This window comes from Schistocerca americana, chromosome 2, assembly GCF_021461395.2.
Source record: "Schistocerca americana isolate TAMUIC-IGC-003095 chromosome 2, iqSchAmer2.1, whole genome shotgun sequence".
NCBI lineage: Eukaryota > Metazoa > Arthropoda > Insecta > Orthoptera > Acrididae > Schistocerca > Schistocerca americana.
This window is the reverse complement of record NC_060120.1, coordinates 436,213,959-436,502,316: the sequence shown is the minus strand read 5'-3', so window position 1 is coordinate 436,502,316 and position 288,358 is coordinate 436,213,959. Positions and strand designations below refer to the sequence as shown.

General features: G+C 40.4%; 1 protein-coding gene and 1 pseudogene across 1 annotated transcript; both read right to left on the bottom strand.

Annotated features, from left to right (window-relative positions):
• Nucleotides 1–91,009: 91,009 nt before the first annotated feature.
• Nucleotides 91,010–234,019, bottom strand: LOC124590930 (E3 ubiquitin-protein ligase Su(dx)). Its single transcript, XM_047131686.1, has 15 exons — nucleotides 233,648–234,019; nucleotides 197,845–197,947; nucleotides 197,519–197,660; nucleotides 176,923–177,221; nucleotides 170,828–170,962; nucleotides 156,614–156,884; nucleotides 139,020–139,284; nucleotides 127,402–127,556; nucleotides 125,918–126,055; nucleotides 125,257–125,499; nucleotides 116,635–116,794; nucleotides 113,460–113,734; nucleotides 113,149–113,374; nucleotides 100,454–100,550; nucleotides 91,010–91,774 (listed from the first exon to the last, which is right to left on the bottom strand). The coding sequence occupies exons 2-15, from the start codon at nucleotides 197,888–197,890 to the stop codon at nucleotides 91,602–91,604; spliced, it is 2,625 nt and encodes an 874-aa protein (XP_046987642.1). The 5' UTR covers nucleotides 197,891–197,947; nucleotides 233,648–234,019; the 3' UTR covers nucleotides 91,010–91,601.
• Nucleotides 105,149–105,265, bottom strand: LOC124597564 (annotated as a pseudogene).
• Nucleotides 234,020–288,358: the final 54,339 nt, after the last annotated feature.

Below are 288,358 nucleotides of genomic sequence, written 5' to 3'. Positions count from 1 at the left end.
GATGACCACGCTGTTTAGCGCCCGTAAACCTCAAACCACACAACCAACTGAGTATGAGTGAATGCCAAAGACAGGGCCACCAGAGACTATGTGAACTATGCCACTTGAACGGAAATACACTGTGTCAATCAAAGAATACCACTACACTCGAAGTACTTGTTGAATTTCATGTCCACATAGCCCATGCATGATACAGTAGCGCCTGAAGAAACTGGGGGAACTGGCATCGAATTCTATGTCCGACCTTCAAACAAACTGGCGGCGGCAGTCGTGATTCCAGAGGGGTGACACTGGGAGCTCTTGGTGCAATTGTTGTTTGGCCATCGCTGAAATGGATGGTTTGTTGACCTCACTTGTCGCATTTGGTAACGGAGGACGGGGGTGCTGAGTCGACAGGCCGTCTGCGGGTAACAGGGAAGCTGGCTTTACTCTTTCGAGTGACTGTTGTAGGTTTCCTGCCTTATAGGATTTGTGTAGTATGTTAACATTACTTGGCATAAGACCATTAATCGCTTATTAACGAAGTTGACTTTTCGAGAAACGGATTAACTTTTAAGTTTTTTTTAATATTAACGGACTTTTATAACTTCCGTTAACTCTCCTTGAGTCTGTTAATCGTTAATTAGGTACCTATTATTTACGACAAAAATGACGCTGCGTCGCCATCAGAAATCAGAATCTGACAAGTGCTGGTCATGTAGGTGTGTAGATATGCCGGTGTGAGCGTGATTAATGTAAACAAACGTGTGAGAGCCATAATTACTAGGTGTTGTCTGTTTATTGTTGTTTGTTTACTATGTTCATGTGAAGTACTGCATTTTGTTAGTGGATTTGCTGTGGAAACTAAATCATGGAATCGGACTGTAGTTCTATAGTTGATGAAAATCTGTGGCCCCATTGAAGGGGACATGCTCGTGAAAATGACCACAAATTTGAAAAAAAGTTCTTGGTCTACGGAAAAGAGCATTTCATGCTGATTTCAAAAATGTATAGTTTATGGGGATTATCATTTTCCGTTCGTTCTAAAATTGAGGTTGAACGTAATGTTGCCCAGGGGCCATGCCCATCTGTCAGATTGAAGTTTCTCAGAATACATGACGCATTATTTAGTTCTTCTGTTTTTGCCGTCGTTAGTTACGGATCGTTAACACCGGTGTATTCTAGAAGCCACTGACTTCTGGTACCAAAGTAAAGGGATATGGTTAGAATGTAAACAAAGATCTGAGAATATATGATTTCGAAATTTCATACGCGTGTGGTTTGTAGTTATTGTGAGTTGTTTTCTTTCTGTGTGTGTCTTTCGTGTGCTGTAAGTGCCGAGCATAAAGAAACTGAGCCCCAAACGAAACCAGTTCCAAACTCAACCGAATAATACACATCAGTTGCTTCAAAAGTGGCCTGCGGAAACAGGCAGTGCTTCTAGACGTAAACTTTCGCCTTCTGAGTGTAATAAGAACAAGCCTTGTAGTATTGTGAGCAGCAGTAGAAGTGTTATTGTGAACCTACATATGCTGTCAAGACTTTTGAAGAGTGCAATGAAATGTAAGTACTGCAATTGTGAAGATAGTATTGATGTTTCAGAGGACATTTCAACAAGGAAGGTCTTTCAAGTCGGTTAGTGATTGCCTGTAACTAGTGTAAGATGCACAGTGATACTATGACATTGCCAGTAACTGATAGTCGATATTGGAGTGTAAATATTCAGCTTTCTTATGCAACGCGATGTACTGGAAGGGGAAGGAGAGCTGCCCAGACTTTTTGTGTAGTGATAGATTTGCCTCCACCTCCATTAATGTTTGACAGATACAATAAATTAATACGTAATGCATTTATGTGGTGTAAGTGAACATTCAATGAAAAGAGCAGCAGAAGGAGCAGTAGCCTTCTTTGATAATATAGACATTGTAGCAGCATTTGATGGATCTTGATAAAAGAGAGGTCATACTTCTCTGAATGGGGTTGTAACTGCCACATTTATTCAAACTGGTAAGATACTAGATTATGAATGTCTGACAAAGCATTGCCAGGTTTGTCCAAGTAAATTTATTGGCACCCACGTTTGTGTAAAGAACTTTGATGGCCCAAGTGGAAACATGAAAATGAAAGGAGTTCTAAACATTTTAGAAGATCAGAGGTCAGTCGTGGTGTGAGGCATGTAGGCTATCTTGGGTATGGAGGACTGTAAAGGACACACTACTGTTGTTAATGACAGACTGTATGGGGTTGGGCATGTAAAAAAGGAATGGGAGCTCGGCTGAGAAAATTGTGTAAAGATTTCAGTGGAAAGAAACTGTCAGACTGTCAGATGGAAAACACATAGGTGGTCCAGGTCATCTTACAAAAAATGAAATGGTTTCTTTGACTCAGTATTATGGAGTATCAATAAGGAGAAATGTAGGAGATTTGGAGAACATGAGACGAGCTGTTTGGGCAACACGGTTTCACCATGTATCAACAGATGAAACCCCACAGCATGGTTTGTGTCCAAAAGGGGAAGATTTGTGGTGCAAATACTGGTTGAACAATGCTACAGGCATACAATGTACCCACAAGCATTCCTTATCACTTGCTGTAATGGAGGCAATTAGGTCTATATATAGGGATCTGGCATATAAAAATCTACTTAGGAAATGTATGCATGGTCTCTCTCAGAATGCAAATGGAAGCTTCAACAGCTTTATATGGGAGAGAATACCCAAAACTGTATTTGTTGGGCTTCAGCTCTAACAGCTATTGATAAGCTGCGGGTAACCGAAGCAGAGACAGCTGGAGAACCTGCTACCATGGAGTCAAGGATAAAGAAAAGAATGAAAAGAAAGAGTATGGGGGATAAGCCGGCCGTAGTGGCCGAGCGGTTCTAGGCGCTACAGTCTGGAACCGCGTGACCTCTATGGTCGCAGGTTCGAATCCTGCCTCGGGCGTGGATGTGTGTGATGTCCTTAGGTTAGTTAGGTTTAAGTAGTTCTAAGTTCTAGGGGACTGATGACCTCAGAAGTTAAGTCCCATAGTGCTCAGAGCCATTTTGAACCATGGGGGATAAGGAAACAGGAGAACAACTGGAGTATGCAGCTGGAATGTTCTAAACAAGCATACTGGAAGTTAACAAATCTGTAAATCTTCTTTTGTGATTTACCGAAAACTTGAATTTTCATCATTTGGGTACACTTTTCTCCTAAATGACTGAAGTTAAACTCACAAACATTGGTACAGGTATTTAGAATGACCTCCTCTGCCTCCCTTGCCTACTATTTCCTGAAAAACTTATAATATGATGGTGATGTTGGTGATATTTGAGCTACAATTTTAAATATTTTTGTTGTAGTAAAATAAATTGCTTGTATTTTTCACAGATCAGCATCAGGGAAGGAAACTGGAGGCATAAAACACTTATGTGAATGTTGTCTGTACTCTGACTCTTTTTCCAAGCTGCGCAGTCAGTGCTTCCAAAGAAAATGGTACCGCAGTGATATGGTGTTCCGTTTTTATGCTATCATAAATATTGTTGTCAGTACCAAAATCTAATAAGTATCTCAATGATTTTTTGGGAAATGATTTGACTAATGACCGTAATTGTGTGTAAGAATTTTGAGCTATCTCTCATTTAATGATCAGATGCACTACGAGGAAGATAATGCTAAAAATGCAGCCTGGTTATGTTAATTTTGTATCCAGGTTGGGAGGACAAACACTGCCACGAAGACATGTCTGAATTCTTCAAATGAAGGCAGCGGACCCAGAAAACTGGCTTATTGATTTTTGAACGTTGCGGCCAACTTCGGCTGTCTGACATACTAAAAAGATTTAGTTCATGAGTGAAAGCCGTTTTTTCATACTCGGCCAAATGTATCTGTCTTTGAATCTCGGAACCAATGCGAAAATTAAACTTGATCATAGCGATTCATTTAGTGAATTTTTATTTCATTTCTCGTGAGTTGTCATTGCTGACAGCAGCGGCAAGTGACAAATTCTACACAAACAAGCAAAAACCATAATGTGCAGCATACACGCTTTCTTCAAGCGCAAAGCACATGTATGCGTGTACTGCAACTGTCGCTTGCAGAAAAAGAAAAAAGAAAAAAAGTAAGGCTGCCATCAAACCAAGAGTCGGTTTGAACACCAAAGTCATTAATAGACCAAGTCTCATTAGACGTGGAATGTCGTTGCCTTCCTATGAGCTCTGAATAGACGTATCCAGCAAATTGACCCTAGCAGTACCATCGCATTTTCCATAACACGTACTAGCAAGGCAGGGGCGGGGGAGGGGATGTACTTCATCCCTACCATGAAAAAAAAATTAAGAAACAAACTGCGTTAATTGCTGTTAATTTTTATTAATAACATTATTTTTAAAGTAGGTACTCATGTATAAGTATTGTCCAGGACCTGAAAATGTATTTTACCACAATGTCTGCAATACCAATGCGTTTTCCGTAACGTGTACGCAGAAAGGAAAGGCACTTCATGGCCACCACAGAAAAACTTTGAAAAGTACAGATTTAGATAAATTTATTAAATTAAAATTTAAAACAATTGCGGAATCTGTTATAAGAATCCATTAAAACAATAAATACTTTTTTCAAATTTTTAAAATATAAACTACATAAGATGATAACAATATTTTTAAAAGGTGAGCATAAAGTACTCGCCTCGCCCACTCTTGCAATACCAAGGGGGGGATTACCCATAGCCACCTTACTATTGCAAGGATTAATGGGCGCCTACAGTATAACGTAGATTCCGACCACAGTGCAACACGGTATTTCTCAAATCAACAAACGTTTCCAGAGCTTACTCGAGCGAAAAGTGACAGACAAAAAAAACAGAGGCGTCTGTATCCGCAATATTGCACTTTACCACTGAGCTTTAAGATAAACTACTGGCAGAATGGAAGCATTTACTTTTCTTTTATATTGGTCTCGTCGGTCACAATGGTAACGATGAAGAAACTTCTCGCACAATCTCTTTCCTTCGCAATTTTGTAACGTTCTGATACGTTCTTTACCTACTTTAGATATCCATAGCGAAGGTAGTGATGGGCAACTAGCTTCTGAAACTCTCAGTGCAACAGCGCTTCCGTCAGGTAACCAAATGCATGCCAGAAATTTGCAAGGGCGCAGGCCTGAGCCAGAAGCACGAAAACTGAACTTCTGTTTCCTGTCCTCTGCGACCACTGCAGCGCCAGCGGCTGAAGATATTCTGATGGGCGGAAGATTGGCCTGCGTCACTTTCCTCATGTGCACTGGCGTGCAAAACTTAAGGACGAAAGTAACTTCCACGTGATGTATAACTGCCAAGCAACGTAGCTCGATGAAACTTAGACGCTACGTAGAACGAACTGCTACTGTGTTATTACAGAAGAAACTGAAAGACATACGCAATGACAGAAACAGAAATGAGACTTTTACTTCTAGACAGTAATTGCACCGAAGTAACCACAATTCATGATAGTCCCCTAGATCTTACAAACGACTGGACATAGCTCTCAACAATACGTGCAATCGGCACAGGCGGCAGTACATGCTCTGTGACGTGGTGCCATGGTGGCAAGACGACTGGTAGGGAGTTCTTATGGTACGGCGTTCGATTCCTCCACCAGCCTGGTTTACAATTGCTGGATGGACGTTCTGCAATTTCTTCTCAAAACATCTCACACGCGTTAGATCGGATTCAAATCGTGAGAATTGGGAGGCCAGAAGTCCATTCGCCAAACATTCTCTCTTTCGAAGAGGTCTTCCACCTTCACTGTTCGATGTGGTAGCGCATTATCATCCATAAAAAGGAATTCATTGCCTAATACACCCGTGGAAAGACGCACATGAAAATGGAGTACAGTGCAGTGTTACAGTAACGCTGACCAGGGAATGTACTGTATTCAAAGATTTGTAGGTCAGTATGTCTGTGACACCCTGTCCAGCCCCCACACGTACAAGCACGCACGCACGCACGTGTGTACACCCCCCCCCCCCCCCCACACACACACACATCCAAAAACCTGTACCACCAAAATGATCAACTTCGACAATGCTCGACGTACCCGCATATGGCGAGGGGTGGGGACACGTAATGCAACAAAGAACCTTGTTTAACATGTTTTTTTGATGGTCCAGGTTTAACATGTTTTTTTGATGGTCCAGATGTTATGTCGTGGGGAAGCCTAATGTTGCTTGGTTGTATAGACCCCCAAATCTTTGAACACGGTACAATCGCTAGTCAATGTCATTCTGACACTGTACTGCTTCACCATATGCGTTTTCACGGGGGTGCATAGGTCCTGGCTTCATTTTTGTGAATGAGAATGTGCGACCGCATCGAACAGTGCAGGTGGCGGAGCTCTCGGATTCTAAAGATGTTCGACGAATGGAGGGGCCTGCGCGTTCCCCGGATGTGAATCCCATCGGGCACGTCTGGAATGCTTTGGGGAGACATTGCAGAATGCCCACATGCACTAACGACCATTCAACTGTTGTCAACCGAGCTGTAGAAGGAATGTAACGTCCTACCACAAGAACTCCTTACCAAACCTGTAGCCAACACGGGGTCACGTTGCGGAGAATACATTGCCTTCAAAATGTTCAAATGTGTGTGAATTCCTAACGGACCAAACTGCTTGCGTCATCAGTCCCTAGATGTACACACTACTTAAACTAACTTCTGCTAAGAACAACATACACACCCATGCCCGTGGGAGGACTCGACTCTCCGGCGAGAGGGGCCGCGCAGTCCGTGACAAGGCGCCTCAAACCGCGCGGCTTACATTGCCTTCAGTGGCCGTCATACACCCTATTAAGAACCAAGTCCAGCCGTTAATAATGCCTAATGGGCCGTCATGGATCGTGATGACTTGGGTATAATTATTGTCTTGAAGTAAAAGTGTCATTTCTGTTCGTTTCATTGCGTATTTTAGTCTCCTTCTGTAACGTACTGTAGCAGTTCTTTCTGCGTGTGGTCCAATGTTCATCAATCTATGTTACTTTGTAGTGAACCATCAGTCGAGAGTCACTTTTGTCCTTAATTTTTGGACACCAGCGTAATTTGAATAACTGGTCTGATTCATTGGCATTAGCTGCAGTCGATCACTTAAATCTAACTTGGTGAAGGCAGGTGTCAGGCTGAAATTCATTGTTGAAACTTTATGTAGTGTAGTTGATCCATTATTGAAAACACTTAGAAAACTCTCATCCGACAGATTATTGACTATCGTTCGTCAGCATGGGATTTGGCTTAATGGAAGACAAAGAAAAATTTTAAAGAGAAGCTCTCAAGTCACTGTCGGTTTGCTTAGTCAGTGGCATAGCGGCAGAACTCAGAAGTATTTACTGTGAGAACAAATCGTTTTGCGGAAAAGCTTCGACTTAAAATTTCTAAAGCGGCTGTGCACTCCGTTTCTTTTCTTTTTTAAAAAGAATCTTTCGTCTCCTATCCAATAAGGCAAGGAGGATTGTTGCAGCTCGGGGTTTTTCTCAGATAAATCCCAGCAACCTGAGAATAGTGAAACTTCTGACTGATTAAAACTGCATGCCGGACAGAGACTCAAACTCGAGACCTTTGCCTGCTAGAGGCAAGTGCTATACCGACTGAGCTACCCAAGCACGGCTCACGATCTGTCCTCACAGCTTTACTGCTGCCAGTATATCTTATCCCACTTTCTAAACTCAAAGTTAGATCACATGTCCGAGAAAGGCAAAGGTTCTGAGATCAAGTCCCGGTCCAACACAAAGTTGTAATCTCCAGAAGTTTCATAACAGTGCACTCCCCGCTATAGAGCGAAAATCTCATTCTGGTGAGGGTAGTGCCAGTTCCTTCATGTACAACCAAGGGAATCTCCTGAAAGCTTTGTTCAGAACTTGAGAACTGGAGCAACGGCCTCCACACACCTACGGTGTAGATGTAAACTTTAACCTGTTGTTCCAATGACGAGTCGTTATTAAGGTCTGGTGTCGACTGTAGTGAAGTAACTCTAAACTGTTGACACGTGACCGTTATAACCTGCAGAATTCAGCATGTGGAGATAGCACTGAAACGTACTCACGAGGTTAACCCAGTTGTCACTGCTGCGACCGCAGCTGCGGGCACGATCCGCCTCTGACACTCCATTTCCCGACTCCAACTGTTTCCGCGGCGACGATGCTAGCGGCGCCGACGGTACAACAATCGAGTCAGTGTTGACCCACCAAAAGGACGAATTTAACCAACGGCTTCGTCCATTATTTGCTCAGGAAAGTGATGTCAGCAATTTTCGATTTCTGCTTTTGACAGCCAAAAAGCGTACAGGGAAGAAATTTCATTTAACGAGGCAACAGGTGCTACATAGCTATAGGACGATTTCTTAGATCGACATTAGTTGTTTTCATTGCGTGATTTTTCGTCAGCATATTCAAAGGCTGATGAGTTATAGTGGCCGTCGCTTTCTTTATAGGACTGACTGAACTGTATTAAGTCACCTTCCGGTCATCTTCCGCGGATGCGGCGAATGAGCCAAATCACAGGGATGTAGAACGTCAAGCATTTCCAAAAATCTATACTTAATATTTTAACATTTACTTTCTGCAAACAGGCGATAACAGCGAGATTCACATACACCAGCATACATTAAACCAAACAGGTGCTTAGATGCAAACTAAGACGTACAGTTTTCTGTAACAGTTTACAGTTCATTATACTGCAATTCACGTGGGATAGACAGTATTATATAGTACCTATAAGGAATATAAATATATGTTAGAAGATACATTTCTAGATTTTTTAAATTTATCTATGTCGTTAATAATAGATCGCTAACATTACATTGCCTGACAAAAACGAAGCACCCAGAAATGGCGGTGGTGGGGGGTGAAAAAAAAAGAAAAGAAACGAAACCTTACGGGTTGAGAGCGTTTGTAACTTCCGCGGTGGCATGCTTCAATAAAATCTGCTCGGTTTACAAGCCACATCATTTCGAATAAAACACTCGATCTTTCGATAGTTGTCTCTGTCATAATTGTCAAGAGTTGAAATCACTGAGTTTCGGGGCTGGCACGGTGCTCTGCTTACATAGATGTGATGTAGCATCTGGAACCTTCCAGAGACGGCAGAGTGGCGCATGTGCAGAAGGAAAGTTGGGCAGCTCCTAGAGGCTCCGTCCTGCAGCGGGACCAAGTGACGTCACATGGCGCAAGCGGCTGGCGACACTTTTGAAACAGCCGCTCCTGAGTTCGAACAAACGTCTTTGCTTTCGCTCAATGCCGAAAGCCCGTCCCCTTGCCCCACTAAGTGTGCACCACTGGTCTCTGTTAAAATTGTTGCTCTTTATTCTAATTTCGGCCGCTTCTTTGATAACAGAATCCCAGCATGGTGTTGTTGGAGCAAAAGCGCTCGTTTTTTCAAATCGTATTTTATGCCCGTTTCCTAGGCAGTGTTCAGCCATGACCGACTCCTGAAGTTCCCTTTGTTTGACATGTTGTGAATGCTCATCATAGCACTCGGCAAAGGTGTGACTGTGCAGAGCAATCACAACGTATCACACAAAGCGAACTCGAGGAGTCGGCCACGGCTGAACACTGCCTAGAAAACGAGCATAAAATACAATTTTAAAAAACGAGAGTTTTTGCTCAAGCAACATCATACTGGGATTTTGTAATCAAAGAATCGGTCGAAATTAGAATAAACAGCAACAATTTTAGCAAAAACCAGAGATACACACTTACAACGACCCCAGTGAGTGAGAGGTCTGGAGTTCAGTCTTTAGTAAGGCTCATTTGAAAGTGTTGCGATAATAGTTATGACAGGAAAAATATTAGCTGCTAATGGCTCACCATGTGTATCAGCAGGGCGCCAGAAAACGATCGCCCAGGAGGCGCAGAGATCTGTTTTCTACGGGATGTATGTATTACACTTCAGGTAATGGACATAGTCGTCTATCAAGAAATGTCCAAAACAAACCACTAACTTGTACCGTGAAAACCAAACGAAAAATAGCGCTCTACAATGATCACAAAGGTTCTCACCTTCAAGACTGGAAACTAACTCCCTGGGATTTCCAAACTGTGCAGGACATTCAGCTAGGTATCCACTCCCAAAGAATGCGTGTAGAATCATTTGGTGTAATGGGGTGATGAGCACTGATGGAATGTGATGGCATGCAACCGAGTACGAAACAGTCTGTCGTCGAGCTTATCGTGAAACTGGATATCCTTTAATGTGTAGCTGCGGATAGTGTGATAACACTAGTATATTTTATAGGTATGTGGAAAACGAACATCCAGAAACTGAATTTGCCCAGTAGTTCCAGGTGGTATGAATTGCAATGTCACACATCTTTCTGGAGGTATAGTTTGCTCTAAGGGAGTATGATTATTGTACGCAGACCAAGAATAACGCAAAAGCATGTTAGTTTGACCAGCTGTTGGCCAAAAGCAGTGCTCATACCATAGTTGTAGTTCTCTTACTCCCATTTTCCTACTCTTGCTTGCTGTGACGTAAATATTCCCCTGCTGTCCTTGCAAGATCACGCACATAGGAAACAATCGTTGGGGGCAGAGCACCTCCAACTTCTCGCAGCACAATAAATAACTTATCAGCCAATTTACCATCCAGATTAACTGTATGCGAATGCGTTAAGGTATTGATGTTAGTTAATCTTGATACAACTCTCTTGGTGCCTCTAATTTCCAGGATTCCCTTCAAATGCATTTCCTCTTCAAATTTCCATTGGTCGAAGACGAAAACAAATTCCTTACTGGACGATGGAATAAGTTTGTTTATCTCACGTACAAATTTTGGGGCCAATTCCGCACTTTGCTGTGCATCTTCACGTTGACTCTTTCTTTGAAATTTCGTTATCTTACGTCCTCTAATTTCGTAGCACTGTTTGATGTTATGCGACCATCTATTGCTTCCCTTGAAATCACTGTAATCTGTGTCCCTTGCAATTGGATTTGTGTAACGGAGTATGTAGACAGTCTATACAAGGGAGATGAGTTTGAAGGCCATATTATACTAGTGGAAGAGGACGTAGATGATGAAGAGACGAGAAATATGATACTGCGACAAGAATTTGATAGAGCGCTGAAAGACCTATGTCGAAACAAGGCCCTGGGAGTAGACGAAATTCCATCAGAATTACTGGTGGGCGCTGGAAGAGCGAGCCATGGCAGAACTTTTCCATTTGGTGTGCAAGATGTGTGAGACAGGCGAAATACCCTCAGACTTCGAGAAGAATGTAATAATTCCAGTTGCAAAGAAATCAGTTGCTGACAGGTGTGAAAATTATCGAACTATGAGTTTAATAAGTCATGGTTGCAGAATACTAACAGCAGTTCTTTACAAAAGACTGGAAAAACTGGTAGAAACCGACCTCAAGGAAGATCTGTTTAGATTTCGGAGAATTGTAGGCACACGCCATCCAATACTGTACCAATGATTTCTCTTAGAAATTATGTGAAGTACCCACTCTTTGGACTACGATTGTTCTTCATTACAATTCACTGGAGACAGAATTGGTGGCTCCCTGTTCGCCAAAGCTGATGAACTACATGGCTTGACACCTGTTTCAGTATGACTTTCACTTGTTAACCACGTATTGTCATCATTCTACCCCTCATGTTCATTTTCCTCATAGTTGAGTGTATACGACACCACAGATTCCACTGACTCATCTTGCAGAAACGCCAATATTTTGTCTGCCAGTTTTTCTCACTCTGTCACTCTGTAACCTCATTCTGTGCTCACCATTGGATACCTCCAGTCCTGCCACTTAGTACTGCCAGCAGCCAATATTGTAACTGCATGGTAGAAAATATAGGGGGTGTTGAATGCCGTAAAATATCATTGGCCTTTTGCGACCTCACACTCACGGGGTTCTTTGTTAGTAAAGATGGCGACAGGCTTTGGACATTGAGTGAAAGCAAAGACGTAGCCTTAACACTTGTAGGGACGCAGGAGCGGTAGTTTCAAATGCGGCACCGGCCACTCGCATCACTCGACCATGCAGTGGGATGGAGACGCTAGGAACTACCCAGCGTGCCTTCCGTGCATGGGCCACTCCAGCCCACTCTTGAAAATTCCAGAAGCTGCCTTGCACCTATATGAGCAGAACACTGTGTCAGCCCCAGCAGTCAGTGATTTCAACTCCTGATGACGATGGCGGAGACAGCTATTGAAAGCTTGAGTGTTTTATCTCAAATGATGACACTTGTAAACTGAGCAGATTTTATTGATTCAAACTGAATTGTTAGCATCACTACCTTCAGTTCTGGGTCCCTCCACAGTTTTTCGCTAAACAAGGATGTCTGGTGCAGAGCCAATTCAGCCCTTGTGAGGCCTGTGAGTAGCTGCTCGAATAAAAATGTGGCAATATCATGAGGATTCATCCAGTGGCAATAACGGTTAGAGAGATTGGTGACATGCTGATCACATGTCCCATGATCACAGATCACTCCTTGTACTGCCATGTAAGCAACAGCTAGCCTAATCCACGAGTGATGTTTACATTTTTACCAGATCGAGTCACGTCTACGAACACCTTGGTAGTATGATCCCCCTTGTTATTAAAATGATGCTCTCTCTCTCTCTCTGGTCTGGATGATGCACTGATTTGATTGTGAAGCGAGTGATAAATGACAAATGTAAAACTGTGCACATCACAAAACCAAAGAAACCTTGTATCCTAAGTCTATAATATCAATGAGTCACTCTTGGAATCAGTCAACTCATATAAATACCTGCATGTAACACTCTGTGAGGATCTGAAATCGAATGATTACGTATGCTCATAAAGCTGGTGGTAGACCTCAATTTATTGGTAGAATACTGGGAAAGTGCAATCAGTCTGCAAAGGAGATTGCCTACAAATCACTCATGGGACCAGTGCTAGAATGTTGCTAAGGAGTGTAGGACCCATACCAAATAACAGAAGATATTGAACATATATACAGAAGAGCATCATGACTGATCACAGGTTTGTTTCATCCGTGGGAGAGTGTTACAAATATACAGAAGGAACTGAACTGGGAGACACTGTCTCGAGACAGTTATTAACAAAGTTTCAAGAAACAGCTTTAAACGATTACTCTAGGGATATACTACAACTCCCCCCCCCCCTCCCTGTGTACTGCTCACACAGGAATCATGAGGATAAGATTAGAATAATTACTGCATGCACAATTGCATTCAAAAAATCATTCTTCCTGTGCTCGGTATCGGAATGGAACAGGGAGAAACCCTAATGACTGGTACAATGGGACATACCCTCTGTCATGTACCTCATAATGGTTTACAGAGTATAGATGTAGATGTTGGTGTAGATAAATTCTTGCACTGCCCCACTGCTACTAAATTGAAAAAAACAAACAGTGCTCCAAATGCAACAGAAGAAACCACAGTCAGAACAGAGGCTTGAGAAACACCGAGGGAAAAACTATCACACATCAAAATATACTCTGATAGCTTCAGAAAAGGAACAGTGCCAGAAAACATTCAAAATGCAAGGATTATGAAGATCGGAGCAAGATTGTACCAAATTCTCAACAGCACTGAAGATTCCAGACGTCTATCAGTCAATGACTTTGCAGCTCTTGTGATGTGATATGAAGTGATCGCTCCATGATGTGCACCACCATGAAACAGCTACAGCAACATCAGTCTTGAAAACAACATTCGGAAAATTAATAAACACAAATGTAACGGTACTAAAAATATCTCAAAGCTGTGACTTAATAGAATCATCATGTGTAAACAGTGAAATACTAAAGCTGTCAAGTATGAAGGTGAATATACACTATGCAGGCAATAGTATAATATGAACACACTCTTATAGTCAGTAAACCCTTTAATAAGTGGAATCTTTACAATGATATATAGCACAAAATAAAATGTGAATATAACATGGCTAATCAGAATGAACTGAGGTTCAAGCAAGTGAGCTTGCAGTGAGTGTATTATTGAGCATGCAGTGGTCGACATTCACCACAGAGCTCAGTGGAGGCAGCAGAGACTACAGTCTCAAAGCCACTGAGGGGGGTGGAGAGGATGGCCTGTGAGGGACAAGGGAATGTTGAGGTGGCAAGTGGGCTTAAAGTAATGTGGATAAGGCGAATGGTAATGGTCAGAAGTCCATTGGTATTGACAGATGCAGAAATATTGTCTTTGTCCACATCTGTGGGAATTTGGAAAGAATGAATGAGGATAACAGTACTATTGGACGGGTCATCCAGGGAGAGGGGAGGTGTGGAGAGGACAGCATCAGTGGATCCGTCGCACACCTGTGAGACATCAACATGACAGGTCACCACACTGCAGGGAGGCACATCACTCGAACCACTCATTTGAGATGTTGCACACCAAGGATCCATAGAACTCTTTGAACTGAGGGAAGAAGAAGCAGTAGCATCAGGGGGAGACATTTCACACAAGTGTCAAATGACGTCACCAGAAGCTACAAGCAGAGGCAATCAAGGGTGAGGCTGTCCACGTGAGACACACTGTACAGCAGGTGTGGGTGACATGTTGCTGGTGTGGGTACACGAAACACAATGGGAATGATGTGCAGCAAAACCAACATGCGGGTAGCAGTGGTTGCAGTTTGAAAAGGCACTCGTGTACCGATAGAACACTCAGATGAATGGAATCATATAGGTGTGAAATTTGGGTCATAGCCCTCCAGAATAGTCTGAAATGGGAGCTGCTCCTGTTTGATATTTCCATGTGACAATACAAACACAAGTGTGTAACTGTCGTGGAAGATGGCATCAGTGGTATACACAGAAACATGGCGGTTCTACCATGGCGGAATTGTTTGTGTGATTTTAGAGTCTTGCAATGATGGGATATGTGGCAAAATGAACTGACGAGGCAGTTGCAGCTGAACTGTATCACTCGACTGTTGCACACAAGTAATTTCCAGTGCAGAAAACGTCACTGAAGTGTTAGGATGCAACCTGTCCAATGTCCAAACTATAAAGCATTTGGTGCATTAACAAAGATGACATGAATGACAAAATAGTGACACTGTCGCAAGTTTTGGGTCATCTTTGTGGGTGAACATACACTATGCAGGCGACACTTAATCTCCGCAATCACTTTAATACACTGAATTTTTGCAGTGACCTGTAGCACAAACTAAATTGTGAACACAAAATGGCTAATCAGAATGAATTAAAGTCCAGAGATGTTAGCTCACAGAGAGTTGACTATTGACCATGCAGCAGTTGACAATCATGACAAGTATTTTGAATCTATCTGCAAACATTTTAAGAATGTAGCACTTATTAACATTAAGGATGTATTACTTGAAATCATGCATTTGTGAATAATTGTCACTCCGCCTGGGTTTGTCATACAGTACACGGTCAGAGCTTAGGTGGGTTAGAAAAGAATTTGTGGACCCAAAAAATATATACTGTGGTGCATAATAAATTAGCCTTCCATAGCAAGTCAGATGACATATTCCAACCCTCAGAACCATACTATGGAAATGTATAAGTCTGATGAAGAATGAGATATATTGGTCCAGGTCAAAACAAAGAGCATAAGAACATAGTATAAAAGACACACTAAAGATAAGTTAACAAACTGGGCCCCATAAAGACACTGTACCTCCCTGCAGCAAAAATGAGCTACTTTTATTACACATAAATGTGCTGTCCTTAAGAAGGACTGGTACTGGCTGAATGAAATTAATTGCAGCATTATCTTTGTGAATGAACACTGGATTAAAAGTACAGAAACAAACTTGTTTATACTGTTTTGTTACACAGTGGCAACAAGTTACTGTAGACCAAACATTGACCATGGTGGAGTGACCATCTATATCAATAAGAATATGAATTTGGAATATTTGACTATAGATCTTAGCAGTCTATGTGTAGAAGGGCTGGTGTGGCCATGGGGTTCTAGGCTCTTCAGTCTGGAACCGCGTGACCGCTACGGTCGCAGGTTCGAATCCTGCCTCGGGCATGGATGTGTGTGATGTCCTTAGGTTAGTTAGGTTTAAGTAGTTCTAAGTTCTAGGGGACTGATGACCACAGATGTTAAGTCCCATAGTGCTCAGAGCCATTTGAACCATTTTTGTAGAAGGGCTTTTTAATTACTTAATTATTAGCTCTCCATCGTTTACCAGTCCTGACTGCGAAGACTGTGTCAAGATTACCTACACAAGTACAGGTTATTTATAATTTCTCGCCTATATATAAACAAAAATATTAACAATAGACTTACAAAAGATAAAACTGTATTAGTAGTAGCTTTATTCATCCGTAGATCTCTTTTTACCAGGATATAGGACATGTCAAAGTATTTATAAGTTCAGACCAATTTAAAATAAGCTAATTTGTATACACATACATTTACAGACTTCAAGTTAGAGACACACACAAACACACACACACTGGTGATCTCTGGATCATTTTCTGTACCGCAACTTCCCATTTGCTGTCCTGAAAAACTGAGTCAGCATTCCTCTATAACGAATGAGATGTTGAGCTCACAAAGAGGAAGAGATGTTAGCATTGTGCTATGCATAGCTTGTGGGTAAGTTTTTGTAGAAAAGGAAAAAAGAAGAAAAAACACAGTGTGAATGTGTTATGTGGAATGTTGGACACTTTATAATCATTATAATTATTTATTTGTATAACACTGTTTTTTACCAATCATTCTTCTCTGTTTTATCTAAGAAGTCCTTCAGTGTATAAAATGTAGTGCATAATAGGTACTTTTTAGCTGCCTTTTTAAATAAGTGTATTTTTGCAATTTCTTTAGTCTCTTTTAGTAATTTATTGTACAGTTTTATTCCTTGGTAGAAAATACTGTTTTAAGTTTTATGTTTATTTTTTCTTGGTAAATGTAAGTTGAGTCTAGCTCTTGTTCCATGGTCATGGACAGAGGTGTTTGTGCAATAATTACCAATGTTATATTTGATGTGTGCAACTGATGGTAAATGTATTCACATGGAGCAGTTAAAATCCCCATTGTTTTGAACAGATCTTTACAATGAGCTCAACTACTATTTTTGGTTATTATTCTTATGGCTCTTTTCTCGAGTTTGTGGATTGTGTTCATATTTTGTACATTTGTTCCACGAAAAAAGAATGATATAGCTTAGGACTGAGTATACACAGCAATAGTATGTAACTAGAAGACACTGCAGGTTACACACTTATGCATTCTAAGGGCATAATATGCTGATGACATTCTGTTAGCAAGTACCTTTGTGTGTTCACACCACTTCAACTGAGAATCAATATTAATTCCTAGAAATTTTCCATTTGTTACACTGTTTATAGAGGTGTCATCTACATTTAATTTAACATTGTTTACTTCAACATGGATACTCTGAAAATCACATTTAAGTGCCTGGCAGAGGACTCATCGAACCAGTTTCACAAGCCTTTATTATTCCAATCTCGCATAGCGTACAGAAAGAACGAACACCTATATCTTTCCGTACGATCTCTGATTTCCCTTATTTTATCGTGGTGATCGTTTCTCCCTGTGTAGGTTGGTGTCAACAAAATATTTTCGCATTCGAAGGAGAAAGTTGGTGATTGGAATTTTGTGAGAATATTCCATTGCAACGAGAAACGCCTTTCTTTTGATGATGTCCAGCCCAAATCCTGTATAATTTCTGTGACACTCTCTCCCATATTTCGCGATAATACAAAACGTGCTGCCCTTCTTTCGATGTACTATGTCAGTCCTATCTGGTAAGGATCCCACACTGCCCAGCAGTATTCTAAAAGAGGACGGACAAGCATAGTGTAGGCTGTCTCCTTAGTAGATCTGTTACATTTTCCAAGTGTCCTGCTAACAAAACGCAGTCTTTGGTTAGCCTTCCCAACAATATTATCTAGGTGTTTCTTCTAATTTAAGTTGTTCGTAATTGTAATACCTAGGTATTTAGCTCAATTCCAGCTTTTAGATTAGACTGATTTATCGTGTTACTGAAGTTTAACGAATTCCTTTTAGCACTCATGTGGATGACCTCACACTTTTCGTTATTTAGGGTCACCTGCCAATTTTCGCACCATTCAGATATCTTTTCTAAATCTTTTTGCAATTTGTTTTGATCTTCTGATGGATTTATTAGTCGATAAACGACAGAGTCATCTGCAAATAACCTAATACAGCCGCACAGATTGTCTCCCAAATCGTTTACATAGATAAGGAACAGCAAAGGGCCTATAACACTACCTTGGGGAACCTCAGAAATCACTTCTGTTTTACTCGATGACTTTCCATCAATTACTACGAACTGTGACCTCTCTGACAGGAAATCACAAATCCAGTCACATAACCGAGACGATATTCCATAAGCAGGCAATTTCACTACAAACCGCTTGTGTGGTACAGTGAGAAAAGCCTTCCAGAAATCCAGAAATATGGAATCGATCTGAAATCCCTTGTCAATAGCACTCAACACGTCATGTGAATAAAAAGGTAGTTGTGTTGCACAAAAACGATGTGTTCTAAATTCATGTTGACTGTGTGTCAACAGACAGTTTTCTTCGAGGTTATTCATAATGTTTGAACACAATATATGTTCCAAAATCCTGAAGCATATCGACATTAACGATATAGGCCTGGAATTTAGTGGATTACTCGAACTACCTTTCTTCAATATTGGTGAGACCTGTGCAACTTTCCAGTCTTTGGATATGGACTTTCGTTGAGGGAACGGTTGTATATGATTGTTAAGTATACTCCGAAAAAGGAACCTAATTGGTATACAGTCTGGACCAGAAGACTTACTTTTATTAAGTGATTTAAGTTGCATCACTACTCCGAGGATATTTACTTCTACGTTACTCATGTTGGCAGCTGTTCTCGATTCGAATTCTGGAATATTTACTTCGTCTTCTTTTGTGAAGGCATTTCGGAGGGCTGTGTTTAGTAACTCGACTTTGGCAGCACTGTCTTCGATAGTATCTCCATTGCTATCGCGCAGAGAAGGCATACTTCACATATGACCAGAATCTCTTTGGATTTTCTGCCAGGTTTCGAGACAAAGTTTCATTTTCCCTCTCCAAACTCAAATTCATGGCAATAGTTTTCTTTATGTTCAATGTTACTTTATTTCTTATTGACCAATCGTAAACTTCCTTGAGAGTTTCATTTGTTTTCTGTGCAAGGCGTTTTTGAGTGACAAGACAGCGCCGATAGGAAAGTGTAGTAACGTTTCGCTCTCGTCAAAAAAGCAAAAAACAAACGGTTTTTCGTGTAGAGCACGTGAAAAGCGAGTGATGTAGGGTATACTGTGTGTCAAGTGCAACTATTGGTTGCACGAAAAGTGCGTGAAGCGATCCTAAAATTCATCAGTGATGATATTCCATGGACATGCTACGTTTACGAGTTGAAACAGCCGATCTTGTAAGTACAGCGGACTCAACAAACGAAATTATAAAGCTGCTACAAAAGGACATTGAGGCATTAAATACCGTAGTAGTAACTATACAAAAAGAAAAAGATAGATTAATTCGGGAGTAACAGGCCTGTGCTTGTGAAACGTAAATAAAAGAAGACACAAAAAACGAAATTATAAAGCAGCTACACAAGAACTCTGAAGCACGGAAAACCTGTTTACTGACTACAAAGAAAGAAAATGATAGATTAACTCAAGAAAAACATTTCTGTGTGTGTGATATCCATCAAACGGAAATAAGCGAAATGGAATCCAGGGTTTCGCAAAAACACCAGCCAAGCACGAAACAAAACCTCCAAAATACACATGGTGTGCGAAATGTGATCAAAACCCACCCACCAGTATCTGTAAACAAATATAAATGGGAAAGAATGACCTACAAAAAGGACAAACGAGGAAGTGCCACAGCAAAACCGATTGAAAAAAATAACCTACTTGTTGTTGGCGACTCCATACCGGAAAATGTTACAGCTTCAGGCTATGAAATCGATGTTAGTCCCGGAATCAGATCTGCAAACATTTTCAAAATATTCTACATTCGAAACGAAGTGAAACTGAAAGTGGAAATGAAAAAAAAAGGACAAATACGAAGATGTTTTCATTCATGTTGGAACAAATTCCATCCGCAACAGCAGTGAGGATGAAATAATGGGTGAAACATGCAACTTGATCCGCTCATCAAAATGTGTGTGCGCAGAAGGTAAGTAAGTGATACATACATAAATAAGATAAACAGTGGAATCAGGGAACAGTGAGACAAGCTGGGTGCAGTTTTTGTAGACTCAAGTAAATTTGTAAGTGGTAAGTGTCTGGGAAAGGATGGGCTACACTTGAATAGGTTAGGTTCAATGACTTTAAGCAAAATGATCGTAGACAACCGCAGACTCATTAAAAGCAAGGGAAACTTAAAACTTCCGAAAGGGGTGAGAAAACAAAAGTGGTGCTCCAAAACATAAACTGTAAATATAATGGAACAAGTGAGGGTCTTCAAAGTATAATGTTCGGTTTACACTAGCAAGTTATTGCAGCAATTTACTTGCGCGGAGAAACTTGCCGCGCGATTTGCGAGTGTAATCATATCGCCAAGTCGACTTGCGACCGCAGCAATTTATTGTGGAAGTGACTTACTGCACGTTTTCCGATTCCAGTGTGAACACGACGCAAGAAGTATCCATAAGTAACTTGCAGCTTTTAGGATTTATTTCTATTTCCTGCTAGTAGGAAGTGCAAAAAAATGGTCCAAATGGTTCTGAGCACTATGGGACTTAACATCTATGGTCATCAGTCCCCTAGAACTTAGAACTACTTAAACCTAACTAACCTAAGGACATCACACACATCCATGCCCGAGGCAGGATTCGAACCTGCGACCGTAGCAGTTGCGCGGCTCCGGACTGAGCGCCTAGAACCGCTAGACCACCGCGGCCGGCTAAGTAGGAAGTGCAAGTTATAGTAAGTATGTCATCTGCATAGCACTCATATTTAACATTTTACTTAATGTGGTGACTTAATTTTATGCAACCATCTTATGTATTAAATGCAAACAAATTTCAGAAATGGAGGGGAAACGGGAATGGATGAAGCAGGAAACAGAACATTTTATTGAGGCCGTGGAGAGCTACCCCGAAATATGGAACGTGCATAACCGAGACTTTAAGGATAGAGTGAATAAGATGAGCGCATTAAATGAAATCTCATCGGTACTCGACACATGTGTGAAAGAAGTACAGAGAAAGTAGCATAAATTGAAGACACAACCCCTTTGCCACCTGCATCTATTCACTTGTTGTTTTAGGAGTCTAGAAAAAGACGATGTATAATTATTACATGTTCTATTTAGTTAGCTTGTCACTTTCCATTTTATGAGCATTAGAAAAAAAATTTTTATAAGCATATCATTCTGTAAAATGCAGTTTCTTTCAATAAAAATATAATTTCATTGTTGTGTTTTCACATACCTTCAAATAATTTTCCCTTTTCAAGGTGTTAAAAATGGCTCTACACACATCAGGTACGATAAGAGAAATCGTACTGATGGGAATATGAAACAAGTACATTAGGGACAAAGAAAAGATTTCAAAATTCAAACTTTTTTTGGTAGTGTGTTTCACATAAATAAATGGAATGCCTATTTTATTCGTAGCTCAGCAGTAGCTATAAATCACAGAGTGACTAGCAAACATTCCTTTGCTGAAATAGCAGTACGAAAGTTTGTGTCTCGTTTAGATATGACAGACGCTATTAACATCAACAATTACTCCAGATCATTTGAGGACATTCTGCAAAAGTTTTCAAAAGTACCCATGCTCTCGATACTAAGTTCTTGCAAAAGGTTATTATAGGCATCATTTTGCAATCTTCTCATTATCTACTCTCTTTTTCACGTTTTACATTACAATTACAAGAGCTGCAGCATATATCACCCGCCTACTTGTCATTTTACAATTCAACTGACACTCGTAGTGGTACTGAAAGCATATGTAAACAGTATCAGCAAGTTGTTGATGCAAGTTTCTTGTCAAAGAACTTGTGCAAGAATCTTGCTTAATTCTTGTGCTGCTGTGTAAACAGAGATGCAAGTGGCTAACAATAACTTGCAGCAATAAGTTCTGCAAGCGACTTGCTTAAGCAAACTCAAAAATTCTATCTTGATCCATCGAAATATAAACGGTTTAGCAGAAAAACGACAAATTTAGGATACTCTAAAATTAATGAACTGCAAGTTATACTTACTGAACTAGCAAAAATAAAGGTAGTCTGCTTAAATGAAAACTGGCTCAAACAGAATGCGTAGATATTCTAAATAAAATTAATAATTTCAAACTTGGAAGCAGCTTTTGTAGTAAAAGCATATCTCGTGGGGCCTTCAGTATCTTACTGCATGTCTCCTTAAATTTGAAAGTAAAAGAAGATTTTAGTTATCTGAATGAAAAATGTATTTTTGAAAGCTGTTGCATAGAACTATGTGATTTAAATACAGTGATAATATCAATTTACATAGTTCCTGGGAGTTCTGCTACTAAATTGTTAATAGAAAAATTTCAATATCTCTTAGATAAACTTAAAAATAAAGCAAGAAAAAGATTGTGATTGCAGGAGATGTCAGCTTAGGCCTAAATAGAGTAATTGAAACCAGTGACACTCAAAAATTTTGCAATTTAATCCAAAAATCTGGTTTCAAGTTAAACTTTACTATGTGCACTAGAGGAAACTTCCACTCAGCAACCTGCATAGATAATATTATTACAAATTCCATGATACATGGAAGATTTTCCTGTATCTAGGGATATCTGATCACTCAGCCTTGTTTATAGAGCTCCCCTAAACAGAGAAACTAAAATCTGAATCTTATATAATAAGGAATGTTAGCAAAGAAAATTTATAGTTGCTTTGTGATAAGCTAAGTGATATAAGCTGGCCTTTAGACCACTGTGATTCAAGCAACAAAAATTTAGATAAATTTATAGTTTTGTGGGTGTATTCAATGAAACATTCCCCCAAAACCTTATCAAAAGAGAGTCTGAAATAAATGAAACTGGGTTACACCAGGCATAAAAATGCCAGAAAAAGACAGCTGCACAATGATCTCAGAGTAAATAGAAACCCTAATTTTGAACTTTTTTAAGTGCTATGAGACTATATTAAAAAAACTGATACTGGCAGCAAAAAAACTGGCAAACAGTATATTCATAAACAAACAAAGAAATAAAACGAAGGCAGTGTGGCCTCTTGTGAAATAAGAGTTGGGAATCAATGTTAAAAGTCAAGAAATTTTCAAATTAGGTTTCAGTGTGATAATGTTGTAAATCATGTTCAAATGTAAAACTGCTTTGATGACTTCTTTGTCAATATAGCAAAATCTGATGTAGACATGACAGCCCATCAGAACAATATGATATTCAGGCATAGAGATGACATACATTTGTTTAAAAAAAACTCAGAAAAATCACTCTGAAAGATGTGTAAGACACAATATTATCATTAAAAAAATAAAAATTCAGCTGGACGGGATGGAATACCTTCCATGGTAATCAAAACAGTATGCCATATTATTTTATACCCATTGGCTATTATTGTAAACCAGTTCTTTGAACATGGGTCTTTCCCAGATGTCCTAAAATATTCAAAGATTAAGCCATTATTTAAATAGGGATCACCAGAAGGTATGGGAAACTACCAGCCTATCTCTCTCCTTCCTGTTTTTCTAAAATATTTGAAAAACTCATGGCAAAGCAACTGGAAAAAATCCTTACTGTAAATGACATTATCTGTACAAATTAGTTTGGTTTTCAAACAGGAAAAAGCACCACAAATGCCATCAGATAATTTACAGAAAAAATAAGCACTTCACTAGACCAGGGTACAAAATTGTCAGGAATATTCTGTAATCTAACAAAAGCCTTTAACTTGCAAACAACTCATTATTACTTCACAAAGGGATTGATGACCTCAGATGTTAAGTCCCATAGTGCTCAGAGCCATTTGAACTTCACAAACTGAAGAGCTATGGGATCGAAGATACTGCATTACAGTGGTTCAACTGTTATCTGACAGAAAGGAAACAAAGAGATATTTTAACATCAAATTCAGTTAACTGCAACTCCAAATGGAAAACAATCTCCCAAGGAGTTCCACAGGGTTCAATACTGGGTCCTTGCCTGTTCTTGTTGTATGTAAATGATTTACCATTAAGTATCGATGCTCATTCAGTCTTGATCACAGATTACACCTCAGTCCTGATAGAAAACGATACAACAGAGAAGATTCCAGATAGTACAGAAAGTGTTGTGGGGAAGCTGGAATCCTGGTTCTATAAAAATGGGCTAAAGCGCAATGTCAGTAAGACCCACATAATGCAATTTGTCTCTAAAATGTCAGCAATATCTCCTGTACAAATAGCCCATAATAATCAACCAATGACAGAAATGAGCCATGTGGAATTGTTTGGCATAAACTTTGATAAAAGTTTAAACTGGAAGACACATATAGACTTCCTGGCAAATAAATTAAATTCTCTAGCTTTTGCAATGCCAATTTTATCTGGTGCCACTCATATGGACACAAAAAAGACAGTTTATCACAGATATTTTGAATCTGTTATTCGGTATGGTATAATTTTCTGAAGAAACTCTAGAAGCAGTACTAGGCTACTAATTCTTTAGAACGATGTGTGCTGCCAACAAAAATGAGTTAGGGCGCCCATTGTCCAAGAAATTAAAAATACTAACAATTACTTCATTGTACATTTTTGAAATTTTTAATTTTGTATGTAATAATCAACATAATCTTGAAAAGTTCTGTTTTAAGCATAGCTATGGTACTCGTCACAAGGAAAACTTCAAATTTCCTTCACATGCTTTGTTCTCAGACACCACTGTACATGGGGCTAAAAATATATATAATAAATTAAAAGGAAGAAACATATTAACAGTGGACCTTGGTTCGCTGAAAGGTTTACTCTACAATATTTTAATAGAGAAATGTTACTACACCATTGAAGAATTCATGGAAGACAGTCTGACACTTTGAACAATAAAATCTATAGCTAATATTGGCGAGTTTTCTGTGTACAACAAAGGAAATACGTAAAGTGTTTCTAGTAAATATTGTAGTGTTGTATTATATTGGCATTATTCTTAAAATAGTGTAAAAAGAATTCCTGTAAATCACTATACATTATATTGTTCTAAATTTGATGTATCTCCTATACAGCAGATCATATTATCTGTACAATGTATGTAATGAGACTACCGTAATAAATCACATTTACATTTACACTTTAATATTGCTGTCATCAATGAAGAGAATATTTCACCATGAGTAACACTTCTGGGAAAGTCATTATTACGTATCAGAAATAGAGTTGGTTCTAATGTGCTACAGTGTAGAACCCCCTATATTAACGTATTTTTGTTCTAATAAGTGTTTTACTATATGTTTATATCTATTTTAAGTACGTGTTATCTCTACCCTTTGTACCCTATCTGCTAGGTATTGTCAAAACCAGTCATTAGCAACCCCTCTTACTATATATACATGCAGATGGATATGTGTGTGTATGCGAGTGTATACCTGTCCCTTTCCCCCCTAAGGTAAGTCTTTCTGCTCCCAGAATTGGAATGACTCCTTATCCTCGCCTTTAAAACCCACATCCTTTCGTCTCTCCCTCTTCTTCCCTCTTTCCTGATGAAGCACCTGTGGGTTGAAAAAGCTTGAAATTTGTGTGTGTTATTGTGTGTTTTTAATTGTGTCTATCTACCAGTGCTTTCTCGTTTGGTAAGTCACAGCATCTTTGTTTTTTAAAATAGAGAGAGAGAGAGAGAGAGATAGATCACATGACTATGATTTCGTGTGGTGAGAGAACATAAATAGTTACAGACAAAAATAAGAAATTATTTGAAAAAAGTAGTCATTACTATAAAGGTAACTAGCTATGTATAAATAAAACAAAGGCAGAGGAAATATGTTTTAATCTAAAGGCACAAAAAGAAGAGAATCAAAGTGTCAAACTGTTGAGCCTCATAACAGACCAGAGATTCTCTTGGGATGAGTATATAATATATCCGACCAGTAACCATGCATGTGTAATTTTTGTACCATGTAAACTAGGGTATTCTATGAACAAAAACTTACTGGCTTTTTTTGCTATCATGTACCAGGTGTACCAGTATGAAATGAGCGTTTTTTTGTGAAAATGAAACACTAATTTTGAATTGAAAAGTAAAAACGTTTTATTCAAAGTACTGACCATCACTTTCTATACGTTGTGAGCACCCTTCTGGCAATTTGTGGACACCACGACAATAGAAATGTTCGTCTTATAAAGCAAACCAATCAGACACCCAATTTTCGACTTCTTCGTAGGAATCGAAGTGTTCTTCAGCCAATGGTAGTCGGAAGGGGCCAAGTCTGGTGAATACGGCGGGCGGGGTAGCAGCTCCCAGCCAAGTGTTTTGATTATATCCTGAACCAGTTTTGCTTTGTGTGCAGGTGCACTGTCGTGTAAAAAAATTACTTTGCCATGTCTTCTGGCCCATTCTGGTCTTTTTTCGATCAATGCATAGTTCAAATTCATCATTTGTTGTCTGTAGCGATTAGTATTCATAGTTTCACCAGGTTTTAGATGGTTATGATACACCACACCTTTCTGATCCCACCGAACACAGAGCATTGACTTCTTGCCGAGTCGGTCTGGTTTTGCAGTCGATGTAGATGGTTGTCCCGGATTAACCCACGATTTTTCCTGCTTAGGATTCTTAAAATAAATCCATTTTTCATCGCCAGTAGCAATTCGATGCAAAATTGATTTTCCTTCATGCCTTTGAAGCAAAATTTGACAAATGGTTTTTCGGTTTTCCATCTGACTTTCATTAAACTCATGTGGCACCTATTTTCCAGACTTTTGGATCTTTCCCATAGCTTTCAAACGGTCAGAAATTGTTTGTTGTGCAACATTTAGCATTGCTGACATTTACTTCTGACTCAAAGCATTATCGTCATCCAACATTGCTTGCAATTCGGCTTCTTCGAACTTTTTTGGTGGTCTTCCACGTTCTACATTTCTTACATCAAAATCATTATTTCGGAACCGTTGAAACCATCTTTTGCATGTTGCTTCTGATAGAGCATGATCACCATATGCCTCGACAAGCATTCGATTCGACTCTGCAGCAGTTTTTTAATGAAAACAAAAAATTAATGCTTTCCACAAATCATCACTTTCTGGTAAAAAATTTGACATTGTTAACACGACGAAAACATATGATGATGTTTGTTCCATGACTTGATGTATACTAGATATCTTTGACAGATGTCATACCAACCAAACAAATAAAATTAAGGCTCATTCACAACAAATGTTCCCTATCGACACATTTGTATCTTAACGCTCATTTCATACCGGTACACCTGGTATTCTTTCAGGCACAGATGCAGTATGGGATATTGTTATGGGGAAATCCACTAGGCAGAAACTGCCTTTTCAGGTGGCAACAATAAAAGCAATCAGATGTATTCAACGATTGGATACTAAACAGTCCTATGAGAAACACTACAGTCAAATCATTATAATGACACTGCCAAGTATTTATATGTATAACTGCTTAATATGTGCCACAGAAAATAGAGAGAAATTTACTCCAAGAATGAATGAACTTATACACAGTATCTGAAATAATTGAGTACTAGACATATTATATTCCAGACTGTCATGGATACATAATTTCCACAAATACCTAAAGCATAAGATGTATAATAAACTGCCACATTCAGCAAAAATCCTCACTCTATATAAGTTTGAGTTAGTATTAGAGGTACGGTTTAAAAATGTAGCATATTATTCAGTGGAAGAATACCTTCAAACTAACCCGAAAAACAGCTATAATGAGGGAAAACGTAATTTGCTAGTAAATAAGACTATCATTGCTATGTAATCGTAATATACATTTTTGTCCATGTTGTGGCATCAGTCAAGATTCGGCCAACCAGTGACGTTATGTGTATTCAATGGTTTAGTGTCACATACATACAGCTACAATTATATAGCAGCAGTCAAACACTTTCCACATCGGACACCAGCAGTGCTGTGTTTTGTGTACATTGAGTTGATAAAAGTCATAGAATATCGATATGCACAAAATACAGACGGTGTTGGTATCACATACACAAGGTACAAAAGGGCAGTGTATTGGCATAGCTGTCATTTATACTCAGATGATTCATGTGGAAAGGTTTCTGAAATGATTGTGGCCACATGATAGGAATTAACAGATCTGGAACATGGGACAGTATTTGGAACTAGTTGCATGGGACATTCAGTTTTGGAAATCATTAGGGAATTCAATATTATATGACCCACAGCATTAGAATGTGCTGGGAATACCAAATTTCAAGCATTACCTCTCACCTTGGACAATGCAGTGTTCAATGGCCTTCACTTAATAACCAAGACTAGCAGCATTTGCATGGAGTTGTCAGTGCTATCAGCCATGAAAAACTGCATGAAAAAACCACAGAAATCAATGTGGGACATACAATGAATCTAACCATTAGGACAGTGCAGCAAAATTTGACTTTTGCAGACTATGATAGCAGATGACTGACCCAAGAGCCTTTGCTAACAGCACGACATCTCCTGCAGCACCTCTCTTGGCCTCATAACCATATTGGTTGGATCCTAGAAGACTGAAAAACCAAGGCCTGGTCAGATGAGTCCCAGTTTCAGTTGGTAAGAGTTGACAGTAGTGTTCAAATGTGGCACAGACCCCATGAAACCATGGACAAAGGTGTCAGAAAGGCACTGCACAAGATGGTGGTTGCTACATAATGAAGTGGGTTGTGTTTACATATAATAGACTGGGTGCTCTGATACAACTGAACTGATTGTTGACTGGAAATGGTATGTTCGGTAACTTGAAGACCATTTACAGCCACTTATTGATTTGATGTTCCAAAACAATGATGGGATTATTAAAGATGACTATGTGCCATTTCACTGGGCCACAGTCTCATAATTGGTTTGAAGATCAATTTGGACAGTTCACCTGACGTGAATTCCATTGAACATTTATAGGACATAATTGAGAGGTCAGTTCATGCACAAAATCCTGCACTGGCAACACTTCCACAATTATGGACAACTATAGAGGCAGCATCTCTTGTTATTTCTGCACAGGGCTTCCAATGACTTGTTAAGACCATACCACATCAAACCGCTGCACTATGCTGAGCAAAAGGAGGTCCAACACGAGTATCCCATGACTTTTGTGACCTCAATGTATGTTCTTATGATTTCTACCTATTTATCCCTTGATGTGTGAATTTTGAAATGCTTTTGTGTGTTCAATGTTTAGTTGTCCTGTACATACTGTCACTTCTGGTTACAGTAGTAATGAGTATCCTGCTGTTCATAAAATATTCTCATGTTCCAGAATGATTTTGCTATCAATTACGTGTTTCTGATCTTCTGCTTGTCTCCAGTAACAATCTGTTTCATGAGGTAGTAAATAGACCCAGTTGTTAGCCAATAAAGAATTTTAATCCAGCTGAATTTCTAGTCTCAAACTGAATATGTTATTTGAAAGTCTGGTCGTCCCAAATTATGTTGAACCCAACAAGTGGTCACCTGATGCAATCTGAGTCAAAGAATTGGGGCTGTAGGAAGCTAAAGCTCTGAGGATTTATTACTTGGCAAGATGTCGAAGAGCCAGCAATATTCACATTAGCAGTCCATTTGCCTCCTTTTTGGCCCTAAATATGGTGCTGTGATTTGAAAAAATGGAAGAAAGCTTTTGCTACACAGGAATTGCAGTTGATTTGATGAAATTCACACTCATCATAAGCCAGCATGACCACCAATTCGCCACAGATATTCAAGAGATCATTACTGTGTCACCACAGGAAAACTCATTTGAGAAACTTAAATCAGAATTAATCTGTAGGGTTGCTGCATCACAATAGGATTGTATAAGGCAGATACTGACTCAGGAAGATAGATGTGATCACAAGCTGTCGCAGTATTTGTGTCATTTACATAGCAAGGTGGATACAGTTACTAGGCCGGACAAGCTGCTATGCACCCTCTGGAGCAGTTGACTACCATTGCAGGTCAAAGAAATTGTGGCATCACAGACCAAGATGTCGGACGATGTGGCAGGACTTGCAGGCTGCATCCAAGAGGCCATTGCACCTGCTGCGACAGTGCCAGGTGTTAGTACAGTAGTGGCTGTCACAGTTGTGTGTGCTGATTTTGACTCCTTTGACATCAAAGGTAGAGATGTTATGTACACAGATTGGAACAATTACATCACAGGATATGACTGTTACTGTAGAAGATCTGTTCAGTGTCCAATGCTGCATCATCCAACACAGATCAGCCCACTTGCTGATACCATTCTAAGTTCAGCAAGCAGGCTTGGAAATTTACAGCATCCTACTCATTCCCAAATGCCAGCAGCGGTCGGTTGTAGGCACAGACAGCTGCCCTATGAATCACGATGCCGGTTCATCAGTGAAACAAGCTCCAGCCAGAAGCATCTAAATAGACACTGGTTTGGACTTTAGTGTCTTACCTCAGACTTTAGTACACTACTGCAAACCATCTACTGAATTCTGTTTGTCCACTGCTAATAACTCATTGATCTCCACGTAAGGACTTCAGGGGATAGAACCGAATTTGTGACCAAGTTGACTGTTCACCTGGGAATTCACCATTGTGGGCATTGTGGAAGCCATCATAGGGACTGATCCCCTGGCACATTAATACCTCAAACCAGATGTGTCCAATGCTCAGCTGGTCAAAAGGTGTTACCAGGCTGACGGATGCAGAATTCCACTAAGATACAATTGTGCACAGTACTAGACTGATCCAGGTGTGTGACATGAAGTACAACCTCCTGTTCAGTCAATTTTCTGTGTTGACTAGACCTCTTGGTGTACCAACACAAATGCCATGCAATACTGTACACCATATAAAGACTACTGACAGTTCACTGGTGCCTCGCAGGCCTAGTTGCTTGGCACCTGATCACATGGCCATCGTGAAGGCACAAGTTGACACACTCCAGAGCAATGCCCAGTTGCTATCCCGTGCTGTCATTGTTGTGCAATTAAAATTATTAATTTCATTGAGTTATGATATTCATTGTTTTGAAATGCACTGATGCATGTATGCAAATTATTGTGGTGGAGGAAGACATTCTGAAGACAGCAATTGTTACTCCATTTGGACGTTTTAGAGCAAATTCATGACTTTTGACTTATGTAATGTGGCTCAAACCTGGTACAGGATTATTGACTCCATCCTGAAAGGCCTACCAGTCTGTTTCGGCTATCTTGATGATGTACTCATGTTCTTGATCACTGAGGACCATCATCACCAGCATGTTAAATAGGTATTCAGACCTTTGGAACATTATGGTGTGGTATGAAACTTCCTGGCAGATTAAAACTATGTGCCAGATCAAGACTCTAACTCTAGAGCTTTGATTTCGTGGGCAAGTGCTCTACCGTTTAAGCTATCCAACCATGACCACGCCAATATTATCTCAGCTGTTTTTCTGAAAAAATTCGTATACCAATTTGATAAACAATATGTTATATTTCAAGATAAAATTTATGAATATGAATTATTATTTTGGATGTTATAATCAATAAATACTAGTTCTGAATGTACAGTTAAAATTATTTTTTTAGAAACATTTGAAATTACGAATTATTTGGTGCACCTAAAATTTCTATTATTGATTACACAATCTAGTACTGTTTATTATGTTCAATTCTGGATTCATTTATGAAATAATAATCGAAACTAATAGAAATTAATTTGTCAAGAAAAATTGTAAACTCTTTGGAATATTGTTATTACTACAGAGTGAAGTAGTAGTAACCGTGTCTCGGATGTGATCAGACATATTTTTATATCTTGGGTAAACAATGTAATTTTGGCTATATTAATGTGAAAATCCAAAAGATTGTGTAATGTACTAAAATATGATAAAATAAATTAACATAAAAACAAAAATACCTCAACAACAAATTAAACCATGAGGACCTAAACAAGAACTGGAGCCGACTCTACAAGAAAAGGTAAGTAAACTAAAAAGTTTATTGTAATCCTACTCCTCTCAGATCTTCAGAACAGAATTTGTTTATTGTGGACAGTAGCTGCAACTAGGAAGGAGGGGGAAGATCACACATTGCAGCAATTATCACATGAATCATGGCAACCACTCACGGCCTTCTCATGAAAATTGTCACCAAAACAGCAGAATTGGTGCATATGTGATAATGTGTTCCTGGCTGTGTACAAGGTGACAAAATACTTCCAGCCACAGATTGAGGCAAGAGAATTTATGATCTACTCAGATCACAAACCATTAACCTACACTTTCAAGTGAAACAGTAACAACTCCTCTCCTCGGCAGTACAGCCATCTTGAGCTCATAAGCCAATTTAGTATGAAAGTGAAACACATTTCTGGCATTGACAGTCTGGTATTGACAGTCTTTTGCATTTCAACAGTGTGGATAAAACTACAGATTTTTTGGAACTAGCCAAGGCCCAGCAGGAATACCAAGAGCTCAAAATTTTTATCAGTGACACCACTTCAGGGTTGAAGTTAAAACTCATAAACATTCCTGGCAATGATTGCCAATTATATTGTGATGTTTCATAGGGACGACCATGCCCATTCCTACCAACAATGTTTTAGTGACAAGTTTCCAACAATGTTCACAATCTATGCCTCCCTGGATCACATCCAACTTTTCATCTAGTTTCACAATACTTTGTGTGACTTGGGTTGGAGAAGGACTGCCAGGAATAGACATGAACTTGTCTCCCGTGTTAGAGTTGTAAGGAGATCCATCATGTGCATGTGCCAGTTGGTGATTTATCATACACAGCCTTACATTTTGCACATATTCACCTAGACATTGTAGGCCCACTTCCTCCATCAGATGGTCAGCAATATTTGCTCACAATCATAAATTGCTTCATGCACTGCCTAGAAGCTGTGCTGGTGGACAGCATCACCACATCAACTTTAGCCTCATCATGGCTAGCAAGATTCAGCCTTCCCACCACCCACAGCATGATTGAGCATTGACTTTGTTCCTTGAAGGTGGCACTCACTAACCATGGAACTGCCTGGAGAAGTGCACTTCCTATGGTTCTTCCGGGATTACAAATCACTTACAAACTAGACATTGGTTTCTTGGCTGTAAAACTAGTCTATGATGGAATATTGCCTCTTCCTGGAGAATTTGTCAACACCAGTTCTCTACATCAGTAATATGACCACATCACCCAGATACGACCACCCAGGGCCACCAGGCATGATTCACTTACCACTTACATGCATTATGATCTAGACACGTAATGCAATGGATGGACAATGTCAAGCCACCATTACAACCCCCCTACACTGGCTACATCACCTCCTAAGAAGAGGTACACAGATACTGGACATTGGTGTAAACAACAAATCTACAACCATGTCAATAAAGCACGTGAAGCCTGCATACATTTTCCTCAAGGTACCACCAACCACTGCAGCACGAAGACCACAGCATCACCAAGAAGCAGTACTACAGTCTCCAGAATTGCAACAGCAATTTCGGAACACGGTCTTGAGGTGTTCCAATTCCTGGGGCAGATTCTCTGCATCTGAGATGCTGCGCGCCCTATGTACTAGTGTTTTTAGTACTCCATTCCTCTGAGAAGAGTGGTGGCAGCTGTCTGCATGCAGGTACAGGTCAGTGTGCGTTTTCTTCCTGTACGCACCGTGGCTCAGGGTACCATCAGCTCTTCTATTGACCATGACGTCCAGGAATGGTGATCTTCCCTCCGCTTCGGTCTCCATAGTGAATTCGATGTTTGGATGTATGGAGTTTAGGTGTGTAAGGAAATCCAAGAGCTTGTCCCTACCATGGGGCCAGATGACGAACGTGTCGTCGACATAACGGAAGAAGCAAGTAGGTTTCCAATTGGATGACGCCGAGGCTTCCTCCTTGAAGTACTCCATGTACAATTTCGCGACCACCGGCGAGAGTGGGCTACCCATTGTGACTCCCTCCGTTTGCTCATAGTATTCCCCATTAAACAGAAAATACGTTGAGGTCAAGACATGCCTAAAGAGTTCACTGGTCTTCTCGTCAAATTTCTGCCCAATGCCCAATAAGCAGAAAAATCGGCCGTATATTAAAGAAACACCGAATTAAAACCGTCTTTTGCCCGCCCAATAAAACACAGGCATTACTGGGAAGTGTGAAAGATGACCTCGGTTTGAGGAAGGCCGGTATATACCAAATTCCCTGTGAGTGTGGAAAGACTTATATCGGACAGACGGTACGTACCATTGAAGATCATTGCCAAGAACATCAAAGGCACATTCGACTAAAATATCCAAATAAGTCGGCGGTAGCAGAGCACTGTTTGTCCGAGAAACACGAGATGGATTATGAGCGTAACAAGATCCTAGCTCAGACCTCTAAATATTAGGACAGCGTTATAAGGGAGGCTATCGCAATTCGCCCCAGGGAAGATCTTATCAACCGAAGTTGTGGCTACAATCTCAGCAAGGCTTGGGACCCGGCATTGAATGTAATTGAGAAGACTTTCACCAAGAAGTACGAACTGGCGACCAGGCCAGACGCAGCAAGCACATCGACGCTACGACAGATTTCGACGCCCGCGTCTTCGCGACCGGCGCGCGGGCGTGGACGGCGGAGAGAGCGGCCCGCTGGGGGAGGAGATTTAAATCGGCCGCCCGCCCTCAGGAACTCAGTTCGTCAGCGCACCTGACGATGGTAACATGTCTGATTGCAGAAATATTGTGCCTGTTGGACTCTATGAACCAGCAGTGTACCCGTGGACTGTTCGGGCAACAAATACGCCGGGAGAAAATGAAGAATCGCATCATATACCTTTATGGGACGTATCGCAGCATGAAGGTACTCGACAAGCTGCGCCACCGAAGATGCCGTTTGCTGAGTGCTCTTGCACTCCTGAAGAGATGTACCGAGCAGATTGTGCCGAACTTTGCCAAGGTCACGCATCACATCGATTCTGCAGCAGCCAAGAGAATTAAGAGATGGGCCAGCCTTGCCTTGGTACGTGAGAGGGTGCACTTTACTCGGCGCAGCCTTGAATACAACTCCCAGGAACTATTTAAACTTCATCTTAAACTGGCCAATCAGTTTAATTCGTGGACCTGGGACTGGGTGGATGGTGTTACCTGGACGACAGCCGATTCTGCACATAAAAAGGCCACTGGACGTCAGATTTCAAAATTCTCACGTCTCTCGGATAAACCATCGCTGGAGGCACGATGCAAGACGGTCACCAATCTCACTGACATGGAGCTGACTCATGAGGTGTTTTCGGTTCTGGAGAAGGGACTCAACTGTGCTCCCACCCCTAGGTTCACGTCAGTTGCGGACATCATCAGTGCAGTGGAACAGGTTGCAGTGCGATTACCACCTGAAGCAGCAGAAGAAGGGCGCCGGGAAACCTGCCAGGCTCTGACCAGAACTAAACCTACGAAGACTAACATTATCAGTAGAGAGAGGACGGCCATTCGGGACCTAAAAGAGTGCTCTGAGATTGTTATCTTACCTGCTGACAAAGGAAATGCCACTGTTGTTCTTTCCCATAAGGACTACATTGAGAAGATGCAGCGCCTGCTAGATGACGACACCTATAGGAAGATCAACGCTGACCCCACGACGAAGGTGTAGAACAAGACCAAGGCTCTATTCAAAGACGCGGATCTACCAGAGAGGGACGCCAAGAAATTGTCACCTCAAGGACCTGTACCACCAAGACTTTATGGACTCCCTAAGGTCCACAAAGAGAGGGTACCTATGCGCCCGATTGTCAGCAACATTAGGGCACCTACTTACTTGCTGGCAAAATATCTGGCGGAATTACTTAGCCCCTATGTAGGTAAATGCCCTCACCATATACGTAATTCCGTGGATTTCATGAAACGTCTCGACAACTTCAGACTGAAAGACACTGATATCCCAGTGAGCTTCGACGTGGTTTCACTGTTCACCAGGGTGCCTCTACAAGAGTCAGTCGAGCTTATTGGGCAGAAATTTGACGAGAAGACCACTGAAATATTTAGGCATGTCTTGACCTCAACGTATTTTCTGTTTAATGGGGAATACTATGAGCAGAGGGTGCGTTCTGGATGAGGTATCGAATATATTGCTTCCCCCTACTTATACCTCCCGAGGAGATCACGAATGTAAAATTAGAGAGATTAGAGCGCGCACGGAGGCTTTCAGACAGTCGTTCTTCCCGCGAACCATACGCGACTGGAACAGGAAAGGGAGGTAATGACAGTGGCACGTAAAGTGCCCTCCGCCAAACACCGTTGGGTGGCTTGCGGAGTATCAATGTAGATGTAGATGAAACGGAGGGAGTCGCAATGGGCAGCCCACTCTCGCCGGTGGTCGCGAATTTGTACATGGAGTACTTCGAGGAGGAAGGCTTGGCGTCATCCAATTGGAAACCTACTTGTTTCTTCCGTTATGTCGACGACACGTTCGTCATCTGGCCCCACGGTAGGGACAAGTTCCTGCATTTCCTTACACACCTAAACTCCATACATCCAAACATCAAATTCACTATGGAGACTGAAGTGGAAGGAAGATTACCATTCCTGGACGTCATGCTCAAGAGAAGAGCTGATGGTACCCTGAGCCATGGTGTGTACAGGAAGAAAACGCACACTGACCTGTATCTGTATGCAGACAGCTGCCACCACCCTTCTCAGAGGAATGGAGTACTAAAAACACTAGTATACGGGGCACGCAGCATCTCAGGTGCAGAGAATTTGCCCCAGGAATTGGAACACCTCAAAACCGTGTTCCAAAAAAACGGGTTCTCGGAATGGCAGATTAGATGCACTCTCCATCCCACCACCACAGCACAACCTGTGGAGATGGATTAAGTCACGGAAGAAGAGGTAGCCACTGCCTTTATTCTGTACAATGGCGCACTATCAGGGAAAATCGGCCGTATGTTAAAAAAACACCAAGTTAAAACCGTCTTTTGCCCGCCCAATAAAACACGGGCATTACTGGGAAGTGTGAAAGATGATCTCGGTTTGTGGAAGGCCGGCATATACCGAATTCCCTGTGAGTGTGGGAAGACTTATATCGGACAGACAGAATGCACCACTGAAGATCATTGCCGAGAACATCAAAAGTGCACTCAACTGAAATATCCAAATGAGTCGGTGGTAGCAGAGCACTGTTTGTCCGAGAAACACGAGATGGATTATGAGTGTACCAAGATCATAGGTCAGATCTCTAAATACTGGGACAGCGTTATAACGGAGGCTATCGAAATTCGCCCCAGGGAAGATCTTATCAACCGAGATTGCGACTACAATCTCAGCAAGGCTTGGGACCCGGCACTGAATGTAATTAAGAAGACTCTCACCAAGAAGTACGAACTGGCGACCAGGACGGACGCAGCAAGCACATCGACGCTACGCCAGATTCCGATGCCCGCGTCTTCGCAACCGGCTCGCGGGCGTGGACGGCAGTGAGAGTGGCCCGCGGGGGCAGAGGCTTTAAATTGGCCGCCCGCCCTCAGGAGCTCAGTTCGTCAGCGCACCTGATGATGGCGACATGTCTGATCGCCGAAATATTATTCCCGTTGGACACTATGAACCGGCAGTATACCCATGGACTGTTCGAGCAACAAATACACCGGGAGAAACTGAAGAATCACAATTTTGCTATTGGTTAAGTGTTTCTAATCTTTTACGACAGCTGTAATAATCCATTTTATGAACTAATGAATACATCCAGTTATTCACCAATAAATAATTTTAATCATGTTCAATTTCTGTTTGCAAATTGAAAACGTTATTTCAAAGGTCTGTCAGCCCACAATATGCTGCATTCAACAATGTAAAATGTAAGTATACCATATATATAATGTGAAACTAGAAGAAAATTATGTACTTCTGTAATTAATATGCAGATACATGATGGAGGAGATAATGTATTTATTTATATATCATTGTGAAGACATGTAATGATGTATAGTAGAATGTAAATTATGTAATTTTACCATATATTACCAGGTCTTCGTCATTCACCAGCCATGGCTGGACAGACTGCATCAAAGTTACAATCAAGTGATTTATGATATAATGAATTACAGAATAACATATAAACTTTATACAGATAATGCATATTAATGAAAACCATCAATTTGCAAATGTGTTAAAAACTGTACTTGTTCAACTAAAAAGTGCATGTACATGTATAACTTCAATTGACAAAGCCAGTTGCATGGTAAACATGCTGAAAAGCTAATAAATAAACATCTAGACATAAATAGTCAGCTGCATATTTTCACGTGTTTATTAATAAACGATTACAGTCAGTTTTTGGTGAGATCAGCATTAAACAAGCCTAAATTAAAACAAAACATTTAGTAAAAAGCCTTATAATTTGGCAGATATGACAGCAACTAAGTGCTCAGTCTTCTTAATTGAAGACCCCTCTGCAATGATAAGGCAAGTGAAAAGTACATGTTTGCAACTACAAAGCACTGAAATGAACTATCAACATTGTACATTGAACTATCACTGCCTTGCAGATATTCTTATTTTGAAGACTGGACTAGCATCTTTGATCACTTCATAGCCTATGATTTATATTTGATATTTGCTCAATAGTACATTAAATCAATATTAAAATGGAACACTTACTTTTTTATTCTTTTCTTTTTTTTGCAGTGTTAGAAAAGTATATTTGAAACACAGAATGACTATTTATTCCCGTTTTATTTAGTGAAATTCAAGAGTTTAGTTTACAGTTATTATTATTTTTACCTCAGCCTTTGTATTTGAAAGAAAGTGACTGTGGTTTTACCTAAAACTCTAAATATGCCTCCATTTCAAAAACTGACTTTCAGGTCTTTACGCACCATCTGTCTAGAAAGTGGAATGTTCTGCTTCTCACAACATCCTATATCCCAGGAGGACCCTCAATGTTCTTTGCTCATTGAATGGTACATGCTTATAGCATTTTTTCTTGCAGCATTGCTTGATGGTGACAGGCAAGTCATTCGTTTGTTGCACTATCAGACCACCTCACAACCTTCCACCTCCAATGAATGTAAACAGATACTCAATTTTGAAGTGTAATCTTTGTACACTGCATGCATATTAGGTGAGTGATTGAAATGATTAAGGTTATGATGTAAATATGTAGTGTCAAAGTTACCACATTTCATCAGAATTTAGCAACATTTCATTGCCACAGTTCACAATTTCGTTTCTGCTTCCATTCCTTCCACATGTATCATTCCTCTTTGTTTGCGTTGACTACTTTCATGTTGACAATAAAGCATACAACGTGTTACAACCACTGTTTTCACTAAAACATTGGGCCCTCCTCGCAGCTACAAGCACTTGCTCAAAGTACCACAGACAGTGGGGCCATCTGCTACTGGCAATGGCAACTGGACACATGAGCATTGTCACATGCTTGTACACGCCATTTTGGTGCAAATATGTAGTAGAACCCAAGGCATAACAACCTTTTATATGGTTTCCCTGGAAGCAAGGTAATCTTATTTGTCTTGTTATTGTAGAGGGATCTTGAACTGCTCTGTTTTCTTCCTAGGATAATCTTATATCAGAATATATAATAAGTTCATCATGAAGCAAAATAAACAGTTATCTGTCCTTCTCGGTTGGAAAATGAAAATATATTCAATAACTTTGGACATTTAAATTAGACTTATAAAGAAATAACAATGAGCTGTAGTTAAGAATTAACTTTTCTCTTTGAACCAAATTCCTCATGACCATTATTTTTCTTCAAGGCCCGACAAGAGTGATGGACCACACTGATCCATCCCTTGTGTTTGGGGATCGTAAGAAATATTTTTGTGGAACCCTTGAAAGGATAATTTTAAATTACAAAAGAATATCATCTCTGTCATTTTATTGGTATGCAGTTTATTGCAGTTCCTTTGCCCACTGGGCATTTATGAAATACAACATACTTTCAACATTCACATTATGGCCTGGAATTACAAAGTAATGTTCTGCTTTAATTTCCATAATTCCAAATAAAAATCTTCATTATGCTGTGATTTGAAATAAGCTATCGACATTTCATGTGTGCCAAAAGCTTGTTAAATACTAACAAAGAGATAGAGGGGCTGGCCAGTACTTACCTCAGCTCAGTACAGCCGATAGATACACATAAAACAGAACTGAAAATTTACATTCCTAGCTTTCGGAACTTTGTTCCTTCATCAGGGAGGAGAGAGGGGAAAAAAGGGAAGAAGGGAAAGTGGATTCAGTTACTCACAACCCAGGTTATGAAGCAACAGGGAAAGGTAAACAGGGAGGGTAGCAAGGATGGAGGCATGGTTGTCAGAGGAAAGCCAAAGATATTCTACTGTAAGTACTGTGCCAGCTTCAAACCAAAGAGGATGCATACAGAAGTAAAGAGGTATATAGTATAAAGATAAACACAACTATGTAGGATGAAAAGATGCGTGAATGGCTCAAGAGGAAAGGGAAAGAGGAGAAGACTGAAGAGTGAATGGGAGTGAGGTTGTTTAACGTAGGTTCAGTCCAGGGGGATGCCGGGATGAAAGAATGTGTTGGAGTGCAAGTTCCCATCTCTGCAGTTCAGAGGGACTGGTGTTGGGTGGGAGAAGCCAAATGGCACATACGGTGTAGCAGGTTCCTAGGTCCCTAGAATTATGCTGGAGGGCATGCTCCGCTACTGGGTATTGGGCATCTCCTAGGCGGACAGTTCGTCTGTGTCCGTTCATGCGCTCAGCCAGTTTGGTTGTTGTCATGCCGATGTAAAAGGCTGTGCAGTGCAGGCATGTCAGTTGATAAATGACATGTGTAGTTTCACACGTAGCCCTGCCTTGAATTGTGTATGTTTTACCAGTAGCGGGGCTGGAGTAGGTGGTTGTGGGGGGATGCATGGGGCAGGTTTTGCAGCGGGGTCGGTTACAGGGGTAGGAACCGCCCTCAACAACTACACCAATGTGTTGGAGTGCATCTTATATGAGATTTTCCATTAATCATTTAAAAGCTTTTTAAAGGCAGAGTCATCTTTTTTTTTGCATGAACTTCATGAAATTTGCCACCCATCAAAAAATTTAGTATCATCCAACTTTATATTTTTTTCTATACAAAATATCTGTAATTTCTACTGCTTTTTTCCAAGTTGGAACATCAGCTAATGTCTTGCACTGGAAGTGCTTTAATGGGGATCTAAATTCACATACCCAGGATTTTAAGTAGGCTTTGGCAGTTATATACATGTTATTCATGTGTACTCTAAATTCCGCCTGATGGTTATGTGTCTCTGATAATCACCTTAAAATTTGAAGAACATTGATGTGACAAAAGTTTAGCTCCATTTTAACTAGTAAAATTGCAGTAGCATAATTGAATTATTAATGAGTCAGTTTCTTGCAGCTATTGTGGCTTTTATTAGTTAGAATGGATTACTATTGATGTGGTTGCCCCACATACCAAGTGGTGTGATCTTTCAGTTATGTTATTAATGATTTGTGAACACTATTTGATTAGTGTGTTGACAGAGATATCTGAAGTTTCAGTATATTTCATTTAGCTGTGGTACACAGCCATAAAAATAGTTCAATAACCATAAATAACACTCAGAGAAATTGTCCTGAGTAGGTTGGGTAATGAAAGAAAGTATGCATTTTTATAGTTCATACATTTGCTAAAGTTTCTCTACAAAGGATACAAAGACTAGTCTTTGAATGGTAGACTATCTGTTTAAAATGCACTTCTAACTTGGCACATACATTTTTCAAAGCTTCTGTTCATAATTTATGTTAGCAGATTGTACTAGAATATCAGTGGATTAAAAAACGAAGTAGGTGAGCTTCTTGTTTGTTTAGAAGATTTAGTATCTAAGGGTGAAATAGGAGTACTATGCCTTTGTGTGATTTGATTTGATTTATCTGATTTATTGAGCACCCGTTTTATCATGTACAATGATATGGGATTTGTCATATGTTACATACAGAAAAATATGAATAACAACATATTATGTAAAAAATATCAGTGAACAGTTAATTAAATTAAATATATATTAAATTAAATATATAGGCAAAAACAATTATAGCTTACATGATATAAATTAGTAACAATATAAGACATAAATAAGTTACATATATATTGTGTATAATGGACAGCAACATGAAACAATGATTATAACACTCTATATTGACAAATTAATTAATTTTTGTGTGTACATAAAAGAGTCTACCCCACGACACAAGTTTGTAATGTGTGACTTATAAGATAGGTGAAGGCACACTATCTTTCTGAAGAATTCATGTATTCACTAACACTGTAAAAACTATTACTAATTAACATTCTTTTGAGTTCACTTTTAAAACTGCTCAGCTTCTGAATCCTTTTAATTTTTAAGGGAAGAGCACTATAGAGAATTTTTGGGTGGTATATTGCACTCTTGTTGTACTGGGCTTTCTTATGCACTTCTCTGTGAAAGTCATTACTCTGTCTTGTTGTAGACATGGAACTCACTGTTTAAAGAAGAAAACTGGGCGTGAGACTTCAGAAAGCATATACTTTCATAGATGTAAATGGATGGAAGAGTTATGATTTTATATTCCATGAAAAATTCCCTACATGGATCTCTAGGTGCAGCTCCTTATTGCTTGTTTTTGAATAATGAAAGAGCGTTTTGCCTGACTTGAATTGCCCCAAAATATGACACCATATCGCAAAAGATTATGCATAAATGCATAATATGTACACAATACTGTTTGATCACTGCAGCAATTTTTGAGCATTCTAAATACATAGCAACATTTAGTTAATTTTTTATCAAGCACATCTATATGCTTGTCCCACTTTACATGCTCATCTAACCAAATTCCTAAGAATTTTGTATTTGGCGTTTGTAGTATATTCTGTTGGCCGAGCTTCACAGTTATATTGGGCTTCACATTATTTGAAACATGTCTGTAATTCATCCATAATGTTTTTTTCTCATTCACAAATAAACTGTTTTCCCTGAACCATTTACTTGCTTCAACTGTTGTTGTTTCAGTTTTCCTGTTAAGGTCAGTCTCATTCTGAGCTTTCATAAAGAGACTTGTATCATCAGCAAAAAGTACACAATCAGCTTGTGTTAAATAGTTTGTCAAGTCATTTATAAAGATAAAGAACAACAGGGTTCCCGACACTGAACCTTGGGGCACCCCATAACTAACTTCCCTATAACCAGAAAAGTATGACTTTCCATCATGAACTATTTCTACTTTCTGGCATCTGCCAGATAAGTATGACTTAAACCATGGATGAGCAGTACCATGTACTCCATAGCAAATACGTTTTTCTATCAGTAGTTTATGATCAATAACATCAAAGGCCTTTGATAAATCTAAAAAGACCCCACAATTTACTTCATTATTATCAATGGAATTTAGGACAAGTTTTAGAAATTTATATATAGCTGTTTCAGTTGATCTATTCTTACAAAAGCCATTTTCTTCATTGACCAACATTCCACTTTTTTTAGGAAAGTAGAGAGTCTTCCATACATTACTCTTTCTATAATTTTTGAAAAACAAGATAACATTGATAAAGGCCTGTAGTTTTTTACATCATAACGATCCACATTTTTGTATAATGGTTTTATAATTGAATGTTTCAGCTTTCTAGGGAAAGTGCCAGTACTGAAAGATGCATTAATTATATCTAGAAGAAGAGGAGTGATATATATGCTGCGTTTAATGATTTTGTCTAGAATGCCATCGGTGCCACAGGATAATTCATTTTTTAGTTTGCTGATGGCATTCTCTACCTCATGTACTGTTACAGGATACAAAAACATAGTTTTGGGATTCAATCTGATGTTATGACTGATGTCTGTACTACTTTGGGTTCGTATGAGGTTTTGAACTACACTTGTAAAATGACAGTTGAATATATTGGCAATGTGTAATGTATCATTTATAGTTTTGTTCTCAGTTTTAATAACAATGTGGTTTCTTAGTTTGCTTCTTCCTAAGTTACTATTGATCACTTTCCAAACTGATTTCATTTTTTTGTTGCCATTATTTCTACTGATATATGAATCATTATTTAACTTTTTTGCTGCAGTAATTACTTTCTTGTATAATTTCCTATAACCCTTAACATGTTGTTTCAAAGCGGGATTTTGCCTTGCTCATTTACTTAACATTCTAAGTTGCTCTCCAGATTTTCTTATGCCCTGTGTTATCCATGTGTTAATTTTGCCCTTTACTTTCATTTTCTTCAGGGGAAAAGCAATTTCAAAGTTATGTTTGTAATCAGCTAGAAACGACTCAAACTTCATGCTTATTCTATCGTGTTTATCTAGATCCCAACTTGTATTTTTTAACAAGGAAATAAAAATCCTAATGTTGTCCTCATTAATCCATCTCCTATGGATGTGTTTCTCACTTGGCCTAGAGTTTTTACAGAGTACATTATTTTTATTAAGTTTTAGTGCTTCATGATCAGAGAGTCCAGTGTCAATCACTTCTACAACACTGTCTAGTTTATGTAAGTCAAGAAATATTTGGTCTATTATTGTTTCAGAGTTCTTTCCATGTCTAGTGTATTCAAAGATAGTTGGTGCTAAATTATGCAAACAAAAGACATTGGTCAGTTTTGTAACATTTAAACAGGTGATTTTAAAGTTGACATTGAAATCTCCAAGTATAATAATGCTTTCTGTAGAATGTCTTAACTCACTAAAAAGACTTTCAACACTGTCCAAAAATTCCATAAAGTTGCCTGATGGGGACTGGTATACACACACAATAATTATTTTAAGGTCTGTAAGTTTGCAAACGCAATATTCAAATACTTTTTCAATGTTTTTAGCTTACTGAACTTGATATCTTTACATTCAATTCCTTGTTTGACATAAATGCATGTTCCTCCCCCTTTAAAAGTTTCTCTACAGAAGCTACTAACCATTTCATATCCTGTTATTCTGGCAGTTAAAGCTTGATTTTTTTCAGCCAATGTTCACATACACATATCTACATCTACATCTACATCTACATTGATACTCCGCAAGCCACCCAACGGTGTGTGGCGGAGGGCACTTTACGCGCCACTGTCATTACCTCCCTTTCCTGTTCCAGTCGCGTATGGTTCGCGGGAAGAACGACTGTCTGAAAGCCTCCGTGCGCGCTCTAATCTCTCTAATTTTACATTCGTGATCTCCTCGGGAGGTATAAGTAGGGGGAAGCAATATATTCGATACCTCATCCAGAAACGCACCCTCTCGAAACCTGGCGAGCAAGCTACACCGCGATGCAGAGCGCCTCTCTTACAGAGTCTGCCACTTGAGTTTATTAAACATCTCCGTAAGGCTATCACGGTTACCAAATAACCCTGTGACGAAACGCACCGCTCTTCTTTGGATCTTCTCTATCTCCTCCGTCAGACCGATCTGGTACGGATCCCACACTGATGAGCAATACTCAAGTATAGGTCGAACGAGTGTTTTGTAAGTCACCTCCTTTGTTGATGGACTACATTTTCTAAGCACTCTCCCAATGAATCTCAACCTGGTACCCGCCTTACCAACAATTAATTTTATATGATCATTCCACTTCAAATCGTTCCGCACGCATACTCCCAGATATTTTACAGAAGTAACTGCTACCAGTGTTTGTTCCGCTATCATATAATCATACAATAAAGGATCCTTCTTTCTATGTATTCGCAATACATTACATTTTTCTATGTTAAGGGTCAGTTGCCACTCCCTGCACCAAGTGCCTATCCGCTGCAGATCTTCCTGCATTTCGCTACAATTTTCTAATGCTGCAACTTCTCTGTATACTACAGCATCATCCGCGAAAAGCATCCTATAGTTCATCAAGCAATAGTACTTCTAATTCGGAATCTTACTAATTATACCCTGTACATTTTGATACAAAACTACTAATTTTTTATGCTTAGCATCTGTTGCAGTGCTCACCGCATTGGCTGAATGCTGCCTGCCTCCAATGAAAAATCTTTGAGATGGCCTGGTGGTGACACTCTTCTTTTGCTTAAGGGGCAGGTGGTTTTCATTGCTTCTGCTGGTTTAGTTGGTACTGTTGTTGAACCTGTCAGTGATGTAAGTTGATCTGCTTCTACTGAAGACGGTGATTGTCATACTGGAGAAGATGCTGCAGACTGGGCTACTGGAGGCAGAAGAATGATGGTCTCATTTTTGTTGAAGCTGCCAGAAGTGTAGGCTGATCTGCTTCTGTTGAAGATGGTGATTGTTGTCCTACACACGATGCTGTAGACTGGGTTACTGGAGGTGGAAGAACAATGGGCTCACACTTTTCTTGCATCTGCCTAGTGAACAAAGGAAATCTCGGATTTTTTGTCCTGATAGGATCTTTCGCCTGTTGTTTAAATGCAGGCCATGTTGGGTATAATGTTCTCTCTCCAGTGAATCTACACTCATGAAATGTGAGTTCTGGAATGCTTTTCATTTCTTCTTGAACTGTCTGTTAACCTTAATGATTTCTTTATTTACAATAGAAGTAGTCACAAGATCGTGTCTATGGGGAATACCAACGACAATTACAGGTGTTCTAGCAAAGCTCAAAATTTCTTTCAGATTGTTAGTGGATTTGTAAAGTTCATTCCTGTAGACATCATTAGCTCCACCTATTATAATTGTACACTGAGTTGTGCTGGGGCGATTTCCGACTTTTATGTTTGTTGTGTTTTCAGACATGGGTGCCCTCGGTTTTACAATGGCGGTTGCATTTACACGATAATTATCACGTAAGATTTCAGCAAGACCACGTCTGTGGCTGTTAGAATATACACTCCTGGAAATGGAAAAAAGAACACATTGACACCGGTGTGTCAGACCCACCATACTTGCTCTGGACACTGCGAGAGGGCTGTACAAGCAATGATCACACGCACGGCACAGCGGACACGCCAGGAACCGCGGTGTTGGCCGTCGAATGGCGCTAGCTGCGCAGCATTTGTGCACCGCCGCCGTCAGTGTCAGCCAGTTTGCCGTGGCATACGGAGCTCCATCGCAGTCTTAACACTGGTAGCATGCCGCGACAGCGTGGACGTGAACCGTATGTGCAGTTGACGGACTTTGAGCGAGGGCGTATAGTGGACATGCGGGAGGCCAGGTGGACGTACCGCTGAATTGCTCAACACGTGGGGCGTGAGGTCTCCACAGTACATCGATGTTGTCGCCAGTGGTCGGCGGAAGGTGCACATGCCCGTCGACCTGGGACCGGACCGCAGCGACGCACGGATGCACGCCAAGACCGTAGGATCCTACGCAGTGCCGTAGGGGACCGCACCGCCACTTCCCAGCAAATTAGGGACACTGTTGCTCCTGGGGTATCGACGAGGACCATTCGCAACCATCTCCATGAAGCTGGGCTACGGTCCCGCACACCGTTAGACCGCCATCCGCTCACGCCCCAACATCGTGCAGCCCGCCTCCAGTGGTGTCGCGACAGGCGTGAATGGAGGGACGAATGGAGACGTGTCGTCTTCAGCGATGAGAGTCGTTTCTGCCTTGGTGCCAATGATGGTCGTATGCGTGTTTGGCGCCGTGCAGGTGAGCGCCACAATCAGGACTGCATACGACCGAGGCACACAGGGCCAACACCCGGCATCATGGTGTGGGGAGCGATCTCCTACACTGGCCGTACACCACTGGTGATCGTCGAGGGGACACTGAATAGTGCACGGTACATCCAAACCGTCATCGAACCCATCGTTCTACCATTCCTAGACCGGCAAGGGAACTTGCTGTTCCAACAGGACAATGCACGTCCGCATGTATCCCGTGCCACCCAACGTGCTCTAGAAGTTGTAAGTCAACTACCCTGGCCAGCAAGATCTCCGGATCTGTCCCCCATTGAGCATGTTTGGGACTGGATGAAGCGTCGTCTCACGCGGTCTGCACGTCCAGCACGAACGCTGGTCCAACTGAGGCGCCAGGTGGAAATGGCATGGCAAGCCGTTCCACAGGACTACATCCAGCATCTCTACGATCGTCTCCATGGGAGAATAGCAGCCTGCATTGCTGCGAAAGGTGGATATACACTGTACTAGTGCCGACATTGTGCATGCTCTGTTGCCTGTGTCTATGTGCCTGTGGTTCTGTCAGTGTGATCATGTGATGTATCTGACCCCAGGAATGTGTCAATAAAGTTTCCCCTTCCTGGGACAATGAATTCACGGTGTTCTTATTTCAATTTCCAGGAGTGTATACACACATTTGATTCAGAAATCTGCGAATGTAACAATGTATTAATTTTCGCATGTTCCTTTCTATGGTTTACAGTACCGGTAGGCCTACCTGTCGTTAATTCACTCTGCGTATTTATCGCTGTGTTGACAGCTGTATGAAACATATTTTTACACTGTTTACGACACACTGCATTAGACATAACATATTCTTCCCTGTACGTAGTTTTACCTATATTAACACCTGCCTCAAGTGCACTGATACGTACGTTTATTGCTGTGTGAAGCATGTTTTCACACTGTTTACGATGCGCTGGATTAGGTGTAACATATTCACTACTGTTATCGTCGTTAATACTATCCGAGTTGCTAAGAAGGCTTCTCATCATTTTCTTAAGTAGATTTGTATACTGTTCGCACATTTCCACATCACGCTGTAGAGAACATAATACACTTTCGTCTTGTCCATCGGCAAACATTTTGGCTGCAGTCTGTTGGCCGTTACACGTTGTTACCCCGCACTCGCAACTTGGATTATTGAAGTTAGTAACACCAAAACATTGTGTGTGGTACCATTTTTGCAATGTAGAACAAATTTTTACTCCTTTACATACTATTTCACTACATAATACACACTTTATAGACGCTACACAATTAATTTTCATGGAGCGATTCATTAGTCCTACTATACCAGACGCCATGTAACTTCATATAATCACAGATATGGGAAAGGTAAATGTAGGTGAATATAAGCTTTCAGCACCAGCAAATAGATACATTATGGAGAGAGGAGGAGTTGCCTTATATGTTAAAATTTATCACAGTGTGAAAAATTGAGAAACTAAAAATTTTTTTGTAGAGCAATGTCAGACAAAGAGAAGCAAATTGTTGTTAATGAGCACTTCAGCATATATTTTCTGAAAGAGTCTGATAGACTTATCTTTGAAGTATTACTTCGTTCTTTCAATTTGACATCAGTTATTGATTTTCCTATTCAGTTAGTACAACAAAGCAGCACACTGGTAGATAATGTCTGTATAGACCAAGATAAATTTAATCAAATAAAATCTTTTCCTGTTAAGTATGGTGTTTCTGATCATGATGCACAGTTAGTTACAGTATATGGCATAGCTCCATACAGTAATGCAAAACAGTCCTCCAAAAAAGTGTGTTCAATTAATAATTCAACAACTGCAAATTTTAGGGAAAGTTTGCAACAGGCTGGGATGAGGTATAAAGGGAACCTGGTGCTAATTTAAAATTTAACCTATTTCATGGTACCAATGTGAGTATATTTGAAAACAGTTTCCCTAAGAAAACAGTGATACATAATTGTAAGAAATCATCTAAAAAGCTGTGGTATACTAAAGGCATAGAAATATTTTGTAAACAGAAAAGGGAAATTTATCTTACCAGTATAGCTAGAAGGAGTAATGATCCAGAAACAGTCAAAAATTGCAAAAACTACTGATTGTATTAATAAAAGTTATTAAAAAGTTCTGAAGTATGTGCATTATGTCTGAGATTAGCGCCACTGATAATAAAATTAAAAGAATTTGGAACATTGTTAAAAGGGAGAAAGGACAACCGAGAGCACAGGAAGATTGTATTACTATCACTCGCAACGAAAAGTTAATTGACAAAAAGTTGGAAGTAGAAAATATTTTTAATAATCATTTTTAGGTGTTTCAGAGCAAATAGGTACCAACTCTTATTTACAAAATGCAAGGCTGTACATGGAAGTGGCAATACCTATGCAATTTGATAAAACTGAACTTCAACCCACCTCCTCTCTGAAACGAGGAAACTAATAAATTCAATCAAAAGTAAAAGCTCATTTGGAATTGATGACATTTCCGACAGAGTACTAAAAGCTCGTTACCAACAGGTAAGTAAACATCCCAGCCACATATGTGGTAAATCACTGAAACAGTACATTTTTCTAGAGAGACTGAGATATGCTATTGTTACACCACTGCTTAAAAAGGGGAATAGGTCTGATGCTAACAACTACTGCCCAATCTCACTTCTGCCAGCCTTATCAAAAATTCTTGAAAACATAATGTATCCAAGAGTAGCTTCCCATATGTGTAAAAATGAATTACTAACAAATTTTCAATTTCCTTTTCAGAAAGGCTTTTCAACAGAAATTGCTATATGTGCTTTCACTGATAAATATAAAAAAGTTCTGAATAACTGAACCCAGTGGTTTTTTTTGTGATTGCTCAAAGGCTTTTGACTATGTGAATCATGGAATTCTTCCATTTAAGCTTAAGCACCTTAAGCATTGTGCTACGAGTGGGACAATGCACAAATAGTTTGATATTTAAGTGGAAGAATGCAGAAGGTTGAAATTAACAGTACAAATAGTTTGTAAAAATCATCAGAGTCCACTAACTGGGGAGGTATCAAGAACGGTGTCCCACAGGGTTCAGTTTTGGGTCCCTTACTGTTCTTAATAGCTGTATATTCCAATGACTTGCCACTCTGTATTCATGAAAATGCAGAGTTAGTTCTTTTTGCTGATGATATAAGCATAGTGATCACACCAAACAAACAAGAATTAGCTGAGGAAACTGTAAATAATGTCTTTCAGAAAATTATTAAGTGGTTCTCTGGAAATGGACTCTTACTAAATTTTTATGAAAATGCAGTATACAGAATTCCATTGAGTAAATGGCATAAAATCATTGATAAACATAGACTCTGAACAAAAGTCTGTTGCTAAGGCAAAATTTCTGGGTGTGTGCATTGATGAGAAATTGAACTGGAAGAAACACATTGATGATCTGTGGAAATGTTTGAGGTGAGCTACTTGTGTTGTTAAGGTTATTGCAAGTTTTTGTGATAAACGTATCAGTAAATTAGCCTACTTTCATCCCCTGCTTTCATGTAGCATCTTATTTTGGGGTAATTCATCGTTAAGAGAAAAAGTATTCATTATACAAAAGTGTGAAATCAGAATAATGGCTGGAGCACACCCAAAATCACCTTTCAGTCAATTGTTTAGGAACTAGGGATATTCACGGTATCTTCACATTACATATATTCATTTATGAAAGTTGTTATTAATAAACCATCCCAATTCAAAAATGATAGCAAATTGCGTAGCTACAACAATAGGAGAAAGGATAATCTTCACTATTCTGAGTTAAATCTGACTTTCGCACAGAATGGTGTGAATTATGCTGTCACAAAAGTGTTTAGTCATTTAATAAATAGCATTAAAAGTCTGATAGGTAGCCAACCACCATTTGAAAATAAATTTACATCACATTGCTGTCTCTGAAAATGGACAGAGAATCAATAGCGTGGTGTACAAAACTACTGAAGATGCGTGCAATACATCTAATTCCAATCATATTGTCATTTTGAGTAAATAATTTTAGTATCATACAGACATTGTTAATTCCTCCTCTGTTTCTGCCACCAAAGTTAGCATTCACAGTGTCTGAAGAAAATACAATCAATTTCCGTAACAAGCTTTTGTAACTCATACCACTGTGATGTGCTTTGAGCAGTCTTCTTTGATAGAGCTTGTGTTTAGGAAGTGAACTTGAATTTTCCACTTCCCAGGATTAAAATTTTGAAAGGAAAAATCTTAGAAGCACATGGTTGCTCCTATCTGTGGTGGAGCTTACTTATCAGATTTTCCAAACAACTAAAATTTGTTCTAATCCAAATGGATCTAAAGTGTTTTTCTAAATAGCTTCAGGTTTTGTACAAGAACATGCTTCATCTTCAGTGACTTTTGGATCCAGATAGATACATTTACTAAGTGGAACTGTGCAGTCTAGTGACTTAAATATTCAGGATGTTAAATGGTATGATAATTTAAGTAGCTTGTTTGGCTTGAACACTTTATTTTAAACTTAACCCTCTAATGTGCCATGTCTTCAAATGAGGACAGATTGTTTTCATCTCACTTCTCTGATCTTTGAAGTTTGAGGCTATCATGAAAGTGTAGATAGGGCTCATGCAAGATTATTTGACCTGTGTGCAGGAAAACATTCTCATTCTCAGTGTTGGGTGAGTCCACTACTCTGTACTGTTTCTCAAATAGTTTTAAAGAAATCATTCGGTAAAAAAATTGATTCTTATGTGTGTCATAGCCTCATTCATCAGCTTTAGGATAAACTTTGGTAACAGTCATAATTATTGTGATGTTTCCATATTTAAAAAAGTAGGTACTGTGTAAAATTTGACTAGTTTGGAATGAAAAATACAGGTCACTATGAGTCTGCATTTGTTACATGTTACATAACATATTGCTGTGCATAAAATAGAAATAATATATTGGATTTTTCTTTCAACTTGAAATGATATATGCACAATCTCAAGAAATTTGATTGTATATAGTGCATGTACTTCTGATTGTGTGTGGAGTGGAAATGAAATATTCCACATCATTCATCATATCTCGCAAACAGTTCAAGTTAGCAAGACAAACTATTGGCAAATAGTAGCATGCAAATCAGAAAGTATTTTACCACATAGCCTACAAGTGAAACTTCCCTATCTAGTGTGATACAAGAGTGACTACAGATTTTTTGCAATGAAATAATGTAATTCTTTGAAGAACCATCAATAACTAGTTATATGAGAATTAGCATGGATTTTTAGCACCACAAATGAAGGTATTGCACTTTCATTTTTATACCAAGGGTGAGCTTTTCATAAGCTCTTAACATTACCTGTTCTTGCTTTTTGTTTATTAGTAGACTGTTTCAGAATTCTGTCACAGTTACAAGTGCATTAGAATGTTAGTGAGGTAAAATTGTATAAGCCCTGTTATGTGTGGGGAAAAGTGGCTAATTGCAAGATGGCAACAAGAGGTGTACAAGAGAAAGAGGTGTACAAGAGAGGCAAAAATAAATTGTTTCCTCTGTTCAGTGTCAGCACAACGCTGTACCCATTGTGTTTTTAATAACAAGTGGTTGACTTGTGGAATTATTCATCATATTGGTGTAACCTGTTCATGCGGTCATCTACAGACTTGCTACCTGTAGCTTACGAGTTCTGTGTGATACGCATTTGTGTGAAGTATTAACTATAGAATTACATCACCCCTACCACATTGTCTCATCCACAAGGGAGCCCTCTCCACTACCACTGTCCAGTCCCCTACAGTTCCATCTGTAGATGAGGGGACCATGTTATACTGCACACACTCCATCTTACATGAGGACTAACAATACTTTCAAGAATTTCTGCAGTATTGCAGGGTAGGTGATTTGGCAGTTGGGAAGATTAGTTTGTCAGTCCATTTTGGTGGAGCTGTGTTCTGCAAGTTTTACATTGAACTCGAGAAAAACATTACTGTATTTGCATAGATAAGCATTGTAATATGTTTGTTCAAACTTATTATAGATCATTTCATATGGTTTGCAGATATTGACACCTGACTTGTGTAAATATTGATTTTTGTAGTAATCATTCGTGTCCTCCTATGAGGACTTAATCCATCAGGATACAAATGTATAATAATTTACCAAATGAAATCAAAGCAACAAAGAACCCAAGAGCATTCACACATAAGTTAAAAAATATCTCTTGGACCATTGCTTTTATGCAGTTGAACATTTTTTTGAAAGGGTTAAAATTGTAAACAATTTTATGATAAATGTTCAATTAAGTCTGAAAATTATATACTGTGCATGTCTATGAAATATACTGGATTATTGTATACTGTGCATGTCTGTGAAATAGACTGGACTACTTTACTATTACATTTGTATTGGCTGTTTGTATTTTACCATACAACATTTGTATTTACTGTTTTGTCAAAGATAGCTAACTTCCTCATTACAAAATAATGTAAAATCAATTTATTAAAAATTACTTGCAAATATGTTCTCTTGACCTGTCCAATATCGTATGTACAACCTTACAATTCTATGATTTGTATTAACTGTTTTGTTTTAAGATAGATAATTTCCTTGCTACAAAATAATGTAAAAATCAATTTGTAAAAATTACTTGTAAATAGCTCTCTTGATCTGTCCCATATCATATGTACAGCTGTACAATACTATGATTGCTTGGATCAATAAAAATACAATACAATACAAGATAACTAATGATTACTGTTGTAGTGGCGTGGCAAGACAGCCAAGCCACTCGGAGGTAGCCGAAAGGCATGCGTTAAGCTCACGCAGATTGGCGTGAGGTCTGGAACAAGGTAAAGTAATTATCCTATAAAGAAAAGAATACTTAACTTTAATCCACAATTGGAGAACATCGCTCTTGTTAGACATTATTATACTGAATATAAACTGGTAATGGCGCCTTGCTAGGTCGTAGCAAATGACGTAGCTGAAGGCTATGCTAACTATCGTCTCGGCAAATGAGAGCGTATTTGTCAGTGTAGCGTCGCTAGCAAAGTCAGCTGTACAACTGGGGCGAGTGCCAGGACGTCTCTCTAGACCTGCCGTGTGGTGGCGCTCGGTCTGAAATCACTGACAGTGGAGACACGCGAGTCCAACGTATACTAGCGGACCGCGGCCGATTTAAAGGCTACCACCTAGCAAGTGTGGTGTCTGGCGGTGACACCACAATTGTCTTTAGTTAGTATGTAGTTTTGATTTTCTTTCCCTTTATACTTTTACAATATAGTATTTTACTAATGTGGCACTCAGTCATGTAGTCATTTCTGAAATATACTAGATGTAGCTGGTGGATTTAGCTAAACAATATTCAGTTAAGTCTCCACTGCATGTGCCTTTTATGTAGGAAAGGGTGAATTTACACTATAGTTTCACATTAGGAAGACACACATGAAGATAACGTGTTCAATTTTTACAATAGCCAGACACATCTCCATTGCACACAGCCTTTCTGTAATGCATTTAGACTTCATTAAAACTGTTGAAATATGAAGATCTGCACCTAAACAACAGACAGAGAAGTGTACATAGTGGCAGCTGTGCATCTGAGCTGACAGTGGACAGAGCAGCTGGTGCCTGGCCCGGGGTGACAAGGCATTGTAACAGCAGTGGCCTGATGTCTCACAGCATCCATTACTCTGCAGCATGGTGCTCACTGACACTGTCTACTACCACAGACAGCAGTATGAGGCACTGTGGGCAGCATTGACAGGGGCAGCAAGGGCATGGCTGAGGGTCTTCAGTGTTCTTCAATGTGATGCTTTTTTAAAAATGAAAATATAAACTTTCACAGCGTAGCACAAGTGCACTGATCCAAACTTGGGGTGAAGTCTGAGAACAATAGTTGTAACTTTGGACAACTTGGGTATCGACATTTTTTTCTCTGAACGTAGGGAAAGTGCTCTCCAATTTTTATACCTAAACTGAATTTGAACTGAATTACAAATCAGTTACATTTAAAATGAAACTGAGTTGAATTCAAATTGAACTGAACTGAAAGTAGGTCAGTAGGTAAGTTAAGACTGGTTACTACCTGCTGGGTGAAAAACATGTTTATATAGCCAATGGACTCAGACTGGCATCCTTTGTCTAACAGACAGGCTTGGACCGTGAGACATCCTCCTCTCTAATGTGAAATAAATAATGATAAAAATTAAGTTCAAAGCAAGTGCACTTTTTTAGCTTACGTCTCTGAGTATGTGCTGCTAATAACAAGGCAAACAGACAAGGCACTGCCCCTTGAATTTCTTGCTAATAAAGTATTGTGGTTCACTGAATGTAATAGTGCTCATGTATTCTTGGTATGCTTAGGATGAATAATACAATATGGACACTGCTTCTATCTGTTTCTTCATCAGCTGTTTTATTTTCTTCATTCCATGTAAATTTCCACAGGACGTTTCAAATTAAACTTTGATTGTAATGTAAACATCAAAATCTTTTTCGGCTTAAAACTAACAAATTAACAGACCAACAGCACTCACCATGACTATTCTGACCTTCACCTCACTACTCTGTAACTGACTGACTGCTTACCACTACTTGTTACACACAAATCGACAAGTACAAAGATACTTGAAGTTGCAGTTTAGAAATGTTAAAAGAAGTATTGATTTTACATTCAAAGCATCTCATCCATAAAATATTTTTTGCCAGATGTTTTCAGAGTAAATTATATAACTAGAAATAATGACAATAATTTTAATGTATAATTACAATTTCAAATTAAACTGGAAATAAATCATGTGTTTTTTACATATTAGTTCTACTTATGAAAAAAGTGAGAATAAATTAGGTTTTTAGATTTATGATTTTGATTCCATTGGTTTTAATTTTAATTGATTCCATAGATTTAATTTATGTATTCTATGATATGATATGGTGTGTATGTGTGTGTGTGTGTGTGTGTGTGTGTGTGTGTGTGTGTGTGAGTGTGACAGAGAGAGAGAGAGAGAGAGAGAGAGAGAGAGAGAGAGAGAGAGAGAGAGAGAGCTAGGAGCACTTACCAGTTCCATCACAAGAGCCCATCAAGAATTTTATAAGCATGAATGTGTCAACTCCCTATGGTATGTAAGGGTTTGTAGAAGAGTCATCATTTAAAGCCATTTCTTGAAACTTTGTTAGTAGACTTTCTCGGGATAGTTTCAGTCTATCTTCAAGAGTCTGCTAGTTCAGTTCTTTCAATGTATAAGTAACACTTTTCGTGAGTCAAAATAACTTGTTACCATTCATGCTGACTTCTCTCCATGTATTTGATATCCCTTGCAAGTCCTATTTGGTATAGGTCTACGGCGAGTGTTATTCTTATAACACAGAAAACACCATTTACTTTCACTGCATAATATTTTATTGGCACACAATAAATCAAAATACAAAGAAATAGTTTTCGACAATCACAGTAACAGTCATGACGAATGTCTCACACCAACTAGTCAACAACCAAAGTAAGTAAAACGAAGTACAAAAAAAGATATTAATATTTTCTGGCAGTTCTGCCACAGAGCCCCCCCCCCCCCCCCCAGGAGCGCGGAGCACATAGGAGGAGTGATGAGGAGTAAGTGATAAAGGGAAGGTAAACATTTAAGGCATGACGTAATCTTGAAGTCTGAGAGGTGGCCGTACAGTGGGGCCAGCACGGGTGATGGCAATAGGGGTAGGAGGATTCAGGGAAGATGAAGTCGAGAAGGGGGGGTTACTCTTATAAATAAAACATTATTGGAGTCTACATAGGCTGAAATTTCATTTTGTGAAGTACCAGGAGCCACATTGAAGCACTGTAATAGCTTAATGTCTTTCTGGTCAGATGGCACAGAATTGTTTTGAATTTCAAATAAAAAAAGAAAAGTGTCCACAAGTTGTATTTTTATAGAGTCCACATCATAGTCACTCAAGTTCACTTGAAACACTAGTTCATTACTGCTGGCAGCCGGAGGCGTGAGTACAGAAGAGGGGGGCCTTGACTTGCAGAGAGTGTTTGATTAGCTTGTGGAGAAGGGTTAGGACAGGCCTCTGAAGTTTCTTGCAAAACAGATTCATTATCGTGTATGTCGGTGTCGTTAAGGATCCATGCTGGTTTCAATCACTCAATGGACACGACAGATAGTTTGTTCTTAAAGAGGATCGTATAAGTATTTTCAGAGCGTGACAGGACCCGGTATGGGCCAGTGTAGGGTGGAGCAAGGGGTGGACGCACGGCGTCTTCTCTAAGTATCACATAGTTGCAAGAACTGAGTGAGGTGTGGGCTAATGAAAACCGGAGGGGTAGCATGCGATCGAGGTAGCGGAAAACGTAACTTGGTGATATGCTGTCGAATCTGTCGTACCAACTAGAGAAGTTGATCCTTGGGAAGTAGAGGAGGATCATCAAGAAAATCCGCCAGAAATGCGAGGTTTTCTCCGTATACCGTCTCAGCAACTGACGCTTTAAGGTCTTCTTTGAAAACCGTCCTCAACCCTAAAAGGACCCAAGGGAGTGCCTCAGTCCAAGAGGAAGAATGACACATGAGAGCGACCTTCAGGGTACGGTGCCATCGTTCTATTAGGCCGTTAGATTGCGGGTGATAGGCTGATAGGCTGTAGTTCTGAATTTGTTGATACTACACAGTTGACAGAGGCGATTAAACAGATTAGATTCAAATTGTCTCCCTTGGTCTGTGGTAAGTGAAGTAGGGCAACCAAAACGAGAAAGCCAATGGTGGACAAAAGCGTTAGCTACAGTGTCGGCCGTAATGTCCACGATGGGGATAGCCTCGGCCCAACGTGTGGTACGATCTATCATGGTCAGTAAGTAACGGTAATTGTTAGATATCAGTAACGGACCGACAATGTCCAAGTGGACATGACGGAATCTACCTGAGGGCACAGTAAATTGGCCTAATGGGGGCTTAGTATGTTTGTGTATTTTGGCTCTCTGGCAAGGTATGCATGCTCTCGCCCACCGATTACAATCTCTTTTTACGTTAGGCCAAACGTATCTCTCTGTAATGAGGCGCGTAGTCGCGCGAATGCTCGGGTGAGCGAGATCGTGGATTGTGTCGAAAACGTCTTTCCTAAGAGCTTTAGGGACTACAGGACGAGGATGACCTGTTTTAATGTCACAATACAAAGAGCAATCATCATCAGGGAAGGGAAGTAGAGCAATTTGTAAGGAAGTATCAGAGTCAGAGAGAAGGTGCTGTAACTCTGGGTCAGATAGCTGGAGCTCGTGTAAGCTGTGAGGATCAATAGCTGTCTTCAGGGAGGACAGGCGTGACAGGTAGTCTGCTGCAACATTGTCATTACCCCTGATATATTGAAAGTCTGAAACATATTGTAATACTAAATCCATATGGTGGAACCTTCTGGGTAGTACATCTAATGCTGGTTTGCGGAGAGCCTCGACAAGGGGCTTGTGATCTGTGTAAACTGTCACAAGTCGGGCTTCAATATCTGTACGAAAGTACTTTACGGCCTCATAAATGGCGTAAGGTTCACGATCAAATGCGGACCACTTTCTTTGCGTTTCGGTGAGCTTTTTTGAAAAGAAACGCAGGGGTGTAGTACTTGTTGGTAGGGTCTGTTTCAAAACTGCACCAACGGCATTATCGCTAGCGTCTGTGGTTATTGTCAGGGAGGCGTCAGGGTGAGGGTGAGACAGGGTAATAGCGTTCACTAAGGCGTACTTAAGCGAGTCGAAGCCTCGCTGCATGGTCTGATCTCATTCTATGTGTCTGTCGCCTGTGGTATTCTTCCCCTTTAAGGCCTTAGTGAGAGGGGCTTGAAGAGATGCCGCATGTGGAATGTGGAGTCTAAAAAGATTTACCATTCCGAGGTATCTACGTAACTCTTTATAGGTTTGAGGGAGGGGAAGGTCAAGAATTTGTTGTACTCTATCCGAGGTGGGACGAATGCCCTCATTATTGACCAAATGTCCCAGGAAAATAACCTCTGACTTCTCCAGTTGGGATTTGTCACGATTAATCTCAACTCCGTGTCGTGCCGATCTATCAAAAACCTGTTGGAGGTGTTGTTTGTGTTCCTCTGCAGTTGTAGAGATAATAATAATGTCGTCTAGGTAGGCATAGCAAAAATTAAGACCACGTAGAATGGTGTCAATGAATCTTTGCCAGGTCTGAGCGGCATTCTTCAATCCATAAGGCATAAGCAAATATTCATACAGTCCAAATGGGGTGATGATAGCGGTTTTGGGGATATCTTCTGGGTGCATCGGAATCTGATGGTATGCCTTTTTGCAGTCTAACACAGAGAAAAAGTTGGCACCAAACATGGATTGTGAAATGTCGTGGAGGTGTGGGACAGGGTAGTTATCAAGTATTGTTCTTGCGTTCAAACGCCTATAGTCTCCACAGAGTCGAAAGGAATTGTCCTTTTTGGGAACGACATGTATTGGGGAAGACCACGCACTGTCCGAGGGGCGGACTATACCCAAGCGTAAAAGTTCATTAATACATTCTTTGGTAGCGGTAAGTTTTTTTGCATTGAGGCGACGGGGGCGAGAACGGACAGGCGGTCTCTCAGTTGTGTTAAGCCTGTGACAGACGCCCGTAGTAATGGCCTTGACTTTGTGAATAGGTGTGGCCGAAATACGTGGAGGGACGCAGGAAGGCGCGACGTTATCGTCGGTGCGCGGTAAGTATGAAAGGGAACTAACCTGAAACACGTTATCATTGAACGGTAGTTCAGTGAAAGCTGCAGTGTTGTCCGCGGAGCTGCGCTGTGCAGCAGCCGGCGGGGTTCCATTGACTATGGTGTATTGGTGTCACTGCACGAAGGAACCGTTGCGCGCGCATGCGCGGCGTTGCCTGTAACAGCTGTCGCCTCTGTGTTTTGATGAGAGGCGGACGGTGAAGCGCAGGGTGGGGGGTTGCTAGGCGGGTTGCCGTCTTCGCTGTCCGGGTCGTGGCAGGCGCTGCTGTGGCTGCGTATAAACAGCGGTGCGGTATGCAGGTCCCGTGTAGTTTCGTGAGTTTTATTACTTTTAATCTTGATCTCCTCTCTAAACCCGCGCAATTCATCAGTCAGGGCATCACAACGTTGAAGTAGCCTTGCATTGTCTTCAGACAGTTGGTCGATTTCGAGGCGTTGCGTAACTAAGTTCACTACGGCAGCTTTGACCTCCTCAGATAGGATAGAAACTGTCTCTTTGTCTTGTTGACAGGACGTATTCGAGCTGCATTCTGTCGGCGTGGATGGGGAAAATCTCGCCGAAAATTTTTGTTTAAAATCCACTGAACAGAGGGCAGGTGTAATTAAGTCCAAAGAAAAGTTATGAGCAGTTAAGAAGTCCAATCCTAATACTGGCTCGTCTATTTCTACTACCGAAAATGTCCATTCATAATTATGTGTATCATCGAAGTAAATGCGAAGTTGCGTTACACCATAAACCTTTAATGAGGAATTGTCGGCTGCTCTGATTTGGTGGGGCGAATGCTTGATTGTAGAAGTGACCATTGAACGTGGAATGACGCTCACATCGGCACCAGTGTGCACTAAAATCCATTTCTGAGAAACTATATCCTGGATATACAAACGTCCGAGAGAATAATTCGGAAGTACTAGCCCGTGATCTGTTAGGCGACTTGACGCCACAGTGCTGACCGGTGCGCCTATAGCGGCCCGCCGTGCATGTTTGGGCGCATTGCACAAGGTGAGCGGCAATTCCTGGCTGTATTACCGTAAACGGAGTGATACCAGCAGAGAGGATAATCTTGCCGATCCTGTGTTGTTACCGGGTGAAGGACGTCACTTGAAGGTGTGGTATGGGACGGTGTGGAATCTGGTGCTCAGCCAGTGTACTCTGACTGTTGTTTTGGAAAGATCGGCCTCTACCACGTGGGGGAGGCGTAATATCAAGGGGGGCACACGTAGATAACTTTCTTCTGTTGATTATCTTATATGCGGCGTCGGCCAGCAATAATTTCGTTTGTAGAGGTTTCTGGTCGTGTGATAGGAGCTGCAGTTGGATAGCTTGCGGCAGCTTTGCAACCCAGAAAGAAAGTCAAGCTTCATCTGGCATAGTTTTGCTATCGAAGACTGCTCTGATACGTCGCCACAGTTTTGAAGGAGTCTTTGAGATGTACATCTCGCAGTATGTATATAACAGACTCTTGCGTAGTCCTAGCTAGACGTTCGCAGATCTGTTGTTTTGCCAGTGCGTAATGATTTGGGGGGGGCCGCCGACAGCGCAAAGTCCTGTACCCACTCAGCGTCGTCCTCTAGGGCATTAATAAGCGCAATAAATTTAGCACTGTCTGAATCAATGTTTAGGGCGGTGAATATAGTCCCTGCCAAAATAAACCAAGTACGCGGATTGTCCATCGTGAACCTTGGTAATTTAGGAATTTTCTCACTCTTGTGTTGTGGATGTAACAGATTTGATAGCACAGCGGACGGGAGTGGCGGAGTGTTTATGAAGCTGTCACTCGCGGCGTTCGCGGCGGCTGGTTTAAACACGGCTGGCGCGGCAGGCGCAGCCGGGGCTGCGGAAACAATCGGGGCGGGACGACTGTCCAACCAGTAATTGTTGTCACTGAAATTTGTACCCATCTGTTTTTGTAGTGAGAATGTGTCCAAAACCGATTTATCAGCAATATATGGGGAGCTCCAAGTGATCTGTGAGCTCGAAAAGTCTGTGAGGTTCATAGCATTGGGGCACTGTTGCACACTACGTGTCACAGAAGGTTGTAAATACGACGCACTGTGAGTCACAAATTTAGGCACAGCACTCATGGTTGGTTTGTTATAGACGAACGTAGAAAAAGATTTCATAGCAGGTGACATCACTGACGATGTTGAACGAGTCCTCAACGGTATTGTTGATGACGGAGAAAACTCCACGGCGTTGTACTTATCTTCCAATTTTATCCCAGTTGTTGGTGGCGTTGTGCGTAGGAAACCGTGGAAAGACAGTGCAGAGGCACCATTAGTATCATGTTGCAGTCCGAAAGGAGCGGAAGGTGAGCGATGTGGAGATGTCGAAGTAAACGGCAACATTGTCGAATCGGACGTATGTTGCGCGTCGGAGGTCACCAGTATGGCGAGTGTTATAGCACAGAAAACACCATTTACTTTCACTACGTAATATTTTATTGGCACACGGTAAATCAAAACACAAAGAAATAGTTTTCGACAATCACGGTAACAATCATGACGAATGTCTCACACCAACTAGTCAACAACCAAAGTAAGTAAAACGAAGTACAAAAAAAGATACTAATATTTTCTGGCAGTTCTGCCACAGGTCCCACACATTTGACCAGTATTCTAGGATGGGTCACATGAGCGATTTATATGCAATCTCTGTTGTAGATTGACTGCATTTCCTTAGTATACCGTCAATAAACCAAAGTCTGCTACCTGATTTACCTAACCTTTTATGATCATCCCACTTCATGTCCCTACTAAGTGTTACACCCGAGTATTTTTATGAGTGTACAGATTCCAACTGTCACTCGCTAATATTATATGCAGAGGATACCACTTTTTTCACTTTGTGGAGTGCAGAGTTTACTGTATTGAACATTTAAGCTAGCTGCCAGTCATTTCACCACTGAATGGACATTTGTACAGCTTAATTCAGACTACACACCAATGCAGATAACATCTACAAAAGTCTAAGGTTACTATTATTATTGTCTGCAAGGTCATTAATGTATGACATAAACAGCAAGGGCCCAACACACTTCACTGGGGCCCACCCAAAGTTACTTCTCCATCTGCCGATAACTATCCATCCAATGTAACATGCTGTGTCCTCCCTGCCAAAAAGTCTTCAATCCAGTTGCATATTTCACCTGATACCACATAAGATCATACTTTTTCCAGTAAGAATGTGTGTGGTACTGATTCAAATGCTTTTCAGGAACTGAGAAATTCTGCATCTAGATGACTGCCTTGATCCACGAATTTCAGGATGTCATGTGAGAAAATCTGAGTTGTGTTTCACACAATCGATGTTTTCGGGATCAATGCTGTTTAGCATGGAGGAGGTTGTTCTGTTTGAGATACTTTGCTACATTTGAAGTCAGAACACGTTCCAATATTCTACAAGAAATGGATGTCAAGGATATTTGACGGAAGTTTTGTGGATTACATCTGCTACCCTTCTTGCAGACAGATGTAACCTGTGCTTTCTTCCAACTACTGGACACTGTTTTTGTTTGAGGAATTGATATAGTTAACTTACCCATGAATTGGATAGACTCTGATAGGGATACCATCAGGCTCTGGGGCTTTTTTCAATTTTAATGATTTAAGCTGTTTCTCAACATCATGCCCTTAATATCTATTTCACTCATCTTTTCAGTGGTATGAGAATTAAGTTGGGGTAATACTCCTGGGTTTGGTTTTTTAAAGGAACATTGGAAAACACAGTTAAGCATTTATACTTTTAATTTGCTACCTTCAGTTTCAGTCTCATCCATGAGCGACTGGACACTAACTTTGGTGCCATTAACAGCCTTTACTTATGACCATACTTTCTTTGGGTTTTGTAAGAGATAATTCGATAATTTTCTGATGTGGTAGTGGCTGAATTCCTCACGCATTGCTCTCTTGAATACCAAATGCATTTGATTGAGTGTTACTCCATCTATAGCCTTACGCTTTGTTTTATACCTATTATGTAGTCTCTGTTTCTTTAGAAATTTCTTTACAGTGACTGTATACCATGGAGGATCTTCCCCATTATGAACTGTCATAGTAGGTACATATGTATACAGTGCATGGTCATCTATTCTTTTAAACTTGAGCCATAGCTCCTCTACAAGCTCCTGTCCTGAGCTAAATGTTTGAAGTTCCTCATTGAGGTACACTACTGTTTCTCTGTCTAGTTTACTGAATATATAAACCTTTCTGCTTGTTTTAGTTGCCCTTTGCGTTTAGGTATTCATTGTTGCTGTAGCTGCCTGATAGTCCTTAACCATCCTCAAAGATGTCAGGTCTGTTTGTAGCCATTAGGTGTAATGTATTATTTCCATCATGAGTGGGGCTCTGAACTAAATGTTCTGGGTAGTTTTCAGAGAAGGCAATTAGTAATGTTTCACAGGACGTCTTGTTTTGACCATGACTAACAAAACTATAATTATTTCAACTGATTGTTGGATGATTAAAGTCTTGTCCAATGATTATAGTATCATTAGGAAACTTATGTACAAGCTAAATGAGATTTTTCTGTAAAGTTTTTGGTTACATCAAGTGGAGAATCTGATGGTTGATGGAAGGACCCTGTTATAATATTTTACCCATCCTTGATACTGAGTCTTGCCCAAACAATGTTACAGCAGCTTCAATTTCTATCTCAGCAGATTTGAGTTTCTTATCTACTCTAACAGATATACCACCTCAATTTCCCATTTCCCTGTACTTTCAGTATACTCTTAAATTTCCACCAAAGATTTCACTAATGTCAACTTCATGATTTTACCAGTTTTCCGTGCCTAATATTAAGTGAGATTAAATGCTTTTTAGAAGCACTTCAAACTCTGGCACTTAGTTGCAAGTGATTCAGCAGTTAACCATTAGGATTTTGACACTTTCTTTTGCAGGAGGCATTTCTTTGGATCTTACAGTGATACTTCTGGGTTTCCCACAAATATTGTTATCTGGATTACATGTGGCGTCACCTAATCTAAAAAACCTTTGTGTGCAACCACTTGGGTAGCTGCCTCTGATGTGTAGTGCACATCGATCCATTAAGGGGACCCTACAAAACTGAAACCTATGACACAAGTATAGGAAGTCAAAGTCTAGCTTGTCACAGAAGCTGGTGTTCCATCCCATCCTTTGCAGCCTCTTCCCTAATGGGAACCAGTATTCACTATAAATTTGAAATGCTGACAATTAATGTGTTTGCCTCCTCTTGACATGGGACAAAGCAAGTTTCCCCAAAATTATAACACCCTGACTCCTCCCTGGTCCCTGCCTACCCTGTACAGGATGCCTAGACCCAACAATGACATGCCATTCATATTCATGTCGATGGGTAATGACGGGGCTTGTATCTCTTGCAGGAGAGACAGTGTCCACAGGAAAGGATAGTACTCAAGGCACTGCTAGTACACAACTCTTGGTAGCCCTCCAACGAATATGTTAAAAAAAAAAAAAAAAAAAAAAAAAAAAAAAAAAAAAAAAAAAAAAAAAAAAAAAAACGGTGTGCCCTGGAGGAATTATCTGAATGGGATGGAAACTGGTAGATGTGAATTGCATGACACTTATGTGAATAATTTATGGGAAATCATAGAGGTGTTGAAATGCAAGTCTACTATTGAGCCATGATGAATACACTTTCAGCAAGTTATGTCCAAGGAATATTTGTATTACAGACATGATTTACACAATGCTATTTACACAATAAATTTAAGGGTATTTTGAAAGGAGGGTTACTTGGTTGAGCTATGGTAAAATTGTCCTACAGTGATGTAACTTCGTTAGATCAGAAAAGGAGTTAGTTAAAAAGAATTTGCATATAAACCATCACATGCAGAAACACAGCTGAATGGATTAATAATTTTCAGTCATATAATTTGCACACTGAACATATCTATTTGTCATTATATAAAGTTTTATTACATATAGTTTGAGGAATACTTATACAGCAAAGTATGTGCCTGCATAGTATTCCATACCTCAAGTGATCATAGTTGTATAGCACTGAGAAGCTGAAGTAAGGAATGTATTAATTGCTAATTTCATTGAATATACACATTACTTTGGTGTACTGTTGATATTTAATTAGCAGGTAACCTTATGAATAGAGATGGTAGTTTTTGTTTAAATTCTGTATGGAATCCTGCTCTATCTCTTGTCAAAAAACAGAGGGACCGGGTTAATGCTACCTCACCTGTCGATTATCAGTTTTGCTGTTGATAACATCAGATGTTGGTAGTCTTTGTTTGTGATGGTGCTAGTATTTATGGCATGTGCAAGTGGTACCTTTCTGTAGCATGTCTCAAAACTGAGGTTTTAAATTCCCTTGCACAACTCTTATATACTGCAGTTATGCCTTGAAAATGGCAGGGTGTGCTTCTATCAAAATATCAGCAGTTGACGATGACTTGACCTGGCTGCATTCCCATTAGTTATTTGAGCTACTAAGATTTTCAACAGCAACATTCTGTCCATGGAGCAGCCAGTGTTGCTACCAACCTTTGCTAAAATGTGGCCACTGCACCAGGAACATGTGTGGACTTTGGCATTGGCTGCCTTAGTGTTTTTGTTATTAAGTTTTTCATTCAAAAGCTGACTCAGCAATTAACTTGGATACTTCTTGGGCTGTCTGCTCAACAAAAAGTTATTGCACCATTCAAGTACAACTCTGACTTAACCGTGTACTGTTACGTAAAAACTTATTCCAAGGAGGGTGTAGCATCGAATTCTGTCCCTGCAAATGCAAATGTACAGTGATATATGTACAGTCCATGTGACTAGTGTTTGTTATTATAGTTACTCTTTGACGTGAGTGATATAGATGATTCCATGTCTCTCTTAACTGTTAATTGTTCAGCCTTCCATGCTTGCAAGCTATACTGTATAGATGTGTTTTATGTTGAAATAAATGTTCAATTCTACCAGATACCTCATATTTAGTGACCCAGATGATAACACAACAACATGACCATGTCAGCTTCAGCGTTTCGCACCACATCCTAATGTGAATGTTCCTTACTTCTGCATCAGCCGCGCTGCACTCATTCTCACACAAAAATTGACAATCCATAAGTCATCACAGAGTTAGCTACAAGCAGCACAGTTAACAGGGCTACAATTAAACCCCCACCAATCTGGCAACATAACCCACTATTGTGGTTTGCGCAGGTTGAAAGCCAGTTTGTCCTTGCACAGATATCAGCAGATGAGATGAAGTATAGCTACGTACTTGCAGCACTAACAGAAGACTTAGCTGCTGAGGTACAAGATATCCTTGCTGCACCACCCAATGCCAAATGGTATGCATCAATTAAGAATGCACTAGTGACATGGCTATCACAATCGGAAGCGAAATGACTAGAGAAGCTTTTATGGACTGAGGAGCTCCGTGATCAAACCTTGTCACAACTTTTAGGCTGTGTGCGCACACTGGCAAGCAACACAGTGAGCAATGACATGCTGCACAATATTTGGTTGCCCAGCTACCCTCTGACACTCAAAAAATTCTGACAGTGTGCACGGGTGATTTAAATGCTTTAGCACAAACAGTGAACCGGTTTGTTGAGATGTAACCCGCAACAAATGTATTAATACTGACACCACAGCAAGAGAATACATCTTCAGTGACACTAGCATTGTTCCAGTTGCAATTAGTGGAGCTTGCCATGCAAGTAGCCACATTACAAATGATGCACAAACATCATCAACTGTGCCCTGGTCAAGTCATATCCGATCGCCATCAGCACAAAATTTGTGTTGCTACCACAAGAAATTTGGCAATGATGCATGTAACTGTACACACCCATGCAAGTGGAAACATGAAGTGGAAAACACAGCAGCAACAACTACTCATACTAGTAATGCATGTTGACTTTTTGTCACCGACCACAACACAAAAAAACAATACCTAATGGGTACAGGGGCAGAAGTGTCTGTGTACCCAGTAACTCATGTACCACACCAGATCTGTGACAATTCTTGTTTGTTTGCCACTAACAACTCTAAGATTAAAACATTCGGTCAGCTCACATTGTTGCTTAATGTTGGACTATGCCATACATTTGAGTGGTGCATCACAGTAACAGATATATTGCAGCCTGTCATAGGAGTTGATGTTTTATCCTTTTATGTTCTGATACTTAACCTCTGATGCAAGCAGCTGATCGATTCCACTAGAAACCTGCATACTCCAGGGAAGGTGTGTTGCATCACTCCTGTGACAGTACATACAGTAGCAGGAGATGCAGCAGTCGCCTACTCTCCTACAAGTTAAACACACGACAGTACATTACATTTTGACCACCAGCCCGGCCACCTCACACTAGGCCTAGACATTTGACACCAGAAAAGTTGTGAGTGGTGAAGCAGGAATTGCACAGCTTGTTGTAAATGAGCATTTGCAAAGTTTTGAGTAACAGTCAGACAGCCCCAATCCTTTCGGTACCAAAGAAGAACGGATAGTGTCCATGTGGTGCTTACTGACAGCTCAATGTGAGGACCATCCTGGATCGATACCCGGTGCCAAACACGGAAGCCTTCTCTACCAATGTTCATGGTAAGAGTATATTTTCCACTACCGATCTAGTCCAGGCACACTATCAGATCCCCATTGCTGTAGAAGACATCCCCTAGACAGCAGCGACAACACCTTTCGGTCGATTCAACTTAACTAGGCTGCCTTTTGGTCTGTGCAATGCAGCACAGACGCTTTAATGCTTCATGGATGAGATCACTGGGGACTTATATTTCTGTTATGTTTACATAGATGATATCTTGGTGATATTTGCAATGGAAGAAGAACATTTACATCACCTGACACAGATATTTAATTGTTTGCTCACTCAAGGCTTAGTAATTACTCCTTCAGAGTGTACTTTTGGAGTGAGGGATGTGCAGTTTCTGGGTTACATGATAGATGGACATGGTATTCGACTGCCACAAGATAAAGTGGAATCCATAAACAAGTATCCTTGCCCGATTACAATCAGAGAGCTGCACCGGTTCTTAGGGGTCATAAATTTTTACCAAAGATTTGTATACAATTACAAATTGATAACAGTGTCCCTGGATGAATTTACTAAGGGCACAGCAAAGCCAAATGCCAAGTTCCATTGGACAAGCGAAGCAAGTGAAATTTTTCAAGCTGTAAAAACGGTAGTCTGGTCCCTTCACCCCCCACAAACCAACCAACCACCAACCAAAAACAGCAAGCAATTGCAGAGGCTGCCCAATTAGCACACCCCATGACACAGGCTTCACTCGCACTTATGGTTGTTACCTCATCTGCAGCCATTGATGCTGTACTGCAACAATACGTTGAACATTGTTGGCAGCCCATAGCATTTTTCAGTCAGAAGCTGTCACCTTCACAGCAGTGTTGGGCAACCTATGACCATGAAATGTATCCAACTTATGTCACAGTCAAGAAATTCAGGTATTTACTAGAGGGCTGACAGTTCACTTTTTATACAGATCACAAACTGCCAACATATGCCTTTGCTGTAAAATCAGAGAAAGCATTGCTGAGGCAACTACACCATTTAGATTACATTAGCCAATTCACCACCTGCATTGTTTATATACAAGGGAAGCTGAACATACCAGCAGATGCACTATCATGTATAGAGATCTGTAAAGGCCTCAGTGAGACCCTCAGTATATTTTGAGAGGGACCGCTTGTCACTATAGATGTGTGGCTGCTGATGGCTGGGCCATATGGAATGGATTGCTTGGTATGAAATGAATGGCAGCTGTTGAATTGAAGGTGGTTGGTAGGTTTGATACAGATAGAGGTACTGATGTTGCCATCTATGAGGCAGGGGTCAACATCAAGAAGGCGGCTTGATGGGTTCAGTAGGATCAGGTGAAGCAAATGGGCGAGAAGGTGTTGAGGTTCTGGAGGAATGTGGATAGGGTGTTCTCACCCCTCATGAAGATGTCATCAGTGAATCTGAACCAGGTGAAGGGTTTGGGATTCTGGGTGCTTAGGAACGATTTCTCTAGATGGTCCATGAATAGGTTCGTATAGGATGGTGCCATGTGGTTGTCCATAGCCATACTCCAGATATGTTTGTAGGTAATGCCTTTAAAGGAGAAGTAATTGTGGGTGAGGGTATAGTTGGTCAAGGCGACTAGGAAGGAGGGTGTTGGTTTGGAATCCGTTGAGCATTGGCAAAGGTAGTGTTTATCAGCATTAAGGCCATGGGCATTAAGGATGTTAGTGTGAAGGGAGGTGGCATCAATAGTGACAAGCAGGGCATAGTGTGATAAAGGAACAGGAACTGTGAAGATGCAGTCGAGGAAATGGTTGGTGCCTTTTATATAGGAGCAGAAATTGTGGTTAATAAACTGAAGGTCTTGGTCTACGAGAGTAGAGATTCTCTCAGTGGTGGTACAGTAACTGGCCACAATGAGGCATCCTGGGTGGTTGAGTTTATGGTCTTTAGGATGCATATAAAAGGTAGGAGTGCAGGGAGTGGTAGGGGAGAGGAGAGAGATGGACTCCAGGGAGAGGTTCTGGAATGGGACTAAGAATTTGAGGAGAGACTGAAGATCCTGCTGGATTTCTGGAATGGGGTCACTGTGGCTAGGTTTGTAGGTGGATGAATCTGACAGTTGCTAGAGTTCTTCTACCACATAATCCTTTCAGTTCAAAACAATGGTCGGGATCAGTTTTTAGGTTTGGATTGTGGATCTTTCTGTGAGTGTAAGGTTAGTTTGCATGTTGAGGGATTTGGGGAATGATGATGAGGCAAGGTTTGAGGATAAGAAATTCTGGGAAGTTAACAGGGGGTGATTTGGGGGCAGTGGGAATGGATCACAGCTGGATGGAGGAGTGAACTAAGTTAGGCAGGATTCAATAGTGATCTTTGGTTGAGTCTGATTGGTAGGGTTGGTGGAGAAAAAGTGTTTCCACTGTAGGGACGGGAAAGTGAGAGAAGGTCTTTAACAAGTCCTGCATGATTGAATTCTGGGGGGGTAAAAGGTGAGGCCTCTGGGAAGGACTGATACTTTTGTGGGGCTAAGGCTTTTGGAGGAAAGGCTCAAGGATCTGTTTGGGTTCTGGATTTTGTGTGGTGGTGGGAGGGTGTTTTGGAGGGTGGTGTGAAAATAGTAGATCAGCAAGATAGGGTGTGGGGGCATTTGGAGGTAGTTGTAGAGGTGGTGGACAGTGGTAGTCCAAGGTGAGCAGGTTGGAGAATTTTTAAGGTAGCATTGTGGATGTTGCTCTAGTTCCTGGAAGGCAAGAGTTTCCATGTGCGTTACGGTATCCACGACTTTGGGATTGTATAGCAGGAGAATTTTATGGATGGAAAGAAGGTATTGCAAGGAGGTTTGAGCCTGATTGAGATGGTTTTGTGGGACTATATTGGTGAGGGCTAAGGACTGGTGGAATCTGAACAGATACAGGTTATTGTGGAAGGAAGGGTGACAGCTGGAGATGGGTAATTTGATTGTAAGACCGCTTTGGCAGATTCCCAGATTCCATGAACCAAGCAACAATGCAGGAACCATCTGTGGGGCTGGGTTCTGAATAGTGAGTGATGACACCTTCATAATCTGGATCGGGGGTAGGACACCCTATCCACATTCCTCCAGAACCTCGACACTTCCTCCCCCATTCGCTTCACCTGGTCCTACTCAACCAGTCAAGCCACCATTCTCGATGTCAACCTCCATCTCAAAGGTGACTACATCAGTACCTCTATCCATATCAAACCTACCAACCATCATCAATACTTCCAGTTCAACAGCTGCTACCCATTCCATACCACGAAGTCCTTCCCATACAGCCTAGGTGGAGGAGGGTATAGAGGAAAGATGTAAAAGAGATCAATGGCTGAAATTTAGTCAGAAACGACTCAATCCGAGCAGCCACAGTCTCAAGAAAGGCAAGAAGAGCTATCAGCATCTTTTCCCTCAAAGACAGACACACTACTTGGTAGCTATGACTCACAGGAAATCCAGTAGTGACCTTGAGTTTATGATTTTACCTACTTCTGTCCCTTATTTACTCTTTCTACATCCTTTACGCATTTTTAAACAGCCATTAATATTTGCTGAGCCCAGATTGACATCATTTTATTTTCTACCTAAAAAAACAGCACAGAACTTCTGTGGGAAAACAGAGGTGCTTGTAAACTTGTTGAAATCGGCTTGGTGGGACAGAATATTTCTTTAAATAGATTACATAAAGCTCTCAGAAACCGAACAAGATCCCAACCAACGTTATCACATCCTGCCTCAAAGTCACCATGCACTGTATGTAAGTCATATGTCTCAAAGTCCAAAAGTGGGATCCTCTGGATTACCCTCAACTTTGAGCTTCCTTTTCAGCTGCCTTAGGAATGCCTTATTAACATTAGGGCAGGCCATTGACACCTTGAACAACCTGCATTTCAGTTATCTCAGGTTGGGTTGCATGTGCCTCAAATCCTTCAACAAAATGTTTTGCAACACCTTTTCTCAAACACACAGGAGTGAGGCAGCTGCTCGAAGCCTGGCCCAGTACACTATTCAAGAAATGTACAAACATATCAAACTCTTGTACAAACATATCAAACTCAATCACTACCACATCAGAGGCAGGAATAATCTTCTGTAGTTGTTTAATGAAAAATGGCTCCAGTCACACAATGCCATAATTTACTTTTGAAGCTGCATTTTGTAGGTAATGTTACTGTTTAGGAACTCATCTAGTAAGAGGTTAAATAGTGCCTGTGTCCCAAGAAGATTGGTGTCTCTGAGCAACCAACACACACAGCTGGTTCTCTGCCTTTATCATGGCCTCCCCCTGCAGGTATCTAGCACCATCAGCCATCATCCAGAAGTTCCTGCAGTAGATGCTTGATGCAATTGCCTTGGAGTTGCACCTGGTTGTAGCCTCGAGCTCAACATGCTTATTTCCCTTGAATGATTGGACAAGGCCTGCTTCCCTACAGTGTTAAGCAAGGAGTTGGTTTTACAAAGCATGAACCAGACACTGAATTTCTTAGACGTGTGCTCTGTGATCCACCAAAACTCTGTATCTTCAGTTCAGTGAGAGTTGAACACACACTTCCAGTTCACAAAGTAAGCCCTGAAGTAGCATATGTATAAGGCATAACAATGAAAATAATCAATTACTGATAATATAATATAAATTGAGAGATAAAAAATCTACTCAACAAGCAGCAGCAGCAGGAGGAAACACACACACACACACACACACACACACACACACACATACACAAGGATTTAACTTTTACAAGCTTTCAAAGTGGCTACTTCATCTGGCAGAAGACAATCAGTCTTTCCTTCTCATCCCGTCCAGTAAGTCTCCTCTGACCCAGGGTTCAGTGTGACTTTTCTGAAGTCTACACCTTTCCCTAAGCCTCTCCAGTCCTTTTCCTTCACCCCTCTTCTTTCACCTTCAACTCTTCTGCCAGAAGAAGGAGCCACTGGCTCTGAAAGCCTGTAAAAGTTAAATACTTTTGTGTGTGTGTTCCCCTGCCACCACTTGGTGAGTAGACATGCATTAGACTGGACCACACCTAAACAACAGAGTAAGACGTTCACAAAGACGGAAAGCCACTAAAAAATTCTGCGGCCTGCACTTTTTCTTTCTTATGAGCAACTTCCACCCCACTCCTTGGTTTACTTCTCTCCCTGAGTGGCACCAAAGTAAGGCAATAATATCTTCCTTGCACACATGTAATAGAAAGTAGTTGATTATGATCCACAGCAGCATCATAAATGTTAGCTAGTGAGTCTAGGTATAATGCAAAGAGACACCTCGCCCCCCTGCCCCCCACCCCACTCCACCCCCTCCCCCTCTCCATGCACCAGGCACCTACTCTCACAGTTCCCACTCACCCTCCAGCCACCTATGTTGCATTGCAGGCTTTAGCTCAACTAAATGAAAAACTGCATGCCAAAGCCCAATGACTGCTAGTTAGTGTTCTGATTACATTATTTTGTGCCTACCACTAAAAATCTATAATCAATCTTATTCATACACAACATAATAAGATCAATAGCTGTTGGTGTGTACAACAGTTATTTTTAGGTATGTATCTAAAAATGTACTGTATGCAAACCTATCACATCCTAGTATCCATGTTTCCAAATAAATCAATTTGAATAGGCCAAAAACTCCCCTAAAAGCAAATGTTTATGTGATAGCACTGTATCAGCAAACAAGGCAATAGGCAATACATTTGAACAGATTTAAATTTAAACTGCACCAAATACTCATCACATATCCTTGCTGGTCTCATTGCAACACACACACACACACACACACACACACACAGAATCATGACACAACAAACCAAGGTAGCACAGTCAGGCTGCAGTGACAGGCGTGCAAGCCATTCCATGCCAGCAACAGCAAAACTCTCCACAGCTTCTCAGTGCAGGCAGGCCAGGTGGGCTGGATGGCCACTGCAACGTAGTGAGCAAGGGGAGAGATTGGGGTAAGCCAAAACCCCAGTGGAGGGCAGTCACACAGCACCGAACTGAAGGTGAACTATGAGTACTGTAGTGCATCAAGCCAAGTGGAAGACAAGAAATGCCTCTGTCCAAAATAAAATCAGGCACTGTAACTTTTTCAGGGTTTTTAGCAAAATGCACAGATTCCCTGGGTTTCCCGTGAGTTTTCCAGAACAAAACAAATCCCTGAGGTTTCCCTGTTTTCCAGGATGCTGGGCACCCTGTATAGTGAAGAGAAGAAAATGGTTGATTGTAGTATCATTGCCACAGACACAACTAATACGCCGCACCAATGCAAGGTTAGCAGCCCATCGTCTGCCGAGCACAGCGCACTCTAGCGGGCTGTGCAGCTTGAGGGAACTGAAGTGTGCCTTGTTCACTTCTTAGCTAGATTTCAGCCTAGGCAGACGCACTTTCATAATCGGCCATCAGCCAGTTCTGTTTGCATTGATTCTCTGAGGAGGGCCCATCAGGCTTAGTCCCTGAGAATACATTGTGTTGGTTATAGGCGTAGCTGCAGTCCTACAAACTACTGGAGATAAGTAATTTTCATTGTACTATGTGTTTCTTGAATAATAAATCTTTCTCTCTAACAGTGTGCCGTACCGCATATTATTGCAACCTGGACTCCTTCAGCTCCTATCAACTCGGCCTCCTACTTATTTGCATTTAGTAACGAGCTGAAAACACCCATGCGTTTTGTGCCTCTAAACAGTGAGACACAATATTGATGGTTATGGCATCAACTAGCTGACTATGATACGGTTTCTGTATGAAACAGAATCTCCATTCGTCCTGATGTTTAAGCAGATTCTGAACCTTGATGTGCAAACTTATGAAGCTTACTTAAGAAAGAAGCCCAACCATCACATAAAATAATTTTGTAACACCAGCCGGGCCCTCTTTATACCAAACATTGACCAGTAACAACAGTATAGGAGGAGGACATGGAGAATTTACTGCTATACATTCTACCTGTGCATCACCCATTTTTCAACAACCTATCTTGTGACACTGCCAAAGGAGCTTCCTCACCTTTGCAAGAGCAAGCAGATGAAAGTGAATATGTTTTTCTTTGAATCTTGATTACATAACTTCCTATTTGGAAATATTTGTTATATGCAGACACAGGGAATAATATTATAATTATATAAACTAGAAATGTCAAATGATGGAAATTCCAGGTTGGAATATGCATGAGGTGTGCTTGCTTGTGTGAATGTGTGCATGTTTTCTTTGTTGAAGACAGCCTTGACCAAAAGCTATAATGTGTAACAGTCTTTTCGATATACCTGTCTGCAACTCAAAACATTCACAGCATAAAATCAAATCCAAAATTTTACTTTTATATTCAAGGTAGCATGTAATTTATCCTTCTTCAACATGAGAATACGTGATATGAAGTACAGGGCGTCCAAAAAGTCTTTCCCTGATTACATAAATTGATTGTCGAATTGTTTACAACCATCAAAGTTTTTTTCTGTTTTAGGTTCCCAGTACGTAAGTAGTGGATGAGGTGCAGTGTCCAAGAAGCCATGTTAACCAATCAGGAGAAGTCACAGTGTGTCCTGTGGTACCATGAGACACGATCACAAACCACAGCGCAGAAACACTTCCAGACAACATTTGGAAGGAATTCACCTGATGTCAAGAGCATTAAAGCCTCGTATGAGAAGTTCAAGAACACAGGATCGGTTGCTGACCTTCCGAGGTCTGGTTGACCAAGAACCTCAGCAGACAGGGTGGAAGCTGTAAGGCAGTCTTTTCTGCGAAGTCCGAAGAAATCGGAGCGCAGGGTCCCACATGAATTACAGATGCCAAAAAGCTCTATCCATGACATTTTACACAAACGTTTATTGTTTCGTGCATACAAAGTGCAAATCGTTCAGGCCTTGTTGCCCAATGACAGTACACGTCGATATGAGTTTGCGGTCAAAATGCTATCATGTATTGAGGACGATGATGGTTATCTCAGACGAATTGCCTTTTCCGACGAAGCGACCTTTTTTGTCAGTGGAGTAGTGAATCGCCATAATGTGTGCATTTGGGGTTCACAACCCCCTGGCAAGGTCATGGAGTGCATAAGAGGCAGTCCAAAGATGAATGTTTGGTGTGCGCTATTGCACGATCGAATTATCGGGCCATTCTTCTTCGCTGAGGCTACCATCACATCTGCAGTGTATCTGGACATGTTGCAACTGTATGCTGTTCCTCAGCTGCTTCAGTATCACCCTGATGTATTGTTTCAGTAAGACGGTGCACCGCTTCATTGGGGTTTGGACATCCATGCCTATCTCGATATGACCTTTCCTGGGCGATGGATTGGTCGTGATGGACCAACGGTTTGGCCTCCATGCTCTCCTAACATAACCCCATTAGACTTCTTTTTATGGGGTTATGTCAAGGACGAGATCTACCAAACATGTGTACCAGATCTTGAAACTCTGCGGCAACGGATAACCACAGTTGTTGAATCGACTCCTCCAGTGATGTTGGCTAATGTGTGGACGGAAATTGAATATCGCCTAGATGTGCTACATGCTGCCAAGGGTGTTCATGTGGGAGTTTACTGATATGTGAAAAAAACTTTGATGGTTTGTAAACAATTAGACATCAGTTTCATATTTGTATCTTACTTCTAGTCTGAGTTATCCATTTATGTAATCAGGGAAAGACTTTTCAGACACTCTGTATGTTCTATCATTCAAACATTTTAAAATGGTATAAACTTTTTCTTGCAATTAATTACTGAGCAAAAATTTTATGTCTTTCCTCTCAAAACTTTCTTATTGTGACTTGATTCCCTAATGCACTGAATAGCAAACATAGTATTGGACCTAATAGGAATTCACTAATGATTTCTCTCCACTCAGATAAAAGTTCCTCATACATACTCACTGAATTATCACTGTCCAACATAAAATGTTATAGAAATGAAATGGGCTAAGCTTTCTTCACTTGATGCCAATGAATTTGAAACTGATGTTAAAATCTGCTTTTTAGGGCTATGTTTCAAACTGCAGCCAATGTGTAAGTATGAGGCCCAATTAAAGCTAGGTTTTAAGCTGCAGCCATTATGTGTAACATCATTTGTTTCACTTAAGCAAGAGGCCCGTTGTACATGCAGGGAGCAGCATTGCCTGAGCATGTCATATTTCTCACAACATCACATCATCATGTGATCAGGAACATGCTCTACATGTGTTCATCATGTGGTCACTAGTGATGGAGCCAGCCAGACAGAGGGTCCTTAATTCTTAGAAATTTTTACAACAAAGTGGTTGTCTTCCAACAATTATCAAAATACTTTAACTAGGACAGTGTCATTATACTTCCAGCTAATGACTTCTACTAGGAAGGGGGACATTCAACAATACCTGGAAAACATGTTAAAAATGCAGATGACTTCTGCTATACTTGTAATGCGATATATGCTTCAAGTAAGTATATATTTATTACATGTTTACACAACATGGATGAATTGAAGATGGCGTTGTCTATCATTTCGACTGCAATGATTCAGATGAGTTCACCATCCACACTAATGAAGTGTTCTTTCTGTATTGTTTTACATACAAGCAAAGGTATCTCCATGAAGCAAAGAACAGAAAGTTGTATTACCAAATACACACACTGCTGTTTGTCCTGTACATCATGGCAAATGAATTCCTGTCCTGAGTCTCCAGAACAGGTTTCTGAGAGTTACAATGAATCTTCAAGTGAGGATGACCATCTTGTTTGAGAGATGCTTGATGCAGACTTCTCTCCAAACACATTCTCCTCATGAAACTTCCTGGCAGATTAAAACTGTGTGCCCGACCGAGACTCAAACTCGGGACCTTTGCCTTTCGCGGGCAAGTGCTCTACCATCTGAGCTACCGGTATTCACAGCTTTACTTCTGCCAGTACCTCGTCTCCTACCTTCCAAACTTCTGGAAACATTCCCCTCAGTTCACAATATTATGATAATACCACATGGCTGAATGGTCTGGTGGAAGCCTTTCAATTGCATTCCACTTTGCTGACTTCTGTGTCCTAATGGAAGAGTTCAATGCTGAACCTGAACCACTTGTTGTTACTGGTGATTCTTCACATTGTTGACATTTGAATTCTAGATTAAAGGCAGAGTGAAATATTACATGGTCCAAGTGGGATTCAATCCTGTGAGCTTTTGGTTTACAGGCATACACTTTACCACTAGACCACCAGGTGCAAATATTTACAAGTCGGCACAATCATCTCATCCCAAGTCCAGAAATAAAAACAAAGCAAAATTTTGGAATAATGTTTTAAACCAAAGGGTGTACCTAGGTAACTTTGTGAAATTCTCTCCATCATGCAGTGAAACTACAGACTTGGAGCAATCTACATGGGACCTCATACACTATCTGATAAAAAGTATCCGAACACCTTTTGGTGAGCATTAATGTGGGGTGTGTCCAGTCTTCACCTTTATGATGCCTTGAACTTTGCTGGGGATACTTTCAATGAGAGGTCTGAGTTTCTGTGGAGAAATGGCAGCCCATAGTTACTCAAGGGCAGAAACCAGAGAAGGACGGGGTGTGGAGTAACGTCAATGTTCTGATTCATCCAAAAGGTGCTCCACTGGTTTAGGTCAGGACTCTGGGCAGGCCAGTGTATTTCAAGAACTTTATTTAACAATTCTCTCACAGATGCTGCTTTATGACTGAGTGGACTGAATATTTTCTTAACTGCAATCACAGTTGTCTTGGGCAGCTTTAGAATGATTGAAATGTCCCTGAAGAATTTCTTAATCAGGTGACATCTAATGACTAATCTGTATTTGAAATCACTTAGCTCTCCACATTGGACCATTTGGTTGTTACTGCTTCTCTACTGACAACACAATACTCTCCCACTCCTTTTATATTGGTGGGTCCGCATCTAGTGCTCAATTCCACATTACATAAGGGATATACAGATACTTTTGCTAATGTAGAGTATACTGGAAGGACATGATGATTTGAATGGATGCAGTGAATATGTTACCCAGTCCTGATTATTCACTTAGGCTTTGAAGACAGGTCACAAAAATATATTTTGTATGCTACCTATAGAATACATATAGCCAGTAAATACAAGAAACATCTAGACAGAAGTAACCCATGTGCAAAACCAATGTGAAGCTCTTGTAAATTTAAATTAATTGTCATATTATTAAAAATGTAATCAATCTAAGTACTGTACTTGCATGTAACAGCAGGACTGTGGTGCTGAGGACAAACATGAATCACAGAAAATTGACCAAAAGGATAGTTATTAACCCTTGTAAAGAAAAATGTGCATTAAATGTTGAGAAAACTGCATAAAGTTTTGCTTTTAGCACTACATATAAACTTGGAGCTTATGAAGAACTTTGTACAAGCTGTAACTTTGCCTTGGCTTAAATTAAAAATTTCCCAGGCTTTGTTTCAAAAATGTGAAACCAGCATATTTATCAGACCGCAGATAAGAAAACTTTTTAAGCTCTGTCTTTTGTGTTAGGGCTGCAAGACAGGGAGAAAATAGTGTGGAGTCCTTTAAGGATGTTTTCAATGTCTTTCTGGAAAACTTCAATGCAGATATGTTCATATTAACAGCTGAAAAGCAAAGTTTCACTAAAAATGCACTTTTTGCAGTCGTGCCAGGATTTCTTTCCACTACATTGTGATAATGTAAGTGATGAATGTGGTGAGTGCCTTCACCAAGATATTTTACCAATAGATTTTCTTTCATCTTTCCAGCATGATAAACACTACATATATCATATCTCAAAAAGGGGAGGGAGGGAGGGAGGGAGGGAGGGAGGGAGGGAGGGAGAGAGAGAGAGAGAGAGAGAGAGAGAGAGAGAGAGAGAACAGCTGATCAATAAATGTGACTCAAATAACAAATCAATCATATTTATTTCATTATCACTCAACTTTTCAATATTTGTAGATGTCACAACTTTCTGCACTTTAGTTATTAAGTAAGAAGAGAGTCATTTGTTAGCTACAATGTTAATTCAATAAAATCTAAGTTTTGCCAACAAAATGATGTTATTAACAGCACTAAAAGCCTCTGATACATCACAGACAATACTGACTTCATCTGTTTCATTGATTAATCTTCACAGGATTTCATGAGTGAATGTGTAATTGGTATTGTTAATTCATCACTTTCTTAAATTGTTTTTTATTAAATATCTGCCACGGTAGGAAATTACACTAGAGGACGTTTTCAAAAAAATTGCAAATTATGTCAGTTGTGTCACGGATTGGTAATTATTGATATAGCTTCAATCACCTTCCTTTTAAGAGTGTTCAACAACTGCATATTTTAATCTACCTCGAAAAATACCCCAACTTTTTCATATTTAAGAAATAGTAGAACTTACAATGTGAGGACAATTCTACAACTCCACTGAAAAAGCCATCATCTCCATATGAGATTCTATTTTGAGACACTTAATAGTTTTCACTATTTCAAATAGTGAATGTGAGTGACAGTTCAAAATCTCTAAATTTTATAGAATGGAAAATCCAGGCTGGAATAATGACAATGACAACTTATTATTCTGTAATACATTATGTTATCTGATGCATTACTTTACTCAGTATCCATCATTTTCTTTCCTGTGTTTAGTCTGTCGCCTTCCGAACTACAGAGTTGTGCTTGCATGAATAAGTGTGTGTTGTCTAATTTAGAAGTCCTTTTAACCAAAAGCTCACATGTTAGCAGTCTTTTTGTTGTGCCTGTCTGCAGCTCAACATCTCTAAATAGCAATCTATCACTGTGTAAATTTTATATAAGCCATTTTATGATTAGATAGCCTTTATTTTTCTGCTGAACTCCTTGCATCAATTGTGTCTACTACATATATGCAAAGTTTGTTAAAAATGCCTGCTACCTGTGACTCCATTTATAATGTATCCAGTCAAAGCAATTGGCATTTTATCTTGTTCTGTGATCTGTTGCCTTCTCTCTCATTTGTGTCTCATTCTTTTAATAGTATTATCTGATACCTATAATCTGCATATCTTGTTTTTAACAATTTTTTTCAATTTATAACATGCAAGTGAAGAAGAATCTTTCTTACTCTTGTTAACATATAAATTTGCCCTTTTCAACTTACAAGCTACTCTAATGTCACTAGTCATTTATAATGTCTTATGTGGCTCTTTAATGTCCTCCTTAATTAGTTTACGCAGAAAGCTATTTTCAAATAATAAGGTAAACTTAACATGGAATAATTTACATTTGACTCTGGCATTATGTTCCATATAAATTATATCTCAAGTTCTTGTCTTAAAAATTATGTTTAAAATCTTTTGTCCATGTCCATTTTGGTATGCACAATTTTTTCTGAATATGGTATAGAAATAGCTAGTTTATGCTACTTAACTGTGCATAGTAATCTGAGTGCCCATCAACTACAGAGGACAATTTATTTACTTATATTGAGGTTGGAAAATTAACTACTGGAATCAACCTGTACAACCCAAATAATGTCTCTCCATCATTTTTCTTCTCAGAAGTCTTCAGAGAAATACATATTGAAATTACGACAGACCATAAATTGCTTCTTTTTACCTGGCAGATAATTTAACCAAGAGTTGAGTAGCCTAAACAGCTCAAAGCTTCCCAGTGGGGACCTGTATATAGTCATAATTATAAATGATCTTTTTTTTTTCATATTACCTAACAGGCACATTTTCCTATGTGCCGTTATCTGAAGAAATTTATTCATATAAGTACAAGGGTTGTCTGTAAAGTAAGGTCTCCAGCAAGCTCTTGGGATGGAGCAAGCTAGCTTAAATCCGACAACGGCGCCATGTTCCTTGCTTCCCAAACCACTATTCTCGCCAGTCCCCACTTCTACGCGATGGTCATTCTTGGCATAAGAGTTGTTAACGATGGCAGAGAAAATCGACACTGCCGCAAAGTGTGAACTGCTATCTGTGACTAGATTTCCCTGATTTAAGGGGTCAACCCCTTTTGAAATCCATTGTCAGTTGACTGATGTGTATGGAGAAAATTATATGGATGTAAAAAATGTGCATTAAGTGGTGCAGGTAGTTCCTAGACGGCTGTACAAACTTACACAACGAGGCCGGCCACAGACATCCACCATTTTCCAATGAGACAGTGAGGAAAGTCAGAGAAGTTTTGCTTGTAGATCAGCATGCGACTGTGCGAGAGATTGCCGAGCTGGTAGGGGACGTCTAAAACCACCATGGACAAGATTTTGACAGCCATTTTGAAGTATCACAAGGTGTGCGCTAGGTGGGTGCCACAGATGCTCACTGATGAGCCTACAAGATTCTGTGGCATTAGAGAAGAGGGTGAGGAATTTCTGGATTCAATTGTAACCGTCAAGAAGTTCAAGCAAATGCCATCAGCTGAGAAGGTGATATTTCAGTATTCTGGGATAGGATATGTGTTCTGCTGGTTGACTACTAGGAGAGAGGTACAACAATCGACACGGAAAGGTACTGCGATACATTAACAAAAGTACACCAGACTATACAGAGCAAAAGGAGGGGTCGGCTTACAAAGGGTGTTTGTTTGCATCATGACAACGCCCGCCCTCACGTCGCATGCACCACGACATATTTCATCACCAAATTCGAATGGGAAATAATTGACCATCCTCCATACAGCCCAAATTTGGCTCCCAGTGACTACTGTTTCTTCCCCAACTTGAAACAACACTTCGGGGGAATGAAATTCTAATGTGAGGAAGAGCTGAAGGCAATTGTCCATTCCTGCCTGCATGAGCTGGCAGGAGAGTGATATGACACAGGTATGAAAAAGCTTCTGGAGTGTCTACAAAAATGCATCAATTATGATGGGTCCTACATAGAAAAACAGCTTAAAGTCCAAGCTTTCGGAATCTACGATTGGTTTTGCAACAAAATGATGCTTACTGCATGAAAAAGCATTGGAGACCTTATTTTATGGACAACTCTCATAAATAAATAAACCATTCAAAGCACACTTCACGGAGTGTACCAAAGTTTCAACTTGCCAACTGGAGGCCTAATCAGCAAAGTGGTGCCCAGGTTCAGGTCTAACTATGGTGCACAGGTTAAACTATCATATATAATTAACACGAGCCCTATTGTATATCTTAACATGTGTTATCTAAGACTGGAATTATCCTTAAAAGAAACAACTGATGCTATACAAGTATACTGAAGTGTACTTTTTAAGATGACCTCTTGTCGTAGGAGGGCCCTGACGATATAATGAGCAAGAGAAGCAGGTTTTCAAAAGTGCTCTGCTATGAAAAATTATTTATAGATATAATGACCAACAAAATTAATAAAACTGACCCACAGAGTGCTCTGCACATCACATGGACTACTTTTCTCTATAACATTTCCTTAAAAACACACATCAAAAAAAGTTTTGCATTACCTTGGTTCCGAGAGTTCCAGAACCTGTACAGAAAATTGGAATAGAGAATAACATAAACATCATTTCTGAACTTTTTATTGCTGATGAAAACCAGACATTTTATGTTGTACCACCATACAGCGAGACCTTCAGAGGTGGTGGTCCAGATTGCTGTACACACCATTACCTTCAATACCAAGTAGCACGTCCTCTTGCATTGGTGGACGCCTGTATTTAGAGTGGCATACTATCCACAAGTTCATCAAGGCACTGTTGGTCCAGACTGTCCCACTCCTCAATGGTTAATTCGACATAGATCTCTCAGAGTGGTTGGTCAAGCTATCCATAAACAGCCCTTTTCAATCCATCCCATGCATGTGCTTGAGCGATATCATCCTGTAGGAAGTCATTCACAAGATGTGCACGATGGGGGTGTGAATTGTTGTCCATGAAGACAAATGCCTCGCTAATATGCTGCCAAAATGGTTGCACTATCAGTCGGAGGATGACATTCACGCATGTACAGCCTTTACGGCGTCTTCCGTGACCATCAGCGGCATATGTCAGCCCCACATTATGCAACCCAAAAACAGCAGGGAACCTCCACATTGCTTCTCTCGCTGGACATTGTGTCTAAGGCAATCAGCCTGACCGGGTTGCCTCCAAACACACCTCCGACGATTGTCTGGTTGAACACACGTGCGACACTCATCGATGAAGAGAACCTGATGACAACCCAAAGCGATCTGTTCAGCATGTTGTTGGGCCCATCTGTACTGCGCTGCATGGTGTCGTGATTGCAAAGATTGACCTAGCCATGGACATCGGGAGTGAAGTTGTGCATCAAGCAGCCTATTGTGCACATTTTGATTTGTAACACGATGTCCTGTGGCTGCACGAAAAGCATTATTCAACATGGTGGCATTGCTGTCAGGGTTCCTCCGAGTCATAATTTGTAGGTAGCAGTCATCCACAGCAGCAGTAGCCCTTGGGCGGCCTGAGCAAGACATGTCATCGACAGTTTCCGTCTCTCTGTATCTCATCCATGACCGAGCAATATCGCTTTGGCTCACTCCGAGACACCTGAATACTTCCCTTGGAGCCCTTCCTGGCACAAAGTAACAATGCGGATGCGATCGAACCATGGTATTGACCATCTAGGCAGGGTTGAACTACAGACAACAAGTACCATGTACCGGCTTCCTGATGGAATGACAGGAACTGATCGGCTGTCGGACCCCCTCCATCAAACAGGCACTGCTCATGCATGGTTATTTACATCTTTGGGCGGGTTTAGTGACATCTCTGAACAGTCAAAGGGACTGTGTCTGCGATACAATATCCACAACATCTATACTCAGGAGGTCTGGGAACTGGGTTGATGCAAAACTTTTTTTGATGTGTGTAGATAATTGATTAAAATAATTCTTCAGAACAGACAGTTAAAACAGAAATTATGGCAGCTATTGTGTTTCCACTATAGTTATTTTACTTGCAGACTGAACACACAGAAATAAGAAAAATACTTCAAAAGCAAAGCTCATGCATGAAAGTGCTGGCAATGCCACACAACCAATGCTGTAAGACAATAAAAATATAGTTCTGTATTTAACATGTGGGTGTGTTAATTTCTGATCACACAAACTCTGCAACATCCAGAAGTAAGTTACAGACTATTACGTTACTATGTGTTTTATGGTTCTGAAAGTATTAAAAAACAATTTTTTGAAAATTATTATATTTTTATCTCCACAAAAATAATGATGATAACTGCACTAAGTATAAGCGTATAACATCAAGCAAATCTTTGGATATCATATTTACACATTTCATTACAATCTTTATTACATGAGCACGCCTGCAAATGGTGATTCATTATTCTTCATTATGGAGCAATATACACAGCAGAAATATAATAATTACAATGTTAGAGTGTACTTGGACATAAAACATATGTGCTACAGTCTAAATTTCCATTTTCAAAATCAACTATAACTAGTTGCTTGCACAACAATGTTTTAAACCTGTATCATAGATTTCTACAGTCCTCTGAATAATCATACAAGGCTTGCATTACCCTACACCTATAACAAAGGAACTTCATATCTGAAATACAAATAAATCCTTAATTAGAACAAAAGAAGGGGGGAGGAGAGAAGATGGACAAGCATATCTTACTTCTTTTAGGAGTCTAAAATTGCACTGGATCCAATTGGCTTCTGTCATTTTACGAACTGTTTCTCCAATAAATAACATGTTACTGAAGGAGGTCAGTACTTTCAGAGTCAAACTCTATGTTTTTTATGATGCAGTTCCTAAATAAATCACAATATTCAAAATCATAATAAATTTAATCTCAAATGACACACAACCAAATCAGTTTGTCAAAGTCCTGATAGAGGAACAACATGAATGGCTGGATTATGACTGCTTACAAGGAAACTGTTTTATGACTTCCACTGTCTGTGCTCATAGTATTACGTGTTACTTTCCTACATTATAATAATAATTAAATTGTATTGTTGCTACCAAAGCACTGTTCACTAAGTTTTTTAAGTTTGGTCACAGTGCACTATGTGTATTCTACTTTTTGTGGATAGTTTCAATGACATTATTTTGAGATTATGACATACTGATGACAAAAGTTAGTCTGCAACAAGCACAGAGGTCTTTGAAACCATGCTGAAAAGCTGTCATCCATTCTTAGTTTCACTGTATCCACACCCGTTAAAAATATCACACACATTATAAATTCTGTGCATGCCTTCACACATAGATCTCCTCTACTTTTACATCTACATCATACTCCGTGAATCATTGAAGTGCATAGCAGAGGGTGGAAGATCAGTAATGGGGCTGAAACAGATAATGAGAACTGTGCCTAGAATATAGAGTGGATTTTAAAGATTAAGTGTCATGGAGGAGTGATTATTTTGAAATGTTTTGCTTGTGTGACTAAAAGCTGGGAAAATGTTGGAAAGTTAGTTTCAATGGGGCAGTACACATTAAGGGAATTCAACAGAATAACACATAAATGATTTGATTTATTGTCTTGCATCTTCAGAAGATACACTGGGACCGATATAATCCTGTAATTATTTTTATAGACTAATTTGGGATGTGGGGAACGGGGAAGGGGGGGGGGGGGGGGGTGCATGAACGTCAGACTATGCACAAGCTTAGATAGAAACAAGCTTGTTTCAAATGCACCACTGAGAATACTAGTACATAGTTCCAAAAGCCCAGGGTGTGAAGAGATACATTTGCCTTCTGGGCTTAGAAATAAGGGGCAAAATTACTGGTGAAGAATGTGTGGTAGTTATCAAAGAGGAATTACTGGCTTCATGTACACCAATTATTTATCGCTGTCCAAAAATTATTCCTTCACAGAACAGTTTAATATCTCTTCAACATCAACTTGATCAGCAATGGAGAAATCTACACTTAAAATAGTGTATACCAAAAGTTCAGAAAGGGCACACTCAAGTTAACACACAGTTTCTCAGTCTTCTTCATTCTGCTAGAAATGTGGTATATAAATGTTTACAATACTTGAGGTATTGGGTTAAATGGGTAAACTGTGGAGAAAAAAATATACAAACAAAATATTTCTTGTGTGTTTAAGTCTTCAAAAAAGTCTCTCTGTATGGTCATGCAGTGGTAAATTCTCTCTTTTTCTACTTTATCATTAACTTGAAGAGTATGTATAAATGATAAACTAAAAAGATGACTTACAAAATGGATTCAACTCAAACATCAAAAGATCTAAATTTTCTTCTTCATGAATTTGGTAGGGTCAAGGCTTGGTATTCAATGATAACATTGTTTACTTTTATTTACTCATAATACACACAATAAATCAAAACTGAATAAAGCAGATAAAAATCGTACATAGAACAAACCCAAACTTGGAAATAATGTAACCACAGATTCATAATGTTAATCTGGGCAAGTGAACTTTATAAATTGCCAAAAATTTACTGCACTACCTAATTTTGCAATTAAGAACCCGTTTATCTTCTCTTTCTCAATTACCCTTTAAAGAGGCAACTGAATCCTTTCTAAAGGAAGGAAGAAAAACCAACCAACCAACCAAATCCCCCCCCCCCCCCCCCCCCCCCCCCGCACACACATACTAATTGTTAAGGCTGGATGCACTGAAGACAGCCGACAGCCTCAAACAGAGTGACTAAACTGTATATTTACATGCAACAACCGTTCCAGAAATCCAGTTAGTCAGATGTAAGGCAACAAGGTCTCCAGAATAGAACCTTGTACTTAAAGATGTATTTTACAAGCTTGGGCAGAATTTCTGATGCATCATTTTCTATTTTCACTGTGTAAATCATTCATAGATTTGATGTTTTAATATACTTTTTGCATACATTGAGAATGTGTTAAGCTAAGCAAAAAATGATTACATCCAATTTTTCTTCTCTTGAAATAATGTAGGTTTTGAATTTTGCACTTCTATTTAAATTTACTTGAACCCTACTTAGGAGCTAAATGCTTTGCCATTTCATAAATGCCACCATTATAGCATTATACAAAATACCGACATTGACGTATTGTCCTGTCATAAAATTTGTAAGTGAATTCAAAAAAGGCAAATTATAATTGAAAGTCCTACCAACACAAAGGTAATAATAGCTGAAACAATGTCTTACAAGAGAATAAAGTACAAACAGATGATATGTAGTTACACATCCTGTAATTGGAGAGAAATCACAAGTGCAATTCTAAATTGTACAGATGATGATGAAATTAATCATAGGCTACAAAGAGAGCTTGTTAATAATACACACCAGATCAGATGTCCACTAAGTTCAGTGAGTTTTGACATTGCATAGCCTGCCAATAATGTTGGGTGATGGTGGTAGGAGGAGGAGGAGGAGGAGGAGAGGTGTTTTAACATCCCATCGACAGTGTGGTCATTAGAGACTGAGCACAAGCTCGGGTTAAGGTAGGATGGGGAAGGAAATCAGCCATTACCTACTAAAGGTACCATCCTGGCACTTGCTTTAAGCGATTTAGGGAAATTACGGAAAACCTAAATCACGATGGCCAGACGCAGATTTGAATCACCATCCTCCCAAATCCAATTCCAGTATACTAACTACTGAGCTATCTTGCTCGGTGGGATGAAGTTTGATCCTTATGGACGACTGGTGGAGGAAGTATGACTTAAAAGTTTATGTAAAATGGGTATTCAAAATATAGGCTCAACCTAAAGAAGACTTAAAAAACATTTGCTGTGACCTTATGGACTGTTATGTGATGCAGAAAAAGCTATGCTAGTTATGGTACCCTCTTTGAAAAGAAGGCCTACTCAGGTGCATGAAAGTTATACTTTCTGATCGTATATTAATTGCTGTTGTAATGAAGTTTACTGCACCAAGAATAGATGATACAATAAAATCCCACAAGACAAAAAAAAGACTTAGAAGTGTATGAAGAGTAAGAACGCACATGAGCCATTTTGTGGATGTTTTGTAACAGAGTGCCACAGAGCACTGTATATACCTTTCAAGACCATCGACAACAAGTTCCTAGTTAAAAACAAATCATCTGATGTTCTTTTGGGTCACAAAAGAGGAGTATCTACTTAATGAATGGCAGAAATGTAATAACCTGAGAACTGGACAGAAAACAGATACTGTGTGCTACATTCTGTACTTTAAACACCATTACCTCATAAGAACATAGTAGTGAACACCAAAGCTACGCTGTTTTCTTTCTGAAATATTATATTCAGGAACTCCTCAACAACAGTGAACAAGGACGAAAAGGTTTGGTAAAATCAGACTGTTCCTGAGTAATTATGTGAAGTGATGTTTCCTATTTTTCAAATTATGTTCAATAAGTTGTATAGGCAAATGTCAAAATTTTAAGATGATGTAAAAATGGTAATGTGTGTGGATGTTCATATATAGCCTTGTGGGGGGAAAAACAAACCACAGGCATACTACCTCCAATTTTCTTGTCTATCAAAGTATAAAAGTGACACAAAATTGGGTGCAACATCCTATGAAGAAGCACTATCATTAAAATAATTTATCTGATTCTAAGTTGCAAAAATGTCATCACTGAATCAATATAAATCCTTAATAATCATTACAGAACATATATTGCTTTCATACCAATTTGCTTGCCTTTTAGTTTCTAACATTAAGCACTAAAATCCATTATTTACAGAACTCAAAAGTCAAAGAACTGAGGATGTCTATATATTATGACTTCTATTATTTTGATGTTGAACTCTGATAAAATAGCACCACAAGTGAAAATTTGGAATGATGTGAATAAAGATCCCACCTCCACTGCCGCCCACCAAGACTCAAATTGCACTTTCCCATGCTGAGAAGGAAGTACTGGTCAACAAAACCCATGTAACCATGTAATACAACCAACTCAAAATTCATTATTTTGTTTGATAACAAATTAGTCTGAAACTTTAACACAAATATTTAAGTTGTTACAATAATAATTATAATTGTACCTCTGAGGGATCAGGCTAAAGATTACAAGTCACTGACCTTTCACATATGAGACAAACATTATTTTTCAAGCTCTTGGCATAAAATACATGTTATATTCTTCTATATGGTTACAGCAGATGAGATTCAATGGGCTATACTTCAAAATATTTTACAGTCACTCCCTCCTCCCTTCTTCTTCTTCCAAAATGGCAATACAACCCTGAGCCAACTCAATGAACAGTAGTGTGCTATGAATATATATATGCTCAGTACTAATCAATGATTAAGGAATTAAATTTACAATCTGTGAGTAGATGAAATCCTATACATTCAATATATCTTTTCTATTGCAAATAATATCAATCTGTGAACATTACCTATAAAACTATCCTAACACAAAAATTTCCAAAAGTTGTGCAAGTGACAGGAATGAAGTGCAAAGGAGTCACTGCAAATAATACACTAAATGTAAAGTACACACGACTGCTTTCAGTACCAGCCGAAACTGAAAGGCACTTTTTATTAACCTGATATTAATAATATTCACAAATTTTTATCATTTAAAATGTTCATTTTTTAGTAATGTACAACAGATATTTCATATGTTCATATTTATATGGGAAACCTTATCACTATCTACACATGAAAATATGTTACAACATCTGGCTAATATATATCAGTGCAATAATCACAGAATCAAGTAACAGTTCTTTCATCTTAAAATGCATCACTGGAATATTTTACATTACATAATCTGTACACACAGCAATCATCAATAGTTACACACTTATTTACACACACACACACACACACACACACACACACAGCAGGTACACTTTTATGTAAAAGATTTAATTATAGTCTCCACATATTTAACATTTGACATATTACTTTCTGTACACCTCTGGACAATTAATTATACATTATACAATATTACAAAGTCATAAAATATGCAACAACATGATAGTATTGCATGAACATAACTGTGCACGCATGTATCATCAAAATTATTTTGGTACCGGGTTTAAATTGGACATTTTGTAGCACTGTAGGCACTTTTACTATTCCTGTCCAAAACCTTCAGTTTCTTCAATAGCGTAATTCAGCTTTTCAACAAGTTGATCATAACTCTTATATGGCGGGAGATCAAGTCGATTAAAGCAAGTGTGAGATCTTGGCAGCCATGTTTCCTTGCCTACCTTTTCAATACAGAATCTCTGTGGACCATTACTCCCTGCAAAACACAATTTAAACTGATAATTTAAACTGATACAACAACAAAATGTTAATATAAACAAAAAGAGACAAAAAAGTAAGTGAATCTAGCCACAAAAGCTATTTTCATTTTATTAATACTATTCTACAAGTGGCTATTCTATAGGTGGCTAAGAAGATCAAGTGGCAACATAGTACCCATAAATGTAAACAAAAACACCACTCAAGGATAGGCCTTAGTACTGTTCCAACTGGGTGACTATTGCCTACAAGGGAGTATAAGAAGAAATCTATGACTGTGGGACATATGACCAGCATGTCAACAATCTTTCCAGTCGTTACTGCCAGTAGATGAGTCCTGATGATGGTTTTGCTTCTTTATTCAAGCAGCTCCTCATCTGGTCTCACGTGGCATGGAGGAGTCCTTTACAGACCTCCCAACCTCAGAAAAAAAATCTGAGGAGATAACAGGAATCGAACCCAGACACTTCCTCATTGAAGGCAACAACACTAACCATTTAGCTATGGAGGTGGTCAATAATAACCTGTTTATGTAGAGTTCTAACAATTGCTCACTCTAAAATTAAATACACAGTGAAAAAAATGTGTTACTTATTGAGCGGAGAAAGCTGCGAGCATTAACAGAAAGTTACAAGAAAATCTGATATCTGGTAGGAAATGAGATACTGTGGGATTAATTAGGAGATTCAATTATAGCCCCATGTGAAGGAAGATGCAACCACAGGATGACAAGGAAACAAACATGGCAGTGTTAACAACATTATTTGAAATCCTGGTGTTAACAACATTATTTGAAATCCTGAGATGTTAGAAGTGTAGTGAGCACTATCTTACTATGTGCTATTTTCAATCCACAACAACAAATTGTTCTAACTGGTCACCATTTTGTCCGCCTAATTCTCCTGTCTCCCATTTTCTGTTTAATTTCTTTTTTCCTATAGTGTCTTGTTTTTGTGGTATCCTAAGCTCTTCCTTAGTTTTATTTGTCACTTCATATTTTTCTCCCAAGTGACTTTCTATTTTCCACACAATTTATTTGTTATGTGTCTTTATTAGGTCTTTAGCTTGCACCCTTTCCCATCATTGCAATTTTAAGAGTTACTAAGTTCACAAGAGCAGGAATATAGAAGGCTTGCAAATAACAATATAATAAATAAGTATACATTGGTGTCATATGGACATAAACGAGAATATGCTGTATAGCAAGTTATCAAGTGAAAGGTTCTGGTATAATACCATTGTTGACAGAAAGTATGCAAATTATAGACAAGCAAGCAGAAAAGATCAGGGTGCTGTGTTGCAGAGTATGCCCCAATGAGCACAATGTTGTTTCACTACCTACTCTGTATACAAGTTACTCCTCATTGTAAGTGTAGTGGCCATCACATGAACATAAAACACTGTACATTGATTGGGAGACAACAAACATATAACATGGATTGTCTTGCAGGTAGCTATTCCTTAGATGAAATAGGTTTTACAATGGCATGGGGGTGGAAAAGTGTTTCATGACGATGCGTAAAAAAAGGGGCAGGGGGAGATACTCACAAGTATGGGAATCTCACTGTAAATGTTGCAAGGAAATGGGTCGGTTTGTTGCAAAACTCAAGAGGAAATTGAGATGACTGTTCTTCATGCTGTGAATGTGGTTAATCACAGAGCATAATCTCAGACTACTTAGCAATATACACTGCTGGTAATTCAATGTCAGACAGATGTCTGTTCTCACATAATATTATTCTTTGGTGGAGAGCCTCCACCAGCTTGAACAGTCCCCTGCTGACATGCAGGGTCCATGGATTCATGAGGTTGTCTCCATACCCGTACACGTTCATCCGCTCAATGCAATTTGAAACCACACTCCACTGACCAGGCAACATGTTCCCAGTCATCAACAGTCCAATGTTTGTGTTGACTGACCCAGGCGAGATGTAAAGCTTTGTGTCATGCAATCATCAAGGGTACACGAATGGGCCTTCAGCTCCAAAAGCCCATATAGATGATGTTTCATTGAATGGTTAGCACGGTGACACTTGCTGATGGCCCAGCATTGAAATCTGCAGCAATTTGCGAAAGCGTTTCACTTCTGTCATGTTGAACGATTCTCTTCAGTTGTTGTTGGTCCCGTTCTTGCAGGATCTTTTTCCAGCCACAGTGATGTCAGAGATTTGAGGTTTTACTGGATTCCTCATATTCAAGGTACACTCGTGAAAGGTCGTACAGGTAAAACACCACTTCACTGCCACCTTAGAGATTCTGTGCCCCATCGCTTATGTGTGAACTATAACACCACATCAAACTCGCTCAAACCTTGATAACCTGCCATTGCAGCAGCAGTAACTGATCTAACAACTTCACCAGACACTTGTTGTCTTATATAGGTGTTGCTGAGTGCAGTGACATATTCTGCCTATTTATGTATCTCTGTATTTGAATATGCATGCCTATACCAGTTTCTTTGGGGCTTCAGTGGAATTTTATGTTTTATTTTCTTATAACAATAATGAAAATTTCTGGATGGAGCAATACGTAAAATAAGGGAAAAGCAAACGATCATCTATAGTGGATTGATGTGTGCACCAAACACACACGCAACATAGATCACTATCCACACTAACTTTTTGGGCCCCTGCTCTTTTATTAGTAAAATGCACACATTCAGACACAGCACCATGCAACCAACCAAATGCACTGTATCAGTCTGCTATAGATGAGTGGCTGCCTATCCCTTATTTTACGTGTTACATTTTCTTCATACCCTTACTGTTTATAATTGTTTCTTTTACCAAATTTCAGTTGCAAAGGAGAGGCCAGATAATGTGTCGCTCCAATTTCAATGAGCTTTGACAAACTAGGAGGGGCTACTCAGAAGTATCTCTTGTGAAAGGGTTTAGCTCATTATGCTACTATTTAAAAAAAAAAACAACAACAACAATGTCAACTGCCAAGATTATTCATATGTTTTGTATCAAGTGGATTTGTAGAACAGCCATATATCAGGAAACTTGATTTACACATATCAGGCCCACAACTTAACACTTTTCGAGAAACTGAAGAAATGGCAATTTCGAACACCGCTGATAAACTGGAGGATGAAAGCAGCATTGGTCAAGTGGTTTAAGTTCCACATTTTGATGGCTGTCAACTTCACCATGTATGCGGGTTTGAAGTGCACTGATCATGATTTATGTACTGTTATTTTCAATGAAACGAAATGATTACATGGCATTTTTGGCTGGGGTATTCAGTTGCCTAACACTGCTTCTGCGAGTTGTCGGGAATGACAGTGAAGGCGATACAACACCCAGTCACCAGTGGATTACCTATAAGACAGTTAGCCGAGCTGACTACTCAACTAGAGAGGTGCATGTCATTTTCAATAAAACAGCTTTTATTATGAACTAGGAGAAAACAGTGTTTGTGCCTATGAACTTTGATGAAATGTGTTTGATCCTGTATGTAAATTGTGTGTTTATTTTTTCTTTTCATTTTTTTCTCCCTCCTCAAAATATATTAACCAGTTTTACGGAATATAAAGTTGGAAAAGTGACCCAACGTATTACACAACTATCTTTTGAACTTCTTGTCCTCCTATGTTTTTATATTCTGAAACACCCACTTATTTTCTTCCGATCAGGGTAGCACATAGTGCATTGTATGGTATTCATGAGAGAAGCAAGGAACATAGAGAAATACTCTGTGCTATGCACACTAGATGAAAGCATTTACAGAATTCAGATTATTTCCGACACAAAATGCAACTGAAAGCTAACTTACTTTAAGTTTACATTTCTGTTTATGTTGGCACTTTTCTTGGAAAATAATTTCAAAATGCAGCATGTGTACAATAACACTGTTTGGAATATTTAGGCTGACAATTAATTGTACTAAAATCCTGTTTTAGTGAAAGGTAGGACACTTTGACCACAAATGCACATGAAGTGGACACAGCAAATTCTAATATAAATATATTAATGCCACAAATGTAGCCATTTATTTTAAAATTACAAGTAAAATCACCAACTGGTGTGTCGATTTAAGGGCAGCATTCAGACACCGGTTGGTCAACTTTGTTCTTGATGACAGTTTGATGGTGGCCTTTCATCCAGGAAGAGGGTAACCTACAACCTACTGTCCCTGCACCCTCCATCCGACAGTTCTTCCTTTCTCTGTCCTGTCACTCCCTTCCATTTCATGACCCCATGCCATTAGTGTGACCCACTTCCCATAGGCTGGCTGCTACAATTGTACCAGCCCTTAGACCTGCCACTCCTCCCTCCCACATTCATAGCCAGCAATCTGGTTGCCTCTCTCCGAACTAGCCACTACACCCAGCCCCTTGCCCTGCCTCCCACCTCTCTTCCCCTCTACCTACTCCACCCACTACAACCACTCCAGTTGCCTGAAAATAGCATTGTCACTGTTAGTCCAGCTGACATCGTGTAAGTGTGTGTGTGTGTGTGTGTGTGTGTGTGTGTGTGTGTGTGTGTGGTGGGGGGGGGGGGGGGGGAGGGGGTTGCAGTCTTCTCTAGCTCATCTTTGTCAAAGGATAACTCTGACCACAATCTATTGGTTATGACCTGTAGATTAAAACTGAAGAAACTGCAACAAGGTGGGAATTTAAGGAGATGGGACCTGGATAAACTGAAAAAAACCAGAGGTTAAACAGAGTTTCACGGAGAGCATAAGGGAACAATTGACAGGAATGGGGGAAAGAAATACAGTAGAAGAAGAATGGGTAGCTTTGAGGGATGAAGTAGTGAAGGCAGCAGAGGATCAAGTAGGTAAAAAGACGAGGGCTAGTAGAAATCCTTGGGTTACAGAAGAAATATTGAATTTAATTGATGAATGGGGAAAATATAAAAATGCAGTAAATGAAGCAGGCAAAAAGGAATACAAACATCTCAAAAATGAGATCGACAGGAAGTGCAAAATGGCTAAGCAGGGATGGCTACAGGACAAATGTAAGGATGTAGCGGCTTATCTCACTAGGGGTAAGATCGATACTGCCTACAGGAAAATTAAAGAGACTTTTGGAGATAAGAGAACCCCTTGCATGAACATCAAGAGCTCAAATGGAAACCCAGTTCTAAGCAAAGAAGGGAAAGCAGAAAGGTGGAAGGAGTATATAGAGGGTCTATACAAGGGCGATGTACTTGAGGACAATATTATGGAAATGGAAGAGGATGTAGATGAAGATGAAATGGGAGATACGATACTGCGTGAAGAGTTTGACAGAGCACTGAAAGACCTGAGTCAAAACAAGGCCCCCGGAGTAGACAACATTCCATTGGAACTACTGACAGCCTTGGGAGAGCCAGCCCTGAGAAAACTCTACCATCGGGTGAGCAAGATGTATGAAACAGGCGAAATACCCACAGACTTCAAGAAGAATATAATAATTCAAATCCCAAAGAAAGCAGGTGTTGACAGATGTGAAAATTACCAAACTATCAGTTTAATAAGTCACAGCTGCAAAATACTAACGCGAATTCTTTACAGAAGAATGGAAAAACTGGTAGAAGCCGACCTTGGGGAAGATCAGTTTGGATTCCGTAGGAATGTTGGAACAAGTGAGGCAATACTGACCCTTCGACTCATCTTAGAAGCTAGATTAAGGAAGGGGAAATCTACGTTTCTAGCATTTGTAGACTTAGAGAAAGCTTTTGACAATGTTGACTGGAATACTCTCTTTCAAATTCCAAAATACAGGGAGCGAAAGGCTATTTACAATTTGTACAGAAACCAGATGGCAGTTATAAGAATCAAGGGGCATGAAAGGGAAGCAGTGGTTGGGAAGGGAGTGAGACAGGGTTGTAGGCTATCCCCGATGTTATTCAATCTGTATACTGAGCAAGCAGTAAAGGAAACAAAAGAAAAATTCGGAGTAGGTATTAAAATCCATGGAGAACAAATAAAAACTTTGAGGTTCGCCGATGACATTATAATTCTGTCAGAGACAGCAAAGGACTTGGAAGAGCAGTTGAATGGAATGGATAGTGTCTTGAAAGGAGGATACAAGATGAACATCAACAAAAGCAAAACGAGGATAATGGAATGTAGTCGAGTTAAGTCGGGTGATGCTGAGGGAATTAGATTAGGAAATGAGACACTTAAAGTAGTCAAGGAGTTTTGCTATTTGGGGAGCAAAATAACTGATGATGGTCGAAGTAGAGAGGATATAAAATGTAGACTGGCAATGGCAAGGAACGTGTTTCTGAAGAAGATCAATTTGTTAACATCGAGTATAGATTTAAGTGTCAGGAAGTCTTTTTGAAAGTATTTGTATGGAGTGTAGCCATGTATGGAAGTGAAACATGGACGATAAATAGTTTGGACAAGAAGAGAATAGAAGCTTTTGAAATGAGGTGCTACAGAAGAATGCTGAAGATTAGATGGGTAGATCACATAACTAATGAGGAATTATTGAATAGGATTGGGGAGAAGAGAAGTTTGTGGCACAACTTGACTAAAAGAAGGGATCGGTTCGTAGGACATGTTCCGAGGCTTCAAGGAATCACCAATTTAGTATTGGAGGGCAGCGAGGAGGGTAAAAACTGTAGAGGGAGACCAAGAGACGAATACACTAAGCAGATTCAGAAGGATGTAGGTTGTGGTAGGTACTGGGAGATGAAGAGGATTGCACAGGATAGAATAGCATGGAGAGCTGCATCAAACCAGTCTCAGGACTGAAGACAACAACAACAACTACTCTGAAAGGTAGCAGTTTTCTTTCTTTTGTGTGGACCCATGAACCAACTCATCTACATTGAATGAGGAAAAATAGTTACTAACCGCCACAGCAAACCTAAGTGCATTTGTGTCCTCTTTCTTCTACCAGCTGTGCTTGGTTCTTTATATAAGCACCACATAGTCTCTTACAGCTACCTGATGAGCAAATGACAAGGGATTATCAGAACACAGTCCTGACATGTCAGTACCCATGACAGCCTTTGCAGAATCATCATTTACAAAAACTGGTACTGACGATAGTCAATAGGGTTCAAACACAGTCTGCTGGGTTATAGCATTCCAGGCAGTGACAAACATGTGCACAGCCTGTAAAATATTCATTCTCATTACAGCTTTTCTTCTGAAGGATGACGCTGACCTCCACACAATAGCCATTCTGTAGTCAGCTTTGACAGTATCAACTATTCCCAGGTGTAAAGACTGTAAGTTGACTTGTACAGTTAGTAGGAAGAAACACATCAATGTTTGTCGAGAAATGTCACTAAACTTGGGTATGCATGGCATCTACCAACAGTAAAAATGATTTTTCTTCCTACTGCATCTCTCTCAAAATCTTAATTTCTACAAAACTTTGAACAGCAGTCATCCAGGCACTGCTAATAAAATCATAGGTGCACAATAATGTTATGTTTATAGATCACCCCACTATTAATTGCTGCAACTTTTCACTTCTGTCACTATTAACCCACAGCACCATTATTTGTTTTCCCTCAGCAACTTTTTCCCTCTGGACAGAATTTGCACATGGTTTTGACGAAAATAAATTGGAGAAGTTCCTGGATCCATCATAATTGAAAATGTTTCTGATCTCAAATCCATTATTAGTCATGGAAAAATATTCATCTTCCACCATTCAATACTTTCCACGTCAATAGCCTCACTGTCTTCACTTAAATTTTGGCAGTAGAGGATATGGCACTTAAAATATAAATAAATAAAAATATAAATGACTAAACGAATAAAAGAATCCTGCCAACTGTTTGATTCAATGACATGTTCAATCCTGATATTCGGGATGATTTTCCAAGGCTTCTCCCATAGTAAATTTCGGCCTATAAACCTTCAGTTTAAGTGCACAGCTGATCACACACTATGTATGAGAGTATGGACATTTAAGATCTGCTCTCATTTAGCATTTTCTGTGCGGGGGCAGGGGTGGGGGTGGGGGCAGGAGTGGGGGCACGTGCAGGGGTGGGGATGGGGGCAGTGGGTGGGGGCTGCCCTCTACCAATGGCTTCCTCCTTTTTAGCTCCAACACCCCCTCACTGCCCCACAGCCTCAAAACACTGCACCTGTTGGCAGTCTAGTACCTGCACACTCCACCATATAGTGCACTCCTCTATCCCCGTCCAGACAATGCTATCCCTTCCCCTTCCCTGGCCCCTCCAGATTGGTGCTTTCATTCTACACAACGGTTGTATTCTCCTCCGAGCTGCCGTAGATGGCGGCCCTGTGTGTGTGAGTTGTGCTTGCTTATATGAGTGAATGTCTGTATTTATGTACGTACCTTTCGTTTTCTTTTTATGACAAAGGCTAGGGCCAAAAGCCAATGTGTAAGTGTCTTAATTGTGCCTCTTAGCAACTTCATGTGTCATCTTTATGGCAAGGAGCAAGCTATCTTTTCCTTACGTTGTTGTACTCTATATTCATAATAAAGCTGCCTTAAGTATAAAACAATACTAAGTATGTATGTTTAAACTCAACAAGGAGCTGCACAGATTTCAGCTGTGAGACAGACTAAAACATCCAATAACTTATTCACTATCAACACTGTCATTTTTTCTTCTGTTTTCTTAATTATTACACATCATCATGGGGATTTTTTATTCATGTTACTCTGCAGCACAACATATGAAAGGGAAAAGGTAACAGATATCTTCAGAATATAATGTTTACTGTTCAAGAGATATAAAATTAGTCTTACCCATGAGTTCAGCAAAACCTCCAACAGGAACTCTGCAGGTACCAGTGACAAACTGAAGCAGTCTTGCCCGTTTCTCATTGTCTGTTGTTCTGACAAACTGCAAACGAATAGAAAAATTAAAATCAGAATATGGCACAACAACTACAGAAAAAGAACAAAAGGGTGTGCCTTCCATGACACTCATATTCTGATCACTGACAACACCTACCAGAAGATGGAGAGCAAAAGAGAGAAACAGTGGTTTTTTTTAATTTATTTTGTTTGATATTGTTCGTTGTGTTTGGTCTGGGGGGACGTCACAAGACATCCGTTCAAGTTCATCGTTGATTCTTTGACTCAGTTTTTTTTAGTACAGAGAGCACGCAGCCCTCTGACCGAACACGCTGAGCTACCGTGCCAGCGTGTTAGGCTCTAATTAGCCCATCAATGAGAGAAGAATATGTACAGTTCTTCTTTCCTGTTAATAACTGTCACTGGTATAGTTATGATGAAACATGTTATTACTTGAAACACTATCTTCAATCAGAACTCAATCCTTTAATCTGACTATGATTCCACATAAATTTCTGAATAATAAAATTCCTGCTTTGCTCAGCTCTTCATACCACCAAATTTTAAAAATAACCATATTTTATCCTTGGATCACACAAGTGGTATCATAACCAGCAAGTCATAATTACATAATAACTTGTCAGAGATATTATGCAACAAATCAAATCATTTGGAGGTGAATTGCTGAGACGTTGAAACTGAAGAAGAAAGAAAGAAAGAAAGAAAGAAAGACTTGAGTTTAACATCACATTGACAGTGAGATCAATAAATATGGGGAGGAAATCTGTCATTCCCTTTCAAACGAACCATCCCAGCATCTGCCTTAAGCCATTTAGTAAAATCACAAGTTAAAATTGGTTACCATTTGTATGACCAGAGGCAACAGATGAACTAATTTTTAAAAATAGTTTACAATATGGGCATTGTATTCCCCTAAGGAAGAGTGATTAATCTGTATACAGTGGTTACAACTGATTTCTGTATTAACTGATGTACATGTTGAAAAATACTAAAACTGACACAATGTTCAATACCAATTTGTTACTGACTGTGCCAGCAATTGTTCATAAGGGGTTTCATATACACTGAAGTGCCAAAGAAACTGATATAGGCATGTCTATTGAAATACAGAGATATGTAAACAGGCAGAATATGGCACTGCACTTGGCAACGCCTGTATAAGACACCAAGTGTTTGGGTGCAGTTGTTAGATCGGTTACTGCTGCCACAATGGCACGTTATCAAGATTTAAATGGGTTTGAACATGGTGTTGCTGTTGGTGCACAAGCTATGGGACACAGCATCTTCGAGGTAGCGATGAAGTGGGGATTTCCCTTACAACCATTTCACGAGTGTACTGTGAATGTTAGGAATCCAGTAAAACATGAAATCTTCAACATCACTGCGGCCAGAAAAAGGCCTCAAGAAAGGGGCGAACGACAACTGAAGAGAATTGTTCAACATGACAGAAGTGCAACTCTTCCACAAATTGCTGCAGATTTCAATGCTGGGCCATCAACAAGTGTCAGTTCAATGAAACAGCATTGATATGGGTTTTCGGAACTGTAAGCCCACTCGTGTACCCTTGATGACCGCATGACACAAAGCTTTATGCCTCACCTGGGCTTGTCAACATAGACATTGGACTGTTGATGGCTGGAAACATGTTGCCTGGTCAGATGAGTCTCATTCCAATTTTATCAAGCGGATGGACGTGTATGGGTATGGAAAAAAACCTCATGAATCTACGGACCCTGCATGTCAGCTGTGGACTTTTCAAGCTGGTGGAGGCTCTGTAATGGTGTGGGGCACGTGCAGTTGGAGTAATATGGGACTCTTGAAATGTCTATATATGACTGACAGGTGACGCTATGTAAGCATCCTGTCTGATCACCTACATCCATTCATGTCCTTGTGCATTCCGACAGACTTGGGCGATTCCAGCAGGAGAATGCAACACCGCACACACCCATAATTGCTACAGAGTGGTTCCAGGAACACTCTTCTGACTTTAAACACTTCTGCCAGGCACGAAACTCCCCAGACATGAACACTATTGAGAATATCTGGGATGTCTTGCAAAGTGCTTTCCAGAAAAGATTTCCACCCCCTTGTACTCTTACAGATTTGTGCACAGCCCTGCAGGCTTCAATTCCATCCAGCACTACTTCAGACATTAGTCGAGTCCATGCCACATTGTGTTGCAGCACTTGTGTGTGCTCACTGAGGCCCAACACAATATTAGGCAGGTGTACCAGTTTCTTTGGCTCTTCAGTGTATAAACGATCAGCTGTTATAAGCATGCTAATAGCTAGCCACACACAAGCAGATTTCTGCGACAGGTCGGAACTTCAGGACAGTTCCGCAAGTATTTTAGATGGATCTGACTTGCCATCTCAGGCTCATTGCTTTCTACTAATGTGCAGGCCCTGTCCATTGTATCAAATATCTCAGATCTGTTTGCAGGCTGGGTCCCTTTGTGTGCAGCATGAACAGGCCGATTTTCACGATTTACCCAGAACTGCAGTGCATGCTCGATAGAAAAGAGGCCATGGGCAATGAATTGCAGGTGTGTGAATGTGTCTTGCCAAAAATATCTTGTACAGTGCAGTTTTTTTAGACATTTTACTGTAGTACGAGGGCCATTCCCCCACCTTGATTCCAACTCATTGCTGTTGATGCCACTTCCTTATACACCAACATCCCTCATGCGTAAGGTCTTCTATGGTCTTACCAGACTTAGTCTGCAAAACAGATTTCCCACACCATATCCACACAACACCCCAATCCTCACCATCCCCAGACCAGTTACAAAGGAGCACCCCCCTTCAACACCCAATACCAACCCAGAATGGAACAACTGAACCACATCTATAATCATGGCTTTGATTATCTATCATCATGTTCTGATATGAGGTACATCCTACTCTAGAACCTTCCCACCCCTCCTAAACTGGTGTTCCATCACCCACCCATGCTCCATAACATCCTAGTCCATCCCTACGACACTTCCAATCCCAACCTCTTGCCACAGAAATTATACTCCTATGAAAGACCCAAGTAGAAGACCAGCCCAATCCACACATCCAGCACTTCCTAGTCCAGCGCTTTCACAGGCTTATCCTACCCAATCAGAGGTTGGGCCACCTGTGGTCATACACCAGCTCTACTGCAATCATTGCACAGCTGTCCACCTGGGAACATAACATCCTTTATTTCCAGGTCTGCTTCATAAGCCAGGCCATCTGGATTATCCACTTTATCACCTGATTTTCTGAACTGTGTGGATGGGAATTACTCTTACAGCACATTCTCCACTCCCGAAACTATCCTGGCTGCAACCTACGATAAACTCTTGTCCCCACACCCTCCACCCAACACAGGGTGTATACGTGGACAAGGAAAAAAAATTCCCGGATTTTTCCCGGATTTCCCAGTTAAAAATACACTTTCTCCCGGGCGAAAGTACACTTTTTCTGTGTTAAGTGACAGTATACTCTTCCTCGGCACTGTAAAACTCATCAATCCTTTGAATGTTTATTGTTTTATATACCGACGTAGAATTTCCCAGCACTTTCGAAAATTAATCTCAGGGGAGAAAAACACCTTTGATGTGCAGCAACATGTACGCTGCATATTTTCGTATTACGAAGGTATAAATTTGAATTCCACCAAACACCGCATGGCACTTCCCGAAGCACTGAAATCGAGATTGCGATACGCTTTTGTAAGCGTGATCTCGCCAGCTGATGACAGCATAGGACACGTGATGTAATCAGCGAACAGCAATATCACTCTTAAGTATCACAAACACACAAATAACGAAAGTTAATGGTTTAAATAAACATACATAGCACTCACATATAATATTGGTCTCGAAGCTTAATAAGCTGGAAGAGAAGCTAAGTTTCCACATATAATGTTGATCTTCTTTTGCGCGCGTTACACTTTAAGATACATCACACAAATGTAGCAGTAAAATTTTTAATAACGACGTAAATGTCCGATCTTCTGGACTCTAAATTCTTCTAAATGGTCATCCTGAAAGAGTTGACTTTTAAAGGAGAGTGAAACGCTTTGTGATTTAAGAAATTCATCATACATTCTCGCATATGGTTCATTTTGCGTATAAGTAAATCTGCTTTGAATGTAGCGCTTTTCAAAACACCATTCGCAATATTTTCCCGCGATGTGTTAGACATAGGTTCGGTTCAGCAGTTGGAACAGAGCGCCAGATAATAGCCGTCATCACACTTGCGCAGCTACGATGACGCAGGAAGCCCTTATGTTCGTACATGTAAAACATTAAAAGATCTTACATTGTGTCATAAAAGGAACAAGACAAAAGAGGATACTTCAAAAGCATCGGAATTTCATGAACCATACTAAAATGCATAATTCGGCTTCAAATGCACAATCGTATGTAAATTTTCTTGGAGTAAGCACTCCGTCTTCAGGCCACAAGTGGCCCATCGGGACCATCCGACCGCCGTGTCATCCTCAGGTGAGGATGCGGATAGGAGTTGCATGTGGTCAGCACACCGCTCTCTCGGTCGTTATGATGGTTTTCTTTGACCGGAGCCGCTACTATTGGGTCGAGTAGCTCCTCAATTGGCATCACGAGGCTGAGTGCGCCCCGAAAAATGGCAACAGCACATGGCGGCCGGATGGTCACCCATCCAAGTGCCGGCCATGCCCAACAGCGCTTAACTTCGGTGATCGCACGGGAACCTGTGTATCCACTGCGGTAAGGCCGTTGCCCAAATTTTCTTGAAGTACCAGTACTATATTATCTCATGTTTGGTTCAATATGGCATAATGCCATACGTGCACTTGAAATGCAGCGAAAAGTTGAAACTAGCCAATAGTGTGAAATCAAACACATCGTTTCAAATAAATTGACTGTCTCGGCAGAAAAGATTAATAAAAACCGGCAAAAATAACTTCATTGTTCTGTAAGGCGATTAATGCTTGACTGTCAGAAAGGTGGAAATAAAATCTGAAACTAAAAACATATTTTAGCCTTCCGTAATTACGTGAACTATTTTAATTAATTTGATAGCTCACTGCCACAAAAATCCGTTTTGTTATCGTTTAGCGTGAGAGCAATAAACGAAGAGGAAACAACAAAATCACTGAACGTGAACACAGGTCACGTCGCGACGACCCACTTCCCCACCACAACTCAGACTGCTCTGGGTATCAGCCCCACATTTACTATATTTTCGAATCGGGGCAATATTAACAAGTGGTGCCCAGCCACACTTCTGTAACCAGAAGCAGGAGAAGGTACTACTCATACACTACTCAACTGCGAATGCGCAAGATCCCGCCTGCAACTGCTCAAAGGAATCTAATTTAAACAGTTATCACGTCACGCTTATCGGAGGCAATTTGTTGTTATAAAGCATTGCATAGTCTTCCTAAAGCGTTTGATAGACTTTGCTGTTGGTAGACGCTTGTATGAGCACTGTTTTGTTGTATATGGCTCATTTCCTTTTTTATTTTCGCTTTTTTTTTCTCTCGTTCATGTTTTGTTGCTGCACCATTATTCTGCAGTAGCGGGATGCAGTAATGTCCTTTGTTAGAATATTGGTTCTTACCAGTCAAAATCACAAAAATTTAACTGAAAACTAAAACAAAGAAAAATTCCCGGAATTCTAAACAACTCCCGGGATTTTCCCGGTTTTCTCCCGGATGAAAAAATTCCTGGGTTTTTCCCGGATCTCCCGGGTCGTATACACCCTGCGACAGTTTCCGCCCACTCTGTCCTATAACCTCCTCCCAATTCATCTCTCCTCACTCTCACTTTCTGCCACTGCACCCACTGATCTTTTCATCTTCCCTGCTCCTTTCCTTTCCTTTCCCACTCCTTCCCCCCCCTACAGCCAACAATGCTGTGCCTGGCAGCCTTGTCCTGCCGTCATCTAGTCTCTGCATACTCTGCCAGATAGCCCTCTTCACTCTCCCACCCACACTCTCCTATCCCCCCGCCCCCTTTCCCTGCCCCACTACAGATTGGTGCTCAAGTTATCTATCATGCATGCAAAGGTAGCTGAGGCATTGAACAGATCAAATGGCATAACTTCAAACTCATAGAGACCTTTAGGTTTTATGGAAAGAGACATTTCGCCCTTGAGTGAACATCAGTCTCTCAGTAGCCAGTCTGTATATCCACAGTGGAGAAATACTTCACTCATATCCAGCAGCCCAGGTGAAATAAATTTGGGGCTAGTATACACATGCTTTTAGGTGATTGTGTTCAGCCACTGGGAAGTGGTACAGAAACAACATGTACCACATTTCTTTCTCATGAGGGTAACATGAGATTAGCAAGGATACTACAACAGCTAAATGATGTCATTTTATACTACCTATACTTCCACCTGAATTACCTGTCATTCAGCTAGAGGTACCTTATATGAGTGCAGATTACGCTATCTAGTCTGCTTCATATCAATTCAAGACCTGAATGCAAGTGAAAATTGATTCAGAATGGATAACACTTGCCAACATAGAACCTCAGTCAAACTGGGGCCTATTGACAGGTAGATAGTAGATTCCTTGAGCATACGTCTCTAATGATGACACTGAGCTGACCTTACTGGACTGACTCCCTGAAGAACAATGTACAGCTGTTCACGGCAGTTAGTAACCAACCATTCTCCTTGTCTGATTCTGATTGTTGCTGGCAAACAGATTACTATATTTTGTGAGGCTAAGTGGCTTTCAGCAATCAACTGGAGCTTCAGAGACGAACTGAGTATATGAACTGTTGACTAGTTGAATAATACTCTTTAATTTTATCCATTTAACTTCAGCCCCAAATATAAATATATTATGTTCAAGCTGAGTTTTGACTATTGATCGTTGTATCCAGAAATGAGGAACAGGTTACTGAAAATCCTTCCCATCCCTCTCGAAGTGTTACTCCATTGCACATGAAATGTATTCACATTTGCAAATACTAACAACCATCACCTGTATAATGGTATGACAACAATGAAAACTTGGCTGGAACCCAAATTTCCTTCCTTACATGAGTGGTCAACCTAACCTCTTTGGCTATCCTTGCACGACTTATGGCCAGACCTAAATTTCCATAAGCTATCGTTCCTGCATCACAAACTGTAATCATACACACATTACATAATCCCCGCCCAGGGGAAGACATTTTAATTGAAAGTCACTGCCTAGTACTGTTAAGAGGAATGATGTAATGTTCCTTTGGACATTCAGCATGTCCAAAGGAATGGTCATTGCAGCAACTACAGCCATTATGAAATACGTGAAATGTATTTGCAGCTGCACACATGCACGTCCAACGGGAACATTGCGTTGTTCTTCTGAGCAACAACCGCACTGGAATATTGTATTTATCTGGCGCTACTGGGCAGCAACTTTAATTGAAAGTTTCCTCCTTTGTATGGTGTTACATAATGTGTGTATGAGTACAGGCTGTGATGCAGGAACAATGATATAAGAGGGTTTAGGTCTGTCCATGGACGTGCATCTCTAGCAAAAGCAGTTAAGAAGACTGCTTGTGTAAAGCGAGAAATCTAGGTTTGAGTCCTGGTCGGGCACAAATTTTCACTGTCTTCATTCCCTCATGCAGCTGATGATTGATTGTATTCACAACTGTGAATACATTTCACGCATTTGATAATGGCTGTAGTCCCCACAATGCCTGTTTCTTTGCATATGCACATGTCCAAAGGATCACTGCAACATTCTTCTTAATAACACAGGCACTGCAATATCATCTTTACCCAACGATACTGGATAGAGACTTTAAATTAAAATGTCCTTCCCTGTATGGGAACTACATAATGTGAACACAGGTACAGACTGTGAGGCAGTTACAGCGATGTATGGAGACTTGGATCTGGCCATGAGACATGCCTGGATAGCCAAAGAGGTTAAGTCGACTGCTCCTGTAAAGCAGGAATTCCAAGTTCGAGTCCCAGTCCAGCACAGATTATCACTGTCATCATACAGCTGATGTTTGTTCGTATTCGCAACTTCATGTCTATTATAGGAAATGGTTGGTGTCTGTTACATAGAAGGGCATTTACAAGCAATAGGCTGAGGGTGTTGGTATGCAAGGATAGAGATTCTCTTATGTGTGGGGAGGGGACAGTGACCAACCACAATGGGATGCCCTGGGTGGTTGGGTACACACCTTAGGAAGCACGTAAAAGTATGAGTATGAGGAGTGGTGTGACTGAGGAAGGAGATTACACTCAGGTGAGAGGTTCTGGGGTGGACCTAGGGATCTGAGGAGGAATATTGCTGCATTTCTAATATGAGGTTACTGAAGCAAGGCTTGTAAGTGAACGTATCTGGCAACTAGTGGAACCCACTACCACATAATCCCTGCAGTTCATAACCACAGTGGTGAAATCTTTGTTAGCATGTTGGGATTGGTATTTAGGTGATGAATTTTTGTTAGGAAATACTGGTACGTTTACAGGGGATGCTCTGAGAGTAAGAGGAATGAATGACTGTTGGATGGAGGAGTAATTTGAGGCAGATGAGGTTCAATACTGGATTTGGATTGGACTGGATTGGATTGGAATGAGTAAGTGTTTCCCCTGGAGGGACTGGGAGAAACAGAGAAGGTCTTTAACAAACACTACATGACTGTGGCTTTTTGGAAAGGTTTGATATTTCTGTGGGACAGAGGCTTCTAGAAAGGTTTGTATGACCATGCTGAGGGTATGTTGTAGGCTCCGGGTTCTGCAGGGTGGCAGTAGGGAGTTTCTGTGTGTGTGGTAAATGTAGTATGTCTGCAAGGCAGAGTTTGGTAGCTATGAGGGGATGCAGGGCGGTTTGTTGGAGGCTCTTTTAGTAGTAATCAAAGGTGAGAGTATGAATTCCTGGAGATCAAGGATTTCAATCTGTGAGATGGGGTGCAGGAATTTGGGATTGCACAGCACGGAATTTTATGGACAGAGCAGTGTGGAGCAAAGTGGTCTGGGCCTTGTTTGTATGGTTTTGCAGAACTAGGTTGATGAGAGCTATGGATTGACTGACTCTGCACACACATGCCATTTGAGGGGATTCCATAACCAATGCAACAATGCAAGAACAGTATGTATAATAACTGGGTTCTGGATAAGGATAGCAAAAATTTTCTGTACGGAAGCAGGAGGAAGGAGCAAGGATCCATAGTGTTAAAAAAATTAAAATTACAGAAATATACATGAGAATATCACAAAAAACCACAATTGATATGAAATATATGAAGTTTAATTGAGAAAGATGAAACCTGTGTATGTACAGAGAAACAAGAGATGACAACAAAATAAATGGGATGAGGTCACAGTGAAAATACAAACACAAATAAAAGGAAATAAAAAGGCGATATTGGAGTGGGGTTCAGATCAGTGAGTGCACGAGTGTGAAAAGAGGGGGCAGTAGGTGTAACTGGATTAGTTAGGTCATTATGGTGAAGAAGGGAAGAGGGGGGAAGGGTCCGTTAGGTAGGAGGTGCAAGAAAGTGTATGCGGTTCAGGTAGGAGCAGGGAAACAAGCAAAAACAGGCACAGGTGAAGGTAAGAACTGAGATAAATTTGGAATTCCAGGAATAATTCTATCAGTAGGGAGAACACTGGACGCAAGGCACTGCATTTGCAGCCTGTGTGGGCACGTGCCCATGTGTTGTACACAGATTGTTGACAGAGGGTGGGCTAGGAAGTCAAAGCTTCACAGGGAGTGTGGTAAGCAGGCAGAAAGCATGCGGTTCAGAATGTGAAAAGAAAACACAAGAAAGTAGAGAAGGAAAAGGATGGACACAGGATAATGTAATCGGAAGTGATGGAGAACAGTAACAATGGGAAACAGCACTGAGTTGTAGTTTGGGACAGAATTCACTAGGTACAATCAAACAATAGAAAATGTGGGCGGGATAGCAACAATACCGAAAGGGTAGATTGCTACTAACCACACAGAGGTGGTGTTAAGTGACAGAAAGACCCATGAAAAAGACAATTTGGTATTATACAGCTATTGGGATAAGTCCTTCATGCCCTGAAGTGAGGTCTATTCTGACATTTTGTCCTCCCCAACTAGAATAGTTCGTTGTCCATTTTCTGCAATGACCTCCTCTTTCTGTTTTCCCAGTTTTTAAGCTTCTTTCTGTTTTCACATCTTTTCCACTAAGTTTCCCAATAACAATTTACTGTCATATTTTTTTTCTGTCATATAGGCCACTTTTCTTGCGCGAAATTCTCACCTACTCATTACCTCTTGTTAACCCTTGTCCCTGCTCAAGATTTCCATGCGAATCAAAACCACCTCTCTTGCCATCATGAATCCCTTCACATAATAAAGGTTAGGTTAGGTCCTTTTGAAAACATGCTTTTGCAATATCTGAACTAAGATCAGACATTCTGTTTTTTGAAACCGGGAGTTACTCCAAAGGCCTAACACTGAAAGTCCCTTCTTCTGGATGTAACTCCATTTTACACCAGTCCCTTTTTTGCTTCAAATACAGCACTCTCTTTCACTTATCCAGTTAATCTGTGATCTACATGCCTGATCTGCTAACTTCCACTCCAACAGACTTCTCTCCACCTACAAAATCCTGCGGTTATCCGTCCATCAGTTTCCTTGTATGAGGTGATCTGCCAAGCCAACTTCAAACTGCAACAACAGGCCACACTTCACCTCATGAATTGCTTGGAAAGGGCTTTCCTGGGATTCATTAGCCTTCAGCCCCCAGTTTGGTTCAGATACACTGATGACACTTTTGCTATATGAACTAATGGTTAGACAGAAACGTTAAAATTTTTGGAATCTCTAAATTATTCTCCCGATTAAATTTCACATGATCCTATTACGAATTCCATGCAATTCTCTTTGTTTCCTTGATGCTGACCTCATGCTCACCGAGGCATAGCTACACGCTTCTGTTCACATTAAACTTACTAACAAGCAAAAGTAGTTACATTTTGACATTGCCATCCATTTCATGTGAAAGTTTCCCTCCTATACAGCCTTGGCATTTGAGGCAAACATCCTTGCACAGATGTACACTATTGACAGCAATACACTACCATTCTCATCTCAGCCTTCACTGGATGTAATTACCCCACCAGCCCAGTTCAAAAGCAGATTTCCTGGGCCATAACATCTTGGTACTGTTGATCCCTCCAAAAAACAATTTAGTAGTACACCTATTATGACTCAGTATCATTGTGGTCTTGAATGCATTAAAAAGCTACTAAGGATAAGCTCCATTCTGTCTGATATTCTGCCCACCACATCTAGAACAGCTTCCCCTCCTCCTACCCCTCCAGTCTAGCTTGACAGCTGTCTCTATGTCTTGTTTATGTACCTATTGGCTGCTCAGTGTCTGAATCACAAGGTGAGTTGTTACCTTACTCTTCCCACTATTTACATATCAGATTGACTACTTCATTATACAAGAAAGATTTAACAATTAATAAAGGAAGGAAGGTGAGCATTTAACATCTCACAGCCTACCACAGATGGGAGCACAAGACCTGGAATGGAAAACGATAGGCAAGGAAAAGGACTCTACCCATTTTCAAAAGAACTATCCCAGAATTTTATTCCTGTTTTAAAGAAACCACACAGAGCCTAAATCTGGAAAAGGCCAGAGGGAGACCCAAGTCCTGATTCTCCGAATATTTCTAATAAGAAGAGAAATAGTACAAATGACAGTGGGAAGATCGTACCCATTACATGGACAACAGAGATACTGAAAAATCTAGTTGTATGGTAAATAAAGCAGAAAGGTAAATATATAAAGCAACTACACAAAACAAAAACAAAATTACAAAAAAACTGGTAGTAGGATGCAGCGTTTGGACTAACTAAAAGAGCTGTATATAGAAGACAGTAGAAAGAGCATGTTGACAATGTAATATTTATTTGCAGGATATAGTAAAAAAGTCTTTGCTGGTATGAATAACTTTACTATCTCAAGCAGAGAAGCACGGATATTACTAAGGAAGGTGGAAAATTTACAATACAACAACAAAAAATACCTGTAACCCCAATCAATTTTGCCCTTCTGTTAGTATCAAAATTAAGAGCACTGAAAGAAAAAGTTGTCCCAAGTGAAACAAGTACTTCAAACTTAAAAAGCTGGAACGATGGAAACTGAATGCACTTACTCTTCCACAAGTGAAACCAGCTGTCCCATACAATGCCAAAACAATGCAGAGTAGCACAGATTTCCTAATATCAACCCAATATTTATCAAGATTTGTGTGAAGTATGCAAGAGTCAGCTTGGTGCACATTTTCACAAACACATTACAAACTGCCATGTTAATTTATATGCTCAAAGATAACGGCCACACTAAAATCAGAAAAGCCAGCAGATGACCCAGAGCACTCCAGGCTGCTTCATTTGTGGTCTCCAGTCTACACATTATGGGAGCAGATCAGTTCATAACAATGTCAGTCCCATGTTGTTTGAAGTGATTTTGATTAACATGTGAACTTTTGACCACAATGCAAGCACACAAAACAATTCATGTCACACACTGTATCAACAGCAAGTCATACACAGACAAGAAATAAACATTATTACTTGATTAAATACACAAAGTGCTTGTATACTAATATTTCATAGCTATACAAACAGAATTAATACATTGTTTGCAGTACCTGCCAAAACCATACAACTTGTTTGCTGTTTCTGGTATAATGCCGATAAATTGAATTACGTTGCCAATCATCGACATCAATTTCCTGCATACCACAGAGCATCAGCTCCAGTTCACGTTCATCAAAATATTTTAACCATTCAAGAGGTACCACTTCACTGAAACCATCCAGGAATGCTTTGGTCTGTTCTTCAATGCCACGTGTCATTCTCCATTCTGTCATCAGCCTGTGCAGTAATTAAAAGGCACTCTGCTAGTAATGCATGAAAATTTTCTTTAATTAGTATCCATACTAACAAAAAATTATTTCACCTCATGTATTCTTCTTTATTTTCTTCAACAACACGGATCTTGTCACCATTTTCTTTCAGTTCATGGTGTATTACTTGACCCAAAATTTCAAAATCGACACTGAAATAGAGTTCTAGGCCACATTCTTCAATGTTGTTATCTTTAATCCAAACAAGTGAATTGTAGAATTCTGGGTCTATTGATTCAATGTCCTTCATTGTCAACTTTTTATTTAACATTCTCTTATAAAATGGCATTGTAAATCCAGAATAAATGAAACGTCCATGATAAAGAGCCTGTGGAAAGAAAAGCAATTACCTCACAACAATTCAAACACTGCAAACAAATAATTTTACACATAATTTGATGCCTGTTGACAACTACTTCAAGAAAATCTACATCTATATCTACATCCATACTTCCTATTGTACCACTTACTAAGGCTTCTTCCAGCAACATATGGAGTGCTGGAAGAATTAGTGTTTAAGTGCCTCTGTGCACACTGTAATCTTGTCCTCACAATCCCTATGTGAGCAAAACACAAGGGTTTGTAGTATACTCCTAGATTCATCATTTGAAGTTTGTTCTCGAAGATTCATCAATTGAAGTTTGTTCTCGAAACTTTTTAAGTAGACTTTCCCAAGAAAACTTCATCAGTATCTCTGAGACATTCTCCCATGGGACAAACAGATGCGTGACCATTCATGTTATCTTTCTTTGCTGTGTTCAGTACTGTCTGTTCATTTAATTTGGTACAGGTCCCACAGACTTCATCAATATTCTAAGATGGGTCTCACAAGTCTTTCATATGCTATCTCCTTCACAGACTGCCTGTTTTAACCTAGAAATCTACCAATGAACAGAAGTCTGGTACCTGCATTACCTATGACAGCCTATGTTATCATTCCAATTCATATCTTCACAAAAAACAATCACGTATTTGTATGAACTGACTAATTATAACAGTCCCCCACGGATGTCGTAGTCACATGATGCAACATTTTTTTCGTTTAGTCAAGTGTACAATTTTACATTTCTGAATATTAAAAGCAAGCAGTCAGCCTCTACACCACTTTAAAATCTTATGATTCAACTGCATATTTGTTACTATTAATATTGTCTGCAAGATCACTGATGTACAACATGAACAGCAAGGATCCCAACACACTTCCCTGGGGTACACCTGAAGTTACTTCTACATCTGACGACAAGTCTCCATCCAAGATAACATTCTGCATCCTCCCTACCAAAAGTCTTCAATCCAGTCATAAATTTCCCTTGATTTCCAACATGATTGTACTCTTGACAATAAGCGTAGGTGTGGTATCGAGTCAAATGCTTTTCAGAAATCAAGAAATACTGCATCTACCTGACTACCTTGATACATAGCTTTCAGTATGTCATGCGAGAAAAGTGAGTTAGGTTTCACATTGTAGGGAAGCAGCCTACTCACGCCTTATAAAATTCTCATCAGTCTTTCCATTGTGTGCCAGCCTAGTCCACTGTAACTTGCTCTGACGTCATAAATGTTGCGCAACACTTTAAAAATCAAGTAAATAACCTGAAACGGTTCTAGCATGTCAGGAGTAATACTAAATCAATATGTGTTGAATATCAGTTCGATAACTTTAACCATTTTCGAAATTTGGACATTTTTCTGTAAAAATCATTGGCGCAACAGAAAAGAGCTAGAGACTTAAAAATTTGTATTTAGATTCCTTTTTCATAATAATTTAGTAGAAACAGTATTCTGGATCTCACAAATTTTAGTTGAAATTCATGATTTTCTGGTTTTTGTCTTAAAAATTAAGGAAGCAAGATAGATTAAGTAGGCGAATAAATAAGGCTAGGATGTTTAAATTTAAGTAGAAGGGAGATCCACTATAATCATAAAGATGTGAGAAGTTTCAGTTGAATAACTATAAAACTATAGCGATAGCGTATCTCCAAAGGGCAAGTTCAGAGCTCGTCTACTGCGTGTAGTGTAATTAAATTAATTCTCTCGCCCAAAATATTTGACTTAGCCACGTCAGACTTTATTATGATTACTTACCTGTGTGCTGAATGCACATTTAAATTGAGAGCTTCATCGGCCATCAGCAAAGGAAGCGATGATTTATTCAATAACTTAAAGTGGTGAACATTTTATAATAACAATTAATTCCACCCGCCGCCCCACATATGGTTAATCGGCCGGGAAATGCATTTACATTACATTACAAACTAAACATTATATAACAGCATAATTCCACCAGCCGCCCCACAAGATGGTCTTTTTTTTCGGAATTAAATGCTGATTGGCATTGGGGAGGTCTTTCTGTTCAAGATCCTACAACAAATTAATGTCAAGGATATAGGATGGTAGTTTTGTTGATCACTTGCACTGCCCTTCTTATAGACGGGTGTGACCTGCACTTATTTCCCAGAACTGGGCACAGTTTTTTGTTCAAGGGATCTACAATGGGTTCTAATTAGAAGAGGGGCTACCTTAGCCACAAATTTAGTACAGAATCTGATAAAGATTCCATCAGGACCTGGAGCTTTGTTCAATTTTTAACGATTTTAGCTGTTCCTCACCACTGGCACTATTATTTCAGACATCTTTTCAGTGGCATGAGGATTAAACTGGGGAGATACTCCTGGATTTTCCTTTGTAAAGGAAAATTTGAAAATTAAGTTAAGCATTTCAGCTTTTGCTTTCCTACTCTCAATTTCAGTTCCTGTCTCATTCACTAGGGACTGTACACTAACTTCGGTGCCACTGGCAACTTTTACATACGAAAGAATTTCTTTGGGATTTTTAAAGTATCATCTGACAATATTCTGCTATGGTAGCCATTGAAGGCATCATGCCTTGCTCTCTTGACAGCATGGTGTGTTTTATTCAAACTCTCTCTATCTATAGCCCTACACCATAGTGTTATTTCTTAATCTTTCTGCCTATCTCATTTCTCAATCTGTTCTCTGTTCTTTCAATAGATACTATGAAGAATTCTGCACTATAAATAATCCCCTGTTAATATGAAAGCTTTCCAATTAAAAGACCATCTTACAAATACATCAAAATTGTGGGCAGAACTGTGACTGTTAAAAGAAACATAATTACTAAACCAACAAAAACCAACTTATGAACAAAGTAGTACTTTACAGTAATGTATTGAAGCTTAAAACATTGAAGTACTTGTCTTGAACATACCATTGCTATGAAACGACCAATAAATTTGAAGTATAGTAAGTGATCTGGATTTACATATGAAGCTGGATTTATTTGTAGACTGTAATTGTTCTTGTTTGCATATTCAAAAAGACAATACATTGGATTCAGTACTTCATGTGACAACAAAAAGAACCATTCTCTGCAAAAGAAAAGATCAATTCAAAGATGTCAATACACAATGTAGAACGCTTATGTTGTGATATGGAAGTCAAATTACACAAATATAAAATCTAACATTGTAACATCTACAGTGTAAATATCTGGAATTATTTGAAAGCAAAAAGTTAGCTGAGCCTAATAACTTTAGCTAAAATAATTAATTCATTCCTAATATGGGACATAATGCAAGAATCACACTGCTGCTTTTGTGCAAAATACTGCTTTTTTGTAACATCTGGAATTCAACAGATCTTCCATAATGAAAAAAAAAAACCATCATAAGTCTCATCCCAAGGGAAAATAAAACTGCCACAGATATTACAGTTAGATATCAATTTTCTGGACAGAAATACTATTTAAACCTTGGAGAGAATGAAAGATTAAACTGGTTCACTGAAAATCACATCATACAACATACCCAAGCAGACTTCAGGTGTAACTGTTCAACGGAGGGAAAAGTAGGGTTGCTATTCAATAAACCAAGGGTAACTTAAAGGGCCATTAAAACAGCAGTTTACATCAACTTCAAATATGTATGTGATTACATACAGAAATCAGACGTTCTCAAACTGAATCACAGTGCAACTTGAAAAATGTTTAACTGATTCAAAGGCTTCCCCCCCACCCACCCACCCATCAAAGATACTGTCAAGTCTGAAATCATCAGATTAAATGGCTTTAAACTGGCCTGCCACAAAATGCTGTTGCTTCTTATTCAGTCAGTGTATCAGTGATTCAGTCCTCCTCCTGATTAAGAATGAAGGAGTTAATGTTTTGTTTTACATATATGTTCTAGAATTTTGGAAACTAATGAACACAGTATCAAAGTGCTGTTTGCAGCTTGAGTGACTAGTGTACACAGAGGGGAGAGAGATTTGCAGGTATAAAATGGGGATGTGCAACATCAACATTAAAATTCACATATAAAATATATATACAACCTGTTACGAAATAATGCTGTGGGGCACTCATAAGTAAATCGTAAGAAACTGGGAGTTTATATAGAACCACATGATGTGAATAGCTAATGCCATAAAATCAACATGAACCAGCTCCCTGAGATCTGAAATGTCTGTATCTGTTTTGAAAATACACAAAGACTCACAGCAGTACTGGACTATCATCATCATCTTTGCTCCTCACTTTGTGGTCAAACATAAAAAAATAGGACCTTGCCCAAAAAGTAACAGGAAAATAAAAGAAATAAAACTTACAATGTATCATGGGAAACAGGTGAGGTACTGATATAAGTTCATAGGCTTCCACGGTCAGTATTATTTTGGATAAAATACACTACTGGCCATTAAAGTTGCTACACCACGAAGATGACGTGCTACAGAGGCGAAATTTAACCGACAGGAAGAAGATGCTGTGATACGCAAATGATTAGCTTTTCAGAGAATTCACACAAGGTTGGTGCTGGTGGCGACACCTACAACGTGCTCACTTGAGGAAAGTTTCCAACTGATTTCTCATACACAAACAGCAGTTGACCAGCATTGCCTGGTGAAACGTTGTTATGCTGCCTCGTGTAAGGAGGAGAAATGTGTAACATCACGTTTCTGACTTTGATAAAGGTCGGATTGTAGCCTATCGCGATTGCGGTTTATCGTATCGCGACATTGCTGCTCGCGTTGGTAGAGGTCCAATGACTGTTAGCAGAATATGGAATCGGTGGGTTCAGGATGGTAATACGGAACGCCGTGCTGGATCCCAATGGCCTCGTGTCACTAGCAGGCCAGATGACAGGCATCTTATCCACATGGCTGTAACGGATCGTGCAGCCACATCTCGATCCCTGAATCAACAGATGGGGACGTTTGCAAGACAACAATCATCTGCACGAACAGTTTGACTACGTTTGCAGCAGCATGGACTATCAGCTCGGAGACCATGGCTGCGGTTACCCTTGACGCTGCATCACAGACATGAGCGCCTGCGATGGTGTACTTAACGACGAACTTGGGTACATGAATGGCAAAACGTCATTTTTTCGGATGAATCCAGGTTCTGTTTACAGCATCATGACGGTCGCATCCGTGTTTGGTGACATTGCGGTGACCGCATATTGGAAGCATATATTCGTCATCGCCATACTGGCGTATCACCCGGTGTGATGGTATGGGGTGCCAATGGTTACACGTCTCGGTCACCTCTTGCTCACATTGACGGCACTCTGAACAGTGGACATTACATTTTTATTTTTATTTATTTATTTATTGTTCCATGGGGCCAAATTAAGGAGAAGTCTCCATGGTCATGGAACGAGTCAATACATGAAATTATAACACGATATTAGAAACAGATAAAATGAAATACAAAAAAAAACATATTCAGGTGACAAGTCGTAAGTTTAAATGAAGAAAATCAACAATGTAACACTGGAATTTGCTTAATTTTTTAGCTCTTCCAGGAGCTCCTCGACAAAATAGAAGGAGTGAGCCATGAGGAATCTCTTCAGTTTAGACTTAAAAGAGTTTGGGCTACTGCTAAGGTTTTTGAGTTCTTGTGGTAGCTTATTGAAAATGGATACAGCAGAATACTGCACTCCTTTCTGCACAAGAGTCAAGGAAGTGCATTCTACATGCAGATTTGATTTCTGCCTAGAATTAACTGAGTGAAAGCTGCTAACTCTTGGGAATAGGCTAATATTGCTAACAACAAACGACATTAAAGAAAATATATACTGTGAGGGCAATGTCAGAAATCCCAGATTTTTGAATAGGGGTCGACAAGAGATTTTTGAACTTACACCACATATAGCTCGAACAGCCTGTTTTTGAGCCAAAAATACCCTTTTTGAATCAGAAGAATTACCCCAAAAAATAATACCATGTGACATAAGCGTATGAAAATATGCGAAGTAGACTACTTTTCGTGTTGAAGTGTCACTTATTTCAGATACTGTTCTAATGGTAAATAAAGCAGCATTTAGCTTCTGAACAAGATCCTGGACATGGGCTTTCCACAACAGCTTACTATCTATCCGAACACCTAGGAACTTGAACTGTTCTGTCTCGCTTATAATATGCCTATTCTGTCTGATCAAAATATCGGTTCTTGTTGAATTGTGAGTTAGAAACTGTAAAAACTGAGTCTTACTGTGATTTAGCATCAAATTATTTTCCACAAGCCACGAACTTATTTCATGAACTACATGATTTGTTACTGTTTCAGTATTATACACAAGATCCTTCACTATCAAGCTGGTGTCATCAGCAAACAGAAATATTTTTGAATCGCCTGTAATACTAGAAGGCATATCATTTATATAAATAAGAAACAGCAGTGGCCCCAGCACCGACCCTTGGGGAACGCCCCACTTAACAGTGCCCCATTGGGACTGAACATCACTACCACTCTCAATATTGCGGAGAATTACCCTCTGCTTTCTGTTCTTAAAGTAAGAGGTGAACCAATTGTAAGCTACTCCTCTTACTCCATAATGGTCCAACTTCTGCAGTAATATTTTGTGGTCAACAAAGTCAAAAGCCTTCGTTAAATCAAAGAAACACCTAGCGTTCGGAACCTTCTATTTAATCCATCCAAAACCTCACAGAGAAAAGAGAATATAGCATTTTCAGTTGTTAAACCATTTCTAAAACCAAACTGAACATTTGACAGCAAATTATGTGAATTTAAATGCTCCAGTAACCTTGTATATACAACCTTCTCGATAACTTTAGCAAACACCGATGGCATAGAAATAGGTCTAAAATTGTCAACATTATCAATGTCTCCCTTTTTATAAAGTGGCTTCACTACCGAGTACTTTAATCGGTCAGGAAACCGACCACTCCTAAAGGAAAAGTTAAAGATATGGCTGAGAACTGGGCTAACATACATAGAACAATACTTCAGTATTCTGCTAGATACCACGTCATATCCATGAGAGTTCTTGGTCTTTAGTGATTTAGTTATTAACTCAATCTCCCTCTTGTCAGTATCATGGAGGAGCATTTCAGGTAACAGTCTCGGAAAATTTTTTTCTAAGAGCGCTATATGATTCCCTGTTGGGACTAGGTTTCTATTTAGTTCACCTGCTATATTCAGAAAGTGATTATTAAATACTGTACATATATGCGACTTATCAGCAACACGGACATTCCCACTACGCACTGATTCTATATCCTCGACCTGTCTCTGCAGACCAGCCACTTCCTTTACGACTGACCATATGGTTCTAATTTTATCCTGAGACTTAGCTATTCTATCTGCATACCACATACTTTTTGCCTTCCTAATAATATTTTTAAGCACCTTACAATACTGTTTTAGATTTTGAGTGTTTCTAACGTTTTGATATAATTGCCACTTTGTTCTAAAAGATATTCTTATCCCTCTAGTCAGCCACCCAGGCTGCCTGTTTGTGCTAGTACCCTGTTTTAAACGTTCTAACGGAAAGCAACTTTCAAAGAGCATGAGAAAAGTCTTGAGAAAAGCATTATATTTATCGTCTACTGTATCAGCGCTATAAACATCTTGCCACTCTTGTTCCTTTATAAGGTTTACAAAGGTCTCTACAGCAACTGGATCAGCTTTCCTGAACAGCTGATGACTATATTTAACACGTGTTGCAGCACAAAAATCTTTTAAAGTTAAAATTTGTGCATCATGATCTGAAAGGCCATTCACCTTTTTGCTAACAGAATGCCCTTCTAGTAATGAGGAATGAACAAAAATGTTGTCTATGGTTGTTCTACTGTTCCCTTGCACTCTCGTTGGAAAGAATACGGTTTGCATAAGATTATATGAATTAAAGAGGTCTACCAGCATCCTCTTCCTTGCACAATCACTTATACAATTAATATTGAAGTCACCACATATAACTAACTTTTTGTATTTCCTATGAAGTGAACCAAGAACCTCCTCTAGCTTTAGCAAAAATTTTGTGAAATCGGAGTCTGGGGATCTATAAATAACAACAGTTAGAAGTTTAGCTCCGTTAAATTTAACCACACCTGCACAACATTCAAACACCTTTTCAGTGCAGTACTTTGAAACATCAATTGACTCAAATGGGATGCCGTTTTTCACATACACGGCAACTCCCCCACACCGCAAAGAGCTCCTCGAAAAGCTGCCAGCCAACCTGTATCCTGGTAAAGGAAGCCTCTGAATTGACTGTTTCTAACGTTTTGATATAATTGCCACTTTGTTCTACAAGATATTCTTATCCCTCTAGTCAGCCACCCAGGCTGCCTGTTTGTGCTAGTACCCTGTTTTAAACATTCTAATGGAAAGCAACTTTCAAAGAGCATGAGAAAAGTCTTGAGAAAAGCATTATATTTATCGTCGACTGTATCAGCGCTATAAACATCTTGCCACTCTTGCTCCTTTATAAGGATGTGTTATGACCCATGGCGCTACCCTTCATTCGATCCCTGCGAAACCCTACATTTCAGCAGGATAATGCACGACCGCATGTTGCAGGTCCTGTACGGGCCTTTCTGGATACAGAAAATGTTCGAATGCTGCCCTGGCCAGCACATTCTCCAGATCTCTCACCAACTGAAAATGTCTGGTCAATGGTGGCTGAGCAATTGGCTGGTCACAATACGCCAGTCACTACTCTTGATCAACTGTGGTATCATGTTGAAGCTGCATGGGCAGCTGTACCTGTACACACCATCCAAGCTCTCTCTGACTCAATGCCCAGGCGTATCAAGGCCGTTATTACGGCCAGAGGTGGTTGTTCTGGGCACTGATTTCTCAGGATCTATGCACCCAAATTGCATAAAAATGTAATCACATGTTAGTTCTAGTATAATATATTTGTCCAATGAATACCCGTTTATCATCTGCATTTCTTCTTGGTCTAGCAATTTTAATGGTCAGTAGTGTAATTTTGGGTATTGGCTCACGTAACTATTACAGCTAAATTGCCAACATTTTGATCGACTTACTGAAATTCTCTTCAGGGTGGTTCACTGCTGTGTACTGGTGAATGTCTTCCTTTATACACTGCCATTTTCAGTTATCTGGTGGCTTCAGACATCACATATCTGAGATGTCATTGGACAATTTGAAGAGGTTGGTATGCAAGGATGGCTGTACAGATGCTATTGCCTATGCTATCCTCAAGGCTAACTGGAAGACAACTCTAGTAAGTGACTGGCAGAAGGTAGCATATCGGCTGTCTGTTGCTTGTGCCACTCTGGCAACTGATTGGCGGGCGGCTCCGATTGGTGACTGGAAAGTAATAGTAAAGCAATAGATTGTCTCCAGGGGATGGTGTTTTCCTGCGCCGAGGTGTTAAGGCCACACACGAGTTCTCTCGCAGCTACTGTCTTCACTGCCAAACCTGGGCCCAGTAGTGCCACCTGCTGCCAAACACAGGCGGTCTACCACACTGAAATCACTGGCAGCCAGGCCACAGGTTACTAATAGCCATCCTCCCTGTTCATGTTATTATGGCATTTAATTATTTCAATAGCTTCTCTTATTTTCCGTTGCTGCATTCACAGCTGACAACCAAGTATGTGAGATTCTTGAAAATTTGTAGGATGGCCACAATCCTAGTGGTGTTCTGCTACAGCTGACTTTCTATTCTGTCCCATTCATACGTAATGTCCATGCTCCAAAATGCAGGTGCTACTGGATCTCCCGGTTTCACCAACACAGACTTCACCACACTCACATCAAAAATTGTAGATACCTGCAGTTTGAAGAGTATTGATGAGATCTTTAGTCGACCCCAACAAATCTCAGATCTTGTGGCCACTCTGAAATACACGTCTGAGTCCTGCGCGACATGGAACCTTGCCTAAACAGTCACTGACATCTCTCACATAAGGCAAGGTTCTGTGTAGCACAGGAATCACACCTGTATTTCAGAGTGGCCACAAGATCCGAGATTTATTGATCCACTAAGGATTCTGTGAATGCTCTCCACAATGCAGGTGTGTACAAACTTCGGTGTGAATGCGGCAAGGTTTATGTTATTGAAACTGGTAGATCCATTAGCACTTGCACTTCAGAGCATGAACTTTATGTACAGCTGGGATAGAACAATAAGTCCACTGTAGCGGAACACAGCCACATATGTAGCGGAACACAACCACATATAAGGCCATCTCATCAACTTTCAAGAACCTAAAGATCTTGCTCAGCAGCCGTGGATGCAGCAACAGAAAATAAGACAGGCTATTGAAATAATTAAACGCTCTAAAAGAATGAACAGGGAGGATGCCTACATTAACCTGTCACCTGGCTGCCAATGACTCCAGCCTGGTGGATTGCATGTGCTCGCCGGCCAGTAGTGCCACTCGTCTTAGGTTTGGTAGTGCAGATGGCAGTCATGAGGACTGCCATGTGGCCTTAATGCCTCACTGCAGGAAAACACCTTCCCCCGGATACAAGCTGCTAATTTACTATTACCTTCCAGTCACCAATAAGAATTGCCCACCCATCACTTACCATAGTGGCATGTGCAGCAGACAGCTGATGTACTACCTTCTACCAATCACCTATTAGAGGTTGCCTTTCAGTCAGCCACCAGGGTAGCACAAGCAGTAGCACACTATACAGCCACCACTCCATAACAACCTCTTCAAATAGTCCAATGACATCTCAGATATGTGACATCAGTAGCTACCAGATAACAAAAATGACAGTATGTAAGACGAGACATTCACCAGTATACAGCAGTGAACCACCCTGAAGAGGATCAAGTTGCTCGTTACGTCAGAAATTTACCCGTTTTTGTAATTACATTATAATAACTGAAAGGTAAGGTACTGACACCAATCAAGCCAACTAAATTACAACACATGAGTTAAAATATAGATCTAATACAACAAATCAGCAGAAAAGACATCTGTAGCCAAATACTACGAGTTTCTGCACCAGAAACCATCAGATCTTGATACCTGGAAACAACTGGCTATATGTATACCATGGAAAGTCCCATTCAAGGAATAATGCAACCACGGAGCTGGAATACAATGGCAACTATTCACCTGATATTTCATGCTAGGAAGATTAAAAGCCTTTTGATATCAAAGATAGAGTCAAAACAACAGCTCTAACTCGTGTTATTTACAGATTGTTATTATTTACTAAAGCAGCAATTTTTAAGTGACTTAAAATCAAACATACCAGCAATTCCAATTATATGGCATTTCAAGTCACTTGTGACATACTTCAATACATGGAAAACATCGAAATATTACGTTTACTGTTTACACATATTTGTATGATATGTCTGTCACTGCCAGACAAAAATTTTGTGAACAGGCATTGGGAAGTGAGAGACAAAATGAAGAATTTGTAAAACGAATACTCTAATTTTGTTGTATGTAATATAGCTTTAAACATATGTTTTCATCTGTCATCTGTTAAGTTTACAGTGTACCTCCCATTTTATTTTGAGACAAAATTATTTATATCAACGCCACACATAATAAAATATTAAAGTGATTAAAGAAAATGCAAAATCACCTGGAAACGCCACCATAATCAAGACCTTCTTCTCCTCTAAAAATAATGTAAAGTCGTCTTCTGAGTTCATAAGCAGGTAGCCTCATAATCTGATGATAAGAATCTTCAAATAATGTTTGGCGAGTTACTGTTATTTTGATATGACTAGGAAGTGCATTGCTTTGACACAGGTACCGAAACTGTCCAAGTTTCCACCTGAAAGATCTTTCATATGCCTTGGGCACACCATATACACCTTTTGGCCTGAAATACATAAATACTAATGAAAATCTGCTATCACATTGCCAGAAAGCATCTATACAATGAAATAAGATTAACTTTATTGATGCATTACAAACAAAACTATATTTGACAAGGGCTACAATTACTACAAGAGTACGGCCTTGTGACCAACTCTTCAGCAATTACAAACGTCCATGATTAGTAGAAGTAAGTGTGCATCTAATATCACAGCTGCCTTCTTTTATAGCATGCATTGGTTCTAGTCCAAAATAAAAGTTAATACAGGTTCCAGTTCAAAACAGAAGTTAAGATATTGCATCAAAAAGTCTACAAAGACAAGAAACAAATGACATGTTTGACAATCTTATTAAAGATGTAAGCCTTCAGACTTAAAAAGTACACTATCAGCATCGGTAATGTAACATTATAAGAATCATACCCCTTTGGAGCTCCAGGTCGAGGGTCTTGGAATGTTGTTGTTCTTGTGTTATGATCAACAAAGTAACGGACACCATCTTCCGTTAATCGAATTTCCCAACCTGGTGGGAGAGCCGCTTCATCAGCTCCAACTTCCTGTCTATATTAAAAGAACAGAAAACTAAGCTTACCTATATGAAGTAGAAGTTGCGTAAATTAGAGTAAAATAGTGACAAGTAATCCTGCTTATGAAGAATAAAATACTTCAGTACTATAATAAATAACAGTCAAATGTGTTTTCTTTAGCTTTAACGAAATAGACGAAAGCAATGGGGCAATGGCTTGGTCAGCACTGATTGTTATAATTCCTTTTCCTAAACATAAGGGATGACTTTTTTTTCTTTTTTCTGTTGATGAAGGGGTGTTGTTGGGAGAGATGGGTGGATGGAGGGGGGGGGGGGAGGTGACAAGGGAGATGAGACTTGAAGCACTGGAGTGTGCATGCAATGCTTTGATTGGTAGCATCATTCGTTGAAAATATCGAGCAGATAAAATTACTGAGAACAGGAAGCCTATGCACAAACTTCAAGCTTGTGGGAAACACCAGGTTTTTTAGAACAGAAAAGCATAAATAAATCAAAAAGATAACTGAAAACTATTGTCATAAAGAGATATGTCTATTTCAAAACATCAATGCATCACATCCACATGTTAAACAGATGAACTCAGCAATCGCTGGCAGAAATATATGGCCTTCACTGCTCCCAATATCTCTCATGATTGATTACAATGACAGCTACTGTAAAAGAAAAAAGTTTTGGGTGCTATAGGAGATGACTTCAACTGAGCTGTGTGGTTCTGGTCATCACTACAATTTTTGTTTGATTCACCTCTCTATTGCTATCACTTGCCAGCTATTCTCTTCATTTCAATAAAATGGCTCCACGTACACCATCCGCAATATTTTATACAGTAATATCTACACTTTACTTCTGATTTTTTCCTTCGACCATTCCTTTAACTACAGTTTCTAGAAATGACTCATGTCATAATACATGCCCAACCATTCAATTTAGTAAATATTGCTAAAATAACCACCAGTAGCATTTTATGGTGTTAAAGAATAAGAAAATGTGTCTTCGAGGAAGAGCACACTTTAACAGTTGGTAGTACAAACATTCAGAGGGAAAGACATAAACAAATGGTCTACTCTCAATTTCTGAGATATGGCTAACTGAAATTATAAAAAAATGAGAGTAGTTGATGGTAAATTGTAAGATCCTAGCTCACCCTAGAGCAATGTATAACTTCACCCCTACAATCTACATTCGGTAGCCACTTTCCACAGAATGTAAACTGTTCCTGATAACCTCTCATCCTCATAAAGGATAGAATACGCCACTACCAGCTCTCCCGGAAATTTAATTATTCTGCTTCCAACATATGTGAAAATATCAGTAAAATAGTAGTTGTAAGTATATTTCATGGCCTTTGATAACAGCTCACCCTTGAGTACGAGGATCCTCCCACTGAGTAGTGCGGTTCTTGTGGTTGACAAAGTAGCAACGACCATCAGGTTGCACCCTTTTCTCCCATCCAGCTGGAAGAGGACCAAGATTGTCTTCTTCCGAATCAACTGTTGATGCCGCACCTGATGTATGCTGCAAATGTATGTTCTGTGAACCTTAATTTACAAGCATAAGGGAACACAAAACAAAAACAAAATATCATTATGACACTATTTGAGACAGATTAGTGCAATCTACTACGAGGGGGGGGGGGGGGCATTAAGTAAGCAATGCAACACATTTTTCACAGCTAATTTTGTTTTTAAAAAATGTGGAATTTGTTGTGGGGCATCATGGAATATTCCCACTTCAGCCCCTATAGTTTCATGAAGTTCCAATAGATAGCGCCATTATAGGTAGCCTTAAAAGTGATGCCTGTAACTGAAGTGCATTCCAAGCAGAGAGATGTCATTGAGTTTCTTTTGGAGGAAAACCAGAGCTTCATAGATATCCATAAGCACTTGCATACTGTTTATGGAGACCTGGCAGTGAACAAAAGCACTATGACTCATTGGGAGAGGCATCTGTCCTCATCACAACAAGATCGTGCAAACCTGTACAATCTCCTGCATGCTGATTGGCCGCACACAGCTGTGAGACCTGCAATGTTGGAACGTGTGGACACACTCATTCGTGGTGATACACATATCACAATCAAACACCTCACTGCAGAATTGGACAGCTCTGTTGGTAGTGTTGACACACTCGTCTATTAGCTGGGGGTACTCAAAGGTGTGTGCCCGCTGAGTTCCTCAGCACCTAACAAAAGACCATAAAGAGCAACAAAGGAGCATATGTTTGGAATTGCTTGCATCTTAAAAGGATGATGCAGTGGTTCTTGATGCAGCAAGATGTTGGCTCCAACATCAACCAGCAGAGAAATATCAGGCACGCATACGGGCCCTCCCAGTAAGTAGGTGTAAAGCTGTCGCATTAAACGGACATTATGTGAAGAAATAGGGTTTCGTAGTCATAACTGTGAGGAATAATACGATGTACTGGAACCCTGAATAAAACCAATGTACTGGAACCCTGAATAAAACCAATCTGCTTTCAGAAAAAAAAGTGTTGCACTATTTACTGAACGCCCCTTGTATTTATTCATTACTACTACTACTCCCCCCCCCCTCCCCCCCTGAAAACACACACACAAGCCATTTACATTACCTTTCCTTTCCTTACTTCTACGTAAAATGTGCAGGTTGTGGTGTTACATATTCCAGAAAAGGGATGTGTAACCCTGTGTTTACTTTGCCAATGAGTGATGCTCATTAACTATACAGTGGGAAAGTGGGGTAATGATTTAACAGTTAGGAGAGTGCACCTGTTGTGTATTTTTAAAAATATAATTGCATGTGGCAAGTAATCTGGAGGGATAATGCATGTCTTCAATGTGGGACGACGATCGCATTAATTATGCAAGTGGCAGTGCGGAGGAAAATGTGCATACTCCACATATTGTTGCCCCAGGTCGGAGAAGTCCATTGGCCCTGGGGCAAGAGCCTGGGATGACAAAAAGAAAAGTGAACAAAAGAATATTTGAAACATGTATTCATTCTGTTGTATTTCAATCCATCACCTTGATATTTAAAATGAGACTGAAAATCAATCAATTACTGCAATGTCCTATCTAAAGAAGTGTTTATTATGAAGGGTTAATGTACTTTACTTTAAGAACATATCTCACATAAGTCTGAGACGTGTTTTATTTATGTACACAATTGGATATTGTGCTGAATTCCTGACTTCCAGTATTTACTGCCAAGTTTGAAAACAAAATTAGAGTTTTATCCACAGTCAAGAATATGGTGAACTATAGTCCGATTCACGAACAATGGCAGTCTGCACAAGTCAAGGCACAGGTGGGGGTTGCCGTGTTACCACTGAAAGTGAAAGTTGCAGTGCTCGAAGAAGGAGAAACAGTGTCTCATGCAAATTGCATCTCTCACTTGTTGACCATCATCGTCAGCCATGACAACTCACAACTAATGGAATAAAGTTCACTAAATAACTCACTATAATAACGTTTAATGCTCACATTCACTACAACATTCACAACCGAGTGCTCAGAAAACTACCGAATGCTCACTGGTTATCAGAGAATATGTGATGTCAGGTGTGCTGAACAAACCTACCCTTTAGAGCTGCTATTTCCAAGAGAAAAGCCTAACTTCTAGACAAGGTGATGGAGATAAGGATAAACTATTCTTAAACTGGGTCTTGAACAAGACACTTTGCAAGAAAAGTGACAGCCACAAAAGCACTTATATAACAATGTTACTTCATGGACTGCTGCTGTAAAGGCTGGTAAGGTGTTCTTGTAGTATCAGATCATTATCTCATACAAATTATATCGATGTAATCTTCAATCAAATGGCCCATCTCTTTACTCAATGTCTTAAGCCATTTCTAGTCAACCCTCTAATCCATCTCACTAGCATCACATCACCTAAATTTGGGGTGAGCAGTTACTTCAGAGGAAAGAAAAGACAAACCTAAAGCATTGGCAAAGATTTTGTTTGTACTAGAGCTTCTAAGCAAGGGCAACAAGTTGATTTCTGAAAATGAGAGCCAAAATTCAGTGACCAGTTCTTCCACTAAATAACTAATAAGCTACCTACAGGTCACATCTGGGTTTTATTTATACGCATAAACCCGAATCTGTTCTGGACTTTGGTCTTAAAATATGTGAAGAATATACAGTAATGGTAAATGTTCCCTCAAGAAATAACCATACACTCCTGTGAAGAACTACAGAGTGCTCAACACCTGCTGACGTATATAAAAATGTGCCAAGTAGTATCTGCTGCTAACAAATGATAAGACTATTAAGGCTATCAAACAGTGGATGGAAAATATTTAATATAACAATGAAAGATAAATGCATAAATATTCTACACTGACCTGACTGTCTCATTATAAACATTCAAGAAGATGCACCACAACTGCAATCTTTGCATTGAATACTGCCTTGAAATCCTCAAGGAAGAAGCCAAAAAACATGCCACACAACTATACAGGAACCTGAGTCACTCGGCAATCCTTTCATCCTTACACTGGGAAACTATGATCACAACCATAGGTGGAAGCATAAGTGGCCAAAGACACTACTAGCTAAGGAATAACCACCTATGGCAACTGGATATGCCAGCTGCTATTAAAGCCGACCAACACGTTACAGCAGGGAGACTGACAAGCTCACACGCTGACGCACGAACAAATCGCCAACATTACCCTACATTGTGAATCTGATATACGACCTATAGGACACAAAACCGCAATGAACCCAACTGTTACAGGTACGCTGATGCTGATCGAGAAATCAAGACCGGCACCCAGTAGCAGCCTCTGAGTAACAGCACCGCACAATGTCGAAGATATCGACCTGCATGATACCCACTACTAACAAAGCCCACTCTTGCATGACCTGTTGCAGGAATCAAGTAAACCACTACTGCTCTTACAACTCGACCCAACTATCGCAAAAGTTTGTTTCCCTTGGCTCTTGCCTTGGCCGTTTTCTCCCTTCTGACCTTCAAACTGCTACCCTTTGCTCAACTTTCTACCCAATCTATCTCCAGATGAGAGCGTATTAATGGTTAACCTTAACCACATGTGTGCAAACATTACAGTACCCACATCCTGCAAGACCTCACTCTAGTGAAAATTAACCCTTATGCAGAGATGGCAGTAGACCTTTTGTGTTGGCCATCATGCCGGTGTTGGTGTGGTGTCCACCTCTGTGCAAAAAAGTTCCTCTTTTCTCGAATTCTATTCAGTACCAACTCACTAGTTATGTGATCTATCCATCTAATTTTCAGCATTCTTCTGTAGCACTACATTTCAAAAGCTACTATTCTCTTCTTGTCTAAACTGTTTATTGCCCACATTTCACATCCATACATGGCTTCACTCCATACAAATACTTTCAGGAAAGGCTTCCTGACACTTAAATCTATACTTGATGTTAACAAATTTCTCTTCTTCAGAAACGCTTTCCTTCCCATTGCCAGTCTACACTTTATATCCTCTCTACTTTGACCATCCTCAGTTACTTTGCTCCCCAAATAGGAAAACTCGTCTACTACTTTAAATGTCTCATTTCCTCATCTAATTCCCTCAGCATCATCTTATTTGATTTGAGTACATTCCACTATCCTCGTTCTGCTTTTGTTGATGTTCATCTTATATCCTCCTTTCAAAACACTGTCCATTCCGTTCAACTGCTCTTCCACATCCTTTGCTGTCTCTTCTAGAATTACAATGTCATAGGCAAACTGCAAAGTTTTTACTTCTTCTATATGGATTTTATTTCCTACTCGAAATGTTTCTTTTGTTTCCTTTACTGCTTGCTCAATACACAAATTGAATAACACCCGGGATAGGCTACAATCCTGTCTCACCCCCTTCACAACCACTGCTTTATTTTCATGCCTCTCGACTCTTATTAATGCCGTGTGGTTTCTGTACAAATTCCTTTTGTTCCCTGTATTTGACCCCTGCCACCTTCAGAATTTGAAAGAGAGTATTCCAGCCAACATTGTCAAACACTTTCTTTAAGTCTACAAATGCTAGAAACTTGGGTTTGCCTTTCTTAAACCTAGCTTCTAAGGTAAGTAAGGGTGTCAGTATTGCCTTGCATGTTCTAACAGTTCTACAGAATCCAAACATATATACCACTAGGTCAGCTTCTACCAGTTTTTCCATTTATCTGTAAAGAATCTGTGTTAGTATTTTGCAACCATGACTTATTAAACTGATAGTTTGGCAATTCTCACACCTGTCAGCACTTGCTTTCTTTGAAATTGGAATTATTATATTCTTCTTGCAGTCTGAGGGTATTTTGTCTGTCTTACACATCCTGCCCACCAGATGGAAGAGCTTGGTTATGTCCGGGTCTCCCACGGCTATCAGTGGTTCTAACAGAATGCTGTCTACTACCGGGGACTTCTTTCTACTTAGGTCTTTCAGTGCTGTATCAAATTATTCTTGCAGTATCATATCTCCCATTTCATCTGCATCTACGTCCTATTCCATTTTCATAAGATTGCCATCAAGTACATCGCCTTTTTATAGATCCTCTACATACTCCTTCCACCTTTCTGCTTTTCCTTCTTTGAATACGACAGGTTTCCCATCTGAGCTCTTTATAATCATACAGGTGGTTCTCTTTTCACCAAAGGTCTCTCTAATTTTCCTATAGGCAGGTAAAAAGACGAGGTCTAGTAGAAATCCTTGGGTAACAGAAGAGATATTGAATTTAACTGATGAAAGGAGAAAATAAAAAATACAATAAATAAAGTAGGCAAAAGGAATACAAACATCTCAAAAATGAGATCAACAGGAAGACAAATTGGCTAAGCAGGGATGGCTAAGAGGACAAATGTACGGATGCAGAGGTATACATCACAGAAGGTAAGATAGATACTGCCTACAAGAAAATTAAAGAGACCTTTGGAGAAAAGAGAACCACTTGTATGAATATCAAGAGCTCAGATGGAAAACCAGTTCTAAGTGAAAAAGGGAAAGCAGAAAGGTGGAAGGAGTATGTAGAGAATCTATACAAGGGCAATGTACTGGATAGCAATATTACATAAATGGAAGAGGGCGTAGATGAAGATGAAATGGGAGATATGATACTACATGATGAGTTAGACAGAGCACTGAAAGACCTGAGTTGAAATAATACCCCGGGAGTAGACAACATTCCATTGGAACTACTGACAGCCTTGGCAGAGCCAGCCCTGACAGAACTCTACCATCTGGTGCAAGATGAGTGAGACAGGTGCAATACCCTCACACTTCAAGAAGAATATAGTAATTCCAATCCCAAAGAAAGCATGTGTTGACAGGTGAAAAATTACCAAACTATCAGCTTAATAAATCATGGGTGCAAAATACTAACATGAAGTTTTTACAGACGAATGGAAGAACTGACTGTAGCTGACCTTGGGGAAGATCAGTTTGGGTCCATAGAAATGTTGGAGCACGCGAGGCAATACTGACCCTAAGAATTATCTTAGAAAATAGATTAAGGAAAGGCAAACCTATGTTTATAGCATTTGTAGACTTAGAGAAAGCTTTTGACAATGTTGACTGGAATACTCTCTTTCAAATTCTGAAGGTGGCAGAGGTAAAATACAGGGAGTGAAAGGATATTTACAATTTGTACAGAAACCACAAGGCAATAATAAGAGTCAAGTGGCGTGAAAAGGAAGCAGTGGTTGGGAATGTAGTGAGACAGGGTTGTAGCCTATCCCCGATGTTATTCAATTTGTATATTGAGTAAGCAGTAAAGGAAACAAAAGAAAAATTTCGAGTAGGAAATAAAATCCACGGAGAAGAATTTAAAAATTTGAAGTTTGCCGATGACATTGTAATTCTAGAAGAGACAGCAAAGGACCTGGAAGAGCAGTTTAACAGAATGGACATTGTCTTGAAAGGAGGGTATAAGATGAACATCAACAAAGCCAAACGAGGATAATGGAATGTAGTCGAATTAAATCAGGTGATGCTCAGGGAATTAGATTAGGAAATGAGACCCTTAAAGTAGTAGATGAGTTTTGCTGTTTGGGGGACAAAATAACTGATGATGGTTGAAGTAGAGAGGATATAAAATGTAGACTTACAATGGCAAGGAAAGTGTTTCTGAAGAAGAGAAATTTGTTAACATCAAGTATAGATTTAAGTGTCAGGAAGCCTTTTCTGAAAGTATTTGTATGGAGTGTAGCCATGCATGGAAGTGAAACATGGACTATAATTAGTTTAGACAAGAAGAGAATAGAGGCTTTGGTGAAATGTGGAGCCACAGAAGAATGCTGAAGATTGAATGGGTAGATCACAGAACTAATGAGGAGGTACTGAATAGAATTGGGGAGTGGAGGAATTTTTGGCACAACTTGACTAGAAGAAGGGATTGGTTGGTAGGACATGTTTCAAGGTATCAAGGGATCACCAATTTAGTATTTGAGGGCAGCATGGAGGGTAAAAATTGTAGAGGGAGACCAAGAGATCAATAAATTAAGCAGATTCAGAAGGATATAGGTTGCAGTAGGTGCTTGGAGATTACAAAACTTGCACAGGATAGGGTAGCATGGAGAGCTGAATCAAACCAGTCTCTGGACTAAAGACCACAACAACAACAACAACAACAACAACAACAACAGGCAGTATATACCTTACCCCACATGATATATGCTTCTACATCCATACATTTGTCCTCTAGCCATCACTGCTTGGCCATTTTGCACACCCTGTCGATTTTAATTTTGAAACGTTTGTATTCCTTTTCGCCTGCTTCATTTACAGCATTTTTTATATTTTCTCTTTTCAGCAATTAAATTCAATATCTCCTCTGTTACCCGAGGATTTATACTAGCCCTCGTCTCCTTACCTACTTGATGATCTGCTGCCTTCACAATTTCATCTCTCAAAGTTGCCCATTCTTCTTCTACTGTATTTCTTTCCTGCACTCTTTTCTATAGTTCCTTAATGCTCTACCTGTAAATCTCTACAATGTCTGGTTCTTTCAGTTTTCCAGGTCCCAGTCCCTTAAATTCCCACCTTCTTGCAGTTTCTTTAGTTTTAATCTACAGTTCATAATCAATGAACTGTGCTCAGAGTCCACATGTGCCTTTTGAAATTTCTTACAATTTAAAATCTGGTTCCAAAATCTCTGTGTTACCATTTTATAATCTATCTGAAGTCATCCAGTGTCTCCAGGCTTCTTCCATGTATACAACCTTCTTTTGTGATTCTTAAACCAAGTGTCAGCTATGATTAAGTTACGCTCTGTGCAAAATTCTACTAGCTGGCTTCTTCTTTTATTCCTTACCTACTATTTGAGAAGCAGTTGCTGTGCTAAATCCTATGGTATCACCAAGTGCAATTGGCATGCTTCCTAGAGTGTAAAATCATTAGGTTAGAAGTAGTTGGTTCATTGGCAATACAGCATTATTCCTGACACGGAAATTTAATGCAAAGTCTTAGATTTATTAAGAATTCATTACCATTTCAAACAAACCTTATAGAAGAACCGAAAAGAACTACTAAAATCATAATAACCTAGAACATGAATTTAACTTATGTCTTATGCTGAATCTGATCACACATGAGACCAAAGATAAAGTAAACTGTTGGTTTTGTTAGGTGGAACCACTTACAGAATTCTTGATTTTCCATAGTTCAATTCTTTTATCTTGGCGGCTCACGCATGCCCGCCCAGACGCGGGAGATTGCTGCGTTGCCAGTTGCAAACGATGCACGCGCCATGAGAAGCAGCGCCATAGTATAGTATAGTAAGCAAACTTACATTTAGGGGGGAACGCGCAGTTTATGAAGTAAAGACACCACGGGCGCATTAACTCTTTCGCTGCTAAAAAGACGTACTCCCCGCATTCTGCATGCTGCTACAAAGACGTACTCCCCACATTCTGCACTGTGCGCGATTTTGTCATCACTGCACTGCTCGCCTGTGCTGACACATGGTGTTCCGACTGCTTTGACACTTATTCGATTTCACAAAAACTATTTGGCCCAAAAATTAGATTTTTACACATCTTCTTGACTGGTACCTTCCCCCCATAAATGACTTAATTTTGTTTCGATGTTCAACCCAGTTATTTTGCAGCATTAAATGTAGAAAACCATTGCACGAAATTTTGAAGAGTTTGCAGAGGTAAAAGTCCATAGCGTATACTTTCCGTATGGTCGATTTTAGTTGCCACAATGTTGAGAATAAAATGTGGACAAGATAACTAAATTTCATATAAAATTTGTTGTATAACAATATCTCATTTAATTTAAGTACCAGATAGGTGTCGTATGTAATACTGAGAAATATTCAGTCTTTCGCGACTGTAATAAAAGTTTTATTTATACCGGAGTCATTTCGATTTTTTCTAAGAAGTTCTGATTAAAACAAAGTTGGCAAAGTGCACAAAACTGAATTGTGGACATAATAAAACATAGAAAAAACTAAAATATATTGTCACAGTGAGGCACAGTGCGCAAAAAAATTTGTGTTTGTCACAACGGACAGCAAATACTTGCCAAAACATAGATCAGTCAACGAAAACATTGAATATGATGATGTTGCCAAAGCAGCGAAGCATAGAATTGGGTCCGACAATCAAGTAGCTCGGCAACTTACTGTCGCAAAAGAATATATATCAATATGAATAGTAAAACAGTGGCTGCGGAAGAGAAAATATACAAACAAAACAGATAACATGAATATTGTGTGTGTGCCTTTTCATTGTTTTTAATTGCTGTAAAAAGAAATATTGGAGGACAAAATTAGAAAAACCGAAAACTTGTTATAATTATAATGAAGAGACAAAGCACTAGAAAATGCAAAAAATTACATTCAAACAAATAAAATTCGTGAAGTAAGACACTGATATTTTTTTTAAATAAAGAAAATATAAAGCACCGATCAAGGTTTGAACTCAGATCCTTTCACTTGGCAGCCTACCGCCTTAACCACTACGCTAATGCAACTAGTCATTCAAGAGAGCTCCTGGAGGACTCTAAAATATCATGGAAAATACCGACAAACACTGTTGGTATGACTGAATTACTCACATTTTGTCGAAGTACAATAGGAAATAAACAATTACCGCTGTTCTTTATTGCGAAAAAGTTCGTGAGAATGATACAAACACCTTTCTTTGCTATCGCCTGAATTAGGAGGCTTATTGCTTGTTTGGTTTAATTAATTAATAGAATAGGAAGCGATTGGTATAAAGAATGCTTTTTCCAAACTTTCTATAAAAGAAAGTCTGCTATCAAGACATTGCTTTTGTTCAATTACTTTATTTATGACTGAACGTTTCTAAAACTGAAGACACTCGTCCGTACTCTGCGCTGCAGTAGAGCTCTGGCAACGTCGTCCTCTGTTCATTGGCTGACTGTGTTTTGTGACGTCAGATGCGCAGAACGAACCTAAACTCGGCCGCCGTCATAAATGACGCGCACTTTAAATCTTCGTAACAGTTTTTCTGATTTTCACTACTTTAGTCTCCTTGTATGTATCTCAATTTGACCATCACTGGTATCTTCAGAGTCACTTTTAATTAACTACACGTAAATCCTTTTTTCTATTTGCCACGTAATCTTAAAATATGCCTCTGATAAAAATATACTGGACGAAAATGCTGTGGTGAAGATAATTGCTGATTATCAAATAGTTTATGGACTGACATCTCTTAACTAGACATTGCAACTTCCAACTGTCAGTAAGTCCCTGTAGAAGTTCCCATAAACAGTTCACTGGACATGGTGAGAATGTGCCTAAAAGATATCCCTGTACGGAGTCTCAACCCCCCCTCCGCCAACATATCTGATATATTACTACTCGCCACCAGTTTCAATGGCAACTGAGCCAATCCACAGCTATACAGGCTTATTCATGAATACCTTCATGGTTTCAGAAGGTGACTGCATGAAAACTACAAGACATGAAGAAAATAGACATAAGTGTACAGAGGATGTCCTCAGTATTTAACTCACATTATAGTTGCTTAAAGTGGGTAACATTTGTGAAGAGACAGACATCAATAAGGGCTGAAAAGCATGTGCATCTAGATAATTAAAGGCACTGCTGCTTCTAAGATGCCAGCCCACTTTGCGAATCTGTTCACTGGGTTGCCTATCTGCAGGCACCAACTAATTCAATATGACAATATGTAACAGATCGTATGTCTAAATTTTATGGCGCATTTGCATCCAAGTAATGAGCACTGCAACTATGCCAAATCACATTATTGTTCAAAACTTTGAGAGGTGATCTGTCTACTGATATATGTAATTTTTCTGCACGTCTTGCAGTTTCCAAAAATTGTCTGAAGCACCATAGATACTTATGAAAAACCCTATACATCATCTTTGAAGCATTCATACTAGCCAGGGTCCCAAGAATGAATAAATATAAATTTCACTCCTGTTTTAGTCGTCTCTGATTTACCTAGGCAGTTACCAGTGGAAATATTTCAATGAGTTTTAAACTAATTTTATCACACACACACACACACACACACACACACACATATTTGATTTGTGATGGTGTGATGGAACACCATATCTGTATACCCAATGAAAAACAGCATTACAATAACATTTTAAGATGTTGAAATTTAACCCAGACCCCGCCACCCTCCAGACAGTCACAGCACCAAAATATTTATTTATTTATTATTTTACAAATCTGTCCAACAAAGTAGTAGTTTGTTTATGTGCTCAATCTCATGATCAAAACCATGATCACAATAGTACACAGTCACCAAGTATGTACTCGTTCGATGAGGGGGGAGAGGCCAGAGAGAGCCACAACTGAAATTTCTCTCTCTCTCTCTCTCTCTCTCTCTCTCTCTCCCCCCCCCCCCCCCCCCGCCTCCGTGTGTGTGTGTGTGTGTGTGTGTGTGTGTGTGTGTCGTGCAGACACGCAAGTGCACTTGCATGATGTGGTGGTGGTGGCACACACAGTTTTTCAGGTAATTTCCATACTTACTTCGAATTTTCATGTCTAAATATATTATGCATTCAATTACACTGTACCTGGGGATAAAGAAAGCGCTGATTGCCTTGCTGCACAACATGTGCACGCTCTCCTTGCCAATGCTGAAAATGCTGCAGCCTCTCTGAGTTCGGTCGCTGCCAAGTTGTGGTGCGTGTATTGTGATCTACATAGTATATACGACCTCGAGGATCTCTTCGGATTTCCCAACCTGGGGGTAAAGGCTGCGGACGCTCCCAAGAAGTGCTGCGTGTGTTGTGATCAACGTAGTAACGCCGACCGTACACATCGTACCTCATTTCCCACCTGCAAAAAATGTAAATTCTGCACTAAGAATGCAAAACTCTTATGAATCACATCATACACTAACACAAACACTAAAGTTCTCAGCAAAGAGAGTACAAAGCTTTAATACAGAACTGCCACTACGACAACATACTTTTCTTAACTGCATCATCTTTAAGGCTACATAAATTAAATTAGGCACTAGGTATCAGACAACTTCTTGTCTCGCGACTGTCAGCACATATACTATAATGTGATCTTCCATCTCTTTTTAGTAATCTTCAGTTCTGCAGCTTGACTACACCCAACATTCTTTATACCCTTATGCTGCTGCTGTTTTTGTTGTTGAAGTGTTTTCAGGCCAAAGACTGGTTTTATGCAGCTCTCCATGTTAATTTTATTCTGTCCAAGCTTCTTCACCTCAGTGTAATTGTTGCAACCTACATACACTTGATGCTGCTCACTGTACTCAAGCCTTTATCTCCCTCTACAATTTCTACCCACCACACTTCCCTCCATTAGTAAACTGATGAGTCCTTCATACCCCACGATGCTTGATGTCAATCACTCCCTTCTTTCAGTCAAGTTGTGCAATTAATTAATTGTTTCCCAATATGGTTTAACACCACCTCATTATTTATACATTAACCCATCTATATGCAGGATCCTCCTGAAGCACCAAATTTCTAAACCCTCTATGCTCTTCTTGCCTGTACAGTTTATCGACAATGTCTCAGTCACTTACAATGCTACATTTCAGGTTAATACCTATAGAATAGACTTATTAACACTTAATTCTATATTAAATGTTCTTTAACAGAAATGCTCTTCTTGCTGTAGCCATTCTGCACTTTAAATTGTCTCTATTTATGCCATCATTTGTTATTTTGCTGCCCAAATAGCAAAACTCGTCTACTCCCTTTAAGTTTTTTCATAATTTAATTCCATCAGTATCTCATGATTTAATTTGATTAATTCCATTACCATTGTTTTATTTTTTGTTGATTTCTGTCTTGTTACTGCTTTTCAAGATAGTATCTATTCAATTCAACTGCTCTTCCTTATCCTTAGCTGACTGACAGAATTATAATGTCACTGGCAAAAGCGTTGAGTTTTTATGTTTTCTCACTGAACTCTACTTCCCTTTAAAAATTTCTCCAAGGTTTCCACCACCGGTCGCTCAATGTACATATTCAACAACATTAGGAATAGGCTAGAATCCTGTCCCACAGTCTTCTCAGCTACTGTTCCCTTTCACGATCTTTGTGGCTTCTATTTGCAGTCTGGATTCCATACAAGTTGCACGTGTATGTCTTGCATAAAACTATACACTAACCAGCCAGAACATTATGACTACTGACCTACTATCGATATAAACCCATTCAGGCGATAACACTATCACATGGTGAGGAATGACTGCTAGTTAGAGTCATGCAAAGTGCATGTTGCATCACTGAGCGTGTTGTCAGTGTGTAAAATTGGGAAGATGTGCAATATATGTGAGTTCGACTGAGACAAGATTGTGATGGCCCGGAGGTTCAGCACAAGCATTTCAGAAACTGAACGATTTGTCAGATGGTTGAGGAGTACTGTGGTAAGTGTCTTCAACAAGTGGCAAAACCAAGGTGAAACCACATCCAGAAATTGTGGGGCTGGGCGGCCAGCGCTCATTACAAATGTCACACATCACAGGCTGGTCAGACTGGTAAAACACAGCAGGAAGCAAACTGCGGCAGAATTAACATCAGAGACTTAAATGCTGGGGAGAGTACAAGGGTGTCTGAACACAAAGTGCACCAAACACTTCTAATGATGGGCCTCTGCAGCCAGCGACCCATGCATATGCCAATAATAACACCACAACATTGGCAACTACAACTGAAATGGGCATATGGCCATCAGCATTTGACATTGACACAGTGGAAGAGCATTGCATGGTCTGATAAATTCTGATACTTCCTTCATCATGCTGATGGGAGGGCTGAATCAGCTGTCTTCCAGACGAACAGCTCCTCGATACCTGTACTGTGAGGAGGCAAAAAGCTTGCAGCAGTTCCATTATGCTCTGGGGAACATTCACATGGGCAGCCACGGGTCCAGTGGAACTTGTGCAAGGCATCATGATGGCCAACATGTGTCATACAGTGGTTGTGAACCACATGCATACCTTCATGATGATCATGTTTCCTGACAGCAGTGGCATTTTTTAACAAGATAATGTGCCATGCCACAAGGCCACGAGTGTGATACAGTTGTTCAAGGAACACAGTGGCAAGTTCCAATTGATGTGCTGGCCCCCCCACATGCCAGATCTGAACCCGATCAAACACATATAGGATGTGATTGAACGTTGTGTCACAGCTCATTGCCCTGTGCCCTTAATTTACAGGCATTAAGCGACTTGTGTGGGCAGATGTGGTGCCAACTTCCTTCAGCAAACTACAAGGGCTCATTGCTTCCATGCCACGACATGATGCCGCTGTTATCTGTGCAGAGGGTGGACATTCCAGTTATTAGACAGGTTGCCATACTGTTGTGGCTAATCAGTGTATGTGTAAATATGTATTTATGTATTATATATAAACTCCCTTATATACCTTAGTTATACTTTTTATATATTTTATGTATGTATGTTGCTGCTGGCACCACAACTTGACATGTACATAGGTGTTATTTATTTACTGTCAATCTGTGTTAACAATAACTACACACAATTTTTACATTTTTGAACATATCGTGGCATTATATTTCTGTGAAGAAGATACTGACATGTGTTAAACCAATACTAAGTATGTTTTTGTAATACACTTTTTATACTTCACACAAATGTATAACCAAGGTCTAATGATTTATAATATGCCTAATTTTGTAGGCTTCTGAAGATGACTAATTTTTTAAAATTGGTAAAGCGAAATAAAAGTATTTGTGCAACTGAAGACTTAATTTTATTCTGATATATGCTGCTCAATGTAAAGATGACTGAAATTTTATTCTGATATATGCTGCTCAATGTAAAGATGACTGAGTTGCAGACAGGCACAAAAAAATACTGTTACACATTAAAGCTTTAAGCCAAAGACTTCTTCAGCAAAGTAAACACACACACTTTCAGACAAGCAAGCATACCTCATGCCACTGTGTGTGTGTGTGTGTGTGTGTGTGTGTTTCTTTTGCAGAAGAAGGCTTTGGCTGAAAGCTTTAATATTTAACAGTCTTTTCGTTGTGCCTGTCTGCAGCTCAAAGAGTCACCTATATAGTGAGTAGCAATCTATTCTTTTCCTCATATTCCAACCTGGAGCTGCCATTGTTTGAATTTTATACTGACATTATACTTAACCTATTGCTCCTTGTACTTGATCCTGCTACCTACAGAATTTCAAAGAGTGTATTCCAATGAACATTGTCACAAGCTTTCACACTAAATCTTTAAATGGCTTAAAAATAGACTTTTGCCTTTCTTCAGTTCATCTTCTCACGGAAGTTGTAATGTCAATATTACCTCTTGAGTTCAAATATTCCTCTGAACCCCAAACTCACCTACCTGGAGGTCTGCTTCTACCATTTTCTCCACTCTTCTGTAAATAATTTGTGTTAGCATATTGCAACTATGACTTATTAAACTAATAGCTGGTAATATTCAATCCTGCTGGCTTCTATGTTCTGTGGAATTTAAATTATTATATACTGGAATAGTTTTCTATGGCTGGCTCTCCCATGATCTCAATAATTCTAAGGTAATGTTGTCTGCTCCAGAGACCCTGGTTCTTTCAGTGCCCAGTCAAATTATTCTCACATCTCATCTTCAACTACTTCCTCTTCTCTTTCCATAACATTGTCCTCAAGTTTTTTCCTTGTATAAACCTACACATTCCTCCCACTTTACAGGTTTCCCTTCTTTACTTCATTCCAGTTTGCCATTGGAGATCTTAACATTCATACAGGTACTTCTCTTTCCTCCAAATGTTTATATAATTTTCCTGTGAGTGGTATCTATCTTTTCCGAATGTACACAGGCTTTTATATCCTTGCATCTGTCTTCTAACCATTTCTGCATAGCCACTTTGCACCCTCCATCAAACACTTTTTTTTTAGATTTCTGTATTCACTTTTATCTGCTTCATTTGTTCATTACACTGTCTTTGTCCTAAGGCCTTTGACACATTTCGCTGTTAGCAGATGTTTTTGTGTGTAGTTTGTTTTTTTGTAAATGGCGCATATTCTTTGCAACTAAAATTTTCTCTCGTTTATGTTTTCTTGCTGCAGTTATACTCTAAAATTCCTGGATGAAAAATTCCCTGGTTTTTCCAGGATTTCTTGGTTGTCCTGGGGCTATACACCCTGAGCAAGGCAGTTTGCATTGCCACAAGTCGTAACACACGCTATACAATCTTTAGTTCTTAAGATCTATAACTTTTATTGCATGTTTCTTTATGTTTACAATTTTGCCTAGTTTCGTCCATAACTAATGGACTATTAAAGATACATAAATTCTGAATAGCACAATGAAAAAGAGCAGTAAAATTGCATTAAGGAAGTGATGCCAAATTAAATATTGTAACAGTATTTACTGACACGAAGAGAAAGAATTCTATTTCAGTACTGCAACAAAGTTTGCAATTTTTCAACTTTAATTACTGGGCAAATTACTATATGTATAACGTAAGATATCACTTTAGCGCACAACTGATGACGCAGTCCAATCGTTAAGAAGTACTTTGTATCAAAAGATGTATGTGAGGCTGACGAAACTACGAACCTCATTAAGTGGCGCATACAGGAATTTCGCCGAGGGGGAGGACCGAGGCTACATAAGGGCAACGGTCATCATGATGTGGACAGAGTTCAGTATGACCTAGTTGGAGCATGATCTGTGTTGGTCACAGAATGTTCTGTGTGATCTAGTTGGAATAACATTCACGTCAGGGTGAGCGGCGATTCCAGCCGCACGTGCTTTAGGAAGATAAAAGTTTCACAGGTAGTCCAGCAGCTGGACTTAGAAAACTCAGAGCCTAGTTAGGTGTCTGACTATTTTCTGACAGGTGCATTTTCGACTATTTCTCACCACTAAAGTTGGATTTTGTCTCAGTTTTACCCGAGATGGAACCTGATGATTTTTACTACACATCAGCACTTGGAATTTTAGTGTTATGTGTCTGTTTGACCTAATTATGTGTGCGTTAGTCTGCAGTTTATTCTCCTTTAATGATCTGCAGTGAATATAGTTAATGTCTTTCAGCAGCTTCCAGTTTATTAAATTTGATATAGAGAGTTCACCTGCCACTGTGATCGGGGCTCCAATCGCCTTTTAACACTTACTGAAATAGTTAGTTTCACCAGTCTTTGAATGTATGTGAACATTTTAAAGACAATGCACTTTTATTAGTGAAAATTGAGATATTGTAATTGCAGGGTATCATTTCATGTAATCTGCATCTACAGGGTCCGGCATAAAAAACTCCCCGATTACAAAGTAACGTGCAGCGGACAGTAGAAGGAGCAGAGTGGTGGGGGGCGCGTCGTTAAGTAGCTGCCTACGTGCCGTTTTCAGTGTATGCCATGGCGTGGTCTGGTGAACATCGTGCCTTCGTAGTGGAAGATTTTATTCAAAATGGCGAATCGCCTATTAATACTCAACGTGCTTTTCGCGTTCGCTTTGCGCTCGGACGACGGGACCCTGTTCCCGATAAGAAAACAATTTATTCTTGGGTTGCTAACTTTCGTGAGACAGGTTCCGCATTAAAAAGGAAACCACCTGGACGACCACGGACTGCAACAGGCCCCGGAAATGTTGATGCAGTTAGAGCTTCAGTTCAACAATCTCCTCGACGATCCGCTAAAAAGCATGCGGCAGCATTACGGATATCTGATCGAAGTGTGAGAAGAATCTTGCATCGAGATCTTAAAATGCATCCTTACAAAATTGTAACTACGCAGGAACTGAGTGAACGAGACTGTGGTGTCCGTGTAAGTTTGTGCCAAGACCTTCTTCGGATTTTTTCTGATGAAGCACACTTTCACCTTGCCGGAACAGTGAACAGCCAAAATTGCAGGTACTGGTGTGAACACAATCCCCAAGAACTTCATCAACGACCACTTCATAGCCCTAAAGTAACAGTATGGTGTGCTGTTTACAATTCCGGAGTGATCGGTCCTTACTTTTTCGAAGAAAATGACAGGAATTTAACCGTCAACAGTGAACGCTATTGTGCCATGCTCCGCGACTTTCTCCAACCCCAACTAAGGGAGCTTTTTGGTGAAATAGAGAACGTGTGGTTCCAGCAAGATGGTGCTACAGCCCACACAGCGCGGCAGTCACTGGCATTGGTGAAGGAAATGTTTCCTGGACATGTGATCTCGTTGCGTGGAGACATTGGCTGGCCCCCACGATCGCCGGACTTAACGCCCTGTGATTTCTTTCTTTGGGGCTATTTAAAAGCAAAAGTTTATGAACAACGTCCACAATCTTTACGAGCCCTGAAAGAAGCAATTACACAAGAGGTTGAAGCTATTCCACCTGAAATGACTCAAAGAGTAATGAATAACTTCAGGGAAAGACTCAAACAGTGTGTCGACAGTGCAGGAAGCCATTTAAGGGATGTTTTATTTAAAAAGTAAGACCATAAGAGTATTTTCTAAAATGGCATAATATGTACTTTTATTTAGTATAAATAAAATTGTTCTACCTTATTTGGTTTTGTTTTTATTAGCTTTCCTTAAAGGGGAGGTTTTTCTGCCGGACCTTGTAGATAAGCTTAGTGATTAATTGTCTTAATGCTTGATAGCATCAGGAGCAATTTTATTTCATTATTACTAACATGCATAGGAAAGGGAAGCTGAATTTATCATCCCTAGTGAAGACAACAAGAGCCATCATATTTAAAGTCCACAATTTTCCCCCGTATTCCTTTCCCCTGTTTTTCAGCCAATCATTGACTGTTGCTCCCCTTGAATCTCTTAGTGACCTCTGGTTCTTTAAACTTATCAGTTCATACCTAATAAATTATGGACAGTGGCCACATCTGTTCTTGGAAGTGTTAGGTCATTTAACATCTATTATACATACATTAATCTTTGTCAGTCTCTACAATTTTCCTCTCTTTACTGATCTGTTTAACATTAGTTATACCCGAATGTACCCCTAATTTGTCCTATCTTCTCTCAAGTGTCTCCCATTTGGCTACTTTTCTCAAACATTCTTTTCATTTCTTACTTTAGCTGTACACTTCATTTTAATACCATTTTGTAGCATCACATTCGAAATGATTCCAGTTTCTTCATTTCCAGCAGTTTTCCACAGTCCACTTTTGATGTCTGTTGAAGTCTACTTTCAAAACCATCTCCTTCAATTCTACATCAATATTTTAAATCAGTCAAGTTATTCTGAAACGGTCTTTGACTATGTGAATCTGATCCTGCTGCCACATATACACTCCTGGAAATGGAAAAAAGAACACATTGACACCGGTGTGTCAGACCCACCATACTTGCTCCGGCCACTGCGAGAGGGCTGTACAAGCAATGATCACACGCACGGCACAGCGGACACACCAGGAACCGCGGTGTTGGCCGTCGAATGGCGCTAGCTGCGCAGCATTTGTGCACCGCCGCCGTCAGTGTCAGCCAGTTTTCCGTGGCATACGGAGCTCCATCGCAGTCTTTAACACTGGTAGCATGCCGCGACAGCGTGGACGTGAACCGTATGTGCAGTTGACGGACTTTGAGCGAGGGCGTATAGTGGGCATGTGGGAGGCCGGGTGTACGTACCGCCGAATTGCTCAACACGTGGGGCGTGAGGTGTCCACAGTGCATCGATGTTGTCGCCAGTGGTCGGCGGAAGGTGCACGTGCCCGTCGACCTGGGACCGGACCGCAGCGACGCACGGATGCACGCCAAGACCGTAGGATCCTACGCAGTGCCGTAGGGGACCGCACCGCCACTTCCCAGCAAATTAGGGACACTGTTGCTCCTGGGGTATCGGCGAGGACCATTCGCAACCGTCACCATGAAGCTGGGCTACGGTCCCGCACACCGTTAGGCCGTCTTCCGCTCACGCCCCAACATCGTGCAGCCCGCCTCCAGTGGTGTCGCGACAGGCGTGAATGGAGGGACGAATGGAGACATGTCGTCTTCAGCGATGAGAGTCGCTTCTGCCTTGGTGCCAATGATGGTCGTATGCGTGTTTGGCGCCGTGCAGGTGAGCGCCACAATCAGGACTGCATACGACCGAGGCACACAGGGCCAACACCCGGCATCATGGTGTGGGGAGCGATCTCCTACACTGGCCGTACACCACTGGTGATCGTCGAGGGGACACTGAATAGTGCACGGTACATCCAAACCGTCATCGAACCCATCGTTCTACCATTCCTAGACCGGCAAGGGAACTTGCTGTTCCAACAGGACAATGCACGTCCGCATGTATCCCGTGCCACCCAACGTGCTCTAGAAGGTGTAAGTCAACTACCCTGGCCAGCAAGATCTCCGGATCTGTCCCTCATTGACCATGTTTGGGACTGGATGAAGCGTCGTCTCACGCGGTCTGCACGTCCAGCACGAACGCTGGTCCAACTGAGGCGCCAGGTGGAAATGGCATGGCAAGCCGTTCCACACGACTACATCCAGCATCTCTACGATTGTCTCCATGGGAGAATAGCAGCCTGCATTGCTGCGAAAGGTGGATATACACTGTATTAGTGCCGACATTGTGCATGCTCTGTTGCCTGTGTCTATGTGCCTGTGGTTCTGTCAGTGTGATCATGTGATGTATCTGACCCCAGGAATGTGTCAATAAAGTTTCCCCTTCCTAGGACAATGAATTCACGGTGTTCTTATTTCAATTTCCAGGAGTGTAACTTTGACATTGTTGAGTAATTTTCTTCAGTTAACAAAAATTTGATTGGTACTTCTATAACTTCTGCAATTTTGATATTTAACAAATCTCTACTCCTCTTTCCTCCACCCTTCATCGCTTTCATATATGTTTTCTCCTTAAACCAAATCTATGCTACGTAGTCTGCCTCCTCTAATCACCTCTCTTCCTTCTCCCTTTTTTTCTGGCAATATTATGAAAAGGATAGTTGCTGCTCACTATTTAGCAGAGATGCTGAGTCACAGATAGGCACAACAAAAAGAGTGTCAGAAAGTAAGCTTTCAGCCAACAAAGAGCTTCATTTGAAACACACACACACACACACACACACACACACACAACTCTCTCACACACATGACCACATTCTCTGGTTGCTGAGACCAGCCCTTAGCAGCCAGAGACTGTGGTCGTGTGTGTGTGTGTGTGTGTGTGTGTGTGTGTGTGAGGGGATTCCCCCCCCCCTCCCCCTATCTGTGACTCAGCATCTCTGTTATATGGTGAGTAGCAATTATCCTTTTCATAATATTGTCATATTCCACACCGGATTTTCCATAGTTCAACTTATTTTTGGTAACATTTTTCTTTTCAGTAGGTAAACTGATCATCTAATACCACTTTCACAGCAATGTGCAACCTTGAGATACCAGCTTGATCATCTGATAGTTCAGATAGTTATCTACTAGTGGAATTCAGTTGGAAGTCTCCCGTATCGTAAATTTCAGATAAATCATTAAAAAAATTACCTGATACTACAACCTCCAAATAACTTTAGTAAGTCACCTTTTTGGAGGAGGGACGGGAAAGGTTGGAGAGTGTCAGTATTCTTACAAGGTGGATACAGCTTTTGCTGTGCCAATCTCTTCATCTCGGAGTAGCACTTATTAGTGTTTGGTCAAACTCTAAACACATTACCCAACCATCTACTTTCTCCAATTCATTCTACAATGATAAATTTTTTTATATCTCTGGCACTCAAAACTGAAGTTGTTGGTAATGATGACTGTTAGTGCAGAGTGTACGCAGTTCTGTGGAGGCAACTGCGAGGCCTTGTGAGGGGCCTGGGATTAGCATTTCCGTGCAGCTCAGTCTGGATGGGAGAAGTACAGTCACAAGGAACAGTTCTGTACATCAAGGTGTCCAAAAGCTGATAAGCACCTCTTTCACGTACTTCTAATGGTCAAGTACCACAGTAATGAACTGTGAAAGTAACTGAAGAAGCTCATTTGTTGTCACACTAGCCAACTTCATTTTGAGCCACAAATATTTCATGAGCCTCTGGACTTCATACAGATTCATAGCCAATATCTTTATGGTCTGTTTAACTCCTGTTCCTAACTTAAATTGATCTGGTTCTTTTCCAATGTCAAAGCCATCTTCCTGGACATTGATCATCTCACTGATATTCATATCCATACCTCAATCACATCTAACCAACCAATAAGCAATAATATTCCCACTTCGATAGCTGCTGCCATTCCACATCAAACACTTTCTATACTGTAGCCTAGGCATCTAGGGTAAATCACTATGCAACTTTCGCTGACCATGGTTCCTACCCCTGTCATAGTTCTACCTGTAAAACCTGTCCTATACCACCACATATTACCCCTACCTCCAACCTCACTACTGGTAAATAATACAACAGCTTTTTGTATAGGAAGGAAGATTAGAGTTTAGTATCCCAACGAGAGTATGGTCATTAGAGATAGAGCACAAGCTCAGATTATGAAAGGATGGGGAAGGAAATTGGCCATGCTCTTTTTAAAGACATCATCCTGGCATCTGTCTGGTGCAATTTAGGGATGGGACCATACTGGAATTTGCTTGGAGCAATCTAGGGAAATCATGGAAAACCTAAATCTGGGTGGTCAGTAAGGGAGTTGAACAGCTGGCCTCTAGATTTGGATTGTTTTGGGGGAAGAGACCAAACTGCGAGGTCATCGGTTTCATCGGTTTTAGGGAAGGATGGGGAAGGAAGTCGGCCATGCCCTTTCAAAGGAACAATCCCGGCATTTGCCTGGAGCGATTTAGGGAAAGGATGGAAAACCTAAATGAGGATGGCCGACGCGGGATTGAACCATCGTCCTCCCGAATGCGAGTCCAGTGTGCTAACCACTGCGCCACCTCGCTCAGTGCTGGCCTCTAGAGGAAAACATGAATGGACACAGAACTGCCTGTTGTTGTGCTGTTGTTGTTGTTGTCTTCAGTCCTGAGACTGGTTTGATGCAGCTCTCCATGCTACTCTATCCCGTGCAAGCTTCTTCATCTCCCAGTACCTACTGCAACCTACATCCTTCTGAATCTGCTTAGTGTATTCATCTCTTGGTCTCCCCCTACGATTTTTACCCTCCACGCTGCCCTCCAATACTAAATTGGTGATCCCTTGATGCCTCAGAACATGTCCTACCAACCGATCCCTTCTTCTGGTCAAGTTGTGCCACAAACTTCTCTTCTCCCCAATCCCATTCAATACTTCCTCATTAGTTATGTGATCTACCCATCTAATCTTCAGCATTCTTCTGTAGCACCACATTTCGAAAGCTTCTATTCTCTTCTTGTCCAAACTATTTATCGTCCATGTTTCACTTCCATACAAATACTTTCAGAAACGACTTCCTGACGCTTAAATCTATACTCGATGTTAACAAATTTCTCTTCTTCAGAAATGCTTTCCTTGCCATTGCCAGTCTACATTTTATATCCTCTCTTCTTCGACCATCATCAGTTATTTTGCTCCCCAAATAGCAAAACTCCTTTACTACTTTAAGTGTCTCATTTCCTAATCTAATACCCTCAGCATCACCCGACTTAACTCAACTACATTCCATTATCCTCGTTTTGCTTTTGTTGATGTTCATCTTATATCCTCCCTTCAAGACACCATCCATTCCGTTCAACTGCTCTTCCAAGTCCTTCGCTGTCTCTGACAGAATTACAATGTCATCGGCGAACCTCAAAGTTTTTATTTCTTCTTCATGGATTTTAATACCTACTCCAATTTTCTTTTGTTTCCTTTACTGCTTGCTCAATATAGGGATTGAATAACATCGGGGAGAGGCTACAACCCTGTCTTACTCCCTTCCCAACCACTGCTTCCCTTTCATGTCCCTCAACTCTTATAACTGCCATCTGGTTTCTGTACAAGTTGTAAATAGCCTTTCGCTCCCTGTATTTTACCCCTGCCACCTTTAGAATTTGAAAGAGAGTATTCCAGTCAACATTGTCAAAAGCTTTCTCTAAGTCTACAAATGCTAGAAACGTAGGTTTGCCTTTCCTTAATCTTTCTTCTAAGATAAGTCGTAAGGTCAGTATTGCCTCACGTGTTCCAGTATTTCTACGGAATCCAAACTGATCTTCCCCGAGGTCGGCTTCTACTAGTTTTCCCATTCGTCTGTAAAGAATTCGTGTTAGTACTTTGCAGCTGTGGCTTATTAAACTGATATTTTTGGTAATTTTTCACCTGTCAACAGCTGCTTTCTTTGGGATTGGAATTATTATATTCTTCTTGAAGTCTGAGGGTATTTCGCCTGTTTCGTACATCTTGCTCACCAGATGGTAGAGTTTTGTCAGGACTGGCTCTCCCAAGGCCGTCAGTAGTTCCAATGGAATGTTGTCTACTCCGGGGGCCTTGTTTCGACTCAGGTCCTTCAGTGCTCTGTCAAACTCTTCACGCAGTATCATATCTCCCATTTCATCTTCATCTACATCCTCTTCCATTTCCATAATATTATCCTCAAGTGCATCGCCCTTGTATAGACCCTCTATATACTCCTTCCACCTTTCTGCTTTCCCTTCTTTGCTTAGAACTGGGTTTCCATCTGAGCTCTTGATATTCATGGAAGTGGTTCTCTTATCTCCAAAGGTCTCTTTTAATTTTCCTGTAGGCAGTATCTATCTTACCCCTAGTGATACTCGCTTCTAAATCCTTACATTTGTCCTCTAGCCATCCCTGCTTAGCAATTTTGCACTTCCTGTCGATCTCATTTTTGAGACGTTTGTATTCCTTTTTGCCTGCTTCATTTACTGCATTTTTATATTTTCTCCTTTCATCATTTAAATTCAATATTTCTTCTGTTACCCAAGGATTTCTACTAACCCTCTTCTTTTTACCTACTTGATCGTCTGCTACCTTCACTACTTCATCCCTCAGAGCTACCCATTCTTCTTCTACTGTATTTCTTTCCCCCATTCCTTTCAATTATTCCCTTATGCTCTCCCTGAAACTCTGTACAACCTCTGGTTCTTTCAGTTTATCCAGGCCCCATCTCCTTAAATTCCCACCTTTTTGCAGTTTCTTCAGTTTTAATCTACAGCTCATAACCAATAGATTGTGGTCAGAGTCCACATCTGCCCCTGGAAATGTCTTACAATTTAAAACCTGGTTCCTAAATATCTGTCTTACCATTATATAATCTATCTGATACCTTTTACTATCTCCAGGGTTCTTCCATGTATACAACCTTCTATCATGATTCTTAAACCAAGTGTTAGCTATAATTAAGTTGTGCTCTGTGCAAAATTCTATCAGGCGGCTTCCTCTTTCATTTCTTAGCCCCAATCCATATTCACCTACTACGTTTCCTTCTCTCCCTTTTCCTACACTCGAATTCCAGTCACCCATGACTATTAAATTTTCGTCTCCCTTCACTATCTGAATAAATTCTTTTATTTCATCATACATTTCTTCAATTTCTTCGTCATCTGCACAGCTAGTTGGCATATAAACTTGTACTACTGTAGTAGGTGTGGGTTTCGTATCTATCTTGGCCACAATAATGCGTTCACTATGCTGCTTGTAGTAGCTTACCCGCATTCCTATTTTCCTATTCATTATTAAACCTACTCCTGCATTACACCTATTTGACTTTGTGTTTATAACCCTGTAGTCACCTGACCAGAAGTCTTGTTCCTCCTGCCACTGAACTTCACTAATTCCCACTATATCTAACTTTAACCTATCCATTTCCCTTTTTAAATTTTCTAACCTACCTGCCCGATTAAGGGATCTGACATTCCACGCTCCAATCCGTAGAACGCCAGTTTTCTTTCTCCTGATAACGACATCCTCTTGAGTAGTCCCCGCCCGGAGATCCGAATGGGGGACTATTTTACCTCCGGAATATTTTACCCAAGAGGACGCCACCATCATTTAATCATACAGTAAAGCTGCATGCCCTCGGGAAAAATTACGGCCGTAGTTTCCCCTTGCTTTCAGCCGTTCGCAGTACCAGCACAGCAAGGCCGTTTTGGTTATTGTTACAAGGCCAGATCAGTCAATCATCCAGACTGTTGCCCTTGCCACTACTGAAAAGGCTGCTGCCCCTCTTCAGGAACCACACGTTTGTCTGGCCTCTCAACAGATACCCCTCCGTTGTGGTTGTACCTACGGTACGGCTATCTGTATCGCTGAGGCACGCAAGCCTCCCCACCAACGGCAAGGTCCATGGTTCATGGTTCATGCCTATCATGGGAATACTCAATAACCGTTTGCCATGCATGTCTATAGCAGGCTGTTCCAGCACATGTGTCCACCCAGGAGAAAGCAGGTAGACATGGGCACAGGTGGGCAGGGATGAGCAAATGGATGACGTACCAGCAGCCTAGGAGGCAGGGTGTAGTGTATGCTTGTGCAGAATGCATTCAACAGAGATGTAAGGTGGGTAGCCTACATTATCTGCACCTGCCCACAAATGGAATATGGGCAGCATTGAAACAGCCTGCTCTACAGCATGACTCAAGAGGCTCAAATCTTTGTTATATCACACAGACTATCTGGATCCTCTCACTTGGCAAGAGATTCCACAAACAATTAACTCATTCAATTATCTTTTATTATTTGATTCAAAATAATGCATCCAGGCCTCGTGTTGTGAGATAATTTGACCACGAAAAGCACCTTCTTCATGTGTATATCAGTTCTAGTGTTCATAATAGGTGCACAAAATTAAGATAACTATGTAGCCCCATACCAAAAATGCACTTGCATTGAGCCATGTAAGTTACAGAGGACATTGTATGCAAATTCATGATTCAAATTAAATTACACAGAAATTTCACTAACAATGTGCCTGTTGACATAGATTCTATAAAAACATGCCTGTTGACACAGATTTGAAATTTGATCTTCCGTTTGTTGTCAGACTTTGTATGCATAGCCATCTTCCACTCCAATGTCTGTTTTCAATCTTTTTTATCCACTCATACATTCTGTCTTTACTTAAATAGGAGAAGCCAGTAAGAACAGAAGCTTACTGCGACATGACATCAAAATGACTTGATGGGAATCTCAACAGCGATAGCAGTTGACAAATGAAAAACTTTACAGATGTACTGTTGGATTGCATCATATTCTGTTGCTTTCATATTACAACTTGCATGTTAAGACAGTATGCTGTTTCAAGGCAACAGTACATAGAAGCTTCATCACAAACATGTCACTCTTGGTACGATTTGTAATAATTAAATGCCAGTTAATGACATATCGGTGGTAAAAGCCTTCAGGAAATACTAACTTGAAAGAGACAGTTGTTGAAGTGCGGAGTCACAGAGGAGAAAGATGTAAGTTTTCATATTTTTTTATCTTAACATTTGTAAAAAATTCTGGGATTGTCTTACTAATGCAACAGAGGTATATTCTGCAATATTCTACATTATTTACATGAAAGAGTGGTCTCTCTTAAGAGTGAGTTTTATTCAATTTTGTTGAGTTCGGTCTACTTAAAAAATGACATTAACTTGCTGTGATTTTAACGAGCAGTAGTTAAATTTGTATTCTTGCTTGTCACAAATATTTGCCCATTTTTCTTTATCAAATATAACATGAGTTATAAGAGTCTGGTTACGCAGAAATTTAAGAGCACAGCTTAAGTTGCTGTGAGTGAAACAAGCACTAATGACAATTACATTCTTGACTGTGTAAAAATTTAGCTGCTTGTGATTTCTGAGGGTCCACTCGCACACAAGCTAAGCTACTGTGACTCTTGCCTTTGTGGCTGCATCAAGTGACAAGTCATTTTGACATCACATCACGGTAAGATGTCAGTGACACTAGCTTCTCCCTTACTTAACCTACTGGCTCCACTGCCTCTGACCACAAAATATACACCAATACTCACTGCATGCACCACTAATCAATCCACAGTGACTTCTTGTTCATTTCACATCTGTACAATATATACTGCTGGCTTTCAATTGCATTCTTTTGCACTGCAGAATTTCCTTCTTTTATTGATAACCTGAAGATTTGGTTGAGTCATGCATAGCCCTTTTTTTATCTGCCTTTGCTGTAACATCTGGTGACTTCCCCAGCAATAATTACTTGTTTTGTTATTAAATTGAATTCTTTTTTGTGCTGTGCTTGTTACATTTATTTTGTCCTATGGTTGGTGACTCAGAGCATTTCCCTTTTGTCTTGTTCAGTTTTAACCAGCCAATATCCATATTATTTAATCAATTTTGGGGCATGCAGTTGAATCAGCAACAATTCTTCATCCAAAATTTCAGATGAAAACTTTATACTCACAGTGTAGTGTTACAATAACTCAACATTTCACTGAATATTAAATTCACAAGAAAAAGAAATTAAAAGTACAGTATCTCATTTCTTTATCCTCTCCATGTTCTTCATTCCTTTGAAACTGAGATGACTGTCCATTATACTACATCTATTCATACTTCCCAGTCCAGCATTTGATTCTTAAATTCTTAGTTGTAATTTAATTCAGTTACTATTTTCCAGTCCTTGACACATATAGCTTCACTGTTGTGATTTTAGAAGAGGCTGTTTAAGAGAAGTTACCGTCAGAGACGTTCCATTTCTGAAGGAGGACTTTGTCTGAGACCTTTAATATTTCTAGTATTATTTTGATTGTACCTGTCTGCAACTCAACACCTCATCTATGTGGTGAGTAGCATCCTAGTCTTTCCATAATGTTGTTAAATACAACAAATACACCTATCTCCCCTTATTTCTTCCTTTCAGCCCACATTCTTCAATAATTCTGCTATCTTCCTTCCCCTTAATGTAGCATTCCATCAGTGAAGACTGATTTTCATACCCACATCTATACTTTTATTAATTCCTCAACATTCTCATATATTCTTTCCACCTTTTCATCACCAGCCTGTGGTAGGGCACATAACACTGCCCAGTGGTGACTAGTATTGATTTTATGTCAGTCATGAGGTAACGCATTTGTATCTACAAGAAGAAGAGTAATTCCATCACTGTCTGTCTTACAGTAACTCACTACAGCATCTATCTTTTATTGGTGATGACACAAAAACCTGTTACATTACCTACTTACAATGGTGCCGCTAACCTACAGTTGCCTGAAAAGTTTTTCTCCTCTTATCATTTTGTACAAACACCACTTTCTAAGTCAATCTTCAGCATAACCATCTTGCACAACATTACAAATTCAAATTGGAAACTATACTAGAAACAGAATATTGACTGCAGGTAAATCAGATACTACTGACCCTGCAGGTAATGGCTCTTCAACTCCTACAGCTTGACCCCTCTGTGTGGGTGCTTCAATGCCACCATTTGCTGGCTGTCCAAGTGGTACACCAACTGGATTAGGACTAGGCATGCCATTAACTGCTGACACACCATTCATGGTGGGGAGTGCTGGTACCGCTGACAGTGCAGGTGGTCCCGAAACAGATGCACCTCCAGATGGTACTTGCACTGATGTTCCATTTATTGTGGCTGCTGATGGAGGGCTTGATGGAGTAATTGAATTGGAACCTGTGTAATTGCAGAATACATTTTATCAGAAAACAAGAAAAGACATAAACAGCATCAACCAAAAATAACATACAATGAATATCAAACTGGATAAGCTGAAAAGAAACTACAATAATTTAGAATGGAATCAGTTATTGACACTAGCATATTATTAAACAGCTTACTGATTATTACGACATAGGAGGAAATAATCAGTGACCCTCTACAGGGTACCAATCTTTACACTAAACATATTTTAAATGAATTGCAAGCTGAAAATTATTATTTACAATTGTTTCATGTAGAACATTAGTTATAGCTTGCTTTGTGTTTGGCCCCCTGAAAAGGATGACAAAAACATGGAAATGTCAAACAATCAATTGTGAAATGACTCACCTTAATCCACATCGAAAGCAACTAGGTATTACACTGAAGTCTAAAGTCTAGGACCCACAAAAGGCAGTACGTGGCCATACACATTATTGTCTTATTCACATACCTGTAGGGAAAATGCTACTCTAGCTACTTGGAAATTCTCAGTGCTTTATAGTGTGAGGAAAGCTGTTTAAGTATTAGCTTCTTTCAGTGAGTCACAAAATTGACCTGTTTCATATGCATATTTCAAAAGAGCAACAATTACTTTAGAGCTAACGATCTGCTTCAACATGAAGTTGTGGTTACTGTGATGATGTGCCAGAACCTGGAAACAATGCTGGATATATTTGTTTTCTATGTTGAGAACGAGTGGTTGTAAAGTTCTTTGTACGCAGAACTTGAAATTATCATTGGGTATGCAAAACTCCATCTAATGAAATAGCAGGTTCCACCTCTCCTGTACACTTTATGATATGAATGCCTATATGTATGACACAATACAGCTAACCACACAAAAATAATTATTCCATTCAGTATGGGTTGAGATTAACGGAAGCATTTCTTTTGGGTTATTGTAATGCATAATACATATGCATAACACATACAATTAGACGTTCATCATCTCATTGATTATTTTGAAACAATAAAAGCAATAAAGCAATGACAAACATTAACTTGAAAATAACTATTTGTTTAACACTGTATCTTTCTATCATGCAATCTATTACATTTGTAAAATAAGCAACAAATAAATCTGTTAAATTTTAAGATTATTATTTAAGATTATTTAAATTGAGATTTACTATTCCCAATTTAGGTATCTGTTATATGTTTGTATTAATTTCAGCGAAAACACGTTACTTAAAAAAAATATGTCAACGAACATTGAATTACATTATATTTCAACACAGACAAAAGTTATTAGGAAGAACTATCATGTGCCTTGAAGGAAACACTTTGTTATCAATTGACAAATTGATTTTGGTTAACATCACTTTATTTCAAACTCTAGTAAAAGAAAGAACACTGCAAACTCCAGGACTTTCAAACAGAAATTTGAAATTAATTTAAATAATAAATAACACTCAGTTGAAACATTAAAATAGCAGATTCCAAAAATGTATTATTCCTTTGTTATAATTGATACTGTAATTCGAAAATTATTGTACATGGAAAAAGTGTAGATTTGTAGAACTTTCTGGTGCGCACAACGAGGTGTCAACTACAGCTTCATAAGGATTTGCTTTCCAGATGTTTCAGCAGTGAGGTTGCATTCAGTTGTTATTCAGACACTCTCTTGTTAAAAGTGAGCTTGGTACGAAAATGTTTCTTTTTGTGTGTACTTCACTATATCATGTTAAAAGAAATATCTTGGAAGAAAATAAATATCAAGAAACCAAATGGCATACAGTGTTGCAATCAGCACAATAATAAATCCACCACTACAGACAATGTAGCCAGAGATTATCCGCAAGCCATCTACAACACAATGAAGGAAGATAAATATATTTAATTAGTATTCATAACTATCTCTTCCCAGGGGGAAATATATAGTGTAATACTGGTATGTAGATACACCAAACATGCACTCGCAATGATTCGTGTTCAATGTTTTGGTTAATACTGCTTGGTCACATGAATCCAGGGCACGGTAACACAGTCCCAGTTGCAGGTTCTCTTTCTAATGGCTTCCAGGGGGTGGGGAATTTCAATATTTCATATAATTATATACTGACTTTAAAAATTTAAAATGCTATCATTATCTACTCATTAAGAGTATAATCTTACATCACAGGTTTAGCACATTTTGCAGATAATATTCACATATACCAGCGAATGCACCTGCACTATTATATCATTGTATGACAAGGAGACATGACATCATAATATAAACATTAAGATGCTTGAAAAACTAGCTTTTGCTTAAACTTACTCCAGATTACTCAGACTATATTCATTCAGTGTTTTATCACTAGGGCACATGATGACTTCCAACAAACTTTAGACATAACTTCAAATTTTTTTCTCACTTACATGCTTAATGTCAAATATTTAACACATTTCATTCAGTTGTAAACAAATAAGAAGTTAAAAGCTGTTTTATACCTGGGAGTTTGATTCTTTAATGAAACAGGCATTTACTAGTAGTTACAAAATGAACTCCCAACCACTCCTCTCAGGGAGTGTTTGCTAGTGTTTGATGGCAGGATACTGGTTGGTGGCAGCAGTGATTTCATGTGGTGTGCCATGGTAATGTCTCTCTTGCTACTCCGGGGTATCTTCTTTCCTCAACACAACTTTAATAGGATACCTTGCATCACATTCCAAATGTCTCTGAGGGTATGCTAAACAACTGAAGATTTAGTGTAGAAATGATCAGTCAATGCAAGACGCTGGCAAAAAGTGAGGGTTTCTGATAAGTGTGATCCCTCTGGTTCTTTCCAATGCTACCATACGAGGCGTTTAGCAAGTCAATGGTTAGTCAACGGAAATAGAGGACACAGTCACTGTATCAAAGTAAAGCTGGACAGTAGTTGCAGAGATACTGGTTAGTTTGCTCAAAAAGAAATATTTCTAGCACTACCGTAGGGAATGGCGATAAAATGGAGGATGCAGTCATCTAATGAAAGATTGGTGACATAAAAAAAGACTAGTGACAGACTTTCACACTATGTACTACAGTAGAATTTTGTATTATAGTAACATGTTTGTACCACATGCTTGAATTTTTAAAAATGAGGGCACAACACTTTTTTTTGAGCAGAAATTATGATTATTTATGAGTTATTTTGATTTTGATGGTACTAAAGTTGTTCTTTAATACAACTGCTCAGAGCCTTTACAGTTTCCTCTTTGTTACAGAAAAAAACTTTGACTTTCATATTTCTTAATTTATATTACTCTTTGTTTACATTCAACTGCAACATAAGCAGTTCCATTCTCAAGATTACATGTTCTACTTAGATCTTACTAGAGACCAACAAAAATAATCATTTATTGATAATATAATGTAAAAAGACAGATTAAAAAAAAAATCTATTCACCAAGCGGTAGCAGGGGAAAACACACACACACACACACACACACACACACACACACACACACACACACACACACATAAAAGGGGACTTGTTGTTGTTGTTGTTGTGGTCTTCAGTCCTGAGACTGGTTTGATGCAGCTCTCCATGCTACTCTATCCCGTGCAAGCTTCTTCATCTCCCAGTACCTACCGCAACCCACATCCTTCTGAATCTGCTTAGTGTATTCATCTCTTGGTCTCCCTCTACGATTTTTACGCTCCACGCTGCCCTCCAATACTAAATTGGTGATCCCTTCATGCCTCAGAACATGTCCTACCAACTGAACCCTTCTTCTAGTCAAGTTGTGCCACAAACTTCTCTTCTCCCCAGTCCTATTCAATACTTCCTCATTAGTTATGTGATCTACCCATCTAATCTTCAGCAGTCTTCTGTAGCACCACATTTCAAAAGCTTCTATTCTCTTCTTGTCCAAACTATTTATCATCCATGTTTCACTTCCATACATGGCTACACTCCATACAAATACTTTCAAAAAGACTTCCTGACACTTAAATCTATACTCGATGTTAACAAATTTCTCTTCTTCAGAAACGCTTTCCTTGCCATTGCCAGTCTACATTTTATATCCTCTCTACTTTGACCATCATCAGTTATTTTGCTCCCCAAATAGCAAAACTCCTTTACTACTTTAAGTGTCTCATTTCCTAATCTAATTCCCTCAGCATCACCCGACTTAATTCGACTACATTCCATTATCCTTGTTTTGCTTTTGTTGATGTTCATCTTATATCCTCCTCTCAAGACACTATCCATTCCGTTCAACAGCTCTTCCAAGTCCTTTGCTGTCTCTGACAGAATTACAATGTCATCGGCAAACCTCAAAGTTTTTATTTCTTCTCCATGGATTTTAATATCTACTCGAAATTTTTCTTTTGTTTCCTTCACTGCTTGCTCAATATACAGATTGAATAACATCAGGGAGAGACTACAACCCTGTCTCACTCCCTTCCCAACCACTGCTTCCTTTTCATACCCCTCGACCCTTATAACTGCCATCTGGTTTCTGTACAAATTGTAAATAGCCTTTTGCTCCCTGTATTTTACCCCTGTCACCTTCAGAATTTGAAAGAGAGTATTCCAACCAACATTGTCAAAAGCTTTCTCTAAGTCTACAAATGCTAAAACGTAGGTTTGCCCTTCCTTAATCTAGCTTCTAAGATCTACATCTACATGATTACTCTGCAATTCACATTTAAGTGCTAGGCAGAGGGTTTATCGAACCACAATCATACTATCTCTCTACCATTCCACTCCAAACAGCGCGCGGGAAAAACGAACACCTAACCCTTTCTGTTCGAGCTCTGATTTCTCTTATTTTATTTTGATGATCATTCCTACCTATGTAGGTTGGGCTCAACAAAATATTTTTGCATTCGGAAGAGAAAGTTGGTGACTGAAATTTCGTAAAAAGATCTCGCGACGACAAAAAACGTCTTTGCTTTAATGACTTTCATCCCAACTCGCGTATCATATCTGCCACACTCTCTCCCCTATTACGTGATAATACAAAACGAGCTGCCCTTTTTTGCACCCTTTCAATGTCCTTCATCAATCCCACCTGGTAAGGATCCCACACCACGCAGCAATACTCTAACAGAGGACGAACGAGTGTAGTGTAAGCCATCTCTTTAGTGGACTTGTTGCATCTTCTAAGTGTCCTGCCAATGAAATGCAATCTTTGGCTCGCCTTCCCGACAATATTATCTATGTGGTCTTTCCAACTGAAGTTGTTTGTAACTTTAACACCCAGGTACTTAGTTGAATTGACAGCCTTGAGAATTGTACTATTTATCGAGTAATCGAATTCCAACGCATTTCTTTTGGAACTCGTGTGGATCGCCTCACACTTTTCGTTATTTAGCGTCAACTGCCACCTGCCACACCATACAGCAATCTTTTCTAAATCGCTTTGCAACTGATACTAGTCTTCGGATGACCTTACTAGATGGTAAATTACAGCATCATCTGCGAACAACCTAAGAGAACTGCTCAGATTGTCACCCAGGTCATCAGGAACAGCAAAGGTCCCAGGACGCTTCCCTGGGGAACACCTGATATCACTTCAGTTTTGCTCTATGATTTGCCGTCTATTACTACGAACTGTGACCTTACTGACAGGAAATCACGAATCCAGTCGCACAACTGAGACGATACCCCATAGGCCCGCAGCTTGATTAGAAGTCGCTTGTGAGGAACGGTGTCAAAAGCTTTCCGGAAATCTAGAAATACGGAATCAACTTGAGATCCCATGTTGATGCGGCCATTACTTCGTGCGAATAAAGAGCTAGCTGTGTTGCACAAGAACGATGTTTTCTGAAACCATGCTCATTACATATCAATAGATCGTTCCCTTCGAGGTGATTCATAATGTTTGAATACAGTATATGCTCCAAAACCCTACTGCAAACCGACGTCAATGATATAGGTCTGTAGTTCGATGGATTACTCCTACTACCCTTCTTAAACACTGGTGCGACCTGCGCAATTTTCCAATCTGTAGGTACAGATCTATCGATGAGCGAGTGGTTGTATACGATTGCTAAGAAGAGAGCTATTGTATCAGCGTAAAGTTATAATTCAAATAAAACAGCTGACTGATAGATGATACCGGCAGGAGGGCTATGTGGCTGTTTAGTAATGCAGCACATTTACCACAAATCTAACAAATCACACGTCTACGTTATTGTCATCATTGCCATTTATTTTTTTTTTGTGGCGAGGAGGGCCTTGGTATGCAGTACAGCAGCAGCTGTCAATACAATCTATACATAGATGAATTGCATACATACAGGTGAGTAACCCCCACTAAATAAATGCTCATTCTCACATGGCAAATGTTAAGAAATAGATTTCCTAATAAATAAGGAAAAAAAACTTGTAACTGACTGTCTAGAGACTATACCAAGAACAACAGCACTTCAATGACACAGAGAATCACTTTCACTGCCATCATTGTGGCCACCAAAACAGCTCTCATGTACTTGACAGCAAAGTAGTAAAAGCAACGCATAGCCGCCTCTCTCACAACTGTTCCTTGCAGCAAATTAAAAGTGGGACGTTTCATTCTCAAGCGGTGGGATTTAAATACATGAGCACCATAGAACAGCTTCTCCCCCCCCCCCCCCCCCCCTGCCCCAATATATCTGAACAACAATAGTAAAGCATTCTCACGGTAAAGACATCACATTCCACCTGTACTGTACCCACTACTATTGAAGAAACATAATGGATTGATAGGTTTACAATTTATGTGATGATACAAGTCATACTCAGATTTAAGACATTCACATACAGTTACACAACCTTAAAAATCGTTATCTCTATGATAATTTTATAAAACAAATTTTATTAGTATTTGACAATTACAGTTTCCCAATACATCTTTCAGTTGTAGGGTCAGTATTGCCTCACGTGTTCCAACATTTCTACGAAATCCAAACTGATCTTCCCCGAGGGCGGCCTCTATTAGTTTTTCCATTCGTCTGTAAAGAATTCGCGTTAGTATTTTGAAGCTGTGACTTATTAAACTGATGATTCTGTAATTTTCACATGTCAACACCTGCTTTCTTTGGGATTGGAATTATCATATTCTTCTTGAAGTCTGAGGGTATTTCACCTGTTTCATACATCTTGCTCACCAGATGGTAGAGTTTTGTCAGGACTGGCTCTCCCAAGGCCATCAGTAGTTCCAATGGAATGTTGTCTACTCCCTGGGCCTTGTTTCCGCTCAGGTCTTTCAGTGCTCTGTCAAACTCTTCATGCAGTATCGTACCTCCCATTTCATCTTCATCTACATTCTCTTCCATTTCTATAATATTGTCCTCAAGTACATCGCCCTTGTATAGACCCTCTGTATACTCCTTCCACCTTTCTGCTTTCCCTTCTTTGCTTAGAACTGGGTTTCCATCTGAGCTCTTGATATTCATGGAAGTGGTTCTCTTATCTCCAAAGGTCTCTCTAATTTTCCTGTAGGCAGTATCTATCTTACCCCTAGTGATACTCGCTTCTAAATCCTTACATTTGTCCTCTAGCCATCCCTGCTTAGCAATTTTGCACTTCCTGTCGATCTCATTTTTGAGACGTTTGTATTCCTTTTTGCCTGCTTCATTTACTACATTTTTATATTTTCTCCTTTCATCAATTAAATTCAATATTTCTTCTGTTACCCAAGGATTTCTACTAGCCCTCGTCTTTTTACCTACTTGATACTCTGCTGCCTTCACTACTTCATCCCTCAGAGCTACCCATTCTTCTGCTACTGTATTTCTTTCCCCCATTCCTGTCAATTGTTCCCTTATGCTCTCCCTGAAACTCTCTCCAACCTCTGGTTTAGTCAGTTTATCTAGGTCCCATCTCCTTAAATTCCCACCTTTTAGCAGTTTCTTCAGTTTTAATCTACAGATCATAACCAATAGATTGTGGTCAGAGTCCACATCTGCTCCTGGAAATGTCTTACAATTTAAAACCTGGTTCCTAAATCTCTGTCTTACCATTATATAATCTATCTGATACCTTTTAGTATCTCCAGGATTCTTCCATGTATACAACCTTCTTTTATGATTCTTGAACCAAGTGTTAGCTATGATTAAGTTATGCTCAGTGCAAAATTCTAACAGACGGCTTCCTCTTTCATTTCTTAGCCCCAATCCATATTCACCCACTATGTTTCCTTCTCTCCCTTTTCCTACTACCGAATTCCAGTCACCCATGACTATTAAAATTTTCGTCACCCTTCACTATCTGAATAATTTCTTTTATTTCATCATACATTTTTTCAATTTCTTCGTCATCTGCAGAGCTAGTTGGCATATAAACTTGTACTACTGTAGTAGGCGTGGGCTTCGTATCTATCTTTGCCACAATAATGCGTTCGCTATGCTGTTTGTAATAGCTTACCCGCATTCCTATTTTCCTATTCACTATTAAACCTACTCCTGCATTACCCCTATTTGATTTTGTGTTTATAACCCTGTAGTCACCTGACCAGAAGTCTTGTTCCTCCTGCCACTGAACTTCACTAATTCCCACTATATCTAACTTTAACCTATCCATTTCCCTTTTTAAATTTTCTAACCTACCTGCCCGATTAAGGGATCTGACATTCCACGCTCCAATCCGTAGAACGCCAGTTTTCTTTCTCCTGATAACGACATCCTCTTGAGTAGTCCCCGCCCGGAGATCCGAATGGGGGACTATTTTACCTCCGGAATATTTTACCCAAGAGGACGCCACCATCATTTAACCATACAGTAAAGCTGCATGCCCTCGGGAAAAATTACAGCCGTAGTTTCCCCTCGCTTTCAGCCGTTCGAAGTACCAGCACAGCAAGGCCGTTTTGGTAGTGTTACAAGGCCAGATCAGTCAATCATCCAGACTGTTGCACTTGCAACTACTGAAAAGGCTGCTGCCCCTCTTCAGGAACCACACGTTTGTCTGGCCTCTCAACAGATACCCCTCCGTTGTGGTTGCACCTACGGTACGGCTATCTGTATCGCTGAGGCACGCAAGCCTCCCCACCAACTGCAAGGTCCATGGTTCATGGGGGTGAAAAAAAGGACTTAACTATTATAATCTTTCTGAGCCCGTGGCTCCTTCTTCTGGTAGAAGACTTGAAGGAGAAGGAAGAGGGGTGAAGGGAAAGGACTGGAGATGTTTAGGGAAAGGGGCACAGTTTAGAAAAGTCACCCAGAACCCCGGGTCAAGGGAGACTTACTGGACGGGATGAGAAGGAAAGACTGATTGTTGGGGACTGCGCTGGACGAGATTTGAAAATATGAGAGCTTAAAGGTGGAAGACAGGGTAATGTGCAAGATAGAAATTACTGCTAAAACATCATGCATGAGTTAATAAGAGTGAAAAGCTAAGTGCATTGTATGTAATAGAGGTGGAAAGGGGGGGGGGGGGGGGGGGGGGAGAAAAATAGACAAGTCAGAAAATAAAAGACATAGGAAACTGAAACATAGTGAAGAAAGTAGTAGTTTCTGTGAATAAATGCTGAGACGGAAGGTATTAACGTAAATTAAGGCCAGGTGGATGGCGAGAACCAAAGATATGTTTTAGTGCTAGTTTGCACCAGCAGAGTTCTAAGAAACTCTTGTCTGGAGGAAGAATATAGATGGTGCGTGTGGTGAAACAGGCACCGAGGTCATGACTGTCATGTTGTACAGGATGATCTGCAACAGGATACTGTGTGTTGCCTGTATACACCCTCTGCCTATGTACTGTTGTGATAGGTAAGTTTCTAATACAGCAATCTCTTGCACTTACCCAACTAATCTGTGACCTATGTGCCTCATCTACCAATTTCCACTCCACCAGACTTCTCTCCTCCAATAAAATCCTGCAGTTATCTGCCTCCCATGTTTCCTTGGATGGTATGATCCGCCAAGCAACTTCAGACTGCAACAACATGTCAGACTTCACCTCACAAAGTCATCCCACCTTCTACTAAACAACCTTGACAGTGGTGTTTCCCTTCCTGTTCCTCTGTACCTCCCAAAAAATCCAACCATCCTCTCCTACAAACTGAGCTTGGACACCTCCTTAACATCCCACAGCCTTCACCACTGCCTCCCATACATGTAATAAGTCATAATCACAAGAACCTATCACAACAGTACAGTGTTCTCAACCTCTCACCCAAAGCACTCCCCCCCCCACCCCCACCGCCACCCCACCCCAGAAAATATCAATTTGCAACAGCAAAGCTGACATTGAACCCTGCCTTGAACAGTTCTGACCATGATCTCAACTTGATCTACCACCACTACCTCAGAATCATCCCTTACAAGCCTTACAGGAATTCCTTACATCCAGCACTACTTCACAACCTTTCCTCCGGTCCCTACAACAAGACCCTAACCTGTCCTCTGCAGAACTCCATGCTCTATGTTCCCTAAAAGCTGATGACTTCCTCATTATCCTCCCAGCAGACAAAGGATCTACTACTGTGGTACTTGGCCGACAGGAGTATGTTAGTGAAGGTCTACGCCAGCTGTCTGACACCGCTACATACAGTATCTGCCACCAAGATCCCATCCCTGTGATTCAAACTGACCTGTAGTCACTCTTAAAATCCTCAGGCCCCTCAAAAGGACTTAGACCACAATTCATAGAACTTCTTACCACACCGAAAACACATACTCTCACCTTTTACCTTCTACCTAAGATCCACAAACCAAATCATCCTGGTCATCCTATAGCTGCTGGCATCAAAGCACCCACAGAACGTATATCGGCCTTAGTTGATCAACACCTGTAACCCACAGTACAAAGACTTCCCTCCTATATTAAAGATACTGACCATTTCCTACATCATCTGAAATCTATGCCCGTCCCATTCCTGCCACACACCTTGCTTCTCACCATTGATGCTATCTCCCTCTATACCAACATCCCCCACATAAATGGTCGATCTGCTGCTGAACATTTCCTCAGCCAAAGCCCACCTGATTCCAAGTCTATGACATCCTCCTTGGTCACCTTAATCACCTTTATACTTACCAACAATTACTAAACCTTTCAGAGGCAGACATAAAAACAGATCAGGGGTATGGCTATGGGAACCAAGATGGCTCCCTCCTATGTCAATCTCTTCATAGATCGCTTGGAGGGGGCTTTCCTGGGATCCAAAAGTCTTCAGCCCCTGGTTTGGTTTAAATACGTTGATGAGATCTTTGCCTTATGGACTCTTGGTGAGGTTGACCTGTTAAAATTCCTGAAATTTCTAAATACCTTCTCCCAATTAAATTTCAAATGATCCTATTCTGAATCCCATGCCACTTTCCTTGATGTTGATTTCAACCTCATCGAAGGCCAGCTACACACTTCTGTCCACGCCAAACCTACTAACAAACAACAGTACTTACATTTTGACAGTTGCCATCCTTCCCATGTCAAATGTTCCCTCCCATATAACCTTGGTATTCGAGGCACACACATTTGTTTGAATGCACGTTCTTTACAGCAATACATCACCACTCTCACTTCAGCCCTTGCTGGATGTAATTATCCCAACATACTAGTTCACAAGCAGGTTTCCCGGGTCATCACATCCAATCCTGGTACAACTGATCCCTTCAACAAAACACGTTCAGAGCACACCACTTGTCACCGAGTATTATCCTGGTCTTGAATTTATCAATCAGCTACTTCAACAAGGCCATGACTTCCTAAAAGCACACCCTGAAATGAGATCCATTCTGTCTGCGATTTTGTCCATCACACATAGAATAGCTTCTCGTCACCCTCCCAATCTCCATAACATTCTTGTCAGACCCTATGCTCCTTCTGCACCCACCTCCCTACCATATGGCTCCCACCCCTCTGACCATCCCCGTTGCAAGACTTGCTCTATGCACCCTCCTACCACCATCTATTCCAAACCTGTAACTGGCAAAACATATACTATCAAACAGAGAGCCAACTGTGAAACGACACCACAAGCACCATCTGGATTCTTCCTCCAGACACCAGTATCTCAGAATTCTGCAGGTGGGAACGAGCACTACAACATGTCCTTCATTCTCACCACCCACCTGGCCCTAATTTATGTTAATTCCTTCCATCTCAGCATTTATTCATTGTAACTACTCCCTTCTTCACTCCATTTTCGTATTCTGCATCTTTCATTTTTTGACTAGTCTATTTTTCGCAGTCCCTCTTCCCACCTCTGTTACATACAATGCACTTAGCATTTCACTCTTATTAACTCGTGCACGATGTTTTAGTAGTAATCTCAGTCTTGCAAATTACCCTGTCTTCCACCTTTAAGCTCTCAGGTCTTCAAATCACGTCCAGTGTAGCCCCAACACTCTGTCTTTCCTTCTCATCTCGTCCAGTAAGTCTCTAGGTGACTTTTCTAAACTGTACCTTTTCCCCTAAATCTCTCCAGTCCTTTTCCTTCATTCCTTCATTCCTTTTCCTTCCCCTTCAACTCTTACACCAGAAGAAGGAGCCACCAGCTCTGAAAGCTTTTGTGTGTGTGTTCCCCTTGTGCAGCTTGGTGAGTCGACTTTTTACCTGTCCATTTATTAGAGACCTTGCTAGTTTTATATAGAGTTCACTATTATGAATTTGGACATTCTATCCCCATGTCTCAAAACACACAACATATCCCAAACAGTTTTCTTGTGTACATTTAACCCCATTCAATTAATAGAGGGAAACATTCCACGTGGGAAAAATATATCTAAAAACACAGATGATGTGACTTACCAAACGAAAGCGCTGGCACGTCGATAGACACACAAACAAACACAAACATACACACAAAATTCATGCTTTCGCAACAAACTGTTGCCTCATCAGGAAAGAGGGAAGGAGAGGGAAAGACAAAAGGATGTGGGTTTTAAGGGAGAGGGTAAGCATTCAAGTATACATAAAAATGAAAATTTCTCAAAGTGTGCAAATCTCAATAGATTTGTAAGAAAATCTATCTGAAGTTCCCAGAGGAAGCCTGAGATTGGTATGGTGTAAAACCTCTGCTTCCGCAAAAACTGACCTATGACAGACACCTGTTAATTAATGTGATTTATACGATTCATAAATCCTGTAAAGGTATTTTCTTGCTCTCTTTCAGTATATACTGATATTTTGCAGCACAAAAGATTGGGAAATTCTCAACAGTTTGACTACACTAGAACCTCTTTAGAGCAAAACCGCCTATCCCTGATTGCAATGCAATAGACTCTCTTCTACACTGTCAAGAAACTGAGATGCAGATGCATCAGCACCATGGTGGATGCACTTAATCCTGGAGCCTCTAAGTTCTAACACATCCAGTTGGTTGTAAAATGTCCAGTTAACTCTGCTAAGCACCAATATTGATGGTTTAATTTTGTGCATTTCCTCTTCATGGTAGGTGTAACTAGACTAAGAAATGGTTACTGAAATGGAATTAAGCCCACTTCTCACTACACAATGACTGCAAGAGTGGGAGAGCATAAAGAATGTTGATAGAGGAGAACTAAAGCACTGCTGATGCACACTTGTACCCTATGTTCGAAACAATTCCCCCTCAACAAGAGGCTCTTAATAACTTGACCAAAGTAGCAGTTGGTCACAAAACCTAGTTACACAATGTACGTATTTAAAATAGTCGAGACGAAAGGAATGAATGGGGATGTTTGATGATGAGATTAGCGAGACCCTCTGAATTATGATGTGACAGACAGAGGAAGCATACAGTAGGAGTGGTGGTACTGACGAGCCCCAACTGAGAAACCCAGTTTTCTGAATGTCACCCTATATCCTGGTTTAAAGGAGACAAATAGATGAAGAAAAGACAGTGCAACAATTTATCTCCAACAAGAAATCTCTTCAACAACCCTTTCTACCATTTTGTTAAATGAAGAAATTTCTAATTTGGTACCTGCTGTTCTACTGTACACGGCAGCACCTTTTCTACATGTAGTGGGTTATTTTGTATTAGAGATTTTTTTCCTTATTAAACATTAATTGTACATGGCTAATACTTCATAAACAAACCTGAAACTGAATGAGCACTGCTTCTACTTGATGAACCAGGCAAAGGATTCTCGCTCCCTTGCTGACGAGTTCTTGCACGTACACCACCATTGAGAATACTCCTGTTTGCTCCAGGTGGATCATTATTTGGTTGCCCTATGAAATCAAATTGATTAGTTAAAATACTTCAAGTTACAGTGCAATAATTTTATTGATGATCTGAATGAAAGATTAAAAGAGAAAGGGAAAACATATTCTCTTATAGCACTTCCTAAAAATCTGGCAAAGAAATACATTCTACTCTTCATCCAACATACCAATCTGCTTGCCATTTTCTCTGCACTTCACAATTCCTTGTATTCAAAGGCCACAGTTTTAGGAAAGCCGACAACACAAAAATGACTGACAGGGAACTAATAAACAACTATTCATAGAACAAATTACTTTAAAATTAGCAACAAAACAATTTATATTACTTATGATCTAATAAATATTGTAATTATGGTACTAAAAAGCTCTTGGAGAACCATAAATAATGGAAGTGATTTAAAGTAACTATTCACCAAGCAGCTGAGACAATGAGATTTCAATAGGTACATAAGCAAGAGTGAGAATGTAGCAAAATTTCAGACGAGTCCTCCTTCAAAGCTACTGACTACACGGTCCCATACATATACCCGCACAGTTAAATTGCAGCTTGAATGGAGTGAGAGGTTATATCAGGTATAGTGGATGAGGGGAGTAAGGAGGTGGAGAGTGGAGGTAAGATTGGGAAAGGGTGGCTGATGGCTGGAAGGCAGAATGGAAGCAGGTGCACAGAATGGAAATGTGGCACCAAGGAACCTCATTCTGCCCAAAGGCAGGGGGAGTTCTGTGCAATGCACAATGATGGGAAGGATCGGATTGCAAAGGTCAATTCCAAGAAGCTGGCATTGGAGGGTAGGATTCAGATGGCACAAGTTGTGATGCAGTATATATTGTTGCGATGTAGTGTATTGTGCTTAGCACCGTGTTCTACCACTAGATAACCAAATGCCCTTGGCAACAGTTAAAAGGTACCCATTCATCCTCACGTATAAGTGTTATTCTAAAAGTAAAGAATGTTTTGATCTGGGTAACCATGCAATTCTTCCATCACCCTCACCATTATGTCATAGAACTTACTACTCATTTGTGCCAGCATGATCTGACAGCGAGCAGAAACAGTTGTTTACTGTTTATTTGTGCGGTTTTAAAATGTGTGACAAAATTAATGATACCGTCAAGCGTGTGATTCATAGTGTAATATGGTCTTTGAATTAAAAAAGGTCCACCATATTGAAATTTGCAAATAGATAACCAAAGTTTATGGAAATGTGATGAATGAAGCTTCAGTTCACAAGACGGAGCATTGGTTTGATTGTGGGCAAATGAATATTTGTGATGAAGAATATCACGCTGACCCGAAATCAACGATTGAGGGAAAAAATTTCACAGAGCAGATATTTGACTATTGATTGAGCTTGCCTTTAACTGACATTTACTAATGGTTTGTGGTATCTGATGGTATTAAACATTTATTTCCACATAAAAATGTCCATGCTCAATAGCTTGCAAGCGTGGAAGACTTAACAGTTAACTGTGAAGAGCGGCATGGAATCCTCTATATCACCAACATCAAAGAGTAACTATAACAACGCCGCACTGGTAGCCTTGTGGTCTAGGGCACCTTGTCACGGTATGCGCAGCTACCCCGTCGGAGGTTCGCGTCCTCCCTTGGACATGGGTGTGTGCGAGTTGTCCTCAGCCTAAGTTAGTTTAAGTTTGATTAAGTAGTGTGTAAGCCTAGGGACCGATGACCTTAGCAGTTTGGTCCCATAGGAACTTACCACAATTTTCCAAATAACTATAATGACAAACTCTAGTCACATGGAATGTTTATACACCACTGTACACTCACATTTTCGGGGACAGAATGAGATGCCACCTAACTCCTCCCCTGGTATTAATGATATCGCAGATTAAACTTCACATGTCGCCCTGCGTTTGTTGCCACCGCTTTCCTGAAACCTGGCATTGTGCCACTAGATTCAGTGGTTCGAATGGGATGTGAGGTACCAGTCTTCAGCGTCGTTTTCTTCTCCAAGAATCCTGGCGCCCATAGCAGCTCATGCTGGCCGTGGGGTACGGAGCCACTGTCAGGTGGTATATTCTTATCATCTCATTTGCCACCTGCAGTTCTTGCTGTGTCCAATGCATCAAAAAATGTGGGCTTGAGTAAATCTAGTGTGATGGTGGTAGGCATACTATTTATTCTAATCTGGAAGGTGTGGCTGCCTTTGCTAATCACCAGACATGGTCCATTGTATTGTGGCTGCAACAGGTTACATACTGTCTGTGCCATGGTTTCAGGTGTAGTTGCCAAATTTCTTGAGGTATAAGTGCAAATTTTGTGCCAATGGCAAGAGGTTATGACCTCTTGACGACTTGCGGTGTGGTCTCTGATGTATGTGTATCATCTGTAATGCCGTTATTTGCATGGTAAGCTTCACTAATTGTGACTGGAGTGATGCTAGTCTCACGGCAGACATATTCTCTTGCAGTGGTGTTGGTGTTGACATGTTTGTTGCAGGATACATTTCGACGATCCTGTCCGCTGTTTGCACTAGTGCATTTAAATCACCTGTGCACACTGTCAGAATTTTTTGTGTGTCAGAGGGTAAGTGGGACAACCAAATATTGTGGAGTACGTTGTTGTTCGCTGTGTTGCTTGCCAATGTGTGCAAACAGCATAAAATATGTGACGGGGTTCAATCACCTAGCTCCTCAGTCTGTAAAAGCTTCTCTAGTTGCTTTGCTTCAGATTGTGATGAGAGCATCACTAGTGCGTTCTTAATTGACGCATACCATTCGGCATTGGGTGATGTAGCAAGGATAGCTTGTATCTCAGTGGCCAAGTCATCTGTTACTGCTGCGACTACTGCTAATATCTGCACACGGACAAACTGGCTTTCAAGCTGCACAAACCACAACGCCGTGTCCTGTTGCCAGACTGATGGAGGTTTAATAGTAGCCCTATTAACTATGCTGCTCATAGCTGCTCTGTGGTGACTGGTGGATTGTCCATTTTCATGCGAGAACGAGTGCGGTGCGGCTGACATGGAAGTAATAACATTCATGTTACGATGCGGTGCAGAACACTGAAGTCGACGTGGTCGTGTTGTTGTGTTATTGTCATGGTCAACAAATTGTGGTTTCTGGTAGAACTGAACATTTATTTCCACATAAAACATGTCTATCCAGGATAGCTTATAAGCATGGAAGGCTTACCAGTTAACTGTCAAGAGCGGCATGGAAAAGTCTATATGACTAATGTCAAAGAGTAACTATGATGGCAATACCAGTCACATGGAATGTTTATACACCATTGTACACTTGCGTGTTGGGTACAGAATATGATGCCACAGTTCTTTCCAAATTGATAGTGGTGATTTTGGCTATAAAAAGCCATGTGCCAGGTGGGTTCCTTGAATTTTGGAATATGAACACAAGAAACAATTAATGGGAGCTGCACCAATTTTTCTCACTCAAATAATAATAATAATAATAATAATAATAATAACAAAAATGATTCTTCACTGTGCTTTTTTATGACAATGCTCCCCCATATTCTGCTGCAATGACAGTGGCTTTGGCAGTTCTGAACACCCACCTTACAGCCCAAACTTGACTGAGTGCTTACCATCTTTATCACAAGTTGAAGGACTTTTTTGGGCATATAGCACTGTGGATATGACAGCGAACTGGAAGACGATATTAGTGACTGGTTCAACAACTTGGTGGCAGTTCAGGAGGCACAGGAATACATGTGGAATGCTATGACACATGTTTAAATTTGAACACCTAATGTGTAGAAAAATGGCTAAGATATGAATACATGTTGTAAAATGAGTAACAAATGCTTTTTACTTTCAAAACAACTCTTGTAAAAAAAAAAATAAACCTGCAGAAGTTATGGCAGAATTAGTATATGATACAATTGCTTTTACAGATGTTCCTGATAGAATAGGATATGCCTGCGATAGGCCTGGAATAGCATGTTCCTGAATGGTTGAAACCGACAGGTCTTGCACCTATTTTTTTTCACAGTGGTATGACATGCGACAAATGGTTGCAAGTAGGTGCAACATCAGGAAGCTCAATGATATTTCATGCGTTGGGTAGCAGTGGAATACCACTTTGGATGGGATTGGAAGGATTGTGAGCAGAAATGGTCCTCAGTTCTGGGCACAAAAATATGTGGTGGTGTTACTGTCTGCGATGATCTTGGTTGATAAGCAGGCTGCGTCTTTGCTGGTTCTTTAGGGTGGTCAGAGAATTAGAGGGATGTGTGGATGTGGCGTGGGAAATGTGCTTGTGAGTAACTGCTGTCTGTGAAGGCCTTAATAAGACCTCACTGATTCAGCACCTTAACTACTTGGGCTGCTGTTACGTTTACTTCTTCCATTACACATTACAATTAATTCTCATTGCATTTAGAACTTATTACTTTTCAACTTTTGAAACAAAACAGTGACCAAGAAACATGATAGTGACCAAGAAACATGATAGTGCACAAATAACAATCTCCACTAATACGAAATACGTGTGAACTCTAAGAACCAGTTTTAAATGGTTACTCATGGATTTCGGCTGAATAGTTTGACATACAGGTAGACAGCTTTAGGTTTCTTGACTGTTATTTATTTGTAAGGTATGTCCTTCAATACTTTAATCAAAAAGAAGCAAGTCTGTTTATACCATACACACACATGAACCAATCAAAAGGATTTTCAGTCCTCACTGGTAGTGTCTTACATGCACACCACTATTCAGAATGTGAGAATTTGACCAAAACAAATTTTATTATTGAAAATAATGTACTAGCTGATATTGTCTGCCACTGACATGGCAAATATTAACAAGTTTATCAGACACAGTAAGATATCCTTTATGTTCTTTATTCCTCAGTTTTCTTCTGCCCCCACAGTCGAAAGCCAGAATACCGTACATCAAAGAAGTGGATATCAACTGTAAGTCGTAAAATTTATGTCTGTTACATGAGAACAGTAGAATCCAGTTGATGAAAATGACATCTTTGTGGTGAGTTCTAAGAGTCATGGGGAGTGGGAGGGGAGAGGGTGAGACAGGAATAGTGGTGAGAGAGAGAGAGAGAGAGAGAGAGAGAGAGAGAGAGAGAGAGAGAGAGAGAGGGAGATAGGAAGAGGGGGGAGAGGGGGAGGGGAGGGGAGGGGAGAGGGAGAAGGTGAGGGTGGAGGTGACACACACACACACACACACACACACACACACACACACACACACACACACACACAGAGAGAGAGAGAGAGAGAGAGAGAGAGAGAGAGAGAGAGAGAGAGAGAGAGTGAGAGAGAGTGTTTTAATGTTTGTGGCATAAAATTTTGTGCTTAAATTTAAATTTAAACAATTTGATTGCAAGATAATCTGAGTAGGGCTAAAATGGTAACCAGAGATTCCTAACTGTCCACCCACACCAAGTATTGAAATCATGGAAAACTTAAGAGAATGCTTAGATAATATTGCACACAGCTTTCCTGGTAAACCCACAGTGGCATAAGATTTCAATCTGTCATCAATGGACTGCAAGATGTATTGCATTGGGAATAAGAGGCTGGGACAAACGAACAGACCAACACAATGTTAAACATATTTTCCAAAAATTATTTAGAGTAACTGGTGAGAGAGCCTACTCACAAAGAAATGCTGGGACAAAACAGATAATTTTTGTTTTGTTTTAATGAACAGGGAGATACAAAAAGTTTTAACAGAAGAAACAAGAAAAAATACAAGAAGTATCCACTTTAATTGCTCTAAGGACATTGCTAAAACCATGAAGAAATGTCAACAGAAGAGTAAAAACAACCAAGGTGAGCAACTGCTATAACTTTTTAAATCAATTATAGTCTTCCAGGTTTGCAACACAGATACCATATACGCACGACATAAATGCCAGAAACAAGGACTTGCAAAAACATGGCATCAATTTGTATTTTGCACCATTCAAAGAAGCAGGGATTTTGGAAAGAAACGAGATTGTAAAACCATGAAAAACATACCTGTTGATGCAGTTGTAAGACTCCTTGTGTGGTTTTCTTGCTGAACATTGGCTAGTTGAGTACTCATATCAACACGCATGCCATTTAATACCATGACAAGATCACCTACTTTTACTGGTTGGGTATCATGTTTAGTTTCACTCATCATGTCTACAGTAAGTTCTAAATTCTCACATTTTCCATTGTAGTGTGTAAGGATTTCAAAAAGACTGAGCTGCTTCTCTCCTATGACTGCATCTTTGCGAAATGTGCTGTGATCCAAAAGCCTAAAGTGAAGCTGTGACTGAGGAGTAACCAACCTAAAAGTAAGGGAAAAATAGAGTACATTATGTTAACATGAATAAAGCAATAAATACTAAATTAAACTATATAATAACAATCCTGCTATCACAACAACTATATATATTTTATGCCAGAGGAACAGCATACAACAATAGGAAACAAAGTTTACATTATGACTCATCCATACCATTGTGTTAAACCATAACACCTGGAATGTAGGCAACTTCCCCTAGTAACAAATATGTATAGAAAATAATAGCAAAGTCTACACACACACACACACACACACACACACACACACACACAGTGAGACAGAGAGAATAAATAAGCTACCACATCTAGAATGTACAAAAATTACACATTTAAAAACTGACAGTATCTACTGAATAGTCCAAGCAGAGACCATATTATGGAAGGGATGTGACCTCACTTCGAGCTCTGGTAGCATGCAAAGTAATGATGAGGCCTCAACTATTCATTTGATACAGGTAGCAGAAAGTGGATCCATATGAGTTGCTCGAAAAATGTATGGAGAACAATTCCAGAACTGTCAGTTGCCTAACAGGCAATCATTTGAACCTATGCACCAGCAAATTCACATAACTGGTTCCTTTGAACCTGATGAACATGACATCAACTGCACACAAACAAGCATAAATTTTCCCATGGAAGCTGCGCTACGAGGCACTGTGGTAAATTCGACAACAAGCAGAAGTGCAGACAACAATAATATGCACTTGCAGCTATTCCATTCAATGCAGGTAGATTCACAGTGCGCCTTGAGGGCTTCAAGCATTGGTACCTTCAACAGATGTCCTTAGCTCTCACTTTCTCGTTGTATGTGTAATAAGCCATATGTAGCACATCCCGTGTCTACAGCAACATCTTTTAAACAATATATGACCTGGTACAGATATTTGAATTGTCAATGAATACTCTCATCAAACATTGATGGTTTCACAACTCTTAGAACATGAAACAACCATGCAATATTTATTTTCCTTCCATAATGAAGGCAAGGCAAAAAGTTGCTGACCTGGCAGACAAACTATTTTGTCAAAAATGCACTCTTTTTCAACAGTGGATTTCTGAAAAGTCTGTAAAATAGCTGCTTACAGTGGCCATAACCTCTTTACTGGATTCAAGATATTTTCTTTAGATGTCAGAATATGTGGCATTCAGAACAGGTTGAATATGCTGAGCAGCATGGATGTTCAATCAATTTGAACTTAAAATCTCTTGGTCTTCCTTTTAAAATACCTTTGTTAGCAGCCCCACTGTTTTGCTTATTGCCTAGTGCAAGTCTCTTGTTCATACCACTTGAGCTGCTTTTGTGTCACATGTCTTGAGTGTAACTTCCTTCTGTAAATGACTGTCACATGAGTGTATAGTGTGGTGTAGTGTTATTGCTGTTGGTGGTGGTGGTGGTGGTGGTGGTGGTGGTGGTGGTAGTGGTAGTGTAAGAAAGGAGATGCTGAAACCCAGTGCCAGCACACACACTCCACTTGTCAGTTAGTTACATGTTCCATGGGTCACTTTGCAAAACAAATCATGATGATGTGCAGTGAGTCAGTTTACAGTCACATAGTTAAATTTTCATCTCTAAAAAATAAAACAACATGCATAATTTTTTGTTTGTTTGCAGATATATGTTTGCAATCGTGTTACATATCGAAATACCTGCAGAAAAGTATCACGGCATGCTGCAACAGGAGCCAAAATAAAATGGAGCAGCCCAATGATAAAGTAGAGTATCATGATGTAATTGTTTTTTGTATTTGAAAGGGAGCAATGCTACAGCTATCAATGTTGGGTTGGTGGAAGTGTATGGCAACAATATGACACAGCAGTTATGTGGCACGAACACTTCCAGTTGGTATAACAAGTCTGAATGAAAAAAATGAAGTGGCAGACCATATCTCTGAAGAACTGGAAATCACAAAAGCCATACCCCTGTGAAGAACTGGAAATCACAAAAGAAATGAAAAGTGAAAATCAGTAGTAAATCAGTTTTCAACATCTTGCACAACATTTTGAACATGACAAAAGGTGACTGGGTTCTGTGACTGCTCACACCCATTAAACAAGCCTACCGAACTGAGACAGCACATGATGATTCTTTGGTTTATGAAATTTTGCCTCCCTCCCCAATACTCTCCTGACATGGCACCCAGTTACTTCTTATTCTTTCCTCAAATGAAGATACCACTGCATGACAGCCATTTCCAGAATGATTAGGTGATTTCCGATGTGAATCTTTTCCAAATCAGGCAAAATGTAGATTTCTATAACAAAGATATCCACAAACTCATCCCTTGTCAGAAAAAAAAAATGTGACGCACCGAAGGATGAACAAATAAAAAAAGGACTAACAGTGTCATCAATATTTCATGGTCAGTTTGATTTTTTGGGAGTGATAATTAATACCTTATGATCCCCTGTATCAACATAACTGGCATTAAAAATAGCCACAACCTGACCACTTACAGATGGGTTCATAACAGGAAACAATATTTACTTAAGTAACAGAAGTGAGTACAAAACACTTCTGCACAATATAAACTACTTGTTTCTAAACAAAAATTCACCTATGAAATAAAATGTTCCCTAAACGGAAATTTTTCAGTTTTAAAATTTATTTTCACTCTGTCAGGAATCATATTTTTGAGTAAATGACAAAAGATTTTGGTGGCAGCATTATTCAGCACTTTCTGAGCTATAGTCAATATTAGTAAAGAGTAATTTTCTTTCGGTATTGTAACAATGGATATCATTATTCCTTTGGAATTGTAATAAATTATTTAGAACAAATTCCATTAGAGAAAATTTGTACAGTGAATCTGTAGTTAAAACATGTAACTCCTTACACAATTGTCTCCACGATAATTGAGGATGGGCAATACATTTATTCTTATGGCATACTTCTGTGCAATGAAGATTTACTTTCTTAGAGAAGAACTATTTCAGAACTTAATTTCATATGAGACTACTGAATGAAAATCAGCAAGATGTGTTAATTTACTGATTTGTCCCTCTCTAGACCCGCAGTAATGCAAAGTGCGAAAGTGACTGACATGAGTTGTTTCAGGAAGACTAAAATGAGAATTTTCCTATTACAATTCTGAACAATACAAACATGCAAAAAATTCTGAAGATTCTGTCTTGTTTACAAGCCCCTTTCCATGCTTAATTTGTCACTGGTATTGTATCCTTTGATGTACAGAACTGAAAATGCTGCTTTTTAAAATTAAGACGATTTGCAGAAAACCCATCAATTACCCTTTCTTAACACATTATTTACAAATTACTTTGTTGCTTTAAGCCTAATAGGATTGACTACAATACTTGTCTCATCTGTAAAAGAATGAATTCTGCTTGAGTAGCATCAAAGGAAACACCAACCTTAACATTCACATCCAACATACAGCTCATTATCCCCACTGACATGTGTCCTCTCTCCATCAGATACGGAAGAGAGGTTTAAAATTAAACTCAAAAGATCAGGAAAAAGCAAAGTGATCAGGAATTTTACTATCTCCTGTGCCCAATATGTCTAATGAAAACATTTCCACTGTCAGAATTCAAACCAGTCACTCCTGAGAGAACCACAACTGTAAAAGCATGTTTTAGTAGCCTCAGTAATAAACACAAAGTATCTTGATGAAAGATGATACTTTTTCCCTTTATTTTTCAATCCAAACCTATTTTGCTACCAAGGTGGTTCAGTAGACTTGCACAGAATTTGTTAGTTATTGTTGAATCTTTTGTAACACCTATTTTATCCTAGAAAACATTGGCTTCATTGATTAACTTTTTTCTGATGCTAGGCCACACATTTCCACCCACAGCTTTGAAGCTTTTTGTTCTGATGTGAAAATGTAGACCCTTAACTCATTTACAGAAGCAAATCAGTGAATAAAATCAAACTTTTTTTTTTAATTATCCAAACATTACTGAAAATATTGTTTCCTCATTTACCTTTAGTCAAACTCCAACACACAAGGCATTCACCTTGTACACAGTTTTCCATATATCAATTAAATCAGTGTGGCAACAACTCAATAAGAGCAATTCATGGTGACAGGAGCTCTCATTTTGGTAGCTTAGTACCAATACTATACACCACAGAACTCACTGTGATGGTCTGTACTAGGAAATTTTGTAATGGCTTTTGAGATTGATTTCAAAATACCAAATAAATTAACATTCATGTAGTATACAAACTGCAACGCCATTATTCCTCTCTTTGAACAGGCTATTCGCTGGTTTTAAGTATTAAGAGACCAACTGCCACTACAATCTTCTGCTGATGCCAGCAACTCCACAAGACTAACCTGAGAACAATGTCTATATGCAGTATAGTTAATATTTCATTTCTTCTAGCAACTGACTGATTAGCATCAATTAGGAACTTATGGGAATCCAAGGCTTAACAGAGTTCAGTAAGTGGGTCAAGTACTTCGCAAATCTTCTTGTACAGCAGTCTTTTGACTGAAAACAACAATAACAACGTTCAACTGCTGCTGCTACTGGCAACAACAATAACAACAACAAACTGTTACCACCTACTCTGTGCATCTTTAATCATTCATTGTACATCATCACAATCACTCACTGCCTGATATCACACTGTGCACTATTGATGTTTTCATCTATGGTTGCAGTACTGTGGTGCCCATTTCAAACAGAAGTCATTTATTTATAGGTTTTTCGTATCTAGGAGTGCACAGTGTATAAAAATTTTTAACAGTTCGTTAATTATTATACATACCTCATGACATTTTTATCAAAATGCAATATTATGCAGTATTTGTTATTCTATACATTTACCAAATACAATATGGCTCTATGGTGATGGACCAAAAAAATCTTAATCAATGCTACAGTTTTGTTTTTCTATGCACTCCCTTACTGTACAGATGATCATATCATATACAGTTTCTTAGTATTTGTATTATGAAACATGTTTTGCTTCACTTTCTGTTTATGTGGTCTATATTTAATTTCAAGATCTGTTGTATTCACACATCAAGAAAATTTGTACTCCCCAATTGTTTGTCTATTTATTTCAATATGAATATTAGTTTGCACCCTCTTCCTGGTGGTGATTATGTCCACTGCAACAGTTTTTTCTCGATTTATAATCAAACTGTTTACATCAAAGTACTCTACTACATTTTTATGATGGCCTTAACGTTGTCTTTAATACTTCCTGTAATTAAGAAACTGGCATCTGGAGACTAGTATAATTTTCTGTTGTTACTGTTTATATCTAAAGCATTTACACTGTGTACAGACAACATTGCACTCAATATGGAATCTTGGAGAACTCCACGTCTGACCACCAATAAATCTGAGTAATGGGTACTGACTGTGCCGCTTACTTTGTGTGTTACCTCTATGAACAATTTTCTTTCATGTAAGTATGATTTAATCCAGTTACAAGGTCCTCCCATAATATCTAAATTCTCAATCTTATTAAGTAATTTATCATGACAGATGGTATTAAAAGCTTTTGAGGAGTCTAGGAACATGCTCAACATATGTTCCTACCTATCTAGAGCCTATAGAACTTCATACAGAAAAGAAAAGATCACTTTCGGCTTCCTTTTTTAGAGATTGTGCCAGCATATCTTTTTCACAAATAAATCTAGGATTTCATCTATCCCTGACAAGTGTTTTAATTTTAGTAGCTTCATTTCTTCCTATACTACCTGTACATTTGTTTGCATGAGAAATACTATGTTATCTACCTCTTCAGTTTTTGATCTCATTTGTGTGGGATGTTTATGGCTGATATTTTCCTCAAAAAGTTTTCCCACTACATTTACGAAAACAACATGAGCTACATACTTTGGTTTACTGATAATTTACAAATTTTAATTCAATTCATATTTGTTTCTTTACAATTTCAAATAGTTTTCAAGTTACTGGGCACGTTTCTTATGTATCTATCAATTTCCTTAGTTCAGTCATCATACAAATGCCTAAATTGCAGATATTGAGATAAATGTTCATTGAATGGAAACTCAGAGCAAATAATTTTATAATGGTGAGGTACATAAGTTACCCATCTGAATGCCACGAATTCAGCAGAAGACTTATAAACAAAACCATCTGTCAGATCAAGTGGACACTTCTCTTACACTATCCTCACACAGGACTAATGCGAAACAGCACTCTCCAGCAGCACATGTTGGTTTCATCAGGAGCACAAATCTCTGAGAACCCATTTCCAAAAAATGGAGAAGTGAGAAATAGCTGTGTATTCTTTACCAGCAGTCATTGAAGATGATCAGAATACAACACAATGGAGATTGTGTACATATTAGTGGACCGAAGACACTTAAACCATTTCTTCAAAAAATGTCTTGAGCCACAGTTGTGAATGAGCAAACAAAGTATGGAACATTTATGTCAAGTTAAAATTATATGCTAGGTCACAAACTGAAATTGACCCATAGTACATAGTGTGTTATCAATTTATTATTTGTGCACACATGATGAATGCATTCAACGATGTTGTTGTTGTTGTTGTTGTTGTTGTTGTTGTTGTTGTCACCATTGTCGTCTTCAGACCGAAGACTATCCTGCGCAAGCCTCTTCATCTGCTTACTGTACTTGTTGCTTGATCTCCCTCTGCAGTTTTTACCGCTCACACTTCCCTCCAATACTAAACTGGCCATTCCTTAATGTCTCAGAATGTGTCCAATCATTCAATCCCTCCTTTTAGTCAAGTTATGCCACATATTTCCTTTCTCCCGCATTCGATTCAGTACCTCTTCATTAGTTACAGGATTACCCCATCTAATCTCTGGCATTCTTCTGTAGCACCACATTTCAGAAGTTTCTATTCTCTTCTAGTCCGAACTGGTTATTGGTCACATGTCACTTCCATACACAGCTACACTCAGAAAAATGCCTTCAGAAAGGACTTCCTGACACTTAAATCTATGTTTGATGTTAACAGATTCCTGTGCTTCAACAACACTTTTCTTGCCTTTGCCACTCTGCATCTACTATCCTCTCTACTTTGGCCATCATCAGTTATTTTACTGCCAAAATAGCAAAACTCATCAACAACTTTTAATCTCTCACTTCCTAATCTAATTCCCTCAGCATAACCCAATTTAATACAACTACAGTCCATTATTTTTGTTTTGCTTTTGTTGATGTTCAACTTACATCCTCCTTTTGCAACACTGTCCATTCAGCTCAACAGCTCTTCCAAGTCCTTTTCCATCTGTAACTACATTACAATGTTATCAGAGAAAGTTTTTATTTCTTTTCCCTGGACTTTAATTCACTCTCCAATTTTTTCCTTGCTTTCCTTCATAGTTTGCTCAATGGACAGACTGAATAATATTGGGGATGGGCTACAGTCCTGTCTCACTCCCTTCTCAACCACTGCCCCCTTTTCATGCCTTTTGGCTACGATAATGGCCATCTGATTTCTGTACAACCTGTACATGACCTTTCGTTTCCCATATTTTACCCCTACTATCTTCAGAAATTTGAAGAATGTATTCCAGTCAACACCGTCAAAACCTTCCTCCAATCTACATATGCTATAAACAAAGGCTATCCTCTCATCAACCTATCTTCCAAGGTAAGCCATATGGATGGGTAGTTTGGGGGAGAAGACCAGACAGCGAGGTCATCGGTCTCATCAGATTGTGGAAGGATGGGGAAGGAAGTCGGCTGTGCCCTTTCAAAGAAACCATCCTGGCATTTGCCCGGAGCAATTTATGGAAATCACGGGAAACCTAAATCAGGATGGCCAGACGCAGGATTGAACCGTCATCCTCCTGAATGCGAGTCCAGTGTGCTAAGCCATATTGTCATTACTTCCTTACGTGTTCCAGCATTTCTCTTAACTCAAAACGACCTCCCCCAAGGTCAGCTTCTACCAGTTTTTCCTCTCTTCTGCAAATAATTTTTTTCGGTATTTTGCAACCGTGACTTATAAAACTGATAGTCTGTTAATATTCACATCTGTCAGTATCTGCTTTCTTTGGCATTGGAATTATTACTTCCTTCCTGAAGTCTGAGAGTATTTTCACTGTCTCAGATACCTTGCATATCAGGCGGAATAGTTTAGTCATGGGCTAGTCACCCTAAGATGTCAAGTGAATGAAATGTCTGAGGGAATGTAATCAACTCCATGAGCTTTGTTTTCGCCTAGGTCTTTCAGTGCTCTGTCAAATTCTTCTCGCAGTATCATATCTCCCATTACATCTTCATCTTACTTGCTCTTCCATTTCTACAAGACTGCTTTCAAGTTAATTTCTCTTGTATAACCCCTCTACATATTTCTTCTACCTTTCAGCTTTCTCTTCTTTGCATAGTACTGGTTTTCCAAATGAACTCTTGTTATTCATATGGCTGCTTCTTTTCTCCAAAGGCTACTTCAATTATTCTGTACAAGGTCTCTACCTTTTCCCAAGTTATTCATGCTTTACATTTGTCCTCTAACTGCTTCTGCTTAGTCATTTTGCATTTCTGCCAATCTCTCCTTTCAGACATTTGTATTCCCTTTCATCTGTTTCATTTCCTGCAATTTTATATTTCCTTCTTTCATCAATTAAATTCAACATCATCTGTGATATCCAAGAATTTCTATTAGGCCTTGTCTTTTTACCTATCTGGCCTACTGCTGCCTTCACTATATCATCTCTCAAAACCATCCATTCATCTTGCACTGCATTCCTTTCGCCCATTACAGTCAATTGCCTAATGCTCCCTTTGAAATTATTAACAAGCTCTGCATGAAGAGACTGACAGAGCACTGAAAGACCTAAGTCGAAACAAGGCCCTGGGAATAGACAACATTCCATTAGAACTACTGACAGCCTTGGGAGAGCCAGGCCTAACAAAACTCTACCATCTGGTGAGCAAGATGTATGAGACAGGCGAAATACCCTCAGACTTCAAGAAGAATATAATAATTCCAATCCCAAAGGAAGCAGGTGTTGAAGAGATGTGAAAATTATCGAACTATCAGTTTAATAAGCCACAGCTGCAAAATACTAACACGAATTCTTTACAGACAAATGGAAAAACTGGTAGAAACCGAACTCGGGGAAGGTCAGTGAGGCAATACTGACCCTATGACTTATCTCAGAAAATAAAATAAAGAAAGGCAAACCTATGTTTCTAGCATTTGTAGACTTAGAGAAAGCTTTTGACAATGTTGACTGGAATACTCTCATTCAAATTCTGACAGTGGCAGGGGTAAAATACAAGGAGCGAAAGGCTATTTACAAATTGTACAGAAACTAGATGGCAGTTGTAAGAGTCCAGGGGCATGAAGGGAAGCAGTGGTTGGGAAACGAGTGAGACAGGGTTGTAGCCTATCCCCGATTTTCTTCAATCTGTATATTGAGCAATCTGTAAAGGAAACAAAAGAAAAATTTGGAGCTGGAATTAAAATCCATGAAGAAGCAATAAAGACTTTGAGGTTTGCCGATGACGTTGTAATTCTGTCAGAGACAGCAAAGGACCTGGAAGAGCAACTGAACGGAATGGACAGTGTCTTGAAAGGAAGATATAAGATGAACATCAACAAAAGCAAAACGGGGATAATGGAATGCAGTCGAATTAAATTGATGCTGCGGGAATTAGATTAGGAAATGAGACGCTTAAAGTAGTAAAGGAGTTTTGCTATTTGGGGGGCAAAATAACTGACGATGGTCGAAGTAGAGAGGATATAAAGTGTAGACTGGCAGTGGCAAGGAAAGCGTTTCTGAAGAAGAGAAATTTGTTAACATCGAGTATAGATTTAAGTGTCAAGAAGAGTTTCTGAAAGTATTTGTATGGAGTGTAGCAATGTATGGAAGTGAAACGTGGACGATAAATAGTTTAGACAAGAAGAGAATAGAAGCTTTCGAAATGTGGTGCTACAGAAGAATGCTGAAGATTAGATGGGTAGATCCATAACTGATGAGGAGGTATTGAACAGGATTGGGGAGAAGAGAAGTTTGTGTCATAACTTGACTAGAAGGAGGGATTGGTTGGTAGGACATGTTCTGAGGCATCAAGGAATCACTAATTTAGTATTGGAGGGCAGCGTGGAGGGTAAAAATCGTAGAGGGAGACCAAGAGATGAATACACTAAGCAGATTCAGAAGGATGTAGGTTGCAGTAGGTACTGGGAGATGATGAAGCTTGCACAGGATAGAGTAGCATGGAGAGCTGCATCAAACCAGTCTCTGGACTGAAGACCGCCGCAACAACAACAACAACAACAACAACAACAAGCTCTGGTTCTTTCAATTTACCCAGGTCCTCATTTCTTAATTTTCTACCTTTTCTGAAACTCTTTGGTGTTTACACCAGGAATTGGCGAAGGGATCATTTTTTTCTTCAATGTTATATACAGCTTTTACTTAGTTCATCAAATAATATGACATTTCTAAATTTTTTTCCTACTCTTTATGATGATGTATTATGATATACAAAGTATTTATATTTTCTTCGACATTTTATTTGGTATACCAAGAGAGGCAAAAAGGTAAATTTGACACAGGTGTAATTTCTCTTCTGAATATATGTAAATTATCAAACAATGGAAAATCCAGGATGGAATGTAACAATACCAGAGAAGGAAAGTTGCTACTCACCATATAGCAAAGATGCTGAGTCGTGATAGGCACAACAAAAAGATTCACACAATTGCGCAGGTGGGAACTTTCCCTGCAATACATCCTACGCTCCCATAACCCTTCTGGCCTCAACCTTCATTAAGTCACTGTCCTCACCCATCCAGCCCCCTTCCTGTTCACATTCCAGCACTACACAGCCATCATTTCACTGCCACACCCAGCCTTTTAATTTCTTTCTATTTCTCTCCTTCTGCTACTTACCCCCTCCCCCTCTGCACCTTCTCTCCTGCCCTCTGTCTAAGCTGCAACACTTCACTGTCCGCCACTCCCACCATACTATCCCTCCCCCTCCCCGCCCCAGCCTCCTCCTTACCCCCACACAGTCGCCACTCCCATCATGCACTGGTGCTGCTGCTCACAGTGTGGTTTCACTTTTCTGAGACTGCAGACGTGTGTGCAAGTTGCATTTGCGTAAATGTATGTGTGTATGTGTGTCTACTACTGACAAAGGCTTTAATGGCTGAAAACTATAATTGTGTGAATCTTTTTGTTGTGCCTATCGCGACTTAGCATCTCCACTATATGGTGAGCAGCAACTTTCCGTCTCTGGTATTGTAAATCATCAAATAATGTAGTGACAATAATCACCAATCATGCAGAGCAGTTACTGTTCATTGCTGCATCTCGGTATGTGCACATTCCACTCTGTCACAGTTTAATATTGTAACAATGAAAATGATCAATTATTGATAATATAATGTAAATGGATAAATCAAAAACCTATTCACCAAAGGGCGGCACAGGAACACACACACAAAAGGATTTAACATTTACAAGCTTTCGGAGCCAGTGGCTCCTTCTTCTGGCAGACGAGTTGAAGTGGAAGGAAGAGGGGTAAAGAAAAAAGACTGGAGAGGTTTAGGGAAAGGGTATAGTTCAGGAAACTCACCCAGCACTTCGGGTCAGGGCAGACTTACCAGACAGGATGAAAAGGATAGACTGATTCCAGAATGAGATTTTCACTCTGCAGCGGAGTGTGCGCTGATATGAAACTTCCTGGCAGATTAAAACTGTGTGCCCGACCGAGACTCGGAACTCGGGACCTTTGCCTTTCGCGGGTAAGTGCTCTACCAACTGAGCTACACAAGCATGACTCACGCCCGGTACTCACAGCTTTACTTCTGCCAGTACCTCGTCTCCTACCTTCCAAACTTTACAGAAGCTCTCCTGCGAAGGTAGGAGACGAGGTACTGGCAGAAGTAAAGCTGTGAGTACCGGGCGTGAGTCACGCTTGGGTAGCTCAGTTGGTAGAGCACTTGCCCGCGAAAGGCAAAGGTCCCGAGTTCGAGTCTCGGTCGGGCACACAGTTTTAATCACGACAGACTGATTGTTGGGGACTGCAGCGGACGAGATTTGAAAACCTGAGAGCTTAAAGGTGTAAGACAGGGTAATATGCAAGACAGAGATTACTACTAAAACACCGTGCACGAGTTAATAAGAGTGAAAAGCTAAGTTCATTGCATGTAACAAGAGGTGGGAGGGGGGACTGCAAGAAATAGACAAAACTCTGATTTTTCTGAATTTTCTGGCTTTTCTATTTTTCGCCGTCCTCCTCCCACCTCTGTTACATACACTGCACTAAGCTTTTCACTCTTATTAACTCATGCACGATGTTTTAATAGTAATCTCTGCCTTTCCTATTACCCTGTCTTCCACCTTTAAGCTCTCAGGTTTTCAAATCTCATTCAGTCCAGTCCCCGACAATCAGTCTTTCCTTCTCATCCTGTCCAGTATGTCTCCCCTTATCTGGGGTTCCGGGTGACTTTTCTGAACTGAACCCCTTTCCCTAGACCTCTCCAGTCCTTTTCCTTCACCCCTCTTCCGTCCTCTTCAACTCTTCTGCAAGAAGATGGCTCCAAAACTTGTAAACGCTGAATCCTTGTGTGTGCGTACGTTCACCTGCCGCCACTTGGTGATTAGATTTTTTATCTATCCATTTACAGTTTATATTGCGTCATCCAAGTAACATTCTTTGTCCATGAAAGACACTGCTGAACATGTCTCATCAGTGTGGGATTTCAGATGAATGAAACATCCCTGAATTCCCACACTGAATCAGAAACTGACTTCACTGATGAAGATGAGGATTTTATACCAGAGAAAAGTGAAGATATGCGAGAAGAAGTTGTGAGCAAGGTATGGAAGTGAATTCAGATGCTGACCTACGACACCCCCTCACTTCATCCATCACAGCATGCCCAACTGAATGCCTCAACAAAGATGGTCACAAGGGATGAAACCGAGTCAGAGGCTGCCACTTTTTCATCTTCTCGAAGGAGGTCGGCTGTGAAAGTTGTGCTGTGCCCCAACAAAGTTCAGCACATGAATCGTAAATTTTTAAAGTATAATTCCAGCCACAGCCAGGCAGTAGACACCAGCTCAGGCGATGTCCTAATAAAGTAAGCAACTGGGCAGTACTGTTGACATTAAATCAAAATATTCTGGCCAGATGGAACTTACTTCACTGGTCACAGCTAAGATGCATAGAAACACAAACAAAACACAACACAGCGTGACCAGGAGGGAAGTAACCTTCTGTAACTCAGAGCACTTGCATGCTACAGAGGAACTCCCATGTTGCAAATTTAACCCAGCTTAGCAACCTGTGCTCAGGTGTTGGCGAGCTTTAAAAAGCTCACGGGACAAGTATATGGTAAACCTACTCATCCCCCTCCAGTAGGACTACATCAGAAGTGCAACTATAAGGGTATAAACATTCAAGCTTATGGGATCTAGGCACTCAGTCATGTAGTCATTCTCTCTGTGTATTGAACTGGTGGAAATGACAAACTTTTGAGTTTCAGAGAAAGTTTGGGTACTACTGGATGATGACGATCGGATGGTAACCTGTCCACTGATTAATTCATTGAGCTTCGGCAAGAGGCGTGCCATACCTGTGGCATGATGGCTGTAAGCCTTGGTGAAATCTCAATAATGCGGGGTGCTGGCGTCCAGCCAGCCTTTACCCTCTGAGGGACTTCAGCTGATGGAATGCAAGCTGTCTATAATCTGGCTCGGGAAGGCACATTCTTGCAACCTCCTAGTCACTTAGACATCATCGGCCACTTTCCTGGTCTACCCCTGTGGGGGTGATCGGGGCATTGCCACTCGGCATCAGCACATCAAGTGTTGGCCATCACACCTAACCACTCAACACAACAATGACTACAAGCGGGGATTAGCTGATACAATTCCAGAGAGCCTGAGTGTCCTGCATTTGTCGTCACCTGTGGGCTACCTACACAGTGCCACAACAACTGATACCTGCAACCCAGAACAACAGATGTCACTGATCTGACTGGGGCATCAGCGCATTCCACAGCCAGCTGTATATGCGCGCAGGCGCGCGCCCACACACACACACGCACACACACACACGCACACACACACACACACACACACACACACAGTGTGGCTCTGAGATGGGTCGGAGTGCTGTATGAGGCTGCTTGAATATAAACTACCACTGTTTCAACTGCACACTTGGCGTGAATCTACCTTCTCCCTCAGAACTCCTCTCACCCATCCTAAAGCAAAGTGGCCCGTAGCAGGTCTGGTCGTTGCAGTTCTGAAGGACAGATGTGGTCCTACTACTTGTGCTTGTCAATGAATTGATGACACTGTCATCAGTTCCTTCCACCTTATTTTTGAAGAAGTGCTGCTATGTCTCACAAAGAAATACAGAGTCAAATTCTCAAAAAGTACTTTAAAAAAATGACTGGACCAATTCACTTGAGGAAATGAAAAAATGACAGCAATAATGTATGCTTGGACTGTCATTTGTATAGAAGGCATGTCTGCAAATGATCTTTGGTCATATTCTTGGTGGCCTACTTTTATCATGGACATTGTGCCAAGGCAAAATTCAAAAATGGAAAATCATGGATGGAATGTAACAATACTACGAAAAGGATAGTCGCTACTCACCATATAGTGGAAATGCTGAGTCGCACACAGGCACGTCAAAAAAACTGTCAGAAAATGAGCTTTTGCCCAACAAGGCCTTCATCAGAGATAGAACACACACACACACACACACACACACACACACAACCGCAGATCACAGACTCCTGAGTAGTTCGCAGCCAAAGATTCAAATAGGGAACTATTTTACCTCTGGAATATTTTACCCAAGACGATGCCATCATTATTTAACCATTCCGAAGAACGGTATGCCCACGGAAAAAAGTAACAGCTGCAGTTTATCCTTGCTCTCAGCCATTCACAGTCAGAACAGCAAGGCCATGTTGGCTGATGGTACAAGGCCAGATCAGTCAATCATCCACAGTGCTGCCCTTGCAACTGCTGAAAAGGCTGCTGCCCTATTATTCAGGAATCACATGCTTCTTTGGCCTCCAGAGATATCTCTTCATTGTTGTTGCACCTACAGTACAGTTATCTGTATCATAACAGTATGCAAGTTACCCGACATCAGTAATGTCTGATTCATGAGGGAATAAACCTCCAATGAGTTCTAATTTCCTTCATTTTCTCCTTGTAATTGTTTTGCGAGACTTGTATGGGAGGAAGTAATACACTGACCAACTCTTCCCAGTATATATTCCCATGGAATTTCAATAGAAACCCTTTCAGTGATGTACAATAATTGTCCCATACCAACTGCCACTTGAGTTTGTCGAGCATCTCTGCTAACTCTTGCACTGACTAATCAAACTCATGACAAAATGTTCCATTCTTTGTTGGATCTTTTCTATATCTTATATTAATCCAACCTAGTGAAGGTCTCAGCCTGATGAGCAGTAACCAAGAATAAATCGTATAAATGTTTCTGTAAGTCACTTCATTCACAACTGAATTACATTTCCTTAAGATTATGAATCTCAGGCTGGCATCTGCTTTTGCTAAAATTTGTTTTGCACAGTAATTCCACTTTAAATCACTCCAGTTGGTTACACTTGCACATTTTAAAACTCTTACTGTTTCCAGTAATTACTCTCCAATAGTGTAATCAAATAGTTTTGGATTTTTTTGCCTATTTATATGCAATATGTTACATTTTCTTATGTTCAGGGTCAACTGCCAGTCCGTAGCACCACTCATGATCCTCTGCAGAGCATTCTGCAATTTGCTTGTCTTTCCGCTACTTAGCCCCTCCCCCCTCCGCACCTTCTCTCCTACTCTCCGTCTAAATTGCAACACTTCACTGTCCGCCACTCCCACCATACTATCCCTCCCCCTCCCCGCCCCAGCCTCCTCCTTACCCCCACCCAGTCGCCACTTCCATCATGCACTGGTGCTGCTGCTAGCAGTGTAGTTCTCTGAGACTGCGGACGTATGTGCAAGTTACACTTGTGTGTGTGTGTGTATGTGTGTGTGTGTCTACTGCTGACAAAGGCCTTAATGGCCGAAAGCTATGATTGTGTGACTCTTTTTACTGTGCCTATCGTGACTCAGCATCTCCGCTATGTGGTGAGTAGCAACTTTCCTTCTCTCGTGTTGCTACCAAGCTTTTTTGGGATACTCCTAAAATTGTGTTCAAAACCATCAGTTTTGATCCATTAAGAACAATGTATTGAGTCCTGCCTGCAAGGAAGTACTAGATTCATTCACAAATCTTATTTGATACCCAGTAAATTCATATTTTATTCACTAACCGAAACTGCAAAATTCCACCACATGCCTTCCTGCAATTAAGGAACACAACATTAACCTGGGTGCCTTTGTTTATGGCACTCTGGACCTCTTGAACAAACTGAGCGAGATTTATGATTGCAGAGTCCACGTTAACTTTTCGAACAAGAAAATTTTGTTTCCCAAAAACTTCATAATATATGAGCATAAAATATGTTCCATACTTCAACAGATTTCCTTCCAGAAAACAGTATGGCCTGCCACTTTACTTCCAGTCACTAAACACCCTTTCTTGCACCAGCAACCTATGATAGACCACTGCTACAAGGGAAGCAAGTTCTTGCACATAATCTGTGAAGAATCTCATAAGTGTCTCACAGTGCCTCACAGTGCCTAGATGTCTTTCCACTACTGAGCAATTTTAGTCTATTTTCTATTTGATGAACATTTCATTTATGTCAATACCTGGAATTCCAACTTTCGTGTGATGATTGAACTCAGAAACAGTATTATGACCATCCAAGGTTAAATAGTTTTGGAAGACCAAATTCAGTATTTCGGCCTTCTCTCTGTCATCATCTGTTTTGATGTCAGTATAATCACTGAGTGACTGATTTTGATCTTATTACTGGCTTTATGTAAGAGCAAAACTTCTAGGAATTTTCAGTCATTTGAACTCATCAAACACTTCTTGTGAAGCTCTACTTACACTCATTTTGACTTTGTTCAGATTTTGTTTGTCAACTTCATTGTGACATCACTTAAATCTTTGATGAAGCACTCTTTGTTTTCACAGCAACTTTCTGATGCAGCTGCTGAAGTATGGTGTGTTTTCCCTTACTTCAAATTTTGCTCACCACATACTGTACAAGGGTATATTGAACAAAACTTTTGAAATTTATCCATTTATGTGCCACAGCTTCATCTTCAGAGATGAACATTTGATGTTGACCAATTAGATACTCTGCAATTTGTATCCCATTATTCTCGCAAAGCAAAAATATTTTCTTACTTTTCTTAACATTCCATGCAACACTCAATAGTCGCTGGTGTTCTTACAGCCCTACATTAATTGATGCCCTCTTCGATGTTAAATGATTTGAAAAGTTTGGGTCTGTTTGTTATCAGGTCTACAACATTGCCCCCAGGAGTCAGTTCTATAAATATATGCTCACGGTAATACTTGGACACGTCATTCAGAACAATCTCTCATGAATGCTTGTCTCTAGCACCAGCTTTGATGGCATCTTGTCTCCACTGCTGTTACTACACACAAACAACATTACTGCATCCATCCATGTAGTCACAACTTTTCCCCTTGTGACACTATAAAATCCCCAAACAGGATTTTGCTTCTAATTAAAACAGTATTTTGAAATTAATGTGTAGTACAGAAATATGGTAATATTTATTTATTTATTTATTTATTTAATAAAATTGCAGCCAAATATCCATAAACAGTTACTTTGATTAACATTTTACATTTTTGCATATTCATTTATAGATTTCACTCTCTTACTGCACAGTTCTATGTGATATCGTTCACAGGCTTCATTACACAATTCACACACACACACACACACACACACACGTTGTGGTTGGGTCATGACAATTTTTGTTTTTGCAAATTAGATGATGAAAGCCATGAACAGATAATCTAGTTATGACACGTCGCAGTTCAAAGTTTGCAGCTGTCCATGAGCAGTTCATCATTGCTTTGGTGCCATAGAACTCTGGCCATACTTTTTCTTGTTTATCCTCCATGAACTTCAGTTGATTTCTGGAAGTCTTGGTGTGTGGCATCATATATTGAAGTTTAATGTCTTCAATCAGGAATGTCTATCTCACTAGCAGGTACACTAGTCTTCTTGTCTTTGAGAGACCCAGTGCTTTTTTAGATAAGTCAATTTTATCTTTACTAGTGTCTCTAGATTTTTTTGTCTCCCGTAGGCCAGGATTGGCAAGATCTTGTGTTGAATAATTTCACGGCCGTTTCTAGGGAGAGTAGACAGATGTTTTTGATGTCCTGTATTGCTATTATTGCTTGGGCCATACATTCTGTTGTATGTTTTGTGAAGCATTTGGCTGTTGGTTGCAATGTCACCCCTAGATATTTAAAGTGTGATGGATTTTAATTTTTTGTCCTCTGATATTGATTTCCGCATTCTTGGATGTTTTGCCTCCTTTTCTGAAAATCACAATTTAGTTCTTTGTTACGTTTATGTGTAGTTATCTATTTATCTATTTTCTCAATGATTTTCTGCAGCTTCGGCATATCTGTTGATCCTACGGCTATGTCATCAGCATATGCATATACGTATACATCATCTTCATTTTCTCCAATTCACAGTACTTCTTCAGTGGCAAGAATGTACAGCAAAGGGCTCATTGCATCACCCTGTAAGACTCCGTTCGATTGCAAAACGGGGTTAGAAAAAGAGAGGTTGTCTGATATTGTGATTAAGTTGTATTCGAGGATTGACTTGATTATTCTTGCCCATATGCTATCTTCTCCCATTGTGTTTTCCAGTTTTCGGACTATGAGATCTCTTTCCAGTAGGTCAAAGGCTTTGGTAAAGTCTATGAACACTGTGTAGAACATATGTTTCTTCTGTATTGATTTGTCAATGTTAATCAGAAGAAGCCTGACTGCTGTAAATGTTGATCTTCCAGATCTGAAGCCCAATTGTGGTTCTGGGAGATGACTGTCCACACAGGCTTTGTTTTTTTTGTGTAATTATCTTTGAAAACATCTTGAATTTAGTATATTCTAGGGCTACACCTCTGTACTTGTTTGTGTCCATTGGGTCTCCTCTACCTTTGTAGACAACTTTTATTATCGAGTGTTTGCACTGGGTCGAAATATGGAAATATTGTACTAGTGCAGTTGTTGATTACTGTGACAGCTACTCAGTTGCATATACATGCCCGACAGAAATCTGTTGAGAGCAGTAGCGTGTAGAGGTTGGAAATGTTCTGCAATGCCAATAGCCAGGTGCAAGTGATTTTACTGCATCAGTCAACAGCAGACAGGTAAAGGGACCTAAGTCTGCAGTTATGACTTCAGACCATTTCTGCAATATCCACACCCGACTTCATTTATGAAAGAAGAGTGGCAGTCTTAAATGGACTGCATTACTTTAACATGGTCTACATCTGAAATAGGCTGGGTTAGGACAGCAGCCCTTCTTCCATAAATGGAGCAATAAGTGGTATAACAAATATGGTCTCAAGATGAAAGTGTGACAGTTTAACTAGTGTTCCTTTAACTCCCCGGTATGGAAATGTGCATGTGAAATATTATTTTTATTTAAAAATTAGGCAGATTACATATAAGTCATCACAATGCTGTTAACTGAATCTGTTGTGCATGTGTAAGAGCAATGGACAATTAATTAATTTCATTACTATGAAAGACTCAGTGACAATTTACTCTTTGCAAAGACTACATTAGCAAACAGAAGCTTCACCTGTGTACCACAAACACATTAAACACAAATTTAAGAATGTGAATCTGCAAAAATATGAACAGCTATTTATTTATCATGCAATAGTCTACGTGCCAGCCTTCTCAGCCTCAGAGGAAATATTTGAAATTAATATCTATATCAGTCGCATGCTGTGTAGTGTTCTTCTTTAAGGTTAACAATAACTGCTGATTTTCACAGAACTTTTTAAAATTTGTGATCATCAGACAATTTCAGGGGAACAATATATCAATGCCTGAAAACAATGATTCCTGTACTTAAAAGGTGTGATCCCCACACAAGTTTTTAAGAAAAACAGCTTCACCTTTTTTTATTATCATAAAGTCTTATTGACAGCTTTTGAAAACATTCAGGTAAATAAATCCCACAGTAGCCCCCTTTCAGCCAATTTTCCACTTATCCAACACGATACACATCACAACTGATGAATTTACTCAGTGCTTTTCTGTAATCAGATTTTGATAAGATTTATACCTTCAATGTGTTTGTTACTTCTTAATAATTAAAAAAAGGCTCAACCTGTTTTCAAGAAACCATGGAGACGATTCAGTGAATTTTTTTAGAACTTACACTGTGAACTCTTCATTCCACCTTGGTTGATATGTGTTTCTCACTACTTCTGTCTTTCTTGGAGTCTTCTCATCGACAGAGAGCTCTACATAGGGATTAGGTTTCAAGAAGCTACTGTTTCCACGAAGATGAGCACATTCAACTGAAATAATGAACATAGAAAATCTGAGTTACAGTATGTTAAATACAGAATTACATTACTAACAATGGATTAGTAACCAGAATATCAAGACCTTCCAAGTGTGAAACTTAACAGCATTTAAATGCTAAATAACAGCACATTCTTCCTGTGAACTTAATTTATTAATATATTGACTGGTACATACTTGTGACACTTAACTGATGGTAGCCAGGAGAAGCAGAGTCAGACATTCTCAATATATCCAATACTCCTTTCAGGAACCGTTTACACGATAAACATATCCAGATCTGAAATTTGAAGTCATTAAGTTCTGAGGCAATAATATTCTCTCTTCTATATTTAACTAAACATAGTTCCATGCATTTTGTCTCTTCATTTGCACTATGGGCTGCAACAGCATTTTATTTTCCCAAACTTTACAATTCTTAGAAGCATTCCTGCATAAATGCACCAATATCTCAATGGGGCATACCATGACAACATTTTCTTCAATTACAGTTTACTCAGTTTATTAAACTCAATAAAGTTGTAATATGTTGGGTGGTACAATATGAGAATAATGCTGAATGGTTTTAGTTGCTGCATATTGCATTTGTGGAACAGGCTGAGTAGAACAGCCTAATCCTAACTGAGTAAACGAGCCAACTCAACAATGCTGTAACTTAAGCCAAATCAATGTGGCCTCTGAGAACAGTACTCTGAACAAATGAACATTTGGTCAAAATTATTCTGTATCTGGGTAGGGGGACACTGTCTATGGAACAATGAATATAATAATGGATTAATATCTTGAGTTGTTTCAGCTCCATGGTCAGTGGGGAATGTAGGCACAAAGACACACCTGTTCCATGAGCAGCACTAAGTACAGCTACAGTAGATTTAGTGCAGAGAATTGCAGAGCCTGACGAAATTAAACATCAGTGAAGAAAGAGTTCCATATATAGAAGTATATATCTGGAGGTGGAGATGGTGTAAAACATTTCTAACAGGAGGGAGGGCAGGTGGGAGGGAGGGAGAGGGGGGAGGGGGAGGTGGTGGTTGGTGGTTGTTGGATGTTTAAGGGGGACTAAACAGCGAAGGTCATCAGTCCCCCATTCCAAAATCAGGCGAGCCGGAAATCGACGAAGCAGATAAAAACCAAAGGGGGAGGAGACGTCCCCCCAGGCGCTAAAAGCACACAAATCCAGCAACAAACACTACAGACAAGAACAGGACATAGGAACACCAGACAGAAAGAAACAGAAAGAAACAGAAGAAAGGAAGATGGCCGGAGACTGGTTGACTGACCACGAGATCAAAAATGGGAAAGAGTCAACCAGCTCACGGCACACCAGAACAGCAACAGACACAAGGACAATAGACACAGAAAGGGAAAGGCGCAGGACCTCCCTAAGTCGAACCATAAAACGGACTACCACGGATAAAATTTAAAACGGTATCAGCCATGGAGGCATCGTCGGATAAAACCAAAGCCAAAGTGCCCGGGAGATTAAAAGATTGCCGGAGTGTGCGCAGTCGAGGACACTCCAGCAAAATGTGGCCGACCGTCAGCCGGGACCCACACCGACACAAGGGGGGATCCTCCTGACGCAACAGATGGCCGTGCGTCAGGTAGGTACGGCCGATGCGCAGCCGACATAGGACTACCGAGTCCCTGCGAGAAGCCCGCAGGGAGGAACGCCACACATCGGTCGTCCCCTTGACAGCCCGTAGTTTATTCGGGGCTGTCATGCCACGCCACTCAGCAGCCCACATCCCAAGTACCTTACGGCGCAACACCAGCTGCTGGTCGCGAGCCGTAAGGCCGATATCCAAAGCTGGGGCGTCTATCGCCCCTTTGGCCAGCCTGTCTACACGTTCGTTCCCTGGGATGCCAACATGACCGGGCGTCCAAACCAGGACCACTGAACCACCAGAACGGGCAATGGCGGAAACAGCCTCCTGAATGGAGGACACCAGAGGAGAGGAGGGATAGCAGCGGTCGATGGCCTGAAGGCTGCTCAGGGAGTCACTGCAGATGACAACGGACCTACCTGAGCAGAAACGCATGTGCTCAAGAGCGCGCAAGATGGCCACCAGCTCTGCAGTAAAAATACTGCAGCCAGCCGGCAAGGAGCGTTGCTCAACATGGTCAGAGTGAGCAAAGGCGGAGGCAGTGCGACCATCAACCAGGGAACCATCAGTGTAGACAGTCTCACAGTCCGAAAATGAGGCGAGGAGAGCAAGAAATCGGCGACGGAGGGCCACAGGCGGAACCGAGTCCTTGGGTCCCTGTGCCAAGTCCAGACGGACGGACGGCCGGGACAAACACCAGGGAGGCGTAGGTGCATGGACCCGGAAGGGAGGCGGAAGAGGGAATGAACCCAAGTCCGACAGCAGGGACTGAACTCGGACAGCGACGGAAAGCCCAGACCTAGGTCGCCGTTCGGGCAGATGGAGGACCATGGCAGGGAAAAGCAGGCGACGATTGGGATGGCCTGGCGAGCAATGCACGTGGACAGCATAGTCGGCGAGCAGTCGATGGCGGCGAAACCGCAGCGGGGGAACCCCGGCCTCCACCAGTAAACTATCCACGGGGCTCGTACGAAAAGCGCCAGTTGCAAGCCGGACCCCACAGTGGTGTATGGGGTCTAACAACTTCAACACTGAGGGTGACGCAGACCCATAGGCCAGGCTCCCATAATCAAGCCGGGACTGCACAAGGGCTCTGTACAATTGCAGTAGCGTGCAGCGATCTGCACCCCAAGACGTGTGGCTAAGGCAGCGGAGGGCGTTGAGGTGCCGCCAGCATTTTTGCTTCAGCTGAGTAACATGAGGAACCCATGTGAGCCGGGCATCAAACACGAGTCCCAAGAAGCGGCAAGTGTCCACCACGTCAAGCAGGTGGCCGTCGAGGTAAAGTTCAGGATGAGGGTGGACCGTCCGACGCCTGCAGAAGTGCATAACCCGAGTCTTGGCAGCAGAGAACTGAAAACCATGAGCCAGAGCCCATGATGCTGCCTTGCGAACGGCGACTTGCAGCCTGCGTTCGGCGACTCCCGTAGTCGTGGAGCTAAATGAGATGCAGAAGTCGTCGGCATACAAAGAAGGAGACACCGACGACCCCACTGCTGCAGCCAGACCATTAATGGCCACGAGAAATAACGAGACGCTCAACACCGAGCCCTGCGGGACCCATTTTCCTGTATATAAGAGGAACTAGAGGTGGCACCGACTTGCACCCGGAAAGAGCGGCGCAATAAAAAGCTTTGAAGAAAAGCCGGGAGCCGACCACGAAGACCCCACCCATGCAACGTGGCGAGGATGTGATGCCTCCACGTGGTGTCATACGCCTTCCGCAGATCGAAAAATACAGCAACAAGGTGCTGACGTCGGGCAAAAGCCGTACGGACAGCAGATTCCAGCCGCACCAAATTGTCCACTGCAGACCGGCCCCGACGGAAGCCACCCTGGGATGGAGCGAGGAGACCGCGCGACTCAAGGACCCAACACAAACGCCGCCCCACCATACGTTCGAGCAATTTGCACAAAACGTTGGTGAGGGTAATGGGACGATAGCTGTCCACCGCCAGTGGGTCCGCACCGGGCTTCACGATGGGGACAATAAGACCCTCTCGCCATTGCGACGGGAACACGCCCTCGTTCCAAATGCGGTTAAAGATGGCGAGGATGTGTGTCTGGCAGTCCCTGGAGAGATGCTTCAGCATCTGCGCATGGATGCAGTCCGGTCCTGGTGCTGTATCAGGGCAATCGGCGAGGGCAGCGAGGAGTTCCCTCTCGCTGAAAGGAGCATTGTATGTTTCATAATGACGCGTGTGGAATGAGAACGGCGTCCGCTCGGCTCGCTCCTTTAGAGAGCGAAAGGCGGGGGGATAGGATGCAGTCGCAGAGCTCTGAGCAAAGTGCGCGGCTAGCCGTTCAGCAATGGCGGCAGCATCCGTGCAGACAGCGCCGTCCAAGGAGAGCCCAGGGACACCCACAGGGGTCTGGGAGCCATAAATCCGCCGGATACGGGACCACACGTGCGAGGACGAGACACGGGAGCCCAGGGAGGAGACGTACCTCTCCCAGCACTCCTGCTTACGCCGTGCAATAAGACGACGGGCGAAGGCACGGAGCCTCTTAAAGGCGATGAGGGTCTCCAGAGACGGGTGCCGCCTATGACGCTGGAGAGCCCGCCTACGGTCGCGAATAGCCTCAGCAATCTCCGGCGACCACCAGGGGACAGCCTTCCGCCGAGGGAGGCCAGAGGAACGGGGGATGGTAGCCTCGGCCGCTGAAACGATGGACGTGGTTAAAACACGGACCACCTCGTCAATGTCACCCTGTGGGGGAGACGCAATGGTTACAGCGGAAGTAAAAGCTGGCCAGTCAGCCCTGTGGAAAGCCCAGCGGGGCAAGCGCCCAGAAGAATGACACTGTGGCAGTGACAAATAGATGGGAAAATGGTCACTACCACACAGGTCAGGATGCACCCTCCAGTGGAGGGATGGGACAAGTCCAGGGCTGCAAATAGAGAGATCGATGGCCGAGAACGAGCCATGGGCCACACTGAAATGCGTGGGAGCACCGGTGTTTAAGAGGCTAAGGTCGAGCTGAGCCAACACATGCTCCACGGCCCGACCACGATCATCGGAGACAGTCCCACCCCATAGAGGGTTGTGGGCATTGAAATCGCCCAGCAGCAAAAAAGGTGGCGGCAGTTGTGCTATCAGAGCAGCCAGGACATGCTGCGCGACAGTACCATCAGGTGGAAGGTAAATACTGCAGACGGTGATAGCCTGTGGCGTCCACACCCGAACAGCGACAGCCTCTAAAGCTGTTTGTAGAGGTACAAACTCGCTGTGAAGAGAGTTCAGGACATATATGCAGACGCCACCAGACACCCTTTCGTAAGTTGCCCGGTTCTTAAAATAACCCCGATAGCCACGGAGGGCGGGGGTTCGCATTGCTGGAAACCAAGTTTCCTGCAGAGCAATGCAAAGGAAAGGATGACGGCTGATAAGTTGGCGGAGCTCAGCTAAATGGTGGAAGAAACCGCTGCAGTTCCACTGGAGGATGGTACTGGCCATTGCTGGGAAAGGCGTGACGGGACGGGGAAGGCAGATTACGCCACTGGGTCACCCGCTGCCTCCAAGTGAGCACCTGTGCCAGTGCTTTCCATGGCGTCGGAGGGACTGGCGAGATCGAGGTCCTCAGCGGACGCCAGGATCTCCACCTCGTCCTCAGACGCAGAGGTTGAAGGTTGCGGTGGGACAGGTGCCACCGCAATGTCAGGATGCTTGGGAGCCTTTTTCTTCAACGGCTTCGCACGCTGTGCCTTGGGAGGGTCTGGCTGGGAGGGCCCCACTGGGTCAGTCTCAGGGACGGACGACGACCGTGAAGCCCTATGACCAGCGACCGGTTGTTGTTTCAAAACTTTTCGTGGGTCCGCTTTGACACTGGGCAAAGCCTGGGAAGGGAGGGCCCCAAGGGACCCCTTCCTGGCTGGAGTGGCCGAAGAAGCCCTACGCTTCTCCGGCTGGGAAGGGGGGACGAATGTCCCCGATGGTTGGGGTGGTGTTGCTCCTGGAGTAGATGGAGCAACAGTAGGCGAAGTGCCCCCAACAACCAAGGGGGCCGGTGCATTGAGACATAGCTGAGAGGCAGCAGTACGTGACGACACGTGAGAGGATCGGACTGCTTGTGCAGCAGCGGCATAGGTGGATGTCATGGGCACGGGATGTAGCCGCTCATATTTCCGCCTTGCCTCGGTGTAGGTCAGGCGGTCCAGGGTCTTATATTCCATTATCTTCCTTTCCTTCTGGAAGATCCGACAGTCCGGTGAGCAGGGGGAATGGTGTTCTCCACAGTTAACACAAATGGGAGGCGGAGCACATGGAGTATCAGGATGCGAAGGACGTCCGCAATCCCGACACGTAATGCTGGAAGTACAGCGAGATGACATGTGCCCGAACTTCCAGCATTTAAAACACCGCATCGGAGGAGGGATATATGGTTTCACATCACAACGGTAAACCATCACCTTAACCTTTTCGGGTAAGACATCACCCTCAAAGGCCAAGATGAAGGCACCGGTGGCTACCTGATTATCCCTCGGACCCCGATGGACGCGCCGGACGAAGTGAACACCTCGTCGTTCAAGGTTGGCGCGTAATTCATCGTCGGACTGCAGAAGAAGATCCCTGTGGAATATAATACCCTGGACCATGTTGAGACTCTTATGCGGCGTGATGCTAACGGAAACATCCCCCAACTTGTCACAATTGAGCAACTTCCGTGACTGGGCAGAGGATGCCGTTTTGATGAGCACAGAACCAGAGCGCATCTTGGACAGGCCCTCCACCTCCCCGAACTTGTCCTCTAAATGCTCCACAAAAAACTGGGGCTTGGTCGACATGAAAGATTCTCCATCAACCCGCGTACACACGAGGTACCGGGGTGAATATTCTCCACTGCCTTCCTTAGCAAGTCGTTCCTCCCATGGAGTAGCTAGGGAGGGAAACGATCTCTGATCCAATTTCTTCACGTTGAGGTTAGACCTCGATCGCTTAGAGACTGCTGGTGGAGGCCCACCAGCGAGGGAGGGGGAGAGGGGCGGAGAGAAAGGGGGGGGGGACCAAATGCTGTTCACTGAGATGTGCCTGCATCAAGATTACAGCAAAGAATTATGAAGATTCAGGGGTCATTCCACGTCAAATCACACAGGTCATGTCACCCATCACCTCAGATTTTCATGAAACTCTGCACATTTGTTTATACTTATAACAAGAACTTTCACAAAACCTTTTTGCTCTCAGACTAAATTATATATATATATATATATATATATATATATATATATATATATATATATATATATATATATATAAAAAAACAAAGATGATGTGACTTACCAAATGAAAGTGCTGGCAGGTCGACAAACACACAAACAAACACAAACATACACACAAAATTCAAGCTTTCGCAACAAACTGTTGCCTCATCAGGAAAGAGGGAAGGAGAGGGAAAGACGTCTTTCCCTCTTTCCTGATGAGGCAACAGTTTGTTGCGAAAGCTTGAATTTTGTGTGTATGTTTGTGTGTCTGTCGACCTGCCAGCACTTTCATTTGGTAAGTCACATCATCTTTGTTTTTAGATATATTTTTCCTACGTGGAATGTTTCCCTCTATTATATATATATATATATATATATATATATATATATATATATATATATAATTTTAAATGTAGTGATATTCTGATAACTGGGCTATGCAAGAGTGTCAATGCAAAATGGTACTTATCTACTTAAATGCCCATAACTCAGGTGCTATGAAGCTCTTGATTTGGGAATCTTTTGTAATTTAAGAGAAGCACATACTTAACAGACATGTAATTATTTAAGCAGTGAAGTTACAAAGAACAATACAAAAAAACTTTACATGTCACTTTCCAATTTTGGGAAAAGTACAGACACATCGAAAAATACTTATATCACATTTCTCCAACCTGGCGGGAACTTAGAATTGGTCTTAAATAATTCCCAAGACAGTACACATTGTAATAAAATAAAATTATTAATGGGTTTTCTATGAATGGACACACTAATAAATCTGAATTCACAATACTTTGCAAAATTTCTGCACATACTTCATGTAATTTGATGGTGGAAAACAGAAATTTTTTACAAACGTAAATGTCGTAACTGAAGTTTGTCATCTGGATGGCACTACTTCACACAGACATAATAGTAAAAATAATAATAATAATAACAGAAAGTATCTTATTTTCAAAACAGTGTAGTCTTATTTCCACAAATGTCACAGAAGGGATGAAACTTCATGGTAAAAAAAAAAAATTATATATATAATAATAATAACTATTCTTGACTTATGGGAATATAGAACATCAACTTAAGCTGTTGTGGTCCAAACAAAGATTTTTAAATACGTAAAACACTTTCTGATAGCTGATACAAGATTTATTTTTATCAAGACTCTGATATTACTTACAATAAGTGGAAGTGCCCTGAGTTTTGACAGATATTGTATGTTCATTTAACATATATCACATCATTGTTCGGAAGATCATTAAAATCAGATTATGTTAACTGACAACCTATAGTAAGGTTGCCTCAATAAAGTACAGAGCCAAAAGTTATAAATTTAATTGAAACATTTTCATTACACAGGTTAACTTTATTTATAATGTCAAATTAGCATCTTTAAACAACAATTATTCTAGCCACACTAACGCTAATTTAAAATGTACATGTTCAGCAATGATGATGTCTGCAACTATCAATGAAACTTCTTAAGAACATCTCTATTTTTAATACACTGTGACAAATTATATACTGTTAACTTCATATCTTTTTCATAAAAGTAATACATTCTGCCTAATGTGTTGATTACGTACACCAACAGCACGTAAAATGTTTTCCAAAGGCACCAAACAAGACTCTTCCTTCTCAGGCCAAAAGAATGATGCTGCTGGTCCGGGTGGGTGGAGAAAAAGTAGTTCAACATCTATTCCTTCATCACAGACATTTCTGACAAAGGTGGAGTACCACATGTCATCATATACAGCTGCTCTAAAGAATTTTGTTGAGGACAAGTGCATGTCCATTGTGGGGCATTTTCATTGAATGAAAAGAATCAAGGAGGGCTTTTCAGAAGAAGTTACTCATCTAATATCTAAATGATGAAAATTCCTGGTACCAGGTATTGTGCGGGTTATCGAACCTCTCTTCTCAAGGTTCTTGCATAGGACATCTACACTGACTTTCCCTAAGAAGTGAAGAAAAAAAAAATAGTTTTGCAGAAATCATAAACACCAGATCCAGTTGTTATTTGTGCATCATCTGCTAGCTGAAGACTAGCTCTTCTCAATACACATTTTATAGTCCCTCCCAAACCATCGTACACAGATTTGCTGTGGCTAGTAGCAAAAACAGAATGCTCAGCATCAATAGAAAAATAGTTTTGGTGCTCATACAAGTTTACAAAGCTTTTTCTATTCATGTAGTGAGTAGCACATCCGTCAGTGAAATAATGCACTTTCTTCATTCGTGGGTAATGCTCTGCCAGCCGCTTAACCATTTTTTGGACAGCATTTACTCTGTCTAGTAAACTGACATATGGCCAGGAGACTAGTGTGCTGACCATATGCCACTCCCCATCCACATCCAGTGACGCCTATGGGCCGAGGACAACATGGCGGCCGGTCACTATCGTTGGGCCTTCGTGGCTTGTTCAGGCGGAGTTTAGTTTTATTTACAAATCGTACATTATGTCACACATCACTTATAAAGCAGTTGTTAACTATTACCAATTTACTTTCTTCATTTACCACATAAACACACACACACGAGATGGATTGTACAGCTGCTTCTTGTCCAGTGGTAATTCTGAATTTCATTCTGAATTACAAAACTGTAGTTTTCTGCAAAGTCCATTAACAGTTTCCTAGGGTTTGATTTTCTTTAAATTTCTTCAATGATTTTGACTGACACTTAGATATAAATGAGTGTGGTTTAAGTGCCTGTCATTTGTTACCAACAAGTCATGAATTCACCAACAGTTGCAGACTGCTTTACCAATTCTGCCCGATGATCTGTGTTTATCCACTGTCTGAATTCAATTTCATCATCAGCATCTTTGTAAGCTAATTTCTGTTTTAATAATTCTGACAGTTTGTCACCACTGGGACAATTATGACATTGATTAAGCGTGCAGTTGTAGTTGTAGTTTTCAGAGCCAGATACCAGAAATTTTATAAGTTCTCTGTATGTTTCTTCAACGTGTTCCACACCCGAAATCAGTTTTACATTTTGGCGGAATCCCCCCCCCCCCTCTCTCTCTCTCTCTCTCTCTCTCACACACACACACACACACACATACACACACACTGAATGAGTGCTGGCAGCACCAGATAAAATACAGCACTTCGGTCTCAGCAAACAAAATTTAGAAAGACCAATGTTAATGTTTGGATTCTCCCATCTAAAACAAAGAGTACAGTTCTCTTAAATTGGAAAGGATGAGACTTTTATGCATATACACACTTTTGAATGCTAACTCTGCCTTTTGCTCCTGCCGACATTTGAGTATATTCATCATTTTAGCAGAAATCGGTTACAATCTCTACCACTTCATCTGCAATAGGAGTTGATAAAATATCCATTTCTGTTTTCAGTTTCCTTGCTTGTCGAACCACATACTCACTAACATTGAATTCTGACGTATTCTCTTTTCTCCACGAGGGTGGAGCATAAGTTAAAATCTGAATTTTTTCAGGTACTTTTACACTAGCCACTTTTTCTTTCTTTAACAATATCATGACATCAAAATCTTTGGATTTCTTAACAATTTCATCATCACATTTTTTTTCTTCTCTATGGCCACAATCTTCAATACTACAATCTAATGCCCAGCACATTTTTCTTTCCAAAACATGCTTCACTTTTTCGAAATTCTTTTTGCCATATGAAGCCTTGCTCTGATTTGGAATGGAGTGGAGGTTTAAGGGAGAGCACCCCAAATCATGTAAAGTTTTATTTGCATCAATACTTTGGCGTTTTAGTACTGATTCATGAAATGTCACCTCCACATCATCTGCATCACTTTGATTTCTATCACTATCACTGATATCAGTTCTCTGTTTACAAACCTTACAACATGTTGTGCACAGATTCTGGCCTATTTACATAGATTCTTTTAGCATTTAATGTTTTAGACAAAGACAAGCAAACTGGCCTCAAAGGTCTTTTTTTTAATTGTTTGTATGTGTTTTTTGAAAGGATCACACCAAGTTCTTTAATGATTTTCAAAAACTTCTAAGTAATAGTATCTGTGATATCCACATAAACTAGTACTTTCTTTATCTCATGGAAATCTTATAACTGGATCGCAGCAATATCAAATCTCGTCGGTCTTCACTCAGCTCTTTTTTTTATGTAGAGTTTTTACTACGGTACAGGTTGTTAAATGACATGGTGTTTTTAGTAATTTCCCGACAGTGCATGAATTTACATTTTCCTTTGCAATTAACTGAGCACTAATTCACTTAAAACATACTTTACGCAAGTGGAATGATAGGGCCACACCACAAACATATATGACCTGTCTCTCAGAAATACAAAGAGCAACTCACACCAAACAACTTGCGCACGCCAGTTATTCTCAACAACAAATTCCAACTATTGTTGCATTGTTTTCAAGCCTATAAAGGTATCAAACAAGCTACTGCTGTTTAAGAATACTTTTTATCACTGTGAGCAGGTGATTGGCTGAACACACAAATAATATACAGGGTGAGTTGCCACCAAGAATAATTCCAAAAGTATGATAGGAGCTGAAAAGTTTGTGGGACAAATATTGCATGGGACAACGGGGGCCATAATATGACATTGGTTTTTTGTTGCTAGGTGGGGTTGCATCAGACATATTAAGTTTTTTTTTAAAGGGATGCTATAGTTTGGTACTTATTTTCTGATAGTGGCTATCGAGACAAATCCAATGATATGCGTAACAGTAAGGTCTTTGAAGAAGGCCAATGAAGGTCACAAAGGTGGCATGAACGTCCATTTACAGAAGGTGTTCAAAGTGATGACCATTGGTATCAATGCAGTGCTGCAATCTTCTTATCATGGATTGAGTGGTATTCCTTATCACATCAGCACTTATCGAAGCACATGCTCTGACAATTCTCTCTCACATATCTTCTGGTGCAGTTGGAACATCTTTAAAAACAATGTCTTTTACGAATCCCCACAAGAAAAAAATCCAAACGCATCAAGCCTGGTGAACGAGCCAGTCACGACATCTCCTCCGCGTCCAATCCAACGATTTGGGAATTGTCTCTACAATTCTTTTCTAGCCATCAGCGAAAAATGTGCCGGAGACCCATTGTGTTGATGTCACATTCTGTTCCTTGCTCCTAAAGGTATTTCTTCCAATAACCAAATGTTCCTTGCAGGAATGTGGTGTACTTCCCACCAGATTTCCTTCGATGAAATAGGAGCCTATAATTCTGTCCTCCAGAATCCCACACTATACATTCACTGACCACGGTTATTGGTGTGCAACTTGCCGCAGTCAACATGGATTTTCAGTTGTCCAATAATTCATGTTATGCACATTAACATTTCCGTGGTTCATGAATGTAGCCTTGTCAGTAAATAAAATCGAATTAATAAATGTGTCATCCCTCTGAATCTGAAGTTGAGCCCATTGACAGAGTTCAATGAGACGCATGCAATCAGTACCAGTTAATTCTTGGTGGAGGCTGGTATGGTAAGGATGATATTTATGGCAATGCAGAACACAAACATGACTCTAGCTCATGCCAGATTGCTTTGCGATTTGACGCGAACTAACACAAGGATCTCGAACCATAGTGGCGAGAGTACCAATTTCTGTTTCCTCGTTAGTAACTTTCCTTTGCCGGATATGTTTCCGATGCATTAAAGATCCAACTGTTCTCAATTTATCATACACATATTTAAATGTACGATGTGTAGGGTGAAGACGTTGAGGATATCTGTGAATGTATAAGTCTCTAGTTCTCACTGAATTTCATTGGCATTCTCTGTAAAAAAGAGGCATATCAACTTGTTCTTTGAAGGAATACATCATTCACATTCGCCTGATTCAACAATACTAGTCTTACCACTCCTATTAGTGTTGTACTGGGAAACAGTCAATGGCATGTTAGATGGATACGCCGTATTCGGCAAATATTTACTATTTGCACGATATATAAGAGAGAATTGTCAGAACATGTGTTTCGATAAGTGCCAATATGATAAGGGGAATACCACTCAATCCATGATAAGAATATTGCAGCACTGCATTGATACCAATGGTCATCACTTTGAACACCTTCTGTAAATGGACGTTCATGCCACCTTTGTGACCTTCATTGGCCTTCAAAGACCTTACTGTTACACACATCATTGGATTCGTCTCGATAGCCACTATCAGAAAATAAGTACCAAACTATAGCATCCCATTTAAAAAAATACAGTTGACCTTCATACCTCTGATGTGATCCCACTTAGCAACAAAACATCAACGTCATAGTATGGCCCCCAATGTCCCATGCAACATTTGTCCCACAAACTTTTCAGCTACTATCATACTTTTGGAGTTATTCTAGGTGGCAACAGTTAGTGATTCACCCTGTATATTATATTCTTTAAAAAATTACTGAATTAATGACAAGAAAGCAAATAAATTTTCACACTTACAGTTAATTTGCCTGCTTAGAATGAGTTATACTTAACCATGCTAATTCGATACCTTTGTACCTGTAGCAGTGAGACAGTGAGTGGATGAACTTACTTAAAATAACCCTTTTCCTTCACAAAAAGTATTTTGATTTCTGATGTGTGTGTCAATTAGCAAAAGACCCATTAATTTTTTTTTTTATTTTATTATGAAGCTTACAATCTAGGGGATTATTTATGACCAAAATCAGCTTCCCAACAGGTTGGAGAAATGCAATATAAGCCTTTTTCCATATCCTCGCAATTTTTCTGAAATCGAAAATTGACATACCTTAATATTTTTTAAACATTTTCTTCATAACTTTACTACTTCACTATCTTAACTATATGCCTTACTTAACTTCTGAAAAAAATTCCAAATCAAAAGCTTCATAAACACCTGAGTTATGGGCACAGAAGTTCCTATGTTATAAGTATAAGCAAATATACAAAGTTTTGAGAAAATCTGAGATACAGGGTTACAAATCGTTGAATTATTATATGTTCTGAAGTGAAATGACCCTCACGTAAATTGAATTTGTCAGAAAAGTTAAACTCGTTATGAGGATGTTCAGTTTACAATAACCAACACCAGTAGAAATATTACTGAATTTATCTCTCTGTAACTCCAGCACTTTCATATATATAGGTATTTATTGAAGATGGTAAAATCAAGGCGCTGACCTTGAGTTTCAACTAACACACAAAAGATGCATACTGATTATTGGCCAAATTAAAGACAGCTCTATGGAAGATAGGAGCATTTCACCTGCAATGACAAATAAAACTGCTCTATTTGGCACATAATCCTACTGTTGCCAGAGAAATTTGCCAGCTGGGTGACAGTTGGGCATTTGATGTAATCACATATCAGAGCCACCCAGATTGAAAGTTACACAGTCAAAACATTACAGGAACTTAACGTTCCATGTGTACTCATGACAATGATCTACTACAGCTATCTCATGAAAAATCACCATGACCAGGGAAACTTACACTGACAGCACCAACAATCAGTGGATGATAGGGAACAGTGAATAAACTTGTTGTAGCTGGGATTCACAGTCATAAAAATCTTTTTGAGGTACATCATCTTCACACCAGTGACTGTTATAAGTTTTCATTACACTATTGTACTTTCGGCCTCAGGCCACTATCAAGTGCTGATACTATGGCTTTAAGCCATGTCAAAGCAATGTAAGCTGACACACTTGTATGTCGTCGTCAATACCGTTAAATACATTCATGACTTTGTTACACAGTGCGAGCACACGTATTCAAATATCGCAAAACAAAAGCACTAGACAATGGCCTAAGGCCAAAACTGCAACAGTGTAATTAAATCTTGTAACAGTCACTGGCGTGAAGATGATGTCCTTCAAAAGAGGGGGACAGTGACCGTCAACTAGATGACTGAAAGAAATAGCAGATATGTAAGAGTACTTCATCCACTAAACCAACACCGGAGGAAACAACATATGAACAGTTACACCACCAACAACATTTATTCATCACATGAAAGAAATCTTTTTGCAAAAAAGCATATCTGCAAACTGCACATCATTAGCAAGGATCACATAGGTCTATTTCACATTAAGCAACTGTACAGTGTACAGCAGGGAGTATTTCACCCGAATGTGAGGGACAGTCCTATTCTACTTCCAACTGTACGAGGTGCATTCAAGTTCTATGGCCTCCGATTTTTTTTTCTCCGGACTGGAAAGAGATAGAAACATGCGCAGATTTTTAAAATGAGGCCGCGTTCATTGTCAATACGTTCCAGAGATGGCAGCACTGTACGGCAGATGGAATTTTACCGCCAGCGGCGAGAATGAGAACTGTTTTCAATACTTAAAATGGCGACGTTTACCTTAATTGAACAGCGTGCAATCATTCGTTTTCTGAATTTGTGTGGCGTGAAACCAATTGAAATTCATCGACAGTTGAAGGAGACATGTGGTGATGGAGTTATGGATGTGTCGAAAGTGCGTTCGTGGGTGCGACAGTTTAATGAAGGCAGAACATCGTGTGACAACAAACCGAAACACCTCGGGCTCGCACAAGCCGGTCTGACGACATGATCGAGAAAGTGGAGAGAATTGTTTTGGGGGATCGCCGAATGACTGTTGAACAGATCGCCTCCAGAGTTGGCATGTCTGTGGGTTCTGGGCACACAATCCTGCATGACGACCTGAAAATGCAAAAAGTGTCATCCAGGTGGGTGCCACGAATGCTGACGGACGACCACCCGGCTGCCCGTGTGGCATGTTGCCGAGCAATGTTGACGCGCAACGGCAGCACGAATGGGACTTTCCTTTCGTCGGTTGTGACAATGGATGAGACATGGATGCCATTTTTCAATCCAGAAACAAAGTGCCAGTCAGCTCAATGGAAGCGCACAGATTCAGCACCACCAAAAAAATTTCAGGTAACCGCCAGTGCTGAAAAAATGATGGTGTCCATGCTCTGGGACAGCGAGGGCGTAATCCTTACCCATTGCGTTCCAAAGGGCACTACGGTAACAGGTACACCCTACGAAAATGTTTTGAAGAACAAATTCCTTCCTGCAGTGCAACAAAAACATCCGGGAAGGGCTGCGCGTGTGCTGTTTCACCAAGACAATGCACCCGCACATTGAGCTAACGTTACGCAACAGTTTCTTCGTGATAACAACTTTGAAGTGATTCCTCATGCTCCCTACTCACCTGACCTGGCTCCTAGTGACTTTTGGCTTTTTCCAACAATTAAAGACACTCTCTGTGGCCGCACATTCACCAGCCGTGCTGCTATTGCCTCAGCGATTTTCCAGTGGTCAAAACAGACTCCTAAAGAAGCCTTCGCCGCTGCCATGGAATCATGGTGTCAGCGTTGTGAAAAATGTGTACGTCTGCAGGGCGATTACGTCGAGAAGTAACGCCAGTTTCATCAATTTCGGGTGAGTAGTTAATTAGAAAAAAAATCGGAGGCCTTAGAACTTGAATGCACCTCGTATATGCCACAGTACGTACCCTGATCTCACTTATCTCATTCTCAAGATCCATATGTGAAATTATATGATGGCAACAGTACAATTATTTTAGTCTTTTCTGATACTAGTTCTTTAAATTCATCCAACACTGTGAGAACATCATCACTTTTCTTCGAAATTTTCGCATTTCAGTTCCCTATACACACACCTCTACTAAATTTGAATGGACACTACTGACTTGTCACAATCTGTGCCATATATCTCAGGATTCATTTAATGTAGCCTACACTGTCATCCCACTTTGTAAGAATTCCCATATTCTTGACTCTGATAGACTAGTGTAGTGCATGCAATGTTTTGTTTATTTCTTGCATAACCCTTGCAAGCAATCAAAGTCTTCTACGGACTTTTCCTGCTACTGATGTCATGCTGTCATCCACTGTCATAATTTTGTAGTATTATCTCACATTTTTCAACAAGTTTACTACTGATCTTGTAACTGAATCCTATTGATACAAAGCTCATAGGTTTCCAGCCAAATGAGTTCACTGAAATAGCTTAACTGGAAACACGAGAGCTTCATACTAGTTCAATTCACTGAGAAAGACAGTGAGGTCAAACCCTATTGCATTCTATCTTCGGTTAGGAACATTATATTACATTTATCCACATTTAAAGACAACTATCATTCAGCAAATCAAGTGAAATATAAAATATTATTCTTCATTTTCTTATCATCACCCAATGACAATACTTTCTTGCTGCAACAGCTTTATCAATGGACAAACAGACTGCAGATAATCATCTGCTTGATTGTTTACGTATACTGTGAACAATTAGAATTCATCAGTCATTTACAACCGTGGAACTTTCAACAGTTCCCTCCCTTTACCTCTGTGACGCAATAATAGTTTAAGTCAGCAAACCAAAATTACTTATGGAAAATCATTCTAATCATTCATGCAACGTATGGAATAAAGATAATTTTATACTTACTGTTAATCAACCAAAATTATATACTCAAACTCCCCAATATGTGAGAATGAGAATCTTCAATAAGCTAATAGATAGAAACACTGGGTACAAGAAGCTAAGTCTCTTGGAAAATAAGTGCTATGATATAATGATACAGAACATTACTACGCTGTGGAAGAATTCGTGGTGCACACACTAATAATTTCAGCAAGATGTCAGTGAGCACTATTACATAAACATGACTTTATTCTCAGAAAAATATTAACTATGGAATACTGCTCCACCTCTGCAACTATAATTTTACCTAAGAGATATATGTTGTTAATTTTTGACACATCTCCTGTACCACAATCTGATTGTTCAGAAGTGTATGTTATGAGATGAATAAAGCAGTATTCTCTTTCTTCCAATACTCAAAATAGTATTCCAATTTTTGTTGAAAATTTTAAATAAATATAATTTACTAGCTCCTATTAGTCAAAACATTCTTTACATACTTGCGTACATGCTCTGCTTTCGTATTTGTTTTCAATCAACAAAATGGCACTGTGTTGAATGCCTCTGGAAATTGAGGAAGATATGATCCTGTGTTCTCCTGCATCTAAAGTTTGTAATATATCATAAGTGGAGAAAGTGTGCCACATTTCACACAATGGCAATGAACCAAATCTAATTCTTTGAGAGAAACTTCTTTTCCTCGGGAAAATTACTAGTTTTGAGCTAAGAATGTGCTCCGGCACCATGCAGACACAATAGATATTGGTTTGATACATAAAATATGGGAAAAGGCAACCACTCATCTATAGCAGATTGATGCATGGAGTACAGAAACATGTCACAAGAAAATGGAAAAAGAGGTAGTGTTCAAAAGCTGATGTCAATGCTGTTTTTGTTTCTGTGCTCCACACATCAATCCACTGTAGTTCACTTGTTGACTTTCCCTTATTTTACATATTGCTCCATCCACGAATTTCCATTATTGTTGTAGATATTGGGTTGAAGGCCTGTGCATCCAATCTTTTACCCATTTTATAAACAGGACAGTCTTGCACTTCTTCTAGTCAGACAGATTGGTTCACTACGCAATAGCTTTTCAATTTATATGAGGTAGAGAAGAGGTAATTCTGAAGTATATTCAATGTAAAATATAATGGGAATTCCATCAGGGTCTGGTGTCTTGTTTACTTTAAGCAATCGATGTTGGTACAGTAGAGGGACACACATATGTGAATGTTTATTTAAATTCTTAATATCAATACAGTTTCAGCAACAGACTGATTTAGTGGAAGGTTTAGGACCAGTCATTGACTTATATGAAGGAAAATAACTTCTTAGTTTTCTGATAGATAATTCCCCTGGATGTTGCGGAAACAGCTGTAGGCTTCACACACAAAAATCATAGCTTTCTAATTTTATATATTGGTTTTCTTACTTTGTCTTCTGTATTAAAGTGTAATAATATCTTCTTTCACAGCATTCCCCGAATGGTATTCTTATTCTTTGTTTTTTTAATCATCTTATTAAGTACACATTTACTTAAAGTATAATTCGTGATGTGTTTGAGCTTTAGTCATGAAATTCCTATTTTCGCTGGGTTTGAACTGTGTGATCTGAATCTTTTAAGCAGAAATGAAAGTGACTTTTACTTCTACCAAAGACAAATACTCCCTTGAATTTAAGAGAGATGTACAGACTGATTGTGTGTGCCAATGGACGAATACACATGCACAAAAAAAAGTGCACAAAATAAACGATGTCTCTTGTCAACACAACAGAGACGGTCAGTGTTTAAAGCCACCCTCATGACTTACACAGTTTGAACTTCAAAAACCTCTTCCTCAGTACTCTTCTGACTACAGGAAATCTTTACATACAACAACCTATGTAAAGCTAGCAGGAGTGAACCTGCATTCTCAGTTCAATTCAGTTCAGTGCACTGTGTTTCCGGTCATGAATAGGATGGTACGACTTGCGTACAATGCTGTCGGTCAACATGCATCGGGGAGCTATTAAAGGGTTATAGGATGTGAATATTGTCATTTCACTGCAAGAAGGGTTATCAGTACAGTAAATTGTATGCCAAACTGGCATACACCACCACGACAAAATCTGAATATTCTACTACTATAGCGAGCCACAAAACACTGAAGCTCTGTCTCACAGTTGATGCCTGTGGACGACATCAGCTGATGACTGGTACTTACAAATTGTGGCTTGTTTGTACCCCCAGGAAAATGTAATGGAACTACCTATTTTGGAGACAACTGAGAGGGCTACGTCAGCTGAGACAGATTCAACAGTCCCCACATGATCAACTGACCTCTAGGCTTCCATTACAAACAACAGCCCAAATCCCCTAGCACAAATGTGTTCAAAGAAAGTGTACCACAGAACACCTGGAACAGAAACTGGATCAATGGTATTGTGACAATTACAGATTTTGCCGATATGTGATGACAGACACAGCAGAGTGTGGAAGCAACCAGGTACCAACACACGTCTCAGGTGTGCAGTCCCACATGTCTGGCAGCGAGGTGAGTTACTTGCGTTTTTGGCTAGTACTGTGGACGAATGAGGGGCACCTCTTCTGTCAAACCTAATTTGGGGCCGTATGGTATTGAGACAGGATCCTCCAATCTACTGCAGTAGCTTTACAATCAACATTTCACCAATCAGATTGTATTTCAAAATGATAATATGTAAGTAAACTGTGTTCATCCTACAAACATTTTCCTCACGGAGGCATGAATCAACCAAATGAAATGGCCTGTAGCAAATACCAACATGAATCCCCCTAAACATGATTGGGGCCAGCTGGTGAAACTTGCCACGTTTTGTCACAGGAACGCTACTCCCACATGAGAACACCTCAAAGACTGAGACAGGCTCAAGTAGCAATATCTTAACCACCTCGTGGGCAGCATGCTGAAGATGATTCAATCATGTTACCCAACAGCAGATTTTGTTTTCACAGGCATGCACTTTATGTTGTTTTTATTCCACAGACAAAATTATTTCATTAGTTTTGTAAGATTTAAGTATTCATTCTATGCTCCCCATGAATCTAAGCCCGTATATGTTCATAGACATGTAGGGGGCCCAAAACTTCATATGAAATCTAGTTCACGCCAATCATTACACATACATTCAGCAGTTATAGAGGGTAGAAATTGCAAAACTGGTGTATGCTATTGTCCCTCATAGGTCAGTGATATAGGGACTCTGTGAGGAATGGCTTGAACATTCCCTTATACCTTAAAAACCCTTTTGAAGAGCTGTACTTTCAGCAAGACTGTGAACAACCCCATTTCCAAATTGCATTAGAGTTGTTCAGTGAATAGTACAGAAACATCAGAATATTTGCCAATCAAATGAAGACCTTTTACCACAATATGCTGGTCACTTCTTGAATGCTGACAGTTATGCAGCATAATGTTTCAACCACTATTCTCAAGCTGTGGGCAGTTCCTGAGTAGTTATGGATCAGCATAGTTGCATGGTGCTTCTTGTGTATTGAGGAATCTTTGGTATGACAAGTTGTCACTGACAACAGAGGCACTACATGCAGTTAGGAAGATGTGTCTAATTCTATCCCTCCTTCGCTTATATTACATTAGATAGGCCTATTTCAAATGGTGTGAATCTCCTCATCAAAGAAAATGTTCAGCATTGTGGAATCAAATTGCTTTGGAAAGAAATATTAACAATTAACTCTTATTGCTTTATTACTGGTAATTTGTGTTATTCTACTTGCACATAAATGTGTTTCAAATGTATCCTATAAATCAGAGAAACTTTTTTTATAACTATGCAATTTAACTAAACATCTTAGTAATAGTTTCTCCTTATATTCATAAGCACAACCATGATGAAGGTCAGAGGATAACAGTAACCTAAATACTGCAATAATTAGATCTGTTTACAAAAGTATTATTACCTACCACATTACAAACAAGGATTTACAATTCTCAGTTTATCAATTCTGGATTTAGAAACAATATTTAGTAACTTATGCTTTTACTGCATTAATGAACTGTTGCGATTCCACCCAACTGCTATGGTCCATGACGTAACTGTGTTGTGTGATGCCATATTGGTGCAGTGTTTTGAATTGGATTGTGTCTGATATTATTAGTGCTGTGTGTTTCTTATGGTTAGAAATATAGAAATTTAAGCAAGTTTTTCTCTTTTTGTTAGTAATGGATATGACAGAGAAATTTATGAGTAGAACATGGACTGCTGCAATGGGCAAAGATGTGATTCCATGATCAAGTTTCTACAGTTCCTTGGACTGATTGCTAGAGAGAGAGAGAGAGAGAGAGAGAGAGAGCGCATGCACTCCGGTGCGTTATTCGCCAGCCTAGATTCTTGTTGTAGTGGGTTGGCAGGAAAGCCAACACCGGTTTTGAGAGGAAGCTGAGAGGAAGCTGAAAAGCACGCGTTTTAGCTCACGCAGGCTGGCGTGAGGTCTGGAACAGGACAAGGGAATTTGAGCTATACAGGTCAAGAAAATTTAAAAAGGGAAATGGATACATTAGATATAGTGGGAATTAGTGAAGTTGCAGGAGGAATAGGTCTTCCGGTCAAGTGAATACACGGTTATAAATACAAATTTAAATAGGGGTAATGCACGAGTAGCTTTAATAATGAATAAAAAAAATAGGAATACAGATAAGCTACTATGAACAGTATAGTGAACATGTTACTGTAGCCAAGATAGACACAAAGCCCATGACTGCCACAGTAGTACAAGTTTATAAGCCAATTAGCTCCACAGATGATGAAGAAATTGAAGAAATGCATGGTGAGATAAAAGAAATTATTGAGATAGTAAAGGGAGATGAAAATTTAATAGTCATGGAGGACTGGAATTCGAGAGCAGGAAAAGGAGAGAGGAAAAAGTAGTAGGTGAACATGGAATTGGGGTAAGGAATGAAAGAGGAAGCCACATAGTAGAATTTTGCACAGAGCATAACTTAATTGTAGCTAATACTTGGTTTAAGAATCATGAAAGAAAGTTGTATACATGGAAGACGCCTGGAGACACTGGAAGCTTTCAGACAGATTATATAATGGTATGACAGATATTTAGGAACCAGGTTTTAAATTGTAAGACATTTCCAGGGACAGACGTGGACTCTGACCACAATGTATTGGTTATGAACTGTAAATTAAAACTGAAGGAACTGCAAAAAAGTGGGAATTTAAGGAGATGGGACCTGGATAAACTGACAGAACCAGAGGTTGGAGAGAGTTTCAGGGAGAGCATAAGGGAACAATTGACAGGAATGGGGGAAAGAAATACAGTAGAAGAAGAATGGGTAGCTCTGAGGGATGAAAAAGTGAAGGCAGCAGAGGATCAAGTAGGTAAGAAGACAAGGGCTAGTAAAAATCCTTGGATAACAGAAGAGATACAGAATTTAATTGATGAAAGGTAAAATGTAAAAATGCGGTAAAGAAGCAAGCAAAAAGGAATACAAACATCTCAAACATGAGATCGACAGGAAGTGCAAAATGGCTAAGCAGGTATGGCTAGAGGACAAATGTATGGACGTAGAGGTAGATATCCCCAGGGGTAAGACAGATACTGCCTACAGGAAAATTACAGAAGACTTTGGAGAAAAGAGAACCACCTGTATGAATATCAAGAGCTCAGCTCCAAGGGGAAAGCAGAAAGATGGAAGGAGTATATAGAGGTTCTGTACAAAAGCAGTGTACTTGAGGGCAAGATTATAAAAATGGAAGAGGACGTACATGAAGATGAAACAGGAGATATGATACTGTGTGAAGAATTTGACAGAGCACTGAAAGACCTAAGTTGGAACAAGGACCCTGGAGTAGACCACACTCCATTAGAACTACTGATAGCCTTGAGAAAGCCAACCATGACAAAACTCTACCATCTGGTGAGCAAGTTGTATGAGACAGGTGAAATAATCACACACACTTCAAGAAGAATATAGTAACTCCAATCCCAAAGAAAGCAGGTGTTGACAGGTGGGAAAATTAGCAAACCATGAGTCTAATAAGTCATGGATGCGAAATACTAACATGAATTCTTTACAGACGAATGGAAACCCTAAAAATTATCTTAGAAGATAGATAAAGGAAAGGCAAACCTATGTTTCAAACATTTGTTGACTTAGAGAAAGCTTTTGACTATGTTGACTGGAATACTCTCTTTCAAATACTGAAGGTGGCAGGGGTTGGTTGGTATGTGGGATTGAAGGGACCAGAATACTGAAGGTGGCAGGGGTCAAATACAGGGAGTGAAAAGCTATTTACAATTTCTACAGAAACCAGATGGCAGTTATAAGAGTCGAGGGGCATGAAAGGGAAGCAGTGGTTGGGAAGTGAGTGAGACAGGGTCGTAGCCTATCCCTGATGTTATTCAATTTGTATATTGAGCAAGCAGTAAAGGAAACAACACAAAAATCTGGAGTAGGAATTAAAGTCCATGGAGAAGCAATAAAAACTTTTTAGGTTTGCTAACGGCACTGTAATTCTGTCAGAGACAGCAAAGTAAATGGAAGAGCAGTTGAATCGAATGGACAATATCTTGAAAGGAGGATATAAGATGAATGTCAACAAAAGCAAAACGATGATAAAGGAATGTAGTCAAATCAAATTAGGTGATGCTGAGGGAATTACATGAGGAAATAAGACACTTAAAGTAGTAGATGAGTTTTGCTATTTATGGAGCAAAATAACCGATGATTGTCAAAGTAAAGAGGATATAAAATGTAGACTCGCTATGGGAAGAAAAGTGTTTCAGAAGAAGAGAAATTTGTTAACATTGAGTATAGATTTAAGTGTCGGGAAGTCTTTTCTGGAAGTATTTGTATGGAGTGTAGCCATGAATGGATGTGAAACAGGGATGATATACAGTTTAGACAGGAATAAATCTGGTGCTACAGAAGAATTCAGAAGATTAGATAGGTATATTACATAACTAATGAGGAGGTACTGAACAGAACTGGGGAGAAGAGAAATTTGTGGCGCAACTTGACCAGAAGAAAAGATCGGTTGGTAGGACGCATTCTGAAGCATCAAGAGATCACCAATTTAGTACTGGTGGGAAGCGTGGAGTGTAAAAATCATAGAGAGAGACCGAGATATGAATACACTAAGCAGAATCAGAAGGATGTAGATTGCAGTAGTTACTCAGAGATGAAGCTTTCACAGCAGAGAGTAGCGTGGAGAGATGCATCAAACAATATTAATGTGCTAACAGTAAACTGCAGGAGCGTCTATAGAAAGGTCCCAGAACTGCTATCATTAATAAACGGTCACAACGCCCATATAGTACTAGGGACAGAAAGTTGGCTGAAACCAGACGTAAACAGTAATGAAATCCTAAACTCAGATTGGAATGTATACCGCAGAGACAGGCTGAACAGTGAAGGGGGAGGCGTGTTTATAGCGATAAGAAGTGCAATAGTATCGAAGGAAATTGACGGAGATCCGAAATGTGAAATGATTTGGGTGAAGGTCACGGTTAAAGCAGGCTCAGACATGGTAATTGGATGTCTCTATAGGCCCCCTGGCTCAGCAGCTGTTGTGGCTGAGCACCTGAAGGTTAATTTGGAAGATATTTCGAGTAGATTTCCCCACCATGTTATAGTTCTGGGTGGAGATTTTAATTTGCCGGATATAGACTGGGAGACTCAAACGTTTATAACGGGTGGCAGGAACAAAGAATCCAGTGAAATTTTTTTAAGTGCTTTATCTGAAAACTACCTTGAGCAATTAAACAGAGAACCGACTCGTGGCGATAACATATTAGACCTTCTGGTGACAAACAGACCCGAACTATTTGAAAAAGTTAACGCAGAACAGGGAATCAGCGATCATAAAGCGGTTATGGCATCGATGATTTCAGCCGTAAATAGGAATATTAAAAAGGATAGGAAGATTTTTCTGTTTAGAAAAAGTGACAAAAAGCAGATTTCAGAGTACCTGTTGGCTCAACACAAAAGTTTTTTCTCAAGTACAGATAGCGTTGAGGATCAGTGGACAAAGTTCAAAACCGTCGTACATTATGCGTTAGATGAGTATGTGCCAAGCAAGATCATAAGAGATGGAAAAGAGCCACTGTGGTACAACAACCGAGTTAGAAAACTGCTGCGGAAGCAAAGGGAACTTCACAGCAAACATAAACATAGCCAAAGCCTTGCAGACAAACAAAAATTACGCGAAGCGAAATGTAGTGTGAGGAGGGCTATGCGAGAGGCGTTCAATGAATTCGAAAGTAAAGTTCTATGTACTGACTTGGCAGAAAATCCTAAGAAATTTTGGTCTTATGTCAAAGCGGTAGGTGGATCAAAACAAAATGTCCAGACACTCTGTGACCAAAATGGTACTGAAACAGAGGATGACAGACTAAAGGCCGAAATACTAAATGTCTTTTTCCAAAGTTGTTTCACAGAGGAAGATTGCACTGTAGTTCCTTCTCTAGATTGTCGCACAGATGACAAAATGGTAGATATCGAAATAGACGACAGAGGGATAGAGAAACAATTACAATCGCTCAAAAGAGGAAAGGCCTCTGGACCTGATGGGGTACCAGTTCAATTTTACACAGAGTACGCGAAGGAACTTGCCCCCCTTCTTGCAGCGGTGTACCGTAGGTCTCTAGAAGAGAGTAGCGTTCCAAAGGATTGGAAAAGGGCACAGGTCATCCCCGTTTTCAAGAAGGGACGTCGAACAGATGTGCAGAACTATAGACCTATATCTCTAACATCGATCAGTTGTAGAATTTTGGAACACGTATTGTGTTCGAGTATAATGACTTTTCTGGAGACTGGAAATCTACTCTGTAGGAATCAGCACGGGTTTCGAAAAAGACGGTCATGTGAAACCCAGCTCGCGCTATTCGTCCACGAGACTCAGATGGCCATAGACACAGGTTCACAGGTAGATGCCGTGTTTCTTGACTTCCGCAAGGCGTTCGATACAGTTCCCCACAGTCGTTTAATGAACAAAGTAAGAGCACATGGACTATCAGACCAATTGTGTGATTGGATTGAGGAGTTCCTAGATAACAGGACACAGCATGTTATTCTCAATGGAGAGAAGTCTTCCGAAGTAAGAGTGATTTCAGGTGTGCCGCAGGGGAGTGTCATAGGACCGTTGCTATTCACAATATACATAAATGACCTGGTGGATGACATCGGAAGTTCACTGAGGCTTTTTGCAGATGATGCTGTGGTGTATCGAGAGGTTGTAACAATGGAAAATTGTACTGAAATGCAGGAGGATCTGCAGCGAATTGACGCATGGTGCAGGGAATAGCAACTGAATCTCAATGTAGACAAGTGAAATGTGCTGCGAATACACAGAAAGATAGATCCTTTATCATTTAGCTACAAAACAGCAGGTCAGCAACTGGAAGCAGTTAATACCATAAATTATCTGGGAGTATGCATTAGGAGTGATTTAAAATGGAATGATCATATAATGTTGATCGTCGGTAAAGCAGATGCCAGACTGAGATTCATTGGAAGAATCCTAAGGAAATGCAATCCGAAAACAAAGGAAGTAGGTTACAGTACGCTTGTTCGCCCACTGCTTGAATACTGCTCAGCAGTGTGGGATCCATACCAGATAGGGTTGATACAAGACAGAGAGAAGATCCAACAGAGAGCAGCGCGCTTCGTTACAGGATCATTTAGTAATCGCGAAAGCGTTACGGAGATGATAGATAAACTCCAGTGGAAGACTCTGCAGGAGAGACGCTCAGTAGCTCGGTACGTGCTTTTGTCAAAGTTTCGAGAACGTACCTTCACCGAAGAGTCAAGCAGTACGTTGCTCCCTCCTACGTATATCTCGCGAAGAGACCATGAGGATAAAATCAGAGAGATTGGAGCCCACACAGAAGCATACTGACTATCCTTCTTTCCACGAACAATACGAGACTGGAATAGAAGGGAGAACCGATAGAGGTACAGAAGGTACCCTCTGCCACACACCGTCAGGTGGCTTGCGGAGTATGGATGTAGATGTAGATGTAGAAACCAGTCTCTGGATTGAAGAACACAAAAATAACAGGTGAAGTAAAATTTATGATACCAATGGTTTTTTGCTTTTGCGTAAGTTGGTTGTGTTCAAAGTTGTGAATTTTGTGTGTTATATTTTTGGGTTAATATTTGTTTTGGAATTGTATCATTATTCTCATTGTCATATATTTAGTTTTTACCTACTCAAGACCCCCTACTTCCAGCAGCAATCCCATTAGTTTCATTTTATTTCTAGATTTAAATACTTCACATTATTTATGGTTTTTCATGGGTGTAATGAGTGGCATCATAATCACCATATTATATATGCTTGAAATAGGGCTGTCTGCCGCATTGATGATGTCATGGATCAAATGAGATGGATGGAATCACAACTTTCGGTAATCCCTTTTTGATTTGCTGTATGGTTTTCTCAGATTTCCAGTTTTTTGCTTTACTTCTGTAAGCAACTAGGTGTACCTTTGCGCTTGAGTAAAGACTTTCATCCTGATCATCTGACATGGAGAAGTACACTAATATGACTTCTTTGTTGTTAATTGTGGAAGGAAATGAGTTTCATTTGGAAATGATTTCTGTTTGTGGTTGTTAACACTACTTAAGAGTAAATGTATTGCAAAGAAAGCAAAGCATTCTAAGGTCTTTGATAAAGTTTTTGCAAGATGTTTTGTCATCTACATTATATATCCTCGCAACTCATTTCTCTAGAATGGAGACTGTAGCTGAATATCCTACAGAATACTCTCTGGACAACAAGGAGTAAAGATCAACCAGCAATATTCTTTGCAAGTCACAGGAACTAAAATGAGCTCAAAATACAAAGCACAATACACTGCTATTTGCTTTCCTTCAACTTATCGCTACATTATTGATTTTTCCCTTTGCTGTTCATGTGGGCAGCACAAGGAGTTTAAAAAAATTTGACCCATAGTGTCCATTTTTGTTATCTAAATTTACAAAACTCAATTTTCATTATAACTATATGCAGACATCGTAATAGTAAAATCAAGACTGTACAGCCCAGATTTTTCTGTAAAACAGTTGCCATATTTTTCAAAATGAAATACAATATCATCGCTTATGTTTCAAATAACTACAATGAAAAATGAGGAACAAATGATGTGTCACTCATAAAACAACTTAGATTTTAGGAGCATATTGAAATAGGAAGGCCACCAGTTAATATGCGTCAAAATAACTCAAACCTCATCTGCAGATGACTAGAGTTAACAATGTACAAAGATTTTATAATTCCTAATGACAAACAAAAGCATTGTTCCAATACAAGCATAATATAATTTAAAGTATTTATGGATATTCAGCAAATCAAATCAAGAAGTGTATCAACATTTCCAAAATTCTGCCTGCAGAAGAGCACTGTTGAATCTACAGCAATATCTTTGAAACATCAAGGAATACATTGCAATTATGAGCTGCAGAAAAATAAAATTACAGACATTGTAAGAAATTTACCAAGCATTATTAAACAATAAGTTATCATGGCATGATTAACATGATGGACATACAAGCCCCCAACCTATCCAGCAGATCAGACTGTAAAAAAAAAGGGAAAGATTTTTATCAAGGCACGTACTTCTTTGGCTTCTACGACCTGCAAGGAAGCTACAACTGTCCAACCTAATCATCACCTTAGGTTATGCTACAGTTCAGGACTGTACAGTATCATGATCTTTAATGCAGTCGCCATCTTGACTACACTTATCTAGGTCTAGAATACAGTACGACAGACAACTTCATCCTCCTCCATGATTAAACAACATGATCCAAGCCATCACCCACAAGAACAAATTGAGTTGTAAACAAACACATGAAAGAAAAGTAGAACTGAAACAAACAAAAACATTAAAGCACCATCTGCAATATATATGATGTCAAGCTTGAAAGAATATCCTGTATTGTTCACTAAACCACAAGTTATTGCCCTTTTGGGTAGAGAGGAATATTTTATACAAGTCATCAGCTCTGAAAAGTGACTTCGGGAAATATAAGGTACAAGTCAGTTTGTCACCATAACCAGCTTTCTTTTCACATGTATTGGTTTTACCAATTCTTCACCAGACACCTACCAACCTAACCTGGCCTCAGGTAAAACTACAAATCAATCTATCAGCATAACCAGGTTCTTTGGCTTCATCCACTAACAACAAGACTGAATATATGCACTAGAAGGTGATGTCACAGGAGTCATTAACATTATATCATCAGTCAAAGTTGACGATTCGTACTGAATCTTTCCCCTGATGCCATCTCTTCTGTAAGCATCTGATCAACTGTGATGAAGCTCTAATACGTTTGTTGTAGCTTTGGCATTTACATTAAGTCATTAGATCCCAACTTTTTTGAGACCATTTCCCCAGAGTGCAATCAGATATCAGCAAGTAGCCTCTCTTCCCCAACCATTATCAGCATTACCTCAGAGTTTAATTACATATTAGCTACTACCCATCCCTTTCTATCCCCATTGTTAACATCAGTAAAGGTTACAATGAAAAGGAATTTTCTCTGAAAGTTATTTTTTTGGAATGATGTAAGATACTAATATTTAGTTTTTACAAGTTTTTTATTGTGCCATGAACTGGTGGGTCAATGAGTGATTTGGTACTGCTTATTTCTAACAATATCTTTATATAATGAAGAAGCAATTATAAGTGCATTTCATCAGGAAAGAAAGCTAACTATTCACCTTTATGGAGATTCACCTTCATCAAGAGACTTGTTACAAGATACGCTTCCTCTGCACCGCTTTTCTCCCTAGTGACATTTGCTTCATCCACAACCTGCACTTCCATTGAAATCAAACAACTTAAAAAGTGTGCGCTATAGTAACTGTTTGTATATCGACTGATGAGTCATTATTTCTGAAATGGCAAAAATTAGAAGACTTCAGGCTGTTAACGTGTCTAAGCACTGCCACTAATAATAGCAGTACCAATAATGTGTATGCACTACAGCAGTGTACTACCTATGGAAATACGGAAGCGTCCGATCCCGCCCTTCTGCTTTGACCCATGACGTCACAAATATGGCGGAAACGACCATAAACCACGATTCCAATATGGCGCACAAAGTCGGTACGTACACATTATGAGGACGAAAATACATCGAAAAACACACACACACACACACACACACACACACACACACACACACACACACACACACACACTTTCCACAAAAAGTCTAATGACACTAACGGGACAATCGCAGGAAATGGGGTGTTTTTAGGTGGGGCAAACTAAATATTAACAAATTTAGACACCCATCCCCATACAAAACCACACAAAACAACAAAAAAACCGATATCACAAAACTCCCCAAATACCACGAAACAATATCATCTGGAATCGGACACTTCCCTTGATGTATATAGCTCAAAAGCAGCTCCCGATCACATAAATTAGGATCAAACACTTCCCTTGGCCTATGCAGCTCAAAAACATCTCCCGATTCCATTATAAACAACATACACAGCCACACATTGGGATCGAACACTTCCCTTGACCTGCGCACTGTTAATTTTATCCGTCATATCCACTCCTGAACAAAAACAACCGATTAATTTTACTAAAATTACCACACGATGTACAGCGAAAAACAATAAATTAACCTTCCCACAAATTCATTAACTCACTAAAACGAATTCCACTACAAAAACAGCCGACACACTAGCAATTCTGGATAATGAACAAAAGCAAACTGCCCATTACACCACACAAACAAAAACCCTGAACATACCACCAGAGAGCACAACAAACCACAACACGACGACATCTACAAACACGCCACACACAAACCAAACTCCGCACCGTCATGACGTCACACACAACACCCTTACGTCACGGGTCAAAGCCAGCGCGTGGGATCGGACGCTTCTGTCGACCCCTACCTATTACACTGTTACTGTTAGTGCTGTGCTGTCAATTTGTTTACTGCTTCAAGTCCATATAATGAAGCAGGTTTTGGTCTTTTGCTGGAGATCCCAACAACTCATTTTTATGAGATATTTAAGCATCTATGTGATACGTATGTCTGAATTTTACTGTCATAGCAAGGAAGATGTTCACATATTCGATTAACAAACTATAAGTTCCACCACACTGTACACACGTTAATGCTATTATTTGAAAAAAAAAAAAAAAAAAAAAAAAAAAAAGTGAATGATTCAGAAACTGAAAAAGATTGTTAAGTGATTGTTTTTCTGAAATCAAATTAGTAGCAGTATGGCACTCTGCAAATACAAGATGCATCATTATGTATAAAAAGGAGGCATATTCCGTACTTACACTAGGTATTCATCCTGCATAATTTTGATGTCATTTGAAAAAGGTTAAAAGTCCTTCACAGAGTACAGAACTGTCACCTTTATCAAATGACACACTTGTAACAGAATATCACATGTTGTTGTTTTTCATCCATGACACAGCTTTCTTTCCTCTGCCTAATGCTAGAACAACTGTCGAAAAATGGGTGCTGCAGTGGAGGAGATATTTCCGAAACCCAAGAAACAATGTGGTGTAGGAAATACTGAGCTTTGTAAATGACAGATAATTAAAACTGCAAAAATTAAAAGCTCAGCTCAAGTAAATCATATGGGGAAATTCATATCTGCAGTTAAAACAGGAGAATAATGCAAGTAATTATATCTAGGTTGTAGATTCAAATGGCTCTGAGCACTATGGGACTTAACATGTATGGTCATCAGTCCCCTAGAACTTAGAACTACTTAAACCTAACTAACCTAAGGACATCACACAACACCCAGTCATCACGAGGCAGAGATATCTAGGTTGTAGGAAATGGTATGATATATGATCTTAAATTTAATTTGAAAATACTTTCTTTTCAACTATAAGTCAGTACAATACAACAACAACTCAATGATAGGAAACTGGCACTTGCATTTGATTGTATTCCTGTGTACTTGACAGCTTGGAGTTTAATTAAAAGCAAACAATTATTTAGTTTATTTTTGCAGATGTCATCAGTAATTCTTTGCAGGCACAGATGGTATCGCACAGACAGGCACTGTAAGCAATGTTTGTTCCATGGAATAAACAAAAATGCAAAAGATGTTTATTTGAATTGACTGGATACCAGTTAAAAGACAACGAATCCACTAACGAGGCAATCCAAAATGCTGTACATTTCTGTACCATGTTGTGGCTAATGGTATTCACAAAAAGATTTGAAAAATCTGTGTTTATCAGATTGTTGGGAAAAACAAAGCAATGTGTTGAGCAACTTTGTAAACTCAAAATGGCTGCTAGTAAGTCACCAATAGATGAGAGAGGTAAAACTTCAAATCCAAAAGCTGTCTCACGAGGAGAACTACTTAAAATCCATAATCACATCTTGTCATTTCCTACAAAGGAACTCAATGTGTAGTAAGAGATATAGCCAACCTCAATGCTAGACTTACAGTGAAAGTAATGCATTCTCTTTCCAAACAGAATTATCCAACAAGTAAAATAACACACAAATACCATGCAAAGTACTTCCATGGCAACTTCTCATATAGGTTTGGAGGCCACAAATACGAACATATTTTAAATGTGAGAAACTGAATGTCAAAATAAAGAATCCTCACTTAAATGATGCAGCAAAGGGACCAGTGGTGACACTTTTAGTGTACAAAAGGAGAAGCAAAAAAATTAGCAGGAACTCAATGTAATTGAAATAAGAAGCAGAAGTGAAGAACATGTAGCAGCCATTTCTTTTGTTTTCATGCAAAATCTCCCACTGCCACAAATTCCTGTTCAAGAAATGTTTTTAACAGACAACTTTGGGTAAATGTGTTTAATATCTGTAACTTAAAAACATGAAATCCTTGTCTCCATTTTTCCAACAGAGGTCAAGCAAAACAGGGTTGTAATGAAGTTGCTCCTATATTGACAGTGATCATACTTGTTTTCAGACGTTTGCCCTGCACAGATCGGAATCTTTCAATGGTAAGATTCCTTCTGTCACTTCTGCAGCACTGGCAATTTTGTCTCCTGGAGGTAAGTACTAGTCAGCCATACTGTCCTAGTAATTTTAGATTGCTCAATGTAGATGTAGATTGTTTCACACGTTACTTCCTCTTGCATGGATACAGTGCATTGCCTGGATATGTGTCACTGTTCAAAATAACACCTACTCCATTCACATTTATGTCACATAATGGTGTAATGGGAATTTATATTTACGGCACAGGCCCCCTACATTTAACAATTCTACATTCTGAAGGAATGTAACAATATTATGAAAAGGATAGTTGCTACTCAACGTATAGCAGATATGCTGAGTTGTAAATAAGAGACTGTCGGAAAATGAGCTTTTGGCCAGGAAAGCCTTTGTCAAAACACACACACGCAAACGCAACTCACACACACATGACCACAGTCTATGGCTTCAGCTGCCAGAGACTGTGGTCCTATGTGTGTGAGTTGTGTTTGCGCTTGCACGTGTGTGGTGTGTTTTTATTCGACAAAGGCATTGTTGGCCGACAGCTCACTTTCCGACCGTCTTTTTGTTGTGCATATCTGTGACTCAGCATCTCCACTACATGATAAGTAGCAGCTACCCTTTTCATAATATTTTTAGATTATGAAGATCTGAGGAAATTTGTTCACTGACACAGTAGACATGAAGCTTGTAGGCAAGTGTGTTTTCTACTTCAGGATACAGTATATAAACACCTGCTTCAAAAGAAACTCTAAATCTGTTTTCTAACAAGTTTTCAGTATTGTAAATTCAAAATTTTCTTGACGCATGTGTAAAATGGAATATTGAGAGAGGTGTCACTGTTAAAGCAATGGAGTCACATTCAAAAACAATCCTGGTTCAAATCCCCACATGGCCACCATGTCGATTTTGTTTGTTTGCCTTAGCATGGAAGGTGAATACCAGGATGGATCCAATGAATCAGCCATAGTTTATTTCCTGTGTCATATGAAATAACAAATATATATGGAAAAGGAGAGTTATCTTCCATATTATCATGCAGTAGTTCCAATAACTAACTTGTGTCAATGAGTGTACAGCACACTATCATCTTTAAGTGACTTTGACAGCATTTCCATTTGGTATGATGAATGGCAGCATGCTCTAACTGATGAAAAATGTAAACTGCTGCAGGTAAGCAGAAAACCAATCCTATATATAATGTTCAAATACAGTATAAGTACAATGCTCTTTCACATAGTCATATCAATTAAATATCTGTATGTACTATTGCAACATGACATGAAATGGAACTAGGCCTAGCTTGTAAGGTTGGTTGTAGGGAAGGCAAATGGCCGACTTTGGTTTACCGGGAGAACTCCAGGAAAACATAGCTCATCTATAAGTTGATTGTACAGAACACTTGTGCAACACATTCTCAAGAACTGCTGAAGTGTTTGGATCACCAACAATTCATACTTGACACTGTAGCAATTCAGAGACATGCTGCCAGGTTTGTTACTGGTATGTTTCAACAACACAAGTGTTATGAAAATGAAACATGGACTGAAATGGGAGTCCCTGCTGGGAGGAAGACATTCTCTTCATGAAACTTTATTGAGAAAATTTAGACAACCAGGTTTTGTGACAGACTGCAGATTGATTCTACTGGCATCAACATTCATTTTACATAAAGACCATGTAGACAAGGTACAAGAAATCAGGGCTTTACTTCAACACATAGACATGTCATCCCCCTCCACTCCCATTTGTGAATTGAACAGAAAATGGGTGACTAGCAGAAGCACAAAGTACCCTCTGCTGTGGTTTGCACAGCAGTTTGCTGAATATGTATGCAGAGGTAGAATTCAACCACAAGTACAACACAATAATTATTATAATAAACCTAGTTTTGGGTAACTTCAGATTTATACTGTGACATCAAATTAGCAGCACAGAAAGGCCACACCAAGACAGATGGCTATCAGTCACTATATGTCAACGTGTTTCGAAAGTGTTTGTCTGAAGAATGAGTTAAGTCCATCATTTCAGCATCATGAATGTGCACTGAAATTACCTATTCTTTAGGTAGGCCCTACTATTCAATACTGCTATTTTTAAATACAAGACGAATAGACAGAGTCTGATTGTAGACACTGTGACTCACAGCACACAAGGCATTGTTCTGTACCCTCTACGAAAATAAGTTTCGAATCCTTGAACCCAACCTATAAAAATGAGACCTAAATAGTATAAAACATAGCTTCACATTGTGTTACGGCTAACCGATCACGAAAACCAAAATCTGAGGAGATTTAATACGAAATTCACAGCAGATGGATTGCCTAATATCCATTCCTAGACAACAATGACATCTATCAGTCTCATCAACAAACAATGTTTATCAGTCATTAGTTTTCATGGGGGCTGTGAAACACTTATTGCAAATATTTAGGGTGACTTACTTAAACAATGTTTAGTTCTGAATTAAAGATGCCAGATAACTAAACTTTTTTTTTTATTTGGTGGAAAACTTCAAAAGAAAAACATAACATTTGAAGACTGGTACACTGGTCACCTGAACGGTACAGTGACGATGGCGACCATTAAACATTTGAAATGTTAACCGAGGTCGACTTTAAACGTGTCAATGTATGTTGTTTCTTCCAATTAAAGTGATGTAGCGGGCGCTCCATTGCGTCGAGGTTCATATCACAGAATGATTATCTAAGATTATCAACCAGTGTGGTAAACTGAGTTAATTTCCCACAGTCTTATCAACTACTTCACACATATTGACATTCCAGTGGAATAGCAGAGAAACAGTGCTTACCTCTCTGCATTTACGTCTTCCTTCATTTAGTACACACAGTACTTAGTTTTACATCGGCTTTTACACAGCCACTCGCTTACACCTTGTCTTTCGGCCAATCCCACTGTTTCAAACGTATCACCGTCACTGTTATCAGCTGAAATGCTTTACGAAACATAGTTTGACATAGGATACGTTTGTGTTGACATTTACTATCAAAATACTGCTGGCTTGCATTGCTTTCTAATCAGGCTGTGAGAATACAAATTCTATTACATGTCGTTTACGTTACACTTAACATTCCCTACGTAACGCATTAGCAAAATTCAACTGAAAATTTTTGACTTTTTTCCACTTGACTTCCGACGGTATCTTCCACTATCCACTCGTGACGTCATACGTGAGCTTTGTACTATGTTCAGATTGCCAGAGAGAGAACGTGTAGTGCTATCTTGCCGTGGTACTCTTTGACCAATCTCGCAGTCGTCTAGTATTTATTCATTCCGTGTACTGTTTATCTTGTTGCATTGACTGCTAATTTCACTTGGTAGACATCTAGTTACTTCGAGATTTGATTGTGCCTTCATGGGTGCGTTGATCGTGTGATGTGTTTGTCATCTTCAAATATGACTGCTTATCTATCAATCAAGACCGTCGGCAGATTGTAGCGGTCTCGGTTGTCGTGTCTTCCACCGATTCGCTGAATGAACCAGTTATCAGAGCTGCGAGACTTCTCATACAGCTTTGTAGGAGATTTCTTAATCTGCTGCATAACCTCCTGCTCTTCTGCGGCTTCGTGCCGGTATTTGGCTGGGAAGTGAGTCAGGATATGGAAGAGCTGACTGAGCGCTTTGTTTTGCATAATCTGGAGGATCTTCATATGAGTCGGAGCCGCATTTCGCCCTATTGGTGATGAATAGTTCGTCACTGGAAGTATTGATAACATATAAACGTGAAGGCTGCAATCAGTGGACAACGCCGAGGTTTGCTTGAGTAGTGGGTAGAGAGGGCACAACTACTGCAGTGTCCTCTTGTTGATGTCACTGATGAGCCGTTGCCATGTTAGTTTGCTATCTAGTAAGGGGACCAAGTATCTTGCAATGGATGTCCATTCTGTTGGCATACCACAAAGCTGGATGGGTTGTATCACAGGTTTCCGGCACTTGGTGAGTATGAATACTTGGCTTTTGACGCCATTGAATCCTATTCATCACCTAGCTGCCCATGCTCTAAGGTTTCTGCAAGCTTCCTTCAATTGATGGTGCACTACCTGCGGCTGTCTGCTCCAGGTATACAAGATAGTGTCATCAGCTTATGCAGCTGCAAAGGCATGAGGTGTTATCAGCAGGCCTTATGCGTATATGGAGTACAACACAGAGCTTATTACAGAACCCTGTGTCACCCTTGTGTGCACACATCTCATGGTGAAAGTCGCATCGTCGTCCCCTTTGACGTTGAAACTACGATTCTGCGAATAGCTCATTCGGAATCGGACATATGAGCCGTCAGTGTCAAGGTCGAACAGCTTGTGTGGGAGGCCCCTGTGACATACAATGCCAAATGCCCTGGTGATGTTCAGAAATATGGGCCCTCAATATTCTTTGTTATTGAAGGATTGTGTGACGTCTTCAGCGACTCTCAGGAGCTGTAGGGTAGTAGGGGTTGTCTAAACCCAAACTGTTCCTGGGGTACATTTTCTTCATAAAGTCGGTGGACAAGCCTCTGTATGAGGAGTCGTTCGAACACTTTGCTGAGCATTGGTAATAAGCTTATGGACCTGTAATTGCAAAGCTCATTTCTGCTCTTTCCAGGTTCCGGCTCTGCTTCCACGTCTCCAGGGAAGTTAGTGTCAGAATGATTTTGTTGAACAACGCCGCCAGGACTGTAGTAGCATCTCAGGGCATTTCATTCAGTGTTCGACCTGGAAGTTCATCATGAATAGGTGCCTTGTCATTGGGTTATAACTGTAGAGTAGCGTGGACTTCTTTCAGAGTCACCAGCAGTACGCATTGGCCATCATACCCAGTGGCAACTGCCAACTAGGTAGTGGATCTGCCTCTGACTGTCTGTAAGTGACTTCTGTCCTAAGGGCCTCCAGAGTGACGAAAATTATCTGCAAATATGTCCGCCAATACATTAGCTTTCGCTTCTTCAGATCTGGTTCATCGATGATGGTGAGAGGGAGGAGGTGCAGTCATGAGCATGTAAACGTGCCTGCCACATTCCCCACTGTCATGTCAGATTGCATACTCACCAGTTTATCTTGCCATCACATATTCTTATTAGTTTGAAGTGCTGTTTTACTTCGTCGTCGCATCAGACTGACACGCCAGTTAATTTGAGGATCCCAGGTGAGGGGCCAGTCCTTGTTGAGCGCGTCCTCCCTGTGATGAGGTCCAGAAGATCAGGCAGTAATGACAGAGCTGGGCAGCCTGTCCTCATCTGTTGTGGTGTAAATGTCTTCAGTGCAGTCTATACTGCATTAGTGAGGGTCGCGACCCATGGAATGGCTATTTCCAAGACACTGGATGACCACTGGTTGTGGGGACTTGCAGTCGACTCCTCTGGTCCACAGATGTGAGCGTTTGCTTGTTCTACGACTCGAAGGAGATGTCGCCCACAAGTGTTGGTAATCAGAGAATGCCACATGATGTGCATCGCATTTAAGTCCCCTGCTATAAGCAGCTTCACCCTCAGCTGTAGCAGGCTCTTCATTCATCAGAAGCCAGTGGTCTTTGGGGCTGGCGTAGACAACAACAAACTTCACAACACTTTCGATGATTTCCATCGCTGTTGTTGCGGTTTCAATAGTTCGCATCATCGATCTCAGGACTGCATAGTAACAGAGCGAGAGACGAGTGTAGGGGGCAGAGAGACGTAGGTGCACCATTTCAGTGGCAGGAATAATAGGCCACGTTCGCCCTAACTGTAGGCTTCAAGTGAGTTTCATTAACAAGATAGATGTCGATGTTTTTATCTTGGAGAAACTGACGAAACTACATGAGATAGGATGCAGTCCATTGGCGTTCCAGGTTGCGATTTTGATGTCGTTAAGTCTTCTAATTCTGTCCATGGGAGGCTGGAATGACATCATTGTGGCACCTTGCACTTCAGGTTCCCCTTGAATGGCAGCAGAAATGGTTTGAGGTAAGTTGGCAAGAAGCTTAGTTGCCACTTGCTCCATTTAGTCGGCAGTGCCGGCGAATTCAGAGTCAGGCCTCTGGTTGAAATGTTGTGAGGAATTTGAGTCTTGCTGTGTTGTTCCGGAATTCTTGGCGGAACTGGAGCTGTTGTGGGTGCTGCTGGTATCGATGTTGATACAATCCTGTATCTTTGAATGATGTCTGATGTGAACAAATCAGATCTGATGCACGTCTTTCCATGAGCAGCGTCGTATGCACTCCGTTTGTCGGTTGCTTCTTGTGCAGCGCGTCGTTAACTTCTCTTGCAGTAGTCTTCGGTTTGTGATTCAGCTCTTCCAGCAGCGATGAACCACACATTCTTCTGCTGCCAGACTTCACGTAGCGAAAAAGTCTGTAATTTGCAGGGGATGATACGGACCAGTGACGGTATGTTGTAGTCTTGTCTTTAACAAGATCGCAACTTCTGCTGTTGAGATCTTTGCCGCATTTTAGGCATTTTTGCGGAATCATGCAATGCCTGGTGACATGAAAGAAACCATGCCATCTGTAACATTGTTTTGACCTCATACGGTTGGGAATACATCAGATGTGGGTGTCAGGAACAGTTTTACTGTATCCCTGCCAGCCTGTTTCGCGGTAAACGGATGTGCACAATTCTCCTTTAGCAAGTGGAATAGTTTTCTGTAACTGTCTTCGTACTGGAGCGAAATTCGTTGCTTTACCGTTTGTTGTTTCAGCTGTCGATCTTCTGTGGCTTCAGCAGGAGGCTCAAGTTCCCGATCTTGGATGGCATTGTAACAATTTTTCGTTTCTATGGCGGAGGTATGCACCACATGCTGCACTATAAATTGCTTCTTCTTGGGCGCCGTTTGGATTCAGTGTCAGCGAGAGAGGACTTCTGGACGTCACTTATGATGGTCGTTGAAGCACCTCGCTTCGTGCCAAATGCGGGTTGAGCTTCCACTAATTTGATAGACAAGTCTGAATCACTATCCATATCCTATTCCAAGTATACAGCGGTGATTGTCATAGCTGGAGCGGACGATGAGGGCTCAGCAGGGAGAGGCCAACGAGATGGCAATCGGAGGCCTGACGCGGTCGGGCAACTGCCTCAGCTGAACAGGTAAACAACACGCCGCTATACTCTGACACTGTGCACTAGGTTACTGCGCTGTGCTGTTAAGCTGTGAAACCAGTGTCATAGTAAAATGACAGGGGACCCAGTCGCCAAAAAAAGAGAAGCTGAATTCACAGATGAACTTATTTATAACTTAATTCAAGCATTCATTGTATCAGCTGAACTGCTGTGATTTTTATCTTAATTTTATTGTAACTTTACGTGAATGTAATAACACACAGACATAGACACAAAGTAAAAAAACACTATACACACATGATATGTTGCTATGTCAACCTACTTTACATATATATTTTATTTTTATATAAACTCTTAGATGTTAAACACTATTCTTTGTTTTTTAAGCACACACAATAGACATTGAATTTTACTTGCTCTGCACCTTTCAACATCCCCCCTTAAAGTACAATGTTTGTTTTTAATGACTCTAAATCACAAGCTTGACAAATTTAGTTATCACACAGTCATGGTAATTGTTTGATAATAGCATTTCTAAATTTCTCGAACTTTGATCTTTGTAGAGCTTTGGTCAGTATGTCTGCTAATAGTTCTTCCGTATTACAATATTTTATCTCGAACAAACCTTCTCTGTATTGTTCGCTAACATAGTGAAATTTTGCATCTATATGTTTGCTTCGCCTAACCAACTGTCCTGATCTGATCATTTGGATGGTACTTTGATTGTCTACATGAAGAATGATCTTCACTTTTCTTCTGGTTAACTCTTGTTTTAGGATATTGGTGTGTTTTATTTCTTTGGTGCATTCTGTTGCAGAATTGCATTCTGCTTCAGTTGATGAAGTAGATTCTTGGAACACCAACTAATTGGAGTACCATTATAAAGAACCATGTATGCACTTGTACTTTTTCTGTCTCTTAAGTCTTGTGCATAATCGGCATCACAATAAACATTTAGATGAATACTGTCATCTTCTTCACTTTCTTTTTTCTTATACAAAAGACCATAATTCTTGGAACCTTGTAGATATCTAAAGAGTTCTTTTTACATTTTTGTAATCCCTTTTCTTGGGGTCTTCTGTGAAGTGGCTCTCATAATTTACTGTAAATCCAAGATCTGGTCTGGTTTTACATGACAAATAAAGAAGGCTTCCTATGACTTCACGATATGCAAATTCAATGTGTTCATTTTCTTGATTTTCTTTATTTGTCTTTCCCTCTGGAACTAATGGAGTCTTCATGGCCTTGCAGTCATATTGAATTTATCTAGTATTTTCTTTGCATACTGTTTTTGGTGTAAAAATATTCCATCCTCTGTCTTCATTACTTGTATCCCTAAGTACATATCTGGATTTTCTACCACAACCATTTCAAATTTCTTCTTAAGTTTCTTTAGTATATTTTCAATTTTCTCCAAGTCTTTTCCTATTATTATTCCATCATCAACATGTATAGCCATGTACATTTCTTCTGTTGCATCTTTAAATATGCACTGATCTGATTTCAATTGAATTAGTCCTCATGATTTTAGGAAATCTGTCAAAGTTTTATTCCATCTGGATGGGGCTTGTTTAAGTCTATACAGAGCTTTCTTCAAAACACAAATTTTTCCAGCTTCTTTGTGTCCTTCAGGTATCTCCATAAAAATTTCTGCATCCACTTTCCCATAGAGAAATGCTGTTTTGACATCAAACACTCTCATATGGAAACTTTTCTCTGCTGCCAGTGGAAACAACAGTCTCAATGAACATATATCTACTACTGGGCTGAATAATTCCTTGAAATCTATATCATTTTCTTGTTAACAACCACTGATAACTAGTCTTGCCTTATATTGTCCATCATCTTTGACTTTAAAGATCCATTTGCTTGTTAAGATTTCTTTCCCTTTTGCTTCCTCTGGACTAACCAACTTCCATGTTTCATTCTGTTGAAGAGATCTCTTTTCTTCTTCAATTGCTTTTAACCAATTTTCTTTGTCTGGACCACTTCAAAGGTAAGTAAAGCTGTTTCATAATCATTATATTTTACAGGTTTTTTCAAACTAGTTCTTTTCCTAAGGTTCTAGTTTCTTGTGTCTTCATTGCATGTTATTACTTGTTGATTTTCTTCTCATTGATTTTCATGGTCTTTATTTCATTTTCTTGGTTGCTAGTATCATTCGATGGTTCACCAATAACAAGATATTTCTGTAGAGTTTCTTTTGTCACTTTTTGCTCAAATACAAAATCTCTTGACACAACAATATTTATTCTTTCTGTATCAAACAGCCTGTAGCCATTTGGTGCATAACCACCAAAAATATATGCATTACTTCTTACATTTAGTTTCTTCAAATAGCCTAAATTTTTGGCAAAAACTCTTGATCCAAAAATTTAAAGTCTTGACAGATCTGGTCTTTTCCCAAACCACGCTCTGCTACCATAACAATAAGAAAATAGAAAAGCTAAAAATAGAAGGCATTAATAAGGAAGAAAAACAGTTAAAAATGCTTCAAGAAAACAAATAATTTCGTGAGAAAATGGCAGAAAATGGACAGCAATGCAAAATATTTTATAATGAGAACAATTGACAAAAAGGTAAAGGCACACGTATTGTGTTGTGAAACTTCCAAGGCTATGTATGATAAACTTAAAGCAATTTATAAAAGAGATGCATCTCAAAGAACTCAGCAGTTGCTTCAAGAATTTTATGGTTTCAAGTGCGATAAAACCAGAAACATAGCTAGTAATACAAGTGGACTACAGAATATAGTATTTGAACTGAATCGTCTCCAGTCAGAAAAGATGACAGATATTATGATCATACCCAAGATATTGTCTATTTTGCCAGAAGATTACAAACACTTTCCTCCAGCATGGGATTCATCACCCAGTGGTGAGAAGACTTGGGAAAATCTAACTGCAAGGCTTATAAGAGAAGAGGAATGACTGAAAAACAATAATCAAGAAGAGAGTATTGTCTTTCATGTTGGGTTTAACAAAAATAAAAGAAAAGATATAATTTGTAAAAATTGTAGTGGTCGTGGACATTTTGCAAGAGAATGCAAGAAGCCTAAGAAGAGAGAACACTGTTCTATATGGAAGAGGAATAATCACAAAGTAGAAGAGTGTTACTTTAAAAATAAAAATAAAATTCAAAAACCAAAATTGGTAACTTTCATGCCCTGTCCTCATTGCAAAAAGACTAATCACAAAGAAGAAGATTGTTATTTTAAGAACAAAGATAGTGAAAGAAAATCATTTTGCACTTTTGAAGACATAGAAGAAGATCTAGTCACTCAAGAAAACAAGAAACAAGATATTGATGAAGAAAAGAAATGGAAGACACGGCACATATTGCATATGAATGTAACAAAGGAAAGATTTCACAAGGAACCAATGAGAAATAAGATATGGTCATGGTTGTTGATAGTGCATGTACAGAACATTTGTGTAATGAAGTGGACAAGTTAACAAATGAAGAGACATTATGATAGTATTGTAAAAGTTGCCAAACAAACTGGATCAATGAAAATAGTTGCAACAGGAAACTTTGTAGGAGATAACTCCGTTCTAAAAGATGTTATGTATCCAGAATGAGATTTTCACTCTGCAGTGGAGTGTGCGCTGATATGAAACTTCCTGGCAGATTAAAACTGTGTGCCCGACCGAGACTCGAACTCGGGACCCGAGTTCGAGTCTCGGTCGGGCACACAGTTTTAATCTGCCAGGAAGTTTCAGATGTTATGTATGTTCCTGAACCGGGCAGTAATCTGATGTCTGTAAATGCAATCACTGAAAGAGATTGTACAGTTCTATTTACTAAACATTCTGTTCAAATGTATAAAGGTGAAATACCTGTTTTGAAAGGACAAAAAACAAGAAGTACGTTGTATGAAGTGAAAATTAAATCAGGAATGCAATCACTACTGACACAAGAAGAAAAACAAGAATGGCTTAAGAAACTAGGTCATCCAAGCATAAGCTGTACTTCAAAGATCAAGAGAGTGTATGAAGGAGTTCCTAATAGTTTATGCTCAGCAGAACAATTGTGCGAAGCTTGTGTGAGAGCTACATTAACAAGAAAACCATTTTCTACTGTGAGAGAAAGAGCAACAACACCTCTTGAAATCGTACTTACTGTTATCTATGAGAGATAGAACCCACAACATTTAATGGATATAGGTACTACATGACAGTGTTAGATGGTTTCACTTATTTCTGTGTAACCTACTTGTTAAGATATAAGTCAGAGGCTGAAAGATTCATAAATATGTGTTAGAAAGTGAAAATAAGTTCAATACAAAAGTGTCAAAAATAACATAATATGAAGGTGGTGGATACACCAGCCGTGAGTTTAAGAACTGGTGTGAAGGAAAAGGAATTGTGCTAGACTATAGTATTCCTTATAGCCCTCAGCTCAATGGGAAAGCAGAGAGCCTAATCTGACATTAACGAACAAGGCAAGAGCTATGATAGTCGATAGCGAACTAAAGAAATAGCTATGGGGAGAGGCAGTGCTCACAGGTACATACGTATTCAGTAGAAGCCCAACTATCAATCAAAGTCCACACCTGCAGGGAAGTGGTTTGGGAAAAGACCAGATCTGTCAAGACTTCAAATTTTTGGATCAAGACTTTTTGCCAAAAATTTAGGCTATTTGAAGAAACTAGATGTAAGAAGTAATGCATATATTTTTGTTGGTTATGCACCAAGTGACTACAGGCTGCTTGCTGCAGAAAGAAGAAATAGTGTTGTGTCAAGAGATATTGAATTCGAGCAGAAAGTGTCAAAAGAAACTCTACAGAAATATCTTGCTATTGGTGAACTATCGAATGATACTAGCAATCAAGAAAATAAAGAGAAGACCATGAAAATCAACGAGAAGAAAATCAAGAAGTAATAATATGCAATGAAGACACAAGAAACTACAACCTTAGGAAAAGAACGAGTTTGAAAAAAAATGTAAAATATAATGATTGTGAAACAGCTTTACTTACCTATGAAGTGGACCAAACAAAGAAAACTGGTTAAAAGCAATTGAAGAAGAAAAGAGATCTCTTCAACAGAATGAAACATGGAAGTTGGTTAGTCCAGAGGAAGCAAAAGGGAAAGAAATCTTAACAAGCAAATGGATCTTTCAGAGGTTGTCAAGAAGAAAAGGATATAGATTTCAAGGAATTATTCAGCCCAGTAGTAGGTATAACGACCTAATACGAGGGGCATTCAAGTTCTAAGGCCTCCGATTTTTTTTCTAATTAACTACTCACCCGAAATCGATGAAACTGGCGTTACTTCTCGACGTAATCGCCCTGCAGACGTACACATTTTTCACAACGCTCACGCCATGATTCCATGGCAGCGGCGAAGGCTTCTTTAGGAGTCTGTTTTGACCACTGGAAAATCGCTGAGGCAATAGCAGCATGGCTGGTGAATGTGCGGCCACGGAGAGTGTCTTTCATTGTTGGAAAAAGCCAAAAGTCACTAGGAGCCAGGTCAGGAGAGTAGGGAGCATGAGGAATCACTTCAAAGTTGTTATCACGAAGAAACTGTTGCGTAACGTTAGCTCGAAGTGCGGGTGCTTTGTCTTGGTGAAACAGCACACGCGCAGCCCTTCTCGGACGTTTTTGTTGCACTGCAGGAAGGAATTTGTTCTTCAAAACATTTTCGTAGGATGTACCTGTTACCGTAGTGCCCTTTGGAACGCAATGGGTAAGGATTACGCCCTCGCTGTCCCAGAACATGGACACCATCATTTTTTCAGCACTGGCGGTTACCCGAAATTTTTTTGGTGGCGGTGAATCTGTGTGCTTCCATTGAGCTGACTGGCGCTTTGTTTCTGGATTGAAAAAAGGCATCCACGACTCATCCATTGTCACAACCGACGAAAGGAAAGTCCCATTCGTGCTGTCGTTGCGCGTCAACATTGCTCGGGAACATGCCACACGGGCAGCCGTGTGGTCGTCCGTCAGCATTCGTGGCACCCACCTAGATGACACTTTTTGCATCATGCAGGATTGTGTGCACAGAACCCACAGAAATGTCAACTCTGGAGGCGATCTGTTCAACAGTCATTCGGCGATCCCCCAAAACAATTCTCTCCACTTTCTCGATCATGTCGTCAGACCGGCTTGTGCGAGCCCGAGGGGTTTCGGTTTGTTGTCACACGATGTTCTGCCTTCATTAAACTGTCGTACCCACGAACGCACTTTCGACGCATCCATAACTCCATCACCACATGTCTCCTTCAACTGTCGATGAATTTCAATTGGTTTCACACTACGCAAATTCAGAAAACGAATGATTGCACGCTGTTCAAGTAAGGAAAACGTCGCCATTTTAAGTATTAAAACAGTTCTCATTCTCGCTGCTGGCGGTAAAATTCCATCTGCCTTACGGTGCTGCCATCTTTGGGACGTATTGACAATGAACGCGGCCTCATTTTAAAACAATGCGCATGTTTCTATCTCTTTCCAGTCCGGAGAAAAAAAATCGGAGGCCTTAGAACTTGAATGCACCTCGTATATTACTACTGCATATGTAGCACTACAGTTACCATAATTTCTGCGAAATATTAATGCAGTAGTAGGGTTATAAGTTTTGCGGTGAGCATTTTCTCTTTACATGATATTTTGACATCTTCCTGAGTTATCTTCACCACAGGTCGAGCATAGTGTTTGTTACTTTAGTTGTTCAGAGAATAACAAATTCTACTCTTGACAGTTCAACGATGCAGGCCAATTCACACTAGCCATCACATCATTCACGTCAAAACATTCCACAAAGCATTTGAGGTGGCAATATTCACACAGGCCATCAACGGAGCGTCACGACATGATACATCAATTTTTCTCGAGATGAACATTTTAATGGTGTCGTCGATTGCTAACATCGGAAGTTAACCTATTTGCACCGCGTTCACTAATTTAATAGTAGTGGAATTTGTGCATGTGTCTCTTCTTAATCTTTAATTTTTTTAATGTTTTTTTTTCCTGGCAAATTGCAAATGTCCTGTGACGACTTTGATTTTTTTCCCTGGAGTGTTCTTCCTCAATCGGGATCAGATATCTAAAAGCAAAAAATTATTTAGATTGTCCGATAACAACATCGACACAGTTGAAAAACCAATTTTCGTTAAATAATCGAGTTCGAATAAAGGAGAAATGTACAGTTATTAGTTACATAACAAAGAACATGTAATAAATCAGGAAAATAAGCTCCATTTATTCCATTATAAATATTGTTTTATATGTCTGTATACATATATTTTCGTTAGCGAATAACTATCGACACTTTGGAACTATTAAGTCACCTTCTCAGCACTTTACCACACAGAACTGGTAACGACATACATTATGAAGTTACTTTGGCCAATAATAAACATTATCGTTATTAGTTTTTCAATTCCAATTCTATACTCCAAATCTTTGTGTCACGATGATAGCTCAGAACCCCACTTTGACTGTTTGGTGCTGGGCTAAATTTATTGACATGATGTGACAGACAGTGTGAATACACCCTGACTTGACAGTGCCCTGACGTCCCTTGACGTCATGGCCAGTGTGAACTGGCCTGACAACTTAGAAAGTTGTTAAAATACCACGTAAGGCGAATATGACAATTTAGCAGAAACCTGAAACACTTATAAACCATTAATTTCACTTAGAAAGTAGCAATAGTGACTGCATTATTATTTGGTTAGGTGGTAACGGGTTGTGACGCACAAAGTTGGAAGCATTGTATTAATACTTCTTTGCATATGTACTTTTTACTGATTTGGATTTTCTATTGTTTTCTTAATTCATTTCAGGCAAATGGTTGTATAGTTCTTTAATCAAGGCGATGGCCAACCACCTGTTCCATCCTCATAAAGCGTACTTAAATATTCAATGTGCGAAAATTCTGAGCTGTTGATTTTTATTCTATTACCATAACAATTCCCGTATCATTATGAGACGATCATTGGAATAAATAAATAAGTAAAAAAAGCATTAGAAATGCCTTTCCTCAGCATATTCCCTTTTTTGATACTTTTTGCGTCATTTGATCACACAGGGCTGGAAAGGACATAAATTTATCAGGAAGCACTTCACATCAATCATGAAAGATAGGTATTAAAATGTAGACTTTCACGGCCGGAAATATCATTTCCATTATAATTATTCGGGCTGTTATGCCGTGGTCGGTTGATGAATTCTGTGTCGATTCCCAACGTTTCGTCTTCGACTGCGGGAGACAGCTTCAAGGGGGTCCGTAGCTCAATGGAAGGTCCAACACACCCACTGGCTCGCTACTGACTGCCGCTAAATTCCGTGACGTCACGCCGCGGCGTGGGAGCGCGCGGACACGGAATTTAGCGGCAGTCAGTAGCGAGCCAGTGGGTGTGTTGGACCTTCCATTGAGCTACGGACCCCCTTGAAGCTGTCTCCCGCAGTCGGAGACGAAACGTTTGGAATCGACACAGAATTCATCAACCGACCACGGCATAACAGCCCGGATAATTATAATGGACAAAGATAGGTATCTAACATTTTTATCTTGTTATCAGAAATTGCATGAGTTTTTATCCAACATGTCCTGTTTTTACACAAAACAGGCATTTACATGGCGGCATGGTGAAAAGTAACACCTCTGGACAAACTTTATTAACATACTGCATCTTTATTCTTCATGATCACATATTTACTTCTCAGCTTAGTCATGCTGGCGATGAACATGTTTTTCTCAATGAGTGACCAATTCGTTTATGGTCTCACTGTAGAATGTTTGACTTTGTTGATAAAGAGACACAACCTCATCTCTGCTTGCACTGCTTTATCACTACAGAAATGAAGTCCTTGAAATGTATTCTTTAAACTTTGGAAAAAAATGAAAATCGGAGGATGAGGCCAAATTGGGAATGAATGGAGGATGATCAATGACAATGAACTCAGAGCAATGAATTGACGTAGATGTCGCAGTGCCCGTGTGTGCTCTGACATCGTCATCGTGAAGGGAAGGGTGTTTCATGTCTGGACGAAGTTTTCTGTGGACAGATATTTGGTACCATAACGCTGTTTATACTGCACCGATATTGTTTGCATTACACGCTGCCATGTTACATGCTACATTTCATAGTCTTCTATTGGAGGTGACTGCAAATATGCAGACACGAAGGTTAAGGTAGAATGTTAATAACATTTGTTTTATTTAATAAGCTCTAATAGTTTTCACATAAAAAATTTCTAAGTCATTACTTTTCAATTCACGCTCGTAAATCCAGTGCAATTACTGTAACAATGTTAATACAAGAAGCAAAATACACTCCTGGAAATGGAAAAAAGAACACATTGACACCGGTGTGTCAGACCCACCATACTTGCTCCGGACACTGCGAGAGGGCTGTACAAGCAATGATCACACGCACGGCACAGCGGACACACCAGGAACCGCGGTGTTGGCCGTCGAATGGCGTTAGCTGCGCAGCATTTGTGCACCGCCGCCGTCAGTGTCAGCCAGTTTGCCGTGGCATACGGAGCTCCATCGCAGTCTTTAACACTGGTAGCATGCCGCGACAGCGTGGACGTGAACCGTATGTGCAGTTGACGGACTTTGAGCGAGGGCGTATAGTGGGCATGCGGGAGGCCGGGTGGACGTACCGTCGAATTGCTCAACACGTGGGGCGTGAGGTCTCCACAGTAAATCGATGTTGTCGCCAGTGGTCGGCGGAAGGTGCACGTGCCCGTCGACCTGGGACCGGACCGCAGCGACACACGGATGCACGCCAAGACCGTAGGATCCCACACAGTGCCGTAGGGGACCGCACCGCCACTTCCCAGCAAATTAGGGACACTGTTGCTCCTGGGGTATCGGCGAGGACCATTCGCAACCGTCTCCATGAAGCTGGGCTACGGTCCCGCGCACCGTTAGGCCGTCTTCCGCTCACGCCCCAACATCGTGCAACCCGCCTCCAGTGGTGTCGCGATAGGCGTGAATGGAGGAATGGAGGGACGAATGGAGACGTGTCGTCTTCAGCGATGAGAGTCGCTTCTGCCTTGGTGCCAATGATGGTCGTATGCGTGTTTGGCGCCGTGCAGGTGAGCGCCACAATCAGGACTGCATACGACCGAGGCACACAGGGCCAACACCCGGCATCATGGTGTGGGGAGCGATCTCCTACACTGGCCGTACACCACTGGTGATCGTCGAGGGAACACTGAATAGTGCACGGTACATCTAAACCGTCATCGAACCCATCGTTCTACCATTCCTAGACCGGCAAGGGAACTTGTTGTTCCAACAGGACAATGCACGTCCGCATGTATCCCGTGCCACCCAACGTGCTCTAGAAGGTGTAAGTCAACTACCCTGGCCAGCAAGATCTCCGGATCTGTCCCCCATTGAGCATGTTTGGGACTGGATGAAGCGTCGTCTCACGCGGTCTGCACGTCCAGCACGAATGCTGGTCCAACTGAGGCGCCAGGTGGAAATGGCATGGCAAGCCGTTCCACAGGACTACATCCAGCATCTCTACGATCGTCTCCATGGGAGAATAGCAGCCTGCATTGCTGCGAAAGGTGGATATACACTGTACTAGTGCCGACATTGTGCATGCTCTGTTGCCTGTGTCTATGTGCCTGTGGTTCTGTCAGTGTGATCATGTGATGTATCTGACCCCAGGAATGTGTCAATAAAGTTTCCCCTTCCTGGGACAATGAATTCACGGTGTTCTTATTTCAATTTCCAGGAGTGTATATCAAGAAATATTGATTCAGAAAAATGTTCTAGTGATTCAGATAAAACGCTGGTGAGAATGGAAAGTGTTAAAGCTTGAATTAACCTTGATTTAACTTTACCAATCTGATAATCATAATTTTCATGGCTGTGGAATATGTTAATTAAAATTTCATTATAATGTGCATTCATTTTCACTACAAAAAAGAGCCACTCCTCCAGATGAAGAATGATGTAGTACTATGATGCCTAGTATCTAACTTAACTAGAACTTTTCAGTGGAAATCGCAACATTTAATGCCCTGAGAACATGCATGTGTGGGAGGGGGGCACATACCAACAGACCACACAGACAGGTGGCTTTAGTGCAATGACTGAAGAGCTTAGGGCAACACTGTGACATGAAGAGTAGATAGGGTTACTTTCAGAATTACTATGCCATGAAAAGTCGTTTTGATGAAGTGTTTGCAAAGAAAAAGAGTTGTTGAAAACCAGTGCAATACTACATTTAAGCCATGGGTTAATCAGTGCATAAAAATCTGATGTAAAAGATAAAGGGAATAGTATACATGAACTGGAATCTTTGACTGTTCTGTAATGATGAAGCAATATAAAATATACTCAAAGACATTGAGGGAAGTGGTACAAAAAAAAGGGGAAACTGGTAAACCTCATAAAAAAATTAAGGCTATATATAAATATGTGGAAAATGAGACACCGAGTATTCCTGATGCCAAAGAAATGATTAGTTCCAGATATGTGTGTGACAGAGTGGATTATCCTGAAATGGTGGCAAATAGTTTCAACAATCACTTCTTCACAGTTATAAATCCAGCTTGTATTCTGTAATGAAAGCTATGGAAATCTTACATAACATTTCAATTGACAAAATAGATGAGATATATGTTCAGAAAACGAAAGTGAAGAAAATATAAAACTAATCTTGTCTTTAAAAACTAAAAATTCTCCTGGAGTTGATAACATTTCCAGCATATTATTGAAATATTACTGTAGAGAAATAAGCAAAGTCCTCTGCCTTGTTTTTAATGTGTCACATTCTTCAAGTGACTTGATTCCTACCTGTGTGGTAGAAAGCAGAAACTAGTGATGGAAGGAATGCATGGTGGTAATATATCTTAAGACTGGGGCTCAGTTGCCATTTCAGTGCCTCAAGGCTCAGCGTTAGGCCCACTGCATTTTTTTTATGTTTGTAAATGATTCACCACTATGCACAGAATATGTTTGTGTTGATGACACTACTATATCAATTAATAAGCCTTCATAAATATGTTAAATGAGATAATAAATAAGAATTTTGCAAATGTGATAAACAGGTTTAAAAATAATGGTCTTCCAGTCAATCTAAAGAAGACAAATTATTTTCGTTACCACTATGATACTAATGTTGCAGCTGAATTTAACAATTGCCAATTTAACAATTGCCAAACACAATATCTTAAAGGTTGAGCCCTCCAGGCTTTTGGGTCTGCGTATAGACAGCAAACTGAAGTGACACAACCCTATTCAAGATATGTGCAAAGATTAAGTACAGCAACATTTGCCTTAAGAATTATATCTAACAGTAGGGAAATGAGCAAAATAACGACAACATACTAAGCTTTCTGGTGGATTAAAACTTTGTGTCAGGCCGAGACTCGAACCCGGGACCTTTGCCTTTCACGGGCAAGTGCTCTACCATCTGAGCCATCCAAGCACGGCTCACACCTCGTCCTCACAGCTTTACTTCTGCCAGTACCTCGTCTCCTACCTTCCAAACTTTACAGAAGCTCTCCTGTTCAGTAATCTTCAAATCTTTATAACAACTGCGCAATATATCTTTTCCTTGATGTGATTTGTTTCTAATTACAGCAGCTTGCTCAGAATCAACTCTTCATACTGTAACACCTGGAAGAAATTCGAATCCACTATGATCTAAAAGAAAAGAGAAGGAGGTTCTGCACAGTGGCACCAAGATTTTTAATGCCCTCCCATCACAAATGAAAGATCTGCATGGAAACACACCCAGGTTTAAAGAAAAACTATGACAGTTACTTCTTGATGGAAGTTTTTATTGTACAGATGAGTGCCTTAGTAACAATGCATAATACATTCCTAGTCTGTATACAGAATAGATTAAACAAAAATTTGTGTATATCTTTGTCTACCTACTGAAGAATATATTGTAACTCATATGTTAATCTACTCATATGTTTCTGTCACTAATATGTTATTTATGCCTTTCATATCATAAACTGAATGCAATTATGTACTAAAAATATTTTTTGCAACTTGACTCTTTCTATATGTTATGAACTGTTCACATATGGATCTACAGATTAGAAGTAAATAAATATCATCGGATTGTTTAACAAGCTTCGGTGAATAGAGAGATACCATCAGCTGCTATCTTGGCAGACAGTCACAGTTGGAAACAGTTTATTGAAAACTGGATATAATGCAGACAACAGATATTTGAATACTGATGAGTCAGAGTCAACTAGAACAACGAGTGGGATTCTGTAGTGTTCATTTATGTGTACACTCATACTCAGCAAACCAATGTGAAATGCGTGGCAGAGGGAATTTCGTATTGTACCTGTTCCTAGGGCTTTTTCCCATTCCATTCAGATATGGAATGTAGAAATAATGAGTGTTTAAGTGCATCACTGACGAATGTCGCCTTGTTTCTGGCAGTCTGATCATTGCCAACGAATCCATGGCCGACCTGGTTAAATGTCCAGGAAGCAGCTACTCTACAGACCCATACCCCTCCCACTTATGGAGTAATGTTGTGGAGGGTTATTAGTTATGACAGGAGGACTGATTTGCTAATTCTCGAAGGGAGACTGAATGTTTGTCAGTATGTAGAAAGAAAGGTAAATCCAGGCTCCCTATCTTTCATGAACATAGTAACAAATGCAGGATAATGCAAGATCGCCCACTGCACTTCACACCAAAAACATCTTGCGCAATGTGTGTAACCTCGACTGGCCTGCCCAGTCCTCCAATTTGTCACCTGCAGACCACATCTTGGATTCAATGGGAAGATGTATACTTTACATGAGCCTCTAGCCAATAATAAACGAACTGACAAGGTTTGCGTTTCAGGCATAGCAAGAAATTCCTCGTGATGACATTTGATGGCTGCTTACTTCCATACCACAATGAATACATGAACGTATTCATATCCATGTTGGTTACACCTGATAGTTATGTGGATATCAGTTATGGGCGCAAAGAAATTTAAATAGTGTAATCCCTATTATGTGATGAACATGCTGAGAAACTGTGATAAGTATGGTGTAACACTTTCCATTTCAATCACTGTATTATTATTCTCTCGTCTCGGAATCTTCATTACTTAGTAAATTTTGAAACTGAGGACTATAACCTATGTAAGTAAACTAATCTACACAAACCTATATATGTATCTTTATGAATAAACAAAATATAAATAAACAAATTTTTGCTGTTGGCATTGTGTGAAAGCAAGTATGGCCATTTCCACCTCACTCTCTGATCCACCTCCCCCCCCCCCCTCCACCCCAGCTGAATGGTTTTGGTAAGAGCAAGTAGTCTTTACACCATACGTGCTCACTGCTGCTGCATGATGTCACTTTCATTGTGTAATGGAAAAATGTAAATGCCACATGCCATTACCGGCTGGGAAATGCCAGAGGATGAGTTCAGCCTCCTATCGGGTAAAGTGTTGGCCCTCTATGCATATTGACACCTTCCCTCCCAGATATGTGACAGATGTGATGTAGCCGTAGTTGTGGGATGTAGGTGAGTGTAACCGATGTGTGTGTAGTGTCATGTTATGTTTGTGTTGTATGATGATGATGATGAGAGAAGGGAAAGGTTGAAACCCAGTGCTGGCACATACTCTACACCTTTCAGATAGCAATAAGGGGCGCACCAATCTGAAAGTCCGCATTTGATGGACAGATCACCAACAACAATGTTAGATGCGCTCACTTCATGAGACGATATAGAGGTTTGAAATTTGATCCACGACATTTCCGCAAAAACTTATGATAGGGAACCTTACACTACCACCTCTCCTCACCTTGCTGACAAAATAATAACAGCGATTGTTTCAACCAACTCTGGGATTCGAACTGACGTACCTATGGCTCGAGCACCAGTGTACAGGGCTACATTAATGATCTTCAGCTATGGAGGCAGGTTGTTGTGTAATGATTCGACCATAATACTTTTTCATTTTGTAATAACACTAAGTTTTGGTAGATGGAAAGAACTAACACTTGGCAAAACTACAAGGAGTAATTATTTTGGAGATGTTGCCTGTTTTTCGAATTTTTTTAGGTATAGAGGGAAAGAAAGATATAAAGCTCAAATTTTACAGAAACCTACAGTTTGACACATAATATCATTTCAGCATTTTAATTTTTCTTTGCTTTTAATATTTAATAAGTAATTTTGGTAAAGACTAAAGCTATACAAAACTTAGTAGAATCAGTGTCGACCACATATCACTTGATTTTAACTTAGAGTTTTGAAAATTCAATTATATTGTGAACTCAAGAAAATAGTGACATGATGTGACTTTTGTTTATTGTCTCATAGATATTTCAGCCATGTCCCACTTACACGGGGTACAGGTGTTTGCATCACGTCTTTCAACAATTTCCTTTCATCATGCATGATAATGTGATAATCTGCACTGGATTCATGTCAGGAAACATTCTCCTTTGAGTGGAAAATTAGTAGGTCTCTGCGAAGTCTCAAACTGGAAGTTGTTGATCAGCTTTAATAATCGGAATTAGTATGTTTGCTGCAGGTAGAAGTGCTCACTAACCTCTCAGAACAAGTTATTCCTGTGTGAGTCGCTGCCTGTGAATGAAATCGATGCTTGCTTCTTTCACTTAGTGCAGGCTCCACGTCTCTTTACACTCTTCCTAAGATGTAGTAGAACTTTACTAACATTCATTTCGATTTCTGAACAATGTTGTGTCAGTTGAGTGTAATACGTTAATCTTCCTGTTGTCTGTTTTCTGTAACACTATCCATGTTAAATACTTCATGGGGCAAATGGAGTTTTTATGTGGGCTGAACGCACATAATTTGCCGAATTCCACTTCAGGGTGAGCAACATTAATGACAGACAGACAGAACATACCACGCAAGTTTTCTGCTTCATATAAACTATGACATCTGAAAGATCTGAAAGATCGTAGTTAGGTACGAACTTTTGCGTTATATCACTTTTCAACCAATTTCAAAGAGTTTAGAGAGTTGGTCGTCTTAAATCTGACTGAAACGTGTTCTAAATACAGGAAATTTTACCTAAGAAGTAGAGTATATTAGAAATTTTGGTAGACAGTAATTTTTCTTCCTCTCATGAAATTGTGATATAATGAGGTGAAACCCTAATCAGATGATGTGTAGATGTACAGGGTGATTTTTTCCACCATGTACAATCTCTATGGACTGATCAATATGAGGATATGAAACAAAAAAGGTCTGCTGAACTTACGTCCAGAAATGCATTTTTTCCACCCTAGAGATCATTTATTTAACCATATAATATTACAGAGACTGCAGTCTAAGACACGCTGTACCACACAGCCACAGCTACAGTACATGTTGAAAATAGTTTCCATCTGCCTCAAGACATGCTTGTATGTGCTGCAGCATGTTCTGTCTCACACGTTTACATCAGCCAGGCTGTATCCGAACAGTGTCAAAAGCAGCATGAATACACTGCTCTAGTGTCCCTGCATCAGGAGTGAGTTCTGCATACACGATATTTTTTGAAATGGCGCCAAAATCAGAAATCACATGGGTTAAGATCCAGTGAACGAGCAGGCCATGCAACTGGACCCTCTCGTCTCGTCCATACACCAGGGAAGACACAATTAAGATGCAAGCTGGATCACTGTTATGTAGCAGTCACATAACCCTTCGAATCATCAGTGACACTTCTTCCAGCAGGGAAGGCAAAGTCAGCCCCAAGAAACGCCGATAGTTCCAGCCTGTCAGGCGACCAGTCCCAAAATACAGCCGCTAATTATCGCAGCCCACATACTCCAGCTGCACCGATGCGGATGATTCGCTGTCACCATACTATGGGGGTTCTGCATACTATCCCTCAGGTGGCTGTTATGAAAGTTGAAGTTACCAGTCCATGTAAAGGTGACCTCATCTGTGAACAGGATGGATGACACAAATCCCAGAATCTTGGTTGCCTGGTGAAGAAACCAGTGACAAAACTGCTCTCAATGTGGAAAGTCTGTCGCTAGTAAGCCCTGCACACGCTGTAAGTGACAAGGGTTATAACAATTGTCATGGAGAATTGTCTTACCCTGTACAGGCGGGCCAACCGCCTGGTACTGACACTGCGATCGCCTTCCATAGTCTTAATCACATTTTCCTCAAAGTCTGCTGCCCGAAAATTTAGACAACCAGCGAAACACTGTTGCAAACATTAATGCTGTGGTTGTTGTCGGCAGGATTAGGTGTCCTGATACAACTTTGCTGGCTACCACCCATTGCCATTTGCCTTTCCATAAGTAAACACCATGTCGGCAAGCTCTCGATTCGAATAAGGAACTATTGTTTATAACGCTGCATCAGATCCATTACATGGTGAGACAGCAAGAGATGTGAATCGGACACAACATTACTGTGCAGGAGAGGGTGTTAAAGTATGAAATATTAGGAACAATACCATCCTCTAGGATGAAATCATGCAAACTGTAACTGTGGCTACATGGTACAGCACGTATTATACCACAGTCTCTGTAACAAAGTATGATTGAATAAATGGTCTCTAGTATGGAAAACATGTATTTTATGACAAAAGTTCATTAGACGTTTTTTATTCCAAATGTTCTTATCAATCAATCCCTGAGTTTGTATATGGTGGAAAAAATCACCCTGTATATGAGCAGTAAGACAACCAAATGACACTTAGTGGCCATGTTGTTATTTGTTTATTTATGAGGGGCCAGTGGGTGTTTGTGATGGGTGTCGAATCACAGGACAAAAGGTACACTTCTTGGGGATGACATGCTTTATGTGATGCCAGGAGATGAGATATCATTGGTTGGGGGATGAAAAAAGCTGGCCATTGTGAACCATGCGAACTGCTCAAGCATAAATAAATGGAGGCACCTGGACAGATTGCGAAAAGTATGTACTGGCATTTAATGCTGTTTGTATCAGCTGTCTTGTTTCATGAGGGAATAACGCCTTTAGCTACATGATGTAGATAATAGACAAAATGGCAAATTAGAGACAGGATTAATGGTTATCAGAGCTGATCAATACAACCAGAGGTTCAAGTACTACTGCTGATCAAAAACCATTTTCCACTAACAAACGTGGAAATTAATTAACTCAGTTAATAACATTGATTCGAATCTAAAGGAGGTGCCAACAGATAGATCTCGCTGAGAACTGTCTACAGACATTCTTACTTGTATTACTCACATACTTGTTTAAGGGGAGAAGGCCCTCACTCACTACAAATTAGTTATATCTGTTAATACTAGTTCATGCTGCTGTGTGTAACATTCTGTTAATCGTGCAGCTACTCAAAAGTGATTAGTCAAATATGGTTATTATATTGATAGCCTCCAATCAGTTACACAAAGATGTTAAAGATAAAAGTGAATATATTTATACATATCTTTCACTGATATCTATCTAGTGACATCTCATTGAGTGTCATATCAATTTTATTAAGGCATAGTTATAAGAGCGAAACAAGCCTATGATTTTATGCAAATTAAACTCAAAATTAGATGATGCTACATGTATGTACTGTCAATATTGTGATTTATGTGAGAATCCGAAGGTATGTGTCAGTTCTAGGTTCATAATTGGAAGGAAAGCGATTTTTCTCATAGGGAAGATGCCCTATTTGTTGTGTCAACAAAAACTTAAGATATCCTTTAATTGTTCAAAAAATCGTACTGTATACAAATGCTATAAATCATGATAACTCATAGAATATTTATGTTAGACATATAGTATTTAGTGTCAATTTATTCAAAAATCAACTGTGAATTTCATGATACAATTGCTTCGCAAATATAATACTTTGTTAAGAAGATACGAACTTTTTGAGTCTGGTGAATCAGGATAGTGATCGTTGAAGACCCACAGTGGATGTAAAGAATAAAATTCCAAATTAAAAATGTGTGAAGGAGGGAGTATTGTATAAGACTCATTTGTGCAAGGCACATGTGTTCATATGGATGACCATGTAGCTTTGTTGGTGAAGTATTCATCACGATAAGTTCTATATTGGGATTTGAACTTACAGAGGGACTTGGTGCATGGTGTGTGAGGAGAAACTCACAATAATTCAACTTTTTAAAGGATTTATGTAAGGGTAATGAGTTCTGCTATACAATGATTAAGGTTAGGAACTGCCTTTTAGGATGATGACCAGAAGCTTTGCTATACTGTGAGTATAATTTGAAACTTTAATAGACTGTGATGACATAACAATATCTTTATCCTCATAATGTATGCAAACGCTACAATGAATGAGGATAAATATCACGTTATGACATTGATGAAGAAAGTCACGTTGTCTGTTGAAAGCGCTGGCATGAAATTATGAAATCTTTATATTGTTTGTATGTATATATTACTTGTGTTCTTCATTTTACTCCATTTTTATTCCTTAATTTTGTAGGTCAGGGCAAACATCTAGTCTACAAGGGAAACTGTGCTGCGAAAGAGTTTTACAGTCTGTGAAAGAGTTTCACAATCAATAAAGAAATGTGTGAGAAAGGAGACATACTTCAGAGGTATAAACCTAGTGCTTCAAGTATGGATTCTCAAAACTGAATTTATATTTGATGCTGTATATTCGACCAAATACATAATTTGGTAATGAGGCTAGACACAAGAAAGAAATGGAAAGAAATGCAAAATTAAATATTTTTCAGAACATGCTGTAACTATGTACATATCTACATACATAAAAGTAGCTTACCAATTTTCTCAGTGTGATTTAGAAAATGTCTAAGAGGCTTACATGAGCCTTTTCTAAATCCTGTTTGAGCTGTCCGATCCTGGCTATGATTCTGAGTTGTTACATGCATGTCACTATTTCGTGAGTCTGCTCTGAAATTGGGAGTCTATGGATATGCCCATAAAATTTAAGTCTTCTTTTTCTTATATCTGCCACAAGATCTGTATTAATTACTGGTTCTTTTGGGCCCACGTATCTTCACTACAATTTTGTGTTCTCATTTTAGTATATCCTACAGATCACCTATTCTGAGGAATGTAAGTGTTTTAATAGCATAGAAGACTTCATTCTTGATAACTGTTACATAATACCCAATTTTTGTATGTATGGACATACTTTTTTGTGGGTGTTATATATATTACTGTAAGTTCTTCAAGTTTTTAAACCGATTTTTCTGTGCCATATATTTTCACCTTCACCTGGATGTAGACAGGCATATGTTGCATTTAATGACAATTTTTGGCACACACTTAGCTGGTACAAATAAACATGAATCTTTGTTGCCTTTCAGTAATTATTTACATCACCAGTTACTATTTATTTGGATTTTTAAATATGTTACACTACACTACTCAATAATGTTTTTAACACATATGCACGCTGTGATTACTTATGATACTATTACTTTTTCCTTTTCTCACTGACTTGTCTAAAGCTATTCTTTCCTGTCACAAATCTTTGCATAAATTTGATGGAAATCATTTTTACAATGTGTACTTAGTATCAAAATGATAGTAGTGATACATATGTTGAATACCACTACATGACTTGACTAATGTTATTAACCTTGATTAATTTTTATTCTTGTCTTCTAGTAAGTGATATCTTAGTACCTGAGCATTGACTGTTTCATACATCTTTCAGCATTACTTATGTGCTCTAATTGAGCAGTTGTGTGTAATGAGGGATGTGCATGTAATTTCAAACATTTCCTGACAACATGATCTGCGAATTACCTCATTTGCCAATGAAAAGTAGTTCTCTCACAAGTGCTGCTCTCTGTGAATCAGTGATGTGGACGGGATCATGATGAAAACTGTGATGCAACGGTCGTCAGTAACAGTTGTCACTGTAAGTCAGTAAAGAATGATAAAAATATTTATTAGGAAGATACACTTTATATTAATTTTGAGAACTGAACTTACTTCTGTCCAGATCTATTACCTTTTCAACATACTTTGCACATAATAATAGTAATACATGTTCTTTTATTGTAATGCTTACATACAAATTTAATTTTGTTAGTACATACATGTCTTATAAGGCACATCATCATTTTTAATGCACTACCTACATAGCTCCATACATATGCAGGTAGTGTCTTGTACAGAAACCTTATGAACAATATTCTGGGAAGAATGGCAGGGGGGAATAACATCAAGTAGCATATATGATACCCACCTTAACAAGTATACAGTACCATAGTCAAGTAACTTACTTCCACATTGTGTGTACCAATAAATTTTGTATACACATGTGTTTACCACTGTTTAAACTTTAGTTTAATATCTACTTTATATTTATGTAATTCAATCACCTACCCATGCAATTAGTAAATTATAAAATCTTCTTGCTATTGTCAAAACATCTACATTCATATCATCAAACCTTAACATCTTACTTCATCAAAACTGGTGTACACAAATAGGGGATCACTGCCAGTATGAGCAAAAAATTCAGTGACATGGACATCAGCATTTTTTATCATCAAGGCCATTTCAGTAATTCTGCTTTCATCACATCTGGCCATGTGCACCAAGAGTCCTAACATTATCACATCATTACTCTGTGAAGCCCACCACCACCATGCACTACCTGCCCACTGCCACCCAATGCCCCTTCCTCCAGCGATCCTCCCCCACGCCCATAGTACACCTGCCCCATCCCCTCTGCACCCCCTCTCTTTGGCAATCACGTGCAAGTTCAGCTCTCCTTCTTTCGAACAATTTTTTTAATAATGATTTGCTGTCCAGCATGAAGCGCCACCACCACCAGCAGTGATCACATCGGGAGAAGAGAACTAGCGGTATGTATTTTGTCAGTCCATCTTTTATTATTATTGCTATTGATGTATGTGTATGTCGTTATACTTACAGCTTTGTTATTATTGTCACAGACGAGGACGCAAAGGCATTGTACGTGTTGCAACAGCAACTACCGACAGTAGGATGTCTTCCTGACCTAGTGTATTTTAGCTATGTAGTAGCACAGCCGCAGAGCAGTAGCAGCAATGAGCCCCTGATCCAATGATGAACCGAGACATACAGATGTTCCCACCTGAACCACAGCAATAGTCATTCTCCACCAGATGTCAGCTCATAGGGCCATGTTTCATAGACAGAGCACTGCATGTGCACAATTATCACAGACTCCTAACTGACCACTTCCACCAATGATAGAAGACATTCCTCTGCAGAGTAGCAGTACCTGTGGTACCAACAAGATGAGTGTCCAGCCCACTATTCCTGAAATTTCATTACTGTAAATTAATTATCTTGTGGTATTGTGATTTTTTTCTGTCAGTTTATTTCGACAGTGCTGTAGCTCTGAGTGACTGTATGTGTACATGTTCAGGGTGAATCACCTAAAACTTGCACCGCAAATATTGCGGAAGTTGAAAGTGCTGCTATGTGCAGTTATCACAGAATTGATTGGTAGTCAAAGCCTAGTATTGTTAGCCAATAAAAAGATTGTAATAATAATTAGAACGTGTATTTTTTGTGCAGACATACACTTTTTTTAACTGGAACAATGCCCATTCACGTTACAAACTAAAGGTAAGGTAAATTAGAACGTCCGTGGTGTTCGCTGCAGAATTCTAATGCGAGCCGTTTACGACATATCGTATTTTGAAAAGTTTCCACACCAATTCTTCAATAAATGGTTCAAATGGCTCTGAGTACTATGGGACTTAGAACTACGTAAACCTAACTAACCTAAGGACATCACACACATCTATGCCCGAGGCAGGATTCGAACCTGCGACCGTAGCAGTCGCGCGGTTCTGGACTGAAGCGCCTTGAACCGCTCGGCCACCCCGGCCGCCACACCAACTTCTGTTTGTGCTTTTCAACCTGCATAGTTGCTAGGTGCGATGTTGTTATGTTTGCTTACAGTGTGGTTGTGTTCCTTGAGTGCATTGAGAACTTGCTGTTCCGTTAAGTGTGTGGTAGTCCAAGCAGTAGGACGTGACTGGACGATCGGATGTACCAATGCAGAAAAAGCCGACATACTCTTGGTGCATGAAGTGTAGGGAGAACGCAACTCGCTCTTGTATGGTGTAAGCACCGAGATATCCCAACAGATGTCAACAATCTCGGCAATTATTTATCAGCCTCTTCAACCAGTTACGTGAAAGTGGCAGCGCAACACCTAGACAATGTAACAGAAGGAAACAAGTGACCACAGAAGAGGGGGAAATTAATGTTCCTGCCGCTGTTCCAGTTGACCCGCACGTTAGCTCCTGCACAATCACACAAGGAAGTGGCATGAGTCAAGCAAGGGTCCTGCACATTATCCATCGACATAGATTCCATCCCTATCACATCTCTTTCCATCAAAGGCTGCAGGAAAACGTTTATGAGAATCGTGTTAACTTCTGTCCAGGTTATTCAGACAAGATACTCCAGATGTATCATGTACCTTATTTAGTGATGAAGTAACGTTTACCAATCGTGGCCAGGTAAAATGGGGAAACATGCAGTATTGGTCTGTTGACAATCCCTGTTGGCTTCGTCAGATAGAACGTCAGTATCCATGGAGTGTAAACATGTGGTGTGGGATAGTGAACTATCAGCTCATAGGGCCATGTTTCATAGAAAGAGCACTGTATGTGCACAATTATCACAGACTCCTAACTGACCACTTCCACCGATGCAAGAACACATTCCTGTGCAGACTAGCAGGACCTGTGGTACCAACAAGATGAGTGTCCAGCCCATTATTCCTGAAATTTCATTACTGTAATTAATTATCTTGTGGTATTGTGATTTTTTTCTGTCAGTTTGTTTTGACAGTGCTGTAGCTCTGAGTGACTGTATGTGTACGTATTCAGGGTGAATGACCTAAAACTTGCACCGCAAAAAAATATGGTACCAACACGATGGGTGTCTAGCTCGTAATGCATGAAGTACTACAACATGTCTTGATGAATCGTTTCAAATTCGTTCGATTGGACACAGAGGACCTGTACCTTCACCGGCACATTCCCTGGATTTGACACTGGAGACTTTTTCTCTGGGGAAAGCTGACAGATGCTGTAAACAAGGACAAAAAAATGGTTCAAATGGCTCTGAGCACTATGGGACTTAACATCTGAGGTCATCAGTCCCCTATAACTTAGACCTACTTAAACTTAACTAACCTAGGGACATCACACACATCCATGTCCGAGGCAGGATTCGAACCTGCGACCGTAGCGGTCGCGCGGTTCCAGACTGTAGCGCCTAGAACCGCTCGGCCACACCGGCCGGCAAACGAGGACATATCAGCTTCGGAGGATGCTAAGTTCACCCAACCTGGATATGATGTGACGTCATTATGGCGTAACACGCTTTAGTCGATTAACACACCTATCGACTTTTACGAACGTTCGAGATTCTAAACTATCGTCAGCTAGTGGTTTGTTTTGACACGTGCGATTCTGATAACAGCTCAGTGTGGCAGCGTATATGTGTTTCGCAAAAATAAAAGTAAAAGAGCTGGATATTAATAGAAATATTCCTGACCGTGGCCTTGAAAACACCACGGACAACACGTTTCGTAAAAAAGTGAAGTCTTCTTGTATCCTGACCAGATTAGATTGTGTGATTGTTGTATTGAACGCATACGCCGAAAATAATATTGATTTATTATCAATATTTTAGTATGGTTTCATACAATTGGTCTTGTCAGTACATAATAGATTGTAGCAGCATACTCTTGCTGACTTTTTTTTCCTTAATTTATATAGCTGAAAGAGAACTCGTGCAAGTTTGTTAGCTAAGTACTTTATATGTCCATCCTAAGATAGTCTTTTATCAACCATAATTCTAAGTAATTTTACACTCGGACCGCAGAGACAGGTACCTTAGTGTCAAGTAATGACTGGTGTGTAGAATGATTGAATTTCGAACTTAAAAAGAAAAATATGAGGCATTGTTGAAGAAAAATCGTCGACCGGAGATGAAATACGAGGGGAAGTGGATTTCTCAATGTAATCTTAACGAAAGGTTAGTGTCTTGACGCATCTAAAGATTTTGGCTGCTGAGTGCTTCTTCTCTCCGAGTACAAATAACCGACGCATTTCAGCAGGGTCAGAAGTACATCAATTACTGCTTGAGATTCACAATAACCACGCAATTGCCTGTCGTCATCGATGCTGAACTCTTTCAGATTTTCTCTCGTTAGTCTCTCGAATGCTGAACACATAATTAGAGACGAGCAAACGAAAAACAAAGCACAGGACATAAACACAGTACAATACACGATTTAAACGCAAGGAACGCAAAACACATGTCAACGAATGGTGCAGAGCACAGCGCTACCCTGTCACAACCTCTCGAAAGTTCACAAAAGTTGAATAGTCGATATACGGTTTCTATCGTTTTCGATGTAGCGTGTATACGTCATAATGACGTCACATCGTATCCAAGTCCGGTGAACTTAGCATCCTCCATCAGCTACACCCAAAGATAAGCAATGACGTATTAATCCAGTCTAAATCACTGGATATACCAAACTGAACAATCCGCCTTTTTAAATCCCAGCTCTCCATGCTACTCTATTCTGTGCAAGCTTCTTCATCTCCCAGTACCTACTGCAACCTACATCCTTTCGAATCTGCTTAGTGTATTCATCTCTTGGTCTCCCTCTACGATTTTTACCCTCCACGCTGCCCTCCAATACAAAATTGGTGATCCCTTGATGTCTCAACACATGTCCTACCAACCGATCCCTTCTTCTAGTCAAGTTGTGCCACAACTTCTCTTCTCCCCAATCCTATTCAATACTTCCTCATTAGTTATGTGATCTACCCATCTAATTTTCAGCATTCTTCTGTAGCGCCACATTTCGAAAGCTTCTATTCTCTTCTTGTCCAAACTGTTTATCATCCATGTTTCACTTCCATATATTGCTACACTCCATACAAATACTTTCAGAAATGACTTCCTGACACTTGAATCTATACTCGATGTTAACAAATTTCTCTTCTTCAGAAACGCTTTCCTTGTCATTGCCAGTCTACAGTTTATATCCTCTCTACTTTGACCATCGTCAGTTATTTTGCTCCCCAAATAGGAAAATTCCTTTACTACTTTAAGTGTCTCATTTCCTAATCTAATTCCCTCAGCATCACCTGACTTAATTCGACTACATTCCATTATGCTCGTTTTGTATTGTTAATGTTCATCTTATATCCTCCTTTCAAGACCCTGTCCATTCTGTTCAACTGTTCTTCCAAGTCCTTTGCTGTCTCTGACAGAACTACAATGTCATCGGCAAACCTCTAAGTTTTTATTTCTTCTCCAAGGATTTTAATACCTTCTTCGAATTTTTCTTTTATTTCCTTTACTGCTTGCTCAATATACAGGTTGAATAACATCGGCGATAGGCTACAACCCTGTCTCACTCCCTTCCCAACCAATGCTTCCCTTTCATGTCCATCGACTCTTATAACTGCCATCTGCTTTCTGTACAAATTGTAAATAGACTTTCGCTCCCTGTATTTTACCCCTGCCAGTGGCTTGAAAATTCAAGGGGCAAATATTGGACACCAAAATCGAGCAGCTACCTGTGTAATGAAAGTAAAAAATCGTTTACTTTGTTTTAGAAGTAGATTTGCTCACAGAGCGGTGGTAATGAAATTGTAGATGTAAGAAATGTCTTTATTTTAATATTACTCCAGATTATATTTACATAACATGACCTAAGATTGTAAGTTTAAAGTAAGCTACTCTTCTTGATTTTATTTACTACAATTATATAAAATCACAAGTCATCCTAAGGCTCTGTTAATTTTATAGAAAGAGTAAATTAATATTACCTTATCGCAACTTGTTGGTAATAACAAAATATTTGCAATTATTATTACAGGTCTATTTTGAAGAAAACCGATTTGAGCAAAACCAAGCAGACAACAAGAAGAAACTGCAACCAAATGAAATCCCTACTCTTTTTGATGTGCCAAATCCTCCAATTCCAGTTGCTCAGCTATGCTTGAGAAGTAACAGTAAAATGTGTTAGCCACTAGTGAGGGTCAGTTAGTTTGTTGCGTTTCCAGTCAGTCTGATATTAGGGTGATTGTCTGACTAACACCCAATACCTCTTTAATAACTTGCCAGGTTTCTTTAGTTTATTCCTGGATTTGTCTTTTCCCAGTTTTTTACTTTTTAAATAACTTCTGACATTTCTTTCAAAGCTGTTAAAATAGTCAACAAAATTGGCATTACTAGTATGCTTTGAGTGCTCACACAATTTCCTCTTGTGCCGACATGAAATTTTTATACCTGTTATGTTCTATTTTAACATTATTCCATAATTGTTTACGAATGCAGCTCTTGCTTACTGTAAACTAAATTGGATGTTCCATATATAAACCATAAAATACATGCCATCCCTACTCTCTTTGGTGTGTCAAATCCTCCAATTCCAGTTGTTCAGGGGGGTGGTGGTTAGTGTTTAACGTCCCGTCGACAACGAGGTCATTAGAGACGGAGCGCAAGCTCGGGTTAGGGAAGGATTGGGAAGGAAATCGGCCGTGCCCTTTCAAAGGAACCATCTCGGCATTCGCCTGAAACGATTTAGGGAAATCACGGAAAACCTAAAGCAGGATGGCCGGAGACGGGATTGAACCGTCGTCCTCCCGAATGCGAGTCCAGTGTGCTAACCACTGCGCCACCTCGCTCGGTGCCAGTTGTTCAGTAATGTTTGAGAATTAACAGTAAAAAGTGTTAGCCACTAGTGAGGGTCAGTTAGTTTGTTGCGTTTCCAGTCAGTCTGATATTAGGGTGATTGTCTGACTTAGCACCCAATACCTTTTTAATAACTTGCCAGGTTTCTTTAGTTTATTCCTAGATTTACCAAACAGTTTGTCTTTTCCCAGTTTTTTTCAGTTTTTTTCACTTTTTAACTGACAGATTTCTTTTAAAGCTGTTAAAATAGTTAATAAAATTGGCATTAGTAATAACTTTTTATGCCTGTTATACTCTATTTTAACATTATTCTGTAATTGTTAACGAATGCAGCTCTTACTTACAGTAAACTTAAGTGGATGTTGCATATAATAAACCAGAAAAGTGAATGTATCATACCTCGAAATACTCAACTAATCCCCACTTTAATTTGCTTGCCTCTTAAAGTCAGATGTAACCAACACATTTGCTATGCTGTAATATTATTTGCACAAGGAATTTACCTTTGATGGTCTTAAGAGCATATTAAAAAGAGTAAATATTCTGTAGAGTTTAAACAAGCGCCTTCAACTTGGGATTCAAAACAGCGGGTTGTTCAGCTTGTACTATACAGTGCCTCCTTGGACATCTCGGCTGAAATGATAGCAATTGTGCAGCAGTCATTCCATACCAGACTGGTGGTAATTTTGAAAACAAGCTGTGATGGCCAGTTGGCTCGTTACTGGTCAGAATCACATAACAAGTGTATCCATTTTTATTGTTCTTTAGTCTGTGCTACCACAGGTATTATCCAAGTGGTAGTGTGGGAACATTTCAAAATACAATATCTCGTAAACGACTCACACTAGAATCCTACAACAAACACCTCTGACATTCTAATTTACCTTTCTTTTAGAGTATTACTGTCAAATGGCACTGTTCGATTTAAATAGTGTAAGTGTGCACATAAAATACACTTTCTAAGTATTTTTCCAATCTATTGACTGGCTAGAAATATATATATATACACTCCTGGAAATTGAAATAAGAACACCGTGAATTCATTGTCCCAGGAAGGGGAAACTTTATTGACACATTCCTGGGGTCAGATACATCACATGATCACACTGACAGAACCACAGGCACATAGACACAGGCAACAGAGCATGCACAATGTCGGCACTAATACAGTGTATATCCACCTTTCGCAGCAATGCAGGCTGCTATTCTCCCATGGAGACAATCGTAGAGATGCTGGATGTAGTCGTGTGGAACGGCTTGCCATGCCATTTCCACCTGGCGCCTCAGTTGGACCAGCGTTCGTGCTGGACGTGCAGACCGCGTGAGACGACGCTTCATCCAGTCCCAAACATGGTCAATGAGGGACAGATCCGGAGATCTTGCTGGCCAGGGTAGTTGACTTACACCTTCTAGAGCACGTTGGGTGGCACGGGATACATGCGGACGTGCATTGTCCTGTTGGAACAGCAAGTTCCCTTGCCGGTCTAGGAATGGTAGAACGATGGGTTCGATGACGGTTTGGATGTACCGTGCACTATTCAGTGTCCCCTCGACGATCACCAGTGGTGTACGGCCAGTGTAGGAGATCGCTCCCCACACCATGATGCCGGGTGTTGGCCCTGTGTGCCTCGGTCGTATGCAGTCCTGATTGTGGCGCTCACCTGCACGGCGCCAAACACGCATACGACCATCATTGGCACCAAGGCAGAAGCGACTCTCATCGTCTCCATTTGTCCCTCCATTCACGCCTGTCGCGACACCACTGGAGGCGGGCTGCACGATGTTGGGGCGTGAGCGGAAGACGGCCTAACGGTGTGCGGGACCGTAGCCCAGCTTCATGGAGACGGTTGCGAATGGTCCTCGCCGATACCCCAGGGGCAACAGTGTCCCTAATTTGCTGGGAAGTGGCGGTGCGGTCCCCTACGGCACTGCGTAGGATCCTACGGTCTTGGCGTGCATCCGTGCGTCGCTGCTGTCCGGTCCCAGGTCGACGGGCACGTGCACCTTCCGCCGACCACTGGCGACAACATCGATGTAGTGTGGAGACCTCACGCCCCACGTGTTGAGCAATTCGGCGGTACGTCCACCCGGCCTCCCGCATGCCCACTATACGCCCTCGCTCAAAGTCCGTCAACTGCACATACAGTTCACGTCCACGCTGTCGCGGCATGCTACCAGTGTTAAAGACTGCGATGGAGCTCCGTATGCCACGACAAACTGGCTGACACTGACGGCGGCGGTGCACAAATGCTGCGCAGCTAGCGCCATTCGACGGCCAACACCGCGGTTCCTGGTGTGTCCGCTGTGCCGTGCGTGTGATCATTGCTTGTACAGCCCTCTCGCAGTGTCCGGAGCAAGTATGGTGAGTCTGACACACCGGTGTTAATGTGTTCTTTTTTCCATTTCCAGGAGTGTATTTTCTTTCTTTGTGTGTGAGGAATGTTTCCTGACAGTTTGGCCGTACCTTTTTGTAACACCCTGTATATATATAAGGGTGTGTGTGTGTGTGTGTGTGTGTGTGTGTGTGTGTGTGAGTGTGTTTTGTATGTGGAGAGTCCAAGTCCCATGACGAAGTTATCGAGAGAACAGATCACCAACGTACAACTAACAGATGGAGAAAGCACTTTATTAAAGTTAGCACAATACAATAACTGCAATAATTGTAGCAACACATGTCCTGACAGTTGTAACCAAACTGAGTCAAATATAATCATGAAATACACAACAGTAATCCTTGTTACAATCGATCTTTACACCACCAGTGAGGAGTATGTGGGAAGAAATGAAGGAGCAGCTTCAAGACTGATGAGGCGACATGGCGGTTGGTCAGCATCGGGCGACTTGTGTGGCAAGGTTGCCTGACTGGCTGCATCATGGCCGGGCCAGAAGGGTGGCATGGCTGGACCCTTTCTCGCACAGAGGAAAGGCATGGAGCTGTGTGCATCCCAAATGTGGTAGTCTTGAAGCTATGCCGGAAGATGGAGTCGGCGGCTGGTACAAGAGCTGGGGACAGATTGGTCCCACATCATGACGCCATTGCACATGACAAAGGCCACTTGAATGGAAAGGTGGTTGTGGTCGTCGATCGAGCCAGTGATGCTGCCTTCCCCTGTGTAGTGAGGAAGGTTGAAGGCACGCAGGAGTGTGATGTGATGTGTAAAGTCGGCGAACATGTGGTGGAGACGGGGTGGTGCATGGATCTTGAAGAGGATGCTGTCGCATAGCTATAAGGAGAGATCCTAGACCGAGAAAGTAGAGACGTTGACTTTAAAGAGCGTGATTCAGGGGAAAGAGAGTGAAATGTAAAGCTCGAGACGAGCGCTAATGGTGGGAGTGTCAGAGAGAAATTTCACACACAGTACTCAAAGCACTCAGAACGCTTGGATAACATATCGCCGCTCCAGAAGAACAATGACATAACTGTCAAAATGAATAGTTTACAGGAGAGGCAGAGAACCAAACTACATTTTTAAAAAAAACTTCATAAAACAACAGTAACATTATCTATGAAATTGAGATTTGGCCTAACTGTGACACTAAGTAGTCTCTACAAAATACAAAAATTATTTCCTTCAAACAGGATCCCATTCACCCCCTTGCAACCCTTTAAGTAAATATGTCATTGTTCTTCCGATATTGTTATCGAAATTTAACAAATACGACTAAAGAAGATGTGTGGGGAAAAAAGAAATATATCTCTAAACCATAATTTTTTGTTCACTCTTACAATTTGTTATATTATCATTTTTATTATTTGCATCTTATAACGGACATAAAATAATATACTAAGTTAAATAAAGATTAAATGGCATGAAAGCAACAAATTAGATTTATGTAGAAAGAGAGTCATAGAAGGCCTTGTAATATTTAGGAATGATGTTGCTGTTAACCGAATTGTTCAAATCTTGAATTTTGTTTCCTGAGAGGGTTATTTTTGTAGTATAAGCAGGTTTCAGATCCAAATTACTCCCATCTGCATTCCCTGTTAAACGCCTCTTTATCGCTTTGAACTTAACTTGTCCCCACTCGGACTATTTGTAGCTGTTCTTACACTGAAACACATCACTTCCCTTTTCACATCGAAATAATTTAATTTCGGACACTTTGAAAATACTCCCATCAACGTCCTTGGCCATGTAAAGAGCCGTCTCATCATGCAAAGCTTTAATGTCACTGAAATCTGAAAAACCCATTTCTCTAAGATGTAGCGGATTTCCCCTCTTTTTTGCATTTCGGATGACTGATATGTACTGATCGGGTACATAAATTGGCCCTGACTTCTGAGCACTCTTAAGTGCTCTCTCAATGATGCTGTGAACTGCGTCTCCCTCTTTCTGGGTGTGACCACGAATCAAATAATTGTACGTAGTGGACTGAATATCCAGCCTTTGTACTGCATACAAATACGTTGCAATCATGTATCTGAAATAGAAGAGAATGAACATTTTAATCAATGTGATTTTTACAATAGAAAAATTTTGATACATTATTTCTGTGAATCATGGTCTGAGTTTACGCTACCTAATTGTTCTTCTGTTGCCCCTCACAATTGTCGGAGTAAAATACGACATCCATCCCAGGAAGGTTCTTGGATAACTCTTCAAGATGTTGTAAGACACAAGTTGCTATTTCTACCACGCCTATGTTTCCAATGCCCTTGTGAAAAAAAAGGTAGTTTTGTCGTTTCCAAACTCAGTGCCCTGCAACAGACAACAAAAATAAGTAGAGCAGACTTCAAGAGTAATAATAGATAGTGGAAATAAGGTATGTATGGACATGTACTGTGAAATTGTAACAGTTGAGCCTCCCCGACTTGTAGAAAAAGGAAGATATTTGTCCCGTTGGGACCGGTTAGACAGCTTGTAAATCGTAAACAGGTTGTATCTTCTTATTTTGAGCTTCTTACAAAGTGACTCTCAATATGGGGAATTGAGTTTATGTGATTCCTAACTGACTCCAAGATTTCTGGATCAGTCTTACGGTGTTTTCCATGTAGTCCCCTTTTGTCCAAAAGTGCCATTCCAGTCCCAGTCCTTTACGCTTCGATAACAGTACGGATTTGCCTTTCGGTTATTCCCAAAGTGTTTATCAGAAATGTTTTGCACACACGAATCTTCTACTCATCTTTCACCAAGTAGAGAACGCAGTTTGGCTTTCTAGGTTCTTGGGCAGTAATGCGACGATATTTGAGAAAGTGCGTTTCATTGCATATATTTAGAAAAGCCTGTTGTCTTTGCAACGGTCCCAGTGCCCAGTAATCCGTGAACAGCTGACATCTATAGTCTTCTGTTACTTTCTTTGTGCAAGATAGGATACATTTATCAGTACATGGAGCTCCCATTTTTCGAGCCTTGACAATTTTACCCGTACGTAATGTATAACTTTTCCCACTGTTTCTTAACGTTTCGGCTTTTGCTCTGTTCCAGTTACTAAAATTTCTTTTTTTTTTGGCCTTTATTGGGAGATTTTTCCTGATGGACTACTGATTTTTCACTTGAATTAGACGATTCATCGTTGCTTGATGAATGATAATTGTCACTTGGTCCAGAGGACAAATCTGAACTGCTATTGAAAGTGCTGCTCGGCATAGGGAATGTTACTGGCAACCTTTTCACAACTAATTCTGTCGCACTTGCCCTTTCAACCACATACACATTTGAAGCACCATGCAATTGTGTTACCTTCGATTTATGTTTTGAAGATGATGCCTGTGGCTCCACTTTGCTCACTTGCTTGTCTGTTATTTCACAGTGTGGGCTTGATATTTGTTGCTCTATACTGCTCACCCGTACTTGCAGTTCACTTATCATGGAGCAATTTATTTCCCTTGTCCCTTTCTTTTCCTCCGCTAGCCCTTGAAGAGCAAGTCGCATAATATTCTTTGCTTGGTCGCTCATTTTTTACCCCTATAAAACGGAAATGAAATTGATCTAAGTGTATTAAAAAGCCATTTTGTTCAAATGAACAACGACGAGAAGAACAGTTATGACAAAAAAGTTATTTAAAAGTTGAGGAAACAATGACGCTAAGAACAATTACGATGCAGAAGTTATTCAAACATTGGGAAAACTATAACACAATGTACACTTAACCTCGATATTGCACCAAGGATTTTAGTAGAAACGATTTTCAGTCCGCAGTATTCATAACTTCTGTCGTTATTTCATTGGATACGTTACTACACTCACCAAACAGAAACACGCAACTGACAATTACGACAATGTTCTTCCCAGCACAATTCACAACTATCGATATTTCCACAAAGACGCAACTACCCTCTAGCGTCTAGCGGCACCATGTATAACTACAGTTCTGACGATCTTTCACTGCATACTTTACCTTTTTCTGAGATGACTGGTGCAATAATCTCGATCCGGTGAATTTTGCAGTTGTGTCATTGTTCTTCCGGAACAGCGCTGGGTGGTGGTGGTGGTGGTGGTTAGGGTTTAACGTCCCGTCGACAACGAGGTCATTAGAGACGGAGCGCAAGCTCGGGTTAGGGAAGGATTGGGAAGGAAATCGGCCGTGCCCTTTCAAAGGAACCATCTCGGCATTCGCCTGAAACGATTTAGGGAAATCACAAACAGCGCTGGGGAAGGCATTAAGTGCCCAAACTGGTTTCAGTCTGTTAATGGAGACAGTTTGTGGCTTGTCATCTAGGAGGATATCAAAAGTGTGAACAGATTGACAGAGCACTTTCTGGGGACCAGAATAAGGCTGTTGGAGAGTGGACTGCATGGTGTCGTTATTGAGAATTACATAGTTAAAGTGCTCTAATTTCTTATGAATAAAGACACTTTGAGCAGTGTGGGCATGCAGAGGTGACCTACAGATAAGAGCAGTGTGAGCACAGACAAGGTCGATCAAAGTTCAGAGCTTGGAAGGGAGGGAGGCTGAAATCCTTCAACGAATTCAGCAGGCAAGACCACAGTTCAATGTAAAATACGCTGAAGCGCCAAAGAAAGTGGTATAGGCATGCATATTCCAATACAGAGATATGTAAACAGGCAGAATACGGCGCTGCGGTCGGCAACGCCTATATAAGACAGCAAGTGTCTGGCGCATTTGTTAGATCGGTTACTGCTGCTACAAGGGTAGGTTATCAAAATTTGAACGTGGTGTTATGGTCGGTGCACGAACTATGGGACATAGCATTTCCGAGTTAGCGATGAAGTGGGGATTTTCCCGTACGACCATTTCACGAGTGTACCGTGAATATCAGGAATCCAGTAAAACATCAAATCTCCAACATCGCTGCGGCTGGAAAAAGATCTCGCAAGAACGGTACCAATGACGACTGAAGAGAATCGTTTGACGTGACAAAAGTGCAACCCTTCCGCAAATTGTTGCAGCTTTCAATGCTGGGCAATCAACAAGTGTCACCATGCAAACCATTCAACAAAACATCATCGATACGGGCTTTCGGAGCTGAAGGCCCACCCATATACCCTTGATGACTGCACGACACAAAGCTTTACACCTCGCCTGGAGCCATCAACACCGACATTGAACTGTTGATGACTGGAAACGCGTTGCCTGGATGGCCGAGTCTCGTTTCAAATTGTATAGAGCAGATTGACGTGTACAGATATGGAGACAACCTCATGAATCCATGGACCCCGCATGTCAGCACAGGACTGTTGAAGCTGGTGCAGGTTCTGTAATGGTGTGGGGTGCATGCAGTTGGAGTGATATGGGACCCCTGATACATCTAGATGCGACACCGACAGGTGACACAGGTGACACGTACATAAGCATCCTGTCTTCTCACCTGCATCCATTCATGTCCATTGTACATTCCGACGGACTTGGGCAAGTCCAGCAGGACAATGCAACACCCCACATGCCCACAATTGCTACAGAGTGGTTCTAGAAACAATCTTCTGAGCTCAAACACTTCCGCTGACCACCAAACTCCTCAGGCATGAAAATTATTGAGCATATCTTGGATGCCTTGCAAAGTGCTGTTTAGCATAGATCTCCATCCCCTCGTACTCTTACGGATTTATGGACAGCCCTGCAATATTCATGGTGTCAGTTCTCTCCAGCACTACTTCAGACATTAGTCGAGTCCATGCCACATCATGTTGCGGCACTTCTGCGTGCTCACGGGAGCCCTACACGATATTAGGCAGGTGTGCCAGTTTCTTTGGCTCTTCAGTGTGTGTTGACCAGTGAAGCCTGAAAGTCCACCTTGAATGCTGTACGAATCTTGAGCAGAACACAGGAGAGGGCCTTGGACCAGGAAGTGGATTAACACATTAGTGCTGCTTTAAGTATATGGTGCCAGCATTCAACTAATCCCTTACTTTGGGAATTGTAAGCAGTTATGTGAAATGTATTGTCACTGCGCAAGTCGCACAGCTTTCTAAAAAGGGCGGACTTGAAATGTCGGCCCTGATTGATGGTAATAGAAGAGGGACAACTGAAGCAAGCAATCCAAGGGGTGACAAATGCACGAGCGACAGTACCTGTAATAGCGCCTGGGAGGGGCACAGCCCCAACCCACCTGCTGATGCTGTCGATAGTAAATAGTACGTACTTGCAACCATTTGAGGGGGGGAAGAGGACTAACGAGATTAAAATAAACCTGTCGAAACCATCCTTTGGTGACGCCGAATTGACTCAGTGGAGGATGGGAATTTCGTCCAACTTTATTGCATTGACATGGAAGGCAAACGTGTGTCCAGGTATGACAGACTGATTTAACACCCATCGAAACGAAGCTTTCAGTGGCAAGGCGAGTAGTGACCTTAATGCTCAAATGAGTGGGGTTGTGAATCACTGTGAAGACTTTGTGTTGCTGAGAGACAGGAATGAGCGGCCAGAGGTTACCTGTAGAGCTGTCACATAGCACCAAGCGCGAAGAACCAGGTAAGCAGCGTGACTAGATAGTCAGTGTGGTAGTATTGTCATAAATGGCAAATGATCAGACCACCTGTTGCAGGCATGTCAGTTTGTCCAAATCCAAAAGTGAAGAGATGATGTGGACGTGGGACATGTAGTCGGCGACGACGTTGTCAGCTCCTTTGATATAGCAGACATCAGAAGTGCACTGGAAATGATGTCCATGTGAAACCGTTGCGGGATTATGGGTGGCAACCATAAGTGGTTCGTGATCTGTGTAGATAGTTACAGACCAGCCTGCTAATCCTCACGAAAGTGGTGTACCACCTTCTATATCGCAAACACTTTCCTACTGAAGTCAGATCACTTACAGGGAGAGGTGGAGAGTTTTGTAATAGAATGACCGAAGTGGGTGACGTGGTCGGGGTTGTACGGTGTGGCAGGGTAGAAGAAGGTGACAGTTTTTAGCAACCTTCCTCTTTATTGTTGGTTCTTTCAATACATTTTCCGGTAGCTCAGCCCCACCGCTCATGTCATTGTGGAGACGTGCTGATGCACGCAGCCTGGGGAATGTGACGCCGTGCTCGGTCAGCGGCTGCACAGGCAGTGGGAAGTTAGCAGCACGAGGCCCAGCCTAGCTCGCCTCCTGCAGACGCTGCGGCTCGTGACGACGCCAGGAGTCGGTGGTGCAGCAGCGGACAACGCCCTCTGCCGGCCGGTCTTTGGGGACAGCGTCACTGATGACGACAACGTAACAGTGACCGAACGCCCAATCGGTCGAACCGAATGCCGACGCCATCCTCTGATTCCCTTAAATAGTGCAGACCGCTGCTGAATCCGCCGGTTACGCGGCGATGTGTTTATTAGAATGTTCTCGATGAGTTTGCTAACGCAACTGCGCCACACGCGGCCGGCGCCTGTGTAATTCTGCTAATGCTGCGTCCTGGCTGTTGATGGCTGCCGCGCACATACACACATACCGACGCTCGTTGCAAAACTGTGTCACCTGGGTAACGCGCCGGCCAACCTTCGTCCACCATCTGCCACGAGGCTGGCGCACTGAAACACACTAAATCAAAATTTCGCACCATATTTCCTAAAAATAGCCCCTTGTCCTCCACAATTCCTCCCTCATACAAAAAGAATTCGTCCCCAAATTCAACCAAAAAGTCAAAACAACTACAGTTCACTTCACAATCACCACAAAATGCGATTGATTCACTATTAACACTATGTTCATTTACTTCTATCCTCAGTCCAATCTCTGTTCATAAACATTACTCAGTGTGCTGCTGCATTGCCTCACAACTGTTCAGTGATTTTGTCTGGCCCCTTAGGTTAAAAGTAGCAGGGGGCAGGATTTGGGCTACCTTCCTCTTGAGCCGATAGTATACTAATCCTACGACAAAGATAAAAGTACAGGTGGCTGTGGTTGACGATCCAATAAGTAGTAAGCGTTACTTATGCTCATTACGATACTCATGCACTCATTTAAAAAGATGTTCCATAGTTATACGTCCATTCTGAGATGCTAGCATCCGGTCCAAAGAGGCGAGCAAAGTCGGGTCTAATTTGCTATTCAAAAGAGTGAGATTTTCTTTCGTGACGAATTGCACTGGTTGGTTGGGTACATAGATCAATGTGTGTGTTATGTTCATGATTGTAGCTGCAGTAATCACAGCTGGTAAAAGGAAAGTTGGCCCTGAAATATCACACTGTAAGCTGTTAATTAACAGTCCCTGACCCTGCAATTCTATTCTTTGCGTACTCCCTTGCTTACCCTGCTCGTGACAAACGCAAGTAACGACTGTGTTTTCCATTACTTAAAATACCCAATGTGGACCCACTTGCTGAAAGAACTGCACCGTGCCTGCTATAATTTCCTTAGGGAACTCCGCGACTTGTTCTTGAGAGCGGAATAGAGAAACTCACAAGATTTGGGAACAGTGTAACAATTTCAAGGGGGAGATGGTAATTGGACCTGTTCGACAACACAGTAAGTCTTGTGCAGCGAGGAACACATGAGCTTATCTGTTATGTGCCACTAACAATATTTCCCGTATGGTTAATTGTACGAATTTCTGCAAAATTTCCCACTTCACTGGATACATATGCATTCAAATGTACAATCCTTACATGTTAATGGTATTATGATATGAATTCTCAGCAGTGTACCCGTCCGCGTACTGGTAACAGTGGCCATTTTGTAGTACAGAGATAAGTGTTCGTCTGTTAATGTCGTCAGTAACTCCAGGGATGCGGGCAATTCTGATTGAACTTTCCGTAATCCTTCCCGAAGTTATTCCGAAGGTAACAGTGCCCAAAGCCTCCTGTAGTTCTGTGGCTTCTATGCGTGCTTCAATAATACTATAAGCAAGAAAACGGAGCAGCTTAGCGATTATCAGCTGTGAATCGATGTTATCCAACCGGTACTTGATTATACCCAAGTCGTGATTGGTCGTGTCGGCTGTGGCCTTAATGTGGGACATCAAGGTCGCGGCCAAAGCTCGCAATTGGCTCGTATTATTAACTATATCTTTCTCCAAACTCTCTAATTGGGTTGTGTGAAGATGTGGCATTCCCTGGTTGCTATTCACATTATCATGTACGTGCCGTAGTGTTTCATTAATACTTTTAATATCTTCCGCGTCAGCGGTCCCAAAAACAGTTTTTAGGATATGACCACCTGCTTCTAACCATCCTCTTTTCCTATGGATGAGCGGGATTAACCTTGCAGTTTGCCGCAACTGAGCTTGTAAGCGTGCAAAAGCTGATCGTAGTAGCTGATATTCCACTGGTGTGTCATTAAACCTTGGAATGAAATTCATTAAACCTATCCTCTCAATTACTGATTTCGTCTTCAACCGCCCAAATATTACAGTCCACCCTTAAGGTCCATTGATGTCCGGACATAATTATGTCCGCTTGCCATGAGAACAAAACACCACTTGATATACGACGTACCTTCAAGGCTTCAGCTAAGTTGCAACAGCAAAACAGAATAACTATGCTGAGTGATAGTGCACACTTTCCCTCTTCCCTCTTCAGAGCATCCCATGACGCTGGAACTGCTGGCCTTACCAGAACGTCACACCTTCTGAGAAACAAAAGAAAAACAACTCACATTAGCTCTTCCGTTTTACGTGTGGCCTAAGAGCATAGTAGCATGTCTGATCGCTTCCACAGTTAACTTGGTTCTCTTGTTTATCTACTCTTTTCTTATTCTTTTTCTTAGATTCATTTTTCTCTCCACTAGAATTTACTGCAGACAATGAAGGAAGTTCCTCAAAATTCCCCTTGAAAGGCCTAATTCGTCTCACATGCACAATAGTAGAGCGAGTTGGAAGCTGTAATTTTACATTCACCTTGATAACAGGATACAATTTTTTTCGTTTTGCCTTTTGACACATACGGATTAGTCATCATCACCCATTGTCCTACATGATATTTGGATAAAGCCGCCTTTCTATTGTGAACCTTGTCCTGTCTCTCTAATGCTTTAGTGTTCATTTTTTTCACCTGCCACCAGATTGTTTTCAACTTGCGGATAAATCATTAACAGCCGAAATATCGGTTCCTGGTGGGGTCTTGAGCAATTCAAACGGCATCTTCCAACCGAACAGTACTTCATACGGAGACAATCCTGTACTTTCATGAACTTTTGAGTTATACGCCGTGGTTACGAACGCCAATAGGGTATCCCAGTTGATGTATTGCGAATTTACATAATAAATTAACATCTTAGCTATTGTACGATGAACTCTCTTGGTCTGACCATTAGCATGCGGGAGTAACATGCTAGTTCTCAATTTATTTACATGCAACAACTTGCATAACTGTTTCATCAAATTGGACATAAAGTTTGTCCCTTGATCTGTAATAATAGTTTCAGGTGATCCGAATTTCAATATCCATTGATGTACCTTGGTGTGAGCCACTGTTTTGGCTCGCTGGTCCGGAATAGCTGTCATAGACACATAGTGCGAAAAATGATCAATTATTGTTAAAACATAGTGATTACCCGGTGGTGTTTGCACAAACGGTCCCAAGATGTCTAAGCCAAGTAACTGAAAAGGTCTATCCACTTCTGGTAGTCATTGCAACACAATATTCTGATGACTCAATTCCGCCCATTGCGCACACGGAATGCAATTCCTTACATACTGACCGACATCTTGTCTACGTGTTGACCACCAATAACTCTGTGCTACCCTCCTTTCCATTGATCTTCGACCAGAATGACCAGAAAACATTGAATCATGTGCTTGCCTTAAAATTTCGCTTCGCAATTTTTCTGGTACAACTATGCATGGACCGATCCTAGTTTTGCGGTACTATATCCCGTCTTCCAGGACGAACTGTCACTGCGAGGTAAATCGTTGACAATCTGTGTCGGCAGTTTGTGCTTCCTCCCATTCATTCTCATTTATTCCTGTGCATTCGATGGTACATACTTTATGACTCAGACCATCCGTGTTTCCGTGCGATTTACCCAGTCGATGAATCATCTCAAAATCATACTCACTAAGATGCAAAGCCCACTTAGTTAATCTACTTGTTGGGTCTTTAAGCCCTAACAACCACTTAAGTGCTGCATGCTCAGTAATCACCTTGAAACGTCATCCATACAAATAACACCTGAAATAGGTTATTCCGAAAATTAATGCCAATAGCTCCTTCTCAGTTGTTGAGTAATTTTTTCCTGCATTGTTTAGCTGTCTGGAAGCATATACTATCGGGTGTTCCTGCCCATCTATTTCCTGAGATAATACAATACCCAAAGCAAAATTGCTAGAGCCACAAGATAATATAAACTGTTTACAAAACTGGACTAGATGTTAACAAATTTTTTAACTTTTGAAAAGCCTCTTCGTATTCTGCTGACCAGTGAAATTTTGCTCCCTTCTTCAACAATTGCGTGAGGGGCCTTGCAATTTCCGCAAATTTTGGAATATACCTCCTGTAAAAATTGGCGATACCTAAATAAGACTACACTTCTTTTACTTTTGTAGGTGTCGGAAAATTCATTACCGCCTCTACAAGTTTTGGATCCATGCAGACACCCTCCTGTCCTATAATATGACCTAATTAACGGACTTCTTGCAACGAAAAATGACATTTTCCCATAAGAAGAGTTAACCGCATTGCTTTCAGACGATCGAAAACTTCGCGCAAACGGCGCACATGTTCTTGCACGTCCTTTGAGAAAACAATTATTCGTCCAAATATACCATACACTGATTACGTTTTAGTCCTAATAACACACTATCTAGTAACTGTTCGAAGGTTGCCGGAGCATTTTTGAGTTCAAAAGGCATTTGCTGATACTGAAAATGACCTGTAGGTGTTGAAAAAGCTGTCTTTGATCGGTCTTCTGGAGCGAGCTCCAACTGGTGGTACCCGCTTTGAAGATCCAAGGTCGTGAAGTACTGACACTGACCAAAATTATCCAGAGTTTGAGTGATATTAGGCATTGGGTATGCATCCGATACAGTTTTTTGATTCAGGAAACGATAATCACAACAAAAACGATATGCCTTGCCCCCATCAGGTGATTTTTTTACCCACTATTACGTCAGGAGCGGACCAGGGACTACTACTGGTTTCTATTATCCCATCCCTAAGCTGTTGATTAATAAATTCTTCCATTACAGGCTGTAAACTTTTTGGAACACGACATGGACGTTTATACACCGGTGCTTCATTCCCAGTGGGGATGTAATGCTGAACTAATGGTGTGGCGGGCAGTGGACCATGAGAATTAAATAACTCTTTATATTCCGTCAAAAGGTTCTCCATGACTTCTCTGTCTTGCTCTTCTAAATGTGCTACTTTACCCCTCAGTGCGGACCAGCTGACAGGCTCTCCCAGCATTGTGTAATCTGCTGCGAAATACTTATCCAGTTCATCTTCCTCTAATATCTCCAGATTCGCTATTACAGTACCCTGTGCTAACTGCACCACTTCAAGGCCAAAATTATCAATACTGACAGGCACAACCTTTTTTCCTCCTATCTCCCGCATGTAGGACACGCTACAGCACGTAAAACACTTCATTTTATCCAGCGGTCCATTCTCAGACAACGGTTCAACGACACACAACGAATTTAGTGGCACGATAGCTCCAACATCTGCCCAGATTATTTTCCCTGTACCCTTCGGAATAGTATCCCATGAGTTAGCCCTAAGGGACCTAGTACGCAGTTCAGGTGGCCCACCCAATGTCTGGGCGGTTCCTTGCGACAGTAATGGTTTTTTGGCCTCAGGACCTAAGTGAAATTGTATTCTGTCCAGTTCTACTGTACGCTGTTCCAGGTTAACTTTTGCATGATGCGCAACTATGAAATCCAATCCGAGTATGACATCATAGCTGCTGCCAACAACTGGAAGAACTTCTACCTTCACCTGGAAGTTCCTCATTTCCACTCGGAAGTTTAACACTGCTGATCCGAGTGACTTCACCTGTCCCCCACCCACGCCACTAAACGCCCAGCGTGGTGGTTTTAATTCTACTTTACTGAGTGCATTTCTACTCGGCACGGATACCTGAGACCTGGTATCCAATAAAAATTTGCACGGTCTGCCCCTCACCAAGCTGGTCAGAAAAAAGTCTGCCACTGATTCTGCACTAGCATTAATCCTTACCAGGGGTGTTGCACAGTGGACACACCACCCCCTGTCCCGTTTAACTGAGGGGGGTGAGGCCTACCTGGTTTCCTATCATGTTTCTGCCAGGACCCATTGCAATTACGCTCCCAATGACCCCAACATCTGCATTTCCTGCACTGCACTTCCTTGCAATCACGTCTAATATGTCCCATCGGACCACATCTGAAACATTTTATTTCTGCATTAAATACTGCTTTCCTGTCCTGCGTCTTTGTTACTGAGTGTCTTAGGGAATTCCATCCTAATCTTGCGGGAGGTTTCGGGTTGTATTCCCCACAAAAATGCCTCTAGCGCCCTCTGCTCAGCTTCCTGCAGAATGGCTTCATTAACCCTATCGGAATCCGTTAGCTCATAGATATTAACATTAATTTTTCTAATTCGATCTACAAAAGCTTCTATTAATTCCCCATTCCTTTGATACATTCTATTCAATTGTTCCCTATAATATCTAGACGTATTTTTCCTCCGATACCTTTCCAGCAACCCTTTTTTGAATACTTCAAATGTCCGAGCATCCCTTAATTCTTCATTGTATGTAACGTACGCTCTGGCATCCCCAGTTACTTTCAACTTAGCCACATGCAAAAGTGTTTCTGCACCCCAATTTCCCAATTTAGCGGCCGTGCTAAGGCTCTCAAAAAAAAAAAAAAAAAAAAAAAACACAACATAACATCCTCCCCAGCTTTCCCCGAGAAAGGGGTGACCAAAGACGCAGCGTTGGTGTCAAGAATTACTGCATTAACAGGAAACCGTTCCTTGCTCGCTTCTTTAGACTGAGCAAGCTCTATCTCTAATTCTGACACTCGCTCAAGTAGCTGCTGAATAGTCACTTCGGCTGACACAGACTGTTCCATGACTACAGTAAACCCAGAAAGAAGAACAGGAAGGTAAGACGGACTGTGCCACAGGTTCAGACAAACCACCAAACGAAAAATTGGCACTTACTTGTCATGTTGCAGGAGTTGCTGACCCATTGTTGCCCTTCTCAGGTACCACATATCCTTGTCGATTACCAGCCACAATTTCCTCCAAATCCAGGGAGAAGTCCACTACTGTCACCAATTGTAACAGGAGTGTGTGATGTGCAGGTTGTCCGACTGACACCACTTCTAACAGAATGGACAGAGTGGGTGCCGTGGTCGGGGTTGTAGGGTGTGGCAGGGTAGAAGAAGGTGGCTGTTTCTAGTAATCTTCCTCTTTATTGTTGGTTCTTCCAATACATTTTCCAGTAGCTCAGCCCCACCGCTCATGTCATGGCGTAGACGTGCTGATGCGCGCAGCCTGGTGGAACGCGACGCCGTGCTCGGTCAGTGGCTGCACAGGCAGTGGGAGGTTAGCAGCACGAGGCCTGACCGACGTCGCCTCCTGCAGACACTGCGGCTCGTGGCGACACCAGGAGTCGGCGGTGCAGCAGCGGACAACGCCCTCCGCCGGCCGGTCCTCGTGTACAGCGTCACTGATGACGACGACGTGACAGTGACCAAACGCCCAATCGGTCGAACCAATGCCGACGCCATCCTCTGATGCCCTTAAATAGTGCAGACCGCTGCTGAATCCGCCGGTTACGCAGCGCCGTGTTTATTAGAATTTTCTTGATGCATTGGCTAACGCAACTGCGCCACACGCGGACCATGCCAGCGTAATTCTGCTAATGCTGCGTTCTGGCTGTTGATGGCTGCCACGCATGTACACACATACCGACGCTCGTTGCAAAACTGTGTCAACTGCGTAATGCGCCGGCCAGCCTTCGTCCACCATCTGCCACGAGGCTGGTGCATTGCGCACTGAAACACACTAAATCACAATTTTGCACCATGTTTCCTAAAAATAACCTCTTGTCCTCTACAGTTAGGTGGCAAAGAAATGAAGGGGCTGCATCGAGTCACACACATGCTGTTGTTGGGAACGGCGATCAACGATTCACTCACGTTGTAAATGCGTGCATTTGACTTAGCATGTCAGCGTTGCCAAGTGCGATTTTAAGCGTTTCAAAAGCACGTTGCAAACCGTCAAACCTAATACTTTGTGGTTACCAGAAATGTTCTTGCCTGCCAAGGCGTCTGTCAGAGGGGCACGTATGGATGCAGCGTGAGGAATATGACTCCGGAAAAATATAACCATTCCAAGAAAGCGACAATGATCGCGAAACATTTCAAGTTATGACAAATTGTGGATAAGAGTGACGCAGACGGATAGGACGAATACCGTCGGCGGAGATGGTGTGGCACAGGAACATGACACTGTTCACACGTAACTGAGATTTATCATTGTTTATCCTGACACCGATGTTGGCGAGCGCTTTGAGAATGTGATGTAAGTGGAGCTCGTGCTCTTCAGCGAGAGGGAGTAGATGAGAATATCCTCAAGGTAAGCATAGCTAGGAGAAGCAGCAACAAAACGGAGTCAATAAAACGTGGCAACATCTGCACAGCTTTTTGTGACTGTATGATATGTAGCAGAAGTCAAATAAGCTGAAAACTGTGGTAATTGCTGTTTAGGTATATAATTACTATGCTTGAAAATTTGGTTATAATCCTTTCGACAGTCAACAACGCTGAAAATTTGTTACAAAAAATCCTGGATGTGCGGTATCGAATAATTGTCAAGGATTGTCTGAGTGTTGAGTTTGCAGTAGTTCCTGCTCAAAGAGCAAGAACTGTCTTTTTTAGGTGCAAGGAATATAAGGGACGATTAAGTACTGTCTTAATGGCGCACAACTTCAGACTCTAAGAGGTCCTGGATAGTAACTTTAGTGTGGCGTAATTTGGTGGCGTTGAGGCAGGAAGCCTTATACCAGACAGTGGGGGCTCTCAGTAGTAACTAGCTTATGGCAGGTACCATACATAATAGCGTCTATAACGGAGAAGGGCACACACTTAACAACACTGGACAAAAGAGGTGCGACACGCGAAACGCTGTTACATTAAATGTCATTGAACTGCGAATTTTGCAGCGATGGCGGAGGTGGGTTAGGAGTAGGAGAAGCATCAGAGACGTGTGGCTGTGGTGTGGTTAGGCCAGAAACTGTGTACAGAGCACACATCAGTTTTGCTGATGCTCCGGCGCTTGGCTAATGCAGGTTGTTGTATCAGAGCAGAGGGCAGCAAAATCTCATAGTAGAATCATAAGCTGAGCCAGTGAATTGACGAGAACCATTGTCAGATGTGAGCACTCGGAAGTGGCATGGCTGAGCACATCACACTGAGTGGAGTAGAAGGATGGGATTGGGGGCAAAAGTACCCAGAATGCGGGAGTGTGATGCATGGTGAAGCAATGCAGCCGAGTTAGAGATGAAGAGCAGCCAAGCCATGGACAAGTATATCAGAGTTTTTGGTTGCACTAAGAAACAGTGATTCAGGAAGGAGGCACGAAGGAGCATATGACGGTGGGATGAAACTGGCGTCAGCCTCGGTTTCGATGAGAAAATTGAGTATGCTGTTGGGATCGAACACATGAGAGCATGCCTGCAGGCAGAGCCAGCATGTTGGGTGACTGCAGTATCGTTGCAAGTCGTGGTACTTAGACTCGCAGGCGAAATTTGGATACCATGTGGAGTCACCGAAAGTCACATGGTAACAACATAATAGGTACGGGGGATGCGGCATCTGCTGTGTGTTACCTGAGGCGCGGGTGCACTACCTTCCTGCTCAGCCATGGGAGAAGAGTGTGCAGTAGGGTGGTGGCGTAGGTAGTGCCGGAGGTTGGCTATCGAGTGGCATGGGAGGTAGCCACTGGAAGCGCATGCTGCACTTGCGACCTCTACTTGTCAGGCGAGGAAGTACCTCGACTGGAGCAGGAAGAGTGTGCTAATCGTTGAATCAGTGTGAGAGCTGCCGGAACAAAGGACTTGCCGATGTCGAAAAATACTCTAGACCTGGTCAGCGAGACAGAGTTTCTCTTCTGAAACAGCAGACTTGTGAAACAGGATATTTAGTTGGTGAGCGGACAGTAATTTAACCAGCCAAAGGGTGCATGGCGCGACGTCAGGTAGCTCTACAGGCTTGGCTTAGGTGCGGAGACGATGCTGCAGTTGAGATGGAGTTCATCCTGCAGCTGTATGTCGTATATAATGCGGTGAATCGCTTTGGAAGAAGTGCGCAATAGGCACTCGATAATGAGGGACCAAGTTGTTGCATGTTAATGCAGTGAAGGTAGGCACAGTAGCAGGTCACTAATGAGGTCTGTCTCATCATGTAAGTGGCTAACCAAGTATATGAAGCATGCATTGTCAGTCAGAATTCCATGAATGTCCAACAGCTTATTCACCTAAGCAAACCACGTTTTGAGATTTGCTTTATGTAAGGATGTAGCTTAGGAAATCGTCTGCACGCATCTGTTGTGGCCTTGCAGGAAGAGTTATGAGACCATATGGTGACAGTGGTGGCGACGTGGATACAGGAAATATTGCATGGCCCGTGGTCTGGCTGGAGGGGGTATAGATACATTGTCTACACAAGGCACATATCGCGGTTTTCACGAATGAGCAGACGACTGACGCAGATGCTGGGACCACGGTCCCGAATAGGTGAACCGTAGTGCTGTCGGTATGAGGACTGCACAGAATTACATGTCTTTGTGTAGTGGAAGAGGGGAGAAAGTCCACATTATGTACTTACAGCTGGTGCACAACACTGGGGAAGGCGAAGATATGTCTTGTTCGATTTTGTTATGGAATGAAGTCGGTTTATTGTGGCATGTTGTGAAAGTTCACTGTCCTGTATGCAGTTCTCGTCAAGGAAAGTGCAACTTGGAGAGGTTAACATTTGCAATCAGATGTGGGTTGGTAGGCACACACCAGTATGGAAATTGCATAGACTGAACAATAGGAGTGTAACTATCTAAAAACACTGTTTGTGCACTAGCAGCAGAGACCAAGTCACAAAATTGTTGCCAGTCTGTTATGCAGGCTTGTGCATGAAGAAGTAACTGCATCACATGAAAACACAGTCGAACAAAAGACATCACGGGTCACCAATGTGGAGACTCGTAGTTTGACAACGAACAGACAGAGAGAGGAGATAGCCAACATACAACTGAATGCACAGAGAAAGCATTGCATTAACGTTAGCACCATACAATAATCGGAGTAACACATCCCATGGCAGCTGTAACCAAACTGATTGAAAGATCATCATGAAGCACACCGCATTATTTCTGGTTACAATCGATTTTTAAGTGTTCAGTGTTGGTCGCCAAACACACACACAGATATATATATATATATATATATATATATATATATATATATATATATATATAAAAATATATATATAGGGTGTCCCAGCTATCTTGTCCACCCAACGACTTTCACCGGTATCAATGTAGGGCTGGGGCCCATGAATGTACATATTTGGAAACATTCTAAAACGAAAGCATATGTGTTTTTTAACACAAACTTATTTTTTTTTTAAATGAACCTCCTATACTTTTTCTTCAGCAATCCATAGCATGACAAAGCACATACACAATGGCGTTGATTGCATCGCAATATTCCCATTACATCCCGAGATATTAAGACGCGAAGTTGACGCTTGAAACACCCGACATGCACTGCTCGCGCACGTCCTGAGGCTCAGGCGTGAACCCCATGCTGCCCGTAATCGCGATGTGATTGACATGCGTAATCACACTTCCATACTTATCAAGAGGTCAGAAACGAATAATACGGTCTGCTGCCATCCTGCATTAACGTCGTACATTCCAGCAGGTATTTATCCCATAGGCTAGGGGTGATGCGGTTCTGTAACATATCTGTGTACCGCAACGTTAGTCACAAAGTTAACTTCGCTTATCGTTAATCCGTTACTAAAAAGGTAATGCTGTTCAATGTTAAAACTTTACTTTACTGTAGATCTAGCGCAAGTGACAGTTAATCATTCACTCGTAATAGTAAAATTCATGTTGATGGTTTTAGTGAAACGAGCAAGTCGACTAAAAGTTTTACCGTTGTTTAGGTAAAAATGTTTTGATTTGGGAAGTTCAGGTAGGACATAGAAGATGAATGTAAACATGTTCAACCAATTAGTTTTATTATCACATAATTATCAATGTTATGTTTATCTAATGCGTTAAATGACAAATTGTTGCAAACAAATGTTTCTTAACATCACTGGGTAAAATGGCCCTTTGTAGAAACTTCCACTGTGAGCACTGCATACTAAACATAGCGTTCACATCTCATGCTCAAAGTGATGCCCATTGGCTTGCCTACATAGGGTCACTCTGCGGATGAAGGATGCCCTACTTCGTGCTACTGTTTCCTCTTTGATGGCTGTACAAGCATCAATAATGCGTTGCTTCATGTCCTCTGGTGTTGTTGGTTCATGTTGGTAAACAGCATCCTTCACTGCTCCCCAAAGAAAATAATCCAGCGGTGTAAGGTCCGGAGATCGGGCAGGCCACCTAACTGGGCCACCTCATCCAATCCACCTACCAGGGAACTTACGGTTTAGAAGTCGTCGTGCTCGTAAGGCGTTATGTGCAGGGTATCCGTCATGCTGATACCACATGACCATTCTCCGGTTCAGAGGTACGGTGTCCAAGAGAACAGGAAGATTGTGTCGTATAGATCTGGAGTATTGTCTGCCATTTTGGATGCCATTTATAAAGAAAGGTCCGATAATGGTATCTCCAATAATCCCACACCAAACATTAACTTTCCACGGACGTTGATGCTCTACCTGACGGAGCCATTTTGGATTGTCTGCGGACCAATAATGCATATTCCTCATATTGACAATTCCTTTGAGGAGAATGATGCCTCGTCGGTAAAGAGAACATCTGGAAAAAAATTTGGATTAGTCAGAAGTTTTTGCTGAGCTACCGACAAAATGTTACCCTATTGCGGAAGTCATTTCCATGAAGATCCTGGTGTAAATGAACATGGTAAGGAAGAAATTTATGACGTTTAAGAATACGCTGTGCACTTGATTTCGGCACACCAACTTCACATTCAATTTGACGTGTGCTGATTTGAGGATTCACAGCTATGGTAGCGAGCACAGCAGCTTCAGCACGTTCATCTGTGCGTGTTCTAGGACGATGTCGAGGTCTTGGATTTAAGCTTCCTGTTTCACGTAGACGAGATGTGAGACGACCAAACATCCGGCGCGAGGGCGATGGCTTGTCAGGGAATCGTCTTCTGTACAGTCGTTCTGCCTGAACAGCATTTCGTCCACCTACAACAGGGTACAGTACAGGTATGTAGAGTAGGGTAGAAAACAGACATATTTTCTTAATAATCATAATGTTCGCTAACAGTACTATCAACAAACAAGCAATCTCATAACGTATTTTCCGTCAACGTACATTCTCCATACATCAGCAGCATTTCTACCATATCTTCATGTGTGTACATTATACTGTACAGTATAAG

Bases quoted from the DNA above. Each gene is read 5' to 3' on its own strand.
- LOC124590930 (XM_047131686.1), bottom strand. From the start codon at position 197,890: ATGTCTGACTCTGCTTCTCCTGGCTACCATCAGTTAAGTGTCACAA. The intron at 139,285-156,613 runs GTCAGTAGTATC...CATTTTTTGCAG, and splicing joins GAAGAGCCATTACCTGCAGG to GTGGGAAATGAGGTACGATG. The intron at 126,056-127,401 runs GTGAGCTGTTAT...CTTTTAATATAG, and splicing joins GAGGATCCTCGTACTCAAGG to ACAGGAAGTTGGAGCTGATG.